The sequence below is a fragment of the Homo sapiens genome, chromosome 3 (assembly GCF_000001405.40).
Source record: "Homo sapiens chromosome 3, GRCh38.p14 Primary Assembly".
Lineage (NCBI taxonomy): Eukaryota > Metazoa > Chordata > Mammalia > Primates > Hominidae > Homo > Homo sapiens.
The window spans coordinates 136,797,482-137,084,097 of NC_000003.12; the positions used below are offsets into that span (position 1 = coordinate 136,797,482).

The 286,616-nt window shown below is 41.7% G+C and overlaps 3 protein-coding genes, 2 long non-coding RNA genes and 2 pseudogenes across 27 annotated transcripts, besides 19 other annotated features; 3 read left to right on the forward strand and 4 right to left on the reverse strand.

Annotated features, from left to right (window-relative positions):
- Positions 8,628–8,677: an enhancer, noted in NCBI's record as "active region_20588". NCBI's record gives its function as "activates an Ori minimal core promoter by ATAC-STARR-seq in GM12878 lymphoblastoid cells {active_cell/tissue: GM12878}" and the evidence as "EXISTENCE:reporter gene assay evidence [ECO:0000049][PMID:35858748]".
- Positions 11,070–12,142, reverse strand: SULT1D1P2 (sulfotransferase family 1D member 1 pseudogene 2; annotated as a pseudogene).
- On the forward strand, positions 21,645–58,407 carry SLC35G2 (solute carrier family 35 member G2). Of its 9 annotated transcripts, none has more exons than XM_017007290.2 (2): positions 21,645–23,031; positions 56,962–58,407. In XM_017007290.2, the coding sequence occupies exon 2, from the start codon at positions 56,980–56,982 to the stop codon at positions 58,216–58,218; it is 1,239 nt and encodes a 412-aa protein (XP_016862779.1). In that variant the 5' UTR covers positions 21,645–23,031; positions 56,962–56,979; the 3' UTR covers positions 58,219–58,407. The 9 variants fall into 9 exon arrangements, with proteins under 9 accessions (XP_016862779.1, NP_079522.2, NP_001091068.1 ...); NM_025246.3 differs by having other exon boundaries at positions 21,645–22,147; NM_001097599.2 differs by having other exon boundaries at positions 21,645–21,882.
- Positions 21,670–21,729: a silencer, noted in NCBI's record as "silent region_14760". NCBI's record gives its function as "represses an Ori minimal core promoter by ATAC-STARR-seq in GM12878 lymphoblastoid cells {active_cell/tissue: GM12878}" and the evidence as "EXISTENCE:reporter gene assay evidence [ECO:0000049][PMID:35858748]".
- Positions 22,793–22,842: a silencer, noted in NCBI's record as "silent region_14761". NCBI's record gives its function as "represses an Ori minimal core promoter by ATAC-STARR-seq in GM12878 lymphoblastoid cells {active_cell/tissue: GM12878}" and the evidence as "EXISTENCE:reporter gene assay evidence [ECO:0000049][PMID:35858748]".
- Positions 44,495–64,582, reverse strand: NCK1-DT (NCK1 divergent transcript). 3 transcript variants are annotated; one of them, NR_110175.1, is made up of 4 exons: positions 64,266–64,582; positions 61,037–61,122; positions 49,047–49,105; positions 44,495–45,088 (listed from the first exon to the last, which is right to left on the reverse strand). It is a non-coding gene; the product is annotated as an NCK1 divergent transcript (long non-coding RNA). The 3 variants fall into 3 exon arrangements; NR_110177.1 differs by lacking the exon at positions 61,037–61,122; NR_110176.1 differs by lacking the exon at positions 61,037–61,122 and having other exon boundaries at positions 64,134–64,582.
- Positions 63,656–63,705: an enhancer, noted in NCBI's record as "active region_20589". NCBI's record gives its function as "activates an Ori minimal core promoter by ATAC-STARR-seq in GM12878 lymphoblastoid cells {active_cell/tissue: GM12878}" and the evidence as "EXISTENCE:reporter gene assay evidence [ECO:0000049][PMID:35858748]".
- Positions 64,266–64,325: an enhancer, noted in NCBI's record as "active region_20590". NCBI's record gives its function as "activates an Ori minimal core promoter by ATAC-STARR-seq in GM12878 lymphoblastoid cells {active_cell/tissue: GM12878}" and the evidence as "EXISTENCE:reporter gene assay evidence [ECO:0000049][PMID:35858748]".
- Positions 64,686–64,745: a silencer, noted in NCBI's record as "silent region_14762". NCBI's record gives its function as "represses an Ori minimal core promoter by ATAC-STARR-seq in GM12878 lymphoblastoid cells {active_cell/tissue: GM12878}" and the evidence as "EXISTENCE:reporter gene assay evidence [ECO:0000049][PMID:35858748]".
- NCK1 (NCK adaptor protein 1) lies at positions 64,727–154,125 on the forward strand. Of its 7 annotated transcripts, XM_047448189.1 has the most exons (5): positions 64,727–64,838; positions 65,831–65,952; positions 130,503–130,746; positions 148,102–148,814; positions 150,778–154,125. In XM_047448189.1, exons 3-5 carry the CDS (start codon positions 130,521–130,523, stop codon positions 150,970–150,972), a joined length of 1,134 nt encoding a protein of 377 aa, XP_047304145.1. In that variant the 5' UTR covers positions 64,727–64,838; positions 65,831–65,952; positions 130,503–130,520; the 3' UTR covers positions 150,973–154,125. The 7 variants fall into 7 exon arrangements, with proteins under 7 accessions (XP_047304145.1, NP_001278928.1, NP_006144.1 ...); NM_001291999.2 differs by lacking the exon at positions 65,831–65,952 and having other exon boundaries at positions 64,727–64,872; NM_006153.6 differs by lacking the exon at positions 65,831–65,952.
- Positions 65,386–65,465: an enhancer, noted in NCBI's record as "active region_20591". NCBI's record gives its function as "activates an Ori minimal core promoter by ATAC-STARR-seq in GM12878 lymphoblastoid cells {active_cell/tissue: GM12878}" and the evidence as "EXISTENCE:reporter gene assay evidence [ECO:0000049][PMID:35858748]".
- Positions 65,476–65,595: an enhancer, noted in NCBI's record as "active region_20592". NCBI's record gives its function as "activates an Ori minimal core promoter by ATAC-STARR-seq in GM12878 lymphoblastoid cells {active_cell/tissue: GM12878}" and the evidence as "EXISTENCE:reporter gene assay evidence [ECO:0000049][PMID:35858748]".
- Positions 71,592–72,091: an enhancer, noted in NCBI's record as "H3K27ac hESC enhancer chr3:136587915-136588414 (GRCh37/hg19 assembly coordinates)". NCBI's record gives its function as "activates a minimal SCP1, AML or CMV promoter by ChIP-STARR-seq in naive H9 embryonic stem cells {active_cell/tissue: H9 hESC(naive)}" and the evidence as "EXISTENCE:reporter gene assay evidence [ECO:0000049][PMID:30033119]".
- RAD51AP1P1 (RAD51AP1 pseudogene 1) lies at positions 101,295–102,643 on the reverse strand (annotated as a pseudogene).
- Positions 132,893–133,093: a silencer, noted in NCBI's record as "peak4840 fragment used in MPRA reporter construct". NCBI's record gives its function as "represses an SCP1 promoter by STARR-seq MPRAs in K562 erythroleukemia cells {active_cell/tissue: K562}" and the evidence as "EXISTENCE:reporter gene assay evidence [ECO:0000049][PMID:32103011]".
- Positions 148,505–184,710, reverse strand: IL20RB-AS1 (IL20RB antisense RNA 1). Of its 3 annotated transcripts, NR_183729.1 has the most exons (4): positions 184,582–184,710; positions 182,037–182,369; positions 157,250–157,310; positions 148,505–148,850 (listed from the first exon to the last, which is right to left on the reverse strand). It is a non-coding gene; the product is annotated as an IL20RB antisense RNA 1 (long non-coding RNA). The 3 variants fall into 3 exon arrangements; NR_183727.1 differs by lacking the exons at positions 157,250–157,310; positions 182,037–182,369 and adding an exon at positions 161,784–162,071; NR_183728.1 differs by lacking the exon at positions 157,250–157,310.
- IL20RB (interleukin 20 receptor subunit beta) lies at positions 160,502–213,604 on the forward strand. 5 transcript variants are annotated; one of them, XM_011512911.3, is made up of 7 exons: positions 160,502–160,720; positions 182,850–183,111; positions 184,679–184,869; positions 191,960–192,084; positions 194,457–194,607; positions 197,933–198,075; positions 212,632–213,604. In XM_011512911.3, exons 2-7 carry the CDS (start codon positions 183,038–183,040, stop codon positions 212,740–212,742), a joined length of 795 nt encoding a protein of 264 aa, XP_011511213.1. In that variant the 5' UTR covers positions 160,502–160,720; positions 182,850–183,037; the 3' UTR covers positions 212,743–213,604. The 5 variants fall into 5 exon arrangements, with proteins under 5 accessions (XP_011511213.1, NP_653318.2, XP_011511212.1 ...); NM_144717.4 differs by having other exon boundaries at positions 182,985–183,111; XM_011512910.4 differs by lacking the exon at positions 160,502–160,720 and adding an exon at positions 162,033–162,199 and having other exon boundaries at positions 182,985–183,111.
- Positions 197,426–197,720: a silencer, noted in NCBI's record as "tiled region #14292; HepG2 Repressive non-DNase unmatched - State 24:Quies". NCBI's record gives its function as "represses a minimal TATA promoter and a strong SV40 promoter by Sharpr-MPRA in HepG2 cells {active_cell/tissue: HepG2}" and the evidence as "EXISTENCE:reporter gene assay evidence [ECO:0000049][PMID:27701403]".
- Positions 209,580–210,081: an enhancer, noted in NCBI's record as "H3K27ac hESC enhancer chr3:136725903-136726404 (GRCh37/hg19 assembly coordinates)". NCBI's record gives its function as "activates a minimal SCP1, AML or CMV promoter by ChIP-STARR-seq in naive H9 embryonic stem cells {active_cell/tissue: H9 hESC(naive)}" and the evidence as "EXISTENCE:reporter gene assay evidence [ECO:0000049][PMID:30033119]".
- Positions 216,297–217,309: a transcriptional cis regulatory region, noted in NCBI's record as "candidate enhancer chr3.4045 targeted for multiplex CRISPR interference". NCBI's record gives its function as "positively regulates MSL2 gene expression in K562 cells {active_cell/tissue: K562}" and the evidence as "EXISTENCE:mutant phenotype evidence [ECO:0000015][PMID:30612741]".
- Positions 225,587–226,087: an enhancer, noted in NCBI's record as "H3K4me1 hESC enhancer chr3:136741910-136742410 (GRCh37/hg19 assembly coordinates)". NCBI's record gives its function as "activates a minimal SCP1, AML or CMV promoter by ChIP-STARR-seq in primed H9 embryonic stem cells {active_cell/tissue: H9 hESC(primed)}" and the evidence as "EXISTENCE:reporter gene assay evidence [ECO:0000049][PMID:30033119]".
- Positions 230,403–230,603: a silencer, noted in NCBI's record as "peak4841 fragment used in MPRA reporter construct". NCBI's record gives its function as "represses an SCP1 promoter by STARR-seq MPRAs in K562 erythroleukemia cells {active_cell/tissue: K562}" and the evidence as "EXISTENCE:reporter gene assay evidence [ECO:0000049][PMID:32103011]".
- Positions 234,899–235,765: an enhancer, noted in NCBI's record as "NANOG-H3K27ac hESC enhancer chr3:136751222-136752088 (GRCh37/hg19 assembly coordinates)". NCBI's record gives its function as "activates a minimal SCP1, AML or CMV promoter by ChIP-STARR-seq in naive H9 embryonic stem cells {active_cell/tissue: H9 hESC(naive)}" and the evidence as "EXISTENCE:reporter gene assay evidence [ECO:0000049][PMID:30033119]".
- Positions 235,248–235,317: an enhancer, noted in NCBI's record as "active region_20593". NCBI's record gives its function as "activates an Ori minimal core promoter by ATAC-STARR-seq in GM12878 lymphoblastoid cells {active_cell/tissue: GM12878}" and the evidence as "EXISTENCE:reporter gene assay evidence [ECO:0000049][PMID:35858748]".
- Positions 265,215–265,404: an enhancer, noted in NCBI's record as "active region_20594". NCBI's record gives its function as "activates an Ori minimal core promoter by ATAC-STARR-seq in GM12878 lymphoblastoid cells {active_cell/tissue: GM12878}" and the evidence as "EXISTENCE:reporter gene assay evidence [ECO:0000049][PMID:35858748]".
- Positions 268,180–268,289: an enhancer, noted in NCBI's record as "active region_20595". NCBI's record gives its function as "activates an Ori minimal core promoter by ATAC-STARR-seq in GM12878 lymphoblastoid cells {active_cell/tissue: GM12878}" and the evidence as "EXISTENCE:reporter gene assay evidence [ECO:0000049][PMID:35858748]".

Genomic DNA, 286,616 nt, shown 5'->3' on the forward strand with positions numbered 1-286,616 from the left:
ACCACATTGGCCAGGCTGGTCTTGAACTCCTGACCTCGTGATCTGCCCGCCTCAGCCTCCCCAAGTGCTAGGTTTACAGGCATGAGCCACTGCACCCAGCCCACAGAATTTTTTTATACTTGAAAGTCTTTTATTGATCACACCATCATACTTCTTGGCAACAAAAATTATGTATGTAAATTAAAATGGAATTAATTAGAAAGAAGTTTATTAATGAGATGGAAGGCTATTTTTATTCTATTTTATTTTATTTATTTATTATTTTTGAGACGGAGTCTCACTCTGTCACCCAGGCTGGAGTGCAGTGGCGCGATCTCGGCTCACTGAAAGCTCCACCTCCTGGGTTCATGCCATTCTCCTGCCTCAGCCTCCCGAGTAGCTGGGACTACAGGTGCCCGCCACCACACCTGGCTAATTTTTTGCAGTTTTTGTAGAGATGAGGTTTCACCGTGTTAGCCAGGATGGTCTCGATCTCCTGACCTCATGATCCGCCCACCTCAGCCTCCCAAAGTGCTGGGATTACAGGCGTGAGCCACTGCGTCCGGCCGATGGAAGGCTATTTTTAAAAATTGTTTCATGAATGCATGAGTGAAATTTTTTTATTGCTGAAATGAGATAGCATTTAGAATCATTCACATTTCTTTTTTGTTTATGTGTGTATACATATACACATAACATATATATGGCTCTGACAAATCTTTATATAAATAAGATGATGGGAATAGAAGAATGGAAGACATTTTGTTATAACCAAATGTCACTCAAGCTTCAAACTCCTCCTAAGTTATATGCCAAAAAAAGATATATTATAAAAAATTATTTTTGTTGAACGATCAGCTGACAACTTGATTAGATCCTCCTCTGATTTTGTTGACATTAAAGAATAGGAAACACCAGGCTTATAAACAATCTTGTTATCCAATGATTCACTTTCTCAGCACTAAGACCAAAATATCATACCTCCTCCAACACACACACACACGCACACGCACGCACACACACACACACCAAACACACCACAGACACACACCACCCACACATCCTTTCACTCTTTCTTGGTGCACTAGAGTGAGATTCAGGATGGGTGGGAAGTGTGTGCTCTCTTTAGTGCAGAGGGGGAAGGATAACTGTAAAAATGGTAGATAGGAAATGAGAACCTGAGAGATAAAAATCAGTACCAAACATTTAGCAAAAAAGAAACAAGAAAGTTGAGGATCTGAAATTTGATTTTCTTTTCTTCAATTCTTTCCTTTTTTTGAGATGGGGTCTTGTTCTGTCACCAGGGTGGAGTGCAGTGGCATGATCTCGGCTCACTGCAGCCTCCGCCTCCCAGGTTCAAGCGATTCTCCTGCCCCAGCCCCCCTAATAGCTGGGACTACAGGCGTACACCACCATGCTGGGCTGATTTTTGTATTTTTAGTAGAGATGGGGTTTCACCATGTTGGCCTAGAACTTCTGACCTCGAATGATCTGTCTGCCTCGGCCTCCCAAAGTCCTGGGATTACAGGCGTGAGCAGCTGCACCTGGCCTGAAATTTGGTTTTCTTAGAACCATCTTGCACTTGAATCCTTTGGAAAGTCTTCACATGCTTCTAAGGCTACACACATTCCTCAGGTGGAGGACCATTGTCTTAGGACATATTATTGCTGTCCTGTGTGGGAGCAAGAATGGGAACGTCTACCTCTCAGGTCCGGAATAAACTTTCTAAACAAGAATTTTCTAAGAAAAGGAAATCCCTTCTTGTATCTTGCCATGTTGGCCTTGCCTTAACCTTGAAATGCTTGTCTTGGGGGTATTCCTTCTGCACCTTGAGTTTTTCTCTCTGTATATGATCCTTATTGAGCTCCATTTCTTAGCCTTGGGTCCTTCCTTGGTGGCTGTCCTCTTAGATGAAAAATACTAAGGGATTTCTTTTCTATCTCTATCCTGATTCACAGGGATTGACCCCAGGAAAAGATTCCAAGATAGTCATTATCTTTGGTGGAGGAGGGACAGATTCTTGTTTTGGACCTACAGAAAAGGATATGAGAGATCCCTAAGTCTGATCAAGTAAGTCTTCAAGCTGGGTGCACAACACAAATTTCCCCAATTCTGACTATCCGCACACCTCTAAATGCTCCCTTCACACCAACTCTCCCAGAGACCTGGAAATGTTTTAAATAGCAGAGAATCTATTTGGCAGAAGGGTGGAAAAATGTATTGAAAGAGTCAAGGCTAAAAGCAGTGAGACTATTTAGGAGAACTTTGTGACCACTTAAAAGACCTTTATGGCCTGTGCAAGAGATAATGATAGCCTAAACTCAGGCAGGAGCAGAGGGGATGGAAGGAATGTGTTAACTTGGGAGATGTTAAAGAAGTGGAAACGATTTACTCAACTTATGACTGATTGGATGAAGGTGATGACAGAGGGTATGGTTTAGGATGAGTTCCATTTTTCTGATATGGGCAACTAGATAAATTGTAGTACTGATATGGTTTGGATCTGTGTCCCCATCCAAACCTCATGTTGAATTGTAATCCCCAATGTTGAAGATGGGAGGTAATTGGATCATGGGGGCAGTTTCTTATGGTTTAACATCATCCCCCTTGGTGCTGTCATGGCAATAGTGAGTTGTCGTGAGATCTGGTTGTTTAAAAGTGTGTGACACCCCTCCCGTCCTGCTCCTACTCCAGCCACGTAAGAGAAGCCTGCATCCCCTTCGCCTTCTGCCATGATTGTTAAGTTTTCTGAGGCCTTCCCAGAAGCCAAGGAGGTGGCCAGCATCATGTCTCCTGTACAGCCTGCAGAACTGTGAGCCAATTAAACCTCTTTTCTTTATAAATTACCCAGCCTTAGGTATTCCTTTATAGCAGTGTGAGAATGGACTAATACAAGTCCCATTCACCCATTAGGCACAAAGTAAAAATGAATTTGAGGAGAAGATGGCAAGTTCAATTTTTGCATGATTAATTGGAGGGAGCTGCTGGATAGACAGGAATACTTATAAAGTAGGTGGTTCAATACATGGGTCTGGAGCCCAGGAAAGGGCTCTGAATTAAAGATACAAATTTAGGAATCAGTAGTGTATAGGTGTAAATTCAAGCCATGAGAGAGGATTAAATTACCCAGAGAGAGGGTATAGAAAGGGATGAGAAGAGTGCTAAGTGCAGAATGCTTAGAAAAACAAACACAAGTCTGGGTAAGGTAGAGACACCAGCCAAAGAGATGTTGAAAACAGAAGAGAGGGAGGAGAGCTTCCAGGAACACGTACATTGTCCTAGAGTCATATGTCTCAAAATATGAGTGGATCTTTCTTTTTCTCTCTCTCTCTTTTTTTTTTTTTTTTTGAGATGGAGTGTCATTCTGTCCCCCAGGCTGGAGTGCAGTGGCGTGATCTTGGCTCACTGCAACCTCTGCCTCCCTGGTTCGAGTGATTCTCCTGCCTCAGCCTCCCAAGTAGCTGTGGCATTACAGGGGCCTACCACCATGGCCAGCTAATTTTTGTATTTTTAGTAGAGACAGGGTTTCATCATGTTGGCCAGGTTGGTCTGGAACTCCTGACCTCAGGTGATCCACTCTCCTCGGCCTCCCAAAGTGTTGGGATTACAGGTGTGAACCACCATGCCCGGCCTCTTTTTTTTTTTTTTTTTTTTTTTTTGAGACGGAGCTTTGCTCTGTCGCCCAGGCTGGAGTACAATGGCGCGATCTCAGCTCACTGCAACCTCCGCCTCCTGGGTTCAAGTGGTTCTCCTGCCTCAGCCTCCTGCGTAGCTGGTATTACAGGTGCGTGCCACCATGCCTGGCTAAGTTTTGTATTTTTAGTAGAGACGGTGATTCACCATGTTGGTCAGGCTGATTTTGAACTCCTGACCTCGTGATCTGCCCACCTCAGCCTTCCAAAGTGCTGGGATTACAAGCGTGAGTCACCACGCCCAGCGGAGTGTATCTTTCCTAAATAAATGCAAAAAAAATTAAAACTTTTTTCAATCCTATTGCCCCATTAGTGACTCCCCCATTTCTTTCTTTTGTCTACATGCTAAACTTCTTGAAAGAGTTGTTTTCCATTTCTGTCTCCAATTCCTCATCTCCAACTCTTCTCTTAGAATCCAGCCATGTAGTTTCTGCCTTTTCCATTCTACTGACCTTGACCTCTCAAGGATCTTCAGAATATATTACCAATGGCTTTTTCTCATCCCAGGCTTTTGGAGATGATGCAAAGAAGCACCAGTAGGGGTGTAGGGAAATGAGAAAGAAAAGAGAAGGGAGATAATAAATGGTGTATTTTCAAGTCAGTTACCACTGTGGGCAACTGGAGCTTAATTCTGCTGGGGAACTCTCAGAGTCTGTGTACAGCATAGGCTCAGAGTTATTCTAAGGGGTAAGGAATCTGGCATATATACATACCAACTCTAGTCAGTCCTTGATTGAGGGTTGCTGCATTTGGGTGAGGATGAGGAAGCATTAATTCCCCTGTACTTCTGGCTTGACGGTGCTGAGGCAGAATAGAATCCAGTGACTAAAGGTCCTAAGACATTAGGAGTCAGGAGTCCTGCCCTGTGCGATAAGACCTGAGAAGTTATGGACAGGACACTAAATGGGTCTGCCACATCCCTTCTGGGTCTCCCCAACATATTTTACTCTGCCATACACTCTTTCTTGAAGTATTCTCTTTCTTTGATTCCTGTCCTGGTACCCTAACCTGGTTCCTATTCCCATCTTTGCCCTCTCTTCACCTTGAATAGTTACTTTTTTCTTTCTTCTACGTCTTAAACAGGAGCAAACTGGAAGGTGGAACTCCAGTTGTCAGTCCTCTGTTCTTTGTTTCTTTACAGACTCACTTGATTATTTTTCTAACTTCACTCCCTCAACTCTCGCTTTTATGCAGATTACTCCCAGTGTGTTGTGTATAATTAAGCTCAATGACTTAGCTGTTAAGATCAAGATTTATTTGAAGGTCTTCAGAAAAAAAAAAGACTTTGGCTATCTTTTATAACTCAACAGACTGAAAAATCTATAAATGTCTGCTGGGAGTCATTCAAGAATTACACTTCCAGCTGACAGTGTGAGAAGCAGGCTCAATATATGACTCAGCTTGCAATCAATAGAGCATTATGCTTCAAGGAAATAGGAAAGTCTCACACCAATTTAGAATTTGTCGCTAAATTTAGTCTGACTCTTTGTCCAGAAAGAAGTGCAGCTCCCTACTGTCAAAAGCTGAGCTCTTGGGATTTTTTTGCCTATTTCCTGGGCAGAGCTATAATTAACAATGTTTGCTCTCAAGAAAAGCAGCATGACGTGTGTCCTTAAATCAAGCCTGTGTAAGTGAGTGAGTGTGTGTGTGTGTCTGTGTGTGTGTGAGAGAGAGAGACAGAAAGAGAGAGAGAGAGAGAGACAAGGAGGAGATGATCACGTGGTGATTAGGGAACGGTAGAGTGAAGGAATTGGAGCCTAAGGGAAGAATAAAAGGCTTCATCCATCCCACTGGCTTCTAGGAACTAGCGTGGAAGTGAGAGAATTTTAGATTTTTAGACTGTGCTCAATCTTTTTTCATCATCATTTACAAATTTCTTTGGGCCTGTGTCTGATACCTAAGAGGGGAACACTGAAAATTTTACTGGAAGCTCTGGGCACGTGGGAGGGGCTTGGTAAGAAACCCAAGAATTCTGATTCCTGATTTTTTAATGTGGCCAATTTTAAACACTTTTGGGGTTTTGTTTGTTTTCTTTCTAGATCTTGGAGATCTGTTTGTCCCCAGGGTTCTGAAATTTCATGAAGCTATGCCCTGGTGTGGGCAGACTTTAGAGTGCTATGCTGGCACTCCATAGGCCCTTTCAATCTGGAGACTCTAGGATATTGTCCTGAATTGTTTTGAGGATGATTTCCTTCCCTCTGTTTTCTCTCTTCTCTTTTTCTAGACCCTGTATTTGGATGTTGGACTTCCTGACAGGTCTTCTAATTTTCTTACCTTTTCTGTCCTTTATTCCATCATTTTGTCCTTTTGTCCTATGTTATGGGAGACTCTCTTTCAACCCATTTACTGTGTATTTGTTTTTTTAATTTTTACTGTCTAACTTTAAATTTTCAAGGCTTTCTTCATGTTCTCTGGGTATTCCTTTTCATAAACACACCATTTTCCTCTTTCATTGATGTAATATTCATCTCTCTGAAGATTTTTGGTGATTTATTTTCTTTCTTTCTGTTTTTTTTTTTTTTTTTGAGATGGGGTCTTGAACTACTGGGCTCAAGTAATCTCCTCAGCCTCTGTAGTACCTAGGATTATAGGTGTGCACTACCACACCTGGCTAATTAAAAAACAAACAAACAAAAAAAAACTTTTTGTAGAGATGGAGTCTTGCTATGTTGCCTACGCTGGTCTCAAACTTTTTACCCCATTCAACACTCCTGCCTTGGCCTTCCAAAGTGGTGAGATCACAGACATGAGCCACTGTGCCTGGACTAATTCATGCTTTCTATTTGTCATCTTAGTTTAGGTTTCATCCTGAGACAAAACCTTGGATGACCCACCCTAGTTAGGACCCTCTTCTAGGAAACACAGGTGGTGAGGGAAAGGTCTGGGTCCCTGGAGGTACCTCTGAAGAAGGGAATTCTGTGAACCTAGAAAATTTAATCTTTCCCCTAGACCAAAGAGAGTGGGGATTCCTGCAGTTCTGTCCACGTTGTCTCCTGGGGCTGTGTATCTGCTGAGGTTCGCTGGAGATTCTGTAGGGGAGGGTCAGGATTGACAAAGATTATTTGCTGGCCAAACTTTAGCCAAGCTCCTAACACTTCTCTTAGGCCCATTTGTACACTCCTTTGAAAAATCCAGTTTTAGCAAAGAACCCTGCTAAGTTGGTTTAGCAAGACCCGCCCACACTTGATGTGTGATCACCCTCAAGATCTGACCAGGTTCCACATCCTCCACCATCCCCTAGGTGACGTCTGATCACCCTGGCCTATCTTCAGCAAGAATCCTGTTAGGTTGGTTTAGCCAGAATATCCCTGTTTCCCCTGATGTTTACTCTTTTTATTTATTTATTTATTTTGATTTTCTTTTTTTTTTAGACAGAGTCTCGCTCTGCTGCCCAGGCTGGAGCGCAGTGGCGTGATCTCAGCTCACTGCAACCTCCACCTCCTGGATTCAGGTGATTCTCCTGCCTAAGTCTCCTGAGCATCTGGGATTACAGCACACCACCACACCCGGCTAATTTTTGTATTTTTAGTAGAGACAGGGTTTCTCCATGTTGGTCAGGCTGGTCTCAAACTCCCAACCTCAGATGATCCATCTGCCTTGGCCTCCCAAAGTGCTGGGATTACAGGCGTGAGCCACAGAGCCCGGCCTCATTCATGAACTTTTAAAAACAAAATCAATTTATTAGAGTATCTTAGAAGGTTGGAGATGAAAAAAGCTTAGAAAACATCAAGTTTAACTCTGCCATTTTAGAGCTGAGGAACTTGTAGGTCCAGAGGGGTTAATGGGTTTGCTCAAGGTCACACAGCTACTGAGCAGCAGAGCTAATAGAACTCAAGCCTTCTATCCCCCCTTAGGAGCCTGTGCCTAACACCACCTGCTGTGTGGGCAGGCTGCCAGTCTGCATGTCCACATCTCCTTAAAGATCATTAATGTGGTTCATAAACCACCTTACAGCTGAAGCAGATTTCACTCTAATTTTATCACATTTGTTATTATTACATATAACATTAAATACCCACAGTGAGCAGTCACATCTTGAGTTTTAAAATGAAAGAGTCTTTCCAGATTAATGGAGAGAGAAGTTACTCTGCATTTAGGAAATTTGGTGGCAGGCTGATTGTTCTTTGCCATTAGGCCCCCAATACTTCCACTGGGGCCTAGCTCTGGTGATTCCTCACAGCAGATTCCCTCCCCACTGCCTTGCCTTTTGTTTGTATTTTCATAGTTAAATCTGAGCAGAGGACTCTTAGGTAGTGGATTTTAGTGTATCAAGTACAACTACTGGATATTATTTAAACATTTTTTTTCTAGAGCACAGATCAGGAGTCAGAAAGGATCTTGATGGGGAAGTACCAACCACAGGAAAGAGTTGCTAAGATTAAGTTATTTCTGTTTTGCATTAATTTTTTATTTTTTAAGTTTTTTTATTTTAATTTTTTTAGTATTCTGTTCAATAAATGCTTGTTGAGCAGTAAGTCAAATCAGATTTGGTAGATATCAGAGATGATGAATGTTTGGTGTTTTGGGCCACTCAACACAAATTTCCCCTTTTCTGGGAACTGGTATCTAATATTTATTCCCAGGGTCCGAGTACCTCGGGGAAATCTGGTGCTACCCCTCTACTGCTTTAGAAATGGGATGTTGATATGGGATATGATGTTATTTTAAGCTAGTAAACACCACCCTTATAACCACAGTGATTGGAAGAGAAAGTCCAACCAGACTCAGCTCTGGACTTTGGTTCATCACTGGGAGTGGAGAAGTGCTCGTCTTCCTTTCATGTGAACAAAGAAGCCTGTGGGTCCAGAAACCTTTGATAGTCATCTTGGAACGACAGGGAGAGAAGCCTGCCAAGAATGAAACCAACAATGAAGAAGTAGAATTGAGAAACAGAGAGAAACTTGGTCTTGATCTCGTCATTTTAGGAGCTAAATGAAGACTGGCCTGCAGCTCTGGACTGTTCAATTACATGAACACTTATATTCCCTTATTGCTTGAAACAGCCTGTTTTACTTAATTTAAAAGAATATATCAAGGTCAGGCTCATGCCTGTAATCCCTTTGGGAGGCCGAGGTGGGCAGATCACTTGAAGCCAGGAGTTCAAGACCACCCTGGCCAACATGGTGAAACATACAAAATATAAAAAATACAAAAAATTACCCGGGTGTGGTGGCAGGTGCTGTAATCCCAGTTACTCAGGAGGCAGCATCAGGAGAATCACTTGAGCCTGGGAGATGGAGGTTGCAGTGACCCAAGATAATGCCACTGCACTCCGGCCTGTGTGACAGAACATGATTGTCTCAAAAAAAAAATGTACATGTTCTTCTCTTTTCCATTTCGGTGTATATGACCTTCTCTATAGTCAGCCGCAAGTATCTACCAACCACTGGGGATGGGAGTGGAGATTAGTACTCCTAAAAAAATGGAATTAATTTAGGAAAAAGAAGAGTCAAAGTTCAGCTTTTTACTTGGGTGCAGAAAGGGTAAAAAGGGGAGATAGTGGAGTAAGCAGCCTTGAATCATGATTTTAACCTTTAGGCAGAAATTCCATTAAGGCTATTAAATTGACTGTGAAGAAAGCTGAAAGTAGAGGGTCTTGGATTCCACTCCCTGTTTGGAAATAAGACAGGAGAAAGTCTCACAGGGTGGCTCTGCACCAATACAGGATGGCTAAAGCAGAGTGAAAGAGCAACATGGCACAGATAGAGTGAGACCTGAGTTGACAGTCCTGATCTTATTCAGGCTTTAGCATGGTATGGAAGGGATCCAGAGGTTGCTGCATGCACTGTTATGTACTTAGAAAGTAGCTGATGGTGCTAGCTAGTCTGGCAGAAGGTTATCATGGTGGCAACAAAGTGACCTTGTAGCCAAACCTGCAGGCAAATTACCTGGGTTGCGAATTCTCTGGGAGTCACAGCCAGACATCAGGGGGATCAACAGTGCCAGTGTCAACCAAGTAGGGACAGAGATAATCTGCCCTGTTGCGTTGGCTTGAGTTTCCCCATCAATGATTCCTCATGTGATTTAAAATGTTTTAATTGTACTCATATTTTTTTCTGAGAGTACTGTGTACTATGGGTGGTGACACACTTGACATTTGTATTTGCATTTTTTAGCCCCCAATTTTTTTTTTTAAAGACAAGGTCTTGGTCTGTGGTCCAGTCTGGAATGCACTGGCATGATCCTAGCTCATTGCATCCTTGAACTCCTGTGCTCAAGTGATCCTCCCACCTCAACCTCCTGAGTAGCTAGGACTACAGGTGTGTACCATCACACCTGACTGTTTTTAATTGCTTTATTTTTTGTAGTGATCAGGTCTTGCTATGTTGCCCAGGCCAGTCTTGAAATTCTGGTCTCAAGTGATCCTCCTGCCTCAGCCTCCCAAAGTGCTGGGATTACAGGTGTGAACCACCACACCTGGCCCAAGTTAACATTTTTTTATTGTGGCAAAATATGCATAACATAAAATTTACCATTTTCACCATTTAAAAATTTGTAAACTTCATTTTATTATTTAATGTGTAAGACTAATAAAAATACCATGAAAAGCAATTAGAATCATAAATATAGTATTGTGGTGTTTTTTGTTTTTTTTGAGATGGTGTCTCGCTCTGTTGCCCAGGCTGGAGTGCAATGGCATGGTCTCGACTCATTGCAACCTCTGCCTGCTGGTTCAAGTGATTCTCCTGCATCAGCCTCCCAAGTAGATGGGACTATAGGTGCGTGCCACCACATCTGGCTAGTTTTTGTATTTCTAGTAGAGACAGGGTTTTACTATGTTGGCGAGGGAGATTCAAACTCCTGACCTCGTGATCCACCTGCCTCGGCCTCCCAAAGTGCTGGGATTATAGGCGTGAGCCACAGCACCCGGCCTGTAATGGTTTTTTCTATGTAGACTTTGAAATTCTTTGATTATTGCATTATAAACCATTAATCTAAGTAATTAAGGAAACATCCAGAGAATTTTCTTTCACTAAATGTTTAAAGGAGTTTCTTTTCTTTTAATTTAGATCGTAGTTGAAGGAGATGGAGAAAGAGTAGGTCCTTTTTTTTTTTTTTTTTTTTTTTTGAGACAGTTTCGCTCTTGTCACCCAGGCTGGAGTGCAATGGCGTGATCTCAGCTCACTGCAACCTCTGCCTCCTGGGTTCAAGCAATTATCCTGCCTCAGCCTTCTGAGTAGCTGAGATTACAGGCGCCCACTACCATGGCTGGCTAATTTTTGTATTTTTAGTAGAGATGGGGTTTCATGATGTTGGCCAGGCCGGCCTCAAACTCCTGACCACAGGTGATTCTCCCGCCTTGGCCTCCCAAACTGCTAGGATTGCAGGCATGAGCCACCGCACCTAGTGAGCAGGTCCTTCTTAGATTACTGATTGAAATTGCAGTGTAGACCCTTTCATTTTCTTTTCATAATCTTCAAATTTCTCATACTGAGTGACAAAGAATTTATTCCTCCAGTCTTCAGAAATATCCTTTCTTATGAAGGGAGACAGAATGGTCCATCTGATCATTTTCCATAGTGGTATAATTTCCACTAGGATTCTGCTTTATCACATCAGAAGAGCTATACCAGAGGGTTTTTCCCACAGTTTCTTCTGGCACGTCTTTCTCTATTTAACAGCTTCTGAATTCCACACTTTGAATTCTCTTTCATGTCTTCATAAAAATAGGTAAAAGATACAAAAGTCTTTTCCTTTTCTCCCAGCAGTTTCTGGTATAGTCATACTAGAAACCAAAACACAGCTTTACAGCCATGAATTTATCCAGGAACTCCTCCTAGGTTCCAGGCTCTGGGTGCATTTTTGCCAACTGGTAGAAATAATAAGACACAGCCACATCTTTGGCATTCCATGCCATGAAGGTTATCCTGCAGTCATTCTTCTGAAATAAAGAAGGGAGAAGTTGAATGTGTAGGTATGTTTTCACCAATCAAGGAGATTGCATGTTTTTATTTTATTTATTTTATTTTTATTTTTATTTATTTTTTTTTTTTTGAGACGGAGTCTTGCTCTGTCGCCCAGGCTGGAGTGCAGTGGCGCAATCTCGGCTTACTGTTAGCTCTGCCTCCCAGGTTCATGCCATTCTCCTGCCTCAGCCTCCCAAGTAGGTGGGACTACAGGCGCCTGCCACCATGCCCAGCTAATTTTTTTGTATTTTTTTTAGTAGAGACGGGGTTTCACCATGTTAGCCAGGATGGTCTCGATCTCCTGACCTCGTGATCAGCCCGCCTCAGCCTCCCAAAGTGCTGGGATTACAGGCGTGAAACACCACGCCCAACCGGAGATTGCATGTTTTTCAACTGCTCAACACCACTTGTGAGTTTGGGAATTATAAATTCCATGAAAGGCACTTAGTTTGTATATTGCAACCCATTTAAATTTCTCTGCATCCCCATTGTTACGGATCAAATCCAGTGTTTCACAGATCCAGTTTTGGGACAGGTGGAGGTCAGAAGGTCATTTGGTTGTGCCTCAAGCAACCCCACCTGGGACCACTCCTTAGCAATGCTCCAGAGGAGGAGAATATGCTGAACATCCACTCATTCCCTCCTGAAGCTATCCTGCTTCTTGTCAATTTGAGGAGATTTTTCTGAAGTGCAATTTTTTATCTTCCTTTGTTTTCAACCTTTTTCAACTCCACCCCTGCCTTACCTCATTCAAATTGATTGATTGATTGATTGACTGAGACGGAGTCTCAGTCTGTCGTCCAGGCTGGAGTGCAATGGCGTGATCTTGGCTCACCACAACCTCTGCCTCCCAGGCTCAAGTGATTCTCCTACGCCCGGCCTCATTCAAATATTTTTTATTTAAAAAGATTACAGGGTGGGCTCAGTGGCTCATGCCTGTAATCTCAGGACTTTGGGAGGCCAAGGCAGGTGGATCACTTGAGGCCAGAAGTTCAAGACCAGCCTGGCCAATATGGTGAAACCCCATCTCCACTAAAAATACAAAAAATTAACTGGGCATGGTGGCACAGGCCTGTACTCCCAGCTACTCAAAGAACCTCTTGAACCTGGAGGTGGAGGCTGCAGTGAGCTGAGATCAAGCCACTGCACTCTAGCCTGGGTTACAGAGTGACTCTGTCTCAAAAAAAAAAAAAAAAAAAGAAAAGAAAAGAAAAGAAAAGGAAAGGAAAAAGATTATGGTTATGGTTATGGTTCAAACTATTTGGCAAAAGACAATCAATGACAAAATTATAGGCTGTGCACGGTGGCTCATGCCTGTAATCCCAGCATTTTTGGAGGTCGAGGCAGGCAGATCACCTGAGGTCAGGAGTTCGAGACCAGCCTGACCAACATGGTGAAACCCTGTCTCTACAAAAAATACAAAAATTAGCCAGGCGTAGTGGCAGGTGCTTGTAACCCCAGCTACTTGGGAGGCTGAGGCACAAGAATCACTTGAACCCAGGAGGTAGAGCCTGCAGTGAGCCAAGATTGCACCACTGCACTCCAGCCTGGGCAATAGAGTGAGACTCTTTCTCAAAAAAAAAAAAGTTATAATAAATTTAGCTTAAAGACTTCAACTGGCTTTATTTGTGATTCTAGAATCAAGGCAACACTTTATTCTTTAAAATAAACTAAGTGTTCCCCCATTTTAGTCATTTTTAAGTGAACAGTTCTATGGCATTAAACATATGCACATTGTTGTTCAACCATCACCACCACCCATCTGCAGAACTCTTCTGTCTTTCCCAACGGAAACTTTGTACCATTAAACACTAAGTCCCCATTCTCCACCCCAGCCTCAGTACCACCATTCTACTTTCTGTCTGTATGAATTTGACTACTCTAGGTACCTCATATAAGTGGAATAATAAAGTATTTGTATTTGTCCTTTTGGCCTATTTCACTTAGCATAATATTATTAAGGTTCATGCATGTAATAGCATGTGTCAGAATGTCCTTCCTTTTCAAGGCTGAATTATATTTCACTGTCTGTGTATACCATACTTTTTAAATTCATTCATCCATTGACAAACACTTGAGTTACTTCCACATTTTAGCTATTGTGATTAATGCTGCTATGAACATGGGTGTACAAATATCTGTTCAAGTCTCTCATTTCACTTCTTTTGTTTATGTATCATAAGTAAAATGACTGGATCAGGCTAGGCACAGTGGCTCATGCCTGAAATCCCAGCACTTTGGGAGGCCGAGGTGGGCAGATCATCTGAGGTCAGGCGTTCGATACCAGACTGGCCAACATGGTGAAACTGCGTCTCTACAAAAATTAGCTGGCATGGTGGCACAGACCTGTAGTCCTAACTACTCTGGAGGCTGAGGTGGGAAGATCACTTGAACCTGGGAGGTGGAGGTTGTAGTGAGCTAAGATCATGCCATTGCACTCCAGCCTGGATGACAGAGTGAGACACTGTCTCAAATTTAAAAAAAAGGAAAAAAGAAAAAAAGAAAAAGAAGTAAAAGTACTGGATCATATGGCAAATCTGTCTTTAATTTTTTGAGGAATCGTTATACCAGTTTCCCCAGTGGTTATGATGCAGGATTTTCTGCTCCTTAGTTCAGCTAAAATCCAGCGTATTGTCTCATGACCAGGAAAAATTAGGCATGCAGATGCATTGAAGGGTGAGGAGGGCAGATTTATTGGGTGAAAAGAAAACTCTCGGCAAAGAAAGAGGGGGTCTTGTGAACAGGCTTTCACCTCACAGATTAAATACCAGGCCACCACACATGAGCTGAAGAGGCCAGGCTCTTCCCCCTGCATAAGGTGTGAATTCCCGGTGGCTCCACCCCATTCTCTCAGTGCACAGGCATTGCAGGCATGCCCAGGGAAGACTCTGGGCAGGTTCCCTCATCTGCACAAAAGCATATGATGTTTGGGACGGTGAGAGATTATCTGGGAACCCTCCCTTATCTGCCTCCTGTATCTGTCAGCTATAGCATTTTACAATTCCCACCAGCAATGCAACAATGCCAATTTTTCCACATATCCTTGCCAACACTTGTTATTTTTTGGTGTTTTGATAGTACTTTTCCTCATGAATATGAAGGGGTATCTCATTGTGGTTTTTAATTTGCATTTCCCTAATAATTAGTGATGTTGAGCATCTTTTCATCTTTTCACGTGCTTCTAGGCCATTTGTATATCTTCTTCTTTTTTTTTTTTTTGAGACAGAGCCTCACTCTGTCACCCAGGCTGAAGTGCAGTGGTGCGATCTCGGCTCACTGCAACTTCTGCCTCCTAGGTTCAAGGGATTCTCCTGCTTCAGTCTCCTGAGTAGCTGGGACTACAGGCGCGTGCCACCACGCCCGGCTAATTTTTTGTATTTTTACTAGAGATGGGTTTCACTGTGTTAGTCAGGTTGGTCTTGATCTCCTGACCTCGTGATCCGCCCGCCTCGGCCTCCCAAAGTGCTGGGATTACAGGCATGAGCCACCTCGCCTGGCCAAATTTTTTTTTTTTTTTTTTTGAGACAGTGTCTTGCTCTGTCACCCAGGCTGGAGTGCAGTAGCATGATCTCGGCTCACTGTAACCTCCGCCTCCTGGGTTCAAGTGACTCTCCTGCCTCAGCCTCCCAAGTAGCTGGGATTACAGGCACCTGCCACCGTGGCTGGCTAATTTTTGTATTTTTAGTAGAGACGGTGTTTCACCACGTTGGCCAGGCTGATCTCAAACTCTTGACCTCAAGTGATCCACCCACCTCGGCCTCCCAAAGTGCTGGGATTACAGGCATGAGCCACCACACACAGCCCATTTGTATATCTTCTTTAGGGAAATGTCTATGCAAATCCTTTGCCTGCCCTTCCTCCCCGGCTTTTTTTTTTTTTTTTTTGAGACAGGGTCTCACTCTGTTGCCCAGGCTGGAGTGTACTGGCTCTATCTTGTCTCACTGCAACCTCCTACTCCTGGATTCAACTGATCCTCCCACCTCAGCCTCCCAAGTAGCTGGGAACTACAGGGACATCCAGCTAATTTTTGTATTTTGCGGGGGTAGAGATGAGGTCTCACTATATTGCCTAGGCTGGTCTCAAATTCCTGGGCTCAAACGATCTGCCTACCTCAGCCTCCCAAAGTGCTGGGATTATAGGCATGAGCCATCGTGCCTGGCCCTTTGCCTATTTTTAAAAGGGGTTGGATTTTGTTGTTGCTGCTGTTGAGTTGTAGGAGTTGAGTTATTTATGTATGCTGGATATCAATCTTTTATTAGATATATGATTTGCAAATATTTTCTTCCATTTCATGGGTTGCCTTCTAATCTGTTGGTAGTGTTTTTGATGCACAAAAGACATTTAATTTTGATAAAGTCCAACTGATCTATTTTTTATCTTATTGCCTGTGCTTTTTTTGTGTTACATCTAAGAAATCATTGCCAAATCCAATGTATTGAAGGTTTTCTTCTATGTTTTCATTTTTTTTTATTTTGAGATGGAGTTTCACTCTTGTTGCCCAGGCTAGAGTGCAATGGCGTGATCTCGGCTCACTGCAACCTCTGCCTCCCAGATTCCAGTGATTCTCCTGCCTCAGCCTCCCAAGTAGCTGGGATTACAGGCATGTGCCACCATGCCCAGCTAATTTTATATTTTTAGTAGAGATGGGGTTTCACCATGTTGGTCAGGCTGGTCTAGAACTCCTGACCTCAGGTGATCCGCCTGCTTAGGCCTCCCAAAGTGCTGGGATTATAGGTGTGAGCCACTGCGCCCAGCCTATCCTATGTTTTCTTCTGAGAGTTTTATAGTTTATACTCTTATATTCAGGTCTTTGATCCACTTTGAAACTCCACACAGTCAATAATCCACATACAACTTTTGACTCCCCCCAAACTTCACTATTAATAGCCTACTGTTGACTCAAAGTCTTACTGATAACAGAAAGAGTTGATTATCACACATTTTGTATGTTATATGTATTTGGTATGTATTCTTACAATAGAGTCAGCTAGAGAAAAGAAAATGTTAGTAAGAAAGGTCCACCTGCCTCGGCCTCCCCAAGTACTGGGATTACAGGCGTGAACCACCGCACCTGACCGCAGTTATGATTTAATACTGCATCTTCGTGTTTGTTTACATTTCTCTTGACTGCAAATGGTGCCATATACAGTCTGTGTTTGTGTAAGTTTTGATAAGTTTTTTTTTTTTTTTTTTGAGATGGAGTTTTGTTGTTTCACCCAGGCTGCAGTGCAGTGGTGCAATCTCGGCTTACTGCAACCTCCGCCTTTCAGTTTCAAGAGATTCTCCTGCCACAGCCTCCCAAGTAGCTGGGATTACAGCCACCATGCCTGGCTAATTTTTATATTTTTAGTAGAGACGGAGTTTCACCATGTTGGCCAGGCTGGTCTCGAATTCCTGACCTTGTGATCTGCCCACCTTGGTCTCCCAAAGTGCTGGATTACAGGTGTGAGCCACTGCGCCCGGCCCAGTTTTGATAAATTTTAACTTTTTTTTTTTTGAGACAGAGTCTCACTCTGTCACACAGGCTGGAGTGCAGTGGCGCAATCTGGGCTCACTGCACCCTCCACCTCCTGGGTTCAAGTGATTCTCCTGCCTCAGCCTCCTGAGTAGCTGGGATTACAGATGTGCACCATCAAGCCCGGCTAATTTTTGTATTTTTAGTAGAGATAGGGTTTCACCATGTTGGCCAAGCTGGTCTCGAGTGATCCACCCGCCTCAGCCTCCCAAAGTGCTGGGATTACAGGTGTGAGCCACTGCACCTGGCCTGATAAATTTTAATGTTTTATAATAGATTTGTGTATATTTTACGACAGTAAATGATAGAATGGACAAGTATCTACATATATTTTATGCATTCATGATGTACCTAACTTTTTCTTAATTTTTTTTCTATATTTCTAGGCTATATGGTTTGTAAATTTTTTCAAATGGTCACAAATCTCCAAAAACTTTTCTAATATATTTACTGAAAAAAAAAGGGCCACATATAAGTGGATCTGTCTACTTCAAACTGATGTTGTTCAAGAGTCAACTGTACTGAGCTTTGTATCTGATTGTGAGAGTGAAGTCGATGATGTTGATAAGAGGAAATAAGTATCTCCAGAATGGTAATGAGGAACTCTGGTAACTTATTCAGGGCTTTGAGGATTCTAGTTCTTTGCTGGGATCAGAAAAGGGGCCACTTAAATAAAAATTATGAGTATATGAAAACTCAGACTAAAATACATTCTAAGAATATTTTCTGGTATCTCTTTGTATAGGAACAGCAAGACATTTCACTTTATTTTTTGTTTTGTTTTTTATTTATTTGATTTTTTTTTTTGAGACAGAGACTTGCTGCAATGCCCAGGTTGGAATGCAATGGTGTGATCTCAGCTCACTGCAACCTCTGCTTCCTGGGTTCAAGTGACTCTCCTGCCTCAGCCTCCCGAATAGCTGGGATTACAGGCATGCACCACCATGCCCGGCTAATTTTTGTATTTTTACTACAGACGTGGTTTCACCATATTGGCTAGGCTGGTCTCGAACTCCTGACCTCAAGTGATCTGCCCACCTTGGTCTCCCAAAGTGCTGGGATTACAGACGTGAACCACTGTGCCGGCTGACATTTCACCTTATTTTTTAAGTTAAAGAAACAGTTCAGCTGCCTCGCTGTCATTTTCAAAAGAAACACTAGTTTGGTATCCACAAAAAATACTGGAAAGCAATATACATCTTAACCAAAGTTGTTTTGAGATGTACCTGTAGTGGATATTTTCTTTTTTCACCTGCCCATCACTATATGGTTTGTTCTGGTAAAAAGAATCTTGATTTTCTTTTGGAGGATGAACTCTCCCCTATTCTCTGTCTCTAGATTTTTTTTTTTTTTTTTTAGATGGAGTTTTGCTTTTGTTGCCCAGGCTGGAGTGCAATGGCATGATCTGGGCTCACTGCAACCTCCGCCTCCTGGGTTCAAGCGATTCTCATGCCTCTGCCTCCTGAGTAGCTGGGATTACAGGTATGTGGCACCACATCTGGCTAAATTTTTTTTTTTTTTGAGACGGAGTCTCGCTCTGTCATCCAGGCTGGAGTGCAGTGGTGTGATCTCGGCTCACTGCAAGCTCCACCTTCTGGGTTCACGCCGGTCTCCTGCCTCAGCCTCCTGAGTAGCTGGGACTACAGGCGCCCGCCACCATGCCTGGCTAATTTTTTTGGATTTTTTAGTAGAGATGGGGTTTCACCATGTTAGCCAGGATGGTCTCGATCTCTTGACCTCATGATCCGCCCGCCTTGGCCTCCCAAAGTGCTAGGATTACAGGCGTGAGGCACTGCACCCAGCCATAATTTTGTATTTTTAATAGAGACGGGTTTCTCCATGTTGGTCAGGCTGGTCTCGAACTCCTGACCTCAGGTGATCCGCCTGCCTTGGCCTCCCAAAGTGCTAGGATTACAGGCATGAGCTACTGCGCCTGGCCCTGTCTCTAGATTAAGGTATATGAGTTTGCTAATGAAACATAAGCTCAATATTTTATTGGAACTACTGGGAAATAAGTGCTCTGCTTCTTTTGGAATGGTTAGCTATAAAGATGATATAAGTTGAACACTGGGGAAAGGTGGGGAGGTGGCAAGAAATCACTATGTGAAAACAAACTCTTTGATGTCAACAAAGAGGAAAGGAGAGATCATGTCCTGATGTCAATGTTTGCATTCGTGAATCTAGTCATATCTGAAGTTACCTATCTATGGATTTTTCAGTTATTAAGCCAAATATACTCCTTTTCTTAAATCAGTCTGAGTTTAAGTTTTTGACACTTGTAAGGAAAAGCCCTATGTATCATAGCACAAAATAATTCCATTTATTAAACATCACAAAATGTCTAAAAATCCTCTTTCATATCTTTCTATACCTTGGTGTCACTCAGAATGTCAGCTGTGCTAAATCCCTAGTCTCACTCTCTCAAAACTCCCAGAAACCATCTCTCCTAGTCAGCTCATTCCAGGTCTTTTTTTCTTACTCCCTTACTCAAACTTTGCTGGTCGCCTTCCTTATCCCCACCCCATCCCACCTTCTCCAAAACAAAAAATCTGAGCCTTGCAGATCAGCCGAGCCTTCTGAGGCTCCTTTTGCTTCTTTACCTCTATTCCTTATTGAGATCAGCACAATTAATGCATGTCTGAACAACAAATGATCCTTTCTCTTTGGAAGGGTGAAAGTTTGGAAATATTTACATGTTAAATGTTCTGTTCTGGTCTCATTTGTATTCAGTACAAATAGTGTGTTTGCTTGGACATTAATTTTATTTGCAAATAGCTACAGCTGGGGGTCCCTTTGGGTAAGTCTTGCTAAGATACTGCATTGGTGGGTTTTTTGTTTATTTTGTTTTTGTTTTGTTTTTCAAGGGGATGGGGAAGGAATCAAAGTAGTCAAATCAGTTTGGTTGTTTTTACAAGCCCGAGAAATGGTCAAATTTTGGATTCAGACCAAGCACACCATAGTGTGCTAGAGGCAATTTAATGACTTCCTACCCTCTTGCCTTTTTCCCCCTCTTTGGGAACATTCTTGGATTTTCTACAGAAACAGCCAGAGGCTCTCAATTGACAATTGCCTCACTCAGCAGTTTCTTGTTAAGCACACTTGTCAGACACTGTTTCCAGGACTCTCTTAAGTGTCCTAAGAATATTGACTCATTCAAAAGCAGCCCAGCTGTAGTTGGGAGAGCACCAGCACTTGCTCTATAAAGATCTAGATTGTCTCTCTACCTCAAGAGGAATCCAAAATCCTGTTATGCTGGACTCTGAAATGATCCCCAGCCCTTTGGTGATCACACTGTTTATGAGCAGTCTGAATTCCATTCTTGGGTCTACCTAAACTAGCACCCTCGGGCTATGGGGCCCAGTGGGGAGACCACCTAGCATGCTGGCTGCCTGGAGCCCAGGGAACTGTCAAGATGGCTCTGGAAGACTTCTCGCCTTTTAAAAGCCCCGTATTTCTTTTACATATATTTTTGTCCTCATGAATTTTGCCAACCGCAATGGACTAAAATCTATTATAGCGTCCTGGAAAGGTGGGGAAAAGATGGGATAGTTGAGGAGAGTTTAATGAAGGGACTATTTAAAAAGGTGTGGATGGGGTTAAAGGAAACCTCTGGGCGTCATTACCCACTCCAGGCCTGAAGGGGCAAGGGTAGTTAGTGGTAACCAGAACCTGGAGAAAACTGCAGGAGAGGGCCACAGGATGGGAGTAATGGCTTTCAGATGAAGAACATAGCCACTGCTAACAGGGTGGCCCGCTGGGGATGCAGGGGAGGTCCTGAATCACATCCTGCCTTCTGATCTGCAGGTGCCTCCCACTTGCCAAAACCAATTGAAAGCCAGATTATAGTTGACGTAGCCCATAAAGGTCAGTCCTGAGTCACAGAGCAGAGTGGAGAGTGGGTCTGAAGGGACAGAGGAAAAACCAGCAAGCACCTCCTGTTTTTTCCCACAGCCAGCACCTTGGTTCAGCCCTTACCCTTTCTTGCCTGTCCCCTGGACCCATCAAATCCACTGCTTTTAATGACCAGTCTGTTTCCAAGAGGCTATATTCATTCCACTTGGGACTGGGGCATATGCACTTGGGTAGAAGAACCAGCTGTGCAGTGTCAAGACCCTTCCCTCAGAGACCTTATCAGTAAAATGGCGGGTGGACTCGGGGATGCCCGAAGACTTTTCCGGACCACGATTTTCCGATGCTGGACACATATTTAAACATGAAGGAATAGACTTGCGACTTTTAAGCGCAAACAATGGGTGGAAATGGACAGAAACTGCCTCCGTGCCCACTTGCAGCGGACTACGTAGCCCTGGCAGACAGGCAATTGCTTCAAACAAGCGCCCTCCAAGGGCGTAAGCTAGAGGGGCCCGGGCGGGCGCTTTCCCGTGGACCCTCCCACCTCGCGGGTAGAGGAAGTCCTTCAGTTCAGGCACAACCCTGAGCGTCCCCCGCAGTCTCCAACTCCGGCGCCAGTCAGGTTGTGGGGTGGGGGCGGCGGAGGGCGGAGAGCGCAGGCGCAGAGTCCGCGCGGCGGCGCCCCTCTCCCTCCGCAGTACTCCGGGCAGCGCCCGCCTCGATTTTCCCAGGCGAGGGCACGCCCGCGTCAGTCGCCTCCGGGGCACCTTCCTCGCCACGACACGCAGGTAACCGGGCCCCGGGAGCCGGTCGGCGGCGGCGGACTGGGACCTTGATCCTGCCTGCCCGGCCGCCCGACAAGGGAATGAGAGCGGACCCCGAACTCCACACACCCGCGTTTAGCCGCCACACCTAAGGGGCACAACAGTCTTTTTGGGTAAGGGCCGGGCTGGGGGCGACGCGCCCCGCCCGCTTTGCAGACTTCGGGGTGCTCTGCACGACGCCTGAAAGGCCGCGGGGCCCGCATTTCTCTGTGCTGCCCTCCTGGAGAACCGGGACACGGGGACGGGAGGGCCAGCATCGGCTACGGCCCGGTTTCCCGTTTCTTTCCGCTGTCGCGTGTCTGGGCCCTCCTGCAGCGTCCATGATGAAGGCCAGGGGCTGTTGCTTTCCTCTCGCCCAGTAGCCAACCCAAGCAAGGGGTGAGTCACTGTGGCGTCATATGGGATCAATTTCAAATACAAGTTTTAAAAAAGGCTGGATGATTTTAGAAATATGGCCAAGAATTTGTATTTTCCATTACTCTCTTGTCTCATGTCCATGACTCTTGAACGCCAGTCTGTGGGCGCTGAGATTTTCGTGGTACATCGACGGTTTGTAGACATCTTTTCCCAAGGGAAGACGAGGGCAAGGGTTAGTGGAGGAAGGGCCTCGTCACGGCCGAGAGTGGCGGAGAAGGCTCAGGGCAAGTCCGCACAGCCTCCAGCAGCCACGGGGAGGAAAAGGCGAATCTTTCCTCACAGTGCTCTGGGCGCTGTAGAATTTCTACGCCACGTGCACCCATTTGGCCTCATTTGAGAGGAGGAGAGGGAAGAAGGGTCGCGCGGGCCGGCAGGAAAGAGACTCGTGTTGCGGCGGATGAAGGCTCAGCGCGGACCTGCATCTCGGGCCAGGTTTTCTTTCACCCGGCTCCGCGAGGAGCGAGGCGGAAAGCTCGGGTCCGAGTGTTGATCGAGGACCTGGAGATAGTAACCCCCCACGTCCAGAGTGCTGGGGGTGGGTCCAGAGGGCTGGGGGTAGGTCCAGAGGGCTGGGGGTAGCTCCGGAGGAGCGATCTTCCTCCGCGGGAAAGGACTTGGCTCAGGCTTGCCTATGTCCGTGGTGCTGAAGTGCCTCGCGCGCCCTCGTCGACTGACTTCCTGGGCCGCGGCCTGCGTTGCCCTTCTACTCTGCACCTTTGCCAAAAATAGCCCATCTCCATGGCTGGTGGCCAGAGTGGAGCAGGCCCAACACTGAAACTCTTTTCAGACAAGTTGAGGCTGGTTTCCTGAACATAACCCGAAAGCAAATGTGGCTTGCCTTGGAGGTACAGATAAGCATATGCATAACAGATTTTATTACCTATGAGAAAGTACACACCATGAGCGTAAACAGGAATTCTCACATATACTTATGAAAGATACAGGTATGTGCATTTACGCACAAACCTAACACACATGCAAATACACTCATCCCTTTTGAAAACCATTACACACTACAAGCCACACATTTTTTAGAGCTTTTGTAATCCATCTTTATTTTTTGACACTTCTAGTAAATGTGAACTCTGCAGAGCCATTTATTTTCATAATCATCTGTTCCAAAGGCACAGAGCCTGTGGATTGAAGTGTTTGGTATTTGGCTGAGCAATTAAGTATTTATACTCATTTACATTCCAGAACAAAAGTCTAGGAAGATGTAAAATTGATATTGATACCAAAAAAATTCCTTAAAGAAAGCTTAAGGAAAATGAATTAATGTAAATTTTAATAAGAACAACATATAAATAATCATAGAAATTTATAATCTTAACATATGACTAAAATGTATCATAATGCAGACAATTTTAAATATATTGGTGGTATGTGGTTTGTGTGAAGTTCTTAAAGTTTACATTTGTATTTTTCAAAAACATTGGTATTGTTTTTTCCTTAAAAAATATATGCTCATTATAAGAATTTTAGGTAATAGAGAAATGCATAAACATAGAAAACCATTGTAAACAGATTTTCATTTAGATGAACATGCATACATTTTAAATGGACCAATCCTCTATTGGTTGCGTTTTTGCTATATAATTTATAATTAATGTCTTTCATCATAAAACTAGGTCATCATTATTAAGGGTTGCATAATATTGATCTGTGTGGATAGAATGTAAGTTTTTTAAACAATCCCATAATGAACATTTATGTCCAATTTTTTAGACTTAAAAAAATTATTGTGGAAAGAATATGTAACATGAGATCTATCCTCTGAACAAAAAAAAAATTTTTTTTTGAGACATTGTCTTGCTTGTTGCCCAGACTGGAGTGCAGTGACGTGCTCTCCGCTCACTGCAACCTCTGCCTCCCGGGTTCAAGGGATTCTCCTGCCTCAGCCTCTTGAGTAGCTGGCCACCGCACCCAGCTAGTTTTTATATTTTTAGTAGAGACAGGGTTTTACCATGTTGGCCAGGCTGGTCTTGAACTCCTGTCCTCAGGTTATCTGCCTGCCTTGGCTTCCCAAAGTGCCAGGATTACAGGCGTATGCCACTGCACCCGGGCCTGCCTTCTTAACAAAATTTTACGTGTATAATACATTATTGTTGATATGTATTGTTGATAGGTGCAATGCTGTATAGCAGATCTTTAGAGCTTATGCATCTTGCTTGACTGAGACTTTATGCCTGTTGATTAATAACTCCTGATTTTCCCCTGCCCTCCAGTCCCTGGAAACCACCATTCTACTCCTCGATTCTATGACTTTGACTACTTCATTTTTATTTCTATTTATATTAATTTTTAATTTTTGTTGGTACATAGGTATATATATATTTACGGGGTACATGAGATGTTTTGATATAGGGATGCAACATGTTTAATAATCATATCATGGTAAATGGGGTATCCATCCCCTTGAGCATTTATCCTTTGTTTTTATAAACAATCCAGCTGTACTCTTCTAATGATTTTAAAATGTACCATTAAATTATTATTGACTATAGTCATCCTTTTGTGCTATCAAATACTAGGTGTTATTCATTCTTTCTACTTTTTGTATCCATTAACCATCCCCAGTTTTCCCCACACCCCCAACTCTCTCTCACTACCCTTCCCAGCTCTGGTAACCACCATCCTTCTACTCTTTTTCTTTTTTTGAGATTGAGTCTTGCTCTTGTTGCCCAGGCTGGAAGCTGGAGTGCAGTGGCATGATCACAGCTCACTGCAACCTCTGCCTTCTGGGTTCAAGTGACTCTCCTGCCTTAGCCTCCCAAGTAGCTAGGATTACAGGTGCCCGCCACCACACCCAGCTAATTTTTGTATTTTTAGTAGAGATGGGGTTTCACCACGTTTGCCAAGCTGGTCTCGAACTCCTGACCTCAGGTGATCTGGCTGCCTCAGCCTCCCAAAGTGCTGGGATTACAGGCGTGAGCCACTGCGCCCAGCGTACTCTCTATCTCCATGAGTTCAATTTTTTTGATTTTTAGATCCCACAGATAAGTGAAAACACGTGAAGTTTGTCTTTCTGTGCCTGGCTTATTTCACTTAACATGATGACTTTCAGTTCCATCTGTGTTGTTGCACATAACAGGATCTCATTCTTTTTTATGCCTAAATAGTACTCCATTGTATGTAAATATCTGTTGATGGACACTTACGTTGCTTCCAGATCTTGGCTATTGTGAACAGTGCGGCAACAAACATGGGAATGCAGATAACTCTTCCATATACTGATTTCCTTTCTTTTGGTTATGTACCCAGCAGTGGGATTGCTGGATTGTATGGTAGCTCTATTTTTATTTTTTTGAGGCACCTCCAAACTGTTCTTCATAGAAGTTGAACTAATTAATAATCTCACCAACAATGTGTGAGAGTTCCCTTTCTCCACATCCTTGCCAGCTTTTGTTATTGCCTGGCTTTTGGATAAAAGCCATTTTAACTGGAGTGAGATGATATCTCATTGTAGTTTTGATTTGCATTTTTCTGATGATCAATGATGTTGAGCAGCTTTTCATATACCTGTTTGCTATTTGTATGTCTTCTTTTGAGAAATGTCTATTCAGATCTTTTGCCCATTTAAAAATTGGATCATTAGATTTATTCTGATAGTTATTTGCCATTCCTTATGTATTCTGATTATTAATCCCTTGTCAGATGGGTAGTTTGCAAATATTTTCTCCCATTCTGTGGGTTGTCTTTTCACTTTGCTGACTGTTTCCTTTGCTGTGCAGAAGCTTTTAAACTTGATGTGACACCATTTATTCATTTTTGCTTTGGTTGCCTATGCTGGTGTGGCATTACTCAAGAAATTTTAGCCCAGAACAATGTCCTGGAGAGTCTCCCCAAGTTTTCTTGAAGTAGTTTTATAGTTCGAAGACTTATATTTAAGTCTTTATTCCATTTTGATTTGATTTTTCTTTTTCTTTTTTTTCTTTTTGAGATGGAGTCTCCCTCTGTCACTCAGGCTGGAGTGCAGTGAGTGCAGTGGCTTGATCTCTGCTCACTGCAACCGCCGCCTCCCAGGTTCAAACGATTCTCCTGCCTCAGCCTCCTGAGTAGCTGGGATTACAGGCGCGCGCCACCACACCTGGCTAATTTTTTTTTTTTTTTGTATTTTTAGTAGAGATGGGGTTTCAGCATGTTGGTTAGGCTGGTCTCGAACTCCTGACCTTGTGATCCACCCACCTCAGCCTCCCAAAGTGCTGGGATTACAGGCTGATTTGATTTTTCTATGTGGTGAGTGATAGGGGTCTAGTTTCATTATTCTGCATATGGATGTTGTTTTCCCGGTATCATTTATTGAAGAGACTGTCCTTTCTCCAGTGTATGTTCCTGGCACCTTTGTGGAAAATGAGTTTACTGTAGCTGTATGGATTTATTTCTGGGTTCTCTATTCTGTGTCATGGGTCTATGTATCTGTTTTTATGCCAGTACCATGCTGTTTTGGTTACTATAGCTCTGTAGTATAATTTGAAGTCACGTAATGTGATTCTTCCAGTTTTGTTCTTTTTGTTCAGGATAACTTTGGCTATTCTGGGTCTTTTGTGGTTCCATATAAATTTTAGGATTTTTTTTTCTATTTCTGTGAAGAATGTCATTGCTATTTAAACAGGAATTTCATTAAATCTATAGATTGCTTTGGGTAGTATAGACAGTTTAACAATATTGATTCTTCCAATCCATGAACATGAAATATTTTTCCATTTTTTGGTGTCCTCTTAAATTTCTTTCACAAATGTTTTATAGTTTTCTTTGTAGAGATCTTTCACGTCTTTGGTTAAGTTAATGCTTAGGTATTTAATTTGATTTGTGGCTATTGTAAATGGGTTACTTTTTTGATTTCCCTTTCAGATCGTTCACTGTTGGCATATAGAAATGCTGCTGACTTTTGTATGTTGATTTTGTGTCCTGCAACTTTACTGAATTTGTTTATCTGTAAACAGTAGTTTACTAATGAATTCTAAAGTTCTAGCAGTTTTTTGCCAGAGTCTCTAGGTTTTTCCAAATATAAGATCATATCATTTGCAAACAAGGATAATTTGTCATCTGCTTTTCCAGTTTGGATGTCCTTTATTTCTTGCTTTTTTAAAAAAATTATACTTTTTAAGTTCTAGGGTACATATGCACAACGTCCAGGTTTGTTACATAGGTATACATGTGCCATGTTTCTTTGCTGCACCCATCAACTCGTCATTTACATTAGATATTTCTCCTAATGTTATCCCTACCCCAGCCCCTGACTCCCCACCTACCAGCCCTGGTATGTGATGTTCCTCACCCTGTGTCCATGTGTTCTCATTGTTCAGCTCCCACCTATGAGTGAAAACATGCGGTGTTTGGTTTTCTGACCTTGTGATAGTTTGCTTAGAATGATGGTTTCCATCTTCATCTATGTCCCTGCAAACGTGGATGTCCTTTATTTCTTTATATTATCTGATTGCTGTAGCTAGGACTTCCAGTACTGTCTTGAATAACAGTGGTGAAAGTGGCCATCCTTTTTCTAGATCTTGAAGGAAAGGCTTTCAGTTTTTCCCCATTCAATATGATACTAGCTGTGGGTCTATCGTATATAACTTTTTTTTTTTTTTTTTGAGACAGAGCCTTGCTCTGTTGTTCTGGCTGGCGTGCAGTGGTGCCATCTTGGCTCACTGTAACCTCTCCCTCCCAGGTTCAAGCAATTCTCATGCTTCAGCCTCCCAAGCAGCTGGGACTACAGGCATGCACCACCATACCAAGGCTAATTTTTTGTATTTTTAGTAGAGGCAAGGTTTTGCCGTGTTGGCCAGGCTGGTCTCAAACTCCTGGACTCAAGTGACCCGCCCCCTCAGCCTCCCAAAGTGCTGGGATTACAGGCATGAGCCACCTTGCCCAGCCATATATGGCTTTTATTATGCTGGGATATGTTCCTTCTGTGCCCAGTTTTTTGAGGATTTTTATCATGAAGGGATGTTGAATTTTATCAAGTGCTTTCTCAGCATTAATTGAAATGATTATATGATTTTTGTTCTTTATTCTGTTGATATAATTTATCACATTGATTGATTCACACATGTTGAACCATCCTTGCATCCCTGGGATAAATCCCACTTGGTCATGATGAATGACTGTTTTAATGTATTGTTGAATTTGCTTTACTAGTATTTTGTTGAGGATTTTTGCATCAGTATTCATTAGAGATATTGGCCTGTAGTTTTCTTTCTTTGATGCGTCTTTGTTAGTTTTGGTATCAGAGTAATACTGGCCTCATAGAGTGAGTTCGGAAGTATTCTCTCCTCTATTTTTGGGAACAGTTTGAATAGGATTAGAATGCTTCCTTAAATGTTTGGTAGAATTCAGCCATCAGGTCCTGGGCTTTTCTTTTCTTTATTTTATTTTATTTTATTTTTTAAGACACAGTCTCACACTGTCGCCCAGCCTGGAGTACAGTGGCGCGATCTTGGCTCACTGCAAGCTCCACCTTCTGAGTTCACGCCATTCTCCTTCCTCAGCCTCCCAAGTAGCTGGGACTACAGGTGCCCGCCACAATGCCCGGCTAATTTTTTGCATTTTTAGTAGAGACAGGGGTTTCACTGTGTTAGTCAGGATGGTCTTGATCTCCTGACCTCGTGATCCGCCTGTCTCGGCCTCCCAAAGTGCTGGGATTACAGGCATGAGCCACCACGAGGTCCTGGGCTTTTCTTTATGGGGAGGAAAAGAACTTTAGAATTCAGTAAAGTTGCAGGATACAAAATCAACATACAAAAATCAGTAGTATTTTATTATGACTTTGATCTTGTTACTTGTTATTGGTCTGTCTAGGTTTCAAATTTCTTCATGGATCAATCTTGGTGTTTTATATGTGTCTAGGAATTTATCCATTTCCTTTGGATTTTCCAATTTATTGGCATATAGTTGCTCATAGTAGCCGCAAATGATCCTTTGAATTTCTGTGGTATCAGTTGTAATGTCTCCTTTTTCATCTCTAATTTTATTTTATTATTTATTTATTTTTTTGAGATGTGGTCTGTCACCTAGGCTGGAGTGCAGTGGTGCAGTCGTGATGCACTGCAACCTCTGTCTCCCCTGGCTCAAGCAATCCTCCCACCTCAGCCTCCCAGGTAGCTGGGACCACAGGCATGCACCACCACACCTGGCTAATTTTTTATATTTTTGGTAGAGATGAGGTTTCACCATGTTGCCCAGGCTGGTCTCAAACTCCTGAGCTCAAGTGCCTGCCTCACCCTCCCAAAGTGCTAGGATTATAGGCATGAGCTACCTTGTCCAGCTGCCTCTGATTTTATTTATTTGGATCTTCTCTCTTTTTTCTTTTTTTTTTTTTTAGTATTTATTGATCATTCTTGGGTGTTTCTCGGAGAGGGGGATTTGGCAGGGTCATAGGACAATAGTGGAGGGAAGGTCCTCTCTTTTTCTTAGTCTGACTAAAGGTTTGTCAACTTTGTGTATCTTTTAAAAAAACCCAACTTTTTGTTTGAGTGACCTTATGTATTTTCATTTCAATTTCATTTATTTCTGCTCTAATCTTTATTATTTATTTTCTTCTACTAAGTTTTTTTTTTTTCCTTTTAAACAGAGTCTTGCTCTGTCATGCAGGCCGGAGCACAGGGACATGATTATAGTTCACTACAGCCTCAACCTCCTGGTGCCCAAGTGATCTTTCTACCTCAGACTCCTGAGTAGCTGGGACTACAGGTGTGCACCACCACGCCTGGCTAAGTTTTGTATTTTTTATAGCGATGAGGTTTTGCCATGTTGCCAAGGCTGGTCTCAAATTACTGGGCTCAAGCAATCTGCCGGCCTCAGCCTCTCAAATTGCTGGCCTCTTCTACTAATTTTGGGTTTGGTTTGCTCTTGCTTTTCTAATTCTTTAAGATGTGTTATTAGGTTACGTATTTGAAGTTTTTCCTCTTTTTTTGATGTAGGCATTTATAGCCGTAAGTTTCTGTCTTAGTACTGCTTTCACTGTATCTCATAGCTTTTGGTGTGTTGTGTTTCCATTATCATTTGTTTCATGAAATTTCTCAATTTCCTTAATTTCTTCATTGACCTATTGGTCATTCAGGAGCATATTGCTTAATTTCCATGTGTTTGTATAGTTTCCAAAATTCTTCTTGTTATTGATTTCTAGTTTACTTGTGGTCAGAGAAGATACTTGGTATCATTTCAGGGTTTTTGTTTTTTTTTTTTTGAGACAGGGTCTTGCTCTGTCTGAAGTGCAGTGGCATGATCTCGGCTCACTGCAACTTCCACCTCCTGGGTTCAAGCGATTTTCCTGCCTCAGCCTCCCAAGTAGCTGGGACTACAGGTGCACGCCACCATGCCCAGCTAATTTTTGCATTTTCAGTAGAGATGGGGTTTCGCCATGTTTGCCAGGCTGATCTCAAACTCCTGACCTCAGGTGATCTGCCCACCTCAGCCTCCCAAAGGGTTGGGATTACAGGCGTGAGCCACCGCACCCAACCTTTTTAATGTTTTAAGACTTGTTTTGTGACTTAACATGTGTTCTATCCTTGAGAATCATCCATGTGATGAGAAGAATATGTATTCTGCAGCAGTTGGATGAAATGTTCTGTAAATATCTATTAGGTCCATTTGTTCTATATTGCAGATTAACTCCAATGTTTCTTTGTTGATTTTCTGTCTGCACGATCTGTCCAATGCTGAAAGTGGGGTGTTGAAGTCTCCAGCTATTATTGTATTGAGGTCTCTCTCTTTCCCTGTAATGTTTAATTTATATATCTGGGTGCACCAGCACTGGGTACATATTTATTTATAGTTGTTATAGCCTCTTGAAGAATTGACCCTTTTATTATTATATAATGACCTTTTTTGTCTCTTCTTACAGTTTTTGTCTTGAAATCTATTTTGTCTGATATTAGTATAACTACTTTTGTCCTTGTTTGGTTTTCATTGGCGTGGAATATCTTTGTCCATCCCTTTATTATTTTTGGTCTATGTGTCTCTTTATAGGTGAAGTGTGTTTCTTGTAGGAAACAGATTCACTGGGTCTTGCTTTTTAATCCATTCAGCCAGTCTGTGTCTTTGGATTGGAGAATTTAGTCTGTTTACATTCAATGTTATCAATAAGTAAGGACTTCTGCCATTTTGTTACTTGTTTTCTGGTTGTTTTGTGGTCTTCTCTTCCTTTTTACCTTCCTTCTTGTCTTTTGGTAAAGATGATTTTCTCTTGTGGCATATTTAATTTCTTGCTTTGTGTGTGTGTGTATCTGTTGTATGTTTTTTGACTTGAGGTTACCATGAGGCTTGCAAATACTGTCTTATAACCCACTATTTTAAACTGATGACAACAAAGATTGCATAAACATGCAAAAAAGAAAACTAATAAAAACTCTACACTTTAACTTTATCTCTCTGCTTTTTAACTTTTTGTTGTTTCTCTTTACATCTATTGTACTGTCTACGTCTTGAAAATTTATTTTTGATTGGCTTATCATTTAGTCTTTCTACATAAGAGCAGTTTACACACCACAATTATAGTGTTATAATATTCTATGTTTTTCTATGTGCTTACTATCACCAGTGAGTTTTGTACCTTTAGATGACTTTTTTTTTTTTTAGATGGAGTCTTGCTCTGGCACCAGGCTGGAGTGCAGTGGCGCCATCTTGGCTCACTGCAACCTCCGCCTCCCGGGTTCAAGCGATTCTCCTGCCTCAGCCTCCCAAGTAGCTGGGACTTCAGGCGGCCGCCACTATGCCCGGCTAATTTTTGTAGTTTTTGTAGAGACGGGGTTTCACTATATTGGCCAGGCTGGTTTTGAACTCCTGACCTTGTGATCTGCCCGCCTCAGCCTCCCAAAGTGCTGGGATTACAGGTGTGAGCCACCGCACCTGGACTCCTTTAGATTATTTTTCATTGCTGATTAATGTTCTTTTCTTTCAGATTGAAGAACTCCCTCTAGCATTTCTTGTAGAAAAGGTCTGGTGTTGATGAAATCCCTCAACTTTTATTTGTCTGGGAAACTATTTCTCCTTCATGCTTGAAGGATATTTGCACCAGCTATACTACTCTAGGGTAAATTTTTTTTTTCCCCCTTGGCACTTTAAATATGTCTTGCCACTATCTCCTGGCTTGTAAGGTTTCCACTGAAAAGTCTACTGGCAGACATATGGGAGCTCCATTATATGTTATTTGTTTCTTTTCTCTTGCTGCTTTTAGGATCCTTTCTTTATCCTTGATCTTTGGGAGTTTGATTATTAAATGCCTTGAAGTAGTCTTCTTTGGGTTAAACCTGCTTGGTGTTCTATAGCCTTCTTGTACTTGAACGTTGATCTCTTTCTCTAGGTTTGGGAAGTTCTCATATTATTTCTTTGAATAAACTTTCTACCTCTATCTCTTTCACTATCTCCTCTTTAAGGCCAATAACTCTGAGATTTGCCCTTTTGAGGCTGTTTCTAGATTTTTTAGACATACATTATTTCTTTTTTTTTTTTTTTTTTTTTTTGAGACGGAGTCTCCCTCTGTCACCAGGCTGGGGTGCAGTGGCGCGATCTCAGCTCACTGCAATCTCCGCCTCCCAGGTTCAAGCGATTCTCCTGCCTCAGCCTCCTGAGTAGCTGGGATTACAGGCACACACCACCATGCCCAGCTACTTTTTGTATTATTATTATTTTTTTTGAGACAGAGTCTTGCTCTATCGCCCGAGCTGGAGTGCAGTGGCGCCATCTCGGCTCACTGCAAGCTCCGCCTCCCAGGTTCACACCATTCTCCTGCCTCAGCCTCCCGAATAGCTGGGACTACAGGCGCCCGCCACCACGCCCAGCTAATGTTTTTGTATTTTTAATAGAGACAGGGTTTCACCGCGTTAGCCAGGATGGTCTCAATCTCCTGACCTCATGATCTGCCTGCCTTGGCCTCCCAAAGTGCTGGGATTACAGGCATGAGCCACCGCGCCTGGCCTACTTTTTGTATTTTTAGTAGAGATGGAGTTTCACCATGTTGGCCAGGATGGTCTCGATCTGACCTGGTGATCCGCCCACCTCAGCCTCCCAAAGTGCTGGGATTACAAGCATGAATCACTGTACACAGCCCACATCATTTCTTTTTATTCTTTTTTCTTTTTGCTCTTCTGACAGTGTATTTTCAAATGGCCTGTCTTTAATCTCAGTAATTTTTTTTCTTCTGCCTTATCAATTCTGCTATTAAGAGACTCTAATGCATTCTTCAGTATGTCAATTGCATTTTTCAACTTAACACTATTTCATAGTTATAATTATATGTGAACTCAATCCACATACCTGCCATCTTTACTAAATTTTGTTTAATCATTTTCTGACTGCATAAAAATCACTTGCTTTGTATCTCTCTTTTATTTAAGACCCCAAAGTATCAGCAACTTTACTGAACTCTTTTACTTTAGGAACTCAATGGAGGAAAGGAGAAATATTAGGTGATTTAATTTCCCATTTATTTTGCCTCTGGTTTCTGTGTAACTCTGGCTGGCCACTGTTGTAAATGGGAGTGAAGACCCTGAAAAATGAATGAGGCTGCTGAGGAGGGTGGTGGACAACAGCTAGATACTCACATTGCTTTTTGGATTCCCTTACTTTACAGTTAGGAGATACAAGATAGAGTTAGGTTGCAGAATTGTGACAACCAAAGCTCTGCACTACAACTAATTAGATCCAGAATTAGAGGTGCTTGGTTAAGAAGGTGACTTTCTCCAAAGCATATCAGCTAAGCCAGAGGACTCATTCATTTTTCCAGCATTTGTTGAGTCTTACACTGAGCTAGGGGTTGGAGATGTTTAGAAGAAAGATAAAGACATAATGCCTTTTCTTGGAGTGGTAACACTTTATCAGGGGATACTGGTACATAGGCACCTCACAATGATACAGTATGTCAAGGATGATGACAGAGCCCTGTAGAAAGTGTTCTAGAATCCAGAGAATGAACCAGATTGTTCAGTGAGAGGTTTTTCAAGTAGGTCACCAGGAAAGTTGAAGGCATGTGGGTGGGAATTTGCCAGAAATTGCTTTGTTGGGCATTAAGTAGCTGATAATCTCAAGTTGTAAACAAATGGTTTGGAATGTGACAGCCTGGGTTTGAAGCCTGACTGCACTATTTAGGACCTTGGTAAGCTTGGGCAAGTCACCAAACCTTGCTGAGCTTCGTTTAAGTTTTTTGAAAAAAGGAGTAATAGTACCTACCTTGTTGGACTTGTGGGTTTAAGTGAGATAATACATGTAAAGTGCTTGAGTCTAGTCTTTTTTTTTTTTGCCTATTTAAAAAATTGCATGTAAATCACTCTGCACAAATAATTATTCCTGTTAGAGCTCTCAGGGGTTAACAAACTGTAAACTCTTTGTGTCTTCTGCATTTGTGTGATCATTCTTCATTTTTTTTTTTGAGATGGAGTCTAGCTCTGTCGCCCAGGCTGGAGTGCAGTGGCACGATCTCGGCTCACTGCAAGCTCTGCCTCCCGGGTTCATGCCATTCTCCTGCCTCAGCCTCCCGAGTAGCTGGGACTACAAGTGCCCGCCACCAGGCCTGGCTAATTTTTTTGTATTTTTAGTAGAGATGGGGTTTCACAGTGTTAGCCAGGATGGTCTTGATCTTCTGACCTCGTGATCCACCTGCCTTGGCCTCCCAAAATGCTGGGATTACAGGTGTGAGCCACCATGCCCAGCTCATTCTTCTAATCTAGAAGTTTCTCTTTTAGTGTAGTTTAAATCTCAAACTGCTCCTTTTTACCAATTCTTATGCTATCCCAAAACAAATTAGTTCTAGGCTGAAATTGTCATTACTTTTGCTTTGTTCACCCATATTCTGATGTTAAAGCAAATCTATAGTTAATTGTATAATTTCCTTCCTTTAATGTGCATAGTACTTGTTGTGTCTGATATCTTTTCTCACCCATTAACATTTAAGTTCCTTAAGAGAAAGCTTATGCCTTCTTGGTCTTGTCTCTCATAATGTCTTAGCATGGTGCCTTCCACATCATAGGCACTCATAAATACTGACTGAATAAAGGAATAATCATGAATGCATGAGATTGCCAGATAGCTGATGTGATGTCAGACTGCCTTCATAGAAACAAAATCCCCCTGAACAGGACAAAGTATAGAAACTGAGGAGAGTGGTTAAGATGGTGGAAGGACTGAGGCCGGGTGTGGTGGCTCACGCCTGTAATCCCAGCACTTTGGGAGGCCGAGGCAGGTGGATCACGAGGTCAGGAGATCGACACCATCCTGGCTAACATGGGGAAACCCCGTCTCTACTAAAAATACAAAAAAATTAGCCAGGCATGGTGGCGGGCGCCTGTAGTCCCAGCTACTTGGGAGGCTGAGGCAGGAGAATGGCATGAACCTGGGAGGCGGAGCTTGCAGTGAGCTGAGATCGCGCCACTGCACTCCAGCCTGGGTGACAACAGCGAGACTCTGTCTCAAAAAAAAAAAAAAAAAAAAGAATAAAACATAAGATGGTGAAAGGACTGAAAACCATGATTATACATGGAATAATTGAAAACCCAGGGGCTATTCAGTTTGGAGAAGAGGAAACTTACAGTGGGAGAATTTAGATGAGGAGGGTAGGGAATAGTAGTTCACGTTATTGAAATGTTGTTAAGTGGAAGAGGGAATCAATTTGTGACCTCAGAAGACATATAGTAGCAGCCTCTGGAAATTACATGGAGAAAGATTTTGACTCATTGTTAAAAAGTAACTTTCTAACAATCAGGAATGACTTCCAACTGGCTGTTTTGAGAAGGAGTGTTTCTAGTCATTGTAGGTGGTCAATCAGAAACTGTACTATTTGATGGGGATGCTGTAGAGCAGTCATCCCCAACCTTTTTGGCACCAGGGACTGGTTTCATGGAAGACAGTTTTTCCATGGAAGGAGTCGGCGGGTGGGGGGTGTGTTCACGAATGGTTTCAGAATGAAGCGGTTCCACTTCAGATCATCAGGCATTAGAGTCTCATAAGGAACATGCAACCTAGATCCCTCACATGCACAGTTCACAATAGGGTTTGTGCTCCTGTGAGATATAATGTTGCCGTTGATCTGACAGGAGGTAGAACTCAGGCAGTAATGCTCGCTTGCTCTCCACTCACCTCCTGTTGTGTGGCCTAGTTCCTAACAGGCCACAGACTAGTACTAGTTCATGCACTGAGGGTTGGGCACCCCTGCTGTAGAGAGAAGATATACTTACTCTCAAAGGAATTGGAGTAGATGATCCCCAAAATCTTTTAAACTCTCATGGTCTTTAATTCTATGTATTGTAATATATATTAATGTATATATTTAATAAAGGTTAATCATATACAATGCTACTGTATATGGTATTGTATAGTAACCGTAAACAATAGCATTGTACATGATTTACCTTTATTAAATATATGTTAATATATGTATATATTTATGTATTGCATATTCTCATTATCACCAGATTGCCTAAATTAATGAAAGGTGAAAATGGCTTTTTAAAAATTTGATCTTGGATTATTTAAAAAAATATTACTAACATGTCTTTTGCTTGGGGACACTAGTGTATAAAACATTATATGAACAGTGTTTAAATTGCAATAAACAAATTTACATTGTTGTTAGCATGTCAGATGCAAGTAAATACTATTTTAATTTCTTTGTTAAATCTAAAAGGAGAAAAGTGAGCCAGAGTCAACTCATCCCAATTCAGATGAATTGTGTGTTTATTATTTATTTATTTTTGAGACGGAGTTTCACTCTTGTGGCTGAGGCTGCAGTGCAGTGGCGTGATTTTGGCTTACTGCAACCTCTGCCTCCCGGGTTCAAGCGATTCTCATGCCTCAGAAGAGTAGCTGGGATTATAGGCACCTGCCACCACACCCAGCTAAGTTTTGTATTTTTAGTAGAGGAGGAATTTCACCATGTTGGCCAGGCTGGTCTTGAACTCCTGACCTCAGGTGATCAGCCCGCCTTGGCCTCTGAAAGTTCTGGGATTACAGGTATGAGCCACTGCACCTGTGTGTTTAAAATTCAGGACTTCATCATCACCACCACCACTGTCTCACTATCACCATCATTGCTAACATATATATATAGCATTTATTATGTGTCTAGCTCTGTTGTAAACATACCACACATATTAACTCATGTACTTTTCCCCAAAATCCAACGAATTAAATACTGGTATTGCCATTTTTGTAACTTATTTTGTAGTAATTTCAAACTTACATAAAAGTTGCAAATATAATACAACAAACTCCTGGGTAAAAGATAACTCTCTTATTATTCTTCACCCAAGTTCTCCAATTGTAAACATTTTACATTTGTTTTGCCATTCATTTTCTTTTTCTGAACCAATCGAAGGTAAGTTGCAGAGGTGATATCCAATTATCCCTAACTACTTAAGTGTTTTCCTTTAAGACAAGGACCCTCTCCTGCATAACCACAGTGTTATCACCAAAATCAGAAATTTCACATTGATATAATTCCACTATCTAATCCACACACCACATTCAAAATTTGTCATTTGTCCTAACAATTTCCTTTTTGAAAAAGTATTTCTTACTTTTGGTCTAGAATCAAAGTCAGGATTATGAATTACATTTAGTTGTTATGTCTCTTTAATCTTTAATTTGTGACATTTCCTCAATCCTTCCTTATCTTTAGTGACCTTGACATTTTTGAGTTCAGGCCTTTTTCTTTTTTTTTTTTTTTTGTAGAGTTCCTCATTTTAGGTTTGTCTGATGTTTCTTCTTGATTAGATTCAGGTGATACATTTTTTTTTGGCAGGAATGTGATAGAAGTGAAATTGTATTCTTCCAAATGTATCATATTAAAAGGCACATAATATTGTTTTTTTGTTGGTGATGTTAACTTTGATGGCTTAAGGTGATAATTTCTCCACTGTTAAGTTATTCTCTTTCCCTTTGAATTAATAAGTATTTTGTAGGAAGACACTTTGAGGCTATGTAAACATCTGGTTTCTTAACAAAGTTTCACTTGCTTATTTTATGATTCTTGCATAAACTGTTACTAGGATGATTGCCAAATTGTAGTTTTTCTAATTACAATATTTGTTTTCCATTTACTAGTTGGGATTCTATTGTACAGAAGTTTTTTCCTCTCCCTTCTTATTGGCTTATTTCCATCAGCGTGGACTTGTGGATTTCTATTTTATCCAATAGATTATAAGCCATTACTATCACTATTGGTTTTGATGCTGAAAATGCTCCAGTTCCAGCCATTGGGATACCCTTCAAGCCAGCTCCTGTGTCCTTTTGGCATCTCTGTATCATTCTGAGAGTACTTTTTTGGGGTGCAAGACATTTCAGGCTCTTCTGGTATTTTTTCTGCCACAATCATTGCAGTTATTTCATCAGCTGTTTCTCCACTGAGCTCTGGTTCCTTTTACTTGAGAATGGATTTTTAGAACCAAGATCTGGATGCTAGGTGTGGTCATTGCTACTGGAGTGTTACTGTTTTTAGGCCATTTTAGCAGACAGAGCTAGGAAATTCACACACACACACCCACACACACACCCCTATATCTATTTATATATCTTTCTGTCCATTTATATTAAAACTCATGAATTTACTCCAATATCTCTAGCTCTACTCCAACACTACAGGGTTCATTCTAGTCTTCACCCTTATTCTATTTGTAACTTCCTTCTCTCTTGGTAAAAAAATCTGGCTTCCATTATCCTCGATATATTTAACTATTTACTCATTCTTCTTTTATGTAACCAATCTCCTGACCTCACAGGCCACCTCCTTGGCCCCAATTCTTCCTCAGATTCAGGCCTGCTTATCGACCAGTCTCTTCCCGACATAAATTAAACAACTAGAAGGTTGTGGAGCAGAAATTCAAACCTCAGTGCTGTAATTACTTGATAGAGAGCCCTTTATTAGGTCTTCAACACCAATGGAGTTGATTTGTGAAACAGCTTCTGTGAAAATGCTCATGGAAAAAAGGCCCTTGGACTAATGAGATGAAGATTTATCCACACAGAGTGTCAGCCCCAGAGATGTGCCTTCCATAAGAAACTTGGGAGCATCAAGCCAAATGCTCTACCTGCCAAGAACCACAGCAAGGGGATTCTCCAAAATTGGTGAGGTTCAGGGACCAGACAGCCAGCACCACCAGTGCTATAAATATCACACTGTGTTTTATCATATCAAGAGTACATTTCATTAAGATGTAAACATATTACTTTGCTATATTTCTGTAGAGGGAAATACTGCTTTTATTACAGATTCTTAGATTGAAATTCTAGGAGCTGGATGATGGTGTCTTCTCTTTTAGTGCTGACTTCATTTCCTGGTCCAGAAGATCAGAAATCTGTTCATGTTTTAGAGAACAGCATGAGGTCCATCTGTTCAGGTCAGATTTTTCCAAATTAACATAAAGATTTATGGGGTGGTAACTTATGTAAGAAAAGCCAAAGGTAATTATATTCTTTGCTGCCATTTGGAACTTACATTATGTTTTTGGTTAGTAATGAAAATATACTAGTATGTATCTACACACACACAACACACACACACACACACACAGAATTCTTTCAAACACTATGATAAAGTCATCCTCTTCAGTTTGTATAATATTTCACCTCTGTTTTGGTTTAGGCACCAGACACCATCCATTCAAATTTTCTCTGTAATGTGGTCTGTTTATGTACAGTTTTCCTTCCAACAGAAGGCACAGAAATAAAAGAGCTACAATTGGCTTCTTGGGTGACTATTTTAGTGTGACTGAAATACAGAGTAATGATTTTTTTCCTCTGATGAAAATAGCTTGATTTTTTTCTGATTTCAAAGGAAATATATACATATATGAAAAACAAACAGAAAAGAGAGAAAATACCATATAATTGAATTTCCACCATTTGCAAGGATAAATAGAATCACATCATGAATACTCATTGACATCTTTCTTTTTACTCAGCAATATGACATGAGGGTTTTCTTATGTAAATATATATACATATAAATTACCCTTTTAGATGGCTGCATATTACAGTAATGATTTTCTTTAACCAGCATCCCATTAATGAGAAGTTTATTTCCAATTTTTCATTGTATAAAGAAAGCCATGATGAATATTTTTGCATGCACATCCTTATATACTTTGCTGGTGATGATCTTAGGATATATCCCTGAAAATAGCATTGCTGGGTCAAAGAGTTCACATATTTTAAATTTTGACACCACATGTTCCTGGTACAATTAACTCTTTTTTTTTTTTTTGAAACAAGGTCTTGCTCTGTCACCCAGGGCGGAGTGCACTGGTACAATCTTGGCTCACTGCAACCTCTGCTACCTGGCTCAAGCAATCCTCCAGCCTCAGCCTCCCATGTATACAGCTGGGACTACAGGCGGGAGTCACCACGCCCAGCTCATTTTTGTATTTTTCTGTAGAGATGGGTTTTTGCCACGTTGCCCAGGCTGGTCTCAAATCTCCTGAGCTCAAAGTGATCTGCCTCCCGAAGTGTTAGGATTACAGGTGTGAGCCACTGTGCCCGGCCATAAAATTAACTCTTGATGAGGTGAATTACAGTATGTATATTCTTTATATATAATGTCCCTGTCAATGACAGAACTTGGTAAAGTCTCTTCAATTTTGCAGTAGCATATACATATATATATATATATATATATATATATATATATATAAATGCACACACAACGTGTGTGTGCTTGTGCATGCATGTTCTCCTACAGACATTAAAGGAGTGTAGTGATTTTAATAAATCTAGGTATGCTACTTAACCAATCAGATGTTGTTAGGTTTATTCAAAATTTGACATATGGTTTGGTCTGAAACGATGGCATCTGGTAACCATTTCTTATCTTACATTGATTTTAATGAAATATGGTATATGGGAAGAGGTGACTGAGTTGTAATTTTAGTGAGTGGTATCTATAGTGTGAAGAATCAACGGTGTCAATAGTATGAAGAATCAGTTATGATTAAGCCAAACCAAATTTGTAAAATTTTGAACTGATTCATTTGGTATATTTTTAAGTTTTGGCCTCAAGAAGGAGTTCAGGCTTGGCTTTTTTGTGGATAAATAGTAGCAAAAATAGGACAAATGTGAGCATGTGGTGCATGTAGTGTTTGAAGGATTTGATAGTAGCTTCTGTTGATCCTGGGGTGTTCTTTTTTTGTTCAGGAACTGATGCATATCCTGGGCAGTTGGAAGCCTTCTTTAAACTCAGCTGGGCTGCTCTGATGATCTCTCAAGAGTTAGGTAAATTACAAACAACCAAGAAGTACAACTTTAACATGCATATTGGAACAGCCCAGTAATTTTACATTTAATTAGCATCTAACCTAATTGGGTATTTAACCATTTAAACAGAAACATAAAAAATCATGGAAATAGAAAAGATCATTTTATTCCTGCTTCTCCCCCTTCTAGTGATGGCTCCTTCCTACCCTTAACAGCTTCACCCAGCACAGCTGAATTTAAAGCTGCTGACTCACAGGAAGGTGATTCTGCTTTTTTTTTTTTTTTAACAGAAGGAAAGTTAAGTGGTAGATGATAAATGTGTTCATTGAGGATGGCATATTTTATGCAAATTGATAAATCCACTGATTCAAAGATTAGAAAGGCTCTTTCCTGGAAAGGAAGTGTCGATTATAAATGGTGAAGACTTGCATACTTGCATTCTAGCAAGTTCTTAGCTGCCAGCCAACACATTCATCACCAAGTGCCAGAATGGATTTTAAAATGTCACAACACAAATTGCTCTGCTCAAAATCAGGCACCATCATAGTCACACAAGCCAAACCAACCTGCTTGTTTAAAAGTGCCACATAAAGTTTTTTTTTCAACCTCAGTTAACCTTTTCCTTTCCTGGTATGCCTGGTTCATTGCAGTCTCCTAAAGTCATGAACCTTGACTGAGTAGAGAGAGGCCAGGCTTCTCCCTTTGACTTTGCCTGTACAGCAACTAACTGGTCCAGGTGCTTTTAAACTGATGGTAAGACTAAATGTTTAGCCCAGCTCTAACCAGACTGATAACTCTCACCCCTACCTTTTCCCCTATACCTTCTGCTCTTATTTATTTCTTTTGTTTTTCTCAATCTTTTCCCTCCCAGAGCCAGCTGTTGACTTCTAGAAGCTACTGCATAGCTGATAAGCCCCTGACTATTCCTTCCCTAATTTTCTGCTTTAGAACTGTCAGTGGAGTGTCCAGCTCAAACCTGGGCTAGCCCTCCTGTTTGATGCTTCTCTTAGCAGCCCCTACCTCAATACCATCAGATCTGTCTTCTTACCTCCCCTCATCTCCAAGTCCCTTAGTTGTAATTTCCACCCACTTCTATAACCCAGACTGACACAGCCCAGCAAAATCCTCAGGTCTGTCTACCATTCTCCTATAGCCTAGCTCAGCCCAAAATTTCTTAGTCCCTTTAAATCACATTCTACCTTGCTCCTCCCAACATTGCCCACTCTGGAATCCAGTATCCATTACTTTTCCTAGTCCAACTAAGCAGCCTTCATCCCCAGTCTAATTGGTTGGGGGGACTGCCACACCTTCAGCTTCAGTGTATCTTCCCTCTTGGGAAGCTTCTGCTTTTCAACCCAAAATAAGGGTTCTCTTGTACCCAGGTAGCCCTCTTTTAAGCTGATTTTGGCTAGCATGCCAAGGAGCTTATCATTCACCCTAGTGTGCCCAGATTTTTTTCTAGCCTGAAATAAGTGAGCTGTCATCCAGTTCTGGCACTTTTGTGCTTCCGTTAGTACTGCAGGGAGTCATCCTCAAAGAGCATTATCACCACTGACCTGTCACCAGAAAGGCACAGTGATGATGATAAATTTGGACTGATTCATCCATATTCTTCCCCTGGTTGTTGCCCTTCTTTTCTTTCTTCCTCCTCCTCTTCCTCCCCTCCCTCCCTTCCTCTCTCTCTCCCTCCCTCCCTCTCTCCCTTCCTTCTCTTTTTCTCTCTTTTCCTTCCTTCTTTCCTCCCTCCCTCCGTCTCTTTCTCTTCTTTCTCTCCCTCTCTTTTTTCTTTTCTTTTCTTTTGACAGAGTCTCACTCTGTCATCCAGGCTGAAGTGCAGTGGCGTGATCTTGGCTCACTGCAACCTCTGCCTCCCTGGTTCAAGTGATTCTCCTGCCTCAGCCTCCCTGGTAGCTGGGACTATAGGCGCATTCCACCATGCCTGGCTAATTTTTTATTTTTAGTAGAAATGGGGTTTCACCATGTTGGTCAGGCTGGTCTCGAACTCCTGACCTCAGGTGATCTGCCCGTCTGAGCCTCCCAAAGTGCTGGGATTACAGACGTGAGCCACTGTGCCTGGCCCTTTTTTTTTTTTTTTTTTTTCTTTTGAGATAGGGTCTCACTCTGTTTCCCAGGCTGGAGTATAGTGATGCGATTTTGTTTTTTTTTTTAAGGGACGGTTTCGCCATTTTGCCCAGGCTGGTCTTGAACTCCTGAGCTCAAAGTGATCTGCCCGCTTCAGCCTCCCAAAGTGCTGGGATTGCAGGCATGAACCACCATGCCCCACCCCTCCCCTGGTTCTTCTAAGCAAGAGGATGTATTTGCAAGATGGTTGGCAGGGTCAGGAGTGCAGTCAGTGGCTATGGAAATAAAAGTTAGTTGTTGCTATGGTAAAACAGAGCTGCACCCTATCTAAAGGATGGACACAACACCAAAACTAGATTCCGGAATGTAACAAACTTATCATTCCTCAGACTCTCAAAGTAAATTTTTTTCTCAAGAATAACAAGCTCATGGATAGAATGAAGGATTTCATATCCTACTAATTTTTGAGTCAGATATCAGTTCCCTACTGGCCAATAATGTGAATATAAATATCAGAGTCCAGCCGGACATGGTGGCTCATGCCTGTAATCCCAGCACTTTGGGAGGCCGAGGTGGGTGAATCACCTGAGGTCGGGAGTTCGAGACCAGCCTGACTAACATGGAGAAACCCCGTCTCTACTAAAAATATAAAAAAATTAGCCGGGCGTGGTGGCGCATGCCTGTAATCTCAGCTACTCAGGAGGCTGAGGCAGGAGAATTGCTTGAACCCAGGAGGCGGAGGTTGCGGTGAGCCGGCAAGGTGCCATTGCACTCCAGCCTGGGCAACAAGAGTGAAACTCCGCCTCAAAATAAATAAATAAATAAATAAATAAATAAATAAATAAATAAATATCAGAGTCCATTCCCAAGGATCCCCAAAATAACATTTTTAGCATAAATACCTAAGAGTCACCATCAGACAGCCATGTCCACAAATCGTGTGGAAAAACCCCAGTTTATATTCAATTGAAAGTCTAAAATTATATCCTTTTTACTCTGAAAAATCTAAAATGTGGAAGAGAATCACTTCTGACTAGTATAAACAAAAAGTAATAAGCAATCATTTTAATACAGGATTTAATAAGTTGTCTTAATATTTCTGATAAATATTCAGATGATTACTTTGAAGTATTTTGAAATAAAGATACTTTCCATATTTCATAAAGCTACTTTTAATATATTAACATTTATTGCTCTTGAGTTCAAAGTATATCTTATTCTAGCCACCAAAACATTTAGAAAATAGAAAAAAAGGTAAAAACTAATTTTTTTATCTCTTATATTTCAGACACTTAATACCCTTACCCCATTCACTGAATCCAATTTCATTGCTATTTCCTTGTTTTGTCCTTTTGAGTGGTTCGGGATCTGCTTCAAATGACAAAGAGATGTGAGTAATAGGGTTCAACGTCTTTCTTATTTTCAGATTTAAAGCTCTTCAATGATGTAGCTCAAAATGAAAGTTCTTTCAATCCAACAACTTTGCAGAGATGCTGATCCCTCTCCCAGGTGAATCCTGGCCAGGCCTTTCTGACAATCCTGGGATACCCTGGGGCCAGTATAGAGTTCAAGGGCAGACCAGACTGGGGGAGGGGTTCCTGAGGGACCTGGAACCAGCATCACCAGCACAGTCAGAATTGCAACCTAGTGGCAAAGATAACTGTGAGAACAATCTCAAAGGTGGGGCCAGGACAGAAATGGTAGAATAAATAGCAGAGCTTGTGATGGTTATTATAGGATGGGACAAAACTCAAGGAGCAGTTGTAGAATGCAGTTCAGGACCAAGTCATTATTTTTGTTTAATCAACTTTTATTAAATGTGCTCTGGGTGCCAGGAACGCAAATATGAATGAGAGCTCTCTTGCCATTATGGAATTCACAAAGGAGACTGTGACTTGGCATGTTCCCTTTAGATGGTGCCTGGATTTGTTGGAGGAGTGGACATGGCAGCTTAAATGAGCCCTCTTGGGCTGTGCACAACCCAGAAATTTCGAGGTGTGCCAGTGTGTCTGTCTAGTATCATTGTGGGAGGATGTAGAGTCATTCTATGATTGTTTCTGACATCTCTGTAGCTCTGAGTCTTCTTAGAAGGAGCACTTTAAAAATCAGAGTTCTGGGCCAGGCATGGTGGCTCATGCCTGTAATCCCAGCACTTTGGGAGGCCAAGGTGGGCGGATCATGAGGTCAGGAGATCAAGACCATCCTGGCTAACACGGTGAAACCCCGTCTCTACTAAAAATACAAAAAATTAGCCAGGTGTGGTGGTGGCCGCCTGTAGTCCCAGCTACTCGGGAGGCTGAGGCAGGAGAATGGCGTGAACCCGGGAGGCGGAGCTTGCAGTGAGCCGAGATCGCGCCACTGCACTCCAGGCTGGGTGACAGTGCGAGACTCTGTCTCAAAAAAAAAAAAAAAAAAAAAAAAAAAAATCAGGGTTCTGGCAGGGTGTGGTAGCTCAGGTGTGTAATCCCAGCACTTAGGGAGGCTGAGGTGGGCAGTTCACTTGAGGCCAGGAGTTCGAGACCAGCTTGGCCAATGTGGCAAAACCCTGTCTCTACTAAAAAAATACAAAAATTAGCCGGGTGTGGTGGCACACACCTATAATCCCAGCTACGTGGGAGGTTGAGGCAGGAGAATCCCTTGAGCCCAGGAGGTGGAGGTTGCAGTGAGCTGAGATTGCTCCATTGCACTCCAGCCTGGGCGACAGAGTGAGACCCTGTTTCAAAAAGGCTGGGCGCAGTGGCTCAAGGCTGTAATCCCAGCACTTTGGGAGGCCAAGGCGGGAGGATCACCTGAGGTCACAAGTTCGAGACCAGCCTGGCCAACATGGCAAAACCCTATCTCTACTTAAAAATAAAAAAATTAGCTGGGCATGGTGACGCACCCCTGTAGTCCCAGCTACTGAGGAAGCTGAGGCAGGAGAATCCCTTGAACCCAGGAGGTGGAGGTTGTGGTGAGCTGAGATTGCCCCACTGCACTCTAACCTGGGTGGCAGAGTGGGACTCTGTCTCAAAACAAAACAAAAAAATCAGAGTTCTGAGTGAATTTTACTACTTACCCTTTGCCCTTAGCCTAGCTGAGCCTAGATGAAGGTTTGAGTAGAAGTGATTGGGAGGTGGACAGGCTGTGCAAGTTATAAGAAAACAAATTTGCTGGCCGGGCACGGAGAGAATCAAGGAGAATTGCTTGAACCCGGGAAGCGGAGGTTGCAGTGAGCCGAGATTTCGCCACTGCACTCCAGCCTGGCGACAGAGTGAGACTCCGTCTCAAAAAGAAGAAAAAAACAGCCAGGCGCGGTGGCTCACACCGGTAATCCCAGCACTTTGGGAGGCCGAGGCGGGCGGATCATGAGGTAAGGAGATCGAGACCATCCTGGCTAACACAGTGAAACCCTGTCTCTACTAAAAATATAAAAAATTAGCTGGGTGTGGTGGCACGCGCCTGTAGTTCCAGCTACTCGGGAGGCTGAGGCAGGAGAATTGCTTGAACCTGGGAGGCAGAGGTTGCAGTGAGCTGAGATTGCGCCACTGTACTCCAGCCTGGGAGACAGAGCGAGACTCCGTCTCAAAAAAAAAAAAAAACAACAAATTTGTTGACTGGGCGTGGTGGCTCACACATGTAATCCCAGCACTTTGGGAGGCCCAGGCTGACTGATTGCATGAGGCCGTGAGTTTGAGACCAGCCTGGCCAACATGGCAAAAATCCTGTCTCTACAGAAAATACAAAAATTAGCTGGGCATGGTGGCTAACACCTGTAGTCCCAGCTACTCGTGAGGCTGAGGCACGAATTGCTTGAACCTGGGAGGTGGAAGTTGTAGTGAGCAGAGATTGGGCCACTGCACTCCAGCCTGGGCGACAGCAAGACTCTCTGTCTCAAAAAAAAAAAAAAAAAAAAAAAAAGAAAACAAGACAAAACATTCTTTCATGTACATTCAATGGAAAAACTTCAAAATTGTTATCTGTTTATTTTCACATATGTGGCATTTCCTGTGATTGTTATGAACCTAATCCTGTATAAGGGTAGTTTGTCATCCCATTTGCCTTTCAGCTTTCAGAGAGCTGAAGTTAATGTGTTCAAAGCCCTTGTTGGTTCCATATTAACTAGCCATTAAAAGTGATATTATGTAATTTTTAATGACATGGAAATGTTTACAATGTATTGTAAAATGGGGAAGTTATAAAATAGGATATAATGTTTGATATCATTTTTGTAAGAAAAATCTTACTGGAAGGGTCTGTAGTTGTCTCTGAATGGTAGGATTATGAGTGATTTTTATTTTCTTTGTTTTCCCACATTTCTAAATGTTCTATAATGAACATATATTGCTTTTGTAATAGGAATAAACAAAATGTTATTTATTTAGAGATCTGATGGTGGTAAATAAGCTCTTGGGTGAGAAGTTTATTCTGAGCAAGCTCAGATATGGAACCACTGGGAATTTCCTGATGTGGAATCACTGTGGATTTGCTGGTGATGGGACTTACTTGACTGGGCCAAAATGTGAGGCATGCACTGGGAAACTAGCAGGAAACTAGCACTTGAAACTCAGCCTGAAGATGCTGAAAGACATGTATTTCCAGCACCCTTTAGAATTGATTGAGAATAGTTTAATTCTCTAGTGGTTTAAAGCAGATACAAATTACTTAAGGAACAGCTGCAGTTATGCCCTAAAAATTTAATTTTTTTTTTTTTGAGACAGAGTCTCGCTCTGTCGCCAGGCTGGAGTCAGTGGCGCGATCTCGGCTCACTGCAATATCCGCCTCCCAGGTTCAGGCAATTCTCCTGCCTCAGCCTTCCAATTAGGTGGGACTATAGGTGCGCGCCATCACGTCTAGCTAATTTTTGTATTTTTAGTAGAGACGGGGTTTCACCATGTTGGCCAGGATGGTCTTGATCTCTTGACCTTGTGATCTGCCCGCCTCGGCCTCCCAAAGTGCTGGGATGACGGGCGTGAGCCACCGCACCCGGCCGTAAAAAAAAAAAAAAAAATTATGGTTACTTTTATGTGTCCACTTGGCTGGTCAAACATTATTCTGGATGTTTCTGTGAGAGTGTTTTTGGATGAGATTTACATTTGAAAGGGTGGACTTTGGAGAAAGCAAATTGCCTTCCATAATGTGGGTGGGCATCGTCCAATCAGTTGAAAGCCTGAATAGCACAAAAGACTGACCTCCTCCAAGCAAGAGGGAATTCTTTAGCCAACAGACTTTGGACTTAAACCGCAATATTGGCACTTCTCTGGACTAGCCTGCTACCCACTCTGCAAATTTTGGACATGCCGACGTGCCAGCCTCCATAATTCTGTATTACTTTTCTCAGCCATAGGAATGAGGTGGTCTCAGGCCTCATATTCTGGGATCTAGCTTGGGAAATAGTTCCTCTTTTGGATAAAAATAGTCATTTTAAGCTCTCCACACTGGATGTGCCCATTGTTCAAGCAGACACCAAACTGTGCATACTTTTAATTCATTTGTATCCACTATTTTTGGTGGAAACATTTGTAGCTAAGCAGGCTAGACTTCTGGTTCTATTTCATATTCCCTCTACTTAGCTGAGTTGCTCTGCACTGCTGAAGTAGACACCTCTGCCTTAGTGGGCACTTACCCCATGTGAATCCTTGTCAGAGGAACTGGAGCCATGATACTGGTTTAGAGCACTCGTCTCTGAGGAAGGAGGAAAAGTTGAGTTGGCACTTTGATCAGAATGACTTAGAGCAGATTGTAGAAAGTTACAGTGGCTAAACTACATAGTGGTCTTGCATTGGGAGAGATATCAAAACACTGTAAGTATGAAATCATTAAAAAGACAAACCGATTGTGAAGACGGTTATGTCAAAAGATCCCCAAAATTATCATCCAAAACACTTTCTCTTAAGACAGACAATAATTATTACTCTAGTTGGTGGCCAAGCCAGAACTCAAAATTTCTGAGTCTTAAATTTCTTATCTCTAAAATAAAATTTCCGGCTGGGCATGGTGGCTCACACCTGTAATCCCAGTACTTTGCGCTAAGGCGAGTGAATCACCTGAGGTCAGGAGTTTGAGACAAACCTAGCCAACATGGTGAAACCCCATTTCTACTAAAAATACAAAAATTAGCTGGGCGTGGTGGTGCATGCCTGTAATCCCAGCTACTCTGGAGGCTGAGGGAGGCTGAGGCAGGAGAATCACTTGAACCTGGGAGGTGGAGGTTGCAGTGAGCCAAGATCATGCCACTACATTCTAGCCTGGGCGACAGAGTGAGACTGTCTAAAAATAAATAAATAAATAATAAATAAATAAATAAATAAAATTTCCTAGTTTCCTGGGGCCACGTGAATACTGTTAGTTCCTGCCAAGGAGAGCTGCCTACTAGGCAAGAAGACCAAACAGCAAAAATCTGTGGACTCTAAGTCCCAAAATGTAAGGCTCTCCCACATAAGGGATTTGTGTACTGAGGAGGCCCTCCAGAATTTACCTGAGATAACTTACATTTGGATGCTTGCAACCAAGAGAATTTTGGTGGCCTATTAGAGTTAGCAGAAGACAACAAGCAAGGAGAGAATTCTAACGTATATCAGAATTAGGAGTTAATTTGAAACACAGAACCAGTAGGGGATTTATTATAAAGAACTGGCTTCATTGCACTCCAGCCTGGGCAACAAGAGTGAAACTCCATCTCAAAAAGAAAAAAAAAATTGGCTTATGTTCTTGTGGGGGCTGGATAAGCAAGTCTGAAGTCTGCAGGCAGTCATTCAGGAAGGGGAGATTTAAGGGCCAGCTGGGGCCGGGAGCAGTGGTTCATGCCTGTAATCCCAGCACTTTGGAAGGCTGAGGCAGATGGATCACTTGAGGTCAGGAGTTCGAGACCAGCCTGGCCAACATGGCGAAACCCCACCTCTACTAAAATACAAAAATTAGCTGGATTTGGTGGTGGCTGTGGTGGGTGCCTGTAATCCCAAGTACTCAGGAGGCTGAGGCAGGAGAATTGCTTGAACCTGGGAGGCAGAGGTTGCAGTGAGCCGGGATTGCATCACTACACTCCAGCCTGGGCGACAGAGCAAGACTCTGTCTCAAAACAAACAAAAACAAAACAAAAGAGAAAGAACTGGTTAGAACCCCATGAGCACAGGATAATGCTTGTTGTCCACAGGCAGTAAAGAAAAAATCATGAACAGGCTAGAATCCCAAGGGCATAAGCTGTTTGGAGTCTCTGAATTTAAGAAAGGCCTAAGCCCTCACCTTTAAAGGGCTCCCCTTATTAAGTCAGGCCTACCCAGGATAAAGTCAACAGATTAGGGGCTATTTATTTATCAACACATTTACAGCAAACAAAAGGGACTTTTATCACATCTGCAAAATCTCTTCACAACAGCAACTTAGATAGATTAGTGTTTGATTAAGTAAATTGGAAAATGTAGTTCAGCATATCATAGGCTGGGTGTGGTGGCTTATGCTTATAATCCCAGCACTTTGGGAGGCTGAGGTTGGTGGATCACTTGAGCCCAGGAGTTTGAGATCAGCCTGGGCAACATGGCGAAAACCCATCTCTACAAAAAATACAAAAATTAGGTAGGCGTGATGGCAGGCATCTGAAGCCCCAGCTACTTAGGAGGCTGAGGTGGGAGGATCACTTGAGCCAGCCATATTCACTGGGTGACAAAGTGAATCTGGGGTGACAAAAAGCCATCATAGTCATAAAAAAGAATGAAATTATGTCCTTTGCAGCAACATGGATAGAGCTAGAGGCTATTATCCTAAGTAAAATAACTCAGAAACATAAAATCAAATACTGCATGTTCTGTCTTACAAGCTCTTATTAGTGGGAGCTAAACAATTACACATAAAGATGGAAATAATAGACCCTGGAGACTCTGAAACGGGTTAGAGTAGGTGGGAAGAGAGGGTTAAAAAATTACCTATTGGGTGCAATGCTCACTATTTGGGTGATGGATACACCAGAATCCTAAACCTTACCATTACATAATATATACATGTAACGAACCGGGCACGGTGGCCTGTAATCTCAGCACTTTGGGAGGCTGAGGCAGGCGGATCACCTGAGGTAGGGAGTTCAAGACCAGCCTGACCAGCATGGAGAAACCCTGTCTCTACTAAAAATACAAAATTAGCCGGGCGTGGTGGCACATGCCTGTAATCCCAGCTATTTGGGAGGCTGAGGCAGGAGAGTCGCTTGAATCCGGAGGTGGAGGTTGTAGTGAGCCAAGATCATGTCATTACACTCCAGCCTGGGCAACAAGAACGAAACTCCGTCTCAAAAAAAAAAAAAGATTATATATACACACACACACACGTAACGAATCTGCACATGTACTCCCTGAACCTAAAAAAAAATTATGCAATTATAATAGTACCTAATTTTTATTGCGTGCTAAATATACAAGTTATGCCATTTAATTTATATATATTTTATCATTATACTTTGTAATAATCATAGGTAATAAGTATAATTATCTTTTATACATGTAGAAACTAAAGTTTATGAAAACGAAATCATGTACCCAAAGTCATGATTAATAAGTAAAGTTGAACCCAACTTTTTTTTTTTACTTTAAATCCTGTGCTTTTATTTATTTTTATTTTTTATTTTTGAGACAAGTTCTCTGTCTCCCAGGCTGAAGTGCAGTGGTGCGATCTTGGCTCACTGCAACCTCCGCCTCCTGGGTTCAAGTGATTCTGGTGTCTTAGCCTCCCAAGTAGCTGGGACTACAGGCATGTGCCACCACTCCCAACTAATTTTCTGTATTTTTAGTAGAGACGAGGTTTTACCATGTTGGCCAGGCTGGTCTCAAACCCCTGACCTCAAGTGATCCGCCTGCCTCAGCCTCCCAAAGTGCTGGAATTACAGGCATGAGCCACTGCACCTGGCCCATTGTTAGTTTTTAAAAATACAGGATTTAGGCTGGGCGTGGTGGCTCATGCCTGTGATCCCAGCACTTCGGGAAGCCGCGGCGGGCGGATCACTTGAGGTCAGGGGTTTGAGACCAGCCTGACCAACATGGTGAAACCCCGTCTCTACCAAAAAAATACAAAAATTAGCCAGGCGTAGTGGCACATGCCTATGATCCCAGCTACTGTGGAGGCTGAGGCAGGAGAATCTCTTGAAGCCGGGAGGTGGAGGTTGCAGTGAGCTGAGATCATGCCACTGCACTCCAGCCTGGGGGACAGAGCGAGACTCCGTCTCAAAAATAAATAAATAACTAAAAACAAACAAAAGCTAACCATGGAAAATGATATTGATGGATCCAAGTGATACAGTTTGTTTCAACATATTGAGATATTGGATCCTTTTAAATTCTTTGTACTGCTCATGACCAGTTGCCATACACCGCAGAATGTCAATTGCCTACAAGGTAAATTTCACATCGGTCGACTTACCCTCCTGTCACTCCTGATAATGCACTCATGGTTTATGGGTTGTTTTAGTAGTATGTGGTGAACTATAAACTGTTACAATGGGAGGAGTTTTTTTTTTAAACCTCTTAAAAGTTGATGTATATATATCCTTACCACTAAGCATATCTTTTCAATTAGGCATGTGGCAATTCCTTTCTTGATGTTTTTAGGGAAAATGAGCCAAATAATATTTTAAAAAATGTATAAGCCAAGCTGGTTTCTATCCTTTCTTCTATTAAACTCAGGATCACACAAGTAGGCATGAGTGTGCACAATATTTATGCCTTGCATTGTTCTGAGAATTAGTAAAAGAATATCTTGAAAGCATGATATAACTTTGTATTTGTATCCAAAAATATACAAAGTTGTTGAATTAAAAAAAAAAAATAATGCAGCTGGGCGTGGTGGCTCACGCCTGTAATCCCAGCATTTTGAGAGGCTGAGGCATGCTTATTGCTTGAACCCAGGAGTTTGAGACCATCGTGGGCAACATGGCAAAACCCTGTCTCTACAGAAAGTGTAAAAAACAGCCAGGAGGGGTGGTGTACAAGTGTCTTAGCTGAGGCTGAGGTGGGAGGATTGCTTGAGCCCTGGAGGTCGAGGCTGCAGTGAGCAGTGATCACGCCACTGCACTCCAGCCTGCGCAACGGAGTGAGACCCTGTCTCAAAATAATTATTATTTGACATACCAAATTTGGGCACAGTGACTAGAAACAAAATTCCACTGAGTTGAGACAGCTAGGTTACAAAATTATTAGATTACAAAATATTAGGTTAGAAGTACTACTGCAGATGTTTAAACAAGGAAGAAAAATACACAAGTGGCTAGAGGTGAGGAAAGGCCTGTCTCTAAAAGACAGAATTTGTACTGGGCCTTTAAAGATGAACAATGTTGGCCGGGCGCGGTGGCTCACGCCTGTAATCCCAGCACTTTGGGAGGCCGAGGTGGGCAGATCACAAGGTCAGGAGATCGAGACCGTCCTGGCTAATACGGTGAAACCCTGTCTCCACTAAAAAAAATACAAAAAATTAGCCGGGCGTGGTGGCGGGAGCCTGTAGTTCCCAGCTACTCGGGAGGCTGAGGCAGGAGAATGGTGTGAACCCGGGAGGTGGAGCTTGCAGTGAGCCGAGATTGTGCCACTGCGCTCCAGCCTGGGCGAAGAGTGAGACTCCGTCTCAAAAAAAAAAAAAAAAAAAAAAAAAGATGAACAGTGTTTACAAAGTTGGAGCAGAAGGGAAACTGGTGAGAATAAAAGCTTAGGGTATATATGGAGAATGAGGACAGGGAAGACACTGGACTGACTGCTCAGAGCAAGGTAGGCGTGTTGAAGACCTAAGTACTGATAGGAGCTAGATTAGCCAGGGTATTGAGAGCCTGGCAGAGGAGTTGAAATTTGATAAGGTAGAGATAGGAAATCACTGTAGGTTCTTGAATGGGGAAAGCTTGAGAAGTTTTTGTTTTTGTTTTGAGTCTTTTAAAGGAAGAGCAATGTGACAGTGGGATAATATAAATTTTAGAGAGGGACTGGGATTCAAGGGAGGCTAGTTAGGATGCTGTTGCAATATTCTAGATGGGAATTCACAATAACCCAAACCACAATTATAAAAGTTACATAGAATTGGAGGAGAAAGGGAAAAACAGGAATATTTCAAAGACAAAAACAGTAAGATTAGTGACCAAATGCAAGTAAGATGGCAGAAAAGATAATTCACAGTATTCCCTGATTTCTAGCTTGGGGAACTGGAAAAATTGTGGTATCACAGACATAAATGAGGACATTAGGGAAAAAAATCTATTTGGGAGAACAAGACTATTCAGTTTGGGATTGTTGAAGCTATGATTTGACATGTCCTGGCAAAAGTTGGAAATAAAGAACAGTCAGATTAGCCTGATAGTGGTGTGCAGGAAGAAGGACTGCAAATGGGACATCCAGGCTAGGAAATAGAAGGGTTTGGAGGCACAGGTGATATTTTTTTCATGACTTCTTCCAGCTGAAGGTGGTGCCTTTTAGAAAAGAAAGGAGTAAATAGGAATAGAACAGTTAGCTCCCCAGATGGTGTCGAAGAACAAAATGAGATTTTATTTCTGGGCCATTGTTTAAGATCCTGGAACCGATGAGTTTTTGGCAAGAAATCAGGGAGTCACGAGGAAGAAAAAAAAAGATTTTTTTTCTTTTTCTTTTTTTTTTTTTGAGATGGAGTCTTGCTCTGTTGCTGATGCTGGAGTGCAGTGGCACAATCTTGGCTCACTGCAACCTCCGTCTCCTGGGTTCAAGCAGTTCTCCTACCTCAGCCTCCTGAGTAGCTGGGATTACAGGCACCTGCCACCATTCCCAGCTAATTTTTGCATTTTTAGTAGAGACAGGATTTTACCATGTTGGCCAGGCAGGTCTCGAACTCCTGACCTCAGGTGATCTGCCTACCTCGGCCTCCCAAAGTGCTGGGATTACAGGCATGAGCCAGCGTGCCTGGTCTCTTTTTTGTTTTTTAAGCGGGAGGAGAGGATCATTGGGAGGGAAATAGGAAATTGTTGAAAGGAAGGAAAGAAAGAACCAAGTGAAAAAATAAAGGTCTAAAAGAAATAATAATATTGTAGAAGATACCCAGTGTTTCATAAAGTTGTTATAGGTGAAAGGAAGCCAAATTTATTGCTAACATTTATTGAGAGTTTACTATATGCCAGCACTGTGGCAAATTGTTTATATGCATTATTTTATTTAATTCTTACAGTAAGTTCAACTTTTTTTCCCACTTGACATTATATAGTGGACATCGTTTTTGTTTTGTTTTGTTTTGAGACAGAGTCTCGCTCTGTCACCCAGGCTGGAGTGCAGTAGCACAATCTTGGCTCACTGCAACCTCTGCTTCCTGAATTCAAGTGATTCTCATGCCTCAGCCTCCCGAGTAGCTGGAATTACAGACACATACCACCAGGCCCGGCTAAATTTAGTATTTTTAGTAGAAATGGCATTTCACCATGTTGGCCAGGCTGGCCAACTCCTCTCAAACTTCTGGCCTCAAGTGATCCGCCCGCCTCAGCCTCCCAAAATGCTGGGATTACAGGTGTGAGCCACCGTGCCTACACTGTCATTTTTAATAGATAGCATAGTATTCCATTGTATGAACATTCATTGTAGTAAGCTACAATGAACTCTCCTGTATGTACATTTTCCCCACATTTTTTGGTATATTCTTTTTCTTAAGTAACAGATAAACATTTTAATTCTATTTTTGGATAATATCACAATTCAAAAATAAAAATGTAAAAAAATAAATAACAAAAAGGTTTTCTTCCATTCTTGTTCCTCCTGTCACCTGAACCACCATTAGTTTTCTTGGCATCTTTATATAATTTCTTTGTTATGTAAACAAATATAAATACGTATTCTTATTCCCCCCCTTTTTTATTCAGAATGTAAAAAGCATCTTGTGATCATCTCTTTAGCATAAAATCTTAAAAGTGGTATTGCTGAGTAGAGGATAGTTAAAATCTTAATACATATGGTCCAACTGTTCACGAGAGAGGTTGTACAATTTAACCTTTCTACCAACAATGCATGAGTGTTACTAAATTCATGTTATTTATGTTCTAATTTCAGTGTATTTTTATATCTCAAAACTTATGGGGAGTCCAGAATAAATGTTTAAAAATCACTATAATTTATAAGGTGAATTCTGGTATTATACAGAATTGATTATACAAAATACTTTGGACTTAACTAATAATTTATAACAGGCAAATGGACCCAATGAGAAGGAAAGGTTTGACCTAAGTTATTATTTATCTTTCTGTGTTTTGCTTGTTGGATAGGTGGAGAAACAGGTAGGAATGAAAAGATGGAAAAATCCGTTTGTGGTATAAAGATAGAAGATAGAGCTGAATTAAACAAGTAAGCAAAGAGAAATGGAGACAGACTTCAGATGAGAGTGAAAAAAGGGTAAACAATTCCAGTAGGTACCATACATCTGATAAGGCATATTGCCAGATCATCTCTAATTTCTTTTTTTTCTGGACTACTGTTACAGCCTCTACTTTCTATCATTGAATTGATGCATATGATTATAATAGAAATTAAATTTTCAATGAAATGAATGTCTTTTTGTCAATTTTTTTCTTTAAATAGAATTGATTATCTGAAGAAATGGATACTTCTCCCTCCAGAAAATATCCAGTTAAAAAACGGGTGAAAATACATCCCAACACAGTGATGGTGAAATATACTTCTCATTATCCCCAGCCTGGCGATGATGGATATGAAGAAATCAATGAAGGCTATGGAAATTTTATGGAGGAAAATCCAAAGAAAGGTCTGCTGAGTGAAATGAAAAAAAAAGGGAGAGCTTTCTTTGGAACCATGGATACCCTACCTCCACCAACAGAAGACCCAATGATCAATGAGATTGGACAATTCCAGAGCTTTGCAGAAAAAAACATTTTTCAATCCCGAAAAATGTGGATAGTGCTGTTTGGATCTGCTTTGGCTCATGGATGTGTAGCTCTTATCACTAGGCTTGTTTCTGATCGGTCTAAAGTTCCATCTCTAGAACTGATTTTTATCCGTTCTGTTTTTCAGGTCTTATCTGTGTTAGTTGTGTGTTACTATCAGGAGGCCCCCTTTGGACCCAGTGGATACAGATTACGACTCTTCTTTTATGGTGTATGCAATGTCATTTCTATCACTTGTGCTTATACATCATTTTCAATAGTTCCTCCCAGCAATGGGACCACTATGTGGAGAGCCACAACTACAGTCTTCAGTGCCATTTTGGCTTTTTTACTCGTAGATGAGAAAATGGCTTATGTTGACATGGCTACAGTTGTTTGCAGCATCTTAGGTGTTTGTCTTGTCATGATCCCAAACATTGTTGATGAAGACAATTCTTTGTTAAATGCCTGGAAAGAAGCCTTTGGGTACACCATGACTGTGATGGCTGGACTGACCACTGCTCTCTCAATGATAGTATACAGATCCATCAAGGAGAAGATCAGCATGTGGACTGCACTGTTTACTTTTGGTTGGACTGGGACAATTTGGGGAATATCTACTATGTTTATTCTTCAAGAACCCATCATCCCATTAGATGGAGAAACCTGGAGTTATCTCATTGCTATATGTGTCTGTTCTACTGCAGCATTCTTAGGAGTTTATTATGCCTTGGACAAATTCCATCCAGCTTTGGTTAGCACAGTACAACATTTGGAGATTGTGGTAGCTATGGTCTTGCAGCTTCTCGTGCTGCACATATTTCCTAGCATCTATGATGTTTTTGGAGGGGTAATCATTATGATTAGTGTTTTTGTCCTTGCTGGCTATAAACTTTACTGGAGGAATTTAAGAAAGCAGGACTACCAGGAAATACTAGACTCTCCCATTAAATGAATACCTGATTATTATTGTCTCATTAATGTTCAGTTATTATGTATACTGCCATTTTAATGTTTACCTATGAATGTCTTTTGTGTTATATAACTGACAGAGTGCTATAAAATATATAATATATACAAATGCAGAAAATTTATTCTAGTCTAATATATTCAAATACAAATATTAAATATATGAAATACGTTATGAATCTGGTATCTTTATTGGTATTTATGGGTGTCTTTCCAGGTAAATTGTAGTAGAAGGAGAATGTTAACTGCTATTACTAAATAATAGAAGACTCAAAGAAATGACCCCTTTCAGATGGAACTGAAGTTCAAAAATTAGAAATGTTCTACAAATGTTCAACAAAACTCCTTCATTTGTGAAAAATACACTATAAGGTGAAATGTTGAACACCAAACCCTGTTTTGTCATCTACTTGCATTAGAAAACTAGAAGTCATAGGGCTGGGTAAAGGAGCCTGGGTTGAGGCAAGAAAAGAGGAAAGAAGGGAAAATAAGTGGTTTTTTAATGACAATGGGTGGCTGTCCAAAGTTAGAACAGGAAATTGGTTTTCTCCTTATTATGAGCACATTAGGCGATACATAGGAAATAGAAATAGGGAGAAGTGTGGATTCTTGCCAGTCCTACCTAGCCCATGCCATTTTGTCCCTGATGTTTGGAGACCTAACGTTGGGGTAGGGTCTGCTTATCCTCAGTTATGTAGATCTCTTCCAAGGCTGCCCTTGTTTATGATTTTGTGGCTAGTGTATGTGTGAGCTGCAGTAAAAGTACTCCTTACTCCTGAAAAAGGCACCAACAGTAATCATAATGTAGCAGAAAATTGACATGGTATCCTGAGATTCTTTTCAAAAAGGTCTAAAAGTCTGTAAAAGCACATATGATGGCATTAAGTCTAATTTTGGCCATTCTTACCAATTTAGCACAAATAAATGATATGGTACTGTTTATTAAACTATTGTCTCAGGTCCACATTCCCCCTTCTATACATTTCTCTGTAATGCTGTGGCTCAAACCCTGCAAACTACATTTTTTTCTATGTCAGCTGGTGTCTCACTAGGTTCCATCAATAAAGGGCATTAGAGGGAGACTGGAAGGCAGAAGGGAAGAAGGGACTTCCTCCTTTCCATTTGTTTGCAGTTTCTGTCACTGTTATCCCAGCAACAAGCAAGAGCCCTTTGCTCCAGCAGCAGCAATTGATTTCAGCCTTGAGCTTCTTTTGACATCCTCCCCATCCACAACTAGCCTCATCATATCCTTCCCTGAAGTAGTAGGATCAGCCAGACAGCATCCTCTCAGGGGTCTGAGCAATACTCAGCCAGGTCATTTGTCTGAGTTTCTGAGACCTGATAATCCACCTTGAGTCCCCATTTTCACTAGATCTATCATTGACAGCTGCTCCCTGCAGTTATCACCTCTGGGTAACCTCAGTGTTCCGTTTTTGCTTTTTCAGTCAATGAAAACTCAATACTAAATCCTCTCTGTAGTAATATCATCTAATTTCTGATTTCCTGACTAACATATCTCTAAACCTTCCCCAAAGGAAACTACAGCCATCAGCAGGGTACTGTGCTTTGGGAAAATGTCAACATTTAGATTTTTTCAGGGATTACTAGACAGTGGCTCTCAATAGAAATTATACAAACTGAAAAAAGAATGAACAGAGCCTGAATGACCTGTACTAAGTACTGAGAAGTCTAGCATGAGTGTAATTGTAGTCCCAGAAGAAGAGGAGAAACAGAATGGGACAGAAAAAAAAATTTGAAGAAATACTGGACAAAAGTCTTCCAAATTTGATAAAAAAAAAAAAAGAAAAGAAAAGAAAATGAGAAACCAGCAATCCACAGACCCAGGGAATGAAATGAACCCCAAGCAGGATAAATACAAAACCAAAACCAAAACAAACATCACAGTGTAATGAAACATCACAGTGTAATGAAACATCACAGTGTAACTTTTGATAAATATAATGAAAATCTTATAAGCATTCATAGAAAAAGACACCTAGAAACATCAGTGTTAACTTTTGATAAATATAAACAAAATCTTAAAAGCATTCATAGAAAAAGGCATAAGACATACAAGAAAACAATGATAAGAATTACAACTAGTTTCTCACAGATATAATGGAGGCTGGAAAACGAGAATGACATCTTTAAAGTGCTGAAAACAAAAACAAAAACCCTTTGAATGGCTTCTCATTGCCTATAGGATAAACTCTAAGGTGCCTGACTTCCATAACCTGGTTATTGATTATATTTCTAGCTATCTTCTGCTCTAGCAATATTCTACTATCGTTTAATACCTTTTTATTATGCAGGCTCCTCTATGTGGACAGATTTTTTCTAGTTAATTGCCTGACTAACCTGGCCACACAACTCCTTTCCCCTGTGGCTTAATGTCCTCCTTGCACTGGACTGTCTATAACAATTTCTAACTATAAGCTATCAGGTTTCTGGGAAAGGTCTTGACATGGAGGCTCATTTTTCCCTTTCTTGTGTTCCCAAATTCTTTTATTTTGGATTAATAAAGTAAGCCACCTGCGTGTTTTTAATCATAGACAGATTAGCTGCCCATATCCAAAGCTCCACGTGTAGTCCCTAGATAAGTTTTGTTTTTGTTTTGAGATGTGGTGTGATCATAGCTCATTGCAGCCTCAAATTCCTGGGCTCAAGCCATCCTCCCACCTCAGCCTCCAGAGTGGCTGGGACTACAGGCACATGCCACTATGCCCAGCTGATTAAAAAAAATTTTGTTTTGTAGAGACAGGGTCTAGCTCTGTTGCCAGGGCTGATCATAAGTTTTGACTTACATTTTCTTGTTGCCTGATTCTGGTTAGTCCCTGATCCACTCAGCACTAATTAGCAAGGATGATTCCTGTTTTTGGTTTGAGTTCCCCTGAAAGAGAGGAAGCAGCAGCCATGTGCATGTTTATATTTGGAAGCTGGGGAGACAGACTGTGTGAAAGGAAGTCTCTGGGACAGCTCCCACCCCATTAAAACATGTACTGCATCCCTTCTAAGTGCAATTACATACATGCCTTTCTGCCTATCTGCCCTTCCAGTCTATGCTTTCCTTTTTCATTGCTGTTTGCTTATTTTTCTTCTTTGACTCCTCTTTTGCATATATTTTTGGAGGTTTCTTAAATTTTTTTAAAGAGTTCCTGTTAAGAATGAGTGATGAGAAAGATTAAAGAAGGAAAATTAAGAGGATAAACTAGCTGGGTGCTGTGGCTCACGCCTGTAATCCCAACACTTTGGGAGGCTGAGGTGGGTGGATCACCTGAGGTCAGGGGTTTGAGACAAGCCTGGCCAACATTGTGAAACCCCGTCTCTACTAAAAATACAAAAAATTAGCCAGGTGTGGTGGTGTGTGCCTGTAGTCCCAGCAACTTGGGAGGCTGAGGCAGGAGAATTGCTTGAACCCGGGAGGTGGAGGTTGCAATAAGCTGAGGTGGTGCCACTGCACTCCAACCTGGGCAAAAAAGCGAGACTCCATCTCAAAAAACAAACAAACAAACAAAAACCCTAAATGTATGACTTCAGCATACTTTTTGCTGGGTTAATTTTCCCCACTTAAGGTGGTGGTAAGCTACATGAAGGCAAGAACTGTATTTCTGTATTTTACCTGTTGTATTTATATTCACACCTTCTGCCTCCATCGTATGTTAAATATGTAATTAGAATTAAAATTGAGTCACGCTGTGCTAACAGTTTGATGGGTGATTTTGCAGCAACAGTTTTAACTCTGGACAAGTTTCTTCAAAAATGAATATAATATCTCAGTCTGTAAACTTTATAAAATGTATCAACAAATAAAACCATTGTATTAGCTTGGGCTGCCATAATAAAATACTAGATTGGGTGGCTTACACAACAGAAGTTTATTTTTTCAAAGTTATGTAGGTTGGGAGGTCCAAAAGAGGGTGCCAGCATGGTCAGTTTTGGGTGAGGGCTCTCTCTCTGGCTTGCAGATGTCTGTCTGCTTGCTGTGTTCTCAAATGGAGAGAGCTCTCTGGTGCCACTTTCTATAAAGACATTAATCTTATGGGATTAGGGCCCCACCCTTATGACCTAATTTAATTTTTATTACCTCCCTAAAGGCCTAGCTCCAACTAGAGATGGTCCCTGACTTAAGATTTTTTTGACTTTATGATGGTCCAAAAGCCATATGCACTCTAGAATCTGTACTTTGAGTACCCATAAAACCATCCAGTTTTTCATTCAGTATTTAGTAGATTACATGAAATACTCAATACTTTATTAAAAAATAAGCTTTGTATTAGATGATTTTGCCTAACTGAAAGCTAATGTAAGTATTCTGAGCATGTTTTAGGTAGGCTACTCTAAGCTATGATGTTTGGTAGGTTAGAAGCATTAAATGCATTTCTGACTTAAGATCTTTTCAACTTAAGGTATTTTCAGTTTATGGTGGGTTTATTGGAACATAACCCCTTTGTAAGTTAAGGAACATTTATATAGTCACATTAGGAGTGAGGGCTTCAGTATGAATTTTTGGGGGGGATGCAATTCAGTCCATACCAGTCATGATAAAATATGCAGTTATTTAAACCCTTAGAATAAACTCAAAATTCACCGCCATTATTCACTTTGGATGCTAATAACAGAATGTAGACATAGAGTAGCTGTTGCCCAGTTTCATGGTCTACTTGTCCCAGTCAACCTGAGGATAGTACAGCATAAATAGGTAAATTTGTGCTTGACCTTGTGATCCTACATATGGCAGGCTGTCTTAGTCCCTTTAGTGTTGCTAGAAAGGAATACCCAAAGCTGGATAATTTAGAAATAGAAAAGGTTTTTCGGCTTATGGTTCTGATGTCTGGAAAAGTTCAAGACTGAGCATCTGCATCTGATGGTAGCCTAAGACTGCTTCTACTCATGCCAGAAGGCAAAGGAGAGCTGGTGTGTGCAGAGATTACATGGCCAGAGAGGACGCAAAAGAAGAAAGGAAGTGCGACGTTCTTTTTAACCAGCTCTGGTGGAAATAAAGAGAACTCATTTACCCTCTCCCCAGGGAGGACATTAATCTATTCCTGAAGGAACCACCTCCATGACCCAACACTGCCCATTAGTCCCCACCTCCAACATTGGGGATCAAATTTCAACAGGAGGTTTAGGGGAACAAACATCTAAATTACAGCACAGGCCAACCACATGCATGCATTACCAATCACGTAAATAATTTTGAAGTTAAATGCAGAAAACTGCAAACTTTTGAGGCTGATATCCAGGGCCAGGATTAAAATAAAAAGTATTAATGCCTTAAACAGTATTTACTGACCATCTACCCTACTGCAAGGCCCTAGGGAGAAACTGAACAGACATGGTTACTGATTCAACGGAGTTTACAATCTAGGTAGACATACAGGCAAACCATTTCAATAGCTCGGATGGAGAAAACACCTGTGCTCCAAGGAAGGTACCTAACTGAGCAAGCTTCCCTGAGGAGCGATCCTAAACTGTGCCACAAAGATGGTTAAGAAGAGATGAGGCGGCTGGGCGTGGTGGCTCACGCCTGTAATCCCAGCACTTTGGGAGGCCGAGGCTGGCGAATCACGAGGTCAAGAGATCGAGACCATCCTGGTGAAACCCCGTCACTGCTAAAAATACAAAAACATTAGCTGGGCGTGGTGGTACATGCCTGTAATCCCAGCTACTCGGGAGGCTGAGGCAGGAGAATAGCTTGAACCCGGAGGCGGAGGTTGCAGTGAGCCGAGATCGTGCCACTGCACTCCACCCTGGCGACAGAGCGAAACTCGTTTCAAAAAAAAAAAAAAAAGAGGCAGGTTACGGCGCGGGGGCGGGGAAGGGGGCCTGCAGCACCGGCGAGGGGAAGAACCAACTTACTGATGCCTCAGCCAGTGGCTGGAGCCCTAAGAATGGACAGACCTGGCTCCGAAGGTCCTCTTCATAACACTACTGCCGCCAAGAATGTAAGCTGCCCAAGCACGAGGACACTTTTAGAGGGCCCTCAGACTCAGCTTCTTTTGGTCTGTGCCTCAAATTAAGCACATGTCTTACATTTCTCCCAGGTCCCAATTTTCAGGTCTGCTTTTCTTTGTTTTTCTTTGTCGCTCCCCGCTCCTAAGAACCTTCGGCTGGGATGACATTCTTCAGGTGCAGAAACCAGGGGGAAGCTCCCAGAGCAGTGGGGGCTGAACTCAGGACACAGTCATTTTTGCTGTTAAGTCTCTCCTGCGGCGCTGAGGAGGCAGGCTCAAAGTAACCAACCAGAGCAGCCGCAGAGGGAAAAGCTAAGACAGTTCTGGTCCGGCCCAGCGCTTCTCACCCTCTAGCTCTCTACTCTCCGCCGCGCAGCCTCCGCTCCCTCCACATCAGGCACGGCGCTTGATTGACATGAGGGCCCGCCCAATCCCAGTGCGGCAGAGACCGTTGTCGCGTCAGGGACCGGGGAAGGGGGCGACTGAACCTATCAGATTGGGTCCAGAGTGGGTTTCCTGCCCGCGCGGATCCGCCTGCCCACCGCGCGTGCCCCGCCTCTCTCCCAAGAGCTACGCGGCGGCGGCGGAGCGCAGGCCTCGTGCCGTTACGGCCATCACGGCGGCCGCAGTGGCGTCCTGGAGCCCTCCTCAGGTGAGCTGGAGCTGCCCGGCTCGGCAGCGGGAAGGTGAGACGGCCTTGTTGGCAGGCAGACACACACACACCCCCCTTCAGTCCGCTGTCCGTCCATACAGCCTGTTACTCGCTGCGTCGCTTCCTCTTCTCGCGCTGAGTTAGCCCCGGGGGCGCCGTCTGCAGGCTCGGAGCCGAGCCGGAGGGGGCGCGGAGGCTGCTCGGAGGGTCCAGACTTCTGCACCGGGATTCCGCGAGACCCTCGGGCCGTTGCCCCAGGGAGCGTGACCCCGCGGCCTCCTTGTCAGCCCCTGGAGCGCTGTGTCGGGCTGAGAGCCCGGGCGGCCGCCCGTGCGAGCCTGGGAGGTCGAGTGTGCGGCGCGCTGGTTGACTTGTCTGTTTTCTCATGAAAAAGTCCTTTTGCCAGCTGTGGCGTAATCCGAGGCCGGGAAGGTAGGGACGTGGTAGGAGGAAGGGCGCTCTCACCTCCAGCCCGAGAGGAGGGGAGGCGTCAGCCTGCGCGGTGCTGCGGGTGGACATCTTCGGGACGCGCCCTCTCCCCTCCCCCCACCCACCGGCCGTTTTCTAGTCTGGGGCTGTGACTTTAATGGTCTGGACCTGCTTCAGATTCGTACGCGAGTTGCTGGGGCTGTGAACTTTTGACTTGAGTTGTAATATGTTTGGTAAAACAAAAAACCATTTCGATAGGTTTTGTAACCTTTCTTCTGTATTAACATACAAGTTAAATTCGCCGTTAGAAGCTCAGGAAGCTGGGTTTTGTTCAGGGGTGAGGACGTAACCGTAGGAACGCTCTCGGTGTCAAACTGATGGACCCGGAGTCACCTGAAAATAATTATGCACGTTAGATTAGGTAAGAAGCCCTAGAAATTAGGAAAGAATTAGGTTAAAGAGAATTTCCTAACTCCTCTTTGGGTAGGGAGCAAAGCAGCTCAATGTCCTCCCAAAACGGGTGTTGCCAAAAGGTACTCATTTTTAAAATTTTACTTTGATAGACGTATGACAAACCAACTATAACGATTTCTTCAGCACCTGGAAACCAGTGTGCCTAGACTCTCAGCCTTCGGCGAGGTCACACAGTAAACGGAGAAATAACCTAAGAAGAAAGTTTTGTTTGGTAATTGTCAATAATATTCGTTCTTTTCTTTTTAAAACACTTAATTTTCTTGTGGGGGGTGGAGTCTGTGATATTCTTAAATAGGCATCCCATTCACAACTTGATAGTAATATGCACTGGTTGATAAATGGTGCTTTCTTTTCATCTTGACCACAAACTCTGAGACTTCTTTGGGAAAATTGTGATCTGTGGAAATTGGCTGTAATATCCATAAACATAGTTTGCAGAGTGTTCACATCTACTCAGCTGTTGGCTCATGTATTAAATTTTAAAATGTGTACTTATTTTTCTAGGCATTATCTTTTGTCCAGGTTTTGACAGTGCTTTCAGGTCCATCTAAATAAAATTTGAAACCTACGTGTAATGTTTTGTTCGATACTGAGGGAGTCCAGGCGGGGTAGCTCAAACCTGTAATCCCAGCACTTTGGGAGGCTGAGGCGGGCGGATCACGAGGTCAGGAGATTGAAACCACCCTAGCAGACACGGTGAAACCCCGTCTCTACTAAAAATACAAAAAAGTAGCCGGGCGTGGTGGCGGGCGCCTATAGTCCCAGCTACTCGGGAGGCTGAGGCAGGAGAATGGCGTGAACCCGGGAGGCGGAGCTTGCAGTGAGCCGAGATCGCGCCACTGCACTCCAGCCTGGGCGACAGAGCGAGACTCCGTCTCAAAAAAATAAATAAAATGTGTATTTATTTTTCTAGGCATTATCCTTTGTCCAGGTTTCTGCAGTGCTTTCAGGTCCATCTAAATAAAATTTGAAACCTACGTGTAATGTTGGCCGGGCTCGGTGGCTCACGCCTGTAATCCCAGCACTTTGGGAGGCCGAGGCAGGCGGATCACGAGGTCAGGAGATCGAGACCAGCCTGGCCAACACGGTGAAACCGCGTCTCTACTGAAAATACAAAAATTATCCGGGCGTGGTGGCACGCACCTGTAATCCCAGCTACTCGGGAGTCTGAGGCAGGAGAATTGCATGAACCCGGGAGTCGGAGGTTGCAGTGAGCCAAGATCGCCACTGCACTCCAGCCTGGCAACAGAGCAAGATTCCGTCACACACACACAAAAAAAAAACAGAAACAAAAAAAACCTATGTGTAATGTTTTGTTAGATACTGAGGGAGACCAGGCGGGGTAGTTCAAGCCTGTAATCCCAGCACTTGGGAGGCCAAGGCGGGAGGATAGCTGGAGGCCAGGAGTTTGAGATCAGCCTAAGCAATGTAGTGATACCCTGTCTCTAAATTAAGAAAATATAAAAAAATTTAAAAAGGAAAATAATAAAGAAAAGAGATACTTAGTGATACTTCATGGTTCTGGGTTTTTTTCTTTTCTTTTTTTTTTTTTTTTTTGAGACAGAGTCTCTGTTGCCCAGGCTGGAGTGCAGTGGCACGATCTTGGCTCACTGCAACCTCTGCCTCCCGGGTTCAATCGATTCTTGTGCCTCGGCCTCCTAAGTAGCTGGGACTACAGGTGTGTGCCACCATGCCTAGCTAATTTTTTTGTATATATATATATTTTTCTTTTTCTTTTGTTTGTTTTTTTTTTTGAGACGGAGTCTCACTCTGTTGCCCAGGCTGGAGTGCAGTGGCGGGATCTTGGCTCACTGCAACCTCTGCCTGCCGGGTTCAAGCAATTCTCTGCCTCAGCCTCCCCAGTAGCTGGGATTACAGGCGCCTGCCACCACGCCTGACTAATTTTTGTATTTTTAGTAGAGGCAGGGTTTCACCATCTTGGCCAGGCTGGTCTTGAACTCCTGACCTCGTGATCCACCTGCCTCGGCCTCCCAAAGTGCTGGGATTACAGGCATGAGCCACCACGCCCGGCCTGTATTTTTAGTAGAGACGGAGTTTCACCATGTTGGCAAGGCTGGTCTCGAACTCCTGACCTCAAGCAATCTGCCCACCTCCGCCTCCCAAAGTGCTGAGATTACAGGTGTGCGCCACCGTGGCTGGCCTATATTCATTTTTCAAAAATTTTCTAGAGTTTTACATTTTCATTGCTTTGTACTTTTACTTTGTCTTATTTTACTTTTTCACCATGTGTTTTTCAAAGCTGAAGGTATATTTGATGTGATTATTATAAATCACTTGTCAGGAAGACTTGACTTAATGAATACAGATACAGTTCATTTTTAAAATCATGGTTTAATAATTTTTAGAATTTACCTTTATAATATAGAAAAATACCAAATGTTCTTTATCTGCACTAGAAAATTAAATGATTATTTCATTAATAAGTAAAATTGAAGGGAACTTTTGAAATCACTGAGCAGTTAACAAATTCTCTATAAATACTGTGATGTTAGGAAGACAACAAGGCTAAATATGACATTTAAAGATTTAAGGAAACTTTATGTCTGGCTGATCCTCACCTTAAACTCTAATGAAGATAGAATTTATAGTCTTCCCTTCAAAACTGATTCCATATGCTGACTTTGTTTTGGTGACATTACCATGCTTTCAATTACCCAGACACAAACTTTGGTTTTATCTCTATGCGTGTAACAATATTGGCTGATTTTTGCCAGCCATTTTTATCTTTGAACTACTCACTAGCCTTTAATTGGGTTTTTTGCTTGATTTTTCTCTCTACTTAGTATGTCTTCCTAAATCTTAGAATTATGCTTCAAACACATCCTTCACTTTTCGGAAACCAGTGATAACTCTCTGTTATCTTCAGAGTATAGTTCAGAATTCATAGCCTAATAACAGTCTGCTCAAACCTGTTTTTCTGGGGCCAGCACTATTTCTTTCTTTTTTTTTAATCAGTGCCAGCACTATTTCTTTATAGGAGCTGTCCACTCTAACCAAACCAATCTCTGATTCTTATTTACTCTTTGTATTTTTGTACCTTCGTATCATTCCTTTTTCTTTCTTTCTTTCTTTTTTTTTTTTTGAGACAGAGTCTCGCTCTGTTGCCCAGGCTGGAGTGCAATGGTGCGATCTCGGCTCCCCGTAACCTCTGCCTCCCGGGTTCAAGCGATTCTCCTACCTCAGCCTCCCTAGTAGCTGGGACTACAGGCATGCGCCACCATGCCTGGCTAATTTTGTATTTTTAGTAGAGACGGGGTTTCTCCGTGTTGGTCAGGCCAGTCTTAAACTCCTCACTTCAGGTGATCTACACATCTCAGCCTGCCAAAGTGCTGGGATTACAGGTGTGAGCCACTGTGCCTGGCCTCTTTCTTTCTTCTTTTTTTTTTTCTTTGAGGCGTCTCACTCTGTCACCCAGGCTGGAGTGCAGTGGCACCATCTTGGCTCACTGCAACCTCCGTCTCCTTGGTTCAAGTGATTCTCCTGTGTCAGTCTTCCGAGTAGCTAGGATTACAGGTGCATGCCACCACGCCTGGCTAATTTTGTATTTTTAGTAGAGATGGGGTTTCACCATGTTGGCCAGGCTGGTCTTGAACTCCCGACCTCAGGTGATCCACATGCGTCGGCTTCCCAAAGTGTTGGGATTACAGGCGTGAGCCACTGTGCCCGTCCAGTTTGCCTAGTCTTTAAAATTTTTTTTTTCTCCTAAATTACCAAGTAGCAAATGAAGTAAAATTTGTTGAATTTTCGCTTTTGGTCCTTTGGTGCAGTCTTCCAAATGTTTTTCCTGTTCCCTATGTTGCTTGCTTTTCTTTCTTTCTTTCTTTCTTTCTTTCTTTCTTTCTTTCTTTCTTTCTTTCTTTCTTTCTTTCTTTCTTTGTTTCTTTCTTTCCTTCCTTCCTTCCTTCCTTCCTTCCTTCCTTCCTTCCTTCCTTCCTTCTTTCTTTCTTTTCTTTCTTTTCCCTTCCTTCCTTCCTTCCTTCCGTCCATCCATCCGTCTGTCCGTCCGTCTGTCTCTCTCTCTCTTTCTTTCTTTCTTCTTTCTTTTTTGACAGGATCTCGCTCTGTTGCTCAGGCTGGAGTACAGTGGCCTGATCACAGCTCCTCATTGTAACTTGAACCTCCCAAAGGCCAGGATTACAGGTGTGCATCAATGTCTGGCTAATTTTTTTTTTTTTTTTTTTTTGTAGAGATAGGGTCTCACTGTGTTGTTCAGACTGGTTTTGAATTCCTGGCCTCAAACGATCCTCCCACCTTGGCTTCTCAACGTGCTGGGATTATAGGGGTGAGCCACTGTGCCTGGTCTGTTGCTTTCCTTTAAACCCATACCCCTTATTATTTTAGTATTCCCTTGGTTTTTAATGTTGTGTGGACTTGAATCATAGAATTATAGAGCATTATTGCTGGAATGTTGGAATCCAACCTTGTGTTTTACAGATAAGGAAACTGAAATACAAATAGACTAGATGCACCAAAATTCAAACATTTAGTGATGGGGGCAGAACAAAGACTCAACCCTTGATCTTCTGACGCAAGTTCTGTGTGTTTATGAAACCATACTACTTCTCATCTCTTGTAATTTTGCCTTATTTGCCTCACATTATTTTGCATTTTGTGTATTTATGCCTTCTCATAGATTGAAAACTTCAGGGCAGGGGAACCTTCATATTTACATTGTAAATTTTTTTTTTTTTGAGACAGAGTTTCGCAGTTTTTGCCCTGGCTGGAGTGCAGCAGCATGATCTCGGCTCACTGCAACCTCCGCCTCTCGGGTTCAAGCAATTCTCTTGCCTCAGCCTCCTGAGGAGCTGGGATCACAGGCACCTGCCACCACACCTGGCTAATTTTGTATTTTTAGTAGAGATGGGTTTCACCATGTTGGCCAGGCTGGTCTCAAACTCCTGACCTCAGGTGATCCGCTCACCTTGGCTTCCCAAAGTTCTGGAATTACAGGCATGAGCCACCATGCCCAGCCTTACATTGTAAATTATTTAAACAATGATATAAAGTCTATATACAGTTTCTTTCCCCTATACTTGTTAGGTGTATTAACACCATTAACAAAAATAATATTGTCATGTTTACCATTGAGTTTTTTTTTTCTTGAGACGGAGTCCTGCTCTGTCACTCAGGATGGAGTGCAGTGGGGCAATCTCGGATCACTGTACCCTCTGCATCCCAGGTTCAAGGGATTCTCCTGCCTCAGCCTCCTAAGTAGCTGGAATTACAGGTGCCTGCCACCATGCCTGGCTAATTTTTGTATTTTTAGCAGAGACAGGGTTTCACCATGTTGGCCAGGCTGATCTCCAACTCCTAACTTCAGTTAATCAGCCTGCTTTGGCCTCCCAAAGTGCTGGGATTACAGGGATGAGCCACCGCACCTGGCCAGTGTTTACCATTGAATTCTATCATCTGCTAAAAAATGAATCTCTTACAGGTTTTACTGCTGCAATTTAGTTTGTCTTTTCGAATCTCTTGATAATGCCAATTAATCTTTGGAGGCCTTGAATGTGGATACAGAACAATGTAATGATTTAGAGGAAACCTGGAGGGCTTATCATATAACTAAATGCAGTGATCTAGCTGTAATGTTCTTTTTCTCTTTTGAGTGTTAGAACTGTAACACCTTCACATTTTGCTACTTTTTGTCCTCTTGTTCATCTGTCAGGAACCATCACTTCTTGTTGAGCAAGACAAGACAAAATATCTTGTTGAGGCCGGGCGCGGTGGCTCACGTCTGTAATCCCAGCACTTTGGGAGGCTGAGGCATGCGGAGCCCCTGAGTCCAGGAGTTTGAGACCAGCCTGGCCGGCATGGTGAAACCCCATCTCTACTAAAGATATAAAAAAATGAGCCCACTGTGGTGGTGCATGCCTGTAGTCCCAGCTACCCGGGAGGCAGAGGCAGGAGAATGGCTTGAACCCCAGAGGCAGAGGTTACAGTGAGCCAAGATCATGCCATTCCACTCCGGCCTGGGTAACAGAGCAAGACTCTGTCTCAAAAAAAAAAAAATTTTATTTGTTCCGCTAGGCCTGATGGCTCACTCCTGTAATCCCAGCGCTTTGGGAGGCTGAGGTGGGCGGATAACTTGATCCCAGGAGTTCGAGACCAGCTTGGCCAACATGGTGAAACCCTGTCTCTACTAAATACAAAAATTAGCTGAGTGTGATGGCGAATGCCTGTAATCTCAGCTACTCAAGAGGTTGAGACAGGAGAATCACTTAAACCCGGGAGGCAGGGGTTGCGGGGTTGTGAGATCCCGCCACTGCACTTTAGCCTGGGTGACAGAGCGAGATTGTCTCAAAAGAAAAAAAAGAAAGAAAGAAAAATCATTTGTTCCATTTGGTGAGTTAGAGTGCTTTTATATGTTTGTTCTTCATGTTTATTTTTCCTCTTAACTCTAAAGTTTCTGTAACAGAAACCATGTATGGTTGCTTTCGTATTTTTCTTATGTGTACGTAACAATAGTTGAATGCTGTAAGACAGCATAGAAGACTATCAGGTAAAATCTCTCTGTGGAGGGAAAGGAATGCTTATTCTCTTGGTCTGTTTTTCATTTATTTTTTGGTTGTTAATAGTTGCTTTTTCTATTTGTTTAAATTATCAGTTAAAAAAACCTGTTAAAACACTGATTCTCTTGTTTCTATTCCTGAAATTGTAAGTAATGATTGCTGAATTGGACATGAATATGGTATGGATAATTTTTGCTTTTGTTCAAACAGCCAGTTGAATAAAACAAGCAGTGAAAATATGTGGAAATATTTAAAAGAATGGATGTTTCTCAAAAGTTTTTTTTTTTTTTTTTTTTTTAAAAGAATCATCCTGGCCCAGCGCAGTGGCTCATGCCTGTAATCCCATTGGGAGGCCGAGGCAGGTGGATCGCTTGAGGTCAGGAGTTCGAGACCAGCCTGGCCAACATGGTGAAACCCTGTCTCTACTAATAATACAAAATTTAGCTGGGCGTGGTGGTGCATGCCTGTAATCCCAGCTACTTGGGAGGCTGCTGCAGGAGAATCATTTGAACCCAGGAGCCAGAGGTTGCAGTGAGCCGAGATCATGCCACTGCACTCCAGCCTGGGTGACAAGGAGAGACTTAATCTCAAAAAAAAAAAAATTCATCCTTTTCTTCCAAAAATTTTAGCACGTATTTTCATATGTTAGTGTGTAGATCAATTCAAATAATAGATACAACAAATACTGTAATATGTTGTGTACCTTGTAATTATTCCAGCTGTATCGCAGAAATATTTTATAAATTTAATAGGGCTGGGCAGTTTTTTTTGGAAATGCTTGATCATTTGCAAGTACTACATGCTCTTGAATAATATATTTTCATTTTTAGAAACATTTAGAATATTTAGTGTACAACCCCTGTCTCCCAGTAATTCTGCTGCCCAAGGAAATCAGTTACTTTATTTTTTCTTTTCATTTCTTAGCTATAGTCTTTAAAAAAAAAAAAAAAAAAAAGGCCTGTGAGGTCTTGCATGATTTGGCTTTTGTCTACGTCTCACTTCATCTCTTGCTTTTGTCTCTTTCCTCTTTCAGCCTTGAATAGCTTAGCCCTTTTTTGCTTTGGTGTCTGTGATCATGCTCTTCCTCAGGGCAGATGGCTCCTTTAGGTTAATCAGCATTAAGTTTGGCTACTAGTATCAGACAGATGCCAAATATTAATTTCTCTCACACCAGAGAAATCCAGGGTTGGCATGGCATTCATTTATTAAATGTTATTTCCAGGTGTGTGTATGTGTTTTGCTATTGTAAATTCTGCAATAAAGATCTTTGTGTATAAGGCTTTACATTTTTTTTCCTTTTGATTAATTCCTGTTGTGGATCCAACTAAAAAGCTTACTAATTTTTTTTTAAAAAATTGTTTAGTCTGGGCATGGTGGCTTATGCTTGTAATCCTGCACTTTGGGAGGCTGAGGTGGGAGGATGCCTTGAGGGTAGGAGTTAGAGATCAGCCTGGGCAATATAGCAAGAGCCGGCCTTTACAAAAGTAAAAAAAAAAAATTAGCCAGGTTTGGCTGTGAGCGTCTGTAGTCCTAGCTACTTGCAAGGCTGGCGGGAGGATTGCTTGAGTCCAAGAGGTCGAGGCTGCAGTGAGCTATGATCGCGCCACTGTACTCTAGCTTGGGGGACAGAGCGAGACGCTGTCTAAAAAAAACAAAATTAAAAATTTGTTTAGAGAAAGTATCTTTAAATGTTTATTGAAAACTGCACAAATTTAAATGTATAGAATGTTTATATTTGTAGATATCTGTGTAGTCATCACTCAAATCCAGATGTGGAACATTTTTAGTGTTCGAAAAGGCTCTCTTGCGCCCCCTCCAATCAGTGTCTCTTTCCCTCTCAAAGGTAATCACTATTCTGTCCTCTATCGCCATAAACTATTTTTGCCTGTTTTTGAACTTTATATAAATGTAACTGATATGGTTTGGCTGTGTCCCCACTCAAATCTCATCTTGAATTGTTACTCCCACAATTCCCACGTGTGGTTGGCAGAACCTGGTGGGAGGTAATTGAACCATGGGGGTGGGCCTTTCTCGTGCTGTTCTTGTGATAGTGAATAGGTCTTGTGGGATCTGATGGTTTTAAAAACGGGAGTTTCCCTGCACAAACTCTCTTCTCTTATCTGCCGCCATGTGAGAAGACATGCCTTTAACCTTGTGCCATGATTGTGAGGCCTCTCCTGCCATGTGGAACTGTAAGCCCATTAAACCTCTTTATTTTGTAAATTGCCCAGTCTCAGGTATGTCTTTATCAGCAGCATGAAAACAGATTAATACAGTAAATTGGTACCAGTAGAGTAGAGTGCTCCTGAAAAGATACCCGAAAATGTGGAAGCAACTTTGGAACTGGGTAACAGGCAGAGGTTGGAACAGTTTGAAGGGATCAGAAGAGGACAGGAAAATGTGGGAAAGTTTGGAACTTTCTAGACTTGTTGAATGACTTTGCCCAAAATGCTGATTGCGATATGGACCATAAAGTCCAGGCTGAGGTGGTTTCAGATGGAGATGGGGAACTTGTTGGGAACTGGAGCAAAGGTGACTCTTGTTATGTTTTAGCAAAGAAACTGGCAACATTTTGCCCCTGCCCTAGAGATCTGTGGAACTTTGAACTTGGGAGAGATGATTTAGGGTGTCTGGTAGAAAAAATTTCTAAGCAGCAAAGCATTCAAGAAGTGACTTGGGTGCTGTTAAAGGCATTCAGTTTTACAAGGGAGGCAGAGCATAAGTTTGGAAAATTTGCAGCTTGACAGCGTGATAGAAAAGAAAATCCCCTTTTCTGAGGAGAAATTCAAGCTGGCTACAGAAATTTGCATAGGTAATGAGGAGCTGAATATGAATCCCCAAGACAATGGGGAAAATGTCTGCAGGGCGTGTCGGAGGTCTTCATGGCAGCCCCTCCCATCACAGGCGTGGAAGCCTTGGAGGAAAAAGTGGTTTTGTGAGCCAGACCCAATGTCCCTGTGCTATGTGCAGCCTAGGGACTTGGTACCCAGCATTCCAGCTGCTCCAGCCGTGGCTGAAAGGGGCCAGCGTAGAGCTTGGGCTGTGGCTTCAGAGGGTGCAAGCCCCAAGCCTTGGTGTTGATGCTGCAATGTGGTGTTGATGCTGCAAGTGCACAGAAGTCAAGAATTGGGGTTTGGGAACCTCCACCTGCATTTCAGAAGATGTATGGAAATGCTTGGATGCCCAGGCAGAAGTTTGCAGCAGGGGTAGAGCATTCGTGGAGAACCTCTGCTAGGGCAGTGCAGAAGGGAAATGTGGGGTCAGAGCCCCCACACAGAGTTCCTACTCGGGTACCGCCTAGTGGAGCTGTGAGAAGAGGGCCACCATCCTCCAGCCTCCAGAATGATAGATCCACTGACAGCTTGCACCATGCGCCTGGAAAAGCTGCAGACACTCAATGCAAGCCTGTGAAAGCAGCCAGGAGAGAGGCTGTACTCTGCAAAACCACAGAGTCAGAGGTGCCCAAGACCATGGAAATCCACTTCTTGGATCAGCATGACCTGGATGTGAGACATGGAGTCAAAGGAGATCATTTTGGAGCTTTAAGATTTGACTGCCCTGCTGTATTTTGGATTTGCTAGAGGCCTTTAACACCTTTGTTCTGGGCAATTTCTCCCATTTGGAATGGCTGTATTTACCCAATTCCTGTACCCCCATCTTATCTAGGAAGTAACTACCTTGCTTTTGATTTTACAGGCTCATAGGCAGAAGGGGCTTGCCTTGTTTTGGATGAGACTTTGGACTGTGAACTTCTAAGTTAATGCTGAAATGAGTTAAGACTTCGGGGGACTGTTGGGAAGGCATGATTGGTTTTGAAATGTGAAGACATGATATTTGGGAGGGGCCGGGGGCGGAATAATATGGTTTGGCTGTGTCCCCACCCATATTTCATCTTGAATTGTAGCTCCCACAATTCCTGTGTGTGGTGGGAGGAACCTGGTGGGAGGTAATTGAATCGTGGGAGTGGGCCTTTCCTGTGCTTTTCTTGTGATAGTGAATAAGTCTTTTGAGAACTGATGATTTTTAAAAACGGGAGTTTCCCTGCACAAGCTCTCTTGTCTGCCGCCACGTGAGACATGCCTTTCACTATGCGCCATGATTGTGAGGCCTCTCCAGCCACATGGAACTGTAAGTCCATTAAACCTCTTTCTTTTGTAAATTGTTCAGTCTTCATCAGCAGCATGAAAGTGGACTAATACAGTAACCATATAGCTTGTATACCTTTTTGTGGATGGCTACTTTTGCTTAACATTGTGTTTGTGAGATTCATTTATGATGTAGAGTGCAGCAGTAGTTCCTTTTCAGTGATAGTAGTATTCCATTGGATGAATATAATGTAATTTTAAAAAATTGGACATTTGATTTTCAGTTTTTTGGCTATTGTGAATAAAGCTATTGTCAACATTCATTTACAGTTTTTTACATTTTTTATACTTTTTTTGAGATAGAGTCTTGCTCTGTCACCCAGGCTGGAGTGCAGTGGTGCGATCTCAGCTCACTGCAACTTCTGCCTCCCAGGTTCAAGTGATTGTCCTGCCTCAGCCTCCCAAGTAGGTGAGATTACAGGCACTTGCCACTACACCTGGCTAATTTTTATATTTTTAGTAGAGATGGGGTTTCACTATGTTGGCTGGGCAGGCTGGTCTCGAAGTCCTGACCTCAGGTGACCCGCCCACCTTGGCCACCCAAAGTGCTGGGATTACAGGCGTGAGCCACCACGCCCGGCCCGTTTACAGGTCTTTAATGAACTTATACACTCATTTCTCCTGGCTGTATATACACATTGGAGTAGAATTGTGCTGTCTTTATCTAGCAGTTTTTGAATCTGCTTGATCTGGCCCTCTATGGCTGATACATAGTAGTTTCCTGGCATTTCTTCCTTTCTGATAAAACTAGCGACTCCCTTTGTCTTTCTCCTGTGTTAAATCTTTTTTTTCCCTTTCCATGAATCATATAGTGTTTTTGTTTGTTTTGTTTTTTGTTTAACCTCTCCATTTGATGGAGTATATCATACAATAGATTCCTGTGGAAGACTGAAATCTTGCATTAATGAAAACTTTTTTTCATGTTCATGCTTGATTTGGTTGGCTAAGGATTCTAGGTTGGAAATAATTTGCCTTCAGAATTCTGAAGGCCTTGCTGCATTGTTTTCTAGCTTGTCATCCTTTTGAGAAGTCTGAAGACATTCTGATTCTTGATTGTAAAAATGTTTTGCTTTTCTGGAATTTTGTGTTTCCTATATTCTGAAATTTCATAAGGTTGTAGCTTGGTGTTACGTCTATTTTTAACAATTTTTCTTGGATATTTGTGTACCTTCTGAATCTGTAAAATTCATTAGTTCTGGGACATTTTCTTTAATTATTTTATTGACAGATGTATTAGTCTTTGAGGACTGTCATAACAATACCACAGTCTGCTCTCTGTTTGTCTGTTATTGGTGTATAAGAATGCTTGTGATTTTTGCCCATTGATTTTGTATCCTGAGACTTTGCTGAAGTTGCTTATCAGCTTAAGGAGATTTTGGGCTGAGACAATGGGGTTTTCTAGATATACAATCATGTCGTCTGCAAACAGGGACAATTTGACTTCCTCTTTTCCTAATTGAATACCCTTTATTTCCTTCTCCTGCCTAATTGCCCTGGCCAGAACTTCCAACACTATGTTGAATAGGAGTGGTGAGAGAGGGCATCCCTGTCTTGTGCCAGTTTTCAAAGGGAAATGGAAAACAAAAAAAGGCAGGGATTGCAATCCTAGTCTCTGATAAAACAGACTTTAAACCAACAAAGATCAAAAGAGACAAAGAAGGCCATTATGTAATGGTAAAGGGATCAATTCAACACGAAGAGCTAACTATCCTAAATATATATGCACCCAATACAGGAGCACCCAGATTCATAAAGCAAGTCCTGAGTGACCTACAAAGAGACTTAGACTCCCACACATTAATAATGGGAGACTTTAACACCCCACTGTCAACATTAGACAGATCAACGAGACAGAAAGTCAACAAGGATACCCAGGAATTGAACTCAGCTCTGCACCAAGTGGACCTAATAGACATCTACAGAACTCTCCACCCCAAATCAACAGAATATACATTTTTTTCAGCACCACACCACACCTATTCCAAAATTGACCACATAGTTGGAAGTAAAGCTCTCCTCAGCAAATATAAAAGAACAGAAATTATAACAAACTATCTCTCAGGCCACAGTGCAATCAAACTAGAACTCAGGATTAAGAATCTCACTCAAAACCGCTCAACTACATGGAAACTGAACAACCTGCTCCTGAATGACTACTGGGTACATAACGAAATGAAGGCAGAAGTAAAGATGTTCTTTGAAACCAACGAGAACAAAGACACAACATACCAGAATCTCTGGGACGCATTCAAAGCAGTGTGTAGAGGGAAATTTATAGCACTAAATGCCCAAAAGAGAAAGCAGGAAAGATCCAAAATTGACACCCTAACATCACAATTAAAAGAACTAGAAAAGCAAGAGCAAACACATTCAAAAGCTAGCAGAAGGCAAGAAATAACTAAAATCAGAGCAGAACTGAAAGAAATAGAGACACAAAAAACCCTTCAAAAAATCAATGAATCCAGGAGCTGGTTTTTTGAAAGGATCAACAAAATTGATAGACCGCTAGCAAGACTAATAAAGAAAAAGAGAAGAATCAAATAGACACAATAAAAAATGATAAAGGGGATATCACCACCGATCCCACAGAAATACAAACTACCATACTTTGTTTTCTAGCTTGGCTTTTATGAACATCCTTCCGTGTCAGTGTATATATAAATCTAAAGGTTTTTTGTTTTTTTTTTAAACCAAAAAACTTTGCCTATTTTGTCTCTGTTATAAAGTTCCTGATTTTCTTTAATAGAGCTGTTTCTACTTTTATTCCTACAAAGAATATACGTATTTTTTTTAGGTGGCTAAAAACTTCATTTTTTTCTCATCTCTAGTATGAGAGTAATACTTAGTCAAAGGATAGCTGTAAGGCTACAGTGAGAATTTACGAATCAGTGTAACTGCTAAGCAGTGTTTGGTATCCATGAAGAGCCTGTCTGGATCTCCCTTCCTGCCTAAGATCAATTTCTAAATGTAAAATAACTGGTTTCAAAGATACAGATGTTTATTTAAAATGTTGCTGACTGTTGCCAAACTGCTATTTAGAAAAGACATTCCAATTTACACCTTTACCACAGTGTTTTTTAACTCTGTGTTATCATTCTTTCTAATCTTTGCCAGCATGGTAGGCAAAAAATGGACAAAACTAAAAGGAGAATTAGACAAATCCATAAGCATAATATGAGATATTTCAGCTTGCCTCTCTGAGTAATTAGAATAATGAGACAAAAATACATAAAAGATTTAAACACTATAATTATCAAATGAATCTAATTGACATGCATTGAATATTTCACCTAATACCTACAGAATGCAGATTGTTTTTAAGTGCCTATGAAAGTTTTTCCCAAATTGACACATGCTGGACAATAAAAAAGATCAAAATAATCAATTCTTGAGTGTTTTCTGACGTGTTGGAATTAAGCAAGAAATGGATTACCAAAAAAACTAGAAAATTGTCAGCTGTTTGAAGATAAGCAATATATTTCTGAGAAATTCGGGGATTAGAGAAGAAATAACATTAAACTATTTAGAACAGAACCATGAAAATATAGTATAACTTAAAGGATGTGTATAGAGCCATGCTTAGAGGAAGAGTTATAGCCTTCAAATCTATACATGAGAAAGAATGAAGGCTAAAAATAATTGAAAGGACTTCTAAATAAAGATGGCTGAGTGAAAGACACATTTACTTTTACTCCCTTTGATAGCCCAGCAAGGTGACAGTAAAGGATACTTTTAGAAGATTTGAACTACACAGGTAAAGAGAATAAAGAAAAGACGGCAACAATAAAATCTGGAAACTGGAAAGCGAGTGAACTGATGGGAAACTTCTTAGTGGACTTAAAAATGTTCAATCCTAAGTGGCGGGAGCAAAAGTAGAAAATACTTCTTAGGCTCAGGAATTGGCAGCATCAGGTATTTTTGGCAGGGAGGAGGTGAGGGTGGTGCTAAAAACAGGAGGATTTCTTGAAAATCTGTTTAAGAAGCAGCTCAGTCATAATAGCCCCAAAGTAGAAGCAACTCAGATGTCCATCAGCTGATAAATGGTTACATGTAATGTATATCCACACAATTAAATACTATTTGGCAGTAAAAAGGAATATAGAACTGATACATGTTATAACATGATGAACCTTGAAAGCATTATGCTGTGAAAGAAGCCAGTCACAAACGACCACAGTATTGTATGATACATGCTATAACACAGATAAACCTTTAAAACATGCTAAGTAGGCCGGACATGGTGGCTCACACCTGTAATCCCAGCACTTTGGGAGGCCAAGACGGGCAGATCACTTGAGGTCAGGAGTTTGAGACCAGCCTGGCCAACATGGTGAAACCCCATCTCAACTATAAACACACAAATTAGCCGGATGTGGTGGCAGGCACCTATAATCCCAGTTACATGGGAGGCTGAAGCAGGAGAGTCGTTTGAACTGGGGAGGTGGAGGTTACAGTGAGCCAAGATAGCAACACAGCACTCTAGCCAGGGCGACAGAGTGGGATTCTGTCTCAAAAACAAACAAACAAATGTGCTAAGTATACTAAAGACCACATTGTATGATTCCATTTGTATGAAGTATCCAGAAATTGTGTATTTGTAGAGATAGAGTGGTTGCATAGGACTGGGAGTAGGGGAGGTTAGAGGGAAATGGGAAGTGACTCTAGGGTATGGAGTTTCTTTTTGGGGTGACAAAAATTTTCTAAAATTCATTGTGGTAATAGTTGCACAACTCTGAATAGACTAAAACATTGAATTGTATACTTTAAATGAGTGAGTTTTATGATAATCTGAGTTGTATCTCAATAAAGCTATTTTTTTTTAAGAAAGGTTGAGTCTAGATTCCTTTGTTAGTTTGTATCACTAAGTTACTGCCTTCTTGAGTACCCCAGCAAGAAGACTGACTATTGTTTCTGACACTGAGGGTGGGCCCTAGACACAATTGGAGGTCAAGCGTTCTACAGAAAACACTGAATTAAGTTAAAATGCTCAATATTGAGACCGTTACTGAGGCCTCTTCTCTTTGGCTTCCAGAATTCTGGCAATCAAGTAGGAATTTGGAGGATGGTTCTCTTACTAACCCAAGAAGAGAATCTGTGTTATTTACAATAGCTTTTATGGCCCTCCTTTTAAATATGAGAAGATAATCAAGGATCACCAGACATGTGAAGAAAGCTTCTCATATAAGAAACCTCTTAAAAGAAATAGAAAACAAACTGGGAACAATCAGAACAACAAAAAAAAAGGCTCAGTAGAACAGTCAATAGAAAAGTTGAAGTTAGAGTAAAGGAGTTCTTTCATAAAGTAGAGGAAAAGATGGAAAATAAATGAGAAAAGAAAATTAAAAGGTCCGTCAGAGGTCAACTTCCAAATAACAGAAGTACTAGTAGACATCAGAGAAAAGAAGGAATTATCAGTAAAATATTCAAGAAAAATTCCCAGAATCAAGGAACGTGATTTTGCAGAATGAGAGGCTCTATGGGTATCCTGGAAAAATGAAAGAAAATAGATATACGCTTTCAATTAAAGCCTAGTCAGGAAAATGGAGACCACACCAATTACTGTAACAGAATCTAAAATAAAGAGTTGTTTAGCCAGATATTATGGGTTGAGTTATATCTTCCTCAAAAAGATATTTTGAATTCTTAATCCCTAGTACTTAAGAATGTGACCTTATGTGCACTATTCACAATAGCAAAGACTTGGAACCAACCCAAATGTCCATCAACAATAGTCTGGATAAAGAAAATGTGGCACATGTACACCATGGAATACTATGCAGCCATAAAAAAGAATGAGTTCATGTCCTTTGCAGGGACATGGATGAAGCTGGAAGCCACCATTCTCAGCAAAATATCACAAGGACGGAAAACCAAACACTGCATGAGTTGAACAATGAGAACACATGGACACAGGGAGGGGAACATCACACATTGGGGCCTGTTGGCGGGTGAGGGGCTGGGGGAGGGATAGCATTAGGAGAAATACTTAATGTAAATGACAAGTTGATGGGTGCAGCAAACCAACGTGGCACGTGTATACCTCTAACAAACCTGCACGTTGTGCACATGTACCCTAGAACTTAAAGAATATTAAAAAAAAAAAAAGGCTGGGCACAGTGGCTCACGCCTGTAATCCCAGCACTTTGGGAGGCTGAGATGGGTGGATCACGAGGTCAGGAGAATGAGACCATCCTGGCTAACACGGTGAAACCCCGACTCTACTAAAAATACAAAAAAATTAGCCGGGTGTGGTGGTGGGCGCCTGTAGTCCCAGCTAGTTAGGAGGCTGAGGCAGGAGAATGGCGTGAACCCGGGAGGTGGAGCTTGCAGTGAGCCGAGATCATGCCACTGCACTCCAGCCGGGGTGACAGAGCGAGACTCCGTCTCAAAAAAAAAAAAAGAATGTGACCTTATTTCGAAGTGGGGTCTTTACAGAGGTAAACAAGTTAAAATGAGGTTATTAGGGTGGACCCTAATCCACCATGACTTCGGGCCTTTTAAAAAAGGGAGAGATTTTGACACAGAGACAGAACACCAGGGAGAAGATGACTATCTACAAGCCAACTAGGAGGGAGCCTAGAGCAGATTCTTCCTAGCATCTTCAGAAGGAACACGTTCCTGCTGAAATACCTTGATTTCAGACTTCTGGCCTCCAGAACAGTGAGAATGTGTTTCCTTGATGTTGCCACTTGATATCTCATGGATCTTGAACTTAAGACAATCAACAAACTTTGTTTGTTTGTTTTTTTGAGGCAGGTTCTTGCTCTGTGACCCATGCTAGAGTGCAGCCTCAATCTCCTAGGTTCAAGGGATCCTCATGTTTCAACCTCCCATGTAGCTAGGACCACCTAGGTGTGTGTGCCACCATACTAGCTAATTTTTTGACCCTTTGTGGAGATGGGGTTCTCACTTCTTTGCCCTGGCTGGTCTTGAACTCCTGGTCTCAAGCAGTCCTTCCACCTCAGCCTCCCAAAGTGTGGGGATTACGGGTGTTAGGCTACCACACCCAGCCAACAAACTCTTGATCCCTTCATTCTTAAAGTACACTCCAGGTCTGCTTTCTGCGCTCTACCCTACATTTGTTCATTCCTGTCTTTCTCATTTCATTAAATGATATTGCCATCCACTCAGTAGCTAGAAGCCAAGGTGTCATACTTGATACCTTTCTTTTCCTCATTCTAACTCACATACTTCCAGTCCATCAGCAAATCCTGTCTTTTCTACCTCCAAATACATCTTGAAGTCTTCTGTTCTTTATCTGCATCACCATACTACTCAAGTCAAGCAGCCATCATCTCTTCACTTACACTATTGGCCTCTTATTTTATTTAATTTTTTTTGAGATGGAGTCTCACTCTGTCACCCAGGCTGGAGTGCAGTGGTGCAATCTTGGCTCACTGCAACCTCTGCCTCCTGGGTTCAAGCAGTTCTTCTTCCTCAGCCTCCTTAGTAGCTGGGACTACAGGTGCACGCCACTACGCCCGGCTAATTTTTGTATTTTTAGTGGAGACGGGATTTCACCATATTGGCCAGGCTGGTCTTGAACTCCTGACCTCATGATCTGCCCGCCTCGGCCTCCCAAGTGCTGGGATTGGAGGCATGAGCCACCACGCCCAGCTTCTATTTTTTATTGTGGTAAACTGCATAAGCATAAAGTTGAACATCTTAACCATTTTAAGTATACAGTTCAGTATTAAGTATATTCACATTGTTGTACAACCAGTCCCCAGAACTTTTTCATCTTGTAAAACTGAAACTGTATACATACTAACAACTCCCCAAGTCTTCCCTCCTCCTAGCCCCTGGCAACCACTATTCTTCATGTTTCTCCTTTATGTTTGTATAAATTTGTTTGCTCTATGTACCTCATATAAATGGAATCATATTGTCTTTCCGTGGCTGGCTTATTTCACTTAATGTCTTGAAGGTTCATCCGTTTTGTAGCACATGTCAAAATTTTCTTCCTTGTTAAGGCTGAATAATATTCCATTGCTTATATATACCACATTTTGTTTATCCATTCATTTGTTGATGAACAGCTTGGGTTGCTTCCACATTTTAGCTGTTAAGAATAGTGTTTCCATGAACATGGGTGTAGAAATATCTGTTCAGGTTCCTGCTTTCAGTTTTTTGATGTACACCCAGAAGTTGAATTGCTGGATTATATGGTAAACTATTTTTTATCTTTTGAGGAACCACCATACCATTTTCCATAGCAGCTGCACCATTTTACATTACCACCAACCGTGCATAAGAGTTCCAATATCATTACATTTTCACTAACACTTGTTTCCTGCATGTTTTTTTAAAAATAGTAGCTATCTTAATGGTGATATCTCTGTGGTTTTGATTTGCATTTCCATAATGGCTAGTGATGATGAGCATCTTTTCATATGCTTGTTGGCTATTTGTATATATTTCGAGAAATGTCTATTTTGTTCGTTTGCCCATTTTTCATTTGGGTTATGTTTTTGTTGAGTCTGAACAGGTCTTTTTATTTTTACTTTTGTCTGTCCATTTAACTCATTCTTCACACAGCAGCACACAACAGCCAGAGAAATGTTTTTAAGATTTCTGCATTAATGATACAACAATACCTCTTACTTGGCAGCATAATACAATGAAAGTTTACATTACTTTCCCACATCACTGTGTGTGTGTGTGTGTGTGTGTGTGTGTGTGTGTGTGTGTGTTGAGGGGCACCTTTGCTTTATGCAGTCACTTGGAGCACAGGCACCTGTATCTTATGTCACCACCATAATCAGCTTTGGCTTCTCAGATTGTTTTGGAAGGGGAAGTGTGTGTGGAGAAAGATTTTAGGGTCCAGGCTAGAAGTGGCATATATCACTTTTACCCATTCAGTTCCATTGGTCAGAACTGAGTCATGTGATCTTATCTAATTGCAGGGGTGGCTGGGAAGTGTAGTATAGCAGTGTCTTAATGAAGAGAACACAGTCATTAGTGAATACTAGCAGTCTCTTTCACAGCGTGTGTTGGATTATAATTTCCTTGCTTAAAACCCTTATTACATGACTTTTTTAAAGACAGTCTCATTCTGTTGCCCAGGCTGGAGTGCAGTGGTGTGATCTCAGCTCACTGCAACCTCCGCCTCCTGGGTTCAAGCAATTCTTGTGCCTCAGCCTCCCAAGTAGCTGGGATTACAGGCATGCGCCACCACACCCAGCTAATTTTTTGTGTTTTTTAGTAGACACAGGGTTTACCATGTTGGCTAAGGCTGGTCTCGTACTACTGGCGTCATGTGATCTGTCCACCTTGGCCTCCCAAAGTGCTGGGATTACAGGCATGAGCCCCCATGCCCAGCCTACTTCTTATTACATGTAGAATAAAATTGGCCTGTGTCTCTCCCAACCTCACATTGTACCACTTTTGCCCTTGTTCTCTGGCCACATCTCTAGCCATACGGTCATTTTCTGTAACGTGAGACTTTTTTTTCCCCTCCTGGAACCTATGTACTTTGCAGTTTCTTTTGCTTGGAGCACTCTACTTTAAATATTTACATGACTGCCTCCTCTTCATCCTTAAAATGCCCACTTAAATTTTTTTTTCTCTAACTAAAAGCTGTAATTAGAGTAGCACTCATATTCTCTGTCCTTTATGGTAGCACTGTGTTAATCTTTGTCACAGCATTTTTTGCAACCTATAATTATTTTATTTGAAAAAATTTAATTTCCTCTGCTAGAAAGAGGTGTCTGTCGTGCTCACTGTTGTATCCCTGCATTAATTGGCCAGTGCTTAGGATACATTAGTCATTCAGTAGATATGTTGTTGGAGGGAATCTATTATATAGAACCGACTGAAATGGAGATAGTTGAATTTTAACCAAGGGCTCTTATGATAATTTAGGTGAGTTGCTGAAGGCTTGAGTTTTAGTGATGTCAGTGTAAATGGAACAGAAAAGGATGGATGAGAGACATTTCAAGAGAAAAACCAACACAAATTGATGTGTGACTTAAGGGGAGCCTGGGTGAATTGGAAGATAATGATTTACAATTATAATTAATAGATTGGTAAAGAGGATAGAAGAGCTGGATTTTTGGAGATGATGCATATTCAATTTTTGGAGATTGATGCATATTCAATTTGAGGTGATAGCAAGATATTTAAGTAGAAATGTTGAGGAACAGTAGCTTGGATTAGAGAACACAATTCAAATTACAGAGTCTAGGCCAGAGGTGATACGATGAAGTCATAATAATGAACGAGCTATCTAGAGAGAGGGTATATGTGAGAAGAGCAGATGGCTCAGTGGAAGGAAAATGAGGAGCCAGAAATGGAAACCAGAAGCAGGTGGCGTGGAGGGAGGGAAACCAATTTAATATAGGGGTAAGGAAACCAGCAGTTTCAAGAAAGAGGGATGATTAAGTTGGCTGCATCCAGTAGAGCTATCCCTTGTCATATGCATTTGAAAGTTCTGAAATGTTACCTTTTATTAAGTAGTTTGAGATCAGAGGGTACCTTGGGTTTTATTTATTCTATAAGAAAGTATAGCTTAATGAGAATGATAGAGTACAGCTTTGAGTTCTTGTCTTTTCTTTTTTTTTGAAACACGGTCCTGCTCTGTGGCCCAAGCTGGAGTGCAGTGGTGCAGGCTTGCTCACCGCAACCTCCGCTTCCTGGGTTCAGGCGATTCTTGTGCCTCAGCCTCCAGAGTAGCTGGGATTAGAGGCGTGTGGCACTATGCCCGGCTAATTTCTGTATTTTTAGTAGAGATGGGGTTTCATCATGTTGGCCAGGCTGGTCTTGAGGTGATCCTTCTGCCTTGGCCTCCCAAAGTGCAGGCTTGAGCCACCATGCCTGAGCTTTTTTTTTTTTCTTTTTTTGAGAGGGAGTCTCACTCTGTTGCCCAGGTTGGAGTGCAGTGGCCTGATCTCAGCTCACTGCAACCTCTGCCTCTTGAGTTCAAGGGATTCTCCTGCCTCAGCCTCCCAAGTAGCTGGGATTACAGGCACCTGCCACCACAACTGGCTAATTTTTGTATTTTTAGTAGAGATGGTTTTTCACCACGTTGGTCAGGCTGGTCTTGAACTCCTGACCTCAAGTGATCTGCCCACCTCGGCCTCCCAAAGTGTTGAGATTATAGGTGTGAGCCACTGCGCCTGCTGAAGTTCTTATGTTTTAGAGATATTTACTTAAATATTTATGGATGAAAATATTTTTTCAGGTATACACTGAAATATTTACATAAATTTTTAGAGGTATACACCGAAATATTTACAGACAAAAGTTTTTTGCTTCAAAATACTTAAGCAAGGAAACAGGAATGGGTGAGAATATGGATATTGTGGCCGTGGACAAGTGGCCATGAGTTGATGATTTTAGCTACATGATGGGTTTAAGGGGTTTGTTCTCTTCTTTAATGTATGTTTGAAATTTTACATAATAGAAATTATAAAAGGAGGGAATTGTCTTTTCCAGCTGTAATCTAGGGCACATTACTTAACTTTTTTGAGACAGGGTCTTGCTCTGTCACCTAGGCTGGAGTACAGTGGCCTGATAACTCTTCAGCTCCTTACGTAGCTGGAACTATAGGTGCATGCCACCATGGCTGGTTAATTTTTGAATTTTTTGTAGAGACAGGATTTTGCCATGTTGCCCAGGCTGGCCTCCAACTCCTGGGCTCAAGTGATTCGTCTACCTTGGCCTCTGAAAGTGCTGCAATTACAGGTGTGAGCCACAGCACCCAGCGTACTTAAACCTTTGAAGCCTTAGTTTCTTCAGTTAAAAATGGTGATATTAATACTGATTGTATCAGTTTGCTGTGGTGATTAATGACAGTGTATTAAAACTACTTAGCATACTTACTCTGTGCACTCATTGTCCAGTAAATATTTCTGAAGTGAAATACAGTGAGATAATACAGTTAGGCATCAAGGTTAAGGGGTTTGTAGAGGGAGAAAAGGTTCTGGGCTCTTTATAGCAACCTTTCATAAGAGATATGTTCTTTTTAGAATGTTATAAAGTTGGAATGGCTAACTTAAAAGCTTCCATAGACATAATATTTATTTATTTTGGCATGTTTTTAATAGGAGTTTTCTGATCTGAACGTGTACAAAAGCAGCAGTACAGTGGTATTTCATCTGTTCTAAACCACATCCTTTTACTGAATGTTATTCCGGAAGCATTTATAAGGCAGGTGCCCCTTTGAAAGACATTGTCCTTTAAAGTAGTTTGAAACTAAATTTTCATTTAACATTAAAGTCAAATGAGGGAATACTTAAGATGGAAGCATGGGTTAATAAAATTGTATTAACACTAATTTCTTAGAGCACCTGACTTAAAGTATATATTTTTTGGTAGTAACTTGGCTATAGGTAGTATATAGTTATCCTTTTTTTTTTCTTTTGCAGTAAAACTTGGTTATGGATAGTATATACTTGTCCTTTGGTATCCATGAGGTGTTGGTTCCAAGACTCCTTGCAGATACCAAAATTTGAGGATGCTTGAGTCTCTTGTGTAAAATGGGGTACTATTTACATATAACCTATGCACATTCTCCTGTATACTCGAACTCATCTCTAGATTACCTAATACATTGTAAATGGTATTTAGGTAGTTAATGCTATATTGTTTAGGGAATAATGACAAGGAAAAAACGTCTGTATATGTTTAGTACAGGTGCTTTTTTTTTTCCTGAATGTTTTAAATCCACGGCTGGTTGAATTCATAGATGCGGAACCCATAGATACAGAGGGCCAACTGTACTAAGAAATTGCTGTCACAGTCTGTAGATGTCATACAGTTTTGTCTCCAGATAAATGAGAGACCTGTGAACACAAAGGAAACTTTCTTGTATGCCTTTTCATTCTCATGTTTTTAAAGTTCGTTCATTTTTTGTTTAGGGAACTTTAATGAGTTACTTAGGCAGAGTTTGGAACTGTCCTGTAGTTACATGATCAGTCTTTTTTTTTTTTTTTTTTCCTATCTTTCTTTTTCTTTTTTTCTGAGACGGAGTTTTGCTCTTATTGCCCAGGCTGGAATGCAATGGCACAATCTCATCTCACTGCAACCTCCGCCTCCCAGGTTCAAGCGATTCTTATGCCTCAGCCTCCCAAGTAGCTGGGACTACAGGCAGGTGCCACCATGCCCGGCTAATTTTTGTGTTATTAGTAGAGACGGGGTTTCATTATGTTGGCCAGGCTGGTCTCGAACTCCTGACCTCAGGTGATCCACCTGCTTTGGCCTCCCAAAGTGCTGGGATTACAGGTGTGAGCCACTGCACCCAGCCCCTATCTTTTATATTGTGTTTTATTTCTTTAGAAATGAGGTTTCACTGTGTTTTCCAGACTGGAGTACAGTGGCTGTTCACAGGCACCATCATAATGCTGTGTGGCCTCCAACTCTTGGCCTCAAACGATCTTCCCACCTTATCCTCTTGAGTAGCGGGGACTACAGGAGTGCACCGCCATGCTCAGCATTTTTTTTCTATCTTAACATAAAATGGAAAAGTTACTGTTGCCTTTTCTCCTGATAAATAGCAGCCTAAGTAAGACTGGTAGTTTGGAATAAAGGATAAGTTAAAAGGGCAGGAAGGTGAGGAAAGAAGTGTTTAAAAATGAAGGCGAGAAGGAGAAAAAGAAGTTGAGAGATAAAGTTTATATTTTCCTGTGCCTTAGTATCGACTTGCAGTGAATTAGTTGAAAGTTGCCTTGCCAGTTACATATAATTGGTGACTTTTAAGTTATTTGTCACCTGGAACAGACATAACTTCTTTAGCATACAATTCAGATACAACTGTCATTGAATTTATGTTTCCATAAAATTGGTGGTAGAATTTTTAGCATTAGGTAGGAGAAGAGGACAGGGAAAGACAGCTGTGTCTCAGGCACTGTACTGTTTTACCTATTTTGTTAAATCCTCACAGCAACCCTGTAGGTAGGTGTTAACTGAAGCAGAGAGGTTAGATAACTTGCTCAGTGTTACACACTGATGATAAATGACAGAGCAAGAATTCAAACTGTAATGTTTCGGTTCTTGTTATCTTTTATTCATCGCCTTTATTGTTTCTTTTCTTTCTTTCTTTCTTTCTTTTTTTTTTTTTCTTTTGAGATGGAGTCTTGCTCTTGTCGCCCAGGCTGGAGTGCAATGGCATGATCTCTGCTCACTGTAACCTCCGACTCCTAGGTTCAAGCTATTCTCCTGCCTCAGCCTCCCAAGTTGCTGGGATTACAGGCGTCTGCCAGCACGCCTGGCTAATTTTTGTATTTTTAGTAGAGACAGGGTTTCGCCATGTTGGCCAGGCTGGTCTCAAACTCCTGACCTCGTGATCTGCCTGCCTCGGCCTCCCAAAGTGCTGAGATTACAGGTGTGAGCCACCGTGCCTGGCCCTCCTTGCTTTATTTTATGATTCCATTCAGTCATTAGTCTTGTCGGTTTTTAAAAAAAGGTTTTATTGAGATATGATTCACATACTATACAGTTCACTCATTAAAAGTATACAATTCAGCTTTTAGTATATTCAGAGTTGTGCAACCATCACCACAATATCAGAATTTTTTTTTTTTTTGAGACGGAGTCTCGCTGTGTCACCAGGGTGGAGTGCAGTGGCAAAATCTTGGCTGACTGCAACCTCTGCCTCCCAGGTTTAAGTGATTCTCCTGCCTCAGCCTCCGCAGTAGCTGGGACTACAGAAGCTTGCCACCATGCCCGGCTAATTTTTTGTATTTTTAGTAGAGACGGGGTTTCACCATGTTGGCCAGGATGGTCTTGATCTCTTGACCTCGCGAGCCACCGCACCCAGCCATATTGGAACACTTTAATCACCTCCCAAAGCAATGCCATACTCATTAGTTGTCACCCCTAACCTCCCCTCTCCGTGTCCTAGGAAACCATTAATCTGCCTTCTGTCTCTATACATTTGCTCATTCTGAACCTTTCATATACATGGAATCATATAGTATGTGGTCCTTTGTAACCGCTTTCTTTCACTTAGTTCAATGTTTTTTTTGTTGTTTGTTTTGTTTTTTTCTTTTTTGAGGCAAGGTTTGCTCTGTTGCTTGGACTGTAGTGCAGTGCTTGATCACAGCTCACTGCAACCTCTGCCATCCAGGCACAAGTGATCCTCCTGCCTCAGTCTCCTGAGTAGCTGGGACTGCAGGCATGTGCCACCATGCCAGGCTAATTTTTTGATTTTTTTTTTTTTTTTTTTTTTTTTTTTTTGTAGAGACAGTCTCACTGTGTTGCCCAGGCTGGTTTTGAACTCCTGCGCTCAAGTGATCTTCCCATCTCTGCCTCCCAAAGAGCTAGGATTACAGGAGTGAGCCACTGCACCCAGCAGCTTGATGTTTCTAAGGTTCATCCATGTTATAGCACATACTGGTACTGTGTCTGGAATTGGTGGGTTCTTGGTCTCTCTGACTTCAAGAATGAAGCCGCGGACCCTCGCGGTGAGTGTTACAGCTGTTAAGGTGGCGCGTCTGGAGTTTGCTCCTTCTGATGTTCAGATGTGTTCGGAGTTTCTTCCTTCTGGTGGAATCGTGATCTCGCTGGTTTCAGGAGTGAAGCTGTAGACCTTCGCGGCGAGTGTTACAGCTCATAAAGGCAGTGTGGACCCAAAGAGTAAGCAGTAGCAAGATTTATTGCAAAGAGCGAAAGAACAAAGCTTCCACAGTGTGGAAGGGGACCCGAGCGGGTTGCCACTGCTGGCTCGGGCAGCCTGCTTTTATTCTCTTATCTGGCCCCACCCACATGCTGCTGATTGGTAGAGCTGAGTGGTCTGTTTTGACAGGGCACTGATTGGTGCGTTTACAATCCCTGAGCTAGGCCCAAAGTTCTCCACCTCCCCACCAGATTAGCTAGATACAGAATGTTGACACAAAGGTTCTCCAAGTCCCCACCAGAGTAGCTAGCTACGGAGTGTCGATTGGTGCATTCACAAACCCTGAGCTAGACGCAGGGTGCTGATTGGTGTGTTTACAAACCTTGAGCTAGAGACAGAGTGCCCATTGGTGTATTTACAATCCCTGAGCTAGACATAAAGATTCTCCAAGGCCCCACCAGACTCAGGAGCCCAGCTGGCTTCACCCAGTGGATCCCGCACAGGGGTTGCAGGTGGAGCTGCCTGCCAGTCCTGCGCTGTGTGCCCGCACTCCTGAGCCCTTGGGTGGTCAATGGGATTGGGCGCCCTGGAGCAGAGGGTGGTCCTTGTTGGGGAGGCTCGGGCGGCACAGCAGCCCATGGGGCGGGGAGGCTCAGGCATGGCGGGCTGCAGGTCCCGAGCCCTGCCCCACGGGGAGGCAGCTGAGGCCCGGCAAGAAATCGAGCGCAGCGCTGGTGGGCTGGCATTGCTGGGGGACCCAGTACACCCTCTTCAGTTGCTGGCCCGGGTGCTAAGCCCCCCACTGTCCGGCCGGCAGGGCCGGCCGGCTGCTCTGAGTGCGTGCGGGGCCTGCCAAGCCCACGCCCACCCGGAACTCCAGCTGGCCCGCCAGCGTTGCACGCAGCCCCAGTTCCCGCTGGCGCCTCTCCCTCTACACCTCCCCCCAAGCTGAGGGAGCAGGCTCTGCCCTTGGCCAGCCCAGAAAGGGGCTCCCACAGTGCAGTGGTGGGCTGAAGGGCTCCTCAAGTGCTGCCAAAGTGGGAGCCCAGGCAGAGGAGGTGCCAAGAGCGAGCGAGGGCTTTGAGGACTGCCAGCACGCTGTCACCTCTCAGTACTTCATTCCTTTTTATTGCTGAATAATATGTAATTTTACAGTTAATACCACATTTTATGCATTCATCAGTTTACAGGCATTTGAGTTTTTTCTCCCTTATGCCTATTACGAGTAATATGGCTACTGGCATTCATGTACATGTTTTTAAAAAGTTATTGTGGTAAGATATGTGTAACATAAAATTTACCATTTTAACCATTTTTAAGTGTACAGTGATAAGTATATTCACATTGTTATGCAGCCATCACCACCACCTGTTTGCATAAGTTTTTCATTTTTGCCACCTGAAACTCTGTACCCATTAAACAACAACTCCCAAGTCTGCCATCCCCCCAACCTCTGGCAATCACCATTCTACTTTCTATCTCTATGAATTTGACAACTCCTGGAACCATGTGTAAGTGAAATAAATCATACAATATTTGTCCTTTATGACTGGCTTATTTCACTGAGTATAGTGTCTTCAAGGTTTATTCACATTGTAGCATGTGTCTAAAGTTCCTCCCCGACCAAAGGCTGGTACTGTTCCGTTGAATCTATATTTACCACATGTTGTTTACTCATTCAACTGATGACAGACACTGAGGTGGAGTTTTGCTCTTGTTGCCCAGGCTGGAGTGCAGTGGCACGATCTCGGCTCATTTGCAACCTCCGCCTCCTGGGTTCAAGTAATTCTCCTGCCTCAGCCTCCCAAGTAGCTGGAATTCCAGGCATGGGCCACCATGCCTGGTTAATTTTGTATTTTTAATAGAGATGGGGGTTTCGCCATGTTGGTCAGGCTGGTCTTGAACTCCTGACCTCAGGTGATCTACCCGCCTCAGCCTCCCAAAGTGCTGGGATTACAGGCATGAGCCACCACGCCTGGCCTGATCATGGACACTTTGGTTGCTTCCACTTTTTGGCTGTTGTGAATAATGCCAATATGAACATGGGTGTACAAGTATCTATTTGAGTTCTCACTTTTACTTCTTTTGGGTTTGTATCCATAAGTGAAATTGCTGGATTGTATGGTAATTTTGTTTCTAATTTTTTGAAGAACTGCCATATGGGTTTCCACAGTGGCTGTACCATCTTATCTTCCCACCAGCAGTGCACAAGGGTTCTAATTTTCTACATTTTCACCAACACTTGTTATTTTCTGTCATCATCATTTTTTTAATAATAACCATGGTGATGGTTGTGAGGTGGTATTATTGTGGTTTTGATTTGGATTTTTCTAAGGGATGGTGATATGATCATCTTTTCATGTGCTTATTCACTGTTTGCATATCTTCTTTGGAGAAGTGTCTATTCAATTCCTACTCCATTTTTGTGTTGGATTTTTATTTTATTCTTTTTAGAGACAAAGTCTCACTGTATCACTCAGGCTGGAATAGAGTGACATAATCATGGCTCATTGCAATCTCATCCTCCTGGGCTCAAGGGATCCTCCTGTCTCAGCCTCCTGAGTAGCTAGGACTATAGGTGCATGCCACTGCTTGGCTCATTTATTTATTTTTTGTAGAGATGGGGATCTCACTATGTTGCCCAAGCAGGTCTTGAACTTTTAGCCTCAAGGGATCCTCCTGTCTCAGCCTCCCAAAGTGTTGGGATTATAGGTGTGAGTCACCACACCCAGCTGGATTTTGTTGTTGTTGTTGTTGTTGTTTTTGACTTGTAAGAGTTCTTTATATATTCTGAATATCAGTGTCCTATCAGATGTGATTTCCAAATATTCCTTTCTGTGGGTTACCTTTTCACTGTATTAATTTAGTGTCCTTTCATATACAAAGTATGTTAAAAAGATCTTAATTTTGATGAAGTCCAGTTTGACTCTTTTCGGTTGCCTGTGCTACTGATGTCCTGGATTATCTGAGTGGGCTCTGGTAATCACAAGAGTCCTTATCAGAGGGAATCAATTAGTCCAGGAAAGGGATGTGATGCTGAAAGCAGAAATCTTGATGATGTGGCCAAGTGCAAAGGAATATAAGCAGCTTCTAGGAGCTGGAATAGACAAAGAACAGATTCTTCTCTAGAGCCTTCTGAAGGAATGCAGGCTTTGATTGTAGCTTTGTAATCTACTCCATCCAGGCTGCTGCAAATGCCAAACAGGCCTGTAAGACCTGTTTTAGACTTAATGACCTCTAGAACTGTGAGATCACAAATTTGTGTTGTTTTAAGCCACTATTGTTACACAGCATTAGGCAATTAATACAACTAGAATCAAAGGAGAGACTGAGAGCATGAAGATTATACATGAGACTTTTAAAATACTTTATTTCAGTAGGTTTTTGGGGAACCGATGGTGTTTGATTACATGAGTAAGTTCTTTAGTGGTGATTTCTGAGATTGGTACAACCATCACCCAACAGCAATGTACACTGTACCCAATGTGTAGTCTTTTATCCCTCACGCCACCACCCTTATCATTCATATGCTTTTGCGTCCTCATAGCTTTGCTCCCACTTATGAATGGAGAATATACGATGTTTGGTTTTCCATTCCTGAGTTACTTCAGTTAGAATAATGGTCTCCAGTTCCATCCAGGCTGCTGCAAATGCCATTATTTTGTTTCTTTTTATGGCTAAGTAATATTCCATAGTGTGTGTGTGTGTGTGTGTGTGTGTGTGTGTATATATATATATACACACATGTGCAAGTATCTTTTTCGTATAATAACTTCTTCTCCTCTGGGTAGATACCCAGGAGTGGGATTGCTCGATCTACTTTCAGTTCTTTAAGGAATCTGCGCCATCCACGTCAACATCTATTTTTTGATTTTTTGATTGTGGCCATTCTTGCAGGAGTAAGGTGGTACTGCATTGTGGTTTTGATTTGCATTTCCCTGGTAATTAGTGATGTTGAACATTTTTTCATATGTTGGCCATTTGTGTATCTTCGTTTGAGAATTGTCTATTCACGTCCTTAGGCTGTTTTTTGATGGGATTGTTTTTTTCTTGCTGATCTGAGTTCCTTGTAGATTCTGGATATTAGTCCTTTGTCAGATGTATAGATGGTGAAGATTTTCTCCCACTCTGTGGGTTGTTTACTCTGCTGATTGTGTCTTTTGCTGTGCAGAAGCTTTTTAGTTTAAGTCCCATCTCTTTATCTTTGTTTTTGAGGCATGAGACTTTTGATAGAATCTACATCTTGCTTTGCTCAGATTGGCTTAAACCCTACATTGATTCTAATCCATCACCAAGTCTTGACATCTTCCATGGAAATTTGAGAAGGGTTAGTGATATAAGCCAGTGGTACCTGCTACTGCAACTGGTATTGAGGCAGGAATTACTATTCATCATTACCTTCTTTTACTACCTATTCTAGATTTCCTTTATGCTGGGCCAGCATTTAAGCTGGTTTAAGTTGCTTCTGTCCTTTCGGCTTTCATCCTTGTGGGACTTGAGCCTTTAGTTGCCTTGCCTGTTTTGAGCCATGGTTGCTGTAATTTCCTGTTTACCCTATTAGCAAGCATGGAAATACCCTGCATTCCAGACAGATTGCTCCCTAATCTCATTGTGTACAACAGGTCCTAATAATCAGGGTCATTTATCACTGCTAGTATATTTATTCCTTTCTTTGCCTGCTCGTTCATCAGTATGAGAAGCCCATAGTGACCAAGTGGTGGTTGTGGCTTTAGGCTCCGTGAACCCCTACTGTGGAAGCATTACCCTCAGGATCTCTAGTACAGCAGAGATTTTAAATTGTGGGGATAGGAAATCCACATGCCATAAGTGAGTTACTGGGAGTGATGGTGAAGAGTCAATCTAACTTCTCTACCCCTTGGTTTCTAAACCCGTGCATCTCAGGTAGTAGGGATATAATACCCTAGCCATTGGTTCAGTGCATATGCTGCATCCCAAATGACCAGCAGAATGACTTCTTAATCGAGCTTTTAATTTAATGCACCACTTTATGATTTTGTTAGCCGGACAGTTTCTAGGTGATGTGGTATGTGGTGTAGGACCAGTGGATGCCATGGTCATGTGCTTAATGTTGTATCTTCTTCACCATTAAACGAGTCCTTTAGTTTGAGGTGATGTTAAAGTGAATCCCAGATTGGCAAAGCAAACATTTTGAAACCATTGAGGTACTGTAAATGTCCAGAGACACTCAGGGCAGGAAAGGCAAACTCATTTCTACAGTAAGTGTAAATCCTACTTCCCCTGGAATGCAAAGGTTCCAATTCCATCCTGCCACCTGCTCAGTTCTGTGTCTGATAAGTTGTTTCCTGCATTCTGCTGTGATCCTAAATTTTGCTAGATTTTTTAAATCTTATTAGTACTTTTAATTATATTTTTCAGAAATAAGCTGATTTTTTTGTTTTGTTTTGTTTTTTTTTTGAGATGGAGTTTCACTCTTGTTGCCCAGGCTAGAGTGCAGTGGCACTACTATCTCGGCTCACTGCAACCTCCACCTCCTGGGTTCAAGCAGTTCTCCTGCCTCAGCCTCCCAAGTAGCTGGGATTACAGGCATGTGCCACCAAGCCCAGCTAATTTTGTATTTTTAGTAAAGACAGGGTTTCTCCATCTTGGTCAGGCTGGTCTCGAACTCCTGACCTCAGGTTATCCACCCGCCTCGGCCTCCCAAAGTGCTAGGATTATAGGCATGAGCCACTGCGCCCAGCAAGCTGATTTTTTTTGATAATAGGGATGTGATAAACAGTTTTCACTTTAACGTAGTCAACTATATGATTCCATTTGTATGGAATTCAAGAAAAGGCAAACTGATGATAGATGTGTATAAGGCTTTGGTATGTTTTTGGTTTATTTTATTATATATATATATCATGTTTCCGTACCTTTTAATGTTGCAATAAAATTGTTTTGTCTGACATTAAAATTGCCATACCACCTTTTTTAAAAAATTGCCATACCACCTTTTTTAAAAAATTGCCATACCACCTTTTTAAAAAAAAGGTTTGTCAGAATTTATTTTTTTCATCTTTTCTCTGTTAATGTTTTAGTTCACTTTTATAAACAGCTTTAGTTGAATTTGTATGTTGTTTTTATTTTATTTTATATTATTTATTTTTTGAGATGGAGTCCCACTCTGTTGCCCAGGCTGGAGTGCAGTGGCACAATCTCGGCTCACTGCAACCTCTGCTTCCTGTGTTCAAGTGGTTCTTGTGCCACAGCCTCCCGGGTAGCTGGGATTACAGGTGCGTACCACCACACCCCGCTAATTTTTGCATTTTTAGTAGAGACAGGGTTTTGCTATGTTGACCAGGCTGATCTCTAACTCCTGACCTCAGGTGATCCTCCCACCTTGGCCTCCCAAAGTGCTGGGATTACAGGTATGAGCCACCATGCCCAGTCTGTATGTTATTTTTGTTATTTTCTGTTACAAATGAGTTAAATTCATTCACATCTATTTTAATTATGATATATCTGGATTTTTGTCATCTTGCTTTGTTTGCCATCCTTTTTCTTTGCTTCTCTTCTCCTTTCCTGTTTTTTGTTTTTTATTGATATATAATATTTTACATATTTACGAGGCACATGTGACATTTTGTTACATAGGATGTGTAATGATCAAGTCAGGGTATTTGGGATATCTATCACCTTGAGTATTTATCATTTCTATGTGTTGGGAACATTTAAAGTCCTCTCTTCTATCTACTTTGAAATACACAGTTTTGCTAGCTATAGTCACCTTAGTCTGCTATAGAATATTAGAATTTTTATACTTTTTCTTTAACAATATGTTTGTGTACATTGAGCAACCTCTTTTCATTACCTACCACCCATGTACCCTTCTCAGATTTTGGTGTCTGTCATTCTACTGTCTACCTCCATGAGATCATCTTTTAAACCCACTGAATGAGTTAGAACATACTATATTTGTCTTTCTAGTCCTGGCTTATTTCACTTAACATAGTGACCTCCAGGTCCATCCATGTTGCTGCAAATGACATGATTTCATTATTTTTTAATGGCCAAATAGTATCCCATTGTGTATATATGCCACATATGTCCATTAATCTGTTTTTGTTTTGTTTTGTTTTTAAAGGCAGGGTCTCACTCTGTCACCCAGGCTGGAGTGCAGTGGTGCAATCATGGCTCACTGCAGTGAGTAGCCGGGACCACAAGCATACCCCACCACACCTGGCTAATTAAAAAAGAATTTTTTTTGTAGAAATGGGGGTCTCACTATGTTGCCCAAACTGGTCTCAAATTCCTGGGCTCAAGCAGTCCTCCTGCCTCGGCCTCCCAGAGTGCTAGGATTACAGACCTAGCACTGTGCCTGGCCCCATACATCTGTTGATGAACACTTAGGTTGATTACATATATTTGCTATTGTGAATAGTGCTACAGTAAACATGCAAGTGCAGGTATCCCTTTGATATACTGATTTCTTTTCCTATGGATAACTACCCAGTAGTGGGATTGCTGGATCTTGTGGTAGTTCTGTTTTCAATTTTTTGAGAAATTTTTGTAGGTTTCCAAAAAGTATGTACTAATTTACATTCTTACCAACACTGTATAAGAGTTCCCTTTTTTTCTACATCCTTACCAGTGTCTTTTTTTCTTTTGTTTTACTTTTATTTATTATTTTGAGACAGAATCTCACTCCCTGTCACCTAGGCTGGAGTGCAGTGGTGTGATCTTAGCTCACTGCAACCTCTGCCTCCCAGGTTCAAGTGATTCTCCTGTCTCAGCCTCCCAAGTAGCTGGGATTACAGGTATGTGCCACCATGCTCGGCTAATTTTTTGTATTTTTAGTAGAGATGGGGTTTTGCAAAGTGTTGGCCAGGTTGGTCTGAAACTCCTGACCTCAAGTGATCTGCCTGCCTTGGCCTCCCAGAGTGCTGAGATTACAGACATGAGCTACCACACCTGGCCTTTTTTGTTATTTAAATAACAGCCATTTTAACTTGGCTGAAATGATATTTCATGTGGTTTTTATTTGCATTTCCTTAATGATTAGTGATGTTGAGCATTTTTTCATATACTTGTTTGCCATTTGTATGCCTTTCTTTGAAAAATATCTATTCATGTCCTTAGCCTACTTTTAAATGGGATTATTGGTGGGGTTTTTGTTTTTGTTGTTTGAGTTCCTTGTATATTCTAGGTATTAGTCACTTGTTGAATAGTTCGCACATATTTTCTCCCATTCAGCAGATTGTCTCTTCACCCTTTTTTTAGACAAATGCTCACTTTAATCACAGTTCTAAATTAATTATTTTCACGTTAACATAGATGTTCCCATAAACTGAGAAGAACTGAGCTAAGTATTATACATTTTTAATGGTTAATATGATTTGAAAATTTTTTATAAAAATTGATCAGAAGCTAGTTGAAATTCTCACCATAAATATAAAATATTGATTACAATTGTTTTTCACAGTAAATTGAGATCTGAGCTTCCTAAAAAGCTGTATTATCTAATATCATAATAGGGATGACTAAATACTTGACAACTACTTTCTGAAGACTGGCTTAACAAAAAGTTACTATTTGAAGAAACAGCTTTCCCTTGTTTATATTTACAAGAAAAAGGCTAACATTTTTGCAGAACTCTCATTTTATCATGAAGTGTGGACAGTCAGAAGCAGGTGGCTGTTGGTGGGGTGCAGTGGCTCACACCTGTAATCCCAGCACTTTGGGAGGCCAAGGCAGGCAGATCACTTGAGGTCAGGAGTTCAAGACCAGCCTGGCCAACATGGTGAAACCCTGTCTCTACTAAAAATACAAAAACTAGCTGGGTATGGTGGTGATTGCCTGTGATCCCACCTATTCGGGGAGGCTGAGGCATGAGAATCACTTGAACCCGGGAGGCGGAGGTTCCAGTGAGCTGAGATCGTGCCAGCCTGGGTGATAGGCAAGACTCCCTCTCAAAAAAAAAAAAAAAAAAAGGTGGATGCAGTGGTATCAAGAAAAAAGCATTTCAAAACATTTCCACTTTTATTAAAGGTTTTGACAATGAAGATATCACTAAATGTCTTCAAATTCTATTTGTTATAGAATAACCATCTAAATAGGAGACACATGCCATAATACAGCAACCATTTTAGTGTGTAAAATACTTCTGAACTCTTACTATGAAAAAATTTGGCTAAAATACAAAACATCTTTGCAATAAAACTGATAATATAGCTTAAGTAGCTTATAAGATTTCAGAAATGTCTTATGAAAGAAATGAGAATGTTTCCCTGTGCGAGATAAAACTGAACGGTTAACGTTAAGGTGCTATAAACTAGACAAAGCTGGAAAGGCACATCATGTAACTAGAAAAGAACGGCATGTGATGTGGACTTCCTCCATGTCAAACTGACAGGAAAATAGAATATGCTCTTCAGAAGGAAAGGCATGAGAAGATAATTCTTACAAAGCTCTCATTGAGATCTTGAAGAGCTTTACAGAGAACATAATCATAAAATGGCTAGAGATCATTTATAGGACATGGTAATGGATTCCTTTGTATTACAATACCTGCCTCAGATATAAACACAAATCAAATATAAACACCCTTGTAAAGCTGTGCTTCTTTCAGCCAAACATTTCTCTGGTACCACAGTCAGCCTCTAGTAGCATTTGGATGCAAAGGTTTAACTGGTGCTGATCTGGACAAGCCACAGCAGAGACTCTGATTTGGAGACTTCATGGACACTCCTGCCAGTGCGCTGCTGCTATTGCTGCTACTTCCAGATGCTGGTAGAACCATTTAGGTCTCTTGCTTTCAGCTGAAGGACTGCATATTTGTAATGGTTTCCTAGTGGCATCTGAAGAAAGATAAATCTCTTTTGGCGAGGACTGAGATTCTGATTTGATGGCAGCCAGAGCAGTCTACCAAAGTCACTAAAGCATTACATTTGGATTTAGGTTCCTTCTCTTTCTTTTCTACTGGGGATTTTACCTTCATTTCTTTTCTTTTTTTTTTTTTTAAATTTCTTTAACTTTACTTTTTCTCATAGAGGAGTCTTTGTCATTATCCTCACTCTCACCAAAATCAGAATCATCCTCAGAATCTTCACCAGTTGCCAAGTCTGGTTTGGTGTTATTAGCACTATTGCCATCACTGCCTTCCAGAAAAATTTTCCTCTGTTGTACCGCAGCTTTAGATGCTGCTTTTCTTTTCCCTTGAATACCACCATTGTCTTTCTTAGTAATCTTATCCAAATCTAAATAATCACTGGCTACACTGCAATTAGAGATACGAGGAGACTTACTCACTGTTTCTGTTCTACTATTGCCATGTTTTTCAACTCTTTTATCTTGAGACTTCTGCACATTAGTGGTGACTGTTGAAAGTTCCTTCACTGATAAAGCTAGTGCAACTTCTAAGTCTCTCTGGTAGAGCTTATCATCTAAAGCCATCCTTTTTTTTTTAGGGGTTTTCTCTTCTAGTGGGATTTCTTCTTTCTGGAGATTGTTCAAATTAGGTTTTGGTTTATCTTGTTTTAACTCCTTTGATGTTCTGGATTGCTTGTTTAAAGGTACAGTTGCAGAAACAAAATCATCATCACTGTCAGAGTCGCCAAACTGTGAGTAATTGATTGGTTTCTTACATCTCACAGGCTGCACCATGGTCCCTTTCAGGGCTTGATATTTACACTTCCCAAGTTCTTGTTGGCTGTAGTGGTGGTTTCAGTTCCCACCCAAAACCAGACATTGGCGCTCTCCCTTCACTCTTCATTGTTTCCTTTGCTGTGCAGAAGCCTTTTTTGTTGTTGTTGTTGTTTAATATAATCAGTTGGCTTTAAATATGTGGATTTATTTCTGAATTATCTGTTTTATTCCATTAGTCTATGTGTCTGTCTTATACCAGTACCATGCTGTTTTGGTTACTGTAACCTTGTAATGTATTTTGAAGTCAGGTAGTTTTATTCTTTTTGCTTAAGATTGTTTTGGTTGTTTGGGCTCCTTTTTGGTTTCATATGAATTTTAAGATTGCTTCTTCTATTTCTGTGAAAAAAGACATTGGTATTTTGATAGCCATTGCATTGAAAATGTAGATTGCTTATGGCAGTATGGTCATTTTAATGATGTTAATTCTTATTCTTGAGCATGGGATGTCTTTCCATTTGTTTGTGCCCTCTTTATTTTATCTAGTGTTTTGTAGTTTTTATAGCTATTGTAAAAAGGGAATGCCTTCTTGATTTCTTTCTCAGCTAGTTTGTTTTATTGGTATATAGAAACAGGTTTTGTATGTTGATTTTTTTTTAACACTCCCTACTTCACAGATGGATGCATATTGATTTATGTGTGTTGATTTTGTCCTGCAACTTTACTGAATTTATTTAGCAGAACTAAGTTTTTTGGTGGAGTCTAGGTTTCTCTAGATATAAAATCATATCATCAGCAAAGAGGGACAGTTTGACTTCCTCTTTTCTAATTTGGATGCCTTTTCTTTTTTTCCCTCTTGCCTGATTGGTCTGGCTAGGACTTGCAGTACTATGTTGAATAGGAGTGATTAAAGTGGGCATCCTCGTCTTGTTCCAGTTCTTAGAAGAAAGGGTTTCAACTTTTCCCCATTCAGTATGATGTTAGCTGTTGTCATATATGACCTTTGTTATGTTGAAGTATGTTTCTTTTATGCCTAGTTTGTTAAGAGTTTTTATCACGAAGGGACACTGAATTTTATCAAGTGCTTTTTCTGTGTCTGTTGAGATGAACATATGGTTTTGTCCTTTATTCTGTTGAGGTTATGAATCATATTTGTTGATTTGTGTAACCATCCTTGCCTCTCTGGGATAAATCTCACTTCATTGTGGTGTATTTTTTTTTTTTTAATGTTGTTGGATTCAGTTTGCCAGTATTTTGAGAATTTTTATCTCTGTGTTCATTAGGGATATTGGCCTGTAGTTTTCTTTCTTTTTTTTTTTAAATATTTTTTATTGCATCCTTGTCTGGTTTTGGTGTTAAGGTAATGTTGGCCTTGTAGAATGAGTTGGGGAGAATTGATGTTAGTTCTTCTATGAGTGTTTGGTAGAATTTGGCAGTGAAGCCATCCAGTCCCGGACTTCTGTTTGTTGGGAGACTTTATTACTGATTAAATGTCTTTACTCATTATCAGTCTGTTCAGGTTTCGTATTTCTTCCTGATTCAATCTTGGTAGATTGTATATGTCTATGTCTAGGAATGCATCCATTTCCTCTCAATTTTCCAGTATGTTAGTGTATCGTTGTTTGTAATAGTTTTTAATGTTCTTTTGTATTTCTGTGGAATTAGTTGTAATGTCTCTTTTCATTTTCTGATTTTACTTGGGTCCTCTCTTTTTATGTTGATTAGTCTAGCAAGTGGTTTATTGATTTACCTTTTCAAAAAATCAGCTTTTTGTTGTTCTTTTGTGCTTTTTAAAAAAGTCGTTTCATTTAGTTCTGCTCTGATCTTTATTATTTCTTTCCTTCTACTAATTTGGGGTTTGGTTCTAGTTCCTTAAGGTGCATTGCTAGATTGTTTCTTTAAAATCTTACTACTTTTTTGATGTAGGCATTTGTTGATATAAATTTCCCTCTTTGCACTGTTTTTGCTGTATCTCATAGATTTTCGGTATGTTGTATTAGATTTTCATTTGTTTCAATAATTTTTTTGATTTCTTCCTTAATGTCTTCCTTGACCCAGTGGTCATTCAGAAGCATGTTGTTTAACTTCTGTGTATTTATATAGTTTCCAGAGTTCTTCTTAACTCTTTGTTTTTTTTTTTTTTTTTTGTTTTTGTTTTTTGAGACAGAGTTTTGCTTAGTCACCCAGGCTGGAGTGCAGTGGCACTATCTCAGCTTACTGCAACCTCCGCCTCCTGGGTTCAAGCAGTTCTTGTGCCTCAGCCTCCTGAGTAGCTGGGACTACAGGTGCATGCCACCATGCCTGGCTGATTTGTATTTTAGTAAAAACGGGGTTTCAGCATGCTGCCCAGGCTGGTCTCGAGCTCCTGAGCTCAGGCAATCTGCCCACCTCGGCCTCCCAGAGTGCTAAGATTACAGGCGCGAGCTATCCCACCTGGCCTATTATTCTTGATTTCTAGTTTTATTCCATTCTTATCTGAGGAGATACTTGATACGATTTCAATTTTTAAAAATTTGTTGACACTTGTTTTGTGTCCTAACTTGATCTATCCTGGAGAATGTTCTATATGCTGATGAAAAGAATGTGTTCACAGTGGGGTGCTGGTGCCCACTTTAATCACTCCTATTTAACACAGTACTGCAAGTCCTAACCAGACCAATCAGGCAAGAGGGAAAAAAAGAAAAGGCATCCAAATTAGAAAAGAGGAAGTCAAACTGTCCCCCTTTGCTGATGATATGATCTTATATTTAGAAAAACCTAGACTCCACCAAAAAACTTAGTTCTGCTAAATAAATTCAGTAAAGTTGCAGGACAAAATCAACACACATAAATCAATATGCATCCACCTGTGAAGTAGGGAGTGTTAAGATGTTAGATGAAATGTTCTGTAAATGTCTGTTAGGTCTATTTGGTCTGATATGCAGTTTAAATCCAGTGTGGCTTTCTTAATTTTTGTATCTACATGATCCATTTAATGCTCACAGTGGGGTGCTGGTGTCCCTAACTATTATCGTAGTGGAATCTATCTCTCCTTACAGATCTAATAATACTTGCTTTATATATCTGGGTGCTACAGTGTTGGGTGCCTTATATGTTTGGAATTGTTAAATCCTCCTCCTGAATTTTTCCCTTTACCATTATATAATGACCTTCTTTGTCTCTTTTTACTGTTTTTGACTTAAAGTTTGTTTTGTTTGATACAAGTATAGCTACTTCTAGTCACTGTTGGTTTCTGTTTGCATGGAATATCTTTTTCCATCCCTTAATTTCAGCCTATATGTCTTTACAGGTGAGATGAGTTTATTGTAGGTAGTATATAGGTGGGTCATGCTTTAAAAACATTTTAAAAAATCTATTCAATCAGTATCTATCTTATTTATTTAATTGAGATGGAGTTTTGCTCTTGTTGCCCAGACTGGAGTACAATGGTGCGGTCTTGGCTTACTGCAACCTCTGCCTCCTGGGTTCAAGCGATTCTCCTGCCTCAGCTTCCTGAGTAGCTGGGATTACAGGCACCTGCCACCACGCCTGGCTAATTTTTGTATTTTCAGTGGAGATGGGGTTTCACCGTGTAGGCCAGCCTGGTCTTGAACCCCTGACCTCAGGTGATCCACCTGCCTCAGCCTCCCAAAGTGCTGGGATTGTAGGTGAGAGCCACACCGCGCCTGGCCAAATTAGTCTGTATCTTTTAAGTGGAAAGTTTGATCAGTTTACATTCAGAGTTATTGATGTGTGAAGGCTTATTTCTGTCATTTTATTAACTGATTTATGGCTGTTCAGTATATCATCTATTCCCTCTGTCTCTTATTAATTATTATTTTGGCTTGGTGGTTTTCTGTAGTTGTGAGTCTCTTCCTTGTTTGTGTTTGGTCTATCAGTGGTTTTTATATTTTTTTGTGTTTTTGTGATGGTAGATAGTGTTCTTTTGCTTCTGGATGTAGGACTTTCTTAAGCATTTCTTCTAGGGCCAGTCTAGTGGTGATATATTCCCTCAGCTTTTGCTTGTTTGTGAAATACTTTATTTCTTACTCATTTATGAAGGATAACTTTGCTGGGTATAGTATCCTTGACTGACAGTTTTTTTTTCATTGAGCACTTTTTAAAAAAATTATTTTTTTAGACAGTCTCGCTCTGCCACCTAGGCTGGAGTGCAGTGGTGCAGTCTCAGCTCACTGCAGCCTCTGCCTCCTGGGTTCAAGTGATTCTTCTACTTTGGCCTCCTGAATAGCTGGGATTACAGGAATGTATCACCGTGCCCAGCTAATTTTTGTATTTTTAGTAGAGATAGGGTTTCACTATGTTGGCCAGGCTGGTCTTGAACTCCTGGCCTCAAGTGATCCACCTGCCTCAGCCTCCCAAAGTGCTAGGATTACAGGCGTGAGCCACCGTACCTGGCCTTCTTTCAGCATTTTGAATATATCATTTCATTCTCTACTGGCCTATAAGGTTTCTGCTGAGAATTCCACTGTTAGTTTGATGGGCGTTCCTTTATAAGTGACTAGATGCTTTTCTTGCCATTTTTAGAATTCTGTGTATTTGATTTTTTGACAGTTTGAAGATAATGTGCTGTGAAGAAGACCTTTTTGATTTGTATTTACTGAGAGATCCCTGAACTTGGTGTATCTGATGTGTAAATCTGTTGCTAGACTTGGAAAATTTTTACCTATTATTTTATTGAACAGGTTTTCTAACATTTTTGTTTTCTCTTCTCCTGAGACACTGAAAATTTGAATATTTGGTTACTTAATGGTGTTCCATATGTCACACAGGCTTTTCTCATTTTTTTTTTTTTAATTATTACTTTTTGTCTCACTGGCTCATTTCCAAGGGCCTTTCTTAATGTTCTGAGAATCTTTTATCTGCTTAATCTAGTCTGTTGTTGACACTTTCCAACGTAGTTTGTATTTCATTCAGTGAAATCTTCAGTTCTGGAATTCCTGTTTGGTTTTTCCTTTTTTTTTTTTTTTTTCTTTTTGAGATGGAGTCTCGCTCTGTTTCCCAGGCTAGAGTGCTATGGCACGATCTCAGCTAACTGCAACCTTCACCTCCCAGGTTCAAGTGATTCTTCTGCCTCAGCCTCCGAAGTAGCTGGGACTACAGGTGCCTGCCACCACACCTGGTGTGGCGGCAATTTTTTTGTATTCTTTGCAGAGACAGGGTTTCACTGTGTTAGCCAGTCTTGTCTTGAACTCCTGACCTCCAGTGATTTGCCTTCCTTGGCCTCCCAAAGTGCTGGGATTGATTACAGGCATCAGCCATTGTGCCCAACCTGGTTTTCCTTTGTGATATCTAGTTCCTTTAGTAAATTTCTCCCTCATATCCTGAATTGTTTTTCTGAATTTTTTGTATTGTTTTTCAGAATTCTCTTGTATCTTTTTTTTTTTGAGACAGAGATGGGGTTCTGCCAGGTTGGTCTTGAACTCCTGGCCTCAGGTGATCTGCCTGCCTCAGCCTTCCAAAGTGCTGGGATTACAGACAAGGGTCACAGTGTCTGGCCTCAGAATTCTCTTGTATCTTACTGGGCTTCTTTAAAATCAGTATTTGAGTTATTTTTCTGGGATTTCATAAATTTCTTTTTTTCCCCCCTGAGACAGGGTCTCACTCTGTTGCCCAGGCTGGAGTGCAATGGTGTGATCATGGCTCAGTGCAGCCTCGACCTCCCTGGGCTCAGGTAATCCCTCAACCTCAGCTTCTGAGTAGCTGGGACTACAGGTGCATGCCACCACACCTGGTTAATTTTTGTATTTTTTTTAGAGATGGGGTCTCACTATGTTGCCCTGGCTGGTCTTGAACCCCTAGGCTCAAGCAGTCTGCCTGCCTCAGTCTCCCAAAGTGCTAGAATTACAAGTCTGAGCTACTGCACCTGGCCAGATTTTTTTGATTGGGATGTATTGCCCGTGAATTATTGTGGTCTTTTGGCGGTGTCATATTTCCTTGCTTTTTCATGTTTCCTGTGTCCTTACACTGGTATCTGTGCCTCTGGTGTAACAGTTGCTCCTTCTAATTTTTTGAATTGTCTTTCATAGGGGAGGACATTTTCCTGAAGATGTATTTGTGGTGTTGGTTGAATATGGCACTTTGGCTTTGATTCTAGGTATGTGTCATAGTGTAGTCTCTGTGTGTTTTCTTTCAATGTGAATGCTGTCAGTGGTGTCTGTGATTTCTTAGGTGGCTTAGATTGTGGTTGTTAGTGGAGGCTGTGATAAAGTTTTTTATAAAAGAAAATTTTAACTTTCAATAAAAGAGGTCTCACTCTGTTGCCCAGGCTGGTCTCGAACTCCTGAGCTCAAGTGATCCTCCCGCCTCAGCCTCCCAAAGTGCTAGGATTACAGGTATGAGCCACCATGCCTGGCCTGTGATAAGGTTTTGCTGAGGTCTGGGTTGCCAAGTAGGCCAGCTCTCAGGCCCCAGTGGTGGCACCAGTGGGTTGAAATTGCCTGTCCTTGGGCTTCAGGGCAGTGTATGCTGGCACCAGTGTTAGCAGGTTCAGGTAAGCCAATCTTTGAGCCTCCAGGTGTCTTGCTTGGGTACCAGGAGTGGCACAGGTGAGCCAGGCAGGTTGACAGGTTTTTAAACCTCTGTGCAGTGGGCATGGTGTGGATGATGGCAGTAGCAGTGGTGGGATAACCTTTAGGACCCAAGCTGTCTGTGCTGGTGTAGGCAGTGGCTGTGATGGACTGGACAGGCCAATCCCCCAGGCTTGCAGGTGGCACGTGTGGTTAGTTGCCAGCTGTGGTGGTAGAGGCAGGTTGAATAGGTCCAATCTCAGACCCTGGGAGGAGTGCTTAGGTGCCAACAGTGGTGGTCTATGCTAGGTGATCGCCAGGCCCACGGATTGCATGCTTGGTTACTGAGAGGGATGGAGCCAGGTTGTAGGAGCCTGTCCTTAGGCTCCCCACTGGTACGTGCAGGTACTGGCTGTGGTAGGCAGGGGAGAGTGATCCTCAGACTGCCATCAGAATGCTCTGGTGGCAACAGCAGGGCTTGTGCTGTGGCCTTGTTACCGGGAAGGGTGGGGTTGCTGTCAGTGGGAGCATTCATAGGCAGGTGGCTTGCAGGGTCACATACTTTGCTTGTGCCTTGCTCCTGCTGCTGCAGCAGCTATTGCAGGCAGTGGAATTTTTCCTCAGTGCATGAAAATGCACGGGTCCCCCTCTGCTGCAGTGTAGGGAGACAGTTGCTGCCAGTGGCTTTGGTCTTGGACCCTGTGGAGCAGCTATAGGTGGAGAATGTCAATGGGGTCTCCAGGGATGTGGAGATGCAGGGTCTGTTGGGTTCCCGGGCATGACAAAGTCTGGTGGGGGCTGGGCTCTCAAAATGAAGGTACACTGTACCTGCTTAGGTTTGTGGGACTTAGCGTGAGCTCTCTCTGGAATAATGTTGTTGCATGGTTTCTAGGCACCTCTTTATGTTAGACTCAGGGCCTGCAGCACTTGAGGGCTTCTCCCATGGCTAGGATTGTAAGAGTCTGGTGGGACTGTGGACCAGTGGAGGTCTCTCAGCTCTCCGCTGATCCTGGTTGAGCAGGCTGTCTTGCCTCCTCCTCCTTTCTTGCTTTCAGTGCTTCTCGTCACCACCCTGCTGAATTCCAGTGTTCTCTCTTAGGTGATCTATTTGAAGTGTGATTATCTCCTCACTATTTTGTTCCCTTTTCATGGAAGAGGCAAGTACCAAATGCATGTAGTCAGCCATCTTGAAGTTCCTCCCTTTCCTGTTTTTTTGATGAATTGATAATTGAATACTGTCCATGACTCAGACTGTAACAAAGTGAGAACATAGAATCTTACCTATTGTCCTCAGTGCTACAGGTATTATATCCTTATATATGTGGCGTCAGCCTCAGTCCCCAGATCTTTTTGTACCTAATAAGCTAGGAACCGGTAATATCATGGTCAGCAAGAGAGAGAACATCCTTAACCTAATATTTGATCACTTACTCTCTTTGGGAATATTTTTTCAATCTTAGTAGTGATGGTGTTTCTGAAAGTCCAGTAGTTAAAGGTAGAATTGAAAGTGTTTACCATTCAAAAGTACTTCAGTATTTTAGTAAAAACATACATTATAGTAAACAATGATAAATATGATTTTCAGGGAGGAAAAAAAGCATGAGATTCTTTATAATAGCAAAATAGTCTGTTTACTTAGGGTACATAGGTCCGCAACCGTATCACTTCGTCATATTAACATTCCTTCACCAGTAGCTGCAGGGACCCATATAGTCTTAATAATTAAAGTACTTTTAAATTAGTTTTTAAAAATATTAGAACAGATCATGTATGCCTGGTTTAAATACAAAGGAATGATAGAGGGTTTTAAAAGATAAAGCCTTGTTCAAAAAATGAGGTAAATTTATCTGTAGAATTAGTGGACTAGATGTACAGCTTGCAAAGTGAGGGTGAGGCCACAGTGCCAGCATTTGGATATGGAAACAGGGTTGACGTGGTTCTGAATTCATGTCCTTATAAGATCATCAGGGCTGAAAGAGTCACACATGAAACTGGAGACCAAATCTGTGGATACTGAGTAAAACAAGAAACAGGGATAGGTTGTCCCACCTGTTAAAGGAGGTGAACTGCGACTGATTACTGCCAATGTGGTGACATCTAACTCCAAAGGAGACTGACAATATATATTTTTTACTGTGGTTGCCATGTCCCTTACTCAAAATTGGTAGCTCTTAGGAAGAAGAGAAAAGATATTAAAAGTAGACAGCTAATGGTTTCTGCATGTGAAGGTACAAAAATTATAAGACCATTACAAGAGAATTTCAGATTCAGTGGGATATATACAGTATAGTGCTGTGGTTTGAATGTGTACCCCAAAGTTAATGTGTTGGAAAGTTGATGCAGTGGTGTTGGGAGGTGGGGCATAATGGGAGGTGTTTGGGTCTTGGGGACACTACACTCATGAATGAATTAATGCTGTTATTTTAGGAATGGGATCCATGACTCTTCCCCCACTCACCCCCAGATATTTGATGCCTTCCTCCTTGTTGTTATGTAGTAGGAAGGCCTTCACCAGATGCTAGTGTCTTGATCTTGAACTTCCCACCCTTCAGAACTATGAGGAAATAAATTTCTGTCCTTTATAAATCACCCAATCTCAGATATTCTGTTATAGCAGCACAAAATGGACTAAGACAGTAAGAGAGAGGCAGAAGTTAGGTAGAATCACAGAGAAGGGAGTCACTGACTACTCAGAGATATCTAGGCAAATGGTGCAAAGAAAATATGTGAATTGGGTCTTAAAAATACGTAGAAGTTTGCTGAGAGGGGAAGGGCATGCTAGACTGAGGACTGAAACACCGTGTGAAAGGAGCTGAAACTCATAATTTGTAAATGCTAAAAACCACGTGTATGATATTCTGTTGAGGTGCCAGGGATACAAAATGAAACAAGGCTGTTTCCTCTAAGAGCTTGCTCTGAGAGACAATTATTTAAACAACCAATTTCAATGGCAGAATGTCGAGTGCTGTAATAATATAAATGTCCCATGTGCACTTGAGAAGAATATGATTTGTGTTGTTGGATAGTGTTCTCTGATACAGCTAATTGGTTTATAGTATTAAGTCCTCTTTCCTCTTTTGTCTGATTATTCTACCCATTATTGAGAGTCAGGTATTGAAGTTTCCAATGATTACTGTAGAACTGTCTTGTTTCTCCCTTAAATTCTGTTAGTTTTTGCTTTATATATTTTGATGGGCTGTCATTACATGTTAAATGTTTATCATAGTATCTTCTTGCTATATTAAACTTTTTATTAATGTATAGTATCCTTCCTTGTCTCTTACACCTTCTTGTTTTATAGTCTATGTTGTCTGATGTTAATACAGCCCACCTCACTTCTCTTACGGTTCCTATGTGCATGGACTAGCCTTTCCCTCCTTACACGTTTTACCTATTTGTGTCTTTGGATCTAAAGTGAGTCTCTTACGGATAGCATATATTTAGAATTTTTTTTCTATTCATCTTGCCAATCTCTGTCTTTTGATTGGAGAGTTTATTTACATTAGAGTAGTTACTGATTAGGAGAGACTGCTGTTATTTTGCTATTTGTTTTCTTTATGCCTTACAGCTTTCTTGTCACTCATTTGCTGCATTACTGTCTTTTGTGCTGAATTTAATAGAATAATTCCATTCTAATTTCCTTTTGTGTCTATTCAGTAGCTACTTTTTGTAGTTACCATGGGGATTACATTTAACATTCTGAAGATAAAACACTCCAATTTAAATTTATACCAGCTTAACTTCAGTAACATAGAGTAACTTCCTGTACAGCTCCATCCCTACCCCCTTTTGGTTATTTTATGCATTTGTCTCTTATGTAGAAAATAAAATGTGTAGTAACAAACTAAAGTTACAATTATTCTAGCTTTTAGAGTAATGTTTTTGTTGTGTAGTAAAGTTATGTTTAAAAAATTACAAACTGAATAAACCTCAGAGTTACAAACTAAAGTTACAGTAATACTAGCTTTTATACTTGCCCATGCATTTACTTTTACTTTATATAGCTTCAAATTACTGTCTAGCATCCTTTCCTTTCAACCTGTTTGACTCCTCTTAGCATTTATTTATTCCAGTTTTAAATTTAATGTTGTTAATTGACAAATCATAATTTTATACTTTTCTGGGGTACAATGGGATGTTCTGACACATGTATACAATGTGAAATGATTAAATCAAGCTAATTAACATATCCATAACCTTGTTTACATATCATTTTCATAACGAGACATTTAAAATGTACTCTTAGTTATTTTGAAATATATAATACATTAATACTGACTGGAATCACTGTGCTGTGCAATAGGCCTCAAAGCTTATTCCTCCTCTCTGAAACTTGATATCCTTTGACCAACACCTTCCCATCCTGGCTTCTCCCCAGTCTCTGGTAAGCATCATTCTACTCTCTACTTCTATGAGTTCAACTTTTTTAGATTCCACATGTATGTGAGACCATGTCTTTCTGTGCCGGCTTATTTAATTTAGCATAAAGTCCTCTAGGTTCATTTATGTTGTTGCAAATGAAAGAATTTACTTCTTTTTTAAGGCTGAATTTCATTGTGTATATACACCACATTTTTTCTTCATTAATCCATTGATGGACACTTAAGTTGATTCCATATCCTGGCTATTGTGAATAATGCTGCAATGAACATGGGAATATAGATGTCCCTTTGCCATATTGATTTTAGTTCCTTTGGATATATACCCAGAAGTGGGATTGCTGGATCATATGGTAGCTCTAATTTAGTTTTTTGAGGACCCTCCATACTCTTTTTCATAATGGCTGTACTAATTTAATTTACATCCCCACCAGCAATGTACAAATGTTTGCTTTTCTCTGCATCCTCATCAACCTTTTTATTGTTCTTTTTGATAAAAGCCATGCTAACGGATCTTAGTGTTTTAAATTGCATTTCCCTAATGATTAGTGATGCTGAGCATTTTCTTATGTATCTGTTGCCATTTTCATGTCTTTTTTTGAGAAATGTTTGTTCAAGTCTTTTGCCTATTCTAAAACCAGGTTGCTTTCTTGCTACCGAATTGTCTGGAGTTCCTTATATATTTTGGATATTAACCCCTTATCAGTTGTATGGTTTGCAAATATTTTCTCCCATTCTGTGTGCTGTCTCTTCGCTTTGTTAATTGTTTGCTGTGCAGTTGCTTTTTAGTTTGCTCTTTTAGCATTTCTTGCACAGAAGTTCTAGTGGTAATGAATTTCCTTAACTTTTGTTTATTTTGGAAAGTCATAATTTTTCCCTCACTTTTGAAGGAGAGTTTTGCCAGTATAGGATTCTTAGCTGACAGTTTTTTTTTTATTCTCCCCTTTGGTAGTTAATTAGACTATTAGACTATATTAGCCCACTGTGTTTTGGCCTACAGAGCTGCTGATGAGAAATCTGCTTATAATATCATTGAGGATCCCTTATATGTGACAGATTACTCTTACTCCTTTCAAGAGTCTCTGTTTCTTTTTGGATAGATTATAATGTGTCTTGCTGTGCATCTCCTTGTGTTCATGCTACTTGGAGTCTGTTGAGTTTATTGAATATGTATATTTATGTCTTTCATCAAATTTGGGAAGTTTTTAGCTATTATTTTTTCTTTTTTTTTTTTTTTTTTGAGACCGAGTCTCGCTCTGTCACCCAGGCTGGAGTGCAGTGGTGTGATCTTGGCTCACTGCAACCTCTGCCTTCCAGGTTCAAGCAATTCTCCTGCCTCAGCCTCCCACGTAGCTGGAACTACAGGCACATGCCACCACGCCTGGCTGATTTTTGTGTTTTTAGTAGAGATGGGGTTTCGCCACGTTTGGCCAGGCTGGTAGCCATTAGTTTTTCAAATAATCTCTTTGCCCCTCTACTTTTGGCATTCCCACAATGTGTGTGTTCGTTCTCTTGATAGTGTCTGTTTGCCTCTTTTGACTTTTCTTCAGTCTTTTTTTTTTTTTTATGTTGCCCTATCATCACACTTGTTGATTCTTTCTTCTGCCTGCTCAAGTCTTTATTCAAATCCCTGTAGTGAATTTTCCATTTTAGTTATTGCCCTCAGGAGCTCCACAGTTTGTTTTTAGTTTCCTTTGAGATTTTTCCCTCCTCTTTTTTTTTTTTAAGACAGGGTCTCAGTTTGTCACCCAGGTTGGAGTTTGGCTGTGTGATCACGGTTCATGGGCTCACTGCAGCCTCAAACTCCTGGGCTCAAGCAGTCCCCCTGCTTCAGCTTCCTGAGTAGCTGGAACTACTTGCGCTGCTGTGCTTGGCTAATTTTTAAATTTTTTTTGTAGAAGCAGGGTCTTGCTGTTTCCCAAACTGGTCTTGGTCTTGATATCCTGGACTCAAGTGATCCTTCTGCCTCAGCCTCCTAAAATACAAGGATTACAGGTGTGAGCCACTGCACCCAGCCTCCTTTGAGGTTTTCTATCTCTTTACTCATTTTCCTACTTTCTTTCTACATTGTTTTCTTGCCTTTCTCTGTGTCTTCTTTTAGTTCTTTGAACACCTTTAAGGTAGCTTTTTAAAAGTCTTTGTCTATTAGGCCCGTCTTCTGATCTTTCTCTGGGAAGGTTTCTGTTGGTTTATTTTTTTTTCTTTCATATAGGCCATACTTTCCCATTTCTTTGTATCCCTTTTTGTTGTTGAAAACTGGACATTTAAATCTGCTAATGTGATAACTCTGGAAATCAGATTGTCTCCTTTCCTCAGGATTTGCTGGGTTTTTGTGTGTGCTTGTTTTTCTTTTTGTTTTTAGAGTCTTGCTTTGTCACCCAGGCTGGAGTGCAGTGGCATGATCATGGCTCACTGTAGCCTTGACCTCCTGGGCTCAAAGGATCCTCCTTCCTGAGGAGCTGGGACTGCAAGTGTGCACCACTATGCCTGCCTAATGTTTTATTTTTTGTAGAGACAGGGTCTCATTATGTTGCCCAAGCTTGTCTAGAACTCCTAGGCTCAAGCAGTCCTCCCGCTTTGGCCTCTCAAAGTCTTGGAATTACAAGTTTGAGACACTGCACCCAGCCCTTTTTATTTTTTGATTGTTGTAGGCTATCTCAGATCTTTTCTGAGCCTTTGCCTTTTCCTGGACATGCACAGTGATTTTCTTTTGTTTTGTTTTTTGTTTGTTTTGTTTTGTTTTTTTGAGACGGAATCTCACTCTTTCGCCCAGGCTGGAGTGCAGTGGCGCGATCTCGGCCCACTGCAAGCTCCGCCTCCCGGGTTCACGCCATTCTCCTGCCTCAGCCTCCTGAGTAGCTGGGACTACAGGCGCCCGCCACCGCGCCCAACTAATTTTGTGTATTTTTATTAGAGACGGGGTTTCACCGTGTTAGCCAGGATGGTCTCGATCTCCTGACCTTGTGATCCTGGCCTCCCAAAGTGCTGGGATTACAGGCGTGAGCCACCACGCCCAGCCGCACAGTGATTTTCTAAATTCCCCATTTATATGGTTGCTTCTGAATGTCCTAGTCCTTTAATGTCTGGCTTCCAAAAAGGGAGAAAGAGAAAAATGAAGAAATAAAAATAAAAGGCCCTGGTCTTTTAAATCCCCTTTAGCCTGACTGCGGGGAGCAGTGGCCTCTAGCTATTGGGAGGGAGGTGAAACAATAGCTGCCTGCTTCTGTGTCTGTATCTCAGTGATCAGAAAGCGCAATTAGCTGTCAGAGCATAGATACCTGATAGTTGGAGGACAGGTCTTATTGCCCGAAAGCTGTGGAACACATGCGTGTCTGCCTGGAGATTGGGGAATGGGTAGTCACTGCTGAACTAAGAGCTGAAATTGACTAAAAGTAACAGCAGTTTATTTTCAGGCCCTTTCCCTGGAACTTGCAAGCCTTAGAATGTGCTCCAGAGTTCCAAAATACTTAAATAAGACAGATTATACTAGTACAATTGTTGTCTAGGTGGAGAGAAGATTCTTGTTGCTTCCTACTCTGCTTTCTCCCCAGAATCCTCTAATGTTTTTTAAAGGTTTCATTAGAGTTAGAAGAGTTCTTTTTCTCCTTAATTTTGAGGAACTCAAGAATAGTAAGTTCATTATAACTCAAAGAAAATCCATTGGAGACCTTTTATTTAGCTTTTATCTTCAGTTAGCAAACATTTATAGAAGGAATTTGTGTTTCAGATCTTTTTTGCGCCCTAATGTGACAACTAATGTGACAACTTCTGGCTTCCAGCCAGAAGATATTGGGACTTGAAATTGGGAGATCGCTTGCTATGGTTTGAATGTTCTCTCCAAATCTCATGTTGAAATTTGATCCCCATGTTGGAAGTGGGGCCTAATGGGAGGTGTTTGGGTCGTGGGAGTGGATCCCTCATAATATATTACTGCCATCCCTCTTGAGTAAGTGAGTTCTCACTATATTAGTTCCTGTGGGAGCCAGTTGTTAAAAAGAGCCTGACACCTCCCCATTCTCTCTCTTGCTTCATCTCTCGTCATGTGATCTGTGTACATGCTGGCTTCTCTTTGCCATCTTTCATGGGTGGAAGCATACTGAGGTTCTCACCAGATGAAGATGCCCAATCTTGAACTTTCTAGCCATGAGAATTTTGAGCCAAATAAGCCTTTTTTCTTTATAGATTAGCCTCAGGCATTCCTTTGTAGCAACACAGACAGACTAATACGTACCTTAAGGAGGCTTCATCAAGTAGATCACATTACTACTAAGGGGTAGTAGTAGTGAGAATGGAGATACATGGATTCATTTGAGTCCTATTGAGAAGATAAAAGGGACATGATTTGGTCTGTGGGGGGTTGACGTAGTAGCATTAATTAATCCAGACAGCTGGATTTATGGTGGTACTTTTTCTTGAATTATAGGTCACAGAAGCACAAAGTATTGTAGGGAAAGGTGTATGAAGATGTGCCTATGCAATAATATTGTAGAAGTTGCAAAGTTCTTTTATACCCAGGATTTTTAAGTAAGAATGTACGGAGTGTACTGGTTCCCTGTAACTCCAGTAGGTCTTATGGCTTGCATAGGCCAAAATGATAATGGGAGGCATGATAAACTTTAATAGGGCTGTATTAGTCTGCTCTCACGTTGCTATAAATAACTACTTGAGACTGGGTAATTTATAAAGAAAAGAGGTTTAAAAGGTTCACAGTTTCCTCAGGCTGTATAGGAAGCATGGCCAGAGCAGAAGGAAGAGAGTGAAGGTGAAGGTGCCAAACACTTTTGCTTTTGTTTTTTTTTTTTTGAGATGGAGTCTCACTCCGTCATCCAGGCTGGAGTGCAGTGGAGCCATCTTGGCTCACTGCAACCTCCACCTCCCAGGTTCAAGCAATTCTCCTGTCTCAGCCTCCCGAGTAGCTGGGATTACAGGTGTGCATCACCACGCCTGGCTAACTTTTGTATTATTAGTAGAGACAGGGTTTCACCACGTTGGCCATGCTGGTCTCGAACTCCTGAGCCCGGGTGATCTGCCCACCTCGGCCTCCTAAAGTGCTGGGATTACAGGTGTGAGCCACTGGGCCCGGCCTAGCCAAACACTTTTAAACAACCAGGTCTCATGAGAATTCATCATGGAACAACAGCTATCACAGAACAACAAGGGGGGAAATCTGTCCCCATGATCCAGTCACCTCGCAGTCACCTCCAGTCACCTGGAGATTACAATTCGACATGAGATTTGGGTGGATACACAAATCCAAACTGTATCAAGGGCTAAGTGGTAGAGTCCTAAAACCATTTTGTGATTAAAAATGACATAAGCTCATGGAAGGCATGAGGGGGAATTGGAATTAAGTGCAGCAATTAATATGAAAAATTCTCAAATGTTATGATTAGTCATAAGTTAAATACGTCTGATATTTCAGGTTAACACAGGTTTTATGTATGTGAACTCACTCAAGAGGGATGGCAGTAATGTATTCATGAGGTATCCACTCCCACAACCCAAACACCTCCCATTAGGCCCCATTTCCAACATGGGGATCAAATTTCAACATGAGATTTGGAGAGAACCTTCAAGTAAGCATATTCAGGTTTTATGAATATGCTTACTAGAAGAGATGACACAATCTAAACCTTATTAATAATGTAAAGCATGGGGAAATTATAGTCAGTGTTCTCTGTGTTAGTTTGTGTATGTTGTTTTGGAAATATGTATAACTTGGAGTGACACTGAAATATAATAATTAGATTAGAAGGGTAAGGATCAGAATGAGGGTTTAGTGTAATGAAAAACTTAGAAAATAAAACAGTTTGTTTAGTTCAAAAAATTGAAATTGTAATTTTGATACTCAATAAAAGAGACTTTTTTATATTATCCAGTTCAATTCCCTTATTTTGTAGATAAGGAAATGGAGTTTCTGGGAGGTTGGTATGACAGGCCCTGAGTGATCACTAACGGCAGAGCAGTGGCTACAACCCAAGTGTGTGGCTAGGAGGGAAATTAAATATATTATAAGCATATTTTGCTTATAGGGGCAGCCAAACAGGGCTGAAAACTAGGGTAAGATAAACAAGTTGCCTAAGGTGAAATATTGTACATTTGTAATTTATCAAATGTATTCATATGTAATATGTAAACATAGTATAAAATGTGGAGCATTGGTTCAGTTTATGTGAGAACAATGTGGCATGTTCTGTGTCAAGCTTGTCCATCCTATGGGCTGCATGCAGCCCAGGACAGCTTTAAATGTGGCCCAACACAAATTTGTAAACTTTCTTAAAACATTATGAGCTTTTTTTTTTTTTTTGCTTAATCAGCTATCGTTAGTGTATTTTATGTGTGGCCTGAGACAATTCTTCTTCCAGTATGATCCAGGGAAACCAAAAGATTGGACACCTCTGTCCATGTTAAGCCTCATAGATCTTTCTCAGGCCTGGCCTGGTTCCTATTCTCATTTTTTCCTTGAATCAGATCTCAGAGACTATATTTTACTTTGCATCTTTAAAGTTGTTTTAACCTTCACAATCCTTTGGGGGTTTTTCTCCAGCTTTTGAAAAATTGGAGAATCTAGACCATCTTCCTAGTGCCCTCCACCTTATAGCCCATGTAACCAAATATGAAAGCAATTTAGAGATAATAGTAAAAGGGAAATAAAGGATAGTTCATATCTTACACTTTTCCTGTCATGCCTCTGGTTTCTAGTTTGTGACTCCCATTTTACTTTTGAGGGTCAAGTTACCTAGGTCAGTTCTCTCTCCTTAGGTAAAGGTCACGTTTCTTTATTTATAACAGTTCTTTCCCACAGCACTTACGAGTTAGAGGTGGTTTAGGTTGAGTAAAATCTCTGCTTCCATGTCTCAGGAAGATAATTCCCAGAACCTTCGCAATGGATGACAAATACATCAGTAAGCTCTCACCAAATATTAGTGCTTCCCTTTTTGGCATCACCCTTTGTGAGGAGAATAAGACCAGAATCCATAGTCTCTATCTTACAACCAGTGGGTGTAAATTTCTTGTGTTGCTTCTCTGGATCTGTCCTGTTTTATACCTGACACCTGGCCTGTCCCCAGGATCATTATTCTTTTTGTTCTTTACACCCTTAGAGTTCAAGGCAGGCCGTTTGTTTTTATATTACATTTAAAAATAAATTGTTTATGTGGAGCATTCTGGGAGCTTAGAGTTTGTAAAGTGAAAAGATGGGTGGTTTTATTGATCCAGCAAGAGTTGGCTAAATGTATAGCTAGGTTTCTTCTGATATTCTTTATAGATACATATCTAAATAATATATACATATTATCTCTTAGTTCATTTCTATTAAGATAAATGAAGATACAGTCAGCCCTCCACATCTCTGGGTTCTGCATCCACAGATTCAACCAACCACAGGTAAAAAATATTCTGGAAAAAAAAATACACTAATTAAAATATACAAACAAAAAACCCAATACAGTGAAACAACTATTCACATTTTATTATATTAGGTATTACAAGTAATCTAGAGATGACTTAACGTATACAGGAGGTTGTGCATAGGTTATGTACAAGTACTAGGCCATTTTCATATAAGAGACTTGAGCATCTCTGGATTTTGGTATTGGGGAGGAGGAAACTGGCACTGATTTCCCTTAGATTAACCTTATCCAACCTGTGGCCTGCGGGCTGCATGCAGCCCAGGATGGCTTTGAATGCAGCCCAACACAAATTCACAAACGTTCTTAAAACATGATGAGATTTTTTGGTGATTATTTTAAGCTCATCAGCTATCGTTAGTTTAGTGTATTTTATGTGTGGCCCAAGACAATTCTTCCATTGTGGCCCAGGAAAGCCAAAAGATTGGACACTCCTGCCTTAGATACTGAGGGCCAACTGTATTCATTCATGTAACCTTTCTTGGCCTCATTGTCTTGATAAAGTGATATATATTCAGTGTTTTCACTAATGACCGTGTAACCATGTGAGTATTGTTCATTACTGGCTCACCTCCTATGATTAAATTTATTTTCTTGTTTAACTTAGTTTTTCTTGAAATTTATAAAGTTCTCATTAAATAAATGATGGTTCGTCCGTACAATGGACTACTCAGCACTAAAAAGGAGTGAACTACTGATTTACACAACACAAATGAAACAAATGCATTATGTTAACTGGAAAAGCCAGACTCAGCGTCTGCATAAAACATTCTGGAAAAGGCAAAACTACATAGGGACAGAAAATAGATCAATAGTTGTCACAAATTAATGGTTGGGGATGGGTTTGAATACAAAGCATAAAGCAATTTTTTTTTTTCTTGAGGGGGAGTGATAGAACTGTTCTTATTTTCTTATTTAGATTGTGGCAGTGATTACATAACTCTTAAATGTTTGTCAAATTTTATTCACAACAAACAGTGAAAATCTTACTGTATGTAAAATAAACAGCAAAAAAATATATGGCCCTATTTTTATCCATCTATTATGTATCATTCCTCAATATATATTGACAGTTTTGTAGATCTTACAAATACTGACAATGTAATTGAATTTCATGTAGCCTCTGGAATCTCTAGTGAAAAGGGAAATTAACATCCTAGTATTATGAAAATAGTTTTGGCTCCGTAGACCCCTTAAGAGATCCACTTTAGTAACCCTTTCTTAGAGAACTGCTAATGTAAATACATGAATAATGCTAGACAAAACACCTGAAAACATGTTCTTTCCCAAACTACTTTTATAAATTCTATAGGTATAGCTATATATTAATGACACAAAGTTTGTCAAATCATTTAATCAGTCATATTGTGTATAATTTGTAAACTGAGGAAGGGTACTGTTGGCTGTGTATATAGGTCATGATAAATATGACCTTTTTTGGCAAGTCAGTAGTTATACCCTAAGGAAAATGTAAGGAACCAGCTAGCAATAAAATAAAATTCTAAAGGGAAATCTCTTGTTCAGTTTTAGATTCTGTTGTACTTTAACACATAACTTGACAATTTCCTGCTTCTGATAAGAATCAGCTAAGTAACAATACCCAAGTGACTAAGTCCGGAAGTTTGGTTGGGGTACAGATCTCACAGTAAACAATGAAGGGGGAGAAAGTCCCCAATTAACTAACTTGGATATGCTGTAAGTAATGCAAAAAGACAAGGCAATTCATAAGATGATTTTATTCTCTTCAGCTTTTTAAACCCTAGTATCTCATCAAGTAATTTTAATTGGTAAATACTCTTACTAATGAAACAACTAATGAAACAGATCCCACCACTGGGAAAACAAAAAATTACAGGCTAGTCAGAAATAAAGGCTACTTAAAAATTAAGTTTTTCTTCTTTTTTTTTAAAAAATAGTGTAGGTCAAATAAAATTCCATCTAATTCTGTCCACTTTTGGAAATATCACTTTGAAATCATCCCCAATATGAGAAGGCACAAAATAATGACAAAGGCAAAAGTGCTGTGCATAGCACAATTCATTCACTTATTCACTCAACAAATGTTTATTGAGTAGTTAGTGGAGACTAGGAGACAGAGCAAAGGAATGAGAATAAAGAAAGATAAGCAAAAAGTTTGCTCTTAAAAAAACCTCAACTATAATTCTGTTTCTTTGACAAACTTATAAATATCTTAGGTATATAAGACATTACTGTCTATATGATTATTTTGTTAGGCATTACAGAATATTACTTATTACCCCTCTGAACTATAATAAACTGATCCAAGATCAGTATCATCATCCTATAATCTGAAGATTATTACATTTTATCTAAAGAAAGAAGCCATTATGTGACTACAAACGTAAGAGCAATAATCTTGCTAAATTATGAGCAATTAGATATAAACCACCAATTATGAAAACGTGTAACATAATGAATTTATTGTCATAATTAACACAGCAAACATGTAAGTACATTAATTGATCTAAGTCTTATATACTATATGGGAATTAAACATAAATGGCCTTATAGTTGATTGTAATCATATTTTTAAATTTCTAAAAAATTGTGGTAAAAACAAATGTTATGAACTGAATTTTGTCCCTTCAAAAATTCACACATTGAAGTCCTAACCCCCAGTAGTTCATAATGTGACTATATTTGGATATAGTGTCTTTAAAGAGGTAACTGAGGTAAAATGAGGTCGTTAAGATGGACCTTAATCCCTTATGACTCCTCTTCCTGGTTCACCTGGCTAGAAATATTGGCATTAAGTACATTCACATTGTTGTACAACCATCTATTTCCAGAATAATCTTCATCTTGCAAAACTTAAACTCTGTACCCATTAAACAGTAACTCCCCTGTATATAGATAGCCAAACTACCAGTCATGTATGAGAGAACAAAATCACTTTCAGATATGCATTCTAAAAAATTTAATTCCAATATATTTTTAACTCAGGAAACAACTAGAGGACGTGCTCCAGCAAAATGAAGGGTAAAGCAAGAAAAAGTAAGACATAGGATCTAGGAAGCGGAGGAACTGTGGGCAGTAGTTCCAATATTGGTTTCATTTTCTAAACTTTTGCTGTGGTATTTGCATCTTTGCTTTATGCAGGGATGTGTGGGGCTTGAGTGGTGTTTATATTGTACTTCATTTCTTAGTGCCTTTGTGATGCTTCTTTGGATATTCTATGCATGTCCAATTTGGGAGAGCCCAGTACTTGTGTTGGTCCATAACTAGAATTATAGATGTCGAAGATAAACTGGACACTAGTTAAAATGGTAAGGACAGATTTTATTCAGTAACTATTGCAGTAGGGAAGAGTGTCCAGTGTGAACTCAACTCACTTTTGCCAAAACAAAAGGGGAAGAGACTTTTTTAAAGGTTGAGTATGCTAAGGGAAAGACACTGCTAAGGGAAAGAAAGATGGTTTTTTTGTTTTGTTTTGAGACGGAGTCTGTCTCTGTCACCAGGCTGGAGTGCAGTGGCGTGATCTCAGCTCACTGCAGTCTCCGCCTCCCAGACTCAAGCAATTCCCCTGCCTCAGTCTCCTGAGTAGCTGGGACTACAGGCACGCACCACCACGCCCAGCTAATTTTATTGTATTTTAGTAGAGACGGGGTTTCACCATGTTGGCCAGGATGGTCTTAGTTTCCTGACCTCGTGATCTGCCTGCCTCGGCCTCCCAAAGTGCTGGGATTACAGGCGTGAGCCACCGCGCCCGGCCACTGAGTGGTTTTTAAGGGCAATAGGTGGTCCATGTGAGTAGGCCATCTGGGTTTGTTATTGGCATTTATCTGGAAGAGAAACAAACTTATTATTTATGACAGGAGGTGGTGGTACAAATTAGGCCCACCAATGTTTGGCCCTTACCCTCTCGCCAGGGACTGGGAACAAAAGTGAAAGTTATCTTTTTGATTGTTTGCATTCCAAAGAGGTAGTTCTCAGGTCCTTGGGAAGATAGTTCTTGATGGTAGAAGATTTAAGTCACAAAGGGACAGAGAAAGGATTTATAATTTCAAGCTTTCTAAGGTAACTGCTCTAAATGGGGGTTCAGGTGACCATCTGCCTATCACCAGGTTTTGGCTGGAACAAACGGTAAATTCTGGCCATGTGGAGCCTTTTCAGGTAAGGAACTTGATGGAGTTGGAGTCATTATTCTAGGATATGGGGAAAAGATATGAACAAGCACTTTACACAGAAAAACAAATGTAAATGTCCCTTAAATATGGGAAAAGAAATCACTGTAATAAGAGAAATACAAATTACAACTCTGAAATACTATTTCTCCCCTATTAGATTGGCAAAAATCCAAAAGATTGACAACATAGTTTGTTGGCAAGGCTGTGGGGAAATAATCACTGATATATTGTTAGGAGTTTTTAAAAATAGTTTATGAATACAGAATTTAGCAGTATCTCACAAAATTATACAAACTTTAGCTGTAACTCAGCATTCTTCTATGATTCTAACCCAAAGGTACACTAACAGAAAATCAAAATGACACATGTATGAGGCTGTTCATTGCAGCACTATTTAATCCCAGAAAATTACAAACAACCCATTGACCATCAGTAAGGTCTAGTTGAAGAAAGTGCTACTTACATAATGATGACGCACTCTGCAATTGTTAGAAGTAGTAGATGTATTAGTAAAGGAAGTCTCATGTGCTGCTGTGGAATGATCTTAAGGATAGATTGTTAAACTGAAAATGAAAAGATTCAGGCAATATAGTCTATGCCTATGTGTATGTGTGTGTGTGTGTGCGCGCCTGTGTGCATGTGTGTGTGTATGTTTTGTTGTGGGGGTAGATAAAAATTAGAATTTTCAATTTTCTTATATATTTTTCTTGAATACTTTCCTTAAATTATTTAAAAAAAAATAGAAACATAAACCAAAACAAATAAATAGCTGTCCAGGCCGGGCGCGGTGGCTCACGCCTGTAATCCCAGCACTTTGGGAGGCCGAGGCAGGCGGATCACGAGGTCAGGAGATCGAAACCATCCTGGCTAACACAGTGAAACCCCGTCTCCACTAAAAATACAAAAAAATTAGCCGGGCATGGTGGCGGGCACCTGTAGTCCCGGCTACTCGGAGGCTGAGGCAGGAGAATGCCATGAACCTGGGAGGCGGAGGTTGCAGTGAGCCAGGGTCGCTCCACTGCACTCCAGCCTGGGTGACAGTGCAGTGCGAGACTCCGTCTCAAATAAATAAATAAATAAATAAATAAATAAATAAATGGCTGTCCAGTGGGGTGGATGGGAGAGGGGAGAGAAAAGAGAAGGTATGGAAGAAGACCTCTCTAAATGTTTTAAATATGTTTGATATTTAAGCATATTTAATGTTTAAACATTCATATAAACAATATTAAACATAATGTTCAAACATGTTTGATATTTAAACATCTACCTTGCTTGATAGTTTAGCTTTTAGAACCATCCAAATGTTTTACATAATTATGAAACAATTACATTTTAAAAAGGGAAAATAAAGTGATCTTCAAAAAATGAAAACAAGTGAGCCTAACTCTACGTCCAGTTGGTGTCATAACCACACAGAAGTATATATTCTACCTTTTCTGTAAGGTTTTATGTTTTAGGGTAATAGAACAATAAGCAAAATTTTCCTTTGAGAATAATCACAGTTTCTGAAAGCAGGTAGAGCTAGCACATCATCATTATTGAAATAGTTGATCTAGGCAGTGATCATCAGTGGCAGGTAAAACCATTGGGTAGAGGTTTGATGGGGGAACTTTATAATAATGGATAAATCAGTTCAGTGCTACAAATCTACCATTCAGTCTTAACATCACAGAAAATGGTTCAGGCAGACATAATGTGCCTCCTAATAAATGGCAATAACAAGTACACAAGAATACTTAACGAATTATTCTTGCAACAATGACAAAACAACCTAGAAAAAGTAAAGCCTCTAGAAATAATTACCAGTTTATAGGAGATAGGGGGGATAGAGGAACACCATGAAAATATACACTAGCCAAATTCACGATGTGGGAAATGCTACAGGACAAGTGAAGCCAGCTTCTTAAATAAATGACATAGAGTGGGGAAAGAGAACAGTGTCAGAGACTTAAAACATGTTAGCTTAAGTGCAATATATCGACTTAGTTTGGATCCCAGTTCACACCAACTGTAAGAATGTTTAAAAAAATACACTTAGCAAAAATTGAATATTAGCATTAGATGAAATAAGTGTTGCAGGAGTTCTTAATAAAGGAACACCTTTTCAAAATGAGCTTTTGAAAATATACTGATAATTTAATTTTAGTATAATTGACTTGTTTGCAATCTTATATATTTTTATGCATCAGAAACATTGTGAGTAGAGGTTCTATGTTTCACCACACTGCCATTAGGCAGGAGGAGGGGAGGTCCATGGCTTAACCCATTTGTGCCTAGTGTTCCATTATTGGAACGCTAAGCTTGTGAGAGTTATTTATATCATGCTCAAGGTCGTCACCAAGGTCTGATTTTTCACACAAGAAATTGCAACCTCCGGCATATATGGGTTAAAAAAGGGAAAAGGTCAGGAGCCCTTGATTTGTTCATTTTTGAGGGGTATGGGTTTTTAATCTGTTAGTGCTTAATGAAATCATGGGATTCCAGTTCCCCCACCAAAAATTAGGGGGATAGCTGAACCACAAGGCATAATATTGATAAAATTGGGTGATAGGTATAGGATTCATTATACTATTCTCTTCTGTAAATGTTGAAAAGTGCCATAATTATAAAACTTAAAAGCATTATATAAATTTTTAGTTATTATACCAGTAATGTAGTAGAATGCTATTTTTGTACATTCTGGGGAGGACTAGATAATATTGGTAATACTTTTGTCACCCTGATAGGTAAAGTGTGGTATTTCAGTTTAGTTTTCATTTCTTTAATTATAAAGATATTCAGGATCTTTTGAATACTTTTTGACTATTTGTGTTTTCTCTTTCAGTTTTTATTTTAATTAAACTTTTTATTTTGAGATCATTATAGATCCACATGCAATTCTGAGAAACTTTAGAACTTATTGCGAGATCCAGTGTATGCTTTCCTCCAGTGGCAATACATCTGGCAGAAGTATAGTACAATATCACAATAATATTACAAAATTTCTTCATATTGCCCTTTTATAGTCATACTTACTTCCCTCCTGTTCCTGCTGCCCCGTTAACCCTGGCAACTACTAATCTGTTTCTAATTTCCATATTTTGTCATTTTGAGAGTGTTATATAAATGGAGTCATATAGTTAACCTTTGAGATTGGCTTTTTTCACTGAGCAGTTATAATTCCCTGGAGATTCATCCAGGTCGTTTTGTGCATCAATTGTTCTTTTTGGTATGAACGTACCAGTTTGTTTAATTATTTGCCTGTTGAAGGACATCTGGGTGGTTTCCGGTTTTTGACTGTTAGAAATAAAGTTGCTGTTAACATTCATGTAAAATGTGAACATAAATTTTCATTTCTCTGGGATAAATACCCAGGGGTGCAGTTGCTAGCTTGTATGGTAGTTGCATGTTTAGTTTTATGAGAAACTGTCAGACAATTTTGCGGAGTATCTGTACCATTTTACATTCTCATCAGCAGTATACGTGTGATCCAATTTCAACTTACCCTTGTCAGCATTTGGTATTACCACTCTTAGCCATTCTGACAAGCGTATGTAGTGACATCTCAGTGTGGTTTTAATTTGCATTTCTTTAATAGCTAATGATGAATACCTTTTCATCTGCTTATTTGCCATCTGTAAATCTTCAGTGAATGCCTCTTCATGTTTTTTTGCTCATTTTCTAGTTGGATTTGTTTTTCTAATGTTTCTTTAACTTTTCTAACTGCTTAAGATAGATACTCAGTTCATTAATTTATTTTTAGCTCTTTTTAAAATTTTATTTTAAATTTTATTATTATTATTATTATTATTTTTTGATACAGAGTCTCGCTCTGCGGCCCAGGCTGGAGTGCAGTGGCGCGATCTCGGCTCACTGCAAGCCCCGCCTCCCGGGTTCAAGCCATTCTCCTGCCTCAGCGTCCCAAGTAGCTGGGACTACAGGCACCCGCCACCACGCCTGTCTAATTTTTTTGTATTTTTAGTAGAGACAGGGTTTTACCGTGTTAGCCAGGATGGTCTCGATCTCCTGAACTTGTGATTCACCCGCCTCAGCCTCCTGAAGTGCTGGGATTACAGGCATGAGCCACCGCGCCCGGCCACTCTTTTTGTTTTTTAATGTTACTATTTAAAACTAAAAATCTGTCTATATACACTCCTCTTGCTACATCCCACAGAGTTCGATGTATAGTTTTTAAAATTATTTACTTCTAAGTATTTTCAAAATTCAATATGATTTCTTCTTAGATTCATTAGTTTTTAGAAGTTTCCAAACGTGGTATTTCAAAAGTTATCTTTTTGTTATGGTTGTTGGAGAATATGGTTGTAGGATATCAGTTACGTGAACATTGAGACATTCTTTATGGCCTGGCATTTGATTGCTTTTTGTATGTGTTTCATTTGTTTTCTATTTGGAAGCAATATTCTGTATATGTCTATTAAATCAGACTTGCTGGTTGTGATATGAGTTCTTCTCTAGCCTTAATAATGTTTGTATTTATTTATTTATTTTTTTGAGACCAAGTCTGGCTGTGTCACCCAGGCCTGGAGTGCAGTGGCACGATCTTGGCTAACTGCAACCTCCGCCTCCCAGGTTCAAGGGATTCTCCTGCCTCAGCCTCCTGAGTAGCTGGGATTCCAAGTGTGCGCCACCATACCTAGCTAATTTTTGTATTTTTAGTAGAGATGGGGTTTCACCATGTTGGCCAGGCTGGTCTTGCATTCCTGACCTCAGGTGATCCACCAGCCTCGGCCTCCCGAAGTGCTGGGATTACAGGTGTGTGCCACCAGGCCTGGCCGTTTTTATTTCTTTGTTTTGTTACTCTGATAATATGTTAAAAATTGTCCTCTGTGGTAATGGGTTTGTCAAGATCTCCTTGTGGTTCTGTCAACATATTTTGAAACTATCTTGTTACTAGGTACATAGAAGTTTAGATATTGTAATTGAGTAGAACATTTTTCATTGGGTAGTGAACTTTATTGCTAGTAATGGTTTTTGCCCTTTAAGTTTTGTTTGATACTAATAGAGCAACACCAGTCTCTTTATTGATTGGTTGATTGATTGATTGAGACAGATTCTCCCTCTGTCGCCAGGCTGGAGTGCAGTGGTGCGATATCGGCTCACTGCAACCTTCGCCTCCCAGGTTCAAGCTATTCCCATGCCTCAGCCTCCTGAGTAGCTGGGACTACGGGTGTGCACCATCACGCCCAGCTAATTTTTGTATTTTAGTACAGATGGGGTTTCACCATGTTGGCCAAGCTGGTCTCGAACTCAACCTCAAGTGATCTGCCTGCCTTGGCCTCCCAAAGTGCTGGGATTACAGGCATGAGCCACTGCGCACGGCCATACAGTCACAGTCTCTTTAAATTACTATTTGCCTCATGTATTTTTTTCCATATTTTTTACTTTTCATCTTTATGTCTTTAGATTTTTAGGTGTGTCTCTTTTGAAAAGCATGTGAACTAATACTACCTCAACCTTACATAAAAATATTTTCCATGTGTTTACAGTGCTGAAGCTGCTGAAAGATGGCAGAAGAAGTGGTGGTAGTAGCCAAATTTGATTATGTGGCCCAACAAGAACAAGAGTTGGACATCAAGAAGAATGAGAGATTATGGCTTCTGGATGATTCTAAGTCCTGGTGGCGAGTTCGAAATTCCATGAATAAAACAGGTTTTGTGCCTTCTAACTATGTGGAAAGGAAAAACAGTGCTCGGAAAGCATCTATTGTGAAAAACCTAAAGGATACCTTAGGTAAGATATTTTTTAAAAGAAAAGCAACTTTGTTTTAAATGAAACCTGCAACTTAGTTCTTTGTACATAATTCTGGCAGCAGTGTGCATAATTGACTTGAAAAGGCAAGGGCTAGGTAAGTTTGAGTCATAGCAGGTGGTCAACCCAGAAGACCAGTGAAGGTCATAAGTGTTAACATGCAGTTTCTGTAAATCTAGGCCCATGCTCCAAGTCAAGGCAGAGTGATACCAATGAGTAGAACTAACTCTCACCTTCTAGCAGGGGCTTTTTGAACCATGAATCACTGTTGGAGTTTAGACTTATAGGCAGAATTGCCTCTTTGGCACCAAGGCAACTTATGTACATGGCACATAATGAATTTTAACATCTAATGACCTTATGTTTTGAACTTCACTTAAAACCCTCCATTTTGTTTTTCTATTTGATAAGAGAACTGTGGATCATTACTGTACATTAGCACCTACAGAGCTCTTTTCTATTTTGTTTCTCTTTTTCCCTTTATTTCTCCAAAGTTTTTGTTTTTTATTTTTACTGGCCCTCCATTAGGGCCTGAGACAGTGGAGCCCACTTCACACTGGACTTGGCTAAGCTGATAGGAAGGAAATATGCATGGGCAAGGAATGGCCTCTTCTTTAAAAAAAAAAAAAAAAAAAAAAAATTAAACTCTCCTTAGCTGACAGGAAGGAATTGGGAGGGACAGAATTTCATTTTTGGTGTTCAGGCAAACATGCTATTTGCGTAATTGTTCTTTGTCTAGGTGTAGAAGAAAAGTACAATTTCTCCTTGTGCAGACAGTTTGGGAGCAATATAGCATGACTGACAAATATGAAATACTGTTGACTCACTACTTTACATTAGTTTTTATTTATTTATTTTTTATGGTTTTGTAGAGATGGAGTCTTGCTCTGTTGTCCAGGCCAAACTTGAACTCCTGGGCTCAAGCAACCCTCCCACCTCAGCTTCCTGAGTAGCTGGGACTACAGATGCTTACTACCATACCCAGCTTAGTTTTTATTCTTATTCAACATTATTGTTATTCTAGAATGTTCTTCTAATTATCAATAAAATACAAATATTTAATGTTTTTAACCATTGTAAAACTGCAAAAACTAAAATATAGTACAATTTGGAGTAAGATATAAAGTAGTGGATTATCAGTTTCTGAGATAAAAATATTTCCAGTGTTCTAAAGGTAATTAAGTAGATATAATGTGATGTTTAACTGCTGAGGTAACTTTTTAAATACTTTTGGGTTTTGTGATTAAGACCATTATTTTTAGTTTTTCAATGGAAGACAAATCAGAAAGAGATTTTCCTTCAGTAGCAGAAGAGACCAGGGTTAGAATCAGCAATACTGGTTTTGTAAATACTGGAATTTATTTAAAGCATGATGATTAGAGATATTGGGAGAAATTAAGGTAATTTCTGTCAAGAAAGTATGCCTCATAGTGATACGTGCACAGGGTACTAAGACATACCCAGTTAGACTTTTTTGTTCCATTTTAAGAGGACACTGGTATCTTGGGATTAGAGTGAATGTGACAGTAATTAACAAAATATAGTGAAAAAACTATTATCATAGAGCAAAGGGGGGAAGTAGTCCAGTATTAGGTATTACTGTATGTAAATCTAAAATCCCATTTAAATATAATTTTTATTTGTTAATACTCCAGGATGCATTCCGTACTACAGTATTCTGATGTTATTGAGACAGTTTTATCAAGATTTTATCTCTATTTAAGTCTTAGGAAATCTCTGTTAACTTTATTACTGTATTACAGTTATTGCTACCTTTATTCCAGGGTGCTTGGAAACATTGTTTTGAGTTAGTGATCTGTAGTTAACCTGTAAAGAGATATAAGTCCAGCTTTTACATTAGATAAACTTTTCCCTTTTCTCATAATTTCTGTATCCCTTTTTGGTAACTTAAATATCCGGTGTAATTAATGGATTTGTTTCGCAATGGTTGTGCTGGTGGAGACATTGTTTGAAAGTTGAGAAGGAAAAGGGGAAAACAAAAGGATTAATTCATGAATATATTTTAACTATAAAAAATATATATGCTTTAAAGCATCTTCCAAAATAAGTCTGAATAATAAGGTCATATTTTTGGCCATGATTATTTACTTGTTATACAGGCTGTGTTATAATTTAGAGGAAAAAAAAGTTTTGGAAAGAGAAGCCTCAGAAAAATTTTCTATTGCCTGGGTGTGGGCCAGGTCACATGGATTGGGTGTGGGAAGTTTCAGTGTTGCAGAACAGACGAGGAAGCTCACTGAGAATTATCCTGAGCTGTGTTAACAAACTGACAGAACACAGAATTTTTACTCAAAATGGATTGGTTAAACGTCTTTAAAGATTTTTTCAGTAAGTTAATCTGTTTATTAAATCCACTGTTTTCTTGAAGTTGTGAATTAGATTTTCTGCTTTTGTAAATTTAAAGGAAAACTCTTATTTGGTGGGTTTATGTAAGCTACTACATTATGTGTATGTAATATAAACCAAATGATTGGTGATATATCCAAAAATTGTAGTTTCGACTTGGTAAGTAAAATAATTTTAAAATGTTTTAGCATGAATGTTTAACAAGTAGAGAAAGGATATAAATGGTTTGAGTTTGATGCAGTTCTAATTCAGTAATTTTCAACTTAGCACAGACATTTGAAGTGAATTAAATAAATTGTAAACATTAAAAACATTAGATAAAAAGGATTAGGTGAACAAATTTCTTCATCCTCAACTTTGGAATTAACTTTTTTTTTTTTAACTACTTTTTGCTTACTTTTTTTTTAGCGGAACAGTGTAAAGATAATCTTTAATAAAAACACTAGTAAAGAGAATATTTTTATTTAATTAATGTAGTATTGCTAGAAATTGATGTTTTGATTAATGTGAGATTTGATATTTTGATATGAGTTATGAGAACAGCTATACAACCAAGAGGAAAATAGTGAATTCTTGACTGTTATTGAGTTTGGGTCATGAAGTAAAACTAATAATAATTTATAAGAGCCTAATTCTGCTGATTCTGCTAGTGGCCTCCTTATGATCTTATAGTGAACTTAATTTGATCTCCTTGAACATTTGCTTGGTGTTTCTAGAAAAATGAACAGAGGAATTATTATAGAAGTCTCTTATGCACAACAAGCCTAAGGAAACAAAGAGTAACCTGACAAGAGATTCCAGAGAAAAGGGCAAAAGAGAAAAGGAATAAGCACTTTGTTGAAAAAGAATGTTGTAATTGTAATGTGAAGACTCATTTGTTAGCTTTAGTGACTCCCTCTGGAATATGTCTCTTCTGTTTACTTTTTGGGGAGTTACTAAAATTTCAGATCTTTGCATTTTTCATTTTTTGGGTAAGTTTTACCTTTGAAGAACTTACTTATTTGCTCATTCATTTGTTTATCAACACATTCTTATTGAGAGCCTACTCCAAGCCAGGCAGAAATCATAGGGTGAAAAACTAATACTAACTCTAGCAAATCTTACATTCTGGTGGAGAGGTATATGATGATTGTTATTAATAATACAGTGGATTTCATATCTAGATTTAGTCATAAGTGATGTTGACCATAAAGCAACCAGAAATGACATAAAAAGAATCCATTGTGGCTAGGCGTGGCAGCTCAAGCCTGTAATCTCAGCACTTTGGGAGGCCGAAGTGGGTGGATCACTTGAGGTCAGGAGTTTGAGACCAGCCTGGTCAACATGGTGAAACACTGTCTCTACTAAAAATGCAAACATTAGCTGGGCGTGGTGGCGGGTGCCTGTAATCCCAGCTACTTGGGAAGCTGAGGCAGGAGAATCACTTGAAACCAGAGGTAGAGGCTGCAGTGAGCCAAGATTGTGCCACTGCATGCCAGCCTGGGCAACAGAGCGAGACTCCATCTCAAAAAAAAAAAAAAAAAAAGAATCCATTGTATCATTGATACAGTGATTCAATATATATCATCAATACAGTGGTAAAATTATTCTTTTTGCTGAGTCTTAGGAAGTTGATAGTTAATGCATTTGCAGACTGGGAGTCAGGATTTGAAATTTGTAACCAAAATGTTTCTTTGCTCAATCCCTGCAGCAACCCCAAATTTTTATTTATTTTGCCAGGCAGTTTGTCAGAGTAGAGACAGGCTATTCATCTACTTCCTACCTGAATGGGCTTATAAAGTAGAAGAAACAGAGTATTATGTGCTTTTTGTGTGGCAGCCAGAGTATCTTTGAAAACAAAAATTGTACAATGTTTTAAATAAAACAATAAAAAATAATTTATTTCATGTAGATGAAGTGAACAGATGGACATATAAAAATTTAAATAAAAACCTGTAATGGAAGGAATACCATATATTTATATGTGGTATTTCTTAGTTCTGTTCCCAGACATATCACTTACAAGCCATGTGGCCTGCAAAATATAACTGAACTTCTCTGATTTTCTGTTCCTTGTAAAAGAGAGAGTTGGGCAAGACTAAATGATCCTGGAAAGTCCCTTCTAACTCTAAAAGTCTTACATCCTGGTAAACAACTAAGCAGTCTTAGGTGTGTCATAGGAATTGAGCGAAAGCAATGAGTGAGAAATTGGTTTTGAAGAAGTAGAAACATGGGAACAGAATTGTAGTTGACTAAGGAATTAGAAGAAACAGAAAAACTTTCTTTGGCCCCATTCTCAACACTTACTCAGTGATACAGGTGAAGGAAAAACAACATGCTTAAACTAAAGAATACTGAAATCACTAATAAGTACACTGGGTTCAGAAATATATTTGGAAACTAAAATCAAGATAGAAATAAACAAGATGAATAGGAACAGACAGTATTGTAAAACTCTACATTAAAATTTTAAAAGGAATTGTATAGATTGGTGAGAACCTAGCCTGGCAGCAGCTTACATGAGTAAAAAACTTAGTAAGAGCTGCTGTGGTAATGTAGGTACTAAAACTCTCAACACAGTCCATGGTGACATTGATTCGAGTCTGAGAGGTGCTTAGGTGGAGGTATGCTCCCTTATGTGTGTGTTGGCCAAATAAAACATGATGTAATTAATCCACTTTTGATAGATATTCTTTAACAATGGTATTGAGAAACTTGGATGCTTCCAAATGCTGGCATCCAGTATATCAAGGATTTGCAAACCAGGTCACATAAGGAATAGTTATGGGTACAAAGACTTGCCTCAGGGAGCACAGCTGTCATATGAAGAAGGAATGTTCACAGTGCTTAACCAGGTTCTTAAGAATTCTTGTGGAGTTTATAATGCATTGTTCTGGTTAAGAAACAGTGCTATAGGAAAAGAGAAGTAAAGACCAGTGGGTGGTAGTGAGGGAAAGATCAGAAATTATCTTTACACTTTTTTTTTTTAATTTAAGCAAAGCTAACAATAAAAAACTGCCTCAGAATGGTACACTTCCTCAGTGCTTAGATCTGAGCAGTTTCCTTCCAACTACAGCCAGGTCCAGCTATATAATGCAAGAATAAAGATTTAAGTAATCTTTTTTTTTTTCTTGAGACAGTCTTGCTCTGCCACCCAGGCTGGAGTGCACTGGTGCCATCTCAGCTCACTGCCACTTCTGTCTCTCAAGTTCAAACGATTCTCGTCCCTCAGCCTCCCAAGCAGCTGGGACTACAGGTGCATGCCACCACACCTGGCTAATTTTTTTTGTATTTTTAGTAGAGATGGGGTTTCCCCATGTTGGCCAGGCATGTCTCGAACTCCTGGCCTCAAGTTATCTGCCTGCCTCAGCCTCCCAAAGTGCTGGGATTACATGCCTGAGCCACCTTGCCCGGCCAAGTTTAAGTAATTTTGAAAATTAAACACCATAAGCACTAGAAGGTAGGAAAATAGTAACCACCATTGATGGAGTTCCTGCTATGTACTGTAAGTGCTTTACACATAGACTTCTAAAAATTTTTTACAAGCATTTTATGAATTTATTTTTTTACACACCACCATTGTACAAACAAGGATACTGGAGGTTTTTTTTTTTAACTTTTAGGGTTGGGGGTACATGTGAAGGTTTGTTACATAGGTAAATACATGTCATGGGGGTTTGCTGTTCATATTATTTCTTTCTTTCTTTTTTCTGAGACCAAGTCTCACTCTGTTGCCCAGGTTGGAGTGCAGTGGTGTGATCTCGGCTCACTGCAACCTCTGCCTTCCAGGTTCAAGTGATTCTCCTGCCTCAGCCTCCCGAGTAGCTGGGATTACAGGTGCCTGCCACCACGCCTGGCTAATTTTTGTGTTTTTAGTAGAGATGGGGTTTCACCATGTTGGCCAGGCTGGTCTCGAACTCCCAACCTCATGTGATCCATCCGCCTCAGTCTCCCAAAGTGCTGGGATTACAGGTGTGCACCACCGCGCCTGTCCTGTTGTACATATTATTTCATCACCCAGGTATTAAGCCCAGTATCCAATCATTATCTTTTCTCCTACTCTCCTTTGCCCACCCTTCCCCTTCAAGGGGGAAGCATTTGGTTTTCTGTTCCTGTGTTAGAAATAAAAAAGATTAAATAACTTGACCAAGATCACACAACCAGTAGCGGAACTAAAATTTAAACTTGTATCTCCTATTAAAGTTCTCATAGTAGATATTTTATTACTAAAGAGTAGAGAATTGGAGTCGGTTAAGCAATGGGTTAGAAGGGTTTGATGCAAAAAGGACTAGTCAAGGTTAAGAAGATTGTGGTGAACTGTGAGGTCAGGAAGTGCTATGACCTGAGTGTTTGTGTCCCCCAAAACTCCGCATGATCTTGGCTCACTGCAACCTCCGCCTCCTGGGTTCAAATGATTCTCATGCCACAGCCACCCAAGTAGCTGGAATTACAGGTGTGCGCCACCATGACTGGCTAATTTTTGTATTTTTAGTACTGACAGGGTTTCGCATGTTGGCCAGGCTGGTCTTGAACTCCTGGCCTCAGGTGATCTGCCTGCCTCGGCCTCCCAAAATGCTGGGATTACAGTGTGAGCCCCCGTGCTGGGCCATTCTTTTTTTGACAATGTGTAATTAGTCTTAGACATAATGTTTTTAAATATAAGCTTCCAGAGAGAATCATTCTAGGTTTTACTGATCTTTTGCATTTCTTTTACCATACAAAACTGTGCAAATTCTGAATTTTCAAAAATATCATTTGAAACTTAGTCTGTATTTTCAGGTTTAACTTTTTTTTTTTGTATGTGCCTCATATCATTATTCACTTTTACTCAATTTGACATTTATTGAGAATCTGCTATGTGAAACAGCCACTGTTGGCTTTTGAGCAGTGATGTCATGTGATTGCAGCTTTATTTATAGGAAGATCAGACTGGTTGATATGGATGATGGGTCGACTGAGGGAGAAACTGAATTAATAAGGAAACTAGTTTAGTGGGGTCACGAAACCTCTGGTACAACATAATAGGCCTGAAGAAGAGTGACCATAGTGAGAAGGGAAAGTGTTGGCAATAAGGAGATAGGATTGTGAGGATTTGATGTAAGACTCTTAAAAATTTTTTTATGAGGTAAAATTTGTATAACATAAAATTAACCATTTTAAAGTATGTAATTCAGTAGTATTGAGTACATTAACAGTGTTGTGCAGCCATCACTTCTGATTCCAAAATGTTTCCATCACCCCAAAAATAGTCACTCTCAATCAGTCCCTGGCAATTACTAATCTGCTTTCTGTCTCTATGGATTTACCTATTCTGGATAATTTATATAAATGGAATCATACAGTATGTGACCTTTTGTGTCTGGCTTCTTTCATTTAGTATAATATCTTCAAGTTTTGTCCATGTTGTAGCATATATCAGTAATTCATCCCTTTTATGTCTAAATAACTTTTTTTTTTTTTTTTTTCTGAGACAGAGTCTCGCCCTGTCACACAGGCTGGAGTGCAGTGACGTGATCTCAGCTCACTGCAACCTCTGCCTCTTGGGTTCAAGTGATTCTCCTGCCTCAGCCTCCCAAGTAGCTGGGATTACAGGCACATGCCACCACGCCTGGCTAATTTGTGTATTTTTAGTAGAGATGGGGTTTCACCATGTTGGCCAGGCTGGTCACGAACTCCTTACCTCAAGTCATCTGCCCGCCTCGGCCTCCCAAAGTGCTGGGATTACAGACGTGAGCCACTGTGCCCGGCTGGCTGAATAACTATTATATGTATATATCACATTTTGTTTATCCACTCATCTGTTCATAGATGGACATTTGAATTGTTTCCATATTTTGGTTATTGTGAACAGCGTTGTGATAAACATTCATGTACAGTTATTGTTTGAATATCTATTTTCAGTTAAGTGTATACCTAAAAGTGGAATTGCTGGATCGTATGGTAATTCTTTGCTTTTTGAGAAACCATCTGTTTTTCACATGGTGGCACCATTTTACATTCCAACCAGTATTGTAAGGGGGATTCCAGTTTCTCCATATCCTTGCCAACACCTATTTTCTTTCTTTCTTTGCTTATATCCATTGTAGTTGGTGTGAGGTAGGGTCATTGTGGTTTTGATTTACATTTCTCTAATGACTAATGATATTGAGGATCTTTTCATGTGCCTGTTGGCCATTCGTATACCGTAGTTGGAACAATCTTTATTCAAGTCCTTTGCCCATTTTTGAAGTAGTTGTTTTTGTTGTTGGGTTCTAAGAGTTGTTTATATGTTCTGGATACTAGACCCTTATCAGAATTATGATTTGCAAATATTCTCTTCTAATTCTGTAGGTTGTCTTTTCACTTCTTGATAGTGTGTTATACACAAATGTTTTCAATTTTAATGAAGTATAATGGATCTTGTTTTTTTGGTTGCTTATGCTTTTAGTGTCAGTATCTAAGAATCCATTGCTAAATCCAAGGTCACAGATATTTGCTCCTATGTTTTCTTCTAAGAGTTTTATAGTTTTAGCTCTGACATTTGGTCATTTCGAGTTAATTTTTATATATGATGTGAAGTTGGAGTCCAGTTTCATTCTTTTGTTTATAGATATCCATTTGTTCCAGTACCCTTTGTTGAAGAAACTATTCTTTCTTCCCATTGAGTGATCTTGGCACCATTGATGAAAATCAATTGACCATAGATCCATGGGTTTATTTTAGGACTCTCGATTCTATTTCATTGCTGTATATGTCTGTCCTTATTCCAATACCACACTGTTTTGATTACTGTGGCTTTGTAGTAAGTTTTGAAATCAGAAAGGGAGAGTCCTCCCACTTGATTTTCCTTTTTCAAGATTGTTTTGGTTGCTTAGGGTCCACCTTGCAGTTCTGTGTGAATATTAGAATCAGCCTTTTCATTTCTGTGGAAAAAACAAAATGGTTGAACTTTAGTAAGAATTGCATTGAATCTGTGGATTGTTTTGGATACTGTTGCCATCTTACACAGAATATCTTTCCGTTTATTTAAGTCTTCTTTAATTTCTTTCAGCGGTGTTTTGCAGTGTTTAGTATATGAGTCTGATACTTGGTTAAAATTATTCCTATGTATCTTATTCTTCTTAATGCTGTTATAAATGGATTATTTTCTTAATTTTGTCTTTGAATTGTTCATTGTTAACGTATAGAAATACAACTGATTTTGTGTGTTGATCTTGCAGCTTTGCTGAATTTTTTTATTCTCACTCTGTGTGAGTGTGTGGGTGTGTGTGTATTCTTTAGGATTTTCTATTTATAAGATCATGTCATCTGTGGATACTTTTTCCCCTCCCTAATTGCTTTGACTAGCACTTCCAATACAATGTTAAATAAAAGTGGTGGAAGGAGAGCATCCTTGTTCTTGTCTTGTTCCTGTTCTTACGGTGGAAAACTTTGTCTTTCACCATTGAGTGTGATGTCAGCTCCACAGTTTTTTGCAGATGCCCTTTATTATATTGAGGAAATTCCCTTCTAATCCTAGTTTGCTGAGCATTGTTATCATGAAACGGTTTTGGATTTTGTCCAATACTTTTTCTGCATCAATTGAGATAGTCATTTGTTTTTTCCCCTTTGTTTTACTAATATGAGGTGTCTTATATTGATTTTCATATGTTGAACCACCCTTGCATAAATCCCACTTACTCATATACAGTCCTTTTAATATGCTTGCTGGATTTGGTTTTCCTAGTACAAATGATCCTTATTTTTCACAGATTCTGTATTTGTGAATTCACTTATTGGCTAAAATTTATTTATAAGCCCAAAGTTGATAATTGCAGTGTTTTGTGGACATGTGCAGTGTGGCAAAAATGTGAGTCATCTGATGTGCACATTCCCAGTTGAGGCAATGTTCTTCCTTCTTATTTCAGCTTTCATACTATAAACCAGTGTCCTTTGTGCAGTCTATTTAGTACCACATTTTTTGCATTTTTGTGCTTGTTGATGATTTTGCTGTTTAAAATGGCCCCCAAGCATAGTGATGAAGTGTTGCCTAGAGTTCATAAACACAAGAAAGCTGTGAATTTGCTTATGGAAAAAATGTGTGTTAGATAAGCTTCATTTAGGCATGAGTTATAGTGATGTTGTGAATTCTATGTTAATCACAATTTATATTAAAGTGTCTTTAAAGAGAAACACACATAAAACAGGGTTGTGTAGTGATTGGTTAACAAAAACATGATTGGAGCCTAACCCTGTTTTTCCCTTAGGAGCTGTGGTTCAGTATTTGCTAATTCAGTATTTATGGTAACTTTATAGAACATAACTACTGCAAACAATGAAAATCAACTGAATTTTGTTGAGGATTTTTGCATCTATATTTCTAAGTGATATTAGCCAGTTGTCTTGTGATAGCTTTGGTATTCTGGGTAATATTGGCCTCATAGAATGAGTTAATAAGTATTCTCTCCTTTTTTCTTTTTAGAGATGTTTTAGAAGCATTGATGTTAATTCCTCTTTAAACGTTTAGTAAAATCCACCAGTGAAACCATCTGGTCCAGAGCACATTTTTGATGCGAGATGTTTTGTTACTGATTGAATCTTTTACTTGTTATATGTCTGTTCAGATTTTCTATTTTTTCCTGAGTCAGCTTTGGTAGTTTGTGTGTTTCTTGGAATTGATGTTTTTCTTCTAGGTTTTTTAATTTATTGGCATACAGTTGTTCATAGTATTTGTTTATAATCCTTTTTAAAATATCTGTAAGGTCTGTAGAAATGTTATTTCTGATTTTATTTATTTGAGTGTCTCTCTTGTTGGTCTAGCTAAAGAGTTTTCAATTTTACTGATATTTTCAAATAACCACATTTTGGTTTTGTTGATTTCCTCTGTTTTTCTGTTCTCTTTTGTGTATATCTCTGCTCTGATTTTTATTATTTCCTTCTTTTTGCTTTGAGTTTAGTTTTTCTTTTCCAGTTCCTTAAGATTAAATTTAAGTTGGTAATTCGAGATCTTTCTTCTTTTTTATGCAAGCTTTTAGGGCTATAAATTTCCCTCTGAGCATTGCCTTTGCTGCCTCCCATAGGTTTTTGTATGTTGTGTTTTCATTTTCATTTGTCTCACAGTAGTGTCTAATCTTGTGAAATTTCTTGGTGACCTATTGGTTTAAGAGAGTGTTAGTTGCCACACACTTGTTAATTTTCCAGTTTTCCTTTCTGTTATTGATTTCTAGGTTCATTCCATTGTGGTCAGAAAAGATACTTTGTATGACTTCAATCTCAAATTTATTGAGGCCTTTTTTTTTTTTTTTTTTTTTTTAAAATAGAGACAGGGTCTCTCTTTGTTACCTAGGCTGGAGTGCAGTAGCATGATCATGGCTCACTGTAGCCTTTGAACTCCTGGGTTCAAGCAATCCTCCCAACTCAGCCTCCTGAGTAGCTGGAACTACAGGAATGCACCACCACACCTGGCTAATTATTTTATTTTACTTTTTATTTTTGTAGAGACAAGGTCTCACCATCTTGCCCAGGCTGCCGTCAGACTCCTGGGCTCAAGTGATCCCCCGACCTTGGACTCCCAAAGTGTTGGAATTACAGGCTTGAGCCACTGTGCCTGGCCTATTGAGCCTTGTTTTGTGTCCTAATATATGGTCTATCTTGCAGAATATTCCATGTATACTTGAGAAAAATGTGTGATATATTCTGCTTTTGTTTGATGGGATATTCTCTATATGTCTATTAGGTCTAGTTGGTTTATAGTACTGCTCAAGGCCTCTATTTCCTTAATGATTTTTCATTTAGTTCTGTCCCTTACAGAAAGTGGGGTATTGATGTCTCCAAGTATATTGAACTATTTTTCTCCCTCAATTCTGTCATTTTTTGCTTTATATGCCTTGAGGCTCTCTTGTTAGGTATGCATATATTTGTAACTGTTACACTTCTTGATGGACTGATTCTTTTATCAATATATGCTGTCCTTTGTCTTTAAGTCTGTGTTGTGTGATATATATTTATTTATTTTTAGACAGTCTCGCTCTGTTGCCCAGGCTGGAGTGCAGTGGCGTGACCTCGGCTCACTGCAACCTCCGCCTCCCAGGTTCAAGCGATTCTTCTGTCTCAGCCTCCTGAGTAGCTGGGATTACAGGCACCTGACATCATGCCTAACTAATTTTTGTATTTTTGGTAGAGACGGAGTTTCACCATGTTGGCCAGGCTAGTCTTGAACTCCTGAGCTCAAGTGATCCACCCGCCTCGGCTTCCTAAAGTGCAGGGATTACAGGCATGAGACACCGCGCCGGGCCTATGCTGTGTGATATTTATATAGCCACCCCACTCTCTCAGTTATCCTTTACATGGGATATCTTCTTCCATCCTTTCATTTTCAAACCTATTTGCATCTTTGTTTGGATCTAAAGTGAGTGTCTTGCAGATAACAGTTGCATCATGTTATTTTTAATCTATTTACATTTAAAGTTATATCTGATAAGGAAGGATTTCTGCTATTTTGCTGTTTTCATTTACTTTTTTTTCTTTCAATTCTTCTATTACTGTCTTCTTTTGTGATTTCTTTTTCTTTTTTTTTTTTTTTTTTGGAGGGTGGGGGTCAGGGTCTCACTCTGTCACCCAGGCTGGAGTGCAGTGGTGGAATCTCTGCTCACTGCAACCTCTGCCTCCCAGGTTCAAGCGACACTTATATGTCAGCCTCTCGAGTAGCTGGGACTACAGGTGCATGCCACGATGCCTGGCTAATTTTTTGGTATTTTTTTGGTAGAGACGAGGTCTCAGCATGTTGGCCAGGCTGATCTTGAACTTCTGACCTCAAGTGATCCGCCCACCTTGGCCTCCCAAAGTGCTGGGATTACAGGTGTGAGCCTCTGTGACTGGACTATTTTCTCTAATATATTGTTTTATTACCCTTCTTGTTTCTCTTTCTGTATTTTTGTTTTTCCTTAGTGGTTACCCTGGGGATTAACATCTTAGGTTTTTAACAATCATGTTTGAATTAATACCAACTTAGTTTCAGTACTATGCATAACTCTGCTCCTTTGCAGCTCCATCTTTGTATATTACATCTTTACACATTAAAATATATGCCCATTAACCTAGAATTGAAATTTTTGTTTTATGCATTTGTATTTTAAATTGTGTAGGAAAGAAAAGGAGAATTTACAAAAAAAAACTGCAATACTACTGACTTTTATATTTACTTATGTAGCTACCTTTACCATTGTTCTTTATTTCTTCATATGACTTCAAATTACTGTCCAGTGTTTTTTCATTTTAGCCTGGAGGATTCTCTTTAGCACTTCTTTTTTGAGACAGTCTTGCTCTGTCTCCCAGGCTGGAGTACAGTGGTGCGGTCTTGGCTCACTACAACCTCCACCTCCCGGGTTCAAGCAATTCTCCTGCCTCAGCTTCCCGAGTAGCTGGGACTACAAGCGTGTGCCACCACGCCCGGCTAATTTTTTGTATTTTTAGTAGAGACGGGGTTTCACCATGTTGGCCAGGCTGGTTTCGATCTCCTGACCTCGTGATCCACCCACCGCTGTCTCCCAAAGTGCTGGGATTACAGGTGTGAGCCCCTGTGCCCAGCCTCTCTTTAGCATTTCTTAGCACAGGTCTGGTAGTGATGAATTCCTTTAGTTTTTGTTTATCTGGGAATGTCTTATGTTCTCCTTCATTTTTGAAGGACAGTTTTGCTAAATATAGAATTCTTTGTTGGCTCTTTTGCTTTCAGCATCAGATCAGATTCTATCCCCTCCCCAGGGCTTATTACTGCTGCTTATTGTGAGTGGTTGTTGTTTGCTTGTTTAGTGACTTTACTAAACTACTTTTATAAGCTCTATATTCCTGGTCATGTGGGGCCGCTGAAGTCTATTCCATTTGCTTAGTAATCAGCTAGGGTTTTAACAGAGTTTCGTTAAACACCTGGAGCCAAAAGAAAAAACAAACAAACAAAAGAAAACCTCTCCCCATCTTTACAGATGGCTTTATGTTGGGGCAGTTTTTGACCACTTAGTGATGCCATTTATAATTCTGCCTTAGCCTTTGCTTACTGTTTGCTCAAAGCCTGAAGATCAGCCAGGGTGAAAGCTTAGGGTCTTCTTGGGCCTTTCCTGAATGTGCATCCAGCCCTGGCCATGTGCACGTCCTTCTTGATTGGTATACACACCCCTTATTACCCCATGTATATTCTTTCCCATCCCCTTTCTGTCCAGGCTTTTCCATCTGTCTGTTCCTTGTCCCAGTTGTTGTCCCTTGCCCCAGGCTGCTGCATCCATTAAATGATTTTTGCAAAAACCACCCAGGAAGACTCCCTATGCCTGGGAATGATTCAAGTCAGGCAAAGCCAAGGCAAGCCATTGCTCAGGTCCTTCAGGGAGCTGCCAGACAAGTTGAAACCCACAATCACAATTGTTTAAGAATGAGATCTGTATTGCTTCCTCTGGCATTAGGAGTGCAGGTTACTGTCCACACAGCCATCACTGACTTGGGGTGTGGGGGATGGTGGGCAGGCAACTTAGGATGCGATAGCACTCTCTTTACCACAAAGCAGCAACTTCTTTCTTTACCAAGCCTTGCCCTAGATTTTATAAGTTTTTTTTTTTTACTAGATTCCAGAGTTCTGCAAAAGTTGAGTCTGACAGTATTTACCAGCTCATTAATTGCATTCATTGCTTTTTGCAGGGACAGTGCCTTGGAGTTCCTTACTCTACTATTTTTGGTGGTATCACCCCAAATGTAGGGATTTCTCTGAAGGCTATCATTAACCGGAAGTAAGAAAATTAGGAAGGAAGAAGTTGATTTAGGGGTATAGACTGGATTATTTTTATTTGGACATGAGTGTTGGGTTTGAGGTACTGATGGCACAATCTGTGGGTGTCTAGTGACAGTTGGAATTGTAATGCCTGAATTCCAGAAAGGTCTTAGAGCTGCAAAGAGATCTGGGAACCTTCTGCACAGAAATTATAGAAAATGAAAGTGTATGATTTCCTTGGAATAGAGAGGAAGGTCAAGTATGTCATCTTGTGAAACACTTTCAGCTAAGGAATTCTTCATTTATTCATTCAGCATGTTTGCTGACTGCTGAATACATAATTTTGTTTTTCCTTTGTTCCTACTACTGATGTATGTACTGCTAAGCGTTGGAGACAGAAACGAATAAGATCTCGTTTTCTGCCCTCAGGAAGTTCACTCATATTGAGGAAGACAGACAAGTAAACAAGTACAATGCAGTGTTATAATAACAAGGTTAGAGGAGCCTAGACAGAGGTAAACAAGAATATGTAAACAGGTTGGGAGGGAAAATAAGAAATTCGGGGAAGTCAAAGAAGAAGAAAACATAATGGAGAGAGTGGGCTGTGATCTTGGTTGCTGCATATAGAGTTTGAGAAGGCTGAGGACTTTAAAAGTTACTGATTTGACAGTAAGGAGAGATGACATAAGAATGGTATTCATAAGAATGGTTTTAATTGAGTAGTTTTGTTAGAATGTTGGAGACAAAGGATCAGATAATAAAGAGTTGGGAGTGTGAGTGGTGAAAAAGTCGAGGGAAAAGGAAAAACAACCTTTTTTTTTTTTTTTTTTTTTTTTTGAGACAGAGTCTTGCCCTGTCGCCAGGCTGGAGTATAGTGACGTGATCTTGGCTCACTGCAACCTCCGCCTGCCAGGTTCAAACGATTCTCCTGCCTCAGCCTCCTGAGTAGCTGGGACTACAGGTGCACACCACTGCACCCAGCTAATTTTTGTATTTTTAGTAGAGACGGGGTTTCACCATGTTTGGCCAGGATGGTCTCGATCTCTTGAGCTTGTGATCTGCCCGCCTCAGCCTCCCAGAATGCTGGGATTACTGGCATGAGCCACCGTGCCCAGCCGGGAAAGACAACTTTTAAAAGAGTGGTATAGTTTATTCTATAGGAAAATTGGACCAGTTAGAGAAAAAATAAATAAATTACCAAAATGTTACGGTTTAAAAGTTGTAGCAGAGTTAAAGTAACTTCATTTTGGAGTAGAAAAGATATGAGTGTGTTTTTAGACAATTGAAGGGACTAAATAGGAAGGAAAACAAGGATGTCGAGAGTCCCAAGAGAGTCAGGAAAGATAGTATTAAGATCCTAGAAGGATCAGGATTTGGAGACTTGAGTGAAGAACGAGAGTGAGGATAATGAGAGTTTTGAGACAAAAGGAATTTGAGAAGTTTTACCTAGGGAAGCCTCAGTTTTCTAGGTAAAGTAGAGCATAAAATCACACGCTAAGAAATGGGCAGCAGTGAAAATGCCTGACTGAAGTTGATGTAGCGTACATTTGTATTGATAGTACCATTTGGTGATTTTCTCATTTCTTTCAACACATATGTGTTAAGCATTTACTGTGTACTAAGCACTATACAAGATCCTTGGGATTCTATCTGTAAACAAACAAAACTCCCTGTCCTTTTGGAGGTTACATATGACTGGGGTAAGGGGAGAAAAACAAATAATATTTTAAAATAAACATATGAGGTAAATAGAGCTACCTGGGTCTGGGAACCAAGAAAGCAAATGGGAAGATTAGCCAGACATAACTGCAATTTTATATTGCATATCATATTCTGATTTAAGATAGAAATAATTTTATTTTTATACAGCTCATTGTAGAATCTAGCTTGCTTAAACTAAGACAAGAAGAGTATGGGTGTGGTGGAGCCTTTGTGTACTTAGATTGTAGCTATGAAAGAAATCTATATTTACATTTAAGAGGGAATTCATTAATTTAGGACAACTTTATAATTATGTTATATAGTTATTTCAGGGCCTTTGACAAGAGAAAAGATGGTGAACTGTCATATAATAACAAATTAAATATTTATTTGGTTAAGAAAAAGAAAATTTGCATCTTATTTCCAAAAAGATGATTTTTAACTACATAGAAATTTGTTATATTTAAAAGCTTTAAAGATCTATATAGAGTTGAAGATCTCTTTTTAATAATGAATAAGTTCATTCTTTTGGTAATCATTTTTTTATATTCTCCTCTCATGGCCCTTTTTAATTTCAACAGGCATTGGAAAAGTGAAAAGAAAACCTAGTGTGCCAGATTCTGCATCTCCTGCTGATGATAGTTTTGTTGACCCAGGGGAACGTCTCTATGACCTCAACATGCCCGCTTATGTGAAATTTAACTACATGGCTGAGAGAGAGGATGAATTATCATTGATAAAGGGGACAAAGGTGATCGTCATGGAGAAATGCAGTGATGGGTGGTGGCGTGGTAGCTACAATGGACAAGTTGGATGGTTCCCTTCAAACTATGTAACTGAAGAAGGTGACAGTCCTTTGGGTGACCATGTGGGTTCTCTGTCAGAGAAATTAGCAGCAGTCGTCAATAACCTAAATACTGGGCAAGTGTTGCATGTGGTACAGGCTCTTTACCCATTCAGCTCATCTAATGATGAAGAACTTAATTTCGAGAAAGGAGATGTAATGGATGTTATTGAAAAACCTGAAAATGACCCAGAGTGGTGGAAATGCAGGAAGATCAATGGTATGGTTGGTCTAGTACCAAAAAACTATGTTACCGTTATGCAGAATAATCCATTAACTTCAGGTTTGGAACCATCACCTCCACAGTGTGATTACATTAGGCCTTCACTCACTGGAAAGTTTGCTGGCAATCCTTGGTATTATGGCAAAGTCACCAGGCATCAAGCAGAAATGGCATTAAATGAAAGAGGACATGAAGGGGATTTCCTCATTCGTGATAGTGAATCTTCGGTAAGTTGATTTTCGGAGGTAAATACAAATAGAGCTCTGGGTATTTTAAAAAAAAGAGAGAGAGAAATGGAGAGGTTAAGTGGCTTCCCTAAAGTTAACCAGGTAACAAGCTGGGACGTAACATAAGCATAAATGTTCCAAAGCTAAAGTCCGCATTCTTTCTAGCTATCTATTTTGAATAAAAGAGAGCTGTGGCAGTGTTGCTACACACTGAATTATTTCGTCTTGTCTAGTTCTGTTGATTTTGCATTCCTGATATATTTTCTGTTTCTGTTGCATTAAACTAAATGGAGAAAATGGAACACTGGCCTCTTCATTGAGAGTAGAATAATACTATAGATTAAACTGGGAAACATTTAAAAAATTGCTATTGGATGCAATGTGTAAGAAGGTAGTCACTGTAGTCCTTATGACATAGGAAATCCCTGAATTTAAAAAATTGATATTAAGTTTCTTCATAAATTGGTTACTTGGAAATTGGAATGCACTTTTATTATAACCTCAAAAAACCTATTTTAGCAGTGTTTGAAATGCATTTGCAATAAAAGATAAATTATATTGCAATACTAGTAAACAATAAAACTATAAAACCATAAAAGTTGAAAAATAATATGGTTTCATGGTCTCTTTTAGATACTGCTTAGGATATTAGAATTTGATGACACTCATTTTCCTTAAAAATGGCCTTTCTTTTTCCTTGATGAAAGATATCACTACTTTTCCATTTATTAAATCATGGTTAATCTTGGCTTTGCGTGAGTATATTTGTACAAAAGGGAATGTGTAATTGCACAAAATTTTGAAAGAAAATGTGTGGAAGTGGGGTGTGGTGGGGAGAGAGATTAATTGAACTTCCTGATGTGAAGTTCAGGAAAATGGGGCCTGTGCCTAATCCCTCAGAAAAGCAGTTGGTTGGCAGTAGGGAAGAGTGATGACATCCATTTTCTGTTAGTTGCCTGATCTGGCTCACTGTTTGAAACTTTGGGAGTAACTGTAGAAAAAGAGGCTTTGGGGGTTGATATAGACTGTAACAACAACAACAAAACTAATTAAAAAGAAGATAGCTTGAATGCAGAATTGTATGTATTTTCTTGTGGGTAATTGAGTGTAGATATTAGACAAAATGCAATATATACCATTATTTTTAGCAGTATACTTTTTAAGGTTAGAGGTCTCAAGTAGGCATATTTTGTTTAGCCTTCACAGTGTTTTTTAAACATTTAAATTCATTGCCGATATTTAAATATTAGGATATTTATTATAAAAATTCAGACTTTAGACCATTTAAAATTGGAAGAACTACCAACATTGAGACCCGGTTCCTGCAAGGCAACAATCACAGCTGAGAAGTCACCACTTGTTTAGATTGGTGATACACTGTCATTTCCTCTGCCCATCTACCTTTCCACTCTGACACTTATTTACATTATTCTTTTGGCTCTTGTAGGCATTTGAGTTTGTAGCCTCTCCTTAAAGTTTAGATTAATTCTCATTTGTGTATTCTTCATTTTTGGGAATTCAGCATGTTATCTCTAAGACAGCTACTGTTAGCTACACATTGAAAAGGGGTTGGGTGGGTATCTTAGACTTTCTCATGTGTTTCTCTGACTGGAGAGAAGATAGCTCTTGTTCTTCAAATATTTAACTAAAGGATTTGCTGTGGGTGTCTGCTGTTGGAGCCGTGGGTGTTAAGAGACTTTTGATTATGCAGGTTTGAATCCTGGCTCTGTTGTTAACTAGATGGATGATATTGGCCAAGTTATTAATAGCTTCTTTGAGACTCAGTTTTCACATGTGTAAAAAGGGTTTGTTTTGAAGAGTAAAGGAGATAATCTATGTAAATAATTTACCATGGTGCCTAGGACTTAGTAAGTGCTTAGATTTTAGCTTTTAGTTTAATATAAAAATACTGATAGAGGGCTTTCAAAATGTTTACTATATGTATCTTTTTTTTCTCTTTTAGCCAAATGATTTCTCAGTATCACTAAAAGCACAAGGGAAAAACAAGCATTTTAAAGTCCAACTAAAAGAGACTGTCTACTGCATTGGGCAGCGTAAATTCAGCACCATGGAAGAACTTGTAGAACATTACAAAAAGGCACCAATTTTTACAAGTGAACAAGGAGAAAAATTATATCTTGTCAAGCATTTATCATGATACTGCTGACCAGAAGTGACTGCTGTGTAGCTGTAATTTGTCATGTAATTGAAGACTGAGAAAATGTTGGGTCCAGTCGTGCTTGATTGGAAATTGTTGTTTCTAAATCTATATGAGAATTGACAATAAGTATTTTTATTATAACTCAGCCCATACATATATACTATGTATGCAGTGCATCTGCATAGAACAGTTCCTTATCCTTGGCCTTCTGTTTTATTGTTTTTTTCTTTGCTGTTTTCCCTTTGCTTCTAATATTACAGTTTTGTATTTTGTAAACAAAAATCAAATAATGCATATCAGAATCTTTATATGGAAGAAATCCTTTATTGCCTTTCCTTTGTTTCCTTGTAAAGGCACCCTGTTCTGTTATGGTTTTTCATTATATAAAATTATTATATCTATATATGACATATGCTAAAATTTCTTGGAGAGTGTTAATCTTTTCTGTGACTAAATAGCAATAATAAGTGGAAAATTAGAAATTATTTCCAGGTATTATATTTGTCACAGGCCATTGTAAATACCAAGTATATTGTGTCTGCCATAATTTTTAAAAATACATTCATTGTCTTCAGTCATACAGCAAGACACATGAGACATAGATTAGAAAACATGTTGTACAATTTTAATTTACAACTGTTGGAAATAAAAATCACTTAATTTTTTTCCAGTGCTTCTCCCTCATCTGGTTATTCAAGAAAACAAAACAGTCTCTGAGATATTTAGCTTTTCAAACTGTAAATAGATGCTCTAGTGTTATTTATTTTTTTAATCCCACTTGTATTATTTTACCTCTAGAGCATCTTGTATTAGGACATGTTATATTTATGCCAGTGGGAAATAAGTTATGGCCAAGTTTTGCAAAAACAGGAAGCAGTGAGATACTTGTTTTTTTCTCCTCACTAAATATCAGTAATTGTCAGGAATGGTATTACCTATTTTCATTTCCTCTTTTCAGCTTTAAGTTTTGTTGATTGGGACACTAAAACTGATGTATACCTGAGGAAAAAATAGAATGTGCTCATGGTTAGGGAAAATTATATTATTTTTAATTTTTTAATTTGTTTTTTAACCAAGTAGGAATTTGGGTGTATGGATAAGAGGCCAATCTGCTTCTGTAGGCTATAGAAGAAAACCAGTTGTATTTTATGGTCATAATTTGTCCCCCTATTATTCTGGAGATTTAAATTTAAGTAAAGTAGCCATCAGTATTTTAATTGAAAAATACTAAAGCCACATAACTGAGTAGGATGTCGTATGATACTTTCAACAAATTCCCTAATGCTGCCTAAGCATATGGATGTTTTAATTCTTTGCTGTTATAAATAGATATCTAATACGCCAGAATTACTGATGGTAAAATTGAAGTTGTGTAACTTGTGAATTTTTTTTATCAATGTTTTAAATATTATTTAAATCTTAAAATCATTTAAAGACTTATGTTGCCACTGGGTGGCAGCCATGGCTTCTCCCACTAAGCAACAGAAGTGACCAAATATAATTAAGACAAATTTTCATCTCTATTACATCTGCTTTTAAAACATTTTAGTTCATATTCTATTATTTTTCTAACTCAGTACTCCTTTGTTGAGGGTAATTATTAGTAGTTAAGTTTTTAATGGAAATAAAAATCATGTATGCTTATCTTTGCTGTAAAATCAAATGAATATAAATTGAGGAAAACTTTAAATTGTTGTAGGATGACTAGTAGTAAACATCATCTTAATTTTTAACATATATTTGATGATGCTTTCCTTTTCTCTGTATGTTTCTGGGTTTTCCCCCAGTCTTCCTTATGAAAAAAATGTATGTTTGTAAAAAGAGAACAATTAATGCTTTGCATCACAGACATAAACTATTCATAGTAAACTGCACTGAGCTGATATTAATAGAGCAGACTTTTGAGAAAGTAGGAGTGTAGTAGCACTGGAAACAGAATGCAAATTTCTGTTCCATAATTAGGTTTATTGTAGCTATAGCGCTCCCAGATAACCCATGTGTGCTAGTAATATCTATTGTGTGCTCTTACTATGGTATAAAAACCTCGCTGGAAGCTACTTATTTTGTACTTAAATATTTTACCAATTTTTAAAAAGTCTTAATCCAATGCTTATACCAGTGACTGTTTTTATAATACTTGAAGTAACTTTAAGAACTGAAACAACCCTGGAAAACTCTACATAGCTAGATAGTAACAATACTTGTATAAGAAACCAAGTTTCCTTATTCCCAGCCTGGTGTCTGTATCGTGACACACTACTCTGTGTATGCTTGGTTTTAGACTAGGAGGAGAGTCCTGGGAAGGGCAATATTACAGAAGTTTTCTTCCACATGAGGAGAATGCTTAGTTTCAAATTTAAATACATGTGTCAGATGGAACCCTGCCTAACTCACTTCTACAAATAACTTCCCCAAAATCTTAGAAGGTTTTTTAGAACATGATATAAGCTTTGTGACAAAAACAAATGCCATTGTGTCCCTTATTTAGTCATAAAACCTTAGGATTCAGCTGAATATATATTCACACATGTATATTACACATATATCACTATACAGTTAACACATGCACCTTGCACTATTAGTGACAAATAATACTGCTAAACAAAATAGGCTTCATGCAATCTATTGCCATTGCTAGAAGAATAAATAGGCCTAGCAGATGGGCAACTTGGGTTGTTAGAATAAGGTCATTCTTGCAGAATATGGCACTTAAATTATCTCCAGCTGTAATGTCCTACCATATAATCCAGAGGTTGCATAGAAGCAGAGTTGTCACAGTCTCTGTAGCACGTTTGTGAGAATTCTCTAGGCAGGCCCAGCCCTTCTCTAGAAGTTTGAATTTCACTCCCACCTTGTTGCTGGGGTACCTTCTTCAGGGTACATCTAAACACAGTGGCCTTATACAGAAATGTTGTTCAACCCACACAGTGCTTTAAAAAATTAATTGCCAACATTTAAAAATCAGGGAGTTTCACATAAAATTCAGACTTCTTGTTTCCCTTTAAAAATGAGAAGCTAATAACATGAGTTGAATTCCCACAAGTCAACAATGAGCTGGAATCTAATATGGATGGTCCTCTTATCTTTACCAGTGCACATGGTGAAAAAATTCAAACAGTATAATAAAGTCTTCTTTCAAGTCAAAATATAGAGACGAATCTCTGAAACGTTTTATTTGGGAAGCAAGAATTGTAATTCAGGGCATATACACAGACAGTAGTTTTTGGTATGTCTAAAGAACAGAGAAGATGGGGAGTTTTATTATAAAGAGAAATGTTACGTATGTTTTGAAAGAAAACTCATTGGTTCTAGATAAGTTTTTGGGAGGTGGCAAGCTCTGATTGGTGTGTGACAGTGATAGGTAAAACCAGTCTTAGAGTCACAGCAGGTCATTTCAGCAGCTACTAGGTAAAACTGGTCTTAGGGTTTACAGTAGTCTGTTTAAGTAGCTGGGCTTGTGGAAAACTGAGTTCTTGGAGCAGCTGCTATGTCCTTCATGTACTTTTTCCCCTTAATGCATTGAATCTGATTTGGTTGGGTATGACAATAATTACCCAATTTGTATAATTAACTTTCACACTCCCAACCCTTATCCCCCTAGTTGAGATCTCCAGATGCAGTTTACTCTCCCTGTTTTTCCTATAACATGGAAAGTTTTGGGTTTGGAATCTGGAAATTACCATTTTTTTCAGAAACACTCAGTTACATTGTCCAAATCAAGAAATGAGGAGTGTGGCATTACAGTACTCCCTAAGTTTTCCATTTTAATACTTTGCTAGAAGATAAGGGGTCCTTTATAATCTTGCATTTATATAGAACTTTTAACTTTCCAAATGGCTTCACAATCAAGGTCACTTTTTTTCTTAAAGGACTTTTGATATAGTATAGATGCTATCTTATGTTTTGAACACTACTGTTTTTTAAAGAATGCCAAATTACTGTTTCTGGAGAAACACATTATTAGAAGCATTGGCTTGCTACTCGATTCTGATAGGCTGGTTCTGTTAGTGTTTAGCAAGTTTTTGTGACTCAATTCTCTGCTATCTTTTAAACACTTGACAGACCAGCATGATATGCATGCCCCCACACCCTAATTTCTTGCTGTAACATGACCTAAACCAAATGACTTAGGAACTGAAATGTTTATTTCTAGTTTACTAATGAGGTGCACCTTGTATCTGAAAGCATACATAGTTTGCTGAGATATGTTTAATGAGTAGAACCTAGGTTAGGCTTGGTGGGGTTTTGAACAGAGGAGGAGTTTGAGCTATCAGCCACCTTGTTCACAGAGGGAAGTGTTCTAAATTAGTGTCTTTGAGAATATTTCCTGGCGGGTTAAAAGTAGATTTCTAAGGTAGTTGCTTTAAATAAATTTCTGTGCTCAGATAATTTATATCTTTAGACTGTGGAGAAATCTTTCAGATAGCCTTCATGAAATTACTGAGACAAAAAGGTGAATTCCAGAATGAGACTGTTAAGTGTTGTCTATTTTAGGCTAAACACAGGAATGGTTATTAAATTGATATTTTTTGAGTACTTTTGAAGGAAACAGTAATCATTGAGTAAGGATGGCTTCTCTAGGAGAAGTAATGTCAAACTTGATGTTTTCTAGACTTAATAGGCAAGGGGGATGTTACAGAGAACAAATTCATCAAGGCATATGATGATGTCAAGATGCAAATATTTTTTTTAATTGTTACATCTCTATATGATTTTATGTTTAAATAGCTTTTGGAGATACTCGTAATCAATTTATCCAACCAACTCACCTCAAATATTTTATTGCTGAGCTGAGACTGTTCTAGCAATGTAACAGTGAAGAAAATGGACAGAGTTTTTATAAAACTTATATTTTAGTGATGTGATACGTAACGGAGAAGAGCTCTGAATTAAAATAGAACAGATTTGAGGGTTGAAGAGTGAGGGTGAGGGTGTTAATTTATATAGGATGATAAAAAGAGGCCTCTGATAAAATTGACCTTTGAGTATACTGTGTGCTCCACTTAATAGAATCACTGATGACTACGAACGACCAGTGACTGAATAAAATACAGCAACCAAAATCATTTGAAAACTATGTGGAACTTCACTATTACAGAGCATTGTTTCTGGTTTTCAGATTTTTAATTTGACTAAAATGGTATTTTATCGAAATGTGGAACATTTAACTACAGAAGGCTATTCTGAATAAACCCTGATTCTCCATTTTAAGAGGAGTTTTTTGGGGGGATGTCAGGTAGAAAAAGATAACTACAGGAAGAGGACAGTTTGGCCGACTTAAGGGTTCTAATTGAGCACACTCTAAGGAAACCCTGGAGGTTAAATTCCTGATGACCAGACAAACATTTGGGAGGAAATTGAAAAACTGAAGTATTTCAGAAGTGAAAAAGGAATGCAGGAGCCCTGAAAATTAGATTCTAAAAACGTGTAGAAATTCTACCTGGGGCCGGGCACAGTGACTCAGGCCTGTAATCCCAGCACTTTGGGAGGCCGAGGCGGGGGGATCACATGAGGTCGGGAGTTCAAGACCAGCCTGACCAATGTGGAGAAACACCGTCTGTACTAAAAATACAAAATTAGCCAGGCGTGGTGGCACATGCTTGTAATCCCAGCTACTGGGGAGGCTGAGGCAGGAGAATCGCTTGAACCCGGGAGGTGGAGGTTGCGGTGAGCCAAGATCACGCCATTGCACTCCAGCCTGGGCAACAAGAGCGAAACTCCATCTAAAAAAAAAAAAAAAAATTCCACCCGGAACAGTCTTGGTGGAAGCATGAATTAGAAGAGTCTAAGACAAGTGGAATTCCGCTATTTAAATTCCCTGTGTTACTTCTAAAAAGAAAAAATAGAGACACAGTGAAATCCAACTAAATGTCAGAAGTGCTACAAGACAGAACATAGATATCTAAGAATCTTAATGCAAAGGGAAGGAACTATTTTGTGTTAAGTAGGGGAAAGGAAGATTACTGGACTGTAATAATTGACCACATAGTTCATTCAAGGACACAGGGCCTATCCTGGACTTGCACAACCCTAAGAGTGAGTGCCTCAGATTTTGCGCCCTAGGTGCTTCCCTTAATTTTAGTCCTGGCCCTGCAGGGCACAGAGAGCTTAGGGTTCTCTTCCTTGGCCACAAAACTTCCCATCCCTCCCCACTGCCTCTACCTTTTCATAAAACCTTTTCTCTGCTTGCTTTTCCTTCCATAATTAAATATCAGAGATTTAAGTGGCAAATAGTGTAATCGAAAAAAAAATCCTATTTCTGAACTGTACCTACCTATAGGAAATTGGTCTATTCTTCCAGCGGTTTATCTTCTGACATGGATGACCCTCCAACTCTGTGGAAGGCACCAGAAATTAACTTGAGAAGTGCAGGAAACAGGATAGAGAATAGTTTCGTTGTGCATGTTGCATAGACAAGACATTACAACTTCTCTTTCTATAGAGGGGCACCTCAAAGCCAGAAGAGAAAGGCAAAATCAGGGTCAGGGATTATCCAGGAATGTTAGGGGCTAGCAGGTGAGGCACAGCCCTCCAGAAGTCCTCACCCAAAGATACAGCCCAGGCAGAGGTGGGTGGTCTGAGTTACTTGTTGGGTCATGACCCAGGCTTGAAACGGATTATTGTTCAAAAAATATGACAGGCAGATGGCATTATCTCTCAGTGCCCCTTGAGGTGTGCTGAACCCAGGGCAGACTCTGTGCAATGGCTTATGAAGGATTGGCAGGCAGTACTGTCTTGCCAGAGCATTGTAGTGCTGGACAGGAGTGTCTTGACAGGGACCAATGAGCAGGTGGAGCTAACTAGCCATCGTAACACTTCAAAGTTTGGTAAACAACTCTTCTTCTCCGACAGCATAGCTAAATGATTCTTATTCTTTCCTCCATTTTCTCTGTTTACTTTCATTTTCATCTTCTTAATTCAGTCTGTATTCCCCTCTACCTTTCCATCTTTGCTCATATCATTCTCCCAAAAGGAATGATGAACAGTGTGCCTCTCTTCCCCTCCTACCCATATCCAATTGGTACATCCGGAACCTCATATTGAGGTCTACCTATTCCCTAAAGCCTTTGCTGATCTCTTGGATCACTCCTTTGTGTCCCTCAGACACATTCCTTTGATGCTAACTGGGAGGCAGTTAAAGTGAGTGAAAAAAGCTTGGAGTTATGCAGACCTCAGTTAGAATTCCTGTTTCCATCCCTGAATAGCTCTGTGATCTACAGTAAGTTAATTTCCCTGAGCCCTGTGTTCTCACCTGAAAAGTGGAGAATCAAATCATATCTTACCTTGCAAGTCTGTTGTATAATATATGGACATGTATATAGTGTGTAGAAACCCTTTAGGACATTCTTGGCAGATAATAGATATCCAGTACACATTGGCTTATATTGCTAACTTTTGACATGCTGGAACTGTGAGCAGAAGCGAACTTAGGAGAGAGGAATCAGGAAGCCAAGATGGAGAACAAAGGTAACATTGGGGACAGACGTTGAGGCCATGTATGAAGCACTCTTAAGAGGAGCAGTGAGAGACTGTACAAGCAGCTAGTGACCAGAGGTCAAAGTACAGATGTGGCCACTGACTCACAGTGCTGGAATCAAGGAAAATATGCACCAGGTTTTCTTGACTATGGTGTGGTAAAAAGATATACAGCAATGTTTATTGTATACTTATTTTGTGCCAGATCCTGTTCTAAGTTTCACTTAATCCTCACAACAGCCCTGAGTCAGACACTATTATAATTGTTCCCAATTTTCAGATGAGAACCATAAAGCAGATAGTTTAAATGACTTGCCTAAAGAAACACAACTAAAAAGTTGACACCAATCAACCTGAGACAAAGATTATTTATATACTAGAGACTCCCCTGCCCATATAAGCATCTAAGCTCAAATTTCGCAAGCTGAACATTTGCAGCCTTTTTCTATAGCACCCCCAATCCTGCCTGTCCTGACCACACTCCACCCACTTCATTATTTCACTTGAGGTGCTGCCATCCACCCAGTTACCCAAACTCAGAACCTGAAAGCCATGTTTGGCTCCTCCTCCCCAGCCCTCTTAATGCACTCAATATCCAGGAGCTATCAGTTCTATCTTCTTTATCTTTTGAATTTGGTCATTTCTCTCTGCAGACATGAGAAACCTAGTGGAAGCCAACAATGTCTGTCACCTGGATCACTACCATAGCTCCCTCATGGCCCTCCTGCCTTCAATCTGGCCCCCTGTGCTGTTTTCTCCACCCTAGTCACAAACTTTTTAAAGCTCAAATGCAGGGAATGACATGGTCATATTTGAGCTTTGAACCCTTCCTTTGACCTTCATTCCTCTCAGGATAAATTCCAAGCTCCTCAATAAGGCATTCAAAACTCTCTAGAATCCTGTTTCTGTCTGCCACTAAGCCCTATTTCTCGCCATTTCAACCTTGTTCTCGTGTTGCACCAAACTTCTTCTTGCTTCCTAAAAACAACATTCCTGGCTGATTTTTTTTTTTTTTTTCCAGAGTTTAACACCCAGTCCTGGAGTCACCTCCTCCAGGAAGCTTTCTGTAATCCTACAAACTGGGTTAGATGTTTCTTTTTAGTGATGCTATGTTTCCTTACGAATATTGCTGTCCCTTCATTTTAAAAATTGACTTATGATTATTCCCGTGTCTATCTTCTCCACTAGTTGGGAAATTCTTGTTGAGGGAATGGACTGTTGAATTCCTAAGAACTAGCACATAGTAGGCCTTCAGTGAAGGTTTCTTGAATGAATAAATAAATGACCAACTTTCCCAAGGTTACATTGTAAGTTCTGAAACTTGAACCAAAATACATTATACTCTAGAACCCATGTTTATTCCACTATTGTATTTGCACATTAGGGTGGTTAAAGTCCTTCAAGGGCTAAATTTTAAAGGGCTAAATACTATCACAAGGTTTTTCTTCCACCTATTGAAATTGGTTTTAATTTTTCAGTAATACATTCACGTGACTCAGTAATCAAACGATATACAAAGATATTCAGTCAAAAGTCTTGTTCCCATTTTTCTCTTCCACCTTTCCAATTCCCACTTTCTCTGCCCCAAGGTAACCAATCTTGTTCATTTCTTATATCTTCTTTTAGTTTTTCTTTTTGCAAATGCATGCAAATATGAAGCTATATATTATTCTTTACCCTCCTGACTTTTAGAAGGGTATTTTAAATTTTTTCAAATATCTTTAGTTTTTCTGAAGTGGGTACATATTAGAAAAAAGAGCTAGTCAGTACCCAGCTTGAATGAACTCACAGAGAGAAACTTGGAAGAGGACAGCTATTTAATGAGGGAGGGAGATAATCCTGCCTGCTCATTGGCTTTTAGGGAGGTGCAGAGTCCTTTAGGACAGAGCCTGTGGTCCGGGTATTGCTCATAGGCAGATTCTCAAGCTCCCCAAAGTTACATTTTCTCTGGAACTCTCCTAGGCCACTCCCTGCTGATGCAACATCTGGGTTTGGGCAGAAAGGAGGGTGCTTCGGAGCCCGCCCTTTCTGAGCTTCCTGGGCCGGCTCTAGAACAATTCAGGCTTCGCTGCGACTCAGACCTCAGCTCCAACATATGCATTCTGAAGAAAGATGGCTGAGATGGACAGAATGCTTTATTTTGGAAAGAAACAATGTTCTAGGTCAAACTGAGTCTACCAAATGCAGACTTTCACAATGGTTCTAGAAGAAATCTGGACAAGTCTTTTCATGTGGTTTTTCTACGCATTGATTCCATGTTTGCTCACAGGTAAGTATGAATTAGAATACATCCAATAGTTTGGGCCTTGAATATAGGTTAAGAAGGCAAAAAATACTTTCCCAGGGCCTGGGGTTGAAATATGTGTATAGAATATCGTATATCTGTTTTACAAAAGATTTATCACCTCCTAAACCTCTATTCCCACATCCCAAAGAAAAGGCCTGCATTCTGTTTGGAAATCTCTCTTCTTAATGTCCACACAACAATCTAGAAAGAGAAATCATCAAAATAAATAAAAGCAGAGCTCTGTGCACTTTGTTACTTATCTCATCGTCTGGTTTTATATAGTGCAATGTAGTTCTTTCAGACTTACTGTGTGTGTCTTGGAGATGTTAACTGTAAGAACAAATTAAAACAAAGATTCTAGCAAAATACACATGAATAAAAAGACAATTTGTGAGCTTAACATTGGATACGAGACTTATAAAAATTGGATTTCTCTACTGGTCATTGAAGAAAAGGTACTCCATAGCATTCTAAAAAATATTTGGTTTGGGACATTTCCCCTGCCAGTGAGATTACATAGTTTTCTCTGCTCCACTCCTGGTTGCTTGTACCTATCTGCTTTATTGTCTTAAAATTGGAACTCTGTAGCCTTTGATGTTTGTTCATGTCAAATCACGTTTAAGAGAAACTTCTAATTTTGATACTCCAAGACACTAGGCACTTTGCAGTGTTGATGGGAGCCTTGAGTACTTTCTCTCTCTCTCTCTCTCTCTGTCTCTCTGTCTCACTCTCTGTGTGTGTGTGTGTGTTTTACACAGAACTAATTTAATTATTCTAGTTAGTTTACATCAGGTAACAAATCAGTACTAAGACAATTTGCAAAGGTGTAGAACTGGCTTAAACATCAAATTTATGGTGTTCTTTCCTAGCTTAAAAACCTTCACAGCTCCCAGTTGTTCAGCACATGGTGTCCAAATTCTGTTGTCTCTCATCACCCAGCATATTCAGGCCCCACCCTATATTTATTTAACCCTATTTCTCACTACTCCTTGAAAACGAATATGGACTACAAGCAGCTGCTGGCTTAACAGTCAGCATATTATACCTTCATTTCCTCCTCCTGGCCTTTATTGTTATAATTTCCCACCAGAAGCAGCATCTTCAGTATTTCCTTCTACGTCTTTCCAAGACCTCTCTTTGACCCCAGGTACTTTAGCTTCAGGTGGTTACTTCTCTTTCCAGCACTGACCTGGAGGGCCAGGGCCTGGGCATCTTTTCTGCTGTCCCCACATCTCCTAGCACAGGCTAAGCATGCTGGTTGTTTGGTTAGTTAGTTGTTGGTTATTTAGTTGTTGGAACAGAAATGTTGCCAAGAAAACATCCGTCCACTAAGCTGAAACGAGAAGATGGGAGGCTGAATGAGAAGAGGAAAGCCCAGCATTTTTCGACTTGACATTTTCTTCAATGACGCCCGTCTTATAAGTATTTTCTTGAAAACTCCTGTTTTAAATAGATCTGGAGGTGAGTGTGCACTTCTGACGCTTATAAACTTACATAGAAAACACACACACACCAAAAAAACCTCAGTGGTGAAATCACAAGGATGTCATAGCCAGAAAGACCTGTGTGTGAGTTTTGGCTCTGTTACTCACTAGCTCAGGACTCAATCATGTAACGTCAGTTTCCCTTCCTGTGAAATGGTCATAATAGCCACTTTGAGGTTATGAGGGGTTAAATAAGATGACACAAACAAAAGCGCTTTGAAGACTTCAACATTTCCCCACCCTCAAATGTTAGTTATTATTATCTGTTGGTTATACAGATGGTGGTATCAGTAGATAATTGCTTTAGCTGAGGTTGTCTTTATGCAGTTTTGACCATTTCCTCTGGATTGTGTAGGTGCCTGTGATGAATTCTGCAAATTCTAAATGAACTTCTATTAGTTACTAGATCACTGGGCAGATGGGTAGAGTTGTGGCTTTTTTTTTTTTTTTTTTTTTTTTTTTTTTGACCGAGTCTCGTTCTGTCGCCAGGCTGGAGTGCAGTGGCGCAATCTTGGCTCACTGCAATCTCCACCACCCAGGTTCAAGCGATTCTCCTGCCTCAGCCTCCTGAGTAGCTGGGACTACAGGCACACGCCACCACGCCCAGCTAATTTTTGTATTTTTAGTAAAGATGAGGTTTCACCATGTTGCCCAGGATGGTCTCGATCTCTTGACCTTGTGATTTGCCCGCCTCGGCCTCCCAAAGTGCTGGGATTACAGGCATGAGCCACCACATCCGGCCATGGCTGTCTTTCATAGAAATCATTTGCCTTGTCCTGTCCCTCCCAAATAATAGTGTGTGATTCAGAAAGCTGATTATGCTACCAATAGTAATAATCACAATGACAATCACAACTGCTATTTCTGAGTACACATTGTGCCTTCAGTTAGCAAAAATGTTATCTTGACTTCTCACATGAATCCTGCAAGTTAGGTGTTATCCCCATTCCACACATTAGGGATAGAGACTAGGAGAGGTTCAGTTATTTGTCCAAGTACCTATATCTAGTAAGTGCAGGAATTGGGATTTGATGATGGTTTGGTCTGCTCCAGAGCCTGTGCCCTTTATATATCTCTGCAGAAAAAGCTGAGACATTAAAACAAGGTAGAAGAAGGGAGGAGGGACAAAGGAAAGGAAATAAAGAAGATGGTGCTACCTTTTCTAATGCATTAGCCTTAAAGGCTGATAGAGGTAAAGGTGGCAGAAGAGGATCCAAATAAAGGGAGTGGACATCAGGCCCACTGAGCGTCCTTCAGAGAAGAGATGCAAAGATTTTTGCCTGGAAAGGTTGCCCCAGGGCTTTTTGGTGGGTAGCCTTCATGCTACTTCCCTTGGACTGACTCACTCAAGGTTTTACGAAATAGGTGTTCAGCAGCAGAAAGGGTCTAATTTAAAGACGAATGAGGGATTAAGAAAAGAGTTAGACCTAGGCTAATTTCCCCAAGGAAGCCAAAGCTTAATTTACTTGTTTAACTTTCATTCTTTTAACACCATTTATGTACCAGGTTCTGGGATGTGTGCTAGTTAGAGAGATTTTAAAAACTTGTCTTCAGGGAGCCTAAGAGCCTGCTGGGAAGTACACTAAAGTCTTTGGCATGTGGGAATTTAACAAAATTTTAACTATTCTTTAGCCACCAGAAGTAAAGTCTAGATTTGTGGTTCCCAACCTCAAATGCACATTGGAATCACCTGGGGAACTTTTTAAAAGCTAAATTCCGTGACTTCACAGCTAGAGATTCTGAGTTAATCTAGGGTGCTGTCTGGATGTTGGGACTTTTTCAAAACAATGTGGGTGGGGCTCCTTAGAGAAGTGATTGATTCCAGGGCTGGGCAGGGAAAAAACAAGATGAGACAAGAGCATTTTGTGGTAAGTAATGAAGTGATTAAAAAAGGATGAGGGCCTAAGTTAACAATTAACATAGTATCCTGGATTGGAGCCTGGGATGGAAGAAAGAACTGAGTGGAAAAACTAGTGAAATTCAAATAAAGTCTGGAGTTTAGTTAATGATAATGTGCCAGTACTGGCTTTTTAGTTTTGACAAATGTATTATGGTTACATAAGATGTTAGCATTCAGGGAAGTTGGGTGAAGGATGTATAGGAATGCTGTGTACTATCTCTGCAATTATTCTGTAAATCTAAAATTATTCCAAAAATTTAAAAATCTATTAATAAAAATAACATGAGTAAAACGGGTGGGAACAAGTTAAAAGGGCACAGGCAGCTTGAAAGTGTTCCCATTGGCCAAAAGCTAGAACAATTTGAATAATAAAATAACAATAGTGTTGGACTTTACAGAATAAATTAAAATATCCATGAGTCCATACCACTAAAAATAAATAATTGAATAAATAAATGGTGGAGAAGGAACAGCTCTTCCTAACAAAAGAATACAATTAAATAAAATATCACTACTAGAACATCACAGCAATAATTATTACAAGAAATATCCATCAGTAGATGTTAAAATTAATAGGTGAAAGTTTGAGGAGGAATGGAATATTTGCACAGTCTCAAAGTATCTCCCCCAAGGTATTTATTAACTACACAGGGGAAAATGGTAGCTTTACAGTAGAGACACTTTCTTAACCAAGTGATCAGGGTGGTTAACATCACCAGTAATAAGACGTATTGATATCATGTACTCCCTGTGAGTGTCTGGAAAAAATGTGTAACCTCAATCAAATCACGTGAAAATATCAGACAAAACCAAACTGAGATACGTTCTACAAAACAACTGGCCAGTACTTCTAAAAAATGTCAAGGTCGGCCAGGCGTGGTGGCTCATGCCTGTAATCCCAGCACTTTGGGAGGCCAGGGCAGGTGGATCACGAGGTCAGGAGATCGAGACCATCCTGGCCAACATGGTGAAACCCCGTCTTTACTAAAAATACAAAAATTAGCCAAGTATGGTGGTGGGCGCCTGTAGTCCCAGCTACTTGGGAGGCTGAGGCAGGAGAATCGCTTGAACCTGGGAGGCAGAGGTTGCAGCGAGCCGAGATTGCACCACTGCACTCCAGTCTGGCAACAGAGCAAGACTCCATCTCAAAAAAAAAACAAAAAACTCAAGGTCATTAAAAAAGACAAAGACAGACTGAAAACAGTTTGGAGGAGACTAACTAGACATGACAGCTAAATGAAAATCCTGAATTGGATTTTGGCCAAAAAAAAAAAAAAAAAAAGCATTAGGGGAAAAACTGATGAAATCTGATTAAATACTGAAGCTTAGTTAATAATATTGCATTAATATTAATATCTTAATTTTTTATAATTGTGCTATGGTTATGTACATATGGAGGGCTGAGTGAAGAGTATATGAGAGCTCTCTGTATTATTTTGCAACTCTTCTGAAAGTCTGAAATTATTTCAAAATACAGTTAATCTGTTCATCATATCACTGGGCTAACATCAAGGTATGGGCAGGACTACATTCCTTCTGGAGGTTTTAGAGAATCTGTTTCCCCCTTCCATGGTATGAATGTACTACAGTTTATCTAACCATTCACCTGTTGAAGGACATCTGGGCCGATTCCAGCTTGACTGTGAATATTTGTGTGCAGGTCTTATGTGATGTAAAGTTTTCATTTCTCTGAGATAAATGCTGAAGAGTGTAATTGCTAGATCATATAGTAACTACATGTTTAGTTTTACAAGAAACTGCCAAACTATTTTGAAAAAGAGTATCATTTTACATTCCTACCAACAATGTATAAGTGATCCACTTGTTCTGTATCCTTGCCAGCATTTAGTTTTGTAACTTTGAAAACTTTTAGCCATTCTGATAACTGTGTAATGCTATCTCATTGTGATTTTAATTTGGATTTCCCTAATAGCTAATAGTGTGCTTATTTGCCATCTATATATCCTCTTTGGTGAAATGTCTATTCATGTCCTTTGCCTATTTTTAGATTGGATTGTTTGATTTTTCTACTGCTGAGTTTTGAGAGTTTTTTATGTGTTCTAGATACTAGTTCTTTTTTTTTTTTTTTATTTTTTTTTTTTATTATACTCTAAGTTTTAGGGTACATGTGCACATTGTGCAGGTTAGTTACATATGTATACATGTGCCATGCTGGTGCGCTGCACCCACTAACGTGTCATCTAGCATTAGGTATATCTCCTAATGCTATCCCTCCCCCCTCCCCCGACCCCACCACAGTCCCCAGAGTGTGATATTCCCCTTCCTGTGTCCATGTGATCTCATTGTTCAATTCCCACCTATGAGTGAGAATATGCGGTGTTTGGTTTTTTGTTCTTGCGATAGTTTACTGAGAATGATGGTTTCCAATTTCATCCATGTCCCTACAAAGGACATGAACTCATCATTTTTTATGGCTGCATAGTATTCCATGGTGTATATTTGCCACATTTTCTTAATCCAGTCTATCATTGTTGGACATTTGGGTTGGTTCCAAGTCTTTGCTATTGTGAATAGTGCCGCAATAAACATACGTGTGCATGTGTCTTTATAGCAGCATGATTTATAGTCCTTTGGGTATATACCCAGTAATGGGATGGCTGGGTCAAATGGTATTTCTAGTTCTAGATCCCTGAGGAATCGCCACACTGACTTCCACAATGGTTGAACTAGTTTACAGTCCCACCAACAGTGTAAAAGTGTTCCTATTTCTCCACATCCTCTCCAACACCTGTTGTTTCCTGACTTTTTAATGATTGCCGTTCTAACTGGTGTGAGATGATATCTCATAGTGGTTTTGATTTGCATTTCTCTGATGGCCAGTGATGATGAGCATTTCTTCATGTGTTTTTTGGCTGCATAAATGTCTTCTTTTGAGAAGTGTCTGTTCATGTCCTTCGCCCACTTTTTGATGGGGTTGTTTGTTTTTTTCTTGTAAATTTGTTTGAGTTCATTGTAGATTCTGGATATTAGCCCTTTGTCAGATGAGTAGGTTGCGAAAATTTTCTCCCATTCTGTAGGTTGCCTGTTCACTCTGATGGTAGTTTCTTTGGCTGTGCAGAAGCTCTTTAGTTTAATTAGATCCCATTTGTCAATTTTGGCTTTTGTTGCCATTGCTTTTGGTGTTTTGGACATGAAGTCCTTGCCCACGCCTATGTCCTGAATGGTAATGCCTAGGTTTTCTTCTAGGGTTTTTATGGTTTTAGGTCTAACGTTTAAATCTTTAATCCATCTTGAATTGATTTTTGTATAAGGTGTAAGGAAGGGATCCAGTTTCAGCTTTCTACATATGGCTAGCCAGTTTTCCCAGCACCATTTATTAAATAGGGAATCCTTTCCCCATTGCTTGTTTTTCTCAGGTTTGTCAAAGATCAGATAGTTGTAGATATGCGGCATTATTTCTGAGGGCTCTGTTCTGTTCCATTGATCTATATCTCTGTTTTGGTACCAGTACCATGCTGTTTTGGTTACTGTAGCCTTGTAGTATAGTTTGAAGTCAGGTAGTGTGATGCCTCCAGCTTTGTTCTTTTGGCTTAGGATTGACTTGGCGATGCAGGCTCTTTTTTGGTTCCATATGAACTTTAAAGTAGTTTTTTCCAATTCTGTGAAGAAAGTCATTGGTAGCTTGATGGGGATGGCATTGAATCTGTAAATTACCTTGGGCAGTATGGCCATTTTCACGATATTGATTCTTCCTACCCATGAGCATGGAATGTTCTTCCATTTGTTTGTGTCCTCTTTTATTTCCTTGAGCAGTGGTTTGTAGTTCTCCTTGAAGAGGTCCTTCACATCCCTTGTAAGTTGGATTCCTAGGTATTTTATTCTCTTTGAAGCAATTGTGAATGGGAGTTCACTCATGATTTGGCTCTCTGTTTGTCTGTTGTTGGTGTATAAGAATGCTTGTGATTTTTGTACATTGATTTTGTATCCTGAGACTTTGCTGAAGTTGCTTATCAGCTTAAGGAGATTTTGGGCTGAGACGATGGGGTTTTCTAGATAAACAATCATGTCGTCTGCAAACAGGGACAATTTGACTTCCTCTTTTCCTAATTGAATACCCTTTATTTCCTTCTCCTGCCTGATTGCCCTGGCCAGAACTTCCAACACTATGTTGAATAGGAGCGGTGAGAGAGGGCATCCCTGTCTTGTGCCAGTTTTCAAAGGGAATGCTTCCAGTTTTTGCCCATTCAGTATGATATTGGCTGTGGGTTTGTCATAGATAGCTCTTATTATTTTGAAATACGTCCCATCAATACCTAATTTATTGAGAATTTTTAGCATGAAGGGTTGTTGAATTTTGTCAAAGGCTTTTTCTGCATCTATTGAGATAATCATGTGGTTTTTGTCTTTGGCTCTGTTTATATGCTGGATTACATTTATTGATTTGCGTATATTGAACCAGCCTTGCATCCCAGGGATGAAGCCCACTTGATCATGGTGGATAAGCTTTTTGATGTGCTGCTGGATTCGGTTTGCCAGTATTTTATTGAGGATTTTTGCATCAATGTTCATCAAGGATATAGGTCTAAGATTCTCTTTTTTTGTTGTGTCTCTGCCTGGTTTTGGTATCAGAATGATGCTGGCCTCATAAAATGAGTTAGGGAGGATTCCCTCTTTTTCTATTGATTGGAATAGTTTCAGAAGGAATGGTACCAGTTCCTCCTTGTACCTCTGGTAGAATTCGGCTGTGAATCCATCTGGTCCTGGACTCTTTTTGGTTGGTAAACTATTGATTATTGCCACAATTTCGGAGCCTGTTATTGGTCTATTCAGAGATTCAACTTCTTCCTGGTTTAGTCTTGGGAGAGTGTATGTGTCGAGGAATGTATCCATTTCTTCTAGATTTTCTAGTTTATTTGCGTAGAGGTGTTTGTAGTATTCTCTGATGGTAGTTTGTATTTCTGTGTTATCGGTGGTGATATCCCCTTTATCATTTTTTATTGTGTCTATTTGATTCTTTTCTCTTTTTTTCTTTATTAGTCTTGCTAGCGGTCTATCAATTTTGTTGATCCTTTCAAAAAACCAGCTCCTGGATTCATTGATTTTTTGAAGGGTTTTTTGTGTCTCTATTTCCTTCAGTTCTGCTCTGATTTTAGTTATTTCTTGCCTTCTGCTAGCTTTTGAATGTGTTTGCTCTTGCTTTTCTAGTTCTTTTAATTGTGATGTTAGGGTGTCAATTTTGGATCTTTCCTGCTTTCTCTTCTGGGCATTTAGTGCTATAAATTTCCCTCTACACACTGCTTTGAATGCGTCCCAGAGATTCTGGTATGTGGTGTCTTTGTTCTCGTTGGTTTCAAAGAACATCTTTATTTCTGCCTTCATTTCGTTATGTACCCAGTAGTCATTCAGGAGCAGGTTGTTCAGTTTCCATGTAGTTGAGCGGCTTTGAGTGAGATTCTTAATCCTGAGTTCTAGTTTGATTGCACTGTGGTCTGAGAGATAGTTTGTTATAATTTCTGTTCTTTTACATTTGCTGAGGAGAGCTTTACTTCCAACTATGTGGTCAATTTTGGAATAGGTGTGGTGTGGTGCTGAAAAAAATGTATATTCTGTTGATTTGGGGTGGAGAGTTCTGTAGATTTCTATTAGGTCTGCTTGTGCAGAGCTGAGCTCAATTCCTGGGTATCCTTGTTGACTTTCTGTCTCGTTGATCTGTCTAATGTTGACAGTGGGGTGTTAAAGTCTCCCATTATTAATGTGTGGGAGTCTAAGTCTCTTTGTAGGTCACTCAGGACTTGCTTTATGAATCTGGGTGCTCCTGTATTGGGTGCATAAATATTTAGGATAGTTAGCTCCTCTTGTTGAATTGATCCCTTTACCATTATGTAATGGCCTTCTTTGTCTCTTTTGATCTTTGTTGGTTTAAAGTCTGTTTTATCAGAGACTAGGATTGCAACCCCTGCCTTTTTTTGTTTTCCATTGGCTTGGTAGATCTTCCTCCATCCTTTTATTTTGAGCCTATGTGTGTCTCTGCACGTGAGATGGGTTTCCTGAATACAGCACACTGATGGGTCTTGACTCTTTATCCAACTTGCCAGTCTGTGTCTTTTAATTGCAGAATTTAGTCCATTTATATTTAAAGTTAATATTGTTATGTGTGAATTTGATCCTGTCATTATGATGTTAGCTGGTGATTTTGCTCATTAGTTGATGCAGTTTCTTCCTAGTCTCGATGGTCTTTACATTTTGGCATGATTTTGCAGCGGCTGGTACCGGTTGTTCCTTTCCATGTTTAGCGCTTCCTTCAGGAGCTCTTTTAGGGCAGGCCTGGTGGTGACAAAATCTCTCAGCATTTGCTTGTCTATAAAGTATTTTATTTCTCCTTCACTTATGAAGCTTAGTTTGGCTGGATATGAAATTCTGGGTTGAAAATTCTTTTCTTTAAGAATGTTGAATATTGGCCCCCACTCTCTTCTGGCTTGTAGGGTTTCTGCCGAGAGATCCGCTGTTAGTCTGATGGGCTTTCCTTTGAGGGTAACCCGACCTTTCTCTCTGGCTGCCCTTAACATTTTTTCCTTCATTTCAACTTTGGTGAATCTGACAATTATGTGTCTTGGAGTTGCTCTTCTCGAGGAGTATCTTTGTGGCGTTCTCTGTATTTCCTGAATCTGAACGTTGGCCTGCCTTGCTAGATTGGGGAAGTTCTCCTGGATAATATCCTGCAGAGTGTTTTCCAACTTGGTTCCATTCTCCACATCACTTTCAGGTACACCAATCAGACGTAGATTTGGTCTTTTCACATAGTCCCATATTTCTTGGAGGCTTTGCTCATTTCTTTTTATTCTTTTTTCTCTAAACTTCCCTTCTCGCTTCATTTCATTCATTTCATCTTCCATTGCTGATACCCTTTCTTCCAGTTGATCGCATCAGCTCCTGAGGCTTCTGCATTCTTCACGTAGTTCTCGAGCCTTGGTTTTCAGCTCCATCAGCTCCTTTAAGCACTTCTCTGTATTGGTTATTCTAGTTATACATTCTTCTAAATTTTTTTCAAAGTTTTCAACTTCTTTGCCTTTGGTTTGAATGTCCTCCCGTAGCTCAGAGTAATTTGATCGTCTGAAGCCTTCTTCTCTCAGCTCGTCAAAATCATTCTCCATCCAGCTTTGTTCCGTTGCTGGTGAGGAACTGCGTTCCTTTGGAGGAGGAGAGGCGCTCTGTGTTTTAGAGTTTCCAGTTTTTCTGTTCTGTTTTTTCCCCATCTTTGTGGTTTTATCTACTTTTGGTCTTTGATGATGGTGATGTACACATGGGTTTTCGGTGTAGATGTCCTTTCTGGTTGTTAGTTTTCCTTCTAACAGACAGGACCCTCAGCTGCAGGTCTGTTGGAATACCCTGCTGTGTGAGGTGTCAGTGTGCCCCTGCTGGGGGGTGCCTCCCAGTTAGGCTGCTCGGGGGTCAGGGGTCAGGGACCCACTTGAGGAGGCAGTCTGCCCGTTCTCAGATCTCCAGCTGCGTGCTGGGAGAACCACTGCTCTCTTCAAAGCTGTCAGACAGGGACACTTAAGTCTGCAGAGGTTACTGCTGTCTTTTTGTTTGTCTGTGCCCTGCCCCCAGAGGTGGAGCCTACAGAGGCAGGCAGGCCTCCTTGAGCTGTGGTGGGCTCCACCCAGTTCGAGCTTCCCGGCTGCTTTGTTTACCTAAGCAATCCTGGGCAATGGCGGGCGCCCCTTCCCCAGCCTCGTTGCCGCCTTGCAGTTTGATCTCAGACTGCTGTGCTAGCAATCAGCGCGATTCCGTGGGCGTAGGACCCTCTGAGCCAGGTGTGGGATATAGTCTCGTGGTGCGCCGTTTCTTAAGCCGGTCTGAAAAGCGCAATATTCGGGTGGGAGTGACCCGATTTTCCAGGTGCGTCCGTCACCCCTTTCTTTGACTCGGAAAGGGAACTCCCTGACCCCTTGCGCTTCCCAGGTGAGGCAATGCCTCGCCCTGCTTCGGCTCGCGCACGGTGCGCACACACACTGGCCTGCGCACACTGTCTGGCACTCCCTAGTGAGATGAACCCGGTACCTCAGATGGAAATGCAGAAATCACCCGTCTTCTGCGTCGCTCACGCTGGGAGCTGTAGACCGGAGCTGTTCACCAGAGCTGTTCCTATTCGGCCATCTTGGCTCCTCCTCCCTCTCTAGATACTAGTTCTTTGTGAGATAGTGGTTTGCTGTTTTTTTTTCCACTTTGCAACTTGTCATCTCATCCTCTTAACATGGGCTTTTGCATAGCAAAAGTTTTTAATTTTGATAAAATTAAAATCATGGTTTTTCTTTTATGGATTTTGCTTTTGGTGTCACATCTAAGAACTTTTTGCCCAGCCCTGAAGATTTTCTCCTGTTTTTTCCTAAAAGTTTTAGAGTTTTATATTTTACATTTTTTTGCACAAGGTGTGAGGTTTAGATTGAGGTTTTGTTTGTTTGTTTGTTTGCCTGCAGATATCCAATTGTTCCAGTATTATTTGTTTAAAGCGTTTTTTTTGTTTTTTGTTTTTTTGTTTTTTTTTTAGACAGGGTCACACTCTGTCACCCCAGGCTAGAGTGCAATGCCTCAATCACAGCTCACTGCGGTCTCAACCTCCTGGATTCAGGTGACCTTCCACCTTAGCCTCTGAAGTAGCTGGGACTGTATTAGCTGAGACCACCACCCCTGGCTAATTTTTGTATTTTTTTATAGAGATAGCGTTTTGCCATATTGCCCAGGCTGGTCTCGAACTCCTGAGCTCAAGTGATTCACCTGCCTCAGCCTCCCAAAGTTCTGGGATTACAGGTGTGAGTTGCCATGCCAGGCCTAAAAGCCTATTGGATTTTAGGATTACTTTTGTCTGGAATTGTCAAAAAGCAGTTGAGCACATTTGTGTGGATTTATTTCTGGAATCTCTATTCTGTTTCATTGATCTTGGGTCTATTCCTTTGCCAATACAATATAGTTTTAATTACCATAAGTCCTGGAATTGGGTAGATTGATTCCTCTCACTTTATAATTAAAATGGTTTTAGTTATTCTAGTTTCCTTCCTTCCTTCCTTCCTTCCTTCCTTCCTTCCTTCCTTCCTTCCTTCCTTTTTTTGAGATGGAGTCTCGCTCTGTCATCCAGGCTGGAGTGCAGTGGTGCAATTTCAGCTCACTGCAACCTCCGCCTCCCAGGTTCAAGCGATTCTCCTGCCTCAGCCTCCCCAGTAGCTGGGACTACAGGCGTGTGCCACCACACCAGGCTAATTTTTTGTATTTTTAGTAGAGATGGGGTTTCACCGTGTTAGCCAGGATGGTCTCGATCTCCTGACCTCGTGATCCGCCCGGCTCGGCCTCCCAAAGTGCTGGGATTACAGGCATGAGACGCTGTGCCTGGCCTTATTTTCTATTTTCTTTATTTCACGTGGGGTAAATGTGAAATATTGTTACTGTATATAATGTATAGTGATAAATTCAGGGTACTTAGGAGAGTCATCACCTGAGTACAACACATTTTTGTTGACTATAGATAACCCTAGTCTGCTATCAGGTATTGAATTTATTCCTTCTAACTATATGTTTTGTTTTGTTTTTTTGAGACGGAGTCTCACTCTGTTGCCCAGGCTGGAGTGCAATGGCGCCATCTGGGCTCACTGCAACCTCTGCCTCCCAGGTTCAGGTGATTCTCCCGCCTCAGCCTCCCAAGTAGCTGGGACTATGGGCATGTGCCACCACACCCGGCTAATTTTTGTATTTTTAGTAGAGATGGGATTTCACCATGTTGGCCAGGCTGGTCTTGAACTCCTGACCTCAAGTGATCTGCCCACCTTGGCCTCCCAAAGTGCTGGGATTACAGGTGTGAGCCACCGCGCCCGGCCACTTCTATCTAACTGTATGTTTTTACCATTTAACCTACGTCTCTTCATCCTCCCACTCCCACCCCACTCACTCTTCCCAGTTTCTGTTATCTGTCTTTTCGCTCTCTACCTCTGTATGATAAAATCGTTTAGCTCCCACATGTAAGTGAGAACATATGATATTTGTTTTTTTGTTTCTGGCTTATTTCACTTAAGATACAGTTCAATTCACATTGCTGCCAATGACATGATTCCTTTCTTTTTATGACTGAATAAATAGTATTCCATTGTGTATATGTACCACATTTTCTTTATCCATTCATCCACTGATGGACACTTAGGTTGATTTCATATCTTTGCTATTGTGAGTAATGGTGCAATAAACATGAAAAGGGAGGTTTCCCTTTGACATATTGATTTATTTTCCTTTGGGTAGATACCCAGTAGTGGGGTGGCTGGATGGAATGGTAATTCTGTTTTTAGTTTTTTGAGAAATCTCCATACTGTTTTCCATAGTGGCTGTACTAGTTTACATTCCCACCAACAGTGTGTAAGAGTTCCCTTTTCTCTGCACCCTCATCAACGTTTGTTATTTTTTGTCTTTTTAGTAATAGCCATTCTGACCTGGGGTAAGATGACATCTCATTGAGGTTTCAATTTGCATTTCTCTGATGGTTAGTGATATTGAACATTTTTTCATATATCTGTTGGCCATTTGTATATCTTCTTTTGAGAAATGTCTACTTATGTCCTTAGCCCACTTTTGGGGATTTGTTTTTTAGTGTTGTTATTTGAGTTTTTTGTATATTCTGGATATTACTCTGTTGTTGGATGAATAGTTTGCAAATATTTTCTCCCATTCAACGGATTGTCTCTTCACTCAGCTGATTGTTTCCTTTGCTGTGCAGAAGCTTTTTAGTTTAATGCAGTCCCATTTGTCTCTGATTTTTGCAATAGTCTCAGGAGGATTGATATTAATTCTTCTTTGTATGTTTGGTAGAATTCAGCTGTGAATCCATCTAATCCTGGGCTTTTCTTTGTTGGGAGACTTATTATTGATTCAATCTTGCTACTCATTATCCATCGTTAAGGTTTTCTTTTTCTTCCTGATTCAATCTTGGTAGGTTGTTTGTGTCCAGGAATGATCCATTTCTTCTAGGTTTTCCAGTTTGTCAGCTTATAGTTGTTCATAACAGTCTCTGATGATTTTATGTGGTATCAGTTGTGACATCTTCTTTTTAATTTCTGATATTCTTTATTTGGGTTTCCTCTCTTCTTGATTAGTCTAGCTAGTGGTTTTAAGATTAACTTTGTTAATCTTTTTGAAGAAAAATTTTTTTTTTTCATTTTCTTGATGTATTTTTTTTAGTCTCTATTCCATTAAATTCTGCTCTGATCTTTATTATTTCCTTTTTTCTCCTAATTTTGGGTTTGCTTTGTTCTTGCTTTTCCAGTTCCTTGAGATGCATTGTTAGATTGTTAATTTTTAATCTTTCTACTTTTTCAATGTAAGCATTTATTGATATAAATGTCCCTCTTATTACTGCTTTTGATATATCCCACAGATTTTGCTATGTTGTGTTCGATTTTTATTTGTTTCAAGAAATTTGAAAATTTCCATGTTAGTTTCTTTGTTGACCCAATGGTCATTCAAGATCATGTTGTTTAATTTCCATGTACTTAAACTGGACTTTACACCAGTTTAAGTTTTTCTTGGTGTTGGTTTCTAGTTTTATTCCATTGTGCTCTGAGAAGATGCTTGATAGGATTTTGATTTTTAAAAATTTGTTGGCTGGGCGCAGTGTCTCACGCCTGTAATCCCAGCACTTTGGGAGACCAAGATGGGTGGATCACAAGGCCAGGAGATAGAGACCATCCTGGCTAACAGGGTGAAACCCTGTCTCTACTAAAAATACAAAAAAAAAAAAAAAATTATCCGGGCATGGTGGCGCATGCCTGTAATCCCAGCTACTCAGGAGGCCGAGGCAGGAGAATTGCTTGTACCCAGGAGGCGGAGGTTGCAGTGAATCTCAAAAAAAAAAAATTGTTGACACTCGTTTTGTGACCTAACATATGGTTTATTCTGGAGAATATTCCATGGGCTGATGAAAAGAATATATATTCTGCAGTTGTTGGATATAATGTTCTGTAAATATCTGTTAGGTCCATTTGGTCTAAAGTCCAGTTTAAGTACAATGTTTCTTTGTTGATTTTCTGTCCAGATGATCTGTCTAATGCTGAGAGTGGGGTGTTAAAGTCCCCCATCCCCAGTCATTATATTGTAGTCTTTCTCTTTAGATCTAGTAGTATTTGCTTTAAGACTCTGGGTGCTCCAGTATGGGGTGCATATATATTTAGAATTGTTATAACTTCTTGCTGCATTGATCCATTTATCACTATATAGTAACCTTCTTTGTCTTTTTTTAATTGCTTTTGACTTGAAGTCTATCTTATTTGATATAAGTATAGCTACTGCTCCTTGCTTTTGGTTTTCATTTGTGTGGAGAATATTTTTCCATCCCTTTTAGTCCATATATGTCTTTACTGGTAAGGTGAATTTCGTGTAAGCAGCATATAGTCGGAACTTTTTTTTTATTTATTCAGCCATTTTATATCTTTTAAATGGAGAATTTAATCCACTTATATTCAAGGTTATTAATATGTGAGGTTTTTTCCTGTCATATTGTTAATTTTTTTTCTGTTTGTTTTACATATTATTTAGTGTTTTCTTTTTCTCCTATTGTTCATTGTGTTTTAGTGGATTTCTGTAGTGGTACCATTTGAGTCCTTTCTCTTCCTCCTTTGTGTGACTGCTTTACCTATGAGTTTTATACTTTCATGTGATTTCATAATGGTAAATGTTATTATTTCAATTTCAGGTTTAGGACTCCCTTGAACATTTCTTGTATGTCTGGTCTAGTGATAACAAATTCCCTCAATATTCGTTTGTCTGTTAAAGACTATTTCACTTTGATTTATGAAGGATGATTTTGCCAGATGTAATAGTCTTGGCTAGCAGGTTTTTCTTTTTTTCCTTTCAGCACTTTAAATATATCATTCCATTCTCTTCTGGCCTATGCGATTTCTGCTGAGAAATCCACTGATGGGGTTTCCATCAGACTAGATGCTTTTTTTCTAGCTGTTTTTAGGGTTTGCTCTTTATCTTTGACTTCAGACAGTCTAACTATAATGACCATTTTACATTGTATCTCTCTGGACATCATGAGCCTCCTGTAACTAGATGTCTAAATATCTTGCTAGACATAGGATGTTTTAACATATTATTTGGTTAAATAGGCTTTTTAGTCCTTCTGTTCTTTCTTTCCCCTTAGGGATACTGATAATACATAAATTCAATTGCTTTGTGTTATCTCAAATGTCACGAAGCTTTTGCTCATTCTTTTTAAAAACTTTTGACTGGATTATTTCAAAAGACCTGTCTTCAAGTTCTGAGATTCTTTCTCCTGCTCGATCTAGTCTATTGTTGAAGCTTTCAAATGTATTTTGTATTTCTTTCAATGAGTGTTCAGTTTCAGAATTTCTATTGGTTCTTTTAAAAAATATCTATCTCTTTGGAAATTTCTCATTTATATTCTGAATTGTTTTTCTGATTTCTTTTTATTGTTTTTCCAAATTCTCTTGTATCCCACTGAGCTTCTTTAATATCAGTGTGTTTAATAATTCCTTCTCTGGGATTTCAAAAATTTCTTTTTGATTAAGGTCTATTGCTGGAGAATTGTGTTCCTTTGGAGATGTCATATGTCCTTGCCTTTTCATGTTTCTTGTGTTCTTATGTTGATATCTGCACATCTGGTATAACAGTTTCTTCTTCCCATTTTTGAATTTACTTCCATAGGGGAGGATGTTTTCCTGAAGATGTATCTGTGGTGTTCATTGGCTACAGCATTTGGCATTTATTTATTTATTTTTATTTTTATTTATTTTTTTGAAATGGAGTCTCGCTCTCTTGCCAGGCTGAAGTGCAGTGGTGCAATCTTGGCTCACTGCAACCTCTGCCTTCCGGGTTCAAGCAATTCTCCTGCCTCAGCCTCCCGAGTAGCTGGGACTACAGGCACACACCACCATGCCCAGCTAATTTTTGTATTTTTAGTAGAGATGGGGTTTCACCATGTTAGCCAGGATGGTCTTGATCTCTTGACCTCATGATCCACCTGCCTCTGCCTCCCAAAGTGCTGGGATTACAGGCATGAGCCGCTGCACCTGGCCCATTTTTGCTTTTATTCTGGGTACTTTGGCTGCAGCGTTAGTAGTATATGTGATTTCATCAGTGGGTTAGGGTACAGTTATTGGAGTCTGTGGTGAAGTTGTGCTGTGGGATGCCAGATGGGCTGGTCTACAGGCCCCAATTGTGGCAGTGGTGGTCTGAGTATGCCTGTCCGTGTTTCCCAGGGTTATGTATGCGGGCACTGGTGTTGGTGGTTACCAGAATGCTGATCATTGGGCCTCCACATGGCTTGCTTGGATGCTGGCAGTGGTAGTGGTGGACTGGGCAAGGAGGTGGGTTCTTGGGGCCCTGGACAGCTAGCATGGCACAAGTGATGGCAGTAGCAGTGGCAGGATAATTATCTGGGTTCCGAGAGTTGTCCTTTTATGATGGCAGTGGGTGTGACAGAGTGTGTAGGACAGTCTCCAGGACTGCAGGTGGTACTTGCAAGTAGGTGCCAGTTGAGGTGATGGCAGCTGAGAGTTTAGGCCCAACCTCAGGACCCCAGAAGGAGTACTAAGGTGCCCAAGGTGCCCTTGTCACCCTCCAAGGCCCTGGCCTATGTGCTGTGTCTCAGAGAAGGGAGTGAAGCTGGGTTGGGTGGGCTTGTGCTCAGGCCCTTCAATGGTGGGAGCAGGCAGCAGTCATGGTGGGTAGGGGTCAGGGCAATCCTCAGGTCTCAGGTGGAATGCATGGGTGAGGAGTGGTAGTAGCCATGCTGAGGTCCTCCCACTGGAGAAGGTGGGGCTGACCTCTGTGGCTACAGCCTGGGCCAGTAGGTGGGGAATATGCACCTGTCTCATGCTTCACAGCCCTGGCGGGGCTTACCCCCCAGCCCTGGCAGCAGCCAGCCACACCTAGCTTGAGCCCTTACCTTGCTGCAGGAGTCCCCACCAGCTTGTGACTAAGTCCCAGTGGCAACTTGTGCCTGTTTTCCTCCCAGTCTCAGCCCCGGCAGCACTCACTTCCCAGCATTGTCAGCTGCAGCCCATGCCTCATTTGATTCTCAGTCTCAGCTGTGGGAGCTCATTCCCAGTTTGTGCCCCAGTCTCAGCAGCAATAGCCTGAGTTTCCCTAATGCTTCAGTCTTGGTGCTGCTGGCCACCAGGATAGCATGTGCATCTGCCAAAGACTAGGATTTAAAATGGTGCCTTGCTGTAACTGTTTGGGTCTCAGAAAAAGTGTGGGACGCAGCATGAGTTCCCTTCCTGGGACAATTTTGTCCCCCAATCTACTGGCAGCTCCCTATGTATGTTTTCAGGGCTTAGGAGGGTTGAGGAATTCTCTCACGGTCAGGACTACATGATTCCATGGTGGGAATGAGGGCCACCAGAAGTCTCTCACTTACTCTGCCCACATTGAGAAGTCACTCTTGGCTGCCAGCTGATCCTAGCCAAGCAGGCTGCCTCTCCTCCTCCTTCCTTGCTTTTGGTGTTTCCTGTAACTTTTCTGTTGAGTTCCAGTGTTTTCTTTTGGATAATGTATTCAAAGTGTGACTGTATATACATGATTTCGGTTCTTCTAAGTGGAGGAGGTAAGCATGAAATGCTTCTGGTCAGCCATCTTGAAGCCCCTCCCCCTCCTTTTATGTATTATAGTTCCTTTGACTTTTCTTATAAAATTTAGGAAAAACTTATCTATATTAACAAAAAGCTTGCTGAACTATTGATAGGAATTGCATTAAACCTATATACAATTTGGGGGAGAATTGGCATCTTAACTGTTGAATCTTCTAATGCATGAACACAGTATGTCTCTCCATTTATTTAAATCTTCTTTGATTTCATTTAGCATTGTGGAGTTTTCCCTGAGTATATTTTGTCAGATTTACACCTATTTTTTTAGTGATTATAATTTTAATTTCTGTGTATGTGTTTGTTGCTGGTATATAGAAATATAATTTTTTTTTGAGATGGAGTCTTGCTCTGTTGCCCAGGCTGGAGTGCGGTGGTGCAATCTCAACTCACTGCAACCTCCACCTCCTGGGTTCAAGCGATTCTCCTGCCTCAGCCTCCTGAATAGCCAAGATTACAGGCACGCACTACCACGCCCAGCTAATTTTTCTATTTTTAGTAGAGATGGGGTTTTGCCATGTTGGCCAGGCTGGCCTCGAACTCCTGAGCTCAGGCGATCTGCCTGCCTTGGTCTCCCAGAGTGCTGGGTTTACAGGCGTGAGCCACCAGGCCTGGCCTGGTTTTAGATTTTTTTTTAAGATTCTGTGGGACTTTTCTACATGTGGGAGAGCATATCATGTCATTTGCATATAGGGCAAGTTTTACTACTTCTTTTATAATCTATATTTCTTTTACTTATTTTGCTTGCCTTATTACAGTGGCTAGAACTTTCAGTAGTATGTTGAATAAGAGTGGTAAGAGTGGACATTCTTGCCTATTCCTGATCTTGGAGAGGAAGCATTCAGTCCTTCACCATTAAGTAAGATGTTAGCTGTAGGTTTTTTGTAGATGGTCTTTATCAAGTTGTGGTAACTCCCTGCCTGCTCTTAACTTGAAGAGAGTTTTTGGTTCTGTCTTGTTTTTTTTTTTTTTTTTGAGATGGAGTCTTGCTCTGTCACCCAGGCTAGAGTGCAATGGCTTGATCTTGGCTCACTGCAACCTCCGTCTCCCAGGTTCAAGCAAGTCTCCTGCCTCAGCCTCCCAAGTAGCTGGGATTACAGGTGAGTGCCACCACACCCAGCTAATTTTTCTATTTTTAGTAGAGACTGGGTTTCACCATGTTGGTCAGGCTGGTCTCGAACTCCTGACCTCAGCTGATCCGCCTGCCTCGGCCTCCCAAAGTGCTGGGATTATGGTGTGAGCCACCGCACCTGGCCTGTTTTGTCTTGTTTTTCATAATGAATGGATGTGGGTTTTGTAAATCCTTTTTCTGTGTCAATTGATATGATTTATGATTTTATTCTTTAGTTTATCGACATGGTAAATTACATTAACTGATTTTCAAATGTTGAACCAGCCCTGCATACCTAGAACAAATCCCACTTGGTTATGGTATATAGTTCTTTTTGTACATTACTGAATTTGGATTGCTATATTTTGTTGAAGATTTTTGTCTAAGTTCATGAGATATATTTTTATGTAGTTTATGTATATATTTTCCTCATCTGATTTTGGTATCATGGTAATACTGGCCTCATAAAGTAAGCTGGAAACTGTTCTTTCCTATTCTATGTTTTAGAGGAAATTGCATTTTGTTGATGTTGTCATCTTTAAATGTTTGGTAGAATTTTCCATTAAAACCATCTGTGCCTGGAGATTTCATTTTTGAGAGCTTTAAAGTTATATAATTAAATTACATTAATTAATAAATTGATTTGTTGACATAATTTAATTATGTAATTAAATTAGTTATATAAAATGTAGCTTTGTATTTATATAGGTTTATATTCCCCAAATAGCTGGCTAGAGAATTTTTTTAAAACTTTACCAGAGGAAGGTGTCAGAGGGGACCATTCCTTGTCCTCCTGTACCACTCTACCCCTTTTCCTTTCCATCCCTTGGGTGATTTCAAGCTTAGGGGTGGGTGGGGGTCAGGAAGACTGCCTTGTGGGTGCTCCAGGTGTTTCCCCACAGAACAGACCATGGATGCTGAGGGTGAGATGGAGGTGCATCACTAGGGCCCTACATTAGAGAAAGGGCAGGGAAACCAGGTGGGGTGTCCCCAGCAGCCTTCCATCCCTTTGTGGTCACAGGGCTTGATAACAAACAGCAGGTGCCAATCTGGAGATAGGCACAGAGATGAAAAGTCCCAAATGAGGACTCCAGCCCCACCCCCACTATGCTGTAGATGCTATCACTGCACTGTAACAGCAAAGGGAGGCAGGTGTTGGGCATTTAAACAGGAACATAGCAGAGAGTTCAGACTGTACCTTTGGGTGACATGTGAGGATGAAGTTTTTGGCTTTGTGACTGCCCAAAGTCCTTATGAGCAGGTTCAGCTTCATAGGCCTCTTTCATTCTCTACAAATCATAGTCCCACTGTGTGCATACTCTGGGCACACTGTGTCTGGGTACACTCGGGGCATACTTGTGTCCCAGACTGGCTCAGGGGCCTGCAGTCTTTCCGGGGTGGACTCACAGAGCTGGCTTGGTGTCCCACTTGAATGGACTCTCTCCACAGCAGATCTGAGCCTGTACTTCCCACCTGGCAACTGATGACCCATTTGGCCTTGTTGAGGGACATGAAACGATTGCTTTGGCATCTGAGGATGGCAGTAGCAGGAGAGGGAGGTGATGAGAATGTTGCAGTAGTCTGCATTGGTTTTCCATGAATGATTAAGAGGCTCACGTTTATGCAACTTGCTTAAAGCCACATAGTAAGTGGCAGAGTCACTGGATCCTAGCCAGTCTAACAGAAGAGTCATAAATAATGTGACTCAGTTTTCTCATTTGTACAATGGAAAAACTAATGGTCTTTACCTCCCAGTATGGTCATGAGAATTCAATAAGACAGTCATGTAACAATCCAGCACATGGTCTAGATAGAACATGGTAAGTATTAGATAAATATTAGTCATTATTATTATTAATATTGATATGTCATTTATCAACAAAGTCAGAATTATAATGGTGGTACCCAAAATTTAGTGTTAACATAAGCATGATAAAATTAGAGTTGTTTCTGGTTTATAAACATGTGAGGCTTTTTTTTTTTTGAGACAGAGTCTCATTCTGTTGTCTAGGCTGGAGTGCAGTGGTGCAATCTCAGCTTACTGCAACCTCCGCCAGTGAGGCCCTTCATTAGACACTAATTTGAAGCTATGGCATTCCCCCACTATGAGCCCACCTGTCAGCCAGGCTATCTGCCTTGATCCTAGATGAAGTGGCCATTCTGCCTGCCCCTCAGAACCTCTCTGTACTCTCAACCAACATGAAGCATCTCTTGATGTGGAGCCCAGTGATCGCGCCTGGAGAAACAGTGTACTATTCTGTCGAATACCAGGGGTGAGTTTTTTCTTTTAATAGTTCTTCTCCCTTAAGCAGAAGTTGGTTCCTGAAGGCATAGCCCTTCCTCCTGAGCCCAAGGTGGCTTTTTGAGTCCAGGGATAGATTATCCCCAAAGATCTACCCCCTCTGTCTGCATAGGCATTGAAAGAGTTGAAGAAGCAAGGGAAATTGTTCTGTGGATTTGACAGTGAACTCTCTGGGAAGATGAATGTGCATAACACATTTTGGTGGAGTTATTTTAAAAAGTGAATCAACTGTCCAATGGGTTTGACTCTGACTTGAGATGGATAAATCACTGGAGACTCAGATCCTTTAAGGGTGGAGGAGTCCTCACTTTTCCTGACTATAAGCTTATACCTAGAGCCAAAACGAACTATAATCCTAAAGGTCAGCTGGCCCTGGGGCTGAGCAGGCTCTAGTCTTCTCCAGGTGTTCAGGTGCTTGCAGCTATTGAATAGTGATAAGGACACAGAAATTGCTCCATATATTTCATTAACAATGAATACAGACTGAACACCTACATGTGTAGACATTCTTCTAGGCTCAGGGATACAGTTGACAAGGTTTCTGGATTTTGAGAGCTTACATCTAGAGGAGGATACAGATGATAAATATACTAGGCCAGCATTCTCTAGTATGGTAGCCACCAGCCACAGCTGGCTATTTAAATTTAAATTAAATTAAATTAAATTAAATTAAATTAAAATGTCTGTTTCCTGCCACACTAGTCACATTTTAGGTGTTCAATAGCCACATGTGGCCAGTGGTTACCATATTGAACAACATCGATTTAGAATATTTGCATCATCACAGAAAGTTTATTTTTGGAAAGCACTGCTCTAGGGAATTTTGGATAGTAATCAGTGCTAGGAGGAAGCTAAAAGGCTGATGCCATAGAGAGTTGACACTGAGGCTCCTTTATATTAGATGGCCTGGGATGGCCTCTCTGAGGAGGTGATATTTATGCCATATCTGAAGGACAAGAGGAGCCAGCCATGCGAACAGCAGGGGCAGAGCGTTTGAGATGGAGTGAACAGTTAGTCAAAGGTCCTAAGGCAAAAAGTGCTCAGCATTTTGGAGAAATGACCAATGTGGCAAGAATATCACGCTTCGGAGCAGAGTGAGAGAGAAGGCCAAAGCATCTTGTAAGACCACTGGCAAGAGTTTGGATCCCATTCTAAGTCCTGTAGGAAGCCATTAAGGAGAGAAACGTCACAATCTGCTGAGTGGTGAATGGTTTTGAGAATGGCAGGTGTCCAAGCTGGGAGATCACAGCAAGGCAAGGAATGACAGTGGCTGAGATTAGGGTGATGACCCTGGAGATGAAGAGATAAAAGAGATCCAGACACATTGATGTTTATGCCTAGCTTTCCCTATCTGGCAATAAAAGGAGTAAGGGACGATGGATGGTTGGTAGGGAGGAGAGTGGAGGAGCTAGGATAATGAGAAAGTACTTATTTTACTTACCTGTACAAAGTAGGTGAACGAAGTCAGTTACTTGCAACCATAACTGAGCCTGTGTCAGAGGGGCTGGTGTAACTCTGTGCCCTCCTCTCTTTGACAGGGAGTACGAGAGCCTGTACACGAGCCACATCTGGATCCCCAGCAGCTGGTGCTCACTCACTGAAGGTCCTGAGTGTGATGTCACTGATGACATCACGGCCACTGTGCCATACAACCTTCGTGTCAGGGCCACATTGGGCTCACAGACCTCAGCCTGGAGCATCCTGAAGCATCCCTTTAATAGAAACTCAAGTAAGGCACTTCTCTCCTTACACTCCCACCCCAACCAGCCCCTCCTTTAGGAACCATGTTCACCTAAACTTTCTAGACTCTTTTTAGCATCAGAATAGTCCTGCAAAGCCAGAGTATTGTGAACACAAACAACCCTTACTGGTATATTTGAAAAATTGCCAACTGCTTTCTACATGCTGCTCTCTGTCATGCCCTTTGACTACTCAAGTCATTCCTGACTGTCTGTGTCAGGGTGTGCAGGTGTTGGGGATGCTGACATTGGGAACCTGGAAGGAAAGCTGCTCTGGAAGTGAAGAGGTGGCACCAGGACTGCTGCTCCCTACTCTGATTGTGCCTCCATAAATTGTGCCTCCCACTTGAGGCCTCATTAACTGCATATTTACTGCCCACGTAAGCAGCTTTGTTGTGCAAGAGGATTTATACACTTAACAGAGCCACCAGAAAATTGCCCTTCTGTAATGACTTCTGTGGGAAATAAATAACTTTTCTTTTGGAGTAGTACCTGGAAAAGGATTGAGAAAGAAGTAATAGAGGAATCCAGATAGGTGGCCAAATGTGGCTGAGTACAAGCACTGGTCATTGTATAAAAGGACATGTGTGTTTGCGGAACAGGAGAGGCAAGGGCTGATGGGCAGGGGGTAGGGAAGCAGTTGATCATGTGGTGAAGGGCTTTGACACGAAGCTTGACCAAGTCAGTAGAGGGTAGCCAATGAAAGAGGAGAGGATCTAGACCAGGTCTATCTCTTTTTTTTTTTGATACGGAGTCTCACTCTGTCACCCAGGTTGGTGTGCAGTGGCGTGATCTCAGCTCACTGCAACCTCTGTCTCCTGGGTTCAAGTGATTCTCCTGCCTCAGCCTCCTGAGTAGCTGGGACTACAGGCGTGCACCACCATGCCTGGCTAATTTTTGTATTTTTAGTAGAGACAGGGTTTCACTATGTTTTCCAGGCTGGTCTGGAACTCCTGACCTCAAGTCATCTGCCCACTTCGGCCTCCCAAAGTGCTGGGATTACAGGCATGAGCCATGGCGCCCGGCCGACCAGGTCTATCTTACAAAGCAACACTCTGGCTGCTGTGTGGAAAGTGAACCAGAGTAGGGCAAGCCTGCAGGACAGGGGAAGAGTGAGGAGGGGGTTGTAATACTCCTACTGATCCCAAGAGTTTGGAAGGGGATGGGAAGGAGATGATGAATCCAAGAAACATGGCTGATTTAGAAAGGACAGAGCTTAGGAATCAAGTTTGTGGGGACAGAAAAGGGAGAGATAATGATAGTATTCAGCTGTCAAATGGAATTGGTGAGAACACCAGCTAAGGCAAATAACCCAGGGGGAAACAACTGGTCTTGAAGAATAGGAGACACCCCCGGCTTTGAGACTGAGATTTCTACAAGATGTCATCTTGTGGATGTCTGACTGGCAGCTGGAAATCAGTCCCTGAGGCTTAGAAAGCTCAAAGGCAGATACATAACACAAAGTGGTTTTGTTTGTTTGTTTGTTTTGTTTTTGAGGTGGAGTCTTGCTCTTTTGCCCAGGCTGGAGTGCAGTGGTGCCAACACAGCTCACTGCAGCCTTGCCCTCCTGGGCTCAAGCGATCCTCCTGCCTCAGGCCCCCAAGAAGCTGGGAATACAGGCACATGCCACCATGCCTGACTAATTTTTTTGTATTTTTGGTAGAGATGGGGTTTCACCATGTTGCCCAGGCTGGTCTCGGACTCCTGAGCTTAAGTGATCCTCTTGCCTCAGCCTCACGAAGTGCTGGGATTATAGGAATGAGCCATCGCACAGGGCCATCACAAAGTTAACAGCTAAAGGCTTGGAAGTAGACGAGACTGTTTAGGGACAAGACGCTGAAGATAAAGAGAGGACAAGGTCCTGGAAAACCTCAGACTTTAAAATGTGGATGGAGGGAAGGGCACCAGGGTAGAGGATAATGGAAAGGAGAATAGAACAGCTCCTGAGAGGCTGGAGGAAGCCCCTGGATGGGCCCTTGAGAAAGTAACTTCATGGAGTGGAAAGGATGACCATCTGGCTGCTGGAGTGGAGGATTGCATGGAGGTAGGAAGGAGCAAGGAATGGGTGGGAATGTAACCAGTTTAGAGCTGCAGGAAAGGCAAGATAAGGGTCTTCTTTGGTCTCTGTTTTCGTGATGTGGCAGAAGAGCTTCTGTTGTGAAAGATGGTGGAAGAAGGTTTGGGGCAGAATTTGCAGCATTCGGATGAGTCAAAATTTACTGAGGAATGTATGATATTAGGTGGAAATTAGGAAGGTTTAGAAGAAGAGGAGCCCAAGCTGAAGAGCAGAGGAGGGAAGGGATGGGGCAGGAATAGGACCATTGGAATGGGATACCAAAAGGAATTTTGGTGCAGATTGTGGGCTCCTTTGCCCAGGCCTCCTTCCCAGGCACCAGGACTGGAATGGAATGGAATGGAATGACTTCATGGAATGGAGAGGATGATCATCTGGCTGAATTTGGTCCAAGAGGAGTTGGTCGAAGTGGCAGGATCTGGGGGAGATTAAGGGGCCCTGTAGGGCACTGCAAAACTGCCACTACCTGCAGTGCCCAGGCAGCATTCAGCACCACCTCCCTCTGGCTCCTAAGAGCATGGGGATCCAGCCAAGACCATTGCTGGGGGCTGGCAGCTGTTGCTGGAAAGCAGGCATGGGTCACATAAAGATAAGGGAGTGCCTACAAAACTATGTGGGTGGGGATGTGCTGTAAAACCTTGTACTTACGAAGGCCTGTATAAACAGGAAAAGAGCTTGCTGCAGGGGCAGCTGAGGAACAGGAGTCTGTACTTGCATCAGAAGATGGAAGATACGGTTCTATGATATCCAAGCAAATAGGCTGGGATGGTGTCATGATCTCTTAAGGGCATTAAGTTTGTCCTCTTCCATTTGAAAAAGGCCACTCAGACTTCTCCCCAGGAATGTGAAAAATCTTGATTTAAGGCTCTCCTGAAAAGGATCCCTACTGTCTCTCTCTCTCTCTTTTTTTTTTTTTTTTTGAGATGGAGTTCCGCTCTTGTTGCCCAGGCTGGAGTGTAATGGCATGATCTTAGCTCACTGCAACCTCCACCTCCTGGGTTCTAGCGTTTCTCCTGCCTCAGCCTCCCAAGTAGCTGGGATTACAGGAATGTGCCACCATGCTTGGCTAATTTTGTATTTTTAGTAGAGACAGTGTTTCACTATGTTGGCCAGGCTGGTCTCGAACTCCTGACCTCAGGTGATCCGCCCACCTCAGCCTCCCAAAATGCTGGGATTACAGGTGTGAGCCGCTACGCCTGGCTGAGGGTCCCCACTCTTAAAGGGAAACTTTTTATTGAGAGCAGAGGTTTTTAACTTTGCACATTTGAGTCACAGGGGAGCTTTAGAATCAATTATGCCTGGGGCTCTTCCCCAGAGAGTCTGGTTTAAATGATCTGCATGCATCTTATTCACTGGGAGTTTAAAATTCTCCCCAGATTATTTTCATGTACAGCCAGGGTTGAGATCCACTAGCAAAGAGGCTAAACACCCCACACAAGGGAGGTAGAAATGTAGAAAGAAATGGGCTCAAATTCTGTAGATTAACTCTGTGACTCTGGGCATGTCACTTAATCTCTCTGTAAAACAGGAACAATGTTAGGCTGGGCATGGTGGCTCATGCCTGTAATCCCAGCACTTTGGGAGGCCAAAGCCAGTGGATCACGAGGTCAGGAGATCAAGACCATCCTGGCTAACACAGTGAAACCCCGTCGCCTGTAGTCCCAGCTACTCCGGAGGCTGAGGCAGGAGAATGGTGTGAACCTGGGAGGCGGAGCTTGCAGTGAGCCAAGATCGGGCCACTGCACTCCAGCCTGGGCGACAGAGCGAGACTCCATCTCAAATAAATAAATAAATAAATAAATAAATAAATAAATAAATAAATAAAAATAAAACAGGAACAATGTTTACCTTCTAAAGCTTCCTGGGCAGATTAAATGAGATAAGCATGCAGAAGGCATAGGACAGAGGTTCCTGCCCCAACGCTGTCAAACAACTCTTCTCTGAACTGAAACTTCAGATTATTTTCTCTAATTCTGGTCTCAATAAAGATGGAGATCAGAAGACCCAATTCTGATGACATCTGACAGAAAAGTTGAGGAGTCAAATATCTGTTTCCCTTCTGAAGGTGTTTCAGAGGTAGTGCTAGTGGTGCTATGTGGTCATATGAACCTCAGGACTGAGTGTGTTTTGCACAGTTGGCCCTGGCTTCCCAAGTCCTCCTGACCCCTGTCCAGGTAGCTCTTCAACAAGCAGGCATAAACACTTCTCTGATGAGGGACGCGATGGGGAAAGGCTTTGTTCTCTGAAAACTCCCTGTAGGAACTGCCTTTCTTCTGAGTGTCCACTTGTGTCCGGAATTGGTGGGTTCTTGATCTCACTGACTTCAAGAATGAAGCCGCAGACCCTCGCGGTGAGTGTTACAGCTCTTAAGGTGGCGCGTCTGGAGTCTGTCCCTTCTGATGTTCGGATGTGTTCAGAGTTTCTTCCTTCTGGTGGGTTCCTAGTCTCGCTGGCTCAGGAGTGAAGCTGCAGATCTTCACGGTGAGTGTTACAGCTCTTAAGGCGGCGCGTCTGGAGTTGTTCGTTCCTCCTGGTGGGCTCGTGGTCTCGCTGGCTTCAGGAGTGAAGCTGCAGACCTTCGCGGTGAGTGTTACAGCTCATAAAAGCAGTGTGGACCCAAAGAGTGAGCAGTAGCAAGATTTATTGCAAAGAGCGAAAGAACAAAGCTTCCACAGTGTGGAAGGGGACCCGAGCGGGTTGCCACTGCTGGCTCGGGCAGCCTGCTTTTATTCTCTTATCTGGCCCCACCCACGTCCTGCTGATTGGTAGAGCCCAGTGGTCTGTTTTGACAGGGCGCTGATTCGTGCGTTTACAATCCCTGAGCTAGACACAAAGGTTCTCCACGTCCCCACCAGATTAGTTAGATACAGAGTATAGACACAAAGGTTCTCCAAGGCCCCACCAGAGTAGCTAGATACAGAGTGTCGATTGGTGCACTCACAAACCCTGAGCTAGTAGACACAGGGTGCTGATTGGTGTGTTTACAAACTTGAGCTAGAGACAGAGTGCCCATTGGTGTATTTACAATCCCTGAGCTAGACATAAAGATTCTCCAAGGCCCCACCAGACTCAGGAGGCCAGCTGGCTTCACCCAGTGGATCCCGCACCAGGGCTGCCGGTGGAGCTGCGTGCCAGTCCTGCGCCCTGCGTCCGCACTCCTCAGCCCTTGGGTGGTCGATGGGACTGGGCGCCGTGGAGCAGGGGGTGGCGCTCATCGGGGAGGCTCGGGCCGCACAGGAGCCCATGGAGGGGGTGGGAGGCTCAGGCATGGCGGGCTGCAGGTCCCGAGCCACGCCCCACGGGAAGGCAGCTAAGGCCCGGTGAGAAATCTAGCACGGCGCCGGTGGGCTGGCACTGCTGGAGGACCCAGTACACCCTCCGCAGCCGCTGGCCCGGGTGCTAAGCCCCTCATTGCCGGGGCCGGCAGGGCCGGCCGGCTGCTCCGAGTGCGGGGCCCACCAAGCCCACGCCCACCCGGAACTCCAGCTGGCCCGCAAGCGCCGCGTGCAGCCCCGGTTCCAGCTCGCGCCTCTCCCTCCACACCTCCCTGCAAGCTGAGGGAGCCGGCTCCAGTCTTGGCCAGCCCAGAAAGGGGCTCCCGCAGTGCAGCGGTGGGCTGAAGGGCTCCTCAAGTGCGGCCAAAGTGGGAGCCCAGGCAGAGGACGCGCCCAGAGTGAGCGAGGGCTGTGAGGACTGCCAGCATGCTGTCACCTCTCACACTGACCCCAGGGAAGGCAGATTTAGCCCAGAACATGCCCCACCCCTTTCCAATCCAAGACCAGTGATCAGGGTGGCCCTTCTGGTCCTGCAGTATCTGGGTCTGAAAGGCAAGTATAACTCCATCACCAGTAACCAGGGTGTAGAGACTATCTGTGTGGGCCCTTCTGTTCTTGGTCTGCTGATGGGAAGGTATCCACAAGGGCTGTGGGCCTCTCTGCTGGGGACCTTGCAATATGGAAGATGATGTTTGTACTTATGCTGTAATTTCTAGAGTTGATTATTGGAATCTGTAAAAAGCCTGTGGGCTGGGCACATTGGCTCACTCCTGTAATCCCAGCACTTTGGGAGCTCGAGGTGGGCGAACTGCTTGAGTCTAGGAATTAGAGACCAGCCTGGGCAATGTGGTGAAGTCCCATCTCTACAAAAAATACAAAAAACATTAGCTGAGTGCGGTGATGTGTGCCTGTAGTTCCAGCTACTTGGGAGGCTAAGGTGGGAGGATTACCTGAGACTGAGAGTTCGAGGCTGCAGTGAGCCATGATAGTGCCACTATACACTCCAGCTTGGGTGACAGAGTGAGACCCTGTCTGAAAAAAAAAGAAACAAGAAAAAAAAAAGCCGGTGACTTGCCAGCTGAGAACTGGGCTGAGAATAGAATGGCCAACCCTATTCACAGGCTGCTCATCTGCTGATATGTGAAAGTTATCAGTAGCCAGTACATGCCACAGATCTGTGTGAGCTGTGGGAATGCACATGGCCCTGCCAGGTATGCTCATTCCTAAGGGGCAAAGACTGGGGCTGGCTGTTCAGTATAGACCTGAGCTCACATAGGCATTTGGCAAGCATTAAAATATAGCATCTGCTCACTTAGATGAGCCAAAGTGAGGAGCAATTTCTGCTGAAAAAGTGGTGACAGGAGGGGCATGGATCATAAAATTTTAAAAGAGCAAGAGATAATGTTTACTGGAGTTTTTAATCACTTTTCTTGTGTATATGTGCCTCCTGGAGAAGGAACAGTGGACTTTATTAAAGGATTAAAAAAGAAGAGAATTATAGCATTTGTCATTTGTTTCTTCATTTATTCATCACTCAAAAAGCATTTACTGAGCACCTGCTGCATACAGGAGAGTATTTGTGTACATGTTTCCATGAGCTTGAAGCTACAGCAGACTCCCTTCCTCTCCTACGGAGACGGACATATTTCCATACATGACCCGGTCATTGTGTTCCAGGGAAATCAACCCTGTCTGGGGCTGGCTTTGACTCTCCTGTTGTCTTGCCAACAGCCATCCTTACCCGACCTGGGATGGAGATCACCAAAGATGGCTTCCACCTGGTTATTGAGCTGGAGGACCTGGGGCCCCAGTTTGAGTTCCTTGTGGCCTACTGGAGGAGGGAGCCTGGTGCCGAGGTGAGACTCCAGCCTTGGCCTTTGGGTCAGGCTTCGGGAAAGAAGGCACAGATTTCTGAGGGTGAGCAAGGGAAGGCTGCCCCTGCTCACTGGGTGACCTGGGGATGAGCAGTCCTGGGTGAAGTGTGCAAAAGATGAGTATGCTGACCACCCCATCAGCCTCTTCTCCAAAGAACTTCCTTGGTCCATTCAATCATGCCTTGGCTGGGAGCATTTCCAGGCCAGATCTGCTGAAGTATGGGGCTGCCCCCTTACCCTAAACTCTAACATAGTTGGACCACAATATCTTTTCAATGCCTTTTTTCTCCCTCATCAGCTCATCTCCTCAGCCACTTAGGGGCAGCAATCAGGATTTGTAGATCAACAGGATGATTTCAAAAGCACACAACGCTGGTACAAACCTCCTGAGGGTGTGTGTCTTGGCAGGGTGAAGAGGTAGAGGCAGGGATCCAGGAGTTGGCTTATGAGTAAACCCATCTAACTATGAGCAGGTGGGCCATGCAGAATGCTCAGGTGGGGTGCTGCCCTCCCCATGGGAAGGGTGCTACAGCCTGGGATGGGTGGGAGGCCAGCCCTCACAGAGGGAATAGCCAGACAAGCAGCAGCAGTATGAGGAGTGGAGCACGATCAGGAACTAGGGGACACTCAGACCTGTGGAGCCTCTGTCCAAGCATATGATGACAAAGCTTAGAGGCCCACTCCAGGCAGCACAAGCAAAGATAGGCTTTATCACAAGGACTAATACGGTGCAATAAGGAGCTCTCACAGATCTATAAACAGCTGGCAGAGGGCCAGGCTCCAGCCTCACTTACCCAGGGCCCTTGCTCCCCTCTGGTGGGTCCCTGCTCTTGCACACTTTCTATGGCCCTTTCCTAGCTTATTCCAGGCTGTGATCCCTCATCAATGCTTCCTACTCATGCCTATGATGTGCCCCCAGCCTCTCGAGGCCTCTCAGGCCTGACTTCTCCTCACTGTGTCCTCTCTCCTTTGTCCCTGCTTCTAGCTCTCGGTATTCAGTTTCCCAAGACCAAATCCTCAGAAGAAGAATCCAATTGGTCTTGCTCGTCTTATCAGGCCAAGCTTCAGGGGTTGCTGGTAGCCAGCTCGCCTCTGATTGGACCCTTCTCAGGCCAAGGGTACCCTTGATCTTATAGCAGTATCTGGACTAAGAGCACATGCCTCACCACCCATTCAAAGAGGGCTGTAGGTTGGGTAGCTTCCCATGAAAGGTGGTGTGGGCAGGTACAACACTGGGTTTCGGTATTTACCCCTGCTAGGCAAGAGCCCACGGTAGGATATGGCATTGCCAGCCAGGCAGATGGAGTAGTGTTGGGGACAGGGCAGAGCCTGTGCAGGAGGAAGCATGCAGCTCCCTCAGATTCGCTGGGATGGAGCCCACTACCCACCTTTGGTAACTGGCAGGGCCAGGGCTAAGAGGGGAGCATGTACCCTGAGTCATCTAGGCTTGGTCCAGGCAAGCCTCCACAGGATCAGATGCAGAGCACAGCCTCAGGGAGGGGCATGGAGGTGGAAGGGTGAACAGACGGATGGACAGATGGGTGGATGAGTGAGGAGGTGCTGCCCGTGGCTCCACTGCACACTGATTCCTTGGCAGCAGTGGCCATGCCAAGCCCCTGCTCAAGTCAGGGTCTCTGCACAAATGTTACCCTATCAGAGAAGCCTTCTCTAACCACTCTGTTTAAGATGGTGCCTCCTCGTTACCATCTCTTTGCTCTGCTTTTTCCTTCACAGTCCTTGTCACCACCTGATGTGTATTTTTTTATAGTCTGTTTCACCCCATGTAAGCCCCATGAGAGCAAGGACTTTGTCCATTTTGTTCAATGCTAGGTCCCTGTGCTTAGAGCAGTGCCTAGCACATAGTAGGTACTTAATAAATATGATTGAATGAATGAGTGCCTGAATGAATGTATGTGTGAGAGGGAACATTCTGTGTGCATCTGGAAAGGAAGTATCTGCAACTTTCCTTCCCTGGCACTTTTTGCCCTTTCCAGTCCTGCTGCCTTCTGGGAATAACTGCTTTCTTTTTATCTTTTATTTTTTGAGACAGAGTCTCGCTCTGTCGCCCAAGCTGGAGTGCAGTGGCACGATCTCGGATCACTGCAACTTCTGCCTCCTGGGTTCAAGTGATTCTCCTGCCTCAGCCTCCTGAGTAGCTGGGATTACAGGCACCCACCACCATGCCTGGCTAATTTTTTATTTGTAGTAGAGATGGGGTGTTTCACCATGTTGGTCAGGCTGGTCTTGAACTCCTGACCTCAGGTGATCCGCCCGCCTCAGGCTCCCAAAGTGCTGGGATTATAGGCGTGAGCCACCGCACTTGGCCAATAACTGTGTTTTCTGGTCTGTCAAAGGAACATGTCAAAATGGTGAGGAGTGGGGGTATTCCAGTGCACCTAGAAACCATGGAGCCAGGGGCTGCATACTGTGTGAAGGCCCAGACATTCGTGAAGGCCATTGGGAGGTACAGCGCCTTCAGCCAGACAGAATGTGTGGAGGTGCAAGGTAAGGATGGCTTCTCTGTCCCTGGAGCCCTGCACAGGTGATAGCCCCTCCTGGCATATCTCAGAGGCCTGCTGGGTTCCTTTGGTTCTGAGTTTTTCCTTGATTTCACTGACCTCCCTCATGGACTGGGTGGGTTCCCATAGTGAAATTATGTTTGTGAATCTGATTCCCCTAGAGGCAGGAGTCCACCCTGGGGCTGGGTGGGGTTACGAGCAGCTGTCTGAAACACTTTCCCCCTTAAAGCTTCCTAGGCCTGGGGGCCAGGTGTTGCAAGACTGGTTTACCAGATGGTTACTGCCTGTGAATCAGAGTGGGCTGCAGGAGAGGCAGCCACAGGCTTCAGAGGGTCAGACCTTGGAAGGAGGTGCTACGTTGTATAACACCACAGCCTTCTTCATCTGGAAGGGACCTTATGGAAAGCCTAGAGAATCCTCTTGTTTGAATTACTCTTTTCCCTTGAATATTTTAAGGTCAGAAAACCTACAATGTTTAAAAACCCTTTGAAAAGAAGCAAAACCAAACAAGAGCCTACATCCCATGATCTGTCACTCAAACATCACTAGTTACATTTTTGTGTATAGCCTTTTAGTCTTTAAAAATAGAACTATTTTTTTAAAAAGACGAATTATTATCTTAATTATATAGTATATTTATTTATTTATTTTTCTTTCTAAAAAAATTTATTTTGTTTCATATGTAGAGACAAGGTCTTGCTCTGTTGCCTGGGCCTTGGCCTCCAAAGAGCTGAGATTACAGGTGTGAGCCACCATGCTCAGCTCATTTAGGGCATCATCCTTCAGTCATTGCCATGTGTAGGCACATGCTGTAGTCCTATAACATACACATTTTGTGCCTGCTTTTTCACAAATATCATATCCATAACATTTTTCATGCAGATTTCCTGATTACTATTTTATGCTACTTTATAAAATCATACAAGTCAAGCTTGCTTAACAATCCAAACAACACCAAAGCATATAAAGTAAGAGGAGGGCCAGGCATGGTGGCTCACACCTGTAATCCCGGCACTTTGGGAGGCTGAGGCAGAAGGATTGCTTGAGCCCAGGAGTTCAACACCAGCCTGGGCAACATAGCGAGACCTCGTCTCATTTTAATAAATAAATAAAGAGGTGAGTGTGCCCCATTCTCCTGCACATCACTCAGGAGGTTTCCGTTGGTGAGTCTGGCGTTTAATCTTCCAGGCGTTGTCTGTGTGGTACCAATGCTCACACACATAGATGGGATGATATTGTACCTACTACTCTGTACTTGGCTTGTCTTCACTCAGTAGTATATTGTGAACATCTTTTCATGTCAATACATATGGATCTACCTCATTCTTTTTTATTATACTTTAAGTTCTAGGGTACATGTGCACAAAGTGCAGGTTTGTTACATATGTATACATGTGCCATGTTGGTTTCCTGCACCCATTAACTCGTCATTTACATTAGGTATATCTCCTAATGCTATCCCTCCCCCAACCCCCACCCCATGACCGGCCCCAGTGTGTTATGTTCCCCGCTGTTTGTCCAAGTGTTCTCATTGTTCAGTTCCCACCTATGAGTGAGAACATGCAGTGTATGGTTTTCTGTTCTCGCGATAGTTTGCTCAGAATGATGGTTCTCCCTCATTTTTAAAGAGCCAGGTGTGGTGGCTCATGCCTGTAATCCTGGCACTTTGGGAGGCCGAGACAGGTGGATCACCTGAGGTCAGAAATTTGAGACCAGCCTGACCATTGTGATGAAACCCTGTCTCTACTAAAAATACAAAAATTAGCCAGGCATGGTGGTGCACGTCTGTAATCCCAGCTACTGGAAAGGCTGAGGCATGAAAATCGCTTGAACCCAGGAGGCAGAGGTTGCAGTGAGCCGAGATTGCGCCACTGCACTCCAGCCTGGGTGACAGAGCAAGACTGTCTCAAAAAAAAAAAAAATCTATATGTCAATATATGTAAATGAAAGGCTGTTGCTCTAGTTCAGATGTTGCTAAGAACTGACTTATGTATATAGTTGTTTCCTTCCTTGGAATTAGTTTTTGGAATTAAAATTTCAGGAGTTGGGGAGAAGTGAGGATATGGGCACGAAAAAAACAGAAAGAATGAATAAGACCTACTATTTGATAGCACAATAGGATGACTATAGTCAACAATAACCTAATTGTATATTTTAACATAACTTAAAGAGTGTAATTGGATTGTTTGTAACTCAAATGATAAATGTTTGAGGGGATGGCTACCTATTCTCCATGATGTGCTTATTTCACATTGCATGCCTGTATCAAAACATCTCATGTACCCCATAAATATATACACCTACTATATACCTACAAAAATTAAAAATAAAAAATTGCAGGAGTGGATGAAAGGGTATGAACACTGGTGTATCTCTTGATGCATACCACCAAAATATTTTCCAAAATCATGGAAACAATGTACAGTGCCCCCAGCCACAAGTCCACCAGCTTCTCCAGTCTCATTGACTGGGCTACCCTTCACATTGCAGGTGAGTAGCCTGGCCCAGAGAGGCTAATGGAGTTGCTCAAGGTTACATAGAACTGAGAGATGGGAAAATAACCTGTCCCCTCTTCTGCATCTCCAGATGCTCAGATCGGGCCTTTTCTGCTACAATTATTTGGTAGAATGACTGTGAGCTTTGGAGCCAGTCCTACCTGGGTAACCTGGGGTAGCTCACTTAACCATTCTGAGCATAGATTCCTCTTCTATAAAAGCAGGGATACTCACACTCATTGTGAAGAACAAGCAACTACACGTCCAGCCCCCAGCATAGTTCTGGAAGGCAGTAGTAGCCCTAGCCTACAAAATAGGGGCTTGATATATTGTAGTTATTTTCTGACTGTTTTCTGAACAATTTCCTCCATAACATGAATCAATGCCAAGAGTGAATTGTGAAACACACTTTGTTTTCAGTTACCGCCCAGCCCCATTCTGTGCTGTTCTCTTTCAATACCTCCCCCTCATCCTGCCCAGGGCTTGGCACTCTGCCTTCCTCCTGGCAGTGGTGCCAAGGTACGTGCTAACACAGCAATTGGCTTAACACATGATACTCCTCCCTTTTGTGTCACAAGGAAAAGATTTTAATCTTCCCTGGGGCTTTCTGGAAACCATGCCTTCATCTGGATTCTAGAAAAATGCTTTTAATGGTGGTAATTTTGGTCACTAGGGCACACATCAAATCTCAGGATTCTGTTATCTGCCGTCTTAGCCAATGTGCAGAGTCAACTCCAGGAAACCGGGGGAGGCTCAGGATTGAAGTTTTAATCTTTGCTGCTGTTTTCTAAGCCTGTTTTTATCTTTTGTTTCCAGGAGAGGCCATTCCCCTGGTACTGGCCCTGTTTGCCTTTGTTGGCTTCATGCTGATCCTTGTGGTCGTGCCACTGTTCGTCTGGAAAATGGGCCGGCTGCTCCAGTACTCCTGTTGCCCCGTGGTGGTCCTCCCAGACACCTTGGTAATAGAGTAGTTCTTTATTCCTTTCAGTATAACACTGACCAGATGTAGTTTGGGCCTTAGCTGGGCATGGGCACATGTTTCCATGTTTCTATCATGAGATTATAGGCATCTGCACAGAGAGGGGAGAGGAATACTTATAAAATACTTCATTTCTAACTAGAGGTACTGGAAGAAATCTCCCTTCTCCAGGGCGTGGTGACCTTCCTGAGGCAAGCCACTTCTGCTTTCTCCCAGGACCTGGGATGGCAAAGAGAGAAGATGTGTTGCCCAGCCCAGGATGCTCAGCATTGCAGGAGTCACTCATGGTCTTACCCTCCCAGACTGGCCTGCTGAGCATTCTTGGCCTCTTCCCACAATTGTAACAGCAGCTACACCCAATAACATGTTCCAACCCAACTTATTCAATTCACATGCCAAAAGCCTCATTGTTCTCAGAGTGAAGAAGATGTACATGGGAGGCATGGACTGTGTTTTGATTTTGGTGGGGTAGGGTGGGGTGAAGGGACAGCAACCTGGACCTTGATAGTGACTGCCTGAGTTAGGGGACCCTACCTGTATTCTCAGATCCTCATGAGGTCAGAATTCTTATCTTACTCCTGAGGGCCCTGGACCACAGGTCTGGGTCTCTCCAGTGGGTATAGGACCCATGCACCCATGCAATCGTAGGGGAAACACAAAAGCAGGCCTCCAACAGCTCCCCCATGTTCTCTGGCTGCCTCTCCAGATGTTTCCCGCCAACCCCCAGACCTCAACCACACAAAGCAGTGCAATAAAACAAAACAAAACAAAAACAACAAAAACAAAATCAAAAAGCCCCATCCCTGTCACCCTAGGGAATTCTCACAGTTCTCTCCTGGGAAGAGGGAGCCAGTGTCAGCTTCTGAAAAGCAACTAAAGCCAGAACTACCTGCAACTTATACATGCCCATAGCTCCTTATCAGCCTGGAGTCACTCTTTCTGAAAGGAGTCATCCTTGTGACATCCCTGTGGCCCTGCTTTCTCTCCCTAAACAGGAGGAATAATTCTTACTATAATTCAGTCTTCAGGACACCCCTCCACTCTGTTATCCTAATGCCAGATCTCCCTTCTTTCCCATACTTCCAGGTAGTCATAACGATGTTAGCTGATACTAGTACAGAGCTAAGTGCCAGATACTGTTCTAAGGCTTTATATTTATTGACTCATTTCTTTTCATAAAGCTTGGCAGTGTCCTTTTTATCAGTTCCCCCTCCATCCTTCTCTGAATCACGAATGGCTTACTGCTATGCATAAAGGCAATGGGATATATCATACCCTGGGAAACAGGGTGGGCCTTTATTACCCTTTAGCAAGAACGTGAGGGTCTCAAAGTACCTTGAAGCATAAAAGGATATGTATTCTGCAGTTATTGGGGAAGTGTTTTATATATATCAATTAGGTCAAAATGTTTCGTGGTATTGTTCAGATCATCTTTGTCATTTTTTTTTGTATAGTTGTTTTAATATTGAGAGTAGGATATCAAAATGCCACCGAGTGTGGGCATATCTGTTTTTCTCTCTCTCTCTCTTTTTTTTTTTCGAGACGGAGTTTCGCTGTCATCGCCCAGGCTGGAGTGCAGTGGCGCAATCTTGGCTCACTGCAACCTCCGCCTTCTGAGTTCAAGCAATTCTCCTGCCTCCTGAGTAACTGGGATTACAGACGCCTGCCACCACACCCATCTAATTTTTGTATTTTTAATAGAGACAGGAGTTTCACCATGTTGGCCAGGCTGGTCTCAAACTCCTGACCTCATGATCCACCCACCTTGGCTTCTCAAAGTGTTGGGATTATAGGCGTGAGCCACTGCACCTGGCCTGTTTCTCTCTTTATGTCAGATTTTCCTTAATGTATTTCGAGGCTCTGTTTTAAGTGTATTCATATTTTGACATTTAAATGTATTCAGATTTTGTTATGATTTTCCAAGTAATGGAGTCTTTTATCATTATGATATGTTCTTCTTTACCTCTGGTAATATTCCTTAGTGTGATATCAGTATATCTTTTTTTTTTTTTTGCTCACTGTTTGTATGGTATATCTTTTTTATTTTTTTACATATTTTTACTTTAAATCTATCTGTATATTTATATTTAAGGTGTGTCTCTTATAGACAGCATATAGTCAGTCTTTTCTGTTATAATTATTTTTTGGTATAAATCCATTCTGACAACCTCTGCCTTTAAATTGGTATTTTTAGTCCACTAACTTTTTTTTTTTTGAGACGGAGTCCCACCCTGTCACCCAGGCTGGAGTACAGTGGCATGATCTCGGCTCACTGCAACCTCTGCCTCCCGGGTTTAAGGAATCCTGACTCAGCCTCCTGAGTAGCTGGGACTACAGGTGCATGCCCCCACACCCGGCTAATTTTTGTATTTTAGTAGAGACAGGGTTTCACCATATTGATCAGGCTGGTCTTGAATTCCTGACCTCAGGTGATCCACCCGCCTTGGCCTCCCAAAGTGCTGGGATAACAGGTGTGAGCCACTGTGCCTGGCCTCCATTAACATTTAATATAATGATTGATATGGTTGAATTTAGGTCCATGATTTTCTTTTCTTTTTTTTTTTTTTTTTTCCCCTCTGTTCTTTTTCTGCCTCTTTTTGGGTTAATTAAAAATTTTTTTTGAATTTCACTTTAGTGACTTTTTAGTTATTCTTCTTCACATTACTTTTTCATGGTTGTCCTAAGAGTTACAATATACATATTCTTAACTTTTCACAGTCTACTTAGAGTTAATATTATATCATTTCACATGAAATGTAAGAATTTTGGAATAATTTTTGCTTTATATAGTCATATATATTTTTAAGGTATTTAAAATAATCTTTTATATTTACCCACATATTTACCATTTCTGGAACTCTTTCTTCTTTTCTGAGATCTTTATTTCCATCTGGTGTGGGCTTCCTGTCATTTTATAAAACTTCTTGACTTTTTTTAATTATAGGTTTAGTAATGTAGATCTGCTAGTGACAAATTCTCTTTGATTTTTTTTATCTGAAAATGTCTTTATTTTGCTTTCATTCTTGAAGGATATTTTTGCTGGATTCTTGGTTGGCAATTTTTTCTTACTATATTTTCATTTTAAATATTAATTATAATATTTCAAAAATAATAACATTTTATTTTAATAAAGATGGCATCTTGCTATGTTGCCCAGGCTAGTCTGGAACTCCTGGGCTTAAACAATCCTCTTTCTTGGCCTCCCAAAGTGCTGGGATGACATGTGCGAGAGCCACTGCACCCAGCTCTTACTACTTTAAAAGTATTGTTTAATTGTCTTCTAGCTTACATTGTTTTTGATAAGAAAACATCCATGATTTTTTTAACATCATTCCCCTATGTGAAATGTGTTCTTTTTCTCTTGCTGGTTTTAAATTACCATTGGCTTTCACCAGTTAAATTATAACATGCCTAGATGGGGTTTGCATTATATTTATCTTGCTTATAGTATACTGAGCTTCTTGAATCTGTACATGTATATATTTTTAAGCTACAATTTGGAAAATTTTCAGCCTTTTTTTTTCTTTTTATTTTTTTAGAGACAGGGTCTCACTCTGCCACTCAGGCTGGAGTGCAGTGGCATGATTATGGCTCACTGCAGCCTCGACCTTCTGGGTTCAAGTGATCCTCCCACTTCAGCCTCTTGAGTAGTTGGGACTACAAGCATGTGACAGAGCAACCAGCTAATTTTTAAATTTTATGTAGAGACAGGGTCTTGCTATGTTGTCCAGGTTGGTCTTGAACTCCTGGCTCAAGCAATCCTCCTGCTTTGGACTCCCAAAGTGCTGGGATTATAGGCATGAGCCACTGCACCTGGCCACAGCTAATTATTTTATTTTTTTGTAGTGATGGGGTTCTCCCTATGTTTCCCAGGCTGGTCTGGAACTCCTGGGCTCAAGTGATATCCTTCCGCCTTGGCCTCCCAAAGTGTTGGGCTTAACAGATATGAGCCACTGCTCCCAGCCCATATTTCTTCAGGTATTTTTTTTTTTTTTGTCTCATTCTCTTCTCTCCTTCTGTGAGTCCAATCTTATTTATATTAGACCTTCAGATATTGTCTCCATAGATACCTGAGACTCCATTCATTTTTATAAAAAACTTCTTTTCCTCTTCTTTATTCTTCAGATTGAATAATTTTATTAACCTATCTTCTTGTTCACTGACTCTTCTGTTATCACCAGTCTGATTTTAGGCACGTCTAGTGAATTTTGTATTTAAATTTCAGATATTGTGTTTTTAAATTCTAGAATTTCCATTTGTTTCTTTTTTATAGTAAATATTCTCTGCTGAGATTTTCTATTTGGTCATTTATTATGAGAATATTTTCTTCTGTCTTTGAGCATCATTATAAATACCTTTGTCTGCTTTACTTTAAAATCTTTGCTAATTTCACCAGGTGGGTCATGTCAAGGTTGGCCTCTATTGATCGTTTTTTATTTGGTGTAGGTCACATTTTCCTATATTTTGTATGTCTAGTGATTTTGGATTACAGTCTGGATATTGCCAACAATATGTTATAGAGATTTTGGATTCAGTTATGTTCCTCTGAAAACTATTGATTTTTTTTGTTTGTTTATTTGCTTTAGTAAGCAGTTAGTTTAGAAGAAAGACTCAACTTTGGTCTCCTATGCAGTAGGCAGTTGATATCTATTAGACTGTTTAGCCTTAGACAGACTGGTAGGAGCTTTCCCCACACCTGTACCTCACACAGTTCAAAGGTCAATCAGATATTTGGGCAGAATTTATGTACAGAATTGCAGCTCCCCTTTTCTGGCTCTCTCCTTTTTGGGATTTTTCCTCTTACTTTCTAACTTCTGTGTTTGCACCAGTCTCTGTTTTTTGGCTTTTCAAAAACAGTAAGACTATGGCACCAAGTGGGACCTGCCTTTAGGCAAGGAGCTGTGAAAAATGGGAAACTCACCCAGTGACATTCCCTTCTTCCAAGCATGAACTTTTAGTTGCTCTACCATGATTTAAGGAATCTGTTTTTAATATTTGGGTCAGTTTTAAAAGTTGTAATCTGAGGAGTGTTGGTCTGATTGGTGCTCTCCTGACATAAGTGGAAGTAGAAACCTGCAATAAAAGAGGAATCCCTTGACCTAATCCAAAGCGATGGTAATGGTAGGGAGCATTTCTGGCTGAGGCATATCAATAGCTCTTCTTTCTCATACGTGGTGAAAAGCTCAGCCTTCCTCAGCTGGGCTCCATCAGATGGTCTTCTGTTGTGATTTCTCTCTGAACTCTGCTGCCCATGCTTACTCTTACAGGCAACTACACTCTTAACACTCTCTCTTATGTTTTCTTTACTAGTTCTATCAGGGGGCCAGAAGAGTTTTTCTCTCTACCTCAAGATCAGGGGAATGAAGATCTTCCCAAGACCCAGTGCCTTGTTAGTGAGGAACAGGGTAAAGAGACAGGGAAAGAACCATGTAAAGGGTTAATAACTTACAGGATTTCAGGTACACAAGAAGAGTCCTCAACAGCTAAGATCTCCTAGGAATCCTGATGTATCATGAGCCACACCCTAAAATCAGCTTTTGGAGAAAACGAAATAGCTTAGATGAGACCAGAGACTGGAAGACTCTGTGACAGTATGACCAATTTCATCCATGGCAGATAGACGTCACTACCCTTGACTACCTTTTGCTTCCCTGTTCTCTGTTACCATTCTTCCTACATCATTCTGATGTCTGTTCCTACGTGCATTCCCTTCCGTAAGGCTTTTAACTTTTATCCTTACTTCACGCTAAGATTTTTAAAGTGGACAAATTCTCTGAGTCTATGCATTTCCCCACAGTGCTGTGTGAGAAGCAGATCACTAGCGTCCATTGAATCCCGCACAAATTCTTGAGCTGTGAATCAATACTGCCACCTCCCCTCTCTCCGCTATGACTTTAGCATAGCCTAGCTGCATTTCTACATGTGTGTTACTTACAGATACTACCCCAAACTATTAAAAAGTGATTTCTAGCCATCCTTGCAAAGTCAACTCATCTTTCCAACTAAACCATGGAAAATTACCAATCAGAAATCCTTGACAATTCTTCAAAAGGGTCTACTGAGTTTGTGTTTAATTTATCTGTATGGACGAAACATTTCATGTCTACGTCTAAAATTTTATAGTAGGTGATGGTTGCACTCTGAAATATGACATTAAGAATTTTTTCCATTAAAGTTTATATCACCAAGTAATAATCTTTTATTATTATTATTATTATACTTTAAGTTCTAGGGTACATGTGCACAACCTGCAGGTTTGAAACATAGGTATACATGTGCCATGGTGGTTTGCTGCACCCATCAACTCATCATTTACACTAGGTATTTCTCCTAATGCTATCCCTCCCCCAAGTCCACCTCCTGACAGGCCCCGGTGTGTGATGTTCCCTGCACTGTGTCCAAGTGATCTCATTGTTCAATTCCCACCTATGAGTGAGAACATGCGGTGTTTGGTTTTCCGTCCTTGTGATAGTTTGCTGAGAATGATGGTTTCCAGCTTCATCCATGTCCCTGCAAAGGACATGAACTTGTCCTTTTTTATGGCTGCATAGTATTCCATGGTATATATGTGCCACATTTTCTTAATCCAGTCTATCATTGATGGACATTTGGGTTGGTTCCAAGTCTTTGCTATTGTGAATAGTGCCACAATAAACCTATGTGTGCATGTGTCTTTATAGTAGCATGATTTATAATCCTTTGGGTATCTACCAGGTAATGGGATTGCTGGGTCAAATGGTAACTATATTTCTAGATCCTTGAGGAATTGCCACACTGTCTTCCACAATGGTTGAACTAATTTACACTCCCACCAACAGTGTAAAAGTGTTCCTATTTCTCCATATCCTCTCTAGCATCTGTTGTATCCTGACTTTTTAATGATTGCCATTCTAACTGGTATGAGATGGTATCTCATTGTGATTTTGATTTGCATTTCTCTGATGACCAGTGATGATGAGCATTTTTTCATGTGTCTGTTGGCTGCATAAATGTCTCCTTTTGAGAAGTGTCTGTTCATATCCTTTGCCCACTTTTTGATGGTTTTTTTTTTCTTGTAAATTTGTTTGAGTTCTTTGTAGAATCTGGATATTAGTCCTTTGTCAGATGGGTAGATTGCAAAATTTTTCTCCCATTCTGTAGGTTGCCTGTTCACTCTGATGGTAGTTTCTTCTGCTGTGCAGAAGCTCTTTAGGTTAATTATATCCCATTTGTCTATTTTGGCTTTTGTTGCCATTGCTTTTGGTGTTTTAGTCATGAAGTCCTTGCCCATGCCTATGTCCTGAATGGTATTGCCTAGGTTTTCTTCTAGGACTTTTATGGCTTTAGGTCTAACATTTAAGTCTTTAATCCATCTTGAATTGATTTTTGTATAAGGTGTAAGGAAGGGATCCAGTTTCAGCTTTCTACATATGGCTAGCCAATTTTCCCAGCACCATTTATTAAATAGGGAATCCTTTCCCCATTTCTTGTTTTTGTCAGGTTCATCAAAGATCAGATGGTTGTAGATGTGTGGTGTTATATCTGAGGTCTCTGTTCTGTTCCATTTGTCTATATCTCTGTTTTGGTACCAGTACCATGCTGTTTTGGTTACTGTAGCCTTGTAGTACAGTTTGAAGTCAGATAGTGTGATGCCTCCAGCTTTGTTCTTTTGGCTTAGGATTCTCTTGGCAATGCGGGCTCTTTTTTGGTTCCATATGAATTTTAAAGTAATTTCTTCCAATTCTGTGAAGAAAGTTATTGGTAGCTTGATGGGGATGGCATTGAATGTATAAATTACTTTGGGCAGTATGGCCATTTTCACGATATTGATTCTTCCTATCTATGAGCATGGAATATTATTCCATTTGTTTGTGTCCTCTTTTATTTCGTTGAGCAGTGATTTGTAGTGCTCCTTGAAGAGGTCCTTCACATCCCTTGTAAGCTGGATTCCTAGGTATTTTATTCTCTTTGTAGCAATGGTGAATGGGAGTTCACTCATTATTTGGCTCTCTGTCTGTTAACGGTGTATAGGAATGCTTGTGAGTTTTGCACATCGATTTTGTATCCTGAGGCTTTGCTGAAGTTGCTTATAAGCTTAAGGAGATTTTGGGCTGAGACGATGGGGTTTTCTAAATATACAATCATGTCATCTGCAAACAGGAACAATTTGACTTCCTCATTTCCTAATTGAGTACCCTTTATTTCCTTCTCTTGCCTGCTTGGCCTGGCCAGAACTTCCAACACTATGTTGAATAGGAGTGGTGAGAGAGGGCATCCTTGTGCTGGTTTTTAAAAGGAATGCTTCCAGTTTTTGCCCATTCAGTATGATATTGGGTGTGGGTTTGTCATAAATAGCTCTTATTATTTTGAGTTACGTTCCATCAGTACCTAGTTTATTGAGAGTTTTTAGCATGAAGGGCTGTTGAATTTTGTCAAGGGCCTTTTCTGCATCTATTGAGATAATGGTGTGGTTTTTGTCTTTGGTTCTGTTTATGTGATGGATTATGTTTATTGATTTGTGTATGTTGAATCAGCCTTGCATCCCAGGGATGAAGCTGAGTTGATCGTGGTGGATAAGCTTTTTGATGTGCTGCTGGATTTGGTTTGCCAGTATTTTATTGAGAATTTTTGCATTGATATTCCTCAGGGATATTGGTCTAAAATTCTCTTTTTTGTGTGTATGTCTCTGCCAGGCTTTGATATCAGGATGATGCTGGCCTCATAAAATGAGTTAGGGAGGAATTCCCTCCTTTTCTATTGATTGGAATAGTTTCAGAAGGAATGGTACCAGCTCCTCTTTGTACCGCTGGTAGAATTCGGCTGTGAATCCGTCTGGTCCTGGACTTTTTTTGGTTGTTAGGCTATTAATTATTGCCTCAATTTTAGAGCCTGTTATTGATCTATTCAGAGATTCAACTTCTTCCTGGTTTAGTCTTGGGAGGGTGTATGTGTCCAGGAATTTATCCATTTCTTCTAGATTTTCTAGTTTATTTGCGTAGAGGTGTTTATAGTATTCTCTGATGGTAGTTTGTATTTCTGTGGGATCGGTGGTGATATCCCCTTTATCATTTTTTGTTGCGTCTATTTGATTCTTCTCTCTTTTCTTCTTTGTTAGTCTTGCTAGCAGTCTATCAGTTTTGTTGATCTTTTCAAAAAACCAGCTTCTGGATTCATTTATTTTTTGACGGGTTTTTTTGTGTGTCTCTCTCTTTCAGTTCTGCTCTCAACTTAGTTATTTCTTGCCTTCTTCTAGCTTTTGAATGTGTTTGCTCTTGCTTCTCTAGTTCTTTTAATTGTGATGTTAGGGTGTCAATTTTAGATCTTTCCTGCTTTCTCTTGTGAGCATTTAGTGCTATAAATTTCCCTCTGCACACTGCTTTAAATGTGTCCCGGAGATTCTGCTACGTTGTGTCTTTGTTGTCATTGGTTTCAAAGAACATTTTTATTTCTGCCTTCATTTCGTTATTTACCCAGTAGTCATTCAGGAGCAAGTTGTTCAGTTGCCATGTAGTTGTGTGGTTTTGAGTGAGTTTCTTAATCTTGAGTTCTAATTTGATTGCATTGTGGTCTGACAGACAGTTTGTTGTGATTTCTTTTCTTTTACTTGCTGAGGAGTGCTTTACTTCCATTTATGTGGTCAATTTTAGAATAAGTGCGATATGGTGCTGAGAAGAATGTGTATTCTATTGATTTGGGGTGGAGAGTTCTGTAGATGTCTATTAGGTCTGCTTGTTGCAGAGCTGAGTTCAGGTCCTGGATATCCTTGTTAACCTTCTGTCTCGTTGATCTGTCTCATATTGACAGTAGGCTGTTAAAGTCTCCCATTATTATTGTGTGGGAGTCTAAGTCTCTTTGTAGTTCTCTAAGGACTTGCTTTATGAATCTGGGTGCTCCTGTATTGGGTGCATACATATTTAGGATAGCTAACTCTTCTTGTTGGATTGATCCTTTTACTATTATGTAATGGCCTTCTTTGTCTCTTTTGATCTTTGTTGGTTTAACGTCTGTTTTATCAGAGACTAGGATTGCAACCCCTGCTTTTTTTTCGCTTTCCATTTGCTTGGTAGATCTTCCTCCATCCCTTTATTTTGAGCCTATGTGCATCTTTGCATGTCAGATGGGTCTCCTGAATACAGCACACTGATGGGTCTTGACTCTATCCAATTTGCCAGTCTGTGTCTTTTAATTGGGGCATTTAGCCCTTTTACATTTAAGGTTAATATTGTTATGTGTGAATTTGATCCTGTCATTATGATGTTAACTAGTTATTTTGCCCATTAGTTGATGCAGTTTCTTCCTAGCGTCGATGGTCTTTGCTATTTGGCATGTTTTTGCAGTGGCTGGTACTGGTTGTTCATCTCCATGTTTAGTGCTTCCTTCAGGAGCTGTTGTAAGGCAGGCCTGGTGGTGACAAAATCTCTCAGCATTTGCTTGGCTGTAAAGAATTTTATTTCTCTTTCACTTATGAAGCTTAGTTTGGCTGGATATGAAATTCTGGGTTGAAAATTCTTTTCTTTAAGAATGTTGAATATTGGCCACCACTCTCTTCCGGCTTGTAGAATTTCTGCCAAGAGATCTGCTGTTAGTCTGATGGGCTTCCCTTTGTGGGTAACTTGACCTTTCTTTCTGGCTGCCCTTAACACTTTTTCCTTCATTTCAACCTTGGTGAATCTGACAATTATGTGTCTTGGGGTTGCTCTTCTTGAGGAGTATCTTTGTGGTGTTCTCTGTATTTCCTGAATTTGCATGTTGGCCTGCCTTGCTAGGTTGGGGAAGTTCTCCTGGATAATATCCTGCAGAGTGTTTTCCAACTTGGTTCCATTCTCCCCAACACTTTCAGGCACACCAATCAGACATATATTTGGTCTTTTCACATAGTCCCATATTTCTTGGAGGCTTTGTTCACTTTTTTTTTTAACTCTTTTTTCTCTAACCTTGTTTTCTCACTTTATTTCATTAATATGATCTTCAGTGACTGATATCCTTTCTTCCACTTGATCAAATCATCTACTGAAGCTTGTGCATGCGTCATGAAGTTCTCGTGCCATGGTTTTCAGCTCCATCAGGTCATTTAAGGTCTTCTCTACACTGTTTATTCTAGTTAGCCATTTGTCTAATCTTTTTTCAAGGTTTTTAGCTTACTTGTGATGGGTTCCAACATCCTCCTTTAGCTTGGAGAATTTTGTTATTACCGACCTTCTGAAGCCTACTTCTGTCAACTCGTCAAAGTCATTCTCCATCCAGCTTTACTCCATTGCTGGCGAGGAGCTGTGATCCTTTGGAGGAGAAGAGGTGTTCTGATTTTTAGAATTTTCAGCTTTTCTGCTCTGGTTTCTCCCCATCTTTGTGGTTATATGTACCTTTCGTCTTGATGTTGGTGACTAGAGATGGGGTTTTGGTGTAGATGACCTTTTTGTTGATGTTGATGCTCTTCCTTTCTGTTTGTTAGTTTTCCTTCTAACAGTCAGGTCCCTCAGCTGCAGGTCTATTGGAGTTTGCTGGAGGTCCACTCCAGACCGTTTGCCTGGGTATCACCAGTGGGGGCTGTAGAACAGCAAATATTGCAGAACAGCAAATATTGCTGCCTGATCTTTCCTCTGGAAGCTTTGTCGCAGAGGGGCACCTGCCTGTATGAGGTGTCTGTCAGCCCCTACTGGGAGGTGTCTCCCAGTTAGGCTACACGGGGGTCAGTGACCCACTTGAAGAGGCAGTCTGTCTGTTCTCGGAGGTCAAATGCTGTGCTGGGAGAACCACTGCTCTCTTCAGAGCTGTCAGACAGGGACGTTTAAGTCTGCAGAAGTTGTCTGCTGCCTTTTGTTCAGCTATGCCCTGTCCATAGAGGTGGAGTCTAGAGGCAGTAGGCATTGTTGAGCTGTGGTGGGCTCCGCCAAGTTCGAGCTTCCTGGCTGCTTTGTTTACCTACTCAAGCCTCAGCAATGGCAGATGCCCCTCCCCAAGCCAGGCTGCCACCTCGCAGATTGATCTCAGACTGCTGCGCTAGCAGTGAGCAAGGCTCCATGGGCATGAGACCTGCCGAGCCAGGCACGAGAGAGAATCACCTTGTCTGCCAGTTGCTAAGACCTTGGGAAAAGTACAGTATTTGGGTGGGAGTGCCCCATTTTTCCAGGTAGTCTGTCACGGCTTCCCTTGGCTAGGAAAGGGAAATCCCCTGGCCCCTTGTGCTTCCCGGGTAAGGCGATGCCCTGCCCTGCTTCAGCTCGCCCTCTGTGGGCTGCACCGACTGTCCAACCAGTCCCAATGAGATGAACCAGGTACCTCAGTTGGAAATGCAGAAATCACCCATCTTCTGCATGGCTCACACTGGGGGCTGCAGACTGGAGTGTTTCTATTCAGCCATCTTGGAACGCAATCCCACCAAGTAAAAATCTAAAGCAAAACTATATATGGAAGGAAAATTATATTAATTCTGCCCAGTATATAGTCTCTGTTTAAAAATATAATTTATTTTCTTTGTCTTGCACCTGTATTTGCTTCATGGGAATGGGTGCTTTGGTGCTGAAGGGTCTCAGTTTCCTTTCTGTGACTCACTTTATTCTTTCTCTTCTTGCTGTCACATTCTGCTGTAATGTAGGTAGCAAGCATAAAGATGGTCCCAAATTAGTAATTCTTCAATGAACCGTCCAAGTATGACCTTGCATGCTTCATAGAAAGTGGAGTTTGTGAACTCAGATGCCTCTGAGTCCACACAGGCTCTGGAAAGAAGAAAAAAAAGCAAAAGGAAAGAACTTGCAGTGCAATGAATGTAACTCAATAGGGAGGGGGATGGGGATCATGGCAAATATGTTTCATCTTCTCAGCGACAGCAGGTTGCTACCAAGAGGAAGTGTGAGCCAGTGCTGCCAGATCTCCAAGTTTTAAATGAGAAGCCCAGAAATCTAGATTTTTATGAGAAATCTCTTGATTTTTAAATGTTGAAAACTGATTCCGATTTTATAAAATATGCTGAGCTTTGCTTGAAAATTAGTTCTAAACTGTGGGACCACAGTTTTGCACCTTCCAAAATTCTGAGATTATGATGTTTGTTTTACATTAATGTGCTAGAACTGCACTGTCTAATACAGTAGCCACTAGTCATATCTGTTAGACAGTAGAAATGTGGCTCGTCCAAATTGAGATGTATTTTAAATATAAAATATGGAATGGATTTTAAAGGCAGAATAAAACAAGAATATAAAATATTTCAGTCATTTTTTAAGTGACGTGTTAAAATGATAATATTTTGGATATATTTGTTAAATAAAATATATTATTAAAATTAGTTCCACCTGTTTCTTTTTACTTTTAAAATGTGCTACGAGATTTTAAAAATTGCATATGTGATTCACATTATATTTCTATTGGACAGCACTGTTCTGGAATTTAAAAAATGATCATGTATGACCACTGCAGATGTAGGGAGTTAGTGTCCTGAGAATCTGACTGCACCAGCAGCAGCGAGCCAATGGGCTTCACACTAACACCCCCGCTTAGTGAATGCTGCTGTGTGTTGCCTCTTCCTGTTGGCATTTGCCCATGGACACCAAGAGTGAGCCTCTGTGGCTGCCTCTTTGCAAACAAGGATGAAGGGAGACTGGCTCAATGAAGCTGATGTCTCCTGAGGAACTGAGGTGGAGGAAACCATTGTGCCTATTTGTGCCCAGATGGTACCCTTGGGAGTGATGAGGAGAAGGGCCGAGAGAGATAACTGTAGAAGAACCTAGAGATTTTGGCAGAGGTGAGCAGGCGAGTAATAGGTGGGAGAGTCCACCTGAAAAGTTGATGTCTGCATGTTTATAACTAGTAATGATTGTGTACTGGGGCCACTGAAAGAAGATGGCGGGAACCTGAAATATGAGCAAGGAAGGGACTCCCATTTATGGAACATCCTCTCTGTATTGGGCACCATGCTAGGTGCTGTTCATAAAGCATCTCAGACCAGGTCATAATTCTCAGAGCTCTGTGGTGGAAGAAGGTTAGGGTTTTGTTGTTGTTGTTGTTGTTGAGACAGGGTCTTGCTCTGTTACCTAGGCTGGAGTGCAGTGGTGTGATCAGAGCTTAACTGCAGCCTTGACCTCCCAGGCTCAATTGATCCTCCTGCCTCAGCCTCACGAGTAGCTGGGACCACAGACATGTGCCACCATGCCTGGCTAGTTTATTTTTTGTGGAGAGGGAGCCTTGCTATGTTGCCCAGGCTGGTCTCTAAGTCCTGGGCTCAAGCGATCTGCCTGTTTCAGCCTCCCAAGGCAGGTGTGAGCCATTGCACCTGCCTTTAATTTTTTTTTTAAGAACCAGAATTACATTCTGGGTTTTTGTGGGGCAGGGTCTTAGAATGAGGAACTCTGACCAAGCAGGGCTTCAAGGGAACTGTAGGGTAGTGAACTGGGAGATATTCTTAGCAAATGTTGGAAGCCCCTGATCTAGGGCTTGAAATTGTTTTTTGGTTTTTGTTTTTGCTGCTTGGAAATTAATTAATCAAATAGTTAAAAATGTAATAATATTCTTTAGTATTACTACTACTGCTATCCTCTAATGAATATTAATGAAAATTATTTTTCAGAAAATAACCAATTCACCCCAGAAGTTAATCAGCTGCAGAAGGGAGGAGGTGGATGCCTGTGCCACGGCTGTGATGTCTCCTGAGGAACTCCTCAGGGCCTGGATCTCATAGGTTTGCGGAAGGGCCCAGGTGAAGCCGAGAACCTGGTCTGCATGACATGGAAACCATGAGGGGACAAGTTGTGTTTCTGTTTTCCGCCACGGACAAGGGATGAGAGAAGTAGGAAGAGCCTGTTGTCTACAAGTCTAGAAGCAACCATCAGAGGCAGGGTGGTTTGTCTAACAGAACACTGACTGAGGCTTAGGGGATGTGACCTCTAGACTGGGGGCTGCCACTTGCTGGCTGAGCAACCCTGGGAAAAGTGACTTCATCCCTTCGGTCCTAAGTTTTCTCATCTGTAATGGGGGAATTACCTACACACCTGCTAAACACACACACACAGAGTCTCTCTCTATATATACACACGTACACATAAATACACCCAGCACTTGCAAGGCTAGAGGGAAACTGGTGACACTCTACAGTCTGACTGATTCAGTGTTTCTGGAGAGCAGGACATAAATGTATGATGAGAATGATCAAGGACTCTACACACTGGGTGGCTTGGAGAGCCCACTTTCCCAGAATAATCCTTGAGAGAAAAGGAATCATGGGAGCAATGGTGTTGAGTTCACTTCAAGCCCAATGCCGGTGCAGAGGGGAATGGCTTAGCGAGCTCTACAGTAGGTGACCTGGAGGAAGGTCACAGCCACACTGAAAATGGGATGTGCATGAACACGGAGGATCCATGAACTACTGTAAAGTGTTGACAGTGTGTGCACACTGCAGACAGCAGGTGAAATGTATGTGTGCAATGCGACGAGAATGCAGAAGTCAGTAACATGTGCATGTTTGTTGTGCTCCTTTTTTCTGTTGGTAAAGTACAGAATTCAGCAAATAAAAAGGGCCACCCTGGCCAAAAGCGGTCTTTAAAGTTCTAGTTACATTTTCAACCTCAAGTCCAGAGAGGCTCCAAAGGATACCTTTGGTCAAGAGGACTCGGGGTGGGGGTGGGGGTGGGGATGGGAGCAGCGGAGGAGCAGCCCCAGAAGTCCAGAGCCCAGGGCTGCCTGGTTGGGGGCAGCCTCTGGCTGCATGAGAACCCCAACTGAGGCAGCTGGCATAAGCTTCGCCTGGTTAGGTGCTCCTAAGCCTTTCCTGTTGGCCCCACCCCACAGGAAATCCCTGGGGAACCCTCTTTTCCTTGACAGCTTACTCAGGGTATCCCCAGCCCCTCTTAGTCTGCTCATTTAGGACCTACCTCTGGAAGCTTCTACCCACCCCTTTGCCCCACCAGGTGAAGAAAAGAGCCAACCACAGAGAAGGAATGATGGGAGGAAACTTCTTGAGGGGTGAAGGGATTGATGGGCAGGGCCTGCGCCTTGCTTTCTAACCCCCTCGAAGCTCTGGAGCCTCCAAGTTGGTTTATCTTCACCCTCACTTCCTGGGCCCTTTCCAGCCAGCCCAGTGGTGGGACAGTCTAACTGCATCAACTGGGTGTTTCCCCAGAGGCCCACAGCCCTTCACCACCTGGAGGGGTCTCTCCAGGAGCATGAGATCGCTCAAGACCCGTTCCTTCTTTTCCTTTGTGTTATTTTGTATGCTTCTCTGTGTTGTTCGTTAGAGGGTGTGTGCTAATTTTATATTTGACCTAAACTAGAAACACACTTTCAGTTTGCAAAAACAAAGACCATATTACTATTCCAGTCATCACCCTCCCTCCTCTCTCTTCCTGCCCCCTTATGGTGGGGTGGTGGGGGGCACTATCCTTCTGTCACAGCCCAGGCGCAGAACTGAGAAAGGACCCTGACCTCCATCTGCTTGAGTCTCTCACAACTATTCCCAGTGCCCATCCATTTTTTGGCATCTATAGGTACACAGAGATTTCTCTTGATTCTTCTGTTGTCTCCCCTTGCCCTGAATGTGCATTTATGGAGCCCCAGCCATGCACCCGACCTGCCAGCCCCCATTGGTGGAGGGGCTGCCTCCTCTACAGCTGGCTGTTCCCTCTCCCCTGGAGCACTTCTATCCCAAGTCCCCAGGCCTCCTCCCTGCCCCTCCAATGCATTTATCCCTACATCTGGACACTTACATGAGTGAAAAGGAATGTGATTAGTAATTACGGCAGGACCACAGCTGTAAATCGGGACTCCTCTGGGCAAACCAGGAGCCAGGTCACTCTCATCATAAGGCACAGCTTCCTGCCACATTCTTTTTCTAGAAGCTCCAACCCTCCAGATGCCCAGTCACTGAGTCCAGGGGCTCAGGCTCAGCACTACTGGCTTGCTTTGTTTTCACAGTTTCTCATTGAGTCCTGTGGGAATTGGGGGAAGTACTTGTGTGTGTGTGTTGTGGGGGGATAAGTATTTGGGAGCAGCCTAGAGTGGCTTCTGCTGTTTCACTGAAGACTGTCTCTTGCAGGCCAACCCAGTAGAGTCCCCTGAGCCCCCAGAATCAAGCCCAGCTTTCTTAGTCCTGCCTTTAGGGTGCAACTGCCAGGGTCCAGTGAATAAAATCCCTGCTCCATGAGGCTTACATTCCAATGGGGTAAGGGAGAAATAATAACACAATAACAGTATTATTATTCAGTGAATTATTTAGTATATTGGGAGTTTGTAAGTCACGGTAAAATGAAAAAGTAGAGCAGAAAACGGGGGCTGGGGGCAGGTTGCAGCCTCTTCAAAATGAAAGTGGATGGAAACAATGGACCCAGAACTACCTGTCAGATAAGTCCCTGCATAGCCACATGGTGTGAGATATTATGAGAGATTCTAGAACAAAGTAATTTGGCAACAAATCCGTAGGTGTATGTAGTCTAAAACAAAAACTTTATTGAGTATTTATCCCTTTGTATTGATAGTGTATTTTTGCAACTATTATCTTATCAGATAAAGCAAGTAAATAATATATATTTTGTATATTTTGATAAGAATCTAGATTTTAGGATTAGTGACAAGGAAGGCTAATTTTAGGATCCCAAATTTGACTAAGAACAGGGCACTGTTGGAACTGAATCAAACATATTAATATGAAGTCATGTCTTTATGAAACATGACATTAAAAATATTTTGACTTTTTTCCACTGAAATGGCCCAGGAGAAATGTCACCTCCACAATGCATCTTAATGCTAAGATTTTGGTTTCTAGTGTTAGTTTTCTCCCAAAGGAGCCAAAGTTTCTTGGAGCAGTAATGGATGCCATGTCAGTTTGGAGTTGAAAGGTACAAGGTAATCTTAAAACACCTATACCTTTTTGAGACAGAAAGCAAAGCATTAAATAAGGGTCATTCAAAATTACACAAGGAACAATCTATACAGGGCTCCTCCTGGCCAAAGTTGGGACAATATAAGCACCAGAAGGAGAATATTGGCTGGCACAATTGATACCATATATTTGAAAAGTCATCAGTCCATGACACCCAAGAAGAGCGAAGCTACCATAATGCATTCTCAGAGAAGATGAATCTAATAGAATGCATTTCTACTTGTTATTCAATCGTGTTGGGCTTATCGACTCGTTTATCGTGTCAATGAGGAATACCAGTAAATGTAAATCCATCAGTCAGAAGGCATTTTTTCTCCTCTAAAGGCTCCTCTCCGCCCCTTAACGTCCAGTCTTTCCCCACTTGGCTCTCCCTGTCCTGTCAAGGGGTTCGGTGGAAAAGTCTTTTAAGTTCCCTTCACAGAAGAATTGTAGACTCTGCCGGTCTAGTCTCTGGGCCAACCCTCCCCGTCTCTTTAGTAAAGATGTTTTTTATTATTTTCCTTGTGCCGTGTATTATCCTTAGGCTAGAGTAACTTTCCGGGCCTGCAGACCTCTTGGTTTCCTTTCAATCTGGAGGACTTGATCCCATGGCCAGCTTCGGAGCTCACCAGGAGGGGAAGACCCATTACATCCACGGGCGTCTGGCGCCACCTTGTGGTCAGTGCTGAAAATGTTTTCTGTTCCCACTCGCAATGAAACTCCCTGGGCTTCCTGGATGAAGAAAGGAAAGCTCAGGTCGGTTTCCTAGAATAATAACTCAGTTACACAGTTTCCACGGGCTTGGTCCTTAACAAACCTCCACTGTCACTGGTGGAGTTAGAATTTAGCAGCCACCTTCTCCTCGCTCTGTGTCTGTATCTGTCCCGAGCTCATGGTTTGGGGCTTCACGCTGTACCCACGGCTCTCGCTCTTTTCTGGGACCTTGGCCTCTCGCACTCTCCTGTCTGTTGATCTTTCCACCATGCTGCCATTCCCTACCTCTCGGAAATAGACTTTTTTTGGATGTCTTTTTGTTTTCCTTCTGTGTGACCTATTTGTAGGATCCCTTTACTAGACTGACTTTCCAGGAGTGTTCCTCAGCCCCCGCACAGATCAGTAGGGAGGAGCCTGCCTGCTGCTTGCTCATGCTAAACCAGCGTGCTGCCCAGCCTGTGAAGTTTGGAACTGGAACACTAGAGTTGGCCCCAAATTACAGCTTTCTCTTCTGGCTCCTGGGACTCCCAGTTTCTTCAGCAACAACAACAAAACCTGGAAAAACGTATCCTTGCCAGAGGTGGGAGAATGAGGCTCACAAAAGGAAAACACGGACCTTTCTTGTCTCCCCCAGTGAGAGGTTGCAAGATCAGGTTGTAAAACCCCATTAAGGAGGACCTTAGAGGAAGAACTGAGCAAGGAGCCTTCTCAGGTGCCTGCAAACATCTCCAAGAGCAAAAGTATAAATCCTCATATTGTGGAGGAGGTACATGTTCCTGGTTCCTTCACTGGACCTCACTGAGAAAATTAAACAAACAACAACAACAACAACTACGTTAAAAAACAACCCCACAAAAACAAAAAAACAAAAACAAAAAAAACCCTGGTGGCCGGGCGCGGTGGCTCACGCCTGTAATTCCAGCACTTTGGGAGGCCGAGGCGGGTGGATCACCTTAGGTCAGGAGTTCGAGACCAGCCTGACTAACATGGTGAAACCCCGTCTCTACTAAAAATACAAAAATCAGCCGGATGTAGTGGCAGGCGCCTGTAATCCCAGCTACTCGGGAGACTGAGGCAGGAGAATCCCTTGAACCCGGGAGGCAGAGGTTGCAGTGAGCTGAGATCCCGCCATTGCACTCCAGCCTGGTCAACAGAGCGAGACTCCGTCTCAAACAAACAAACAAACAAAAAAACCATCCTGGCGTTTGGAGAAATGAGTGCCTGAACAAACCTCAGTAACTTCTAAATTTTGCCTCTGTACCTAAAACAGCTCCTCTAGGAAGTGGCCACATGCCTCCAAATTTCCTGGAGATGCCAGCCAGTCTTCTATGAAATTGCCTCAGTATAAGATTAGGCCTACAAAACATCATCTTGAGTTTCTGGCCCTAGGAGATCACAGCCCAGAAAGTAGGCCCCTCTGATGTCATCCCACCTGCATCAATCACGAGGACAAGCTTTCCCAGGTGAAATCATTTCATTGACATTAACTGCTCACTGTCTCACTTGAACTTTTTTTTTTTTTTTTTGAGATGGAGTCTTGCTCTGTCAACCAGGCTGGAGTGCAGTGGTGCTATCTTGGCTCACTGCAACCTCCGCTTCCCCGCTTCAAGCGATTCTACTGTCTCAGCCTCCTGGGTAGCTGGGATTACAGGCACCTGGCACCATGCCCAGCTAATTTTTGTATTTTTAGTAGAGACAGGGTTTCGCCGTGTTGGCCAGGCTGGTCTTGAACTCCTGACCTCAGGTGATCCGCCTGCCTCAGCCTCCCAAAGTGCTGGGATTACAGGCATGAGCCACTGCGCCCTGCCTCACTTGAACTTTTGAGTCTTGCAATTGGAAATAGATCAAAATGGAATAGTTTTCCCCTTTTCTTGGCCTCACCCCAGATCAGGCCTAGATTATGGAGGGCCAGTGAGGTGGAACGCTTACTGTGTGTTTTTGTTTTTGTTTTTGTTTTTAGACAGGGGTCTTGCTCTGTCACCCAGGCTGGAGTGCAGTGGCGTGATCTTAGCTCACTGCAACCTCCATCTCCCGGGTTCAAGCGTTTCTCCTGCCTCAGCCTCCCAAGTAGCTGGGATTACAGGCACCTGCCACCACACCTGGCTAGTTTTTGTATTTTTAGTAGAGACAACGTTTCCCAATGTTGCCCAGGCTGGTCTCGAACTCCTGGCTTCAAGTGATCTGCCCGCCTCGGCCTCCCAAAGTGCTGGGATTGCAGGCGTGAGCCACCGCCTGTGTTTTAAATGAAGAGTTTCAGTTTAGCTGATGGCAGCAAATAGAAGCTGAAATTTAAATACAAGTAACATTAAGTAACATCTCCCTCTGTTGCAACTTTGGGTTGACAAAGGCAAGGCTCAGGTTAAAGAACTGATAAAAACTTGGTCATGAGGTGTGGGTCTCATCATGTTGCTTAAAAACAAAAAGCCCAGCTTCCAGAGATGTGCATGGTGTTGATTGTGGCAGAGGGTATGAGAAAGTGGGGCCCACTCTTTTCTTTGGCTAATGACTCATTTAAAAACTCATTTGTCACCTAAAACATTTATTCCAAAATTGGGATTTTTAAATTAAATGCTATTTAAAACTTCAGAAAGGAATTAAAAACTTGATAATTGAAACAGGTGATATGTCAATTCACCTTTTAAATTCAAATAATATAGTTCAGAATAAATCATAAAATTTGGGAAGAATTTGGATTTCTTCACCAACACTAAATAGCTATTGCATAAGTGTGTGCTGTAATTGTAAACACTGGTGTATTTTACAAACTGGTTTTATTGGAATCCATGTAGTCTGAAAATTGTATGATTCTGTAAAAAAGTTTCCACTTGAACTTTCTGAGAACGGTTTAAAGGTGAAATAATCTGATACACTTCTCTGTCAATAAAAAATAAATCATGATATAATTGGACATATCTGCTCATGTGTTTTTTTTTTAGATGGAGTCTCTCTCTGTTGCACAGGCTGGAGTGTGGTGGCACCATCATGACTCACTGCAACCTCCATCTCCTGGGTTCAAGCAATTCTCCTGCCTCAGCCTCCAGAGTAGCTGGGATTACAGGTGCTTATGTATTTTTTTTTCTTTTTCTTTTTTTCATTATACTTTAAGTTCTAGGGTACATGTGCACAACGTGCAGGTCTGTTACATATGTATACATGTGCCATGTTGATGTGCTGCACCCAGTAACTCGTCATTTAACATTAGGTATATCTCCTAAAGCTATCCCTCCCCCCTTCCCCCACCCCACAACAGGCCCCCAGTGTGATGTTCTCCTTCTGTGTCCAAGTGTTCTCATTGTTCAATTCCCACCTATGAGTGAGAACATGTGGTGTTTGGTTTTTTGTCCTTGTGATAGCTTGCTGAGAATGATGGTTTCCAGCTTCATCCATGTCCCTACAAAGGACATGAACTCATCCTTTTTCATGGCTGCATAGTATTCCATGGTGTATATGTGCCACATTTTCTTAATCCAGTCTATCATTGATGGACATTTGGGTTGGTTCCAAGTCTTTGCTATTGTGAATAGTGCCTCAGTAAACATACGTGTACATGTGTCTTTATAGCAGCATGATTTATAATCTTTTGGGTATATACCCAGTAATGGGATTGCTGAGTCAAATGGTATTTCTAGTTCTAGATCCTTGAGGAATCGCCACACTGTCTTCCACAATGGTTGAACTAGTTTACAGTCCCACCAACAGTGTAAAAGTGTTCCTATTTCTCCACATCCTCTCCAGCACCTGTTGTTTCCTGACTTTTTAATGATTGCCATTCTAACTGGTATGAGATGGTATCTCATTGTGGTTTTGATTTGCATTTCTCTGATGACCAGTGATGATGAGCATTTTTTCACGTGTCTGTTGGCTGCATAAATGTCTTCTTTTGAGAAGTGTCTGTTCATATCCTTTGCCCACTTTTTGATGGGGTTATTTGTTTTTTTCTTGTAAATTTGTTTGAGTTCTTTGTAGATTCTGGATATTAGCCCTTTGTCAGATGGGTAGATTGCAAAAATTTTCTCCCGTTCTGTAGGTTGCCTGTTCACTCTGATGGTAGTTTCTTTTGCTGTGCAGAAGCTCTTTAGGTTAATTATATCCCATTTGTCAATTTTGGCTTATGTTGCCATTGCTTTTGGTGTTTTAGACATGAAGTCCTTGTCCATGCCTATGTCCTGAATGGTATTGCCTAGGTTTTCTTCTAGGGTTTTTATGGTTTTAGGTCTAACATTTAAGTCTTTAATCCGTCTTGAATTAATTTTTGTATAAGGTGTAAGGAAGGGATCCAGTTTCAGCTTTCTACATATGGCTAGCCAGTTTTCCCAGCACCATTTATTAAATAGGGAATCCTTTCCCCATTTCTTGTTTTTGTCAGGTTTGTCAAAGATCAGATGGTTATAGATGTGTGATATTATTTCTGAGGGCTCTGTTCTGTTCCTTGGTCTATATCTCTGTTTTGGTACCAGTACCATGCTGTTTCGGTTACTGTAGCCTTGTAGTATAGTTTGAATAGTGATGCCTCCAGCTTTATTCTTGCTTTGTTCTTTTGGCTTAGGATTGACTTGGCGATGCGGGCTCTTTTTTGATTCCATATGAACTTTAAAGTAGTTTTTTCCAGTTCTGTGAAGAAAGTCGTTGGTAGCTTGATGGGGGTGGCATTGAATCTATAAATTACCTTGGGTAGTATGGCCATTTTCATGATATTGATTCTTCCTATCCATGAGCATGGAATGTTCTTCCATTTGTTTGTATCCTCTTTTATTTCATTGAGCAGTGGTTTGTAGTTCTCCTTGAAGAGGTCCTTCACATCCCTTGTAAGTTGGATTCCTAGGTATTTTATTCTCTTTGAAGCAATTGTGAATGGGAGTTCACTCATGATTTGGCTCCCTGTTTGTCTGTTATTGGTGTATAAGAATGACTGTGATTTTTGCACATTGATTTTGTATCCTGAGACTTTGCTGAAGTTGCTTATCAGCTTAAGGAGATTTTGGGCTGAGACAATGGGGTTTTCTAGATATACAATCATGTCATCTGCAAACAGGGACAATTTGACTTCCTCTTTTCCTAATTGAATACCCTTTATTTCTTTCTCCTGCCTGATTGCCCTGGCCAGAACTTTCAACACTATGTTGAATAGGAGTGGTGAGAGAGGGCATCCCTGTCTTGTGCCAGTTTTCAGAGGGAATGCTTCCAGTTTTTGCCCATTCAGTATGATATTGGGTGTGGGTTTGTCATAAATAGCTCTTATTATTTTGAGATACATCCCATCAATACCTAATTTATTGAGAATTTTTAGCATGAAGGATTGTTGAATTTTGTCAAAGGCCTTTTCTGCATGTATTGAGATAATCATGTGGTTTTTGTCTTTCGTTCTGTTTATATGCTGGATTACGTTTATTGATTTGCGTATGTTGAACCAGCCTTGCATCCCAGGGATGAAGCTGAGTTGATCGTGGTGGATAAGCTTTTTGATGTGCTGCTGGATTCGGTTTGCCAGTATTTTATTGAGGATTTTTGCACTGATGTTCATCAGGGGTATTGGTCTAAAATTCTCTCTTTTCTTTTTATTGTGTCTCTGCCAGGCTTTGGTATCAGGATGATGCTGGCCTCATAAAATGAGTTAGGGATGCTTATGTATTTTTAATTTAAACTTTATTGAAGTATATCTGGTTGTATTGTTATGGCATTTTCATTTCACCTTGGGAAGTTTGAATTTTCTATAGAGTTAAGGTAGTTGGTAATTGTGTTTTCCAAAGACTTCTGAGAATTTGGAAATCTACACTCTATTGGTCTGTAATTAAAATAAGGATGACAGCAATATATATGAAGCAAAGTCTACATTTTTATTCATAAGTCAAAAGAGAGTTTGGGCCAAAATCTTAAGATACTGCATTTATAGCTACTATTCTTGGCTAATCATAAAGAATCTGATCCTCCTGTGAGAAAATAAAAAACTTTGGTTCTGGGTCAAGAAACTACTGATTGGGAGAACCATTTTGATTTTTCACTGAAAATCTTGATGTAATAACACATACCTGATATATTAGGTTGGTAAGGGGGTGTAGAATATTATAAAAGGAGGGAGAGCCTATAGCTCATAAAAAGGAGCAAGATAAATTAAAAGCTTGGAAGATAAGAACAGAATTAAAAAGAAAAAGAAAAAAACAAACAAACTCCTAAACCTGTGAAAGTAACATGGGTTTGATAGATAAAATGTCAGGGGCAAAACTGGCTAATTCAGCCAGAAATCATGTGTGCCAATCTGGATTATACCCATGTATTAAACCATTGTAGATGGAGAAACACAACCGTCATGCAGAATATTGGCCACTGCGCTGCTGGAGGCTCCTCTATCACCTCACGGTAGGGAGGATCCCCTGTTTCCTGGTGGCTGCCAGTCACCCCCCTCTAGAGCTTTGGTCTGTCAGCTGTTCTGATGCCAGGGCTCTCAAACTGCAAACAAACGAGAACAGATGAGCCAAAGCTCTATACAGAGCCAAAGAGTCAGAGGTTATGAATGAGTTTAGAGCAAAGAGATTTTTAGCAAATCCTTAGTGGAATGCCGTCTAAAAATAAACAAAAAAGAACTATTAGAAAAGTTGAGCTGTATTTGATAATTGGAAAATTTGCATTAATGTTGTAATATTATTTTAGAACTAATTTTTCCAGACAAATAAGTGATCATTTATTTTGTTAGAAATCTAGACTTCTTAGCATAGGAGAAGAGGAACTACAATTGCAGAATCAAGAATTTGAGTAGGTGATGAATATTTCAATTACACTGATTTAATCTTTACCAGTGAGGTGAACGTATTAAATTATCACATGTACCCTGAAAATATGTACATCTATGACTTATCAATAAAAAATTAAAAAAAAATAAAACCAGAATGGCACTGATGTTTCAAACCAAGCAAAAAATACCTTAATGGAATTCATAAAACTAAAATTTCTAAAGAAAAACACTCTATCCCATAAATATGTACAATTATTATGTGTCAGCTAAAAATAAAAGAAAAAAGTAAAAAAATAATTTGATGAGGAACACTTTATTGTTAGAACTGGACTGAAAAAATCAAGATAAATTCAAGCTTTTAAAAGAACAAAAATAGTAAATTAAAAATACGTATCCTTTGTCTCTCTGTCTATTGAAATGCCCAGGAGCCATGTCACCTCACAATGCACTTTGGCACCCACATTCTGGTCTCTAATGCTCTTCTTACCAAAAGCGTCTTGGGAGGAATGGCATATTCCATACTTTGAGCTGGAAATTCAAGGAAATCCTAAACACTGAACAACAAGGCCAGAAATCAAGAAAGTTTGAATAAATTAGTAGAGTCAAAAGGACAGAGGAGCCATCTAAAAGGGGTTCTGCTGGCCAAAGTTGAGGCAACTTGAATGTCAAAAGGAGAGTATCGGCTGAAGCCAATGGGCATATGGTGGATTGGAGAAGCCATGAGTCCAAGATGATACATAAAAGGAGCAAAAGACTACGAGTAGTAAGAGAAAATGGAGAAAAAAACAGAGGATTTGTCAGCCAGGCGCGGTGGCTCACACCTGTAATCCCAGCACTTTGGGAGGCCGATGAGGGCAGATCACGACGTCAGGAGATCGAGACCATCTTGGTTAACACGGTGAAACCCCGTCTCTACTAAAAATACAAAAAATTAGCCGGGCGTGGTGGTGGGCTACCCGGGAGGCTGAGGCAGGAGAAAGGCGTGAACCTGGGAGGCAGAGCTTGTAGTGAGCCAAGATCACGCCACTGCACTCCAGCCTGGGCGACAGAGTGAGACTCTGTCTCAAAAAAAAAAAAAAAGAGGATCTGCCAAGTCATTTACATGTTGGCATGTTGGTATTATGTTGGTGTTAGTGATTCGTCTGTTGTGTAGATGAAGAAAACAAAAACTAGGAAACACAAATACATCAGTCAGAAGAAGTTGTATAGCTCAAGGGGAGTATGAGTGGAATGACCCTGTAAGTTGCGACTTTGAGTCACACAATGCCACATAAAATATCACAATTAAATTGGGAAACTGATTATACTCTTGCACTAGAAGGACCCATAACACTGATGCTTAGGAATTGAAGTTTGATGGATTCCGGCTGCTGGCTGGTGGTCAGTCCCCCTCATTTCTTAGTGCATGGGGATCGTTAAGTTAATAGTAAAAGTCCTGCTGAAAAAAAATTTTTCCACAACATTGATCAAAAAGAAAATTCTCTTTCAAGAAATAAATTAACTCAAACTTCATAATAAGCCTGTACAAAGCTGACAAACTGGGCAATAAGTGTCATTAATTCCAAGAGTATTTAAGTATTTAACTTCAGTCAGAGCACGAACACACTCACACACATACATACACACATACGTATACACACATACACACATACATATACACACATACACATACACACATACAAATACACACATACACATATACACACATTCACACTCATACATAAATACATACATATATAAATGTACACATATATAAACACACTTATACATCAATACACACATATACACACATGCAAGTATACACACACACACACATACACACGCACACTTTGAAATGCCCTGAAAACTTACAGTTCATATTGTTAACTTATTTAAAAAACGCCAAAATTTATAAATTTAGAAAAGGAGAGATCTTTTGGATCAACATGTAGAAATGAGATTCGGACTCAAAAAAAAGTTTTCAATAGGACTTTTCTAAATTTCTTATAAAAGGTTACAGCTTGCAAGGTGGCCATCCCACAGGCTGGAAAGCCTGCCTCTGGCCAAGACCAGAGACAGGCACTTTGAAGAAGGAGGGGTTGGGATAGGAGCTTTATGCTGAAAGGATTGGCTAAACACACATGTTCCACAGTTACAGGTTCAAGCGATTCTCCTGCCTCAGCCTCCTGAGTAGCTGGGATTACAGGTGCACCACTATGCCTGGCTAATTTTTTTGTATTTTTAGTACAGACCGGGTTTCACCATGTTGGCCAGGCTGGTCTCGAACTCCTGGCTTCAAGTGATCTGCCCGCCTCAGCCTCCCACAGTGCTGGGATTACAGGCTGCCCTGCATTCTTACTGCTATGCTGTTCCCTGTTCTTTCTCAGGGAAGAAGGTCCTCACTGATCCCCTTCCAACCCAGCCCCTGAGCTTCGTGACCTTCCCAGCTCCAGGTTTCCACCAGTAACCAGTTTCTGGATCTGGGCCCCTTGGTTCAAATTCTTTTGAAAGAGAATCTGTTTGAGCCAGCTCATGGGTTGATGTCTGTCCTGGGTCTAGATAATTTTGGCTTAGAGGGCAGGGCCAAAAGCAAAGGAGGATCTGAGGAACGGAGACAAGCCTGGTGGCTGCCACTATCCAGGCAAGGGCTCCCAGAGGGAGCATGGACAGACCTGTGGTCAGGGCCAGCTTCATGGCATGTGGCCAGTGCAGTTGCACTCTGAGCTCACAAGGCTCCCGCCCCCTTGGATTTTAGTGCTCTGTGGTTACTGTTTCGAAATTCTTAATTTTACCTTTGAATTTGTGTTTTGTAAGTGAAGTCCAATGGGACAATGCAGTGTGCCAGGGGCTTGGAGGCTCAGCTGACATGTGGGCCCACCTTGCACTGCCTCCTTGGCATGGGTTCTCAGCCACCCGCTCCCCTGCCCCTGGCTCCGTGTGTGACTGACCTCCTCTTCCCTGCCTCCACCCCAGGACCATTGCTGCTCTCCACCTCTGCAGGGGCCTAGGTGGGGGCTCAGAGACTGCTGGGTGCTCACACTTTGTGATGTCTTGGGGCATGGCATGGTGGTAGCTGTCTTTACTTCAGGCTGGCATTGCTATGATGTGTCTGCGCCTCTCCCTACCCCCTATCCAGGTACCAAGTGCATCTCAGCATGGAGGTTTAGAGATCCCTGGGGATCAGCCTTATGCTGTGTGTTGGGGCTGTGAGTCTGTGGGAAGTGGAGGCACCTGCTTGAGTTTTCCAGGCCCTACCCCCAGGTGAGACTAGGGGCACTGGCTGGCTGGTGGGAGGTGGAACCCACAGGCAGGCAGTGTGCATATGCATGTGCGCTGTGTCACAGGGTGGCCCTGTGCCTGGGGAATCCTCCCTTCCTCCTTCTTTTTATTTATTTTTTATTTTTTTTGAGACAGAGTCTCACTGTGTCACCCAGGCTGGAGTGTAGTGGCATCATCTTTGGCTCACTGCAACCTCTGCCTCCTGGGTTCATGCAATTCTCCTGCCTCAGCCTCCTGAGTAGCTGGGGCTACAGGCGCTTGCCACCACGCTCGGCTAATTTTTGTATTTGTAGAAGAGACAGTGTTTCACCATGTTGGCCAAGCTGGTCTTGAACTCCTGACCTCAGATGATCCACTGGCCTTCGCCTCCCAAAGTGCTGGGATTACAGGAGTGAGCCACCATGCCCAGTCCTCTCTTCCTCTTTCTATACTTCCCTGAGTCTGCCTTGGGTGTGCCTCTTCTGGCCAGCTCATGGCACCCTCTGGGGACAAGCCATGAAGGAAGAACTGTGCAATTTCGGTGATTCTGCACCAGCTAAATGCTCTGGTATTTGCATTTAAAATTGTCATTGCACACTATAAAATGAGCAGCAAAGAGACTGTACTAACAGTTTTAATTTTTTGACTTTTTTTCACTTAGAATACCATTAAACAGCAAATAATAATTAAAAAACCCACCATGACAATCCTAGAAAGAGATCACAAAAGAAAGGAAAAAGCTTTCCATGCACCTTTAATGACACTTTTTCTACTTCATGCATGAGGGGCCTCACAATGTACCTAGCTTGTGCTCAATGTGTGCAGCCAATGAAGGAAACGGAGGAGTCCAGGGCCGTGGGGCAAGGATGATGAGTTTGTGTTGGGATGTGTTGGGTTTGGGGTGCTGGATGTCTGGAAGGCTGTAGGTGTAGCAATCCCAGCACAGGTGATTAGCAGCATTTTATGCCGCTCAGAGAGGAGGCCCCTGGGTTTGGTAGGAGAGCTGTGTTAATAGTGGGCAGCTGCGTGTCCCACTGAGGAGTGGAGGGGTGGCAGCCCACTCCTTCCAAAAGCATGGATGCAGGAGGGAAGCACCAAGGAGAGCAAGTCAAGGTTGGCTGGAGTAGGGGATCTCAGCATGCTAGAGTCAACTGGGGAGCATTACAAAGGGCAGATGCCTGTGCCTCGCTCCGGATCATTTGAAGAAAAATCTCCTGGGGTGGGTGTGGTCATCTGCCATTCAAAAAATCACAAACACATACACAAACAAAAAGGCAATAAGAAATGGAAAACAGCTCTGGGTTGTGCAGAAGGATGGTGGGTTCCGAAGCATCAGGATGAGGCTGCTCTTGTTTAGAGATGCGTTTTGGTCCTGGTGTAGCTGGTTTCTTGCTGTGTGACCTTGGACAGTTCACTGTCACTTTTCTCACCCTTATTTTCTGTCCCAGTGAACAAGGAGCTTGGACCAGATTGTTGTGGAGGGGCACTGGGCTCTGACTGTCTGTGGGGACAGGGGTCTCTTTACCTGTCCATGCTGCAGGCCTTCCTTACTCCCCACAGCCCTGGTCTGCTGTGGGCCCAGCACCAGCCCTTCTCATCCTGCCCAGAAAAATGGACACTTCTCCATAAGAGCTGATGTAGTGGGGACCAGCTCAACATTCTGGAGAGTCACAGTGCCAGAGGAAGCGGAGCAGAGGGACTGGCAGTGTGGCTTCCAGACTCAAACTACCCATGTTCTGACTCGATCACTTAAAAGTTATGTGACCTTGGACAAATTCCTTGGCCTCTCTGAGCTTTGATTCCTCACCTGGAAAATGGAGCAAATAACAACATTTCCCACATTAGGATAGGGAGAGGATTAAATGAGACAAGCGTGCAATGTTCTTAGTGCTGTGGCGGGGGTACAGTCAGCACTCAGTGATTCCAGCCGACTGGAACTGACTGTAATCCAGCCTTGCTGCTTGGCCACTTGCTCTGCTTTCAGACAGGGTGATCTGTGGGTTCTGAGGCTTGTGGGCTACACTAGATGGGCTGCTTCCATGCCAGACTAATACAGTTCCCGAAACATCCAGGTTACCTCCTGGGGTGTAGACTCCCCATCTGCCCCAGTGAGCTGTGCCCAGGCCCCTCTTCTTGCCCCTCTTACCTGAATTGGCTGTTGGAGCTTCCAGGCTTGGGAAGCTCAAGCCAGGCTGGGTTGGTGGTGTAGCCATAGGAGAGAGCAGGAGCTTGTGAGCAGCACCACTGAGGCCCAGAGTCTTCTGAGCCCTTTAGGGCAGAAGGGAGAGTCTGGTCTATGTGATACCAGCATTTACACCTGAGATTCTTATCCAAAAGTCCTGTGTCCACAGTCAAGCCTCTGGGGTGAGAAGGAGGGCTTAGGGAGGCCTCTGGCATGGTGGCTTCTTAGAATATTGAGCCAGACTCTCCAACATCAGTTCTCTTGGAGAGGTGTCCACTCTTCTGGGCAAGACAGGCGAGAGAGGGAGGGATTCCTGCCAAAGCCACTAATAAACAAATTCCTCCCATCACTGAGTGAAGATGTTGCCACTTTGGAAATGGGCTTGTCCACTCTGTTGGAAGGCTGAGATGTCCTGGTGGCTGGGGCCTACATCTTGCTCAATAGTGTCTGAGACATGACTGGAAGACATCTGCTCAAGATGGTGGAGTGAGCACACATCAAACCCTCTCTGTAACTGCCTCGAAACCTGGAGGAATGATGGGGACACACACATACTCTTTCTTTCCCTCTCTCTCCGTACTAAGAATGAAGAGTAAACTTACAGGATAAGCTGGTTAAGAGTAGCCCAGGGGTAGAAGGAGTTGGATATACATAGGCTGGCTTTAAAGCTTATGTGAGAATGGGGATGAACATGCCTATGCTTGGCAGGAGACCCGACCCATGCTCCCTCCATGTAGCTGGGGTTGAAAACACTCCAGAAATGTGCTGCTTGCTCATGGTGCAGGAAGAAAAGGGCACTGATGTAAATATGAGAACCAGGCTGGTGCTGCACATGGGTGCTGCATCAGAAATATTTTTGGCTGAGAACCAACACCCCAAACTCTATAACATGAGACCTGCTCCTGGGTGTGCAAATCAGGAAGAAAGGGCTCAGGCAACCGCAAAAGCACCTAACGTGGAAGAGTCTGTCCATCAAAAAAGAATTCCCACGCAGAATGAGCTATAAAACAAAAATTGCAAAGGACATGTCAAAATTTATCATGAGGCATACTTCTCAGGCTTAAGAAGCAAAATTAATAACAGGAGAGGTGGAAATTATGAACCATTTGAAAGGATGATAATTAGTCTCACAGAAAGTCTCTCATCCTCCCTTAAAATTTGTCTAGTTGGGGGCAGTATTTCCCCTACCAGTGGATGACTTTCTGATCATTCCTGGGTAATAAAATGCTTGGTAGTCACATGAAACCATGGTTTCAATTCACGTTAAAATAGTCTATTCCCAGATAGGAAAATAGTCTGAACTTTTTTTTTTTTTTTTTTTTTTTTTTTTTTGAGACAGGGTCTTACTCTGTTGCCCAGACTGGAGTGCTGTGGCAGGATCACGACTCACTGCAGCCTTGACCTCCTGGGCTCAAGTGATTTATCCTGCCTCAACCTTCCAGCAGTTGGTACTACAGGTACGTGCCACTGCACCAGCTAAATTTTGTATTTCTTGTAGAGACAGGGTTTTGCCATGTTGCCTAGGCTGGTCTTGAGCTCCTGAGCGCAGGTGACCCACCTGCCTCAGCCTCCCAACGTGCTGGGATTACAGGCATGAGCCACCACACCCGGCCCACTTTAAACTCTTGTAAAAGATAAAGCCTCTTTGGTCTCTAGCAAGGAGCTTTCTTACTTCAGGGAGGGGTGTGGTCAGCTTCTCTTTTTTTCCTCCTCCTCCTTTATCTGTTGCTGTTGTGCACCCACCTGGGATTGGAGTTCCAGAAGGGGAGAGGGATTGCAGCACTGTTCACAAGAGCCAAGATTCAGAAGCAACCTGAGTGTCCATCAACAGACAAATGGATAAAGAAAATGCGGCACATACAGACAATGGAGTACTATCAACCATAAAAATGAGTGAGAGCCTGTCATTTGCAACAACATGGATGGAATTGGCGGTCATTATGTTAAGTGAAAGAAGCCAGGCACAGAAAGACAAACTTTGCATGTTCTCACTCGTCTGTGGGGACTAAAAATTAAAACAATTGAAGTCATGGAGATAGAGCATGGAAGGATGGTTACCAGAGGCTGAGGAGGGCAGTGAGAAAAAGTGGGGATGCTTAATGGGTACAAAAATAGAGTCAGATAGAATTAATAAGATCTAGTATGTGATAGCACAATGAGGTGACTACAAGTCAACAATAATTTATTGAATATTTTAAAATAACCAAAAGAGTATAATTGGAATGTTCATAACACAAAGAGATACATGCTTGAGGTGATGGAAACCCCATTGACCCTGATGTGGTTATTACACATTGTATGCTTGTATCAAAACATCTCATGTACCCCATAAATATATACACCTACTATGTATCCATAAAAATTAAAAGAAAAAAGAAAGGAAGAAGGGAACTGGGCTCAGGAAGGTCTTACTTGATTGGAACAGTTGAAGGCTGGTTTTGGCTCTCTGGGCCCTGTTGAGGTTTAAAGCTGATTCTTTCTCCTATGGGCACTTTTGTGAGTTTTTTGTAGGCATCCCTGCTGAAACTCAGACTGTCACTCCTATGATGTAGGCAACACATTTTTTTTAAAACTTTATTCCTTAGCCTCCGGTTTTCCTAGACGCCGCCTTCCACTCTGCATTGCAGGCTGTTTGGCTTCCTCAAGGTGAGCCAGGCTCCCACCTTCTTTCTTCCTTAGTGGCAGGGACACAAACCAAGCTGTCTGCATGGGACCCTAAGCTTGGGGCTAAGAGGTCATCTGCTCCATTCCACCCTTTCCCTGGGGCCATGAGACTCAGAGGGCTTCAACAGCTCTCTTCAAAGACATCCTCTTCACATGTCCTTGGAAATGTCTAACAACTCAGTCCTTTTCATATGCTTTCAAAAGGTGGCAGGCATGATTTTTAAATATGACTTTTAGTCTGGGTGTGGTGGCCCACACCTGTAATCCTAGCAGTTTTGGAAGCTGAGGCAGATGGATTGCTTGAGCCCACGAATTCGAGACCAGCCTGGACGACATGGCAGAACCTCATCTCTACAAAAAATTAAAAAATTAGCCAGGTGTGGTGACATTCACCTATAGTCCTAGCTACTCAGGTGGCTGAGTGGGGAGGATCACCCAAGCCTGGGAGGTCGAGGCTACAATAAGCTGTAATCACACCACTGCACTCCATCCTGGGAGACAGAGTGAGACCCTGTCTTAAAAAAATTAGTTTTAAGGTTAACATTATGTTACATACTGAAATGGTAAGGAGGGAACGGTGTCCTTGCAATGAGAGCAGGATATTATTAAACAAAAATAGGCAGTCATGAAATATATTGCTATTGGAAATAAAAAAAAGACTGCAACAGGCAGGATAGACAACCGGTGAAAATAGCTGGTGAAAGATAAGTGAATTAAAAGATAGAAATGCTGGGCGCATTGGCGCCTGTCTGTAATGGGCTCACAGTGCATTGAAAGGCCAGAAGTTTGAGACCAGCCTGAGCAACATAGTGACACCCCATCTCTTAAAAATAAAAAAAAAATTAGCTGAATGATGACATGTACCTGTAGTCCCAGCTACTTGGGAGGCTGAAGTGAGAGGATTTGCTTGGGCCCAGGAGTTTGAAGTTGCAATAAGCTATGATCGTACCACAGCACTCCAGCCTGGGTGACAGAGTAAGACTGTTTCTTTCTTTCTTTCTTCTTTTTTTTTTTTGAGATGGAGTTTCACTCTTGTCGCCCAGGCTGTAGTGCAGTGGTGCAATCTCAGCTCACCGCAACCTCTGCCTCCCGGGTTCAAGTGATTCTCCTGCCTCAGCCTCCTGAGTAGCTGGGATTACAGGCACCTGCCACCATTCATGGCTAATTTTGTATTTTTAGTAGGGACGGGGTTTCTCCATGTTGATCAGGCTGGTCTCGAACTCCTGACCTCAGGTGATCTGCCTGCCTCAGCCTCCCAAAGTGCTGGGACCACAGGCATGAGCCATCGCACCCAGCCCTGTTTCAAAGAGAGAGAGAGAGAGAGAAAATGTACATAAAACATAGCACCAAAAGATGAAGAAATGGAAAATATGAATAAGAAGTTGAGAGCCATGGGAGATAGATTGAGGAATTCCAACACACATCCAAGAAGAGTTTCTGAATAAGAAAAATAGTGAGAACAGGGGAATGAAAATGAAATGTTTGCAGAGGTAATGGTTGAAAATTTCCATAATCAAAATAAAATTCCATTTCAGGAAAGTGCACTGATTGTGATGGGGTAAAGTAAGTAAAGTAACAAAATACCCAAATAATTCCTTCTGAACACTACCATGACTCAGAGGGAACAGAAAAAAAAGATCCAGCCTCAGTGAGGCTGTGAGCCCATGTCACACCTGATCACATTCCCATCAAGGGAAACACCTGGCTCTGAGTGTCTCCTCCCTTATTTTGGGCCCAGGGTAGCAGAGTGGAGGACATGTGATTGGAGTCTCCACAAATTTCTACTGCTTCCTTCTTTCTCCATTAAAGTTATTAAGCTGGACTTTTCTTCCATTAAATTAAAAAAAAAGAAAGAAAGAAAGAAAGAAAGAAAGAAAAGACTTTCTGCTGCTTCTGGTCCTCAGGCAGCTTCAGATGATCACAAGACACTTGTTATTTAGGGCTCAGACACATGGCACAGCACACGGCAGGCACTTATTTCAGGATTTCCCAAGCACTGGAACCTGGCTCCATGACTGGGGCCCTGCTGACTCCAGTCTTCTAGAAGAGGCAATGATGGGGACAGGGTGACGAGTGTGGAGACAGCAGTGCCTCATCTCCTGGGACATACTCTACTTGCTGTTCTGTGGCACAGCTTTCACAGGCTATGATTGCAAGAAGAGGAGGGGAAATAAGGTGTTGTTAATCTCCCAACCTCTAATATTTTTTTTTTCTTGAGACAGGGTCTTGATATGTCAGGCTGCAGGCTGAAGTATAGTGGCACAATCACGGCCCTCTTCAGCCTTGACCTCCCAGCTCAGCCTCCAGGTAGCTGGGACTACAGGTGCGCGCCACCATGCCTGTCTAATTTTTAAATTTATTGTAGAGGTGGGATCTCACTATATTGCCCAGGCTGGTCTCAAACTCCTGGGCTCAAGCAATCCTTCCACCTTAGCCTTCCAAAGTGCTGGGATTACAGATGTGAGCCATTGCATCCATCCTTAACCTCTAATCTTTAGACTAATTAAATCCATTTCCAAAAAAATACATGTTTATTGTAAAAACAATGTAAGCAATATGGAAAGATGTAAAACCAAAAGCTTCTCCCTTCTTTCTCTTGGTCTTATGCCCTGGGTGTGAACTCTGTTAATATTTGGTTTGTGTCCTTCACATCCTCTGTCTCTCATAGCTGGGATAATATGTGAGGTTTCACCAGTTATGGTCCTCCCATCCCACACTCCCTTTTCTCTGGATTCCTCCTCCAACCACCATTTGGGGAAGTAGATGCAAGATATCCATTGGTTATGGAAGCTGTCACAGTGGAATCAGTGAAGAATATGCCAAATTCTTGAGTTTTAAGATAAAAGTTCTCAACCCAGATATAAGATAGAAAAAAAACTGAGCAAACTGTATATTGGCTCAATCAGTTTTTTTCCCCCTCTTCCCAACCCCAGATTAGATAAAGCTGAGTTGAGGGAAGAGGTGAAATGGGGAGGAAGTAATGAGAAAAGCAGTCATGGTCTCCAAGAAGGGATATCCCTGTGTCCTCCTCTGGCGATTAGATGTAAAGAAGTATTGGAGGGTATTATCGAATTCTCCAGATAGAGTTTGGGGACTCAGGTGCAGAAGTGTCAGCGACAAACTTCCACTTGGAGGTCTGGGGAGCAGACACCTCTCCCTGAGACTGAGATATGAGGTAGATCTCTAAGCCTAGGAGCCAGGGTAAGAAAAAGAACACTTGTTAATTAACTAAACTTACATATAAAATGCCTGAATTTACCCGGAAATGACCATGACTAATTTTCTGCCATTATGAGGATTGGAGATTCCAAATAAAGGTAAAACTGTATAATGGAACAATAAAAAAGTTATATTATGTACACCCTACACTGCTTGAAAAATTTGTGCATCTATATATTTTGTATATCTATGCTATCTATTCCTCTTTTCCTTTTCTTCATGACCTGGCTTTATCCTGAGATGGATGAAAGAGCTATGATTTCAATTTCTCCTTCTCTTTGCTAAGTTAATATATTTGAACACGAATTGTTGGTTTGTCTATCACCAAAGAGCTGGTGAAAACAAAAATTTGTTTCCCACTCCGTCCTCTTCCCGGATACTTGGAGACAGCAGCGTCAGTGGCATTGTTTGGCGTCTCTGAACGCGGCTTTGGCAGAGCCCTCCGGAGCCAGCTGTAGTTCCCGGAGACGCCACTAGGTGACAATGTAGGTCTTGGTTGGTCAACTGCAGGCTACGGTTGATTTGGTTGGGTCCCAGCGGAGCCTTAGCGTCCTCTCCGGCAAAATAACAAATGTCCGTCGTGCAGGGCACTTTCTTCGGGAAGGACTCCTGGGAGCTCAGGAGTTTGCATACGAAGCCGAGGGAGCGAGGGGCTTCTGATAATGATATTCAGCGTCGAACAGAGTCGCTCATATGCAGAGCCGGAGTCTCTCCCAGCTTTGATATATGAGATTATTATGGAGAGTAATGCAGGCCGAGTGATGCTTGCTCGGCAGGCTGTGGATGTGGATTCCTATGTGGATTGCGAGGCCGGGCGCAACAGGGATGTCGCTTCCTAGGGACAAAGAGGGGTGAGGGGAGAGACGGCCAGGAACCAAGGACTGTCATAGGAGTGCCAGGCATCTCTGTCTGTTCTCAGCAACAATGGATTGGTCCTTTTCCCGGAGGTACAAGGGAGGCCAGTGGATGGGTGGATTAGCATTTGTCCCGAGTCCTGTAGTGGAAGGCAGTGCTCCCCCAGGCAGAGCCAACCCTTGGTGAGATGGCCATAGGGCTGCTACTCTGGACCCCTTATATGGAGGAGCTCTTCACTCCAGGGCTTTACAAAGTTGACCAAAGAGGAAAGGAAGACTGGGCGGGCACCGGAATGAGATCTCAGTGGAGGGTCCTCTGTTGGCAGTTGGGGGTGGTGCTGGTAGACACCCTAGAGAGGGTTGTTAACAGAATAGCCTTTCCTGTCTTCCTAGAGGTTCTGCCAAACTCTCCCACTGCTCATTCTAGTTTAGACTGGAACGTTGTTTTGTTTTTGTTTTAAGATTTTTTTTTTTGAAACACACCGTCAGTTTGGAATAAAAATTCTATCCTCTTGGTTTAGTGTTTCTACTCACTTGCATGAGTCCCGACGAGCTTCTACTACCAGGGTCATGAGAATCGCCCCTCAAAGCACTGTTCTGCCATGACAGAGGATTTACCTCTGGGCACCAAGCTGTGATCACTGCCAGCGCATCCCTGTCAAAGTCTGGTCCTGGACAGATAGATGCTTGCCCTCTGCAGTGAGAATTCTCACGCTCTCATTAAAGTTATTGACTCAGTTGATTCTCACTTGCTCAGCTGTTACCCTCAGAACCAGGCACAGGCTCTAGCCAAGGGCCCTGCCAGGTCCAGTTCTTCCCTCACAAACCCTCAGGTCCCAGACCTCAGATATTTGGTTAGAGCTTGGGTCCACACCCTCAATTAGGCTTTCCTGCCCACAGACCTGTCTGCCCTGACAACTTTCTTGGCCCCAAGTCTGGATGTTAGACCCTTTGCTCCCAGAAGACTCCAGCTCCTACCGCAAACTGTCCAACCCTTTTCCAGGTTCTGCAGATGTAGGGGCCTCAGGCAGGAGCATGCCTTCACAGCACCACAAAATCCTGTTACACTCCTCCAGGGCATCAGCAATAAGGTATTAAACGCCTTATATCCCTGGGGGCCTTAACATCCTCTGCCACTATGTGTATATGTAAAAATAATATAGGCCAGGTGTGGTGGCTCATGCCTGTAATCCCAGCTCTTTGGGAGGCCAAGGCGGGAGGATTGCCTGAGGTCAGGAGTTTGAGACCAGCCTGGCCAACATGGCGAAAACCCATCTCTACTAAAAATACAGAAATTAGCCGGGCGTAATGGCACACACCTGTAGTCCCAGCTACTCGAGCGGCTGAGGCGGGAGAATCCCTTGAACCGGGGAGGTGGAGGTTGCAGTGAGCCCAGATCGTGCTACTGCACTCCAGCCTGGGTGACATAGCGAGACTCCATCTCTTAAAAAAAAAAAAAAAAGCCTTAATTTGCATAACTAATAAGGTTTCCCCAAGGACTCTAAGGTGACTTGCTATCCTTAGCCAATGGACTAAGAGGCAGCCAGTGTAATTTGATTTTGGACTCCTTTTGTATCTAGTTATTTTGATTTTTGACAATTAGCTCATTATCTTTGTATTTGCAGATGTTCAAAGTAAAATCTCTAAATATCGACTCTTATTGATTGTTATGGGCTCAGTAGGCAGTCATGTCTGTTTTTTGTTTTGAGACAGAGTCTCACTCTGTTGCCCAGGCTGGAGTGCAGTGGCATGATCTCAGCTCACTGCAACCTCTGCCTCCCAAGCTCAGGTGATTCTCTTGCCTCAGGCTTCTGAGTGGCTGGGATTACAGGCATGTGCCACCATGCCTGGCTAATTTTTGTATTTTTAGTAGAGATGGGGTTTCACCATGCTGGCCAGGCTGGTCTCAAACTCCTGACCTCAGGTGATCCTCCCACCTCAGTCTCCCAAAGTGCTGGGATTACAGGTGTGAGCCACTGCGCACGACCCATCGTGTTGGTTTTTGAATGAAGGAGTGTGGCGTTGCTGGCGTGAGTGCTCTGTAGAAGACTGATTGCCAGTGTGGAGGGATGGGAGGGTGGAGGGGCTGCATGGCCTGTGCTTATTCTCCCTCTGGCTCTCCGGCTCTATCTCCTCTCATTTTCTCACCCTCTCTCATTCCCTGGCCTCTCCTTCCTGAGCCTGAGCCCTCAGCCTGTTTCTGGGGTCTTGATGTTGGGTCCCTTGCCCTGCCCCGTGTTCTTTGCCGCTACAATCTATAATGAATGGTGCACTTAAAACAACGTTAGGGTAGGAGAGGCTTCTTTCTGGGTCTGGGGCAAAACGCAGGCCTGATGGCACTGTCTGTGTGATACCACTCAATGTGCCTCCAGGCTCTAGCAGCTGAGGGCAAGGAAGAGGGTGTGTGAGGGGGGCATCGGGTTCCTGATTTAACTATTTTGTGCCCATTGTCATGTAGAAGGCAACATACATATGATTCACTGATTGGCAGACAGGCAGTTGGGGGATGGGATCAGCAGAAGGCGGGGGGATTAGGGAAGGCTGGAAATACATGAATGATGGGCCAGAGAGAATTCTGGAGGTCTGGCTCAAGCTCTGGGAAATGGCCAAGACTCTTTCCTAGCGTTCAGTCCTGTCCAGGACCCATTAACTGACACCCCCTGTGAAGGGTCTGAAGTCCAGAAGTGGAAAACATGCCAGTCATTAGGGTGAAAGCACAGTGAAGCCAGGAGAGGGGCGCACAGCAAGGTGCGAGATCCAGGGGGATCTGAGAGCAGCACCCACCTGAGTCCTCCCTCAGCCTTAGTGCATGTGGTTTGAAACTGGAGCTGTCAGAGTGCACCCTCTTGAGGCACATGATGGTACAGAACCCAGCCAGCCCTGATGGAGGACTCACTCCTTTGGAGGCTTACTCTCCCTGTGCTGAGACCCGCCTGTTGGGGCCTCCTGACAGGCGCCTTTCTACGCCTTGTGAGGTCCCCTTTTCTCAGTACCAATTCTAGTCTGGGCTATTCTCAGGCATGGGGGCTCAGGCAGAGCTCAAGTGAGGTCCCCGGCCTGCGCCTCAGCTGCTGTCAGGAGGAAGAAGCCCTGAAATGTGTTGAGCGGGCTGACTAGAGTGCATTGTGCACAGACCATCAGAGTGCGAAGGGTGTCACTGCCAGTTAGTCACTCCAGGTCTCTCACAGATGAGGACACTGAGGCCCAGAGAGATGGGGGCTCTCAACTCGCCTGGGCTTCTTCAGCCCCATGGGCTCCTGGGGCCGACCCTGGCTGCCCTGACTGATTTCATCACTGCTCATCATCTACATTTCTGCCTTCCTGGATCCAGAAAAATGGGAAACAATGTATTGTTCCACTGCTTTCTGAACACCTCCAAAACAGTTTCGCACGACTCTGAACTCCCCAGGGAGGGGAGGGTCTTCACAGGAGGACAGGAACTGTTCCCCACCATTGTAGCTGGGGCTCACTCCATGGCACCGTAGGCTTCTGCTGAAGCAAACACTAGGTGGGACTGCCTGGGTTTCCCTAGACTGATCAGTTCCTGGATGTTAAAGAAGAAACAGCCCAGGGATGACGATGGCACTTTCTGTCCCCACTTCTCCCCTCCCTACCCTCTGCAAAGCGGGCTCATAAACAAAACTTTCTTTTTTTTTGGGGGGGGGGGCAAAAAAGCCCACCCACTTCCATACATTTAAAAACAGCAAAATTGAGGCAGAATCATAACAGACAGTATTTAACTAGTTCATTCGCCTCAGGCCTAATGGCCTAGAAGTGCTGCTGAATCATCCTGAACTATGGAAAACTCCATTCTGAAAAACCCACACATTTGACTAAAGCATAGTTGATGTTCCAGTTTTATACATCAAGGATAACATGTGGTATGGGTTGAATCTGTGGACATTTTTCTCCTTTTTTTAAAAAAAAAAAAACAGATGACATCCTGTGGTCTCTTTTCCTTTTTTATTTATTTTTTTTACCACAAGTACAATGCACACCGATAAAAAAGATGTACGTCGCATGTATCCGTGATAATAGCCATGGCAAAGGCAGTCTAAGGCATATTAACAACAGACTTATCTATGGAGCAGCACCTTATGTAAGATGCATTTTCCTCTAGAGCCAAACAGCAAAGAATTTACCTGCACAGTAGATAAAGTGGCCCCTGGGCCCACATGCAGTCCCGTGCCAGGCCCTGTGGCCAGGGGAGTTTTCTCACCTACATAAGTGACATAACAAGGGTAGGGTTTCCACTTAGCACAACAGAAGCTAACATGTAAATTGGCACCTGATGCTCGGCAGTCTGGCTGTACTAATGTCACCTATGGAGCCCAAGATAATTTCAGTGACATCTTTCTTTTCTCTTGGGGAGAGGTGTGCTTTCTGCCAGTGTCCGTCTGACAAGCCTGGATAAACATTTTCTTGGCAAGTGGAGACCCATATTTAGGGTTTACTTGAATTTAGCCATTCAAGATGTTTTTATAAAACCTCTCTCATCCCCTCAAAAAACCCTATTGAGCTAAATAGTGACAGAAAACTAGGTTGAAGCTGATGGGATGACCTTGAGTCCTCTTCCTCCTTATGGCCAGGGGCTCACCAGGCTATGGTTAGCAAACAGAACATCCAAGAAAAGCCTGTAACTTTCACCTGTGCAACCCTGTGCCATAGGGATGTGACATGGTCAGGGATGCGATGCGGTTCACCTCCTGCCTCCCCCATCTGGTCACAGCTTCCTCTTCTGCAGCCCCACACTCTTCCTCTCACCCAGTGGAGCAGCAGTGCTGTGACCATAGATTGGCTGTCCATTCTTCCATGCAGGCAATCATGGAGCTAGTGCTGATGGGGCCCCTTACCTAGTTCCTTATCAAGGCTGCTATCTGCCATCCTGTCTTCAGTTCTTGCTGCCAAGCCTTCCCTGGCTTCTCGGCCAGCTCAGCTTTTCTACTGTCACTCTCTGTAACAGCTCAGCATTGCTCCCCTCCCAGAGCCTCCATTCAGCCATCCTGTCAAGCCTCTGATCCAACCATCTCCACTGCTGGTCTTCTCTGCTCCTTATCCAGGCCTCTGAGCCTGCTCAGGGAAGTCATGCAGGTTGAGTCAACACCTAACCTCAGCTGGACACACTGAGCCATGTTGAACTCCTCTTCCTCTTGGGGCCCTTTCATGGCATATCTACCAAGGTGCCTTCAAGCCTGGACCCCTCAAGGCCGGGCCTGTTTCTGCCTCCCTATGCTCAGGGTGTTCGTCACCTCCAACTTTCATATTTCAATGGCTCTGTCATTCCTCATTCTCCTGTGGCCTGATCACCCCTCAGACAGTAGGCCTTTCCTCATCTTCCGTGGCTGGACTTTTCTAAGGAGTGGTCAACATTTCTGCCTCCTTTTCTTTATCATCTGTATATTCCTAATCTCTTGACGTTTAACTTCCACCCCTTCTACTTTATGAAAATATGTTTTTGAAGAACACAGATGAGACTATAATGCCTAGACCTCAGGGGCTTTTCCTCAAGACTATTGGCAGTGTTTGACCTGCATGACCATAATATTGTTCTTGTGATAAGACAGAATAATGACCCACCAAAGATGACCGTGTCCCAACCTACTGGAACCTGTGAATATATTACCTTACGCGACAAAAGAGACTTTGCAGATGTGATAAAGTTAAGGACCTTGAGATGGTGATCCTAACACAGTCCAAAGAATCCTCATAAGGGAGAGACAGGAGAGTGAGTTTTAGAGAAGGAGATGGAATGATGGAAGCGGAGGTGGTGGTGATGTAAGGCTGTGAGCCAAAGAATGCTGGCAGCTTCTGGAGACTGGAAAAGGTAAAAATTGATTTTCCCCTGGAGCCTCTAAGAAGAACACAGCTCTGTCGATACCTTACTTTTAGTCCCATAATACCCATTTCAGACTGTTAACCTTTAGGACTGTAAGAAAATAAGTTTGCATTGTTTTAAACCACTCAGTTTGTGGTAATTTGCAGCAATGGAAGCAGCAATAGGAAGCTAATACACTTCTCACACTCTCTTCTCCCAAAATTATCATATCTAAAATGATGGGAACTCCTGCTTCTTCTGCTGGTCCTTTTCATTCTTTTCCCTCCAAGTTAGGGTGTTTAAGCCTCAACCCATTTCACTTGCCTTGTATTATCATTTTCACAATGAATGTTTGTAGAATAAGTCTGTATGTCTGTTTAAGAATTCTGCCATATTTGGCACATTTAGAGACACCCACCTCACTCACCTTCCCTTCTCAGATAATCTTCCTCCACTCACAGCCCCTGCTGAGTAGACAGCAGGCCATGTGACCTTACCCTTAGTCATATCTGGTAAGTGCCGGCATATGTACCTCTTCTAGGGGGAGATCCTTGGCCTGGCTCAGAAAAGATCCATTGAACTGATCAGATCTCTACTCTGAGGAATCTGTCCTAAATGACCAAGACAATTTTCAGTTCATGGTAGGCGCTGGAGTAGAAAGGCTGTGGTAGAGTTTTGTCTGGGGTGTCAATAAGGGCCAGATAAAGTTAGAGAAGAGGGAACACTCAGAGATGGCTCACTGGGAAGATGAGAAGAGAGCAGAGGTAATCAGAGAAGCTGAGGAGCCACTCAAGGGTGAGGAGCTGAGAGTCTGTTTCTTAGAGCAGCCTTCATTTTGTGAAGCCTTCATGGCTTTGTGTGCTCACAAAACCCCTTTTTCACTTAAGCTAGCTTGCATGCATTTTTGTTCCTTGCATCCAAAGATGGCAACTAGAATGATCTTTATTTGCCCAGTTGCTCAATCCAGGAAGTTGGGAGTTAGTCAGCTTTGATGTTCCTTGCCTGCTCTGTTGTTCTAGAACCTGAGTCTGTGAGAAGGAGAACCCAGGACAGACACTGATGAGTACCAACAGTTAAAGACAGGACAAAGAATCTTCAAAAGAGGATGAGAAGGATCAGGAGGGGTGCAGTGGCTCATGCCTGTAATCCCAGCACTTTGGGAGGCTGAGGCAGGCAGATCACCTGAGGTCATGAGTTTGAGACCAGCCTGGCCAACATGGTGAAACCCTGTCTCTACTAAAAATACAAAAATTAGCTGGGCATGGTGGCACATACCTATAATCCCAGCTACTTGGGAGCTTGGGAGGGTGAGGCAGTAGAATCACTTGAACCTGGGAGGTGGAGGTTGCAGTGAGCAGAGATCACATCACTGCACTCTAGACTGGGTGACAGAGCGAGACTGTCTCAAAAAAAAAAAAAAAGAAAAAAAGAAAAAAAAAAGGATGAGAAGGATCAGCCCAAGAATTTGGAGGGAAACTAGAAATACATACTGAAGCATCCTTGGAACAAAGGGAGGCTGTGGTCAGAAGTGTTACACACCATCAGACCCTAAACCATGTTGCTTTTGTTTCGATGTCGAGAATAGTTTGGGGTGATGAGAAAATAAATATCTTTTTGGAAATTCAGTAACTCAAAACCAAGAGCATTTGAGTGAGGGGACATGTAAATCACCCTCCAGGGGAAGCTAAGGAGACTTGTTTAGTAATACCAACTACAAAATACATACTGGAACAAGAAATTAGAGGTGAGGGATTTCAACTAGATCTGACCCAGAGCTTCTCAGGGTCAGGGTATTGTCTGTCTTACTCACCAACCTATTTGCAGCTTAGGGTCTAGCATTCATTCATTCTATTCACCTATCTTTGTTGCACATGTAGGTACCAGGCACATAGTAGGTAGTCAGTAAATACGTTGGCTGAATTAAGCTATTTATTTACACACACCATGCTCTGAAAAGTGTGCATCTAAAAATCTCCAGATTTACCTGCCTGACAATTTTAGCTCTCAGAATGCATGGGCAGAAGAGACTTTAGAAGTAAAAATATTTTTCAGTTGCCAGTGAAGGAATCTAGATTTTTGAGTAGGTCTTGAGTTGTGTGATAATGAAAATACTTAATGAAAAGAATTGTTATTGGATGAATCTATACAACCCCAATTTTTTATCTGCGAGCAATTAAAAAATAAGACATAGGAATATCCCTTACTAAAAATGTTAAGGAAAAAGGCCACTTGGGCATTGGGTTGAGTGTGACCCTGAATGAAGGTGATGCCCTGAATCTTCTGGGGAACCGCTCTGAAGTCATGGTGATCCGTATGGATTTCTTTGTCCTACCACAGGAGATTTAACATGGACCCTGGATCTTTGATGGGGAAAAATAAACTCCCTTCCTTTGTGATTCATTTTGGAAAAAAAAGAGAAGAGGAACTATATAATAAAATTTACTCTTGGAGATTCTGGGAGCAACAGGACAGAAATCTTGCAGGTAGCATGCTTTGGTTGGGTTGAAAACACGCTGTTTCTGTGTCCATAGGAAGCCCTCCAGTTGGCTGCAGCCTGGCTTTATCAAAGCTGATTAGGATGCAAAGCAGTAATGCAGGCTTGTTCATGGAGCTTGTCTCACCTTTGTCCCCTCAACTCTGCCTAGGCCCATTCCTAAGTGTGAAAGTTCTGATTGTTATCTTGGTTACAGAATCTCATTCCTTGTCTGTTTTCTTTTGCCCTTATCCTCACATTTCTTTGAATGTCCTTTCTTGGGACGCCTTGATCTGCTCCCAAAGAAATGCAATTATCAGAAATCAACCTCTCTCACCCATTTCTGCCCTAAGCAGCTTTTGCCCACTGGTGAATTTCACATTGTACTGAGAAAGTCAGCAACTAATACTAATAACAATAAAATATGTTTGTATTTTTAGATGACTTTTTCCACTGGGGACTCCCTGGTGAGAACCGGGCACTGAGCAGAATGAGGGTGTATATGAGCTGGAAATAGAGAGCGAGAAAGAGACCTGGCCGGTTGAAGCCTTTTCTTGACAGCTAATTTCCATTTTTTGGTATCAAGGGGTCTGTGCCAGTAATTGGCATGCAGATTGTGTCTGATGGGCCTGTTATACAGAATAAAGGAATCTGCTAGTTAGAATAAGCCAACCCCAGGCTGATGGATGGGGCATAAGGAGGTCATTGAAAAAGAGAAATTGTGTGTGTGTGTGTGTGTGTCCCTGTGCGTGTGTGTGTTTCACAAGATTCCTATCCCCTCCCTTCTCACTCTTTTTCCAGCAAACTCTAATCTTTCATATTGTATTGAGACAAATGTTGCTCCATTTCTCTCTCACTCTCTGTTTTTTTTCCTTGAAGGGATATTTGATGGAACCCACTCTAGGTTTTAATAGAGTGTGGGGGCAAAGGAGAAATTAAAGCAGTGTCATGGTTTGTTAGCAGCCCGGGATCGTCCAGGATGGGCCCAGGCTACAAATTATGCTCTGGAATTAATTGGCAGAAGGTAGTTCTCCTGTCCATCATTCTTAATCCAGCAGCTATGGGATATCAACAGGAAAATGTGTGCTGTTATCCATTTCCCCTTTACTTTGTTTAAGTCATTGGTCTGATTAGTCATTTTCTTGATCCCCACCCCATGCATTGATTAGGTAGGAGTTGTGCTATTTGCTGTTACCTCTTAGGTGAGCTGTGCAATTCTATGCATCCTCCTAAGGAGGCTGCTTTCAGTTCAGGTACCCGCCATGGGTCACAGGAGCTGACAGCTAGGCTTCCCATAGCTGTGGGAAGCTGAAAGAGAATTTAGCTTACGTTTTCAAAGCTCTGCTAAAACCAACACCATTACAGGTTTAACTGTTATAAATGTATTTGTTTTAGAAAGACTATGTTTGGATTTAAAGAAATATAAAAACATAGAACCAAGCAGCTTCTGCTCACCTATCCTTGGTACCACTCTCAGACTGCAGTGGCAGTCTCTTAACTCTTTCTTGGCTTGATATTAACTCTTTCATCCAACATTCTGGGATGAACCAGAAAGTTAATCCCAACAGCATTTAGACAGCATGGGAAATTTCATACCATTGGGCCACATGTAGCTTTCCCTAGGAGCCCAAATCCTTACCTTGTATGAGGGAGAAAATGACTTTATACACTCAGAAGACCTGACTCTGTCTTTCCTGGCCACAAAAGGGAAACATTTCTGTATGTCCAATTTCAGGAATTCTTAGGATAAACCTTTCCTGGTTACAAAGAAGTAATCTCCTGTCTAGCTTTTTCTCTTTGTGTATAAAACTTAAGTTTATCTCATTTGCGGAGATGAGTTTTTAAACTCCTATTTACAGTATTTGTGGTCTTCTTTATAGTTTCAGGCCTTGTATCTGATAGGACTTTTGTCAGTAAATCATGTGAAGCTTTTTTTTCTTTTTTTTTAAGTTCTTTTTTTTATGATTATTATTATTTTTATTATTATTATACTTCAAGTTTTAGGGTACATGTGCACATTGTGCAGGTTAGTTACATATGTATACATGTGCCATGCTGGTGCGCTGCACCCACTAACTCGTCATCTAGCATTAGGTATATCTCCCGATGCTATCCCTCCCCCCTCCCCGCACCCCACAACAGTCCCCAGAGTGTGATATTCCCCTTCCTGTGTCCATGTGATCTCATTGTTCAATTCCCACCTATGAGTGAGAATATGCGGTGTTTGGTTTTTTGTTCTTGCGATAGTTTACTGAGAATGATGATTTCCAATTTCATCCATGTCCCTACAAAGGACATGAACTCATCATTTTTTATGGCTGCATAGTATTCCATGGTGTATATGTGCCACATTTTCTTAATCCAGTCTATCATTGTTGGACATTTGGGTTGGTTCCAAGTCTTTGCTATTGTGAATAATGCCGCAATAAACATACGTGTGCATGTGTCTTTATAGCAGCATGATTTATAGTCCTTTGGGTATATACCCAGTAATGGGATGGCTGGGTCAAATGGTAAAAAGGCTTTTCTATAAAAACATAATCAAATAGAACATTTTAATATTTAAAGAAGAATAGATGAGTCCCTCATAGAAAATTCTTTGCTTTCTTATTGTTTATTAGATAACTTCAGTTGTGTCACTGAGGTTGCAAAGCCTTTCTTTCGTCTTCTATACCGATCCAGAAGGCCTCATAGAGTTCTCTCCTCAAGCAATATCTTACCCCAAGGGTGCCTTAATGCCTTAGTAGGTGACTGCAGAAGAAACATTTGGGAGGGGTCAAAGCCATTTTTGACTCAGTCCTATTCCTTTGCTTGGCTCGGGCACTGCTTCTTTTCTCACTGACTCCCTAGGGGTGGGACCATTGTCTGACCTTTCTGTTTTACCTCCAGCAGCATGCAGATAAGTGCTGGAGAGAAAGGGAACTAGAAGGGAAGGAGAGGAAGAACTGGGACCTGGAGGCTGGGAGTGGGAGGGAGAGGCAGGTGAAGATGAAGAGAAAGGGATATAGAAAGGACAAGGGGAGGAAGGAGGAGAGCAGAGAGGGGAGGGAGCTGGATGGCTACCTGTGCACCCCGTCCTCCAGACAGAGGCCCCATCAGATCTGCCAGGAAGTCCCCAGGGTTCCAGGGCAAGGCTGCTGCACAACCTATGGGCCTGGAGATCCTGCAGGAGATAGTCATCATCTCTGCCAGGATTTCTTTTAACTATGCTTAGCCCCTCCTTTTATACCCTCTGCTGCCAAGGCGAGACCACCCTCCTTCTGCCAAGTATACCAGAGGGTCTTTTGTTGGCTGCTGATGTAGATAAGTTCTCTCTGCTTCTCTCTGTCAGACACATCAGAATCTGGGAGTGTTCACTTTGGAATTGGAAGAGCAGAGGGGATTTTTTTTTTTTTAATGGTAGGAGAGGGTAGAAAAGGAGAAGAGGAGAATAGGTGAATGGAATCCATGGTATTGCTCAAGGTTCAGCTGAATGGACTGGGTGCAAGGCCCTGTGAGCAGGGGCCGGGGGATGCTCTGGGAGACACAGAGTTTCCTACTGGTGCTCAGGTTTCTCCAGGTTGCCCAGGCCCAGAGGGTGAGGGCAGAGTGTTCTAGGAGTTGGTGGAGCTGCTTGGTGAGACTCTGGGTACAGTCAGAGCTGCTTTGGGGTCGGGTGAGGCAAGGTCCAGAGCTGGAGGTCATTTCCCCATTCTGCATGGGGCACAGCACCGAGGGAGCATCTGATGATGGTGGCTTTGGGAGCACCCATCAATGTCTGTGGCATGGATAGAGGAATTCCCCGGAGGGGCTGGCATGGGTGAGGCTCCTGCAGATGGCTCTGTGGGTAGGGGATATGGACAAATGAGATGTAGGATAAAGAGGAAGGAGGGGCTGATGCTTGATGGCAGTTCCATAGACCAGCTTGTGAGTACACAGTGGGCTCCCTGCTGAGGCCTCTCAGAAATAACTTTGTGTACTTTATGTTTATCTGGGAATCTGGAGTCTTGCTGTTTTGTGGGGGTGGGGGGGTTATTGAGCTCATCAGAGGTCACATTTAACTTTCTAAGTCCCATGACCACCCTCCCCAATGATGGGAAAAAAGAAAAAGATAGAAAAGAAAAGAAGGCTGCAGCTATGATGTCTTAGTCTGTTCAGGCTGCCGTAACGAAAACCATAAACTGGATGGCTTATAAACAACAGAACTATATTTCTCATGGCTTGGGAGGCTGGGAAGTCCAAGATCAAGGTGCTGGCAGATGCAGTGTCTTGTGAGGGTTCATTTGCTGATTCACAGATGGAGGCTTCTCACTGTATCCTCACATGGGGAAGGGGTGAAGGAGCTCCCTTAGGCCTCTTTTATAAGGGCACTAATTCCATTCATGAGGGCTTCTCCTTCATGACCTAATCACCTTCCATGAGGCCCACCTCCTAATACTGTCCCCTTGGGGTTAGAATTTCAACACAGGAATTTCGGGGGACATACACATACAGACCAGAGCACATGAGGAACATGCCACTTGTCAAAAATGTGGGAATTGCCTTCTAATTAAGCATCTTCCAGCAGGACCACTGCCTCTTTCTGCTACTCCAGAGGATGGGCACGCTACATTTTATGCTCCTTGTCAGGGAGCCTCCTTCTTAAAGATCCCTTCCTCTGTGTTCTTGGGACATTAAAAAAGGTTGAACAGGCCGGGGGTGATGGCTCATGCCTGTAATCCCAGCACTTCAGGAGGCTGAGGCGGGCGGATCACTTGAGTACAGGAGTTTGAGACCATCCTGGGCAACATGGTGAAACCCCATCCCTGCAAAAATTAGCTGGGCATGGCGGTGCATGCCTGTAGTCCTAGCTACATGGGAGGTTGAGGAGGGAGGATTGCCTCAGCTGGAAAGGTGAATGTTGTGGTGGGCCAAGATCGCGCCACTGCACTCCAGCCTCGGTGACAGACCAAGACCCTTTCTCAAAAACAAACAAACAACCTCCCCCAAAATCCCCAAACAAACAAACGAATCAAAAAACCTTTAACAAAGTTCTTAAGCATTCAGGTTGGCTTCGTATTATGCTGTATTGCTCTTTCTTCATGTTCCCCTTTATTTTCCTACTGCCTGGGGTGAATTTTGGTGACTGTATACAGAGCCAATGCTAGTCTATTGGAATTGGGAGAAAACTTTGGGTAACTTTTGTGCAAGTTATATACAGGCACCCCTTCCTTGGGGGAATAGACTCATGCAGCATGCATACAGTGAAGCATAGGCTGCACTTGGCCCCCAGTGTCCCCCTTGGCCGATGTCCTTGAACAGAACAAACTTAAAGGAGTGCTGTGTCTTCCACCTTCTCACCTGTCAGAGGTACTACCATTTTCATGGGATCACTATGTCTCATTTTCAATATCTTTTTCTCATTACATACTTTGAGTTTTAAAAATTTCTTCCAAAAATTATCTCCATATTCCCCTTAGGTCTGTGCTTTTAAAGCATTGCTCCCTAAGGATATTTCTTGCTTGAACCATGTGGCCCGTTAGGTTTTAACTGAGAAAACAAAACCACTTCAGTTATTGCAGCAGAAGGAATTTAGTGTAAGAAATTGATTAAGCAGGTGATAGAAGAGCTGAGAAGACAAATGGTGCATGAGGCAACCCAGAAGTCAGCACTCGAAGGAAGCTGCTCCCACCCCTAGGATGAAGAGACAAAGGGAGGAGGTGGTGCTACCAGGGACAGCCGTCTTGCAACTGTGACACTGCAGGCATAAGGACCAAAAACCAACAAGAGGAGGACAGGAGCATAGAAAGATAGGAAATATAGCATCATTAGGCTGTGAAGCCAACTCTGAGATCGCCTTTCTCTTGTCTTCTTGTTACCAAATAATAAATGCTAGCATTTATTTGAATCTGTTAGTTAAAATTTCTGTTACTTATAGCTGAATACATCTGATGCAATATTTTTCCAAGTCCTAACCTATTTCCAAGTTACAGTAGTAACTGCATTACATTAAACAACTGCATTTATATTCAACAAACCCTTTGAAAGCTGAGGCCACAGTGACCTTTCGGCCCAGCCTATGGTAACAGATGCTGCCCCAGGTCTGCAGGCAAATTGGAGGTGCTGGTCAGTGATTAGGAGCTGAGCTGGGGATGAAGCACACTGGAATTCAGTTCCAGCGTCTCCCGCTGGATGCCACAATTGTGAGGTTCATTCAGCAAACCTAGCCTTTGCATTCCTGCCAGGGGTCCCAGAGGAAGTCATTTCCATTTTCTTTTGACCATCAGCGGACACAGGACTTCCTGATTGGCTCATGCAATATAAACTCACAATTTAGTATTTATCCTGGAAGCTCCCCTGAGCCTTATATTCAACAATGCATTGAAAGATCTCCTCTCTTTTCTCTCAAGTTCTGTGATCTCAGAGCCCTGAGTTAATGAAAAAAAGAGATTCCTTGAGGCAAGGCCCCATTTTCTCTCTTTGCTGATGATTTTCAGACAGGTTGGTTTCACTTATTTATCACGAACTGCAGTGTGGTATATCTGTGGGAAAGTGTACCTTGCAGATGTGATAGTAGCAACATTCGTTAAAACAATGGTTCAATTTGTTAAAACAATTGAACTATGTTCAGTTTTGCTTCGTACAAATGAGGCTCAAATACTTCGTAAATTGGTGGAGATTGGTCTTGCAAGAATCAGAGAGTAAATGCTTTTAGATGGGTTTTGTCTTTTCTTTTCTTTTTCTTTCTTTCTTTCTTTTTTTTTTTTGAGAGTCTTGCACTGTTGCCCAGGCTGGAGTGGAGTGGCATGATCTCGGCTCACTGCAACCTCTGCCTCCTGGGTTCAAGCGATTCTCCTGCCTCAGCCTCCCAAGTAGCTGGGATTACAGGTGCCCACCACCATGCCCAGCTAATTGGATTTTGTCTTTTCTTTCACCTTTTGTGTATTGTAAGGCTTTTTATATTTTGTCTTACAAGCACTTTGCAGCCATTTTAATTCTTAGTACAAGACACAAAAGTTATGAAGTCGTTACAATTAATCATCATTGTTACCATCATAGCAGAATATTTATAGGGCTTACTATATGTCAGGTATATGATATAAGTACTTTACAAAAACTAACTCATTTTAGTAACCATAAAACCATATAAATAAGTGTTAAGGGTTGGATTGTGTCCCCATCCCTGTCCTAGCCCCCAGTACTTCAGAATGTGACCTTATTTGGAGACAAGGTCTTTACTGAAGTAATCAGGTTCAAGTGAGGCCATTAGGGTGGGCTCTGATCCAATATCACAGGTGTCCTTACAAAAAAGGAAAATTTGGACACATATCCATACAAAGAAGACAATATGAAGAGACAGGGAGAGAAGATGGCCATTTGCAAGCCAAGGGGAGGCCTAAAACAGATCCTTCCCTCATGGCCCTCAGAAGAAACCAACGTTGTCAACACCTTGGTCTCAGACTTCTAGCCTCCAGCACTGTGAGACAATAAGAATCTGCCGTTTAAGCCACCCAGTTTGTGGTATTTTGTTATGGCAGCCCTAGCAAATAAATACAGTAAGTATACACTTATTACCTAATAACACTATTATTATCTCCATTTTCGGATGAGAAAGTAGAGGCACAGAGAGGAGAAGCAACTTGCCTAAGTTTATAAAACTAAGTAGAAGATTATATCCCCAGTCCTCTGTGTAGGAGCCGGGATGCTACTTCCCAGGCACCCGGGTGTGCCGGAAGTAGTCAAATGGAGAGGGTGCCTTCAGTCCAGGTGGCCAGGTTTCATTTACCCCAGGCTTTCCTTTTTAAATCTTTCATTTAGGTGTCAGTGTGGAAGTGGATCTGATGTTTGCTTAACTGAGAAATGGGGCCATGTTTATAATGAAATGCATTTCATGTGACCCAGGATCCAGCTGTTCCTTGGACTATCAGAAGGTTGTGGGTTCTGCTGACTGCAGAGATGTTATGATGCTTCAAGTTACCTCTGCCCTTGACCCCCAAGTAGTGGAGCTAGACACAAGCGTGTGTGCATGTGCACACACACCCACCACTTCCTCCATGCACACATAGTAGTACACACACCCCTCACCTACATCCACATTTACAGACAGAAATGCCTAAACACATCTGGACACATGTACACATACAGACAAACACACTGGTCCTTCAGAATATGCATGTACTCATTCTCAAGCAACACACCTATACACTTATAAACTTACACACCAATACACCTGTTCTCACACTACCTTTCACACAAATGTGCTTGTGCATACACACAACTGAGATCACATACATGGCTAAGTGGGCTCCACCAGTGGGCCTCTGTCTCATTAGAGTGTGTGACAAGCTAGTGTCGTGTCTCAGGTCAGGTTGCCCAGAAGCAGATCCTGAGAGGAGAGAGAGTGTGCAAGAGATTTGCTAAGGAAGTGTGCCTAGGGGAGGACAGTGAGGGAGAAGGACAAGCAGGACAAGAAAGAGGAGGAAGAATGCAATTGTAGGTGAAGTTGCAGCCTTGGTCTGAGGAGCCATTGGAACACTCTGGTGCATTCTTTTGCCTTTCATCAAGGCAAAGGAGCTGGCTTTCATACCCTTGCACCACTCATGCATTAACTTTGGGCAGCCCCGGGGACATAAACTCCCAGGGACTTCTGTCTATTACTGTTTCTGGTTAAAGGTGCCAGCAGGCCAGGGGCTGTCCTCTGAAGACTGCAAGGTGAGATCCCTTAGAAGTAAAGCACACTTTGGGAGAAGAATCTGGGGACTGACACACAGAACTGGTGAAGGGGATGTGGGCAAGATACAGTGTATGTGTGTATGTGTGTTAGGGGAGTGCAGGGGCCTCTGGGAGCAGGGAGATTTCTTTCAAGGAGCAGAGGGATGATCCAGGGATGTGGGGGAAGAGCCCATGGGTGCTGGTCTTGGCCCAAGAAGGCTAACTAAGCAAGGGCTTGAACAGGAAGCTCAGTGATGGTGGTCCATGGGGCAAAGGCTATTTGCCCTCCAGCCATTTTCATGCTTCCTCGGCCAGGATATGCGGAAGACTAAGGTCAGCCTTGGCACAGGCTGCAACTCTGTGCACCTGAGAGGAGGGGTGGATCAGAAGGAAGATTTCCCATATAATCTGGGGGATCCAGGTACACAGCAATATCCCCAGCCCACATCTTTATACCCAGGGTGTGGGGCCAGGCCCTCCCCACACTTGTTAGCGTCTAGATGGCTGCTGGAGAGAACTGGTTCTGCAGGTGTATCCATTGGAGGGGTGGGTGGGGTTTTCTTTACCGCTCATCAGCCGCTTTGACTGACTAGAGGTCAGTTTGTATGTATAGGATGGCAAAGTCCTTCAATTCAGGATGGGGGCAGGGGAGGAAACTCACATTTTCCTAGCACTCCTCTGGTAGGTATTATCTTCCCCATTTTGCAGATGAGAAACTGAGACAGGAGAAGTAAAGTGAGTTGCCCAAGTTCATACAGGAGTACAGTGGTAAGACTGGGGTTCAAACTCACACTTGTTCTCTTAATGGTTGGACTGCTTCAGGGTCCTGGGATTGCTGAGATAGAGGTGGCAATGGCAGCAGGAGCAGAGCCTTGAGTGTGGGGTCCCAACTGGCCAGGCCAGGAAACACCTGCCAAGCCCAGCCCAGGTTCTTTTTCCTCCCCGTGAGCAGATAATCAGGCCTCATGTTTCACCTGGCATGGGCAGGTCTCACAATCTACTGGGAATAATCAAATATCTCTTATGAACAAGCAATACTTTTTAGGGACTGGACAATTTAAATTTATATTTTAAAATAATTTAATTGCAAGGGCACAATCCTGATGGAACAGAAACCACATTTTCATTACTGAGCAGAATACTTAACATCTCAGTCAGAAGCATAGACTGATTCATGGTTGTTCCCAGAAAAAGGAGTAAGAAATTGCTTTATCTCTGTCTGCATGACTAAAAAGGTCATCATAGTGGGCCCTCCCTGAAGAAAGAGAAGACCTGCCTAAGAACAAATTCCTGCTTAAACTCTAGGACGTAAAATCCACTTGGTTGCCGAAGTGACAGTTTTCCAGCTTCAAAAATTAAACTTCACCTGTAGCAATGGGAAGGAGCTTTTAGCTTAAAAATATTAATTTTCTCTGTTATAAGTTGTTTCCTCGACAGCTGATGCCCTACCTTCAAGCAAGATTGCTTGCGGACCTTAAAAATACTTAGTAATATGGCTAAAAACCAGTACCTCGGAATCTGCCTTGGGCCTTAACATTGCAGTGTTTGAAGACTGATTCCTCAAATAATGGGTGGTTGAGGATAAAGACTTCACAACTTGGTGGCCCTTGCTTTAAGTATCAGGGAATTGATGATAAAGCATAGCCATGCTCCAAGCTTCTAGACTTTTACTGAGAGTCTAGACTTTTACTGGGAGTCTTACGTTAAAAAGAAAATATCGGCTGGGCGTGGTGGCTCACGCCTGTAATCCCAGCACTTTGGGAGGCTGAGGCGGGCGGATCCCGAGGTCAGGAGATCGAGACCATCTGGCTAACACAGTGAAACCCCGTCTCTACTAAAAATACAAAAAATTAGCCAGGCGTGGTGGCGGGCGCCTGTAGTCCCAGCTACTTGGGAGGCTGAGGCAGGAGAATGGCGTGAACCCGGGAGGCGGAGCTTGCGGTGAGCAGAGATCACACCACTGCACTCCAGCCTGGGCGACAGAGTGAGACTCCATCTAAAAAAAAAAAAGAAAAAAAAAAGTTTTTCTATTAAATTTATTTTGAATTAATTTAGATTCATACACAGTTGTAAGAAATAATACAGAAATACATGCATTAAAAGTGTGTGTGTGCACTGGGGCCTATTGGAGAGTGGAGGGTGGGAGGAGGGAGAGAATCAGGGAAAATAAGTAATGGGTCTAGGCTTAATACCTGGGTGATGAAATAATTGTACAACAACCTCATGACACAAGTTTACCTATATAACAAACTTGTGCATATAGCCCTGAGCTTATAAAAGTTAAAAAAAGGGTGTGTGTATGTGCGCATTTTCTTCATCTCATGATGCTTCTGAAATGTTTCTACTTGGTCTTTCTGATTAGTAGGAAATCATGCATATGGCACTGTAGCACCCTGACCTCTGAGCTGCTCTGCATCAACATCCCAATCACAGAACTAAATGGCTGCATGCTTTTGTTTTCAGTTAATGTTATAAAGGAAGAATTTAGCCACGTATTTCAGAAATCCAGGCAGTATGGTTTGAATACTGCCTGCAAACTCAGGTGTGTACCTCATAAATGGCCATAAAACAAACCATAATAAAATCAAAAGAGAATGAAATAGCATATTTATAACTACAATGGAGGAGAAATGTACTTGTGATATTTAAAGTAAAAGAAGATATCAGCTGGGTGTGGTGGCTCACACCTGTAATTCCAGCATTTTGGAAGGCTGAGATGGGTGGATCACTTGAGGCCAGGTGTTTGAGACCAGGCTGGCCAACATGGTGAAACCCCATCTCTACTAAAAATACAAAATTAGCTGGGTATGGTGGCACGCGCCTGTAATCTCAGCTACTTGGGAGGCTGAGGCAGGAGAACTGTTTGAACCTGGGAGGCGGAGGTTGCAGTGAGCCGAGATGGTGCCATTGTACTTCAGCCTGGGCAACAGAGCAAGACTCTGTCTCAAAAAAAAAAAAAAAAGCAATGGAATATATCATCAGAAACAAAGTGAATCAAATCAATTATAAAAGAGTTATGACTTTTGGTCATGAGAAAAGAGACTAAATGACATAAAAAATTAGCAAATTATTTTAATTATTATGAATAAAGCTTACAGTCTAAAATAGATAAGGAATCAACCATAAAGAGACCTGAATTCTACTTGATAATTTATCAAATGAAATGAAGATATTGTTTACCTATAAAGAAAGGAAGATATCTTCATTAGTATCACCTTTACAATTAATGTCATATTATCATAATGGATAGATTTGCCCTATTAAAATGTCTTTTTAAATTTTAATTAATTAACTAGTTAATTAATTAATTAACCAATGGGGTCTTGGTCTGTTGCCCAGGCTGGAGTGCAGTGGCATGATCATAGCTCACTGTAACCTTGAACTCCTGGACTCAAGTAATCCTTCTGCTTCAGCCTCCAGAGTAGCTGGAACCACAGGTGTCCACATTAGCATTCCTGGCTAATATTCAAAATTTTTTGTAGAGATAGGGTCTCACTATGTTAACCAGGCTGGTCTTGAATGCCTGAGCTCAAGCAATCCTCCTGCCTCAGCCTCACGAAGTGCTGAGATTACAGGCATGAGCCACCATGCCCAGACTTTATTTTTTACAAATAGTAATTAACATGAAAAAATGTTCAGTCTGAATAACAAAGAAATACAAATTTGAACAGCTATGAGGTGTCAACTTTAAATTAATAAAAATAAATAAGATCAATAAAACCCATTGTATTAGATTCTGCACATAAAATCCACATACAAGGCTGGCTGTTCTGTAAGTTGTTACTATTTTCCTGAAGTACAAGCTGGCAGTTTGCAATAAGGAATATGAAAACATTCATACCCTTTGACTGTATAATCCCACTTTTGGGAATATACCCTAAGGTAATAATCCAAATTTTAAAAAAGCCATTATAGAGAGCTATGTATGGTAGGATGTTCATAATAGGGGAAGATGGAAAGTGACCAAAATGCCCAGTGAGTGGGAATGGTTAAGTGAACCACAGTGTATCAGAATTCTCTGTGAACACTAAAATGAAAAAATACGTGAATTGTGCTCATATGTAAAAATGTCTATACATCACAATGTTAAATGCAAAGCAAAGCAGAATGCAGAATAAAATACCACTCTTAAAATTTTATATAAATGGTGTCTGTGCTTTGAAGAGTCTGGAAAAAATGTAGATGGATATAAATAGATGAGAATTTTAAATTCATGGGCTATTTTTCCTATAAAATTATTTATTTATACATTTATCAAATATCTATTTGATGAAAATGAAACAGTGGTTAAAGCCTCATTACTTGAGTAATCCATGTAGTAAATTATTTTCTTTTTAGCACATGGGGTGTCTCTAGCTTCCCTTAGCGAGCTGACCTCACAATTTCTCCACCTGGGTTAGCACCAGTGGTAGGGCCTGTTGGCTGCCCAGGAAGACATTATAAGGATGCTGCAAATATCTGTGGTTGGTCATGGAAGAGAGGGTCTCCCTTCATTCCTTGTTCCAGATACTGTCTTTGTTCTTTCCCCTGAAGTGAATACATCCTCTGAACCTTGAGAAAGACTTCCTACACTCCCGGTTTCAGAGGTGGGACCTAAAACAATATAAAGTGAGGTCAAGTTTGGGTTGGGCAGGTGGGGATCTGACCTTATGTTCCTGCTCTAGTGAACTTTTTACCTCGTATGCACCTTAGCAGGTATTATTCTTAGGTAACTTCTGATTGCAAGTTCTAGAAAGTCCTGCCTCTATTGGCTCAAAAAAACAGAAAAAATATATTGTCTCTCATAACAAAAACGTCATGGTTGGGCACCTCCAGGCTGGTTAACTCCGTGGCTCCAGGTTCTGTTCGTTTTTCCATTCTGCCAGTATCAGAGGGTCAGCTTGGTCCTTTGCTAGTTCTGATCACGGTCCCAGCATGGCTGTTGTGGCTCCAGTCCACAGACATGATGCGTACTATCAGGACTGTCTCTTACCCTCTCCTTTCCAAAGCAAAAAAAACACTTACCTAAATCTGCCTTACGCCCCACTCCACACCCTGGGAGCCTTTCTTTCATTTCTCATTGGCTAGAACTGCATTCCCTGTTTGTACCTAAACCAATTGCTGTTAGGCCCAGTGAGACTTCAGTGAATTGCTATAGTTAGACTTGTCAGGACTTGTTCTTGTAGCTGAGGATTGGGTCTTCTGTCCCTGACATTTATTGGTTCCCAAGGTCTTCCCCTCCTGGTCTCGCTAGGAAGTTGGGGCTTTAGCTTCCCTACTCTGCCATGTATTTCCTGAGACTGTGTCTGCATCCAGAGCCATCAGGCGAGCGACCACATACAGAAAAAAAGCAACGGGGATTCTCTCCATGCTCTGCAGACCCCAGTTCCTGGGTCAGAGAGAGGGGGCTTCCCCACTCTTGGAGTTTAGGTGCCTGCCTGGTTACTGCTCCCATTGCCCATGTTGTAAGGGAAGAATATTGCCTGGGGGTAGAAACTGAATGAAAAGCAACCCACCCAGGGTATTTCTCCCACTCTCTCTGACCTATAGGGGCTTTCTTTCTTAGGCCTCAGGTTGGAGTTAGACATTTCTCTTGGAGTTCTTTCTATCCTCATCTAGTGTACAGCTCAGGTTTCAGATTAACTTTGAATCTAGGCTCAGAGGTATTGAGGGATAAAACCAGGAAACTCACTATTTTTTTTTCTAGTTCTTCGAGTTCTGGTTTCCTTCCCCAATCTGTTTGCTAGCATTTTACTTTTAGAATCCTTAGCTGCTTCATGCATTCTGTCCAGGCAGAAGTCAGCCACGGTCCTGGGGGATGACAAGATTGACTCTCAAGCTAGATTTCCAAAGAATAATTAATATTTGTTTGCCCTGGCTCATGTGGCTGGGAAGTGGCAGAAACAGGAGTCATCCTTGGTCTGTGGGGCCAAACCTGCATTTTTCACCACTACATCGTTCTACCTCTGGACAGGGAGCACAAGTGAACCAGAGTTCAAGTTAGGTTTGGTTCCTCCTCATGGCTGTCTTGGAGGCTCCAGCCTTCCTTTCTTTAGGCTTGTGTTGCCATGTGGTATGAGTCTACAAAGACAAGGCACTCCTCTTGTGCCTCTCATAATCTCTTTGGGATTTGCTATTGGTTAGAACGTATGTTCTTACAGAACTGTGGGAGGGAGAGAGTCTTACAGGCTATTAATTCATCTGCATTTCACCAGGGCTGTCTCAAATAAGGTATCTATAAAATTGTGTTAGGGTTACACAAAGCCTTAGGATGAAAACACAGCATCTTCTCCCAGAGAATTAAATATACTCTAAGGCAAGTTATTTAAAGTTTTATTTGAACATTAAAACAAATAAGCATATATTATCAGGTAGAATGCAAAAATCACATGAATTTTGAAACATCAAGAAAGGTCAAACTTGAGGTAAGATAGAATCTATTCAGACTATCAAGTTTCCTGACTCCAAACCAGGGTTCCTAACATCAACAATAATCACTGTAAATGGACTGACTTATTTGTCTGACAAATATCTAGTGAATTATAGCCCTTCCCTGTTCTGGGAGTCAGTGTCCTCACATCAGATATGAGGAACCCAGACAGGGGCCCTCTGAGGCCATCCATGTTAGCGCTGCTCCTCACTTACTTGCTGTCCGTTCCATACAATGCTGCGATTTTCAGATACATCAACTTCACAGAGAGACCAACATTTACTTCAGTGGCTGAGGTTTTCACAGCAGACACATTTAAGCAGGTGGCCCTTCTGTACTGGGTATCATCTTGAATGTGAGGAAAGAAAGGTAAGTTGGTTCCTTTATGGGTTGAATTGTGTCCTTCAATAAAGACACATTGAAGTCCTAATCCCCAAAACTTCATAATGTGACCTCATTTGGAAATAGGTTCATTATAGAGATAATCAAATTAAAATGAGGTCATTATCAGGGCCCTAATCCAATACGACTGGTGTCCTGATCAAAAGGGGGAAATGTGAATACAGAGACAGACAAGGACAGAGGGAAGACGATGTGAAGAGAGAGGCACAGGGAGAATGCCATATGAAGACGAAGGCAGAGATTGGAGTGATGCATCTATAAGCCAAAGGTTCCCAGCAAACCACCAGAAACTAGGAGAGAGGCATGGAATAAACTACCCCGCACAGACTTCAGAAGGAACCAAACCTGCTGACACTTGGTTTTGGACTTCTAATCCCTCAGAGTGTGAGACAATACATTTCTTTTATTTTAAGCCACCCAGTTTTTGGTACTTTGTTATGATAGCCCTGGGAAACTAATCCAGCTTCTGAAGGCTCAAGAGAAGGAAGGCTTAGTCATATACAGTCTAGTTTGAAGGATTAAAATGCCTCAGAGGACTTCCAGATAGAGTTGGTAGATTGAATGAAAACACACCTATTTCACCTTGCTTTTTCCTTGTAAGCTCATGAATAAAAGGGTTTTTGAAACTTATAAATTCACAAAGACAAAGAAAGGGAATCAACCAAGTCAACTAAATATCACGGGTGGAAAGCAGGTGGGCAAGTGGCAATGGCCTTGACTGACTTGAAAAAGCTAAATCCTAACCTAGCAATGGGTAAATCCAAGAAGCAACTCAACTGGTACCAGAACCCTCATGTCCATGTAGGAGACTGGAAGAAATGTCTCCTAGGAGTCTCATCAGACTGAAAGGAAAGACTTAAAGATGCTGACACCCAGGGTCGGCTGACAAATAGCCCAGCCAGATTACCTGACTGTGAAGATGAGAGTTGATGAACTCCCACTACATACTTTGGACTTCCAATGACACTTTTAGAGTCACAATCTTGGGAGCAGATGGTCTAGGATCTCCATGTTATGAAGAAATCTTCTTAGATGTAAGAGAGGGTGCTATGGTTTGACTGTTTGTTCCCTCCAAAACTCATGTGATAGTATTCACAGTTGGGGCCTTTAAGAGACAGTTGTGTCACGAGGGCTCTGCCTTCATGAATGGGTTAACCCATTCATGATTAGTGGAGTAATGGAAATGGGTTAATGGATTTATGGGTTATCATGAGAACAGGATTAGTGGCTTTATAAGAAGAGAAAGAGAGACCTGAGCTAGCACACTCAGCTCCCTTGCTGTGTGAAGCCCTACACTGCCTCAGGACTCTGTGGAGTATCCTTATCAGCAAGAAGTTCCTGACCAGATGTAGAAGAAAAGACCTTGGACTTGGCCTCCAGAACTGTAAGAAATAAATGCCTTTTTTTTTTTTGAGATGGAGTCTCCCTCTGTCCCCCAGGCTGGAGTGCAGTGGCGTGATCTTGGCTCACTGCAACCTCTTGGGTTCAAGTGATTCTCCTACCTCAGCTTCCCAAGTAGTTGGGATTACAGGTGCCTGCCACCACACCCAGCTAATTTTTGTATTTTTAGTGAGGATGGGGTTTCACTATATTTGCCAGGCTAGTCTCGAACTCCTGGCCTCAAGTGATCCGCCTGCCTCAGCCTCCCAAAATGCTGGGATTACAGGTGTGAGCCATTGTGCCTGGCCTAAATGCCTTTTCTTTATAAATTACTCAGTCTCAGGTATTCTGTTACAAGCAACAGAAAATTGGCCAAGACAGAGAGACTAAAACAGATACAAATATTTTGAAATAAATAATTCTGTACCAAGAAAAAGTATGAAAAACAACTATCAATAATATTCTCAGAGAGATAAAAGAAGATATTGCAGTCCAGGTATGTGGCTTATGCCTGTAATCCCAACACTTCGGGAGGGTGAGGCAGGAATTTCACTTAAGGCCAGGAGTTTGAGACCAACTGGGGCAATATAGTGAGATCTTGTCTCTACAAAAAATACAAAAATTAGTTGGGCTTGTTGGTGTGCCCTTGCAGTCTCAGCTATCTGGGTGGCTGAGGTGGGAGGATCACCTGAGCCCAGGAGTTGGAGGCTGCAGTGAGGTGTGATCATGCCACCACACTCCAGCCTGGGTGACAGAGTAAGACCTTGCCTCAAAAAAAAAAAAAAAAAAAAAAAAAAAAAAAATGTCAGCCATGAAACAAACAAACAACAAAAAACGGATTGCTATTAAACAAAGAACTGTTGGGATTTAAAAACATGTGAGATAAAAGTAAACATTCAATAGAAGGGTTAGAAGAAAAATTTGATGAAATCTTTCAAATGGTAGAAGAAAAATTCTAGTAATAGAAAATTGAAGTGACAATATAAGAAAGTTATAGGACCAGTATAGGAGGTCCAATATCCAAATAATAAAAGTCAAAGGAACAGAGTATAGAGATAGCAAAGAAGAATACATTATTAAATAAATAAGAGAATTTTTCAGAATTAAAAACTTGATTATACAGATTGAGAGGTCCCACTGAGTGTCAAACACAATGAGAGAAAATCAGCCAACTCTAAGACGCATTATAAAATTTTAGAACACTGGGAATGAGGAAAGATGCCAAAAGCCTTTAGAGAGAAAAAGCAGGTTATGTTGTGAGGGTCAGGAATCAAATAGTATTGGAAATCTCAACAGTGACACTGGAAGTTACTGTAGGATATAAAATAAAACATCAAAATATTGAGATGAGATGACTTTGATGCCCACTTGTATCAGTCAGCGTTCTCCAGAGAAACCAATATGATATGTCCAGTGGGATATACAGTCAGCCCTCCGTATCTGTGGTTCTATATCTGCAGATTCCACCAACCCTGGATCAAAAATGTTTAAAAAAGTCCCCAAAACCAAAAAAACCCCTCACAACAATGAAAAGATACAAATTAAAAATAATACAGTATAACAGCTGTTTATATTGCATTAGGCATTATATGTAGTCTAGAGATGATTTAAAGTACAGTCATGCATTGCTTAAAGCTTGGGATATGTTCTGAGAAGTGTATAACTAGGCCCTTTTGTTGTTATGTGAACATTACAGAATGTACTTCCACAAACCTAGATGGTATAGTTTACTACTAGGCTCTATGGTACAGCCTATTGCTCCTAAGCTACAAACCTGTACAGTATGTTATGTACTGAATACTGTAAATAATTATAACACAATGGTATTTGTGTATCTTTTTTTTTTCTGAAATGGAGTTTCGCTCTTGTTGCCCAGGCTGGAGTGCAGTGGCATGATCTCGGCTCACTGCAACCTTCGCCTCCCAGGTTCAAGGGATTCTCCTGTCTCAGCCTCCTGAGTAGCTGGGATTACAGGTGCCTGGAACCACACTCAGTTAATTTGTTGACAGTGTTTGTGTATCCAAACATAGAAAAGGTATAGTAAGGGCATGGTATTATAATCTTTTGTGTAAGTGGTCCATTGTTGACCAAAATGTCATTATGTGGTGGTGTGCTTAGGTTATATGCAAATATCATGCCATTTTATATAAGGGACTTAAACATTCTCAGATTTTGGTATCCCAGGAGGTCCTGGAACCAATCTCGCATGGATACTGAGGGACGACTGTGTATGTAACATTATATATGTAAAATATATACAAATAGATTTATTTCAAGTAATTGGCTCGTGATCATGGGGGCAGGCAAGTCTAAAATCTGTAGGGTGGCTGTAGACGCAGGCAGGAATTATTGTTGTAGTCTTGAGGAAGAATTTCTTCTTTTTCAGGAAACATCAGTTTTTGCTTTCCAAGCCTTTCAGTGGATTTGATGAAGTCCACTCACATTATCGAAGATAATCTTAATCTCTTTTGCTTAAAGTCAACTGATCGTAGATGTTAAGCACATTTACAAAATACCTTCAGAGCAACATCTAGATTTGAGTTTGATTAAGTAAGTGGGTACTATAGCTTAGCCAAGCTGACACATAAGACTAATCATCACAAAAACTGAACTATCAATTAAGTGTGCTAGTAGAATAAGATGTTTTCAAGGATAGAAAGCCTAAACAATTTTATATGCCATACACCCTTTCTCAGGAAGCTATTGGAGGACATGTTCCAACAAACCAGGAAATTAAACTGAGCAAAAGGAAGATATGTGTCTCAGATGGACTCCCTCGAAGACTTTGAGACATTGATTCTTGTGCAAGTGATTTATTAAAGAGACCTATAAAGGAGTGGAGGAAGCAGGACAAAAGAGAGAGGAAGCCAATCAAGTTGTGATTCCAGGCAGCGTTTCATGGAGGGTGACTTCTATCTGATCCTGGAGAATTCTGTGGTATAAATGACTTCAGAGTTGTCCCAACCTGAGGCAAGGGAGCTGGCTGGCATATTCCCAAACTAGTATAAGAATCAATTATACTAGTCAATGCTCTGGAGGGTGGGGGCTGGGGGATAAAAATTCCTAGGCACTTGGTTCTCTGGCTTTAGACAAAGCACTTCCAGTAGCCAAGGGCAGTCTTCTGAAGAAGGTCCGTAGGTGCTGGCTGTTGGAAGCAAAAGCACACTGAAGCCAGGAAGTGTGCGTGTGTGTGTGTGTGTATGTGTGTGTGTGCGTGTGTGCACTAAAAGTGGTGAAATGGGGTATAATACTACAAACTGGGATACAGGAAACAGAAGATCCAAAACAGGAAACAAAGCTATCCCTAGGATAATGGTGAAGGGAAGCCTAAAAACAACAGCTGTGCAAACAGTTCAGATTGCCATAGTGGATCAGAAGACCAGGAGATAATTATTCAAGAAGGCAAAAATGATTAGATGCTGAATGAGTTTGAACGTAGTAAGAAGATGTTTACATATATGGGGAAGACTTTGAGGTTGAATTCATGATAAGGATATAGAAAACTTAACAAACGAAAGACCAAGACAAGCGTAAACTCAAGGGAAAACAAACTGTATTATAAAGTAATGTAATCATAGCTCACAAGCCTCACAAGTAAGTTGTGAATAGCATTTACATCATCATAATAATGTAAACACTGAATGTTTTGAATTTAACTAAAATTATGAATCAACTCCATTGGGAGGATCAGGATAGGAAGTAGGTGTGTGTGGTGTGATTGCAAAGAATGGTGAAAAAGTCGCATTTTTCATATTGGGAAGCCAGTGGATGGTGCAATGAAAAAAATCGAAAAGTAGCAGTATCAGCACATTACTTATAGATAGGGGCAAAAATGTCCAAAACATCTTCTAGAAGTTGAAAGTTTTTTCCTCTGGTGGTGAAACTGGGGGCGGGGAGGGGATGGGGCAGTGTATACAACTGCTATTTTTCATGCAAGTCTTACAAAATGATCTGACTCTTGAAACTGTGTGCATGCAGAACATTTATTAAAAATAAAGAAGTAAATTAAAAAAGGAAGCAAGTCCTGAAGGCAGAGATGACAGAGATGTCGGAAATTAGGAAGAATAGGAGGCTGATTCAGATATATTTTAGCTGTATTAATTTGTGTTCTCCCACTCCCAAGCAGGGCCCCAGTAGATAACAATGCCAGCAAGGAGGCTTTGATCTTCAGACTTTAGGAACAAAGAATCTTAGAATTTGAAAAGTTAAACTCATAGGGTCATAAAAGTTTGCAGTTTTACGTGGACTGAATCTCATTATGACTCATTTTCTAAAACTCCACTCTGGCTATAGCGTGCCATGATTGCACCTGTGAATAGTCACTGCACTGCAGTCTGGGCAACATAGTGAGACCTTGTCTCTAAAAAAGCAAAAATAACCCTCCACTCAGGTGTTACTTCCTCTAAGAAAACTTTACTGATCCCTCCCTACATCCCCAAGATGCCTGGGTTTCTTGCTATCCAGCACTCATCAGCCTATAGTAGCAGGTTGTTTACTTGCCTTCTCCCTCCACTGATGGCCGAACATGTGCTTGCAATCACTTCCAGGTAAATGCAGTCATTTCCAGAATGAACACCATTGTTCAGGAACTCCCACTCTTTCCCTGGAGCAGCATCAATTTACCTCAGCTTCGTGGAGAGCTCCTGGTGTCTGGTCACAGCAAAAGTCCCTGCTGGCATCTGAGATGTGTAACTGTCTTCCTCTGGTTTGGTTCCTGGCATCCATCCTAGTGACCTGCTGAGATGTCTGTGCCATTGGTCTGTGCCTTTCTTGTCTTGACCACAGGGACCCTCCTTATCTTCTGTTCGTCCTAAGCCACATCCTTGAGCCCCCTGGCTGTACTCCTGAGCCTCTATAAGGCCGAGGAAGACTCAGGGTTGGCTATGCCAGGCTCTGTTTGCTCAAATGTGTCCTGCTACCATTTTGCTCCACTACATCTGTACCATATTTGGGGCTATGAAACTCTTAGGAACCTCACTTACCCGGCTGGGTCTTTCCTGGGAATGACAAACATCCGTTCTCCTACAGATCCCTGAACTAATCTGTATTAGTTTCTATTGCTCTACAACTATGTTATCGCAAACTAGAACAACATATATTTATTATCTCATGATTTCTGTGAATCAGAAGTCTGACTACTGCTTAGCTGGGTTCTTTGCAAGGCTGCAGTCCAGGTGTTGGCCAGGACTGAGTTCTCATCTGAGGCTCAACTGGGGAAAAATCTGCTTCCAAGCTCACATGGTTGTTAGCAGCATTCAGTTCCTTGCAGGCTGCCAGACTGGGAGGGGGTCTCAGTTTCTTGCTGGCTGTTCATTGGAGGCTGCTCTCAGTTCCTTGCCACATGGTCCTCTCCATAGGTAATGCACACAGCAGCTGGCTATTTACAGCCAGCAAGGAAGAGTGTCTCTTTGCAAGATGGGCACTATAATTGTATGTAGCATAATCACATGCACATAATCATGTACATCTCTTACCTTTGCTGTATTCTATTGGTTAGAAACAAGTCATAGGGTCCACCTACACTCAGCAGAGGGAATTAGGCAAGGATGTGAATTCCAGGAGGTGGCGATCATGGCGGAATACCTTAAGGTTTGCTCCCTGCGAGGTCTGTCTCCTGGACCTAAAACTCTCACCTGAGGGTGCAGATTCCCACTTCTGCATTAATCTCTGACTCTCCCTGAACATCTTTGTTTCCTCCTGGCCTGTGGAGTCTTGGGTGGCAAAATTAACTTTCTCTTTTCTCAGGCATGTCTTCTAAATTCTATTGTTTGTAGAAGCCTGGCTTTTTGTACTCAGAAACGAGGATTTTGAGATTTTTATGCTATGTTCTCTGCCAGAAATTTCAAAACCTAAAAGCCAGAAACTCATTTTTGTTCTTTATTTTTTATGCCTTTCCTTTCCAATTCAGTAAGCCCAGACTGCCCTAGCTATTGCCTGAGAAGTGGGGAAAGGTCATGGGCAAAAGTGAATGACTGAGAATAATATCACTATGCCCTGAATAATACACAGGATCTGCTGGAATGAACACAGACGCAACACCAGAGATCTGGGTACAAATCTTGGCTCTACCACTTACTAGCTTTGTGATCATGGGCAAGTCATTAATTTTCTATGAGCCTCAGTTTCCTCACCTGTGAAATAGTGATAATCATACCTACTCTTATAATGCTGAAAGAATGTTCGTAAAGTCGGTAAGATTCTTTTGTAAATTATAAAGTGTCATATATGTACGTATTACTATTATAGTTGTTGGATTCTCTGATGGGTGGTTAAAATTGACACAAGTATGCAAGAGACCCCCTAACAGTGATTGTAGATCAAACTCAATTATGAAAAGGCTTCTTTGTAGTTCTGGAGTTGGCAGAGAGGCTAATGCCTTTGATAGAGGTGAAATGTGTGATAGCAGATGCTGACTACACACTTGTCACTATGTCTTGGGCAAGCTCTAGTTTGACTTGAGATTTTACCAAATCAGCATCATTATACCAGATGGTAATATTATGTGTGTGGATGCCTCAGGTAAATTATAGAGATGGAGTGAATGAACAGTCAGATTCCTAAACCCAGACCTATCCACTCCTGGGAGTGTTATTCCAAATGCTGTTTGGATACAGTTTATTTATTCTCTGCACAATGTTCTTTCCATCACATCCATCACGTTCCTCATCCCAGGCTCTGTGCAGGAGAGAGTTATATCATGCATAGATTTGCAGAAGTATTTTCTTCTCCTTTGACTTGCTCAAACAATATTAATTTTAATAAGCATTTATGGAGGCCCTGCTGTCAATGGGTGGTATGGAAGACACAAACAGGCTATAAAATTCTTCTAACTTTTTCGCAAAAATCTCATCTTCTGTTGCGTAGTAGCTCATCTTTTTCTTGAAGGAAGAAATTGATACCTCACATTGCAGACTCAGCTGAACGCCTATAAAATGAGGGAATCAGCCTGTTACATGGCTACGAAATTAGAGTCCTACTGATGGTAGAAGAAACTTCTTGAGAAGGCTGTCACAATCTGGCCATAGAGGTTTTGAATTGTCTTTCTGGACTCAATCTAAAGATCTTTGTCTCCTTGTTGGGGTCTTTCTGCATTATCTCTCTTTAGGCAAGCTGAATTGAACATGCAATGTCTGAGTAATGGCATTATTTATTTAATATTCATAGCAGAGTGAATGCAGTTTCATTTTGACATGGGATAAAGAAAGAGAGAGGGTGATTTAGTGATCTTAAATGCTGGTGTTTTGGGCCAAGTGAGACAAAGGGTGTGATTAACAAAGGGACTCCCTGTGGGTGTCAGAGTGAGAGGCCAAGCTTGCCTGACTGTACAGAGAAGAGATACAAGAGTGGGGTGTCAGTGTCTGGGAGGCTTCACCAGCCTTAGGGCTACCAGGGGATTAAGCGCAGCTCCAAGGTTGAGAGTGAGTGTTTACTTCCTGCATTCTTTCACTGTCCTTGCTCTAGCCCACAGGTATTAACTCTGAAAGGCATAGACAAAGGCAGGTGGGGGTTATTAACATTTGTGAGTCCTTACTATGCTCCAAGCCCAGGGTTAAGGACCTTACAGAAGGAGCCTCATTTAATCACAATAAGAACTGTGAAGCAAGTACAATGACTGTGAGTTTCATAGTACAATAAGACTCAGATGAGGAGAAATGAAACTAAAAATTTCTCAAACATTGAATTCAGTTTGCAAATTCTTATTTTTGATTCTAGAAGAATGTGTAGTCTAGCAATGTTCCAAGACTTTTAGCCCAACATATTAATTCCTTGGTTATTTATAGTTCAAAATGTAACCATTTCAAGGTCTCTGCCCCTCATGCTCATGCATTTTATTCAAGGGAATCTTCAGAATCAAGTGGCCTTGGGGTAGCAGGTGTCTGGCCTGTGGTTGTCTCACCAATGTAGCAATCTGCTGCAGATGCTCCTCTTTGTCTCTTGTCCCATCTCAGTCTGGGCACGCTGCTTATTCTGGGAGCAGGGAAATTTTCCTTTGTTGACTTGGCCCCACTTTTGCTCTTGTGTTGCTGCTGACACCCTGAGTTCATTTGCAGAGACTTTTGTCTGATCTGTCTGGGCAAGCATTGCCAGCCTCGGCTCTCAGGTTCACTTGCCTTGTGCTATGGTTACCTCCAGGCTGGCTCATGGGTGCTCATTCTCAGTGACCTTCTGCTCTCCAGTTAGGCCCACACAGACTCCTGGGGCTCCTCCATCCAGGCCCATTACCTTTCACTGTCATCTCTGCAAGGCTGCTGGCTGATCTCAGGACTCTAGCATGAGCAACAAGTCCCCTCCACTCTCAGATCCTCTCTGCCCAGCATGGGCTTGGCCCAGAGGGGAGAGGCAGGGACTTGGGCTCCTCCAGAGTGTATTCTTATTTCTTCTCTCAAAACTCTCTTCCTTCTCCTCCAGCTTTGAAGTCTTCCATTTTCTGTGGAGTACAAGGACATACCTGCTCTCTCTATGGGCATCCCCATTTCAAATTTTTCCTGTCTCACACCTAGAAAGTGTCATTTGACCTTAAAAGATTAAGAATGCAGCACATTTGTTCTCAAAGTTAACTGTTTGTTACTACATCAGGATGTCTTTCCCTTTAGTTGCAGAGCCTGGGTAGGACAGTGCCTATATAGCATCACATCAACTAATGCTATGGAATATAATTTTGCTGTACTAGTGTTATCCCCATTTCACACATGAAGAAAATCCAGAATTGCCTTAAAGCAGATGATTTCCCCCTGAAATCATGCTCCCCAGAGAAGTTCAGTGCTAGGTTCTCAGTGGGTAAAAGACGTGCCTTATAAGGCATTACAGGCCCCAGCGTCACACTGGAATTGTTGCTCTTGAAGTGCAAGACACAAGAGTCATCATTGGAAGACTGGCTCTGCTAGATGGGGCTGTGAGAACTATGTCAAGTATACAGGTAACGGGCAGGTTCCGGCAAACAGGCCCCTTATGTTTTGGCCAAAGCAGGAAGAAGGAAGTGGTTGAGTGCATTCCCAAGTATGCTGACTTTGCTATGCATTCAAGGAATCAGAGAAACCAATAAGAACCCCCAAGTAGGTTCTATCCAGTAAAGATGGCTTTGGAGATAAAAGAGTTAAAAAATAAGGGGATATTCTTGACTTCTGAGGGCTGATTCACCAGTAGGCATAAATGCAGTGTTGGGGAGACATAGAAGACACATGAATCCCCAGCTTCCCAGAAAGAAATATTAATTGTCAGAAATGCAATAGAGGACCTCTAACTGAAGATGGTAGACTGAAGTATGCCCTTATTTCTACTTCTTAGCAGATCTCACTGAAATGACAGAAGAAATAATAAAAATACAAGCCCTCCAGACAATGAATACAAGACAGACTATACCTTCAGACATGCATATTTGAAAGTCCCCTCACAAAGTGCCTGGATCACCACATGATCCCCTGCTGTAAAGCCCACCAGCCAATAAGGCCCACCCAAGCACAGACAGCTTTTAGGACTTCATTTTTGGATAGAAAACCAAACCAAACCAACCAACAAAACAAATAAACAAACAACCAAAAACAATAACCCTACCCAAACCCAAATAGAGAAATCCCAAAGATCATCAGGCATTTGAAAAACATCTCCTACAGGAAAGACAGTGAACAAAACAAGCAAATCAGACAAAATATCTCTGAGGAAACACAAGAAGGGGAGAAGAAACAAAACAAAACAAAATGTGTTCTATAAAATAGGATCTACAAAGATCCTCATAGGGAGCTAAGAGGTAATATCATATGGATATTTTCAGAGAGATAAAAGGTGATTTCACATGGAAGTGCTCCTGAGAATTTAAAATACGATAAAATAATATATTCAATAAATGAGTTGGAAGTTAACATTGAGGAAGATAATGTGGAAGATAATCTCTCAAAAATAGAACAAAAAGCCAAAGAGATGGAAAACAGGAAAGTTAAAACTGGAGAATCAGTTCAGGATGGCAACATTGAGAAATAGGAGCCTCAAGGAGTCACCAAGGAGAGGAAACAATCACAGAAATAATACAGGAGGAATTGCCAAAGCTGTAGGACAGGAACCTCTGAATTTAAAAGCCCAGCACAGTAAATTAACAGAATTTGACCCCGAAGCTCATCTTCATGTAATTTCAAAATACCAGGAATATAGAGAAGAATCTACAAGCTTCTAAGGAGAATAAACAGATTACATACAACTTATCAGAAATCAGAATGACATGGAATTTGTTAAAAGAAACCCTGGAATCTGGAAGACAAGGAGTAATGCTTTCAAAATTCTAGGAAAATACATTTCAATCTAGAATTCCACACCATCAATCACGTGTGAAAGTAGAATGAATTTGAAGATGTATAAATTCCTAAACATGTATCTTCTTTGCATAATGTTCAGAAGGCTTCTGGGTGTGTGCTCCACAAAATAAGATTGCAAACCAAGAAAGAGAACATCAAGTCAGTGCAGGGAAAGGCAACACAGAAGAGAGGCAAAGGGCATTCCCAGGATAATGGTAAGAGAAGTTTCAGGATTGCAACTACTCACTAGGTCTAGAGAGTATCAGTTAAGATTTGAACAGAAGGATGGAAGCCTCCACTAGGAATGTCTCCAAGAAAACTACTGGAATTGATAGATGAGCCAATATGTTTGATGGTATTTAAATGGTCCATATCTTCCACAGGAGGAAGTTGACATATAAAGTATAAAACAGAAAACTTAAGATCTCTATTAATATGGCTTAGAAATATGCAATCGGAAGCAACGTTTAAAAAATAACCCTGAAAATAGTTGGCTTTGAGGAAGGAGATTCAGGGGTAAAGAAGGAGTGATCCTAAGGACTGATGTTTTCATTTTAAGTCCGTAGTTCTATTTAAAAGTATATATATGGGTCAGGAGCAGTGGCTCACATCTGTAATCCCAGCACTTTTATAGGCCAAGGTGGGTGAATTGCTTGAATTCAGGAATTTGAGACCAGCCTGGGCAACATGGTGAAACCCTGTCTCTACAAAAAATAGAAAAATTAGCTGGGCGTGATGGCATGTGCATGTAGCCCAGCTGCTTGGGAGACTGAGGTGGGAGAATTGCTTGAGCCTGGGAGGTTGAGGCTGCAGTGAGCCAAGATTGTGCCACTACACTCCACCCTGGGCAACATAGCAAGACCCTGTCTCAAAAAAAGTATGTATATGTATTATTTTGAAAAAGATTATTTGGAAATTTGCTGATATTTGGCAGTTTGGCCTATGAAAATTGCAATTTCACATGGTTCAACTTAAAATTAAATTAAATAGATGTATGAAAGAATCATTAAGAGCAATGCTATATACAGGACATATACTGCATGGTCTCACTTAGATGTGGAGTGTAAAAAAGTTAAACTCATAGAAGCAGAGGGTAGAATGGTGGTTACCAGGACCTAGGGGTTGAGGGGGGTGGTTGGGAAGATGTTGATTAAAGGATACAAAATTTCAGTTAGATAGGAGAAATAAGTTTGAGAGAACTATTATACAACATGGTGATTATGGTTAATAACAATGTATTGTGTTCTTGAAAATTGCTAAGAGAGTGGATTTTAAGTGTTATCACCACAAAATGATAAGTATGTGAGGTAATGCCTATGTTAATTAACTCATTTAGACATTCCACAATGTATATATGTTTTATTTGTCAATTATATAAAAAATAAAATTTAGAATGAAAAAGGGCAATGCTATACATACATATTTATTATACTTTAAGTTCTAGGGTACACGTGCACAATGTGCAGGCTTGTTACATATGTATACATGTGCCATACTGGTGTGCTGCACCCCTTAACTTGTCATTTACATTAGGTATACCTCCTAATGCTATCCCTCCCCCCTCCCCCCACCCCACAACAGGCCCCCAGTGTGATGTTCCCCTTTCCCGTGTCCAAGTGTTCTCATTGTTCAATTCCCACCTATGAGTGAGAACACGTGGTGTTTGTTTTTTTGTCCTTGCGATAGTTTGCCGAGAATGATGGTTTCCAGCTTCATCCATGTCCCTACAAAGGACATGAACTCATCTTTTTTATGGTTGCATAGTATTCCATGGTGTATATGTGCCATATTTTCTTAATCCAGTCTATCATTGATGGACATTTGGGTTGGTTCTAAGTCTTTGCTATTGTGAATAGTGCTGCAGTAAACATATGTGTGCACATGTCTTTATAGCAGCATGATTTATAATCCTTTGGGTATATACCCGGTAATGGGATTGCTGGGTCAAATGGTATTTCTCGTTCTGGATCCTTGAGGAATCACCACACTGTCTTCCACAATGGTTGAACTAGTTTATAGTCCCACCAACAGTGTAAAAGTGTTCCTATTTCTCCACATCCTCTCCAGCACCTGTTGTTTCCTGACTTTTTAATGATCGCCATTCTAACTGGTGTGAGATGGTATCTCATTGTGGTTTTGATTTGCATTTCTCTGATGGCCAGTGATGATGAGCATTTTTTCGTGTGTCTGTTGGCTGCATAAATGTCTTCTTTTGAGAAGTGTCTGTTCATATCCTTCGCCCACTTTTTAATGGGGTTGTTTTCTTTTTTTCTTGTAAATTTGTTTGAGTTCTTTGTAGATTCTGGATATTAGCCCTTTGTCAGATGAGTAGATTGTGAAAATTTTCTCCCATTCTGTAGGTTGCCTGTTCACTCTGATGGTAGTTTCTTTTCTGTGCAGAAGCTCTTTAGGTTAATTAGATCCCATTTGTCAATTTTGGCGTTTGTTGCCATTGCTTTTGGTAAAACAGAGAAACTTATATGCACTTTAGTGTAACTTGGTGGATGAGAATATTTTAGCTGTGTCATCTCCGCCCTTCTGGTGTCCTATATGTTTGCATGTGAATTTTTTTTTTTTTTTAATGCCAGTGTTGCATCCCCCTTCTTTAGCTGTCTACAATTTCAGCCACGGTTGTAGTTTCTTTCTTAATAAATGCTTATTTGAAAACAATTCATTGGCAATCCCTTGATGCTCATGCTTCCTATCTATCTAACCATTTATCTCTATCCTTTGCACCTCTTTCTCCCAATGCCTTCTCCTTCCTCACTTTGTCCAGATTTCCTGGGAGAGGTTGCACAGTACTCAACACTGTACTAGGGTGCACGCACAGTGTTGGGTTAGGCCTTGGACAGCAGCCAAATACACTCTGCCCTGGGAACTGCTTGCAAATTCTGTACTGCAGGATGTATCTATCCCCTTAGCAATGGCTGATTGTGACAGAGATAATACTTTACCCAAGCTGGGACAGTCAGATTCCCTCCTCTAGGATTTTCCATTGAACTTGAGGGACAACCAGTTATTTAGCTTCCTTGTGTAGCTGCAAAGTCATGCCTCAGGAACTGTGGGGTGTGCAGTCTGTTCCATGGGCTAAGGATCAGGAAATGCCAGTCTACAGAGACAGACAGTAAAGCAGATGTGCAGAGAGGATCAGAAACGAGAGACGGAATTGAAATCATGGTGACTTTTCAGTTCTTTCTTGAGAAAGACTGCATTATTCCCACTGGGTTCTGTTAGACAGTGTAGTGGACTTAAATAAACTTCTCTCTTTCTCTGCTTGGGCTAGATTGAGTGGGTTTCAGATACTTGCAACCATGAGAATATTAATGTGTACATGTTAATCTCCAGAATTCTATAATTCAATGACCTCTAGGACTACTTACATTTTCAGGGGATGGGGAAAACGGGAACCATAAGTTCTGGGCAATTAGGAAGCTTTGGTGGGTATTTGGAGGAGTTCTGTGTGGGTGAATTATACCAAACTTACTGAATATGTTAAGAAATTTCTCTACTTCATAAGTATACCTAGGAGACAGCCTGACTAGACTAGCTAAATATTACTTTCCTTCAAATTTTGATGTTAGTATTTGAAGTGTAGCAGATAGTTTAAAAGCCTAAATGAGTCCAGCTGGTATTTAACTGTGGTAAGGGGAGATGTCTTTTTTTGATGAAGATTTTCCTTTCTGATCTTCAGTGGGTGTAGTGGGGAATCCATTTTAGATAGCTCCTGTCTGTATTAATTTCTTCTCATGCTCAGTATTTTTCTAACTTCCTCTGCTCTGTCTGACCTGATATGATGTCATTTGGGCTGTATTAAACATTTTTTTGAAAAAGAGTGAACATTATACATTTCATCCAAAAAATGCTATTTCTGGGTCTACAATTCATCTCTGCCACGGCATTTTCCTTGTTCCTAAAGGACTCTGGTACAGACGTACCCTCTCCCCCTCCTCCCTTTCACCTTGGATTCAGCACTAAAAAGTGTAAAAGACGTTAATAAGGCAGGAGGTGCTTTATGCCACAGGGTATAGATGATACTATTGGAAATGAGGAATCTTCTTCCTGAATGTTGTCAATTTGTTACTTTTCTGAGTCCGCTGGTGGCAGCTCAGCGTGGGGCCCCGTTATCTCCCAGCCCAAGCAGCTGGCTTTGGGCACAAGTCTGGACTAGGAGAGATTGCTTTGTGGCCCCAGTGGGGCATTTCACAATTTTCTTTTCCTTGAGAAACTTTAAAAAGCCATCTAGGCTTCACTACCTGTGTACTTCATTTAGAGCTTCTACCATGTGACTCAGTTCAGAAAATGCAGCAGCCTGATCCCCTGCTATGGAGAGGGTGAAATACATCACCCTGCTGTGGGCTGGTGCCTTGGACCCAGGGTGCAGTGGGTCTGCAAATCAGGCCAGTTAGGCTCAACAAACACTTATTCGATACCTACTGTGTGTGAGCAATTATGCTAGGCCTCAGGGTACAGAGGTCAATAAAAGGTGGTCTATGCTTTCAAAGAGCTGAGAGTTTAGTGATGAAGATGGAAAAATAAACAATTATTACATAACAGGTGAAGTACACGGAGAGAAGAAATATATGAGCAAGAGGATGGGGCATGTTGAGCTTGAAGTTGCGGAAGGGTGAGGAATGGATTATGGAGGGAGGTGGCCATTTCATTTGAGTCTCAAACAATAAGTCAGTTGGGAGTAAAAGCTGGGAAAAAGCACTTGAGGAAGATGGAACAGCATGAACAAAACATGGAGGTATAAAATTGCTTGGCCTATCTGAGGGACAAGTAGATTTCTAGAGTGTTCAGGAGAGGAAGGGGGATATAAAAGACAAGTCTGGAGAGGTAAGCAGGGCCAGGCAGTTGCGTACCATGTTGTGGGGGAGGGCAACTGGACTTTCTCCTGTAGGTGCTGGGGAACCATCGCAGCTAGGGTGTGCCTTGCACAGGCTTAGGAGCTGCATTTCAGGAGTAACCTGATGGGGAAGTCTCAGGGCCAGGAATCCTGGGAGGGATCTGGTGGTAGAGGCAGAATTGAAGGGCAGGCAGCAGGGGAGCTGGACACCTTCAGATGCTGAGGGTCTGAGCAGGACCAGGGCAGTAGGGGACAGCCAGGTGAGCAGACAGGCAGGGGAGAGCCAAGCTGAGTACACAGTCCTTGAGGGCTCTGGATCTGAAGTTTGCACAGTGAGGTCAAGCTGAGAGACTGAAGAAGGTATGGAGCATCAGAATAAGCCTAAATAGGGCAGAGTAGGTCAGAAGTTAGAGGCCAACACAGCAGCTGACACAGGAAGGACCTGTCAGGAGCTGTGACCCCTGCTTCTTCACCACCTGCCCCTAACCACTTCCCAACACCTGATATGCTGGAGGGGACTAATAAGAACCATGCCTGTCTATTAGATGGGGCTGATAGGGTTCCAGTTGATACATATGGTGGCTTGGGCCAGGCAGTGGCAATGGAAGGAGAGGAAGTGGTCAGACTGAGATGTACTTTGTAGTTTGAAGCAAGAAGGTAACTTAGGACTGACTTTAGATTTCTGGCTTTTAGCTACCAGAGGTTGGGGGAGTGGTATCAATTGTTTATATGGTTTATTAGTTTGCTAGGGCTGCTGTAACAATTTTTGTGGCTTAAACAACAAAAATTAATTCTCTCACAGTTCTGAGAAGTCTGAGATTAAGATATCAGGGTTGATTCCTGCTGAAGGCCCTAATGGAATAATCTGTTCCATGCCCCTCTCTTGCTTTGTAGATGGCCAGCTTGTCCCCATGTCTTCACAGGTTTCCTCTTTCTTGTAAGGGCATCAGTCATATTGGATTAGGGCCCACCCTAGTGGCCCCACTTTAATTATTTCCTTAAAAGTTCTATCTCCAAATAAGGCCACACTCCGATGTATTGGAGGTTAGGACTTCAACGTATATATTTTTGGAGGAACACAATTCAGCCTGTAACAATGATGGTGGTCAAGAGTGGAACAATTTTGTGAAGAAACTCAGGAGTTTATTATTGAACATTAATTTTGAGATGTCTTTGACATACACAAGTGAAAATGTCAGGCAGGCAATTGTATATACAGAATCTGGGGCTTTGACATGAGATCTGGGTTGGAGATAAAATTTAGGAATTGTTGGCAGTTTTAAATTTTATTTAAAGCCATGGGAATTGGCCCTGTGTGTGTGTGAGGTGAGGTGGAGTGGGGTTTGGGGGGCAGAGCACTTATATACAAGGAACAAAGAGTCCAAGTTGTATCCTATGAAAGTCCATAGGAGGTCTTCCCATCTATAAGCTGGGGTCCATGTCTTCAGGCTTGCCACACAGTTAGTCCTACAGGTCAGTTACAATGTAGGAATTAGCTCAACAAGAATTGTGGACTGAGGCTGGGTGTGGTGGCTCACACCTATAATCCAGGCATTTTGAGAGGCCAAAGCAGGAGAATCACTTGAGGCCAGGAGTTTGAGACCAGCCTGGGCAACATAGCAAGACCCCATCTGTTAAAAATAAAAGAATTTTGTAATTCCTGGCAAAGGATTCCCCGACTGTGAATAAATATTTATTTTAAAAAAAGAATCTTGGCTATAATATCTTTATAAGTGTAATGCAGACTATTACACAAAATTTGGCAAATTAGAGTATGATAAAAAAAGTAAAAAAAACCACTCCATATTGGACATTTCATATTCTCTCTGTCTTAGCCCTTACTTCAGCCGCTACTATGGCAAACTGCTTTGTGCAGGCATTTGAACTCCTTCCATTGGCAGTGCCTTGGCTCAAGCTACTTATCCTGAGGGTTCTGTGATATCATGGCATGGGATGCCAGTGAGTCTGCTTCACGTTCACACATGCACAAACTTGAAGTGAAGGTTGAGTGCACAAACTCAATCAATGGGATGGAAACCAGTGGATAAGTACTTCTCAATGTTGATCTTTGGGGCAGGGGAATAATTCTGAGATACCTTCTGTATATTTCCTAAGGAGAACCTGGACAGATGGACCACCAGTTGCCCATGGTAATGCCCAATTTAATACTATCCTTGTGTTGGCTTTTCTTCCTTGTCTGTGTTACTCCCCTTAGTCTGTAGAAATCACTTCCTGAATAAATCATTTGTGCATTAACCTTGTCTCAGGGAACCTAAGCCAAGATATACCTCAAATACCCAACCCCCAAATAACCATCCTCAATATAAGCAACATTCCAGAATCTCTCTATGCACATACACAGGGCTGATAATGGGTTGAAATAAGTTTATAGAAATGAGACAATTTTGGATGGGTGCAGCCCAGTACAGCCACGCCTGTAATCCTAGCACTTTGGGAGGCTGAAACGGGTGGATCACCTGAGGTCAGGAGTTCGAGATGAGCCTGGCCAACATGGTGAAACCCTGTCTCTACTAAAAATGCAAAAAATTAGCCAGGCATGATGGTGGGCACCTGTAATCCCAGCTGCTCGGGAGGCTGAGGCAGGAGAATCTCTTGAACCTGGGAGGCGGTAGTTGCAGTGAGCTGAGATTGCGCCATTGCACTCCAGCCTGGGCAACAAGAGAGAAACTCTGTCTCAAAAAAAAAAAAAAAAAAAAAAGATAATTTTATACATCTGTGAATAGTATTTTTTAAGGATATCAAAAGGAGATCCTTAAGAGAAGCCAGGGCTGGGACTAGGATGAGGTGATTGAGACTTGTATGGCACAAAATTTAAGGAGGCGTTCATTCTCAGGATCATACATATGTAGGGTCAGCCTCTCTTGTCTCATCCTAGTCCCAGCCCTAAGAAGTTCAGTGAAGTCTCTTGATGACTACAGTCCCAAAAGCTTGCTCAGGGAGGGGCACAATGCCTGCTGAGTAGGGGAGACATTTGGGGGCACAGCATTCTCCTCCTTGTGCCACTCTTGTGGGTGAGTAAGGACGGCAGTGTCTAAGTCTCAAAGAGCGCAGGCTTTGGGGCCAGATGGGGAGGTCTCAAATCCCTTCTCTGCCATTTACTAGCTGGTTGGTCTTGGGCACCTGCATGAGAATTAATCTGTTGGAGAGTGGTAGGAAAAGCATGCCACATTGTTTGGAGTAGTGTCTGCCCCACTGGAGGAGGTATGATTAGGACCCTTATTCACGAGATGGTTGCTCTGGAAATCCCAGAACGATGAAAACGGCTTCTGTCCTGGGGAACTGGAGAAAAATATAGTAAAGGAGAGGACCACTAAGTACTTTTCAATTCAGTAAATAATTATCAAGGATCCATTATGTACAAGGCATTGTGCTGAGCTTTAGAGGAATAGGATGGAGGTGTAGTTAAGGCAATATGTACCCTTAAGTTCTCTTGATGGGGGCCATAGCTGGTCTTGCTGGTGTATTCTGCAGAGGTGGCAGGCCAGGGAGTTTGTCCTTTATCTGGAATTGGTTTGAATGCTGAGCTTAAGGATGCTTTTCAGAACTGGTGATACAGCAGAGGTAGCAGCGAGGAGGTGAATTAAAAAATGGAGTCTGAATGGGAGAAAAAAATGAGGAGGGTAAGATACAGATACTGGATCCAGGGAAAAGATTGCTGGTGGATGACAGTAGGGTATGGGCTAACAGAATAAATGTAAAGAGGGTCATGAGTGAATCCTGGAGACAGAAGCTGCTTTCCAGCTTCATGGCATGGTTTGTGGCAAAAGAATGGGGCAGGTGCCAGTCACCTAATGTGAGAGTCATCTTCCTGCTTCCTTTCCTAGGCTTGAGTGTCCTTAAGGAGGAATGGCTATATTTTCTGGGGACACAGAGACTCTGAGTTTGGAGTTAATAATCTGAAGATTCACAATGTTTTCATTTTCCTACAAATCAACCTTCTTTGGGCATCAAGTCAAGTTTCAGTCCTCTGTTGCGCCAAGTCATCTCCTTATTCTTCTTGACTTTGCTGTGGCTGATGTTTGTCAGTCACAGAGTTTCAGCCACACACGAGTACATGAGCTTGCTTAGCAGAAGTGCTGGCCATGCCTGCTGGTTGCCACCCCACAGGAAATCATGCTCATTTTTCTCTGATATTAAACAAATACCCTTCCCTGATGCATTCTAACCACCTTGACCCATTTCTCTCCATTCCCTCCAAGCTCTTTGAAGATAGTCTACTTTTATAATACCCTCTTTCTCTTTTATCCCTTTTTCCTCACATGACTGCGACCACCTTGTCTTCACCATCACTGCACAATTTTTCACCCCGATCCCCTCTGGATCACTACATCCAATGGGTCTCTTTCAGTATTTACCTGAAGTTCTCACTCTCTGGCACTGGATACTGTTGACCATGCCTTTCTTTTCGGTTTCCTCCTTTGGTTTCTGTATTACTACTGTCTCTTGTTCTCTTTTCATCTCTCCGACTGTCCTTGGTAGATTCCTTTTGTTTCATCTGCCCCTCAGATGTTGCTATTTTTTACAGTTTTGCCCTGGTCATCTTCTTTACTCTTTCACTCTGAGTGGTGAAATTTTGACTGTAATCTATCCTATAATTCCTATAATTTTGACTGTAATCCTATACTTTTGACTGTAATTTATCTATCAATCATTGATTCTACATCTATGACTACCATTCAGAACTTGTCCATGAGGTTTCAGATCTATGTATTCAACTGCCTACAGGGTGTCCTGAAGTATTTCAAACTTGAGGTGCCCAAATTCGACTCATTTTTTCCTAGAAAGCCCGATCCACTTAAAGTATTACCTTTCTCAGTAAAAGTAAACCCCATTTATTCAGCTGCCAGGGCCTTGGACATTATCCCAGACACCTCCTTCTCCTTTGTCCCTCCCATGCAATTCATTATCAAATCCTGTTCTTTCTGCCTCCTTGACATCTCTTCTATTTATTTCTTCTTCTCTATAGTCTTCTAATTGGTCTCTGTGGCTCCAGTCTCACCACACCCAATGTATTCTTCAAACTCTTGTCAGTGTGATCTTTACAAAATACAAATTCAAGCATTTTACTCTCTGGCTTAAAACTAGCCAAAGGCTTCCCACCACCTGGACTTCTAGAATAAAGGCTAGACCTCTTAGTCTGGCCTATCTGAGCCTACATAATCCAGCTTCTGTTCATTTTGCCAGCCTCATCTTTAACAGGGTTCTCCTCACATGCTGTGTTTAGTGAATGAATCCATCATTGAAGCCACTAATAAACACAACAGGTGTACTGAGCAGCTCAAGATCTGTTTTCCTGGAAGCCTACTCACCATATTGATAAGCCTATGGGATGTCCTGAATAAAAAGTTTTAAAATAAGAAGTAAGGTTTATTCTCTGTGACTCTGGAGGGCAGTAACATAGAATTTCAGGGAGATAGGTTTCAACTCAGCATAACATTCTGTAAATGAGAGCTGGCCACAAAGGGATGGATTTCCCTGAAGTAGTGAGCTCCCGACATCTGAAGGTGACCAAACAGGCACTGAATGACTATGACAGGCAGGTTAGAGGAGGGACCTCTGTTCTGTGTGGAGTATTGGACTATAGGAACTCTCATGTCCCTTCCTCCTGTAAGAAGGAGAAGAGGAAGGGGAAAAACTAATATTTATTGAGTGCCTATTATGTACCTGGTACTTAATATATATTGGTTCATTTTTTCCTCACAATTACCCCAGGGAAAATTGCTACTGTTATCTCCATTTTATTGATGAGGAATCTAAAGCTCAGAAAGGTGAAACATTATTCCCAAGCCCACTCAGAAGGTAAATGATAGAGCTGGGCTTAGAATCCACTCTGAAAGCGAATTCCCCAACCAGCATCATCATCAGCATCACCCGGGATCTTCTTAGAGATGGAAATTCCCAGACCTCATCCCAGATCTACTGAATGAGAAACTCGGGGTGGAGAACCAGTCATTTGTGTTTTTAAGCAAGCCCTCCAGGTGATTCTGATGCCCACCAAAGTTTAAGAATGCATTATATTTGATTATACATATGGGAAATATTAGAAAGAAAATTCACTTCAACTTTTTTGAGAATTAAAAAAAACTGCTCTTAGTCTATAAGGCATCAACATTTAATCTGCTGCCTTCTAGTGTGGGGCAGGCCAAGGGACTTCATGGTAGGCCTAAACATCCTGCAGCTCCCAGCAGATTACAGTTCTGCAGATTCAGTTTGGTAATTCAGAAACAAATTTTCCCTGAGAATATCTTCTTGTGGCTTCATATATTGTTTTGCATAAGGAACAATGTGAATCTTGGTGAAAGAAAAACAAAGCAAAACATTAACAACATAGAACACTTTCCTATTTAAAATATGAAGAAGATGCCACAAATCTCCCAATCTTCCTTTTATAGAATTTAATAAAAGCAAGATAAATTTGGTGTCTTTTTTAAAAGCCAGATAGAACTGCTGGTAGTATGCTATTATTTATTTTGTTAATTCAGCAATATTTCGAGTGAGATCCAGATACTATAGCATTTAAAAATAATGCAACCTTGCTCCCAATGCAAGTGGCAAGAGCGAGAGGTCTCCATGGAGCTTTGCTAAAGGGGGAAAAAAAAAGAAATTAAAAACCATCCACTAATGTACTGGCAAGTAATGAAATAAGAATCTGACACTTGGTGCATTGAAATGCAAACAAGATGTCCCTGTGTTACCCTGGCAATTCATCATAAAGGCCGGTGCATTTCTGCTTATTATACATGAGGTGCAGTGAATTATTACCAGGCTGGTTCTTCTAACAAACTTTTCAAACTATGAACATGATAGGGTCAAAAAGAGATTTATATATGTGTTTGTGTGTGTATGCACTTATGCCAGGATATACACACAGAAGTGTGTGTTTCTCTGCTTGTGAGTACATGGGGAGCCAAATATTACAAATGAGAAATTTAGGTGATGACTCAGGTATTTAGAACCATTCTATCTCTGTATATATGTATGTATACATACACACACATATATATATACATATCTATTTTTTTATGTGTAAGCACTATGCAAATGTGTTATCTCTAGATAAAATGAAATATATTGTCAAGTAACACCAACCCAAACAGGGTTTTGAGAAATGTGTCACAAGCAGAGTTTTGATGGGTTAAGATGATCTTGAAAACCTATTGTTGGAGGTATTGCATCTTTATACCTAAAGAAAGAGTTGGAAAAGAAATGGATACAAAGAGATTTAAAAACAAAAACAAGACAAAAACTCTAGACGTGATCACTAGGTGCTTGGGATTTTAGAGAAAATGTTTGGATCACAGGTATATCTGCCTGAAGATGGGTCAATCCATTCCCAGCCACAATGGGAGGACAGCTTTTTGTTGGGAGAAGACTGCAGAAAATCAATGCTTTGACTCTTTTTATTATTTTATGTTTTAGTTAAACAAAACCCTGAAACTTTAATGTATTTGTGGGGTGGTGTGTATGTGTATGTGTAAGATTAGAGTTGGGATTTGGGCGTGCATCTGGCAACTACTTGCCGTGAGGTGAGAATGTATGTCAATGAGAGCATTACAGGAAGGAAAGCAGAAATTAAATTTTACAGGTGTTACTCATCAAAACTCTATGGAGTTGGTACTCTTGTTAACATCATGGCATAGATGGGAAAATTGAGGCACAGGAATATTAAGCGAAGTACCCAATTGGAAAGTGGTAGAGCTGGGATTTGTGTTAAGTGTCTGACTGCTTTCAAAGCCTTTGCAGCTCCCAAGGAGGGAAGAATTAGAAGACAAACAACACTGTGGGCCATGAAAGAAAATTCAGTAATGGCTCCCAGGCAGGTGGATTGGGATTTAAGGTGCTCCCTTCTGCTTTCAGTGGGAGTGAAACAGGGGATGGTGAGTGCTATGGTTTCAATGTCAATTTCAACTCATGTCAAAACTTAATTGCCATTGTAACAGTATTAAGAGGTGGTACCTTTAAGAGTGCTTAGGTCATGAGGCCTTTGCCTTTATGAATGGATTAAGGCTGCTATCTCGGGAGTGGGTTAGTCATAACAAAAGGGGGGATTTTGGCCTCCATTTCCTCTGTCTCGTGTGCCCACTTGCCCTTCACCATCTTGTGATGGAGCACGAAGGCCCTCTCCAGATGCTGAAGCCATGCTCTTGAACTTCCCAGACTCCAGAACGGTGAGAAATAAATATCTTTTTTAAATACATTACCTGGTCTGTAGTATTCTGTTATAGCAGCTAGAAAATGGCCTAAGACAGTGTGAGTGAGAGAAACAGGAAGAAGTTGGGGGGAGGGGGTCACAGTGATTTCCCTAAGAAAATACCTGGTCACATCTCCTAAACCAATTTCATTACAGGATCTGGCACAAACTTGGCACATAAGTGAAATCAATAAATGGAGATTCAAATGGAATACACAGAAAAATATCTGGAAGGATATACAACCAAGTTCCAATAATAGTTATTACTGGGGAATGAGAATGTGGTGGGAGAGAAACAGGAGGTTTTTTATTTACGTTATTTACATGCCTCAGTTTTATTTGCAATCTATGATAGTTCAAATAGGGTTGGAGTTTCCATTGTTTCGTTAATATTTTTCTAAAGCATTGATTCTCATACTTGGCAGATCACTGGAATTTCCTGGGGAGCTTTTTAAACAGGCACATTCCAGAGCTGAACAGGACCCAGGGAATCAGAATCTCCATGGTGGGTCCAGGGATCTCTGATTAAAAAGCTCCACATATGATTCTGAGGATGAGCCACATTTGGGAACAGTTGGTCTACTTAAGATAAACCGTTTAAAGCACCTTCCAGCACTTTGGAAAGACTTAATTCCATATAAGCAGTTGATACACTAATTACAAATTTGCCTTATCTAGTCATTAATTTAGGTTCCCTAAGGACTACTCTGAATCCCTTGGATTAAAGGAGTAGTTGAATCTAGTTAACCTAGTTCTGATTAGTATATAGCTATAAAATAGAAAAACATATTTTCTTAAAATATTCTACAATTAATTTTTATTACAAACGTAAGACTAGTGTTTTCTATAATTAGTGAAAAATGCTTTATTTTTGCCGGTAGATTCCATGATTTAAACATGAGAAAATGGAATCTCAAAGAAATGAAAAAACTTGCTTAAGAATATGTAGCTGGTTAATGGCTGATCCAGGACAAATGCAAAACCTGCACTGTGATAGGCACTGGTGGGTCAATGACAAAAATATGGGGTTCCAATGTTCCAGGAACTTAGGGTCTAGTGAGGGAGTCTGACACGTGTTGTGACCACGACTTTCAGTCAACAGATCCAAGACACCTGCAGCCTAGAGTGGGTAACAATAGAAGTAGTAGGTTGATATCATTATACAACCTGGTGCCCAGAAACGAACCTGTCTTAATTTTTCCAGAACAGAACTTAATTTCTATTTTGAGCCTTATTCTGATAGTAATTGAATAATTTTAATCAATACAAGTAATCTTGCTCAGTTCAGGATTTTCTGCTCCTCCGCTTCAATGGGGTTGCTGTTGAGTTCTAGGGGTCTGAAGAATGCTGAGATATTGGGGGATGGAGAGATCCTAGTGTCAACTTCCACCTTGCATCTGCTGAGCATCTTATTTCCATCTGGTTCCTAAGGGCTGGTTTATGTAGATTGCAGCTGTGCCTTTTTGTCCTAACCACAAGGCTTCTTCAAGTCTGGGTCATCCTTAGCTACTCCCACTGCTCTTCTGATTGTCCCCAGACAGTTGGTGGTTTTCCATGCACTGTGCTAGAAAGCTTCAGGACTCCAGGAGATGGTTTCAGACCTATCTGCTGGGAACCCCACTTGGCCATTTTCTACTTTTTTTACATGATGCTGGGCTTACGGAAATTCTATGAGTTTTGCCAAATACTGCGCCCAGCCTGGGAATTGAGCATAGATCTTCCTTACTCTTGTATTCCCAAGTCGCAATGAGAATTCTCTTAAACATACTGCTTCCAAAAGACTTGGCTTGATGTGTGTGTGGGTGAGTGGAGGTGGGAAAGTAAATGGCTTGGGAACTCCTCTCAGGGACCCACCAGGGGTTAAATTTCTTCCTTCCCACTTAGTGACAATCATACTGGCTTTTGATATCCCAATATTCTTGTAGGGGAACTTATTTTTGAGCAGTATGATGTCAATGTCAATGTGTTTCCCTTTGATCTCTGCTGCTCTTTGCCTCACTTTCCCAGACTGTAGATTATACAGAATAGTATGCAGCTTGCTGTGGGTGGGGATTAGAATAAAATGTCTTTGCATGAACACATGCATTCTTTTAAGTCTTTTAATGGCATAATCTATGCCTTGATTCCTTCGGAGTTTTGAATGTCAATGCCCTCCAACCAAGACTATCCAGAACACATGTATAGTTGAATAAATTGGGTTTATTACTTGGTGCAGTGAGCACATACCATAGGGAATTGGGACGTTGTTATTAAGAAGGTGTTAGAAAGGACTTACAGGATTTGGGTTTGTGTTAAGAGATTTTGGAAAGGGTTTAAGGAAATAGAGTTTTGCTCTGGATTGGATGCTGCCAGGAAGTAGGGTAATTCTATGATTGGGCATCTTAATACATTTTATCTAGAAGGAGGGAAGAATAGACGGAAGCTAAAGCTATAATAGGTAAAGAAGCGGCAGACACTCATATTAGCTAGGAGAGGGAGATGGGTATTTTTGTGGCTTTGACATGTTCATGTTTTGTCTGTGTTCAGACATCCTTATGGAATGGTCTTGTTTTTGTCTGGATGCAACGTGGTCATCAGAGTAGCCTTATGTTGATGTGCTATGAAATTATTTCTGTT

Excerpts from the sequence above, each read along its gene's own strand:
- IL20RB (XM_011512910.4), top strand. The coding sequence starts at position 162,097 with ATGAGAAGAGGAAAGCCCAGCATTTTTCGACTTGACATTTTCTTCAAT. Across the intron at positions 162,200-182,984 it reads TGTTTTAAATAGATCTGGAG|ATGAAGTGGCCATTCTGCCT; the intron begins GTGAGTGTGCAC and ends CCTTGATCCTAG. Across the intron at positions 184,870-191,959 it reads TCCCTTTAATAGAAACTCAA|CCATCCTTACCCGACCTGGG; the intron begins GTAAGGCACTTC and ends TCTTGCCAACAG.
- SLC35G2 (XM_017007290.2), top strand. The coding sequence starts at position 56,980 with ATGGATACTTCTCCCTCCAGAAAATATCCAGTTAAAAAACGGGTGAAA.
- NCK1 (NM_001291999.2), top strand. The coding sequence starts at position 130,521 with ATGGCAGAAGAAGTGGTGGTAGTAGCCAAATTTGATTATGTGGCCCAA. Across the intron at positions 130,747-148,101 it reads AAACCTAAAGGATACCTTAG|GCATTGGAAAAGTGAAAAGA; the intron begins GTAAGATATTTT and ends TAATTTCAACAG. Across the intron at positions 148,815-150,777 it reads TTCGTGATAGTGAATCTTCG|CCAAATGATTTCTCAGTATC; the intron begins GTAAGTTGATTT and ends TTTCTCTTTTAG.